This window comes from Raphanus sativus, chromosome 5 (assembly GCF_000801105.2).
Source record: "Raphanus sativus cultivar WK10039 chromosome 5, ASM80110v3, whole genome shotgun sequence".
Classification (NCBI taxonomy): domain Eukaryota; kingdom Viridiplantae; phylum Streptophyta; class Magnoliopsida; order Brassicales; family Brassicaceae; genus Raphanus; species Raphanus sativus.
The window spans coordinates 25,596,100-25,816,060 of NC_079515.1; the positions used below are offsets into that span (position 1 = coordinate 25,596,100).

The following is a 219,961-nucleotide window of genomic DNA, read 5'->3' on the forward strand; positions in this document are numbered from 1 at the left end:
GGTTGGTATTTGTGGATGGAGCTTGTCCTTCTTCAGCGAGTTTCTTAAGGAGATTCATGACCGTTGGAAGGAACTTGGTTGACAAAGAAAGGAGTCCAGGTAGCTGTTGTTGATCAAAGATGAACATTTGCATTTCAGAGAGATTATAAATGAGAATAAACTGAAGAACAGTGGAACTAAGGATGTTGGAAAGCTAGCTCATACCGCTCCATTGCTGAACTCTCCTGAGATATTTAACTGCACCCACAAGGCTTTGGAAACAAGGTATCCGACGAAAAGAACACCGAGCCATAGAGGATTTCTGCCACAAGAGAAGAAAGGGAGAGGTGAGTGGAGAGAAGCTCCTTTATACGAAAAAACAGAGTCAATTCAAAAGAATGAGTAAAGAGAACCTTAAGAGAGTCATAAATTCATTAAATCCAAGAACGACCAATGCAAGGATTGCCCATGGAGGTGGCAACCAGTTGTTATTCCGTCGGTTAGCTTCCTGAAATACAATGCAACTCTATTCAGATTTAAACCTCTAAAACTTTGTAGTGTGTTATAGCTTGTGAACCACCAAGCGAGAAAAAAGAGAGTTCTAATAACATATCTTTATAACATTTAATAATCATCAGCGTACCTGTGCAGAAATAGCCTGTGTAACAGTATACTCTGTTTCGTTTTTGAATTGTCTCCACAGTGATTTACACTGTACAGGTGTGATCAACGTCTTTTCTAGTGCAACCTGATAAATAAGAAGGTAAGAATAGACATCGAGCAATAAGAAGGTAAGACCATATTATTTTTCCTTATAAACACTGAGTGAGGTTTAAGTCACCTGCTCCCAAGTGCTTGAAGCGAGTGAATCAATTGTGCTGATGCTCTTGCTAGTAGCATTGTTATTTGTAGAATTAACCAGAGCGAGAGTCAGTGTCTTCTCAATATTGTCGAGTTCATCATCCAAGCGGATAACAGCCATAACAGACAGCAGCTTCAATGACTATTGAAAAAAAAGAACAAGGGTGTAACATCAAAATCTGGAGAATTTTTTGATAAGAGTCAAAGAATCAGAGCTATAAGATAGGGTTCATACTGCAGAACGAGCCATTTTGGTGATTGCTCTGATATCCTCCTTTCCAGTCCAAATGCGTGGCATTGAATCAGAATCATGGCTGAAGATTGTAGTAAACCTGGATAGAAATTTGTTTAATCAGAAAGCTGTATACAAGACGGAAGCTATGAATAATGACAAAGTAGTATAATGGTGTCACCTATCCTTCATGCGCATCAACGCTCTTCCAGCCTCTTCCTTAGCCTTGGTTTCAACAATACCACGTGCATAGTTCTCAAGGTCAGTGAGCATTTTATTCCGTGTTTCTTCGTCCATGTCGAATCCAGATAATGCGTCGGATAGACCATAGACAGCCAATTCTCCTTCTCGTTTGAGTAGCTTTCTTATTGCTGGCCATGTTTCATCATTAGCTCCATCCAAAAGAGCTTCCACCGGTCCAGATAATGCTACGTTTAGTTTTGACTGCGATGACGATTATCCATTAGGAAGTCCAGAGAGATGTTGACACCTGTAAGGCTTTATTCTGCTTAAGAATTCTATTTACCTCATACAGAGTAGTCAGTTCAGACAGCTTTGCAGTACGTACAGAAGAGATATGGGCTTCAATGTCACGCTGAAGCTTTTCCCGAGTTTTAGATGTATCCCATTCTGCTTGTTCAATAACCGCCTCTGCAACAAAACATTTTTTCAGTGATTCGAATTAATGTCGGATATCTTTAGTACTTATCCTACACATCACAATATTTTTACCAGTGACAACAACAATAAGCTATACCTTCACATCCTTTATCAAAATTAGACACGCAAGACTGAGCGCATACATCCGCTGATGATGAAAAGCCTTCTCCAGCATTCAAGGCTTTCTCAAAAGCATCCTTGAAATTTTCAAGTGCTCCAGATCTCAAATGTCCAAGCAAGTCATGGAAAGTTGGTTGAACAAACTGCATAGGACAATAAGAAAATGACTGCCTAATAATAGGTATCTAATCTTTACAACGATGTCAGTCTGCATTTTTCCAGGTGACGCAGTGATTGCACAAAACACGAGTATAACAGTCACAAGTTAAGAGTATATGCATTACTTGCAATAATTTTTCTTGCAGCTGTTGTCTCTTGGATGATCTTACACCTTCTTCAAAGTATGTTGCTTCTGTGTCATACCTATGACAACCATTAGGACACACATGAAAAGGAAATTCCTACTGTTCTAGAATCTAATAATTGCATAAGAAAACTATAATTCAATAAAGCCGGAACACAAGAAAACTGTATAGGACAATTCAGCACGAAATTCTTACTCTGATAAGCAAGACTGGAGGATTGAGCTCAGCTTTTTTCCAAATCCAGAAACAGGACCAGACTGTACAGCTTCTTCCAGTTCACGCCAATTCTATACAATGTTAAATATTAACGACGAAGTCACTGAGTAGGATAAAACGTAAAGACAGTATTAAGAAAATTCACCTCATTCGCAATAAAACTAGCAAACTTTTCATTGGCAATTTCCTCGCATCGCACAGTTGCTACCATGACCTGCGCATATAGGCAGCATATAAATAACAGGACAAGAAGGAACAATGACGGGTCATGGGGGAGAGCCTTTAGCAAGCAAAATTACCTTGTGGGCTGGGAGGTCCAAGTCTTTGTTGTCTTTGATGACTTGCCACATCTGTTTTGCGCTAAAAGCAAACGCATTAGCAGGGACAACTCCTCGTCTATCACCAGCAAGCCCGCCAGGTGCGACAGAGTGGAAGAACCGTTGTCTCAAACTAGCAACCTTTCATTTACCAAAAAAATATATTGGAAAAGCATTAGTATCAAATACAAAACCATCTGTTTAGTAAAATACTAAGGTAACCCTGGAGTTATCCTAAAATTCGAATGAACCTGCTCTAGGAATAGCTCTTCCTTTTCTTCATAACTATTGAGAGCAATTACTTCAACCTGTCACACAAGAAACAGCTTCATTCCTTGATCCTAGCAAAAGAAGAGTGATACTAAGTCTTATAAAATGGTAAAGCAAACGCACATTGAAGAAATCACTAAGTGGAGTTTCTTTGTGTGCTTGAGGCTTGGGGACTGCATCCCAGATCTGCATTTAAAGACAAGATATAAGGTATAAGGGATTACATAGTCAAACAAACAGAAAAACTAAAGACTGTCTCATTATTTTACCTTTTGAATGTCTTCCCTTAGCACTGGTTCTAAATTTTCCAATGGTGTCTGCAAATATTCACCCACAACTTATAATCCACAAAACAGAATGAAGAAGAAAAGAAATAACAAAGTGCAAGCTACCACTAACTATATGCAGAAACACAAATACATACCCGTGTTTTATCTCTTATGACAAACATCAAAGTCGTTTTCCGCGGACTAAATAACCTCATCATAACCTGATCGCATGTAACAGGAAAAGCGAATAGTGTTAAGAATCAGATCAGCGATAACTCATCCTGATAAGAAGAATGCAGACACTTACCTGGAATACAGTCTTCAAAAGAGGTTTATTTGCTGCTTGCTCCCGACCAATATCATGACACCACCTGCATTATACATCCGAGAGCCAGTTTGTTATAAGATAGAGACAGAAAAGAATGTCTTGCTATCTATAGAAGAAAGTAGAGTACAGAAAAACAACTTACATGTTTATGAGAACTATGTCTGAAACAGCAAGTGCAAATAGAGCACTCTGTTTCTCGAAAGCAGTATCATCCTAACAGCCAAAAAAAAGGAAACTGTACGTAAGTAAGCGATTCTGTACTGACATACTTCTTCATATATAAAGATTTTTTTTTTGTGTGGGCTCACTAAAATTCACACAGCGCGAGAAACCAAGTTTAGACTCTAACCATTACAAGTCAAACTTCATCAAGGTCACTTAAAATCAGTGCAAAAGCTCAAAGTAAGATTATATTAACTGGTGCTTGATAAAAAAAAAGAAAGCAAAGACCCATATATGACAAGGAGCGAGGCTACACACCTCTCCACGCTCTCTCCCATCAGTACCCTCCAAATCCATCACAACGGTGCAAGGCTCAATACCAGCGCATCTAGCAATCCAGATACCCTTAGTCGTCTGGGACCTGAAAACAAGGAAACTCAAGGGTTGAAGTATCATCTTAAATTAAAAGCAAAGCATTCTTCCCACAAAGAGCAGGACATGCCTTCCTCTAAAAGCATCCATTTCTCTAAAGTTCGTTCCAAACAAATGATTCAAGAGCGTACTCTTCCCTGCAAATCCAACCATAATAATAACTTCAAAATCAGCCCAAACACAAGGATCCAGAAGAAGCAAAAAGCTTTTGCATTACATACCACTACTCTGAGGACCCATGATGGATACAACCGCATAGGAAAGACCACATTCTTCCAGTTTAACCTCCTTGATAAAATTATCAACCCCGGAAACATTAAAGGTACCATCTCCATCGATAAGCTGGGTAGAGCAGGCCGCATCTGCATTTATTACAATACAACAAAATAAGCAAACTACGTACATGTAAAGATCAGACCGTCTCTGAACAAATCAAGATCTTTCCCGCATGTAAAACAGCTGAATCTGAAACCTAGTCTTGCATGTACTCGATACAGGACTACTTCAAAGTTTAGACTTTTACTTTAAACCCAGAAAAACCCCTAACCAAATTTCAGATTTTTTTCAATTATAAGATCCTAAATTTCGATATTAACCAAGCAAATCCAACCTCTAGATAACCATTGACACTCATCTAACACCTTGTGAGCAAAGAGATATACAGCAGATAGATCAGATAAACAAACCCTAAACTACAGAGCTTACAAAACAAACTGAAATCGAAAACGAATAACGCTTTATGGATCAGCACAAAAAAAAACGAAAACTGATCAGATCAAAAAGAGAAAAACGGATCCACGAGATCAGGAACATTAATGGAGCAGCAGAGAGAGATAGAGATGTATAAGTAAAAATACCCATTGTCGCACAACGATGCCTCAGATCAGACAGAGTGATGAAAGAAGAGGGACAGAGATCTGAAGAAGGGAAGTCGAGAGGGCTTATGATGCAGCAGTACCGCTGCTTTAAGACGACTGGTTCTGGTTAAGGTCATACCATACGACCTTCTTTCTTTATTTGACAACAACCAATAAAAAAATGCCAGAAATTGATTTTTTTTTTTTTAATTTTTACAACGAATATCTCTACCTTTTATAATTTATAGTACTTTATTTTTTTTACCCCAATATTTACCGATTAATTTATAAGTTCAGGTCCAGTTAACTTTCTTCTTAAAATAATAAAGTAGTATTACCTACAAAAATTAGATAAAATCTTAATTCATTAATAATTCCCAGCTTGAGGAAAAGAACAATTTCAGGTAAAAAATCACTTTAAATCAAAGAAATTATGATATACTCATTACATTAGTCGTCTAAAAAGAGAAATTGGGACCCACGTGGGCAGGGCAGCATATACACACTGATGTGTGGCTGGACAGTGATGGGTCCCACACAAAAGCCCAAGTTTTAGTGGGATCCACTTAGCCGCCTCTTCACCTTTTGCTAAAGTTGGGCGGTGTGATCAGCTCCGGCATAGCGACAACGTGGAGGTTACACCGTCCGAGTGCTTCTCGTTGACGACTGTAGTGGGGTCAGATCGTTTTTCAACGTCATACTATTTATAAATTATTACTATGATTTATTTATGTACATCGACGGTTTTAACCAAGTTAGAAATGAGGCCCAAAAGAGGCCCTTCTAATATCTTGATAAATTACCATAATGCTACTACCATTTAATCGTATGTTTGCTTATTAAACTGGGCCTTCCGGCCCAAAGCCCATCTAGATTTCGTCTTCGAAGAGAAAGAGAGAGAGAGAGAGAGAGAGAGAGAGAGAGAGAGATAGTGAGGTGAGCTCAGAGATCAATTGCAGTAATCTCGGAGAAGACAATGGCTGCCAAAACCCTAATCAGGTCTGGAGCTTCGCTAATGAATCGTTTTCTATCGAAGCCAACGACAAACCTTGTGCAGAACAATCTGAGATCGTTTCAGCAGATAGCTCCTCAGCGGCGACAAGAACTCCCGCCGTGTTTTTTCCCGTCGTTGACGATTCTACAGAACTCGCTAAGCGAAAGTGCTACGCTTCAGGAATTAACGGAACGTGGGTTTCTTCACCCTTCTGGTCTTCCTTCGCTCGACTTCTTCTTACCAGAAGGTACTGTACTTCTCTGCTCTCTTACAATGATTGTTAGGGTACATGATGATTATGATGATTTGAGCATTAGTCTGGTCCTGATCATTGTTCTGTTTCTAAAGATTTGATCTTTGATTGGAATGAGAAAGTTATCTTACTTGCTCATGTGCTCACACAGTAGAAAAAAGATTAAAGACAGAACCTTTAGGTTGTTTATTCTTGTTATTGTCCAATTTACTGCTAGTGGAAGTACTTGATGACTGCCTAATTATCTTTGGACTTGGTGATGTAGTCGATCCATCAAGCGAGCCATTGCTTCTATTTCCCAAGAGGACATTCCAACCTAGCACTATCAGGCGCAAACGTAACCATGGATTCTTTGCCCGGTATGTCTCTTATTTTAGTCCATGAATAGAGTCCTTGTTTCTATTCGTATGAAAAAAAAAATCATTGCTCTTTCTCATTCACATTGGAGGATTTCGTTATGTAGCACTCTTCGTTTGTGCATGGTGTTTGACCGACCAAACTGTTAACTCATTGGATTAGTGAATGTCTTGAATATGAACAGCAAAGCAACCAAAGGTGGACGGAGAGTCATAGCTCGGAGAATAGCAAAAGGGCGTCACAGAGTCACGGCCTAGAATATCTCTCTTTAGTCCTTTCTATGAATCTATCAGATTAGGCCGGATAAGTATCTTCCTTGCGTCTTTCCAGCCTAAAAAATCTGAAACTTCGATCTCATCAATAACAACGATAGATGTACTGTTGTGTTGAATCTCGGAGTCGGAAGTGAAATTCATAATTTTAAAGATCACCATTATCTTTTGTTTTTCAACAATCTCAACTCCTTTTTAAATGGCTACTTTACACCAAGGAATAAGATTTTCTACATGACGCTCGGTTACATTTTACATACATCTTCCACGCATACGTGCTTAGTTATATGTGTACAAGGACGACGAACACTTAATATGAAGAGTGTGAACTTATCCTACAAACTGACACGACTATAACCTGAAGAGGAAGCAACATTTATGAAAAAATAACTAGAGTAACGTTTCAGACTCCGTGTGAGGCTGTGAGCTTGGCATTATCCTAAACTATAAACTATCCATTTCCATCATTTATTGGATCTGACACCATCAAGCCAAGCCTTCTGCCTACGCTTGCAGCATGAATATAACTCTTGTCACTGAACATGTGTACGGTGTACTATAAAGAAAATAACCCTATTTCTACTAGTTTATTTCTTTTATTGCTAGTAATGGAAACGAGGCCATAGAGCTAAAAAAATGGCTCTGCAGTCTATGCAAGACAAACGAAAGACTCTCTCTCTCTCTCTCTCTCTCTCTCTTAACTGTTTTCTGATTCAAATATTTACTTCATGTACCCGGTAATGTCAGAAAAAATGTTCCATTAATGAGTTGTAAAATCCCAAAGATTCAAAAAACTTGAGAAGAAAACGAGAAAACATGCTCATAGGTTAACCGGTTTGAGTTTTTTAATCAGAAGGCAAGAGTTAATAGATTGGTAAAAAAAATTTGCTTGACTTGTCCCATACGCAACAACCTTGCCTATCTTGTAGGCACTAGGCCTAAGAAAACCCACAAGCTTCTTTTAGATCTCAGTATCCTTCTTCTTCCTCTTTACCTCTTTCAGGCTTTCTATATAAAGCCATTATCATCATCAAGTTATCTTTATCATGAGAAACCATCAAGTTATCTTCATCATGAGAATGGGAGAAATAAGAAAGTGGTATGTGGCTATAATGGCGTTGATACAAGTAGTGAGCTGGGTGTGTGCAACAAGCAGACCTACTGCTTCCAGTCATGTTTCTTTTCATCCAGGTTTGATTTTTTCTTTTTTTTTTAATCTTTCCGAGTCTACTAATCAAACCATTACTATGTATGCATATAATGCTAATCATACATGTGGATATTCAAGCGTGAAGAAAATACATTGTTTGGTTTCTGTTTGCAAAACAAGATTAGGTTGAATCTACAACTGCTTTTACCTTTTAAGAAAATTAATGACTTATTAGAGAGTCTAAACCGTTTGGCTAAACCACTAAAGTATAGTGACTAAACCGAGTGAGAATATTGGATATGCAGGGATATTAAGCCCACAGGCGGCAGAATACAACTCTAGGAGACCACCTATATTGAAGCCAAATGAGAAAACAGAGATAGGAGAGATGGAGAAGAGAAGAATAGGATCAAAGCCACCAAATTGTGAGAAGAAATGCTATGGATGCGAGCCATGTGAAGCAATCCAAGTCCCTTCCATTTCTTCAGTTCCTAACCTCTCTACTCATTATGCTAATTACCAACCTGAGGGTTGGAGATGCCACTGTGCCCCTTAATTAATTATTCCTTAACTAGACTTTGTTAAAAACTTAACATATATTTCATATTATTCACATGACTCTCTTGTAAATAATTATCATCAGCATTTCATGTTTAATTAAGGAGTGAAAGTTATATAAAATGAGAAACATTAATCAACTTTTCGCATACCATTTTGAGCTACCTGTATAAACTGATACTTATGTTCTGCAACGTGACCCAAGCTAGTCTCAAGATATTAGATGAAGACGCATAGGGTGCGTTGTTCTTCTATGTTGCTGATAATACTCAGGATTTTTAAAATAGATACTAAGTAGACTAAGTGACTTCATAAATGCAGAACATAAATAGCTTCACAGATGATCAAACTAGAGAAACATTCACATGCAGCGTTTGCTTTGATCATTGATGGGAAGACACTTACATATTGCTTTGGAGGATGATATTTAGTATCAATTACTTGCACTAGCAGTTGGACGTGTCTCTCCCAAGCAGAAAGCACTTTGTAAGACTGATGCACCACAAGTCCTAATAATAGCTTCTGATTGTTGATTTGAACCACTTATGTTGGTTTATCTATGTTTTCTAGGTAACCAGGCTAGCAAATGATAGTGCCAATGATGTTGGGATGATTCAACAAGCCGATATAGGTGTATGAGTGGTACAAGCGCAGCATCAAGTGATACAACGTCCACCAAACACATCATAGTTGATCCATTAAACAAACAAAGTGACTGTAGAATGTTCTTTGTGGGAATAAGTGTACACTAAAATTAAAAAACTCACTAGAAAATTAAAAAACTCACTAGAGATTCTTATATATAGTTTTTGCAAGATATTTAACACACTCAGCAAGAAAGAGATTCGTTGATTGGGTTTTACATATTATATAATATTGAAATAAAAAGAAAGTGAAGGAGGATATTATTTCAAGAAATACCGATAACATCTTTGAACCACTTGAAGCTCTTTCTAATGGATCCCTTCATCTTCTGTTCAACGGAGTAAACCTTATAGCCAGCGACTCTCCTCTTCCTCCGCGTCTCTGGATCGCTGAAACTCCAGCTTCTAGACCCCGCGCTTGAAGCGCTTTTGCTTTTCTTTACCTTCATCTGGTAATCGTTTGTCTGATCTGCTGCTGCTGAATCGTCGAAACTGTAACCTTTCACCACAACTGCGTCTCGGCCGTTTCCAGACGCGGCTGTTGGTTCCATTTTTCTTTGTAAGAGAATTCTCTATGGTGGTGGTGGTGGTGGTGGCTCCGTGATTTTGAGTAGTCGTCTCTGTTTTTTTAACTGGATTGTACTTTATAAAAGGAAATTAACGATATGATTGCTTCTTTTTTCAAATTATTAAAGGTGTCTTTTTGGGAAATTAATTTACAATTTTCATGCGGAGTTGGTCTAAGGTCCCGACCCACTTGTAAGTTGTAACTAAACAACTATATTAGGACCCGCCCTAAAGGGCGGAAATTGATTTGTCAAATTTCAATTAATAATATATGGTATATATAATATGTGTATATAATATTATATATATTTTGTGTAACATTTATATATATATACATATTAGACATATATATAATATTTTATAAAATATATATAGAATTTAATAGTGTTATAATTTGTGTTGTACTTGTTATTAGTTTGTATTTAATTTTCTTTCATTTTTAGTATAATAATTTGTCTTGTCACACTTTTTACCTTTTAACTTATACACATAGTTATGCCATTTTTCAAAAAAAAAACTTATAAACATAGTCTCGTAAAATGTAATATATAAACATAGTCTCGTAAAATTGAGTATAGTCTCGTAAAATGTAAAAGCCAGATAACCAGAAACCATATCAAAAGCTCTTGCCCTTAGACATGTATGATCAATTTATTCTTGTAAGATATAATGATAATAGCTACTATTCAGGTTCCACCTTGTTCTCTTTGGATTCTCTCTAGGGAAAGTATTGTACACAGATAAAGTCTGATAGTGTTAACGTTAAGTGTTTGTGCTTCCTTTGGTGACTCGTGAAGGATTACACGGATAGTGTTAAAGAGCTCTGCTACTCAGGCTAAAGTCATTGGCACAATAGTATCTATATCTGGTGCTCTAGTTATAGTGCTATACAAAGGCCCGAAACTTCTCTCTTCTGCTTCTTTTACATCTTCAGAACCTACCCTTTCGCTTTACCTTGATTTGACTTCTTTCGATTCAAGTTGGATTATAGGAGGCGTATTTAGCTCGTTACGCAGTACTTGCTTGTTTCAGTATGGTATATTCTTCAGGTATGACAAAAGACTATTTTTGTGATTTTATTTCGGGGACACATACAGCTCTTGCTAAGTTTGGTAGCTCTCTAAGATTCCAGACTCAGATCTGGTCAAGGATACTGATATGATAGCTCCTCCTTGCCCACGAACCACACTATACCCACCAGAATCTCTTCTACTATGTCATGTGGAATGTTTACGCTTCTTCTTCTCTTCCCCTCCATCGCTAGCTGGACCACCTACCTTTAGTTAGGGTTATCAGCTCTTTTTGTGTGTATTGTGCCATAATATGACCATGATCTTGTATGCTGAGGCTGATTCTTGTCTGAACTCGAGAATGAGCAGTGAATATATTCTGAGAGATAGGAAGGATCAACATGGCTGCCAGATACTCGAGAATGAGCAGTACAAAGTATCTTTTTAGAGAATGAATACTTTTAAGTACACATTGTCTTCCTTGTTCATGTTTCCTGTTATATGTACTGATAAAGGCTTGGTGTACCTCGGACAAAGGCAATCCACTCGGCAGTAACTTGATTAAGTATTTACTCATCAAGATAAGTTGCTTATAAAAAAACATTTGTCTATTAAAGCATCAATACATAAAAATACAATACAATCAAACTAATTGGTAAACAGAGACTAGTGTCTCAAAAAAAGACATATGGTATTTACTAGCAGTAAATTTGTAAGGAAAAATATGGGTTTTGGAACCGTAGAATACCCATATGTCAATGACGAGAGTGAGAGGATAACATAATTGTTGATTGTTGCCACCGGAATGATGAACCTATTGTAGAATTCTGGCGGAAAACACGAAAATTCTATGGAATACATAACTTCCCATGAACTCTTTTTTTTTTTTTTTTTTTTTTTTTTTGCAAGTACTCAATTCTTTATTCCATCCCAAAACAAGGACAATGTTTTGAACAAGAGCTGAAGCAAATAATAAAACGACAACAGATTGGAGGCTAACTATAAATATAAGAAACACATGTGAAACAGGATTGCAGTGAATTGAATTCCTTGTTGGAGAGCTCTGCTAGGAGTCAAAGTGGTGAAACCAGAGTTGAAGATATGAGTCGTGAGTTGTTGAAGAGTGCTGCAGTCGTTGGCGCCGAGAAACACCTCTCATACGATCCAAACCAAACAATTTAGCTTTTTATAATACCAGTGATCTCTCTGATCAGTACCCGAGATGGTTCGCAGTCGAAGCATGCAATCTCCCATTTCTTTCCTTCCACATCACATATAAAATAGCCTGAAATAACAAGTAGCAAATATCTCTGAGCATCGAGTTACCTGCTGCGGAAGGTAACCAAGAGATAATGCTCTCATAGCCTTGCGGAGGTGAGAAAGTAGGAGCACTGAAGAATCTGGTCCAGACCTCTTGGGAATAGGAACACTGAAAGAAAACATGATCTCGGCTCTCATCGGAGGCATTACAAAGAAGACAAGTTGTAGGAACATTCATTCCCACTGCTGCAGCCTGTCTCTCGTTGGGAGTCTATTGAGGGTTGCCACCCACGATAGAAAGGCATGCTGGGAATTCTGGTTTTAAACCAAATTGTCTTGTGCCAAGGGACAGTAGGAGGAGAGGGATGTAAGGTCTCCCACGTCTTCGAAGCAGAAAAACGACCAGGTACTGTATTCGGGTTGTTCCTCCAAAGAAAGGCATCAGGAAGATCCGATGACAGATCAGGAGGATTGGCGGGAAGACAAGCCTTAATAAGCTGAATAATCGGGTGACGACCTCTCGGAAGAAGCCAAGAATCCCCTGATATAACTTCTGAGACGCGCGCTGTAGAAGAAATGCCTAATACTCGTGGACCATCTGGCCCCGCAACGGTGCTCAGCGGGCCTAGACCCGTCCAGTCATCGTGCCAAAAGAAAGCCTGAGAACCGGAGTTTATCTGACATGAAACAAATGGACGAGCTACAGGCCTGAGCTTCATCAATCGTCTCCAGATAGAAGATCCTGAATTTTCAAAATCGCAGTCCATATAGTACCATCATCAGCCAGTAGATGTTCATTGATCCAAGCTACCCATAACGATCCGGTCGCTGCAAAGAGTAACCAGATGAGCTTCAAACCGAAGACAATATTAGAAGCTTCTAATCTGCGCAGACCGAGACCACCCGCGGATTTGGGGGTGCATACGGACTCCCACGAAACCTTTGCTCCTCTAGCTGAGTCCGTTCCTCCACTCCAAAGAAATGCATTGCACAAGTGCTCCACAGCATCTATGCATCCTTTGGGAAGTTGAAAGATTGATGCCCAGAAGTTGAACATACCATATAGAACAGACTGAATCAAAGTAAGTCTCCCCGCAAACGACAAATGGCGAACTGTCCAAGAAGATATCTTTTTTCTGACTCTATCAACCAAAGGCTGGTAGTCGAGCTTAGTGATCCTATTAGGCATCAAAGGTACGCCCAGATACCGAACAGGTAAAGACCCTGGAGTAACACCAAAACGTTCTGCCAACTCCTTAGTAGCCTGTGTGTTCCGACCATCTCTAAAAAGACCAGTCTTTGCAAGATTTAAGCCGAGGCCCGATCCCATATAAAAACGAATTGAGAACATTGATAATAGCAGCTATCGATTCTTCACTACCATCAAAGAAAATGAGCATGTCATCCGCAAAACAAAGATGAGTGATGAGAGGATAACGACCTTTTGGATGAGTACCGAACAGATGATCACGAGCAGCAGAGTCTAGGTTCTTAGACAAAATATCCATAGCTATAACAAAGAGGGAGGAGGAGATAGGATCACCTTGACGAAGACCTTTTTCCCCTGGGAAAAACCCAACTAGCTCCCCGTTGAAAGCTACAGAATAATGAGGCGATGTAATACCAGTCCTGATCCAAAGAATAAAGACTTCGGGCAAATTGAAAGCCTCCAAAACATTCAAGAGGAAGGACCAATCGACGTTGTCATAAGCCTTGGTGATATCTATTTGCAAGCAGCCTCTAGAAGTGTCACCTGGAGTGTTGAAATCGGAAACCAATTCAGACGCAAGAAGAACAATTTCACATAATAGTCTCCCTTTGATGAACCCGACTTGGTTTCGCTGTACCACCAATGGAGTTATCTTCTTTAGGCGAGTGCCAATAATCTTTGCAATGACCTTATAAACGGTATTGCACAGTGAGATAGGCCGAAACTCCGAGAGGTTTGCTGCACCTGGAACCTTAGGCAAAAGAGATATGACCGTGGCATTCACCTGCCTAGACAGACAAGGATTGAAAAGAAGTTACGAACTGCTTCCACGAGGTCGTTGCCAACCAGCTCGCAAGAAGAAACAAAAAACTCCACAGAGAACCCGTCGGGGCCTGAAGCTTTATTCTTAGGCAAAGCAAACACGGTCTCTCTGATTTCTACTTCCGAAGGAAGAGCTGTAAGCTGAGCTGCAAGTGAGTCAGAACACCGGAATGGGTGGATATTTCTGATCTCTTCTACCGAATATGGAGCAATGTTAGCGTTCGCAGTGCCAAGAAGATCTTCATAGAATTGAGAAGCCATTGTCTTCAAAGTAGCAGAGTCAAAGATCTTGTTTCCCAACTGGTCTAGCAAGTAGTGAATGACATTCTTCGAAAGATTTGACCTGACCGCTTTGTGAAAAACTCCTGTATTAGAATCACCAACAGTAAGCCATCGAACCCGAGATTTTTGATGCAGGAAGGATTCCTCAGCTGCAGCAAAGAACATCCAAGATTTCCTAGCTGCAGATTCATCTTCAAAAAGCTGAGTAGATGGATCAGACAATACTCTCAACTGAACCTGATCCAAGGCCTGACGAGCTTCTTTTGCTCTGAGCTGGATATTGCTGAAACTACTCCTATTAATCGATTTGCAACACATCTTAGCAGCACGAAGCTTCTTGTATAGAGCAGTCATGGGAGAATCCAAGGGAGAGACTAACAGAGTAGCCGCCGTCCAAGCATCCTCCAAGAGGCGATGAAATTTCGGATGAGTTGAGAACATATCAAAGTAGATAAACCGACACTTCCTCGGAGATAATTGGTTTGCTAAATGAACGAGGCAAGGCGAATGATCAGACGAACCCGGAGTATCAAAGAAGGCATAAGAGTCAGGGTAGCGCTCCACCCAAGCTTCATTCACTAAGGCCCTATCAATCTTCCTGGATTTAGGGTTCGAATCGCTCTTGTTATACCATGTGAAGAAGCAACCTCTGAAGGCCAAATCAAAAATCTCGCTTTCCTCAAGACAATCTGCGAACTCTTGTATTCCCCGGGGACAAAGCTCCGACGGAGAGCTAGAGAAAACCTCGTCAGAAGATAAAACTTGATTGAAATCTCCAAGGAGAATCCAAGGAGTATCATGAAGGTTTCTGGAATGAGCCAACTCTCTGATCTTGTCCCACAATTCCAGTCTTTATTCTCGAAGATTACGAGCATAAATGAATGCTACGGAAAAAGACTGTTGAGTCTGAGGATTAAAGACTCCACAAAGAACCAGCTGAGGGGAGGAGTAAAAGATTATTACTGACAATAATGGATCCCAGGCCACCACTATGCGTCCGTTATTAGCTTCCAAAGAGTGATTCCCTTCAAACCTCCAACCAGGAACTACAGAGTTCATAACGCCAAGTAAATTTTCCTGCTGCACATGTGTTTCCAAAAAACCGCCTAGAAGAGGCCGGTTACGCCTAATCCAATCAATAACTAGAGATTGTCTATCCCTGCCGTTGAGGCCCCGCACATTCCAAAAAAAACTCTTCATTGAGAGACAAAAAGGGGCAGTGCTGCGCACTAGGCTTCCTTAGAATGAACAGGACGCGAGCGCCTTTGTTCATCGGAAGCTAAACCAAAATTATCAACTGTACCCTTAGAAATGGAAGCCACAGAGATGGAGTTCCCACTATCAGAACCACTGGTCAGCAGATATATTTTCTGACGCAGCTTCCTTCTCGCATGTTTTCTGGAATTAATAGTAGAGTTTTCTGGGGGTCAGAATTGATTGCAGCAAGCCGGTCACGAAGAATGGCTTGAGCCGCTGCAACTAATTCCTCTTCTTCCGCAAACTTATCATCCGTAACCAGAGCATTTCTCTCTTCTCCAGGCGAAGAAACCTCATTTCCTTGCGCAACTTCAGATCGCTTTGCAACATAGTGCCAATCAGACGACGCCGAGTAATCTGATCCCAAATATAGATTTGGAGGCAAACTCTTCGCTCTAGATACCTTTTTCTTGCCCTGAGAACAAGGATCAGCTGGAGACGCAGGAGCACGTACTAGCACTTTTTTAGGAGACACGGAAGGAGAGACAAGAGTCTTCTGCCGTATGGTCCCGTCTGAAGGGGGAGAGTGAGCAGCTACAGGGGAGGATGGGGTCGAAGAAGAAGCAGAAGCTGCCTCTGGATCAACAGTCATAACACCCGTAAAAGCAGGGAAATCCTTAGACGCATGTGAAGGCTTCTTTAGAGGCTGCAGGCATCGTAAACGAAGATGTCCAAAGTCCCCACACGCACTGCATTTGGGAGGAATTTTCTGAAATTCAACTGGAAGGTTAACAGAGTTCCCTAGTTTGTCTGTCACACGAACTACAGATGGCCGTGGCTTCTCCAACTCTATGACCACACGAAGCTTGACAACTCCATTGGTATATGGCTTAATATCAGGGTACTCGGAATGAACCGGAAATCCCACTGCAGAAGCCATAGTGCTGAAACCCAAAAGAGACCATAGCTCTACTGGAACCTTTTTAAAGAGAACCCAAACTGGCGTGTGTAAAAGCTTCATATCAGAGAGGCTAATCGAAGGATGCCAAAGCAATGCTGTGAAAGAACAATTCCCCGAATGCCAGAAACCAATGTCAAGTGCCCACTGGCGCATGATTGGGCAAGGAATGAAGATCAGGTACGAACGCTTGGAATGAAGCTTCACCAAGATGTTCCCATTCTTCCCCCAGATAGGGTTTAAATCTGAGAAGACCTTAGCTGGAGAGGGAGGACGACCATGGAAAAAGGCTACCAAATGATCCTTCCAAGTGGTAGAGGAAACAAGAGTAATTGAATCCGGAGCCTGAATAGACGGAATCCCATCGACTGAAACGGAAGGAGAGGCCACTTTAACCAAAGGTTGAAAAACCGATTTAGCTTTATTGACCCACGAAGAGGATTTCAGCGAAGACGGAACCGCCGTCAGAACCGAAGCCGGAGACAAAGCACGAGCCTCTGCTCCGAGAGGAGAAACCAGAGGAGCTTGCTCGCCTTCAACAGAAAGGAGCGGAAGAAGAGAGTAGACAACGGGATCTGGAGAAGGGTGGAGGAACAGTAAATCTGGCGGAACGGGAGGAGGGGGAAGCACCGGGGATGAAGCAGAGATCGCCATGGAGAGACAGAGAGGAGTAGGGGAGAGAGAGTTCTCGCCGGAGAGCGTGAGGCTGCTCCGTCGGCGGCGGCAAGAAAGGAAACCCTATTCGCCTATTGAGTCGCGTGAGAGCGTTTTTTTTCTTTCAACAAATGACATTATCATCCCCATGAACTCTTGTTTATGTCTTGTTTATGTCTCGCTCCCTATGGAGTCGCGTGAGAGCGTTTTCTTCCCATGAACTCTTGTTTATGTCTAGACCCCAAATTTTGAAGAGAAGGTCGTTATTACCAAGACGTTTCTTGAAGATGCATGGACGATGATTAAGAATACACATGCTTAATTCACGGCAGTCTCTAGACTCCAAATCCTGAGTAGAAAAACTATGAAACGTCTCTGTGTGAAGATCAAAAGCTAGTAGTTTACAGATGCACGGTTGGCCGTAACCCATCTCTTCGCGGTTGAAGCTGAAGCAATAGAGCACTCCATCCAAGTGAATTATAGGTTGGTCACAGTAAATTCGACAGTTGGGTGGATCTACGTATCTCCAACTATTAGAGTCAAGAGACAAAACCTTGCACCTAGTAAATTCATTCACCAATTTGTCATTACACTGGAAAAACCATAATAGCTTATACTTTGGAATCACACCATTCTCTCTTCCGATCCCTAGCAACGAATACATCGATTGCCCATAAACTACAAAAGCAAACCAAATTTATATAAACAAAAAAGGTTATATAAAAGGGTTTTTGAGTAATTGAAAGTATAGAGATTGAGTTAATATTTAAGTACCTTCATCGAGGGTAGAGGTGGGATCAGGGAGTATGCGGCGGCTATTAGTAGCAGGATTGACAAGGTTAAACTTAAGATCATTGGTTTTGGTATAGATACAAAACAAACCGTCGCAAGGCTCTGAGACTTTGAAATCATAAGTAGGTCGAAAAGGTTTGATGGGTAGATATGGACAATTCTGTATGCTTCCACTGCAAGGCGTGATCAACAGCTTTTCTAGAACGAGACTATTTCGTCTTCTTCTTCCTGTTGAAAGAATCGTCGCTCCTCCTAGAGATTTCTGATACCTTATGTGTTTCTCTATGAAACACGTTGATTCTATGCTTCTTCTCCATTCTTTCGACACTACTTTGAATCTCACCAGAGACTTCACAGGTACCTTCACCAGAATTTCTTCTACTATATCACGTGGAATGTTTACGCCTCTTCTTCTCTTCCCCTCCATCGCTAGCTAGACCACCTACCTTTAGTTAGGGTTACGTTTCTTTCTATCGCAACTCTACTTATATTTAGGTTAAACTAATTCATATCCACATGGGCTGAGTTTTACACGAATCACCCCACTAATTACCCAAACTAGTTAGTTAGTAACTAGGTGGGCTTGACTCATAACTCATTTATAAAATAAATGAGCTATTATGGTTAAAATAGTAATGAACGTTGAATTTATCAAATTTAGTTTTTTATTTGCTTAACACAAATTTAACATCAAACCTTAAAGCCACATGAACCAACTGATCTTCTTCTCAAATTTAGTTACATGTTGTAATTCACGTGATCGATTGCTTGATTCATTTATAAAATAAATGAGTTAAAATATAATTCAACGATTAGTTGACTATTATTTTTGTTGCTTTTCTACATGCACGTTCATCTCGAGCATCTTTTCTTCCTGTCCAAGCAATCTTTTTCTAAGTAGCCTTCTTCTTCTTCTTCTTTTGTTGGTGATTCCACCACCTTCTCCTCATAATCATGCTCACAGACTTAGCGAAGCGTTCGTTCGCTTAGCTCATCATCCCCATAACTTTACTAAGTTAACATTTCTGCACATGCTCTACAGTATTCACGCACGCAATATTATTTATCATCACTATATAAGAGCAACTCCAACGGAAAAATGCATCATAGTTTCTTAAACATGTTTTTACTCACTAGAAACTCACATGCTACATGTTTGTTTTTAAATAGATGAACTTCCCCAAAACATTTAAACATAAATTCAAAAATTCAATAACATTAACATATTGATTTTATTTGTGTGAGAATCCCAAGTTGAGAGATTTTACCAATGGGGTTGCTCTAATATGTGTTAAAATAATCAACTGGTTATTGAATTTAATGATTTTCTTTGTAATTTTATTTAAAAAATATATATACTGCAAACCTCATGTATGATGTATACATATGTTCATGCATATTGGTATATCATCGCAAAACATTGGTTCAAAATGTGGATATCGAATAGTGGACTAGAGAATAGCATAACTCTCAACAATATAGCTTCGTGAATCCGTTGCTTGAATCTTGAAAGCTAAAAGAAAGATGAAATATATGAAAAAGTATATAAGAATTGATGCTTTTTCTCTTGTTCTGTTGAATAAAGAGATGTGGCCTTTTATTTATGAAAAACAAGGGGTGGAGCTCCGCACAAGCCCAGCGTTATTGACAACTAAAGGTTTTATAATACTCAAAAAGTGTAAAAATTGTGGATTTAGAAATTTAAAGTTTAGTTAAGATTATGAGAATTTTATGTTCATGTGCCAATCCTATATATCTTCAATATTTTTGTTTTTTTGTGTTTCTTTTTCATTTTAGTTATTACTATTGATTTTGTGAGTTTATTCTTACACTACAAGAAAACACGCCGATATCGAGGGGCTTTTTCCTCGGTATTTCGTCGGAATACGCTTATTCCGACGAAATACCGAGGAAAATGTCCCTCGAAAAAAACTCGTCGAAATTTCATTTTCCGTCGAAATTTCCTCGAAATTTTGTGACGGAATTTCGAGGAAACATAATTCCGAGGAAATTTAGAGGACTGCCCTTCGTCGAAGAGGTCCTCGGAATATATTGAGGAACAATTCCCTCGGTATATACCGAGGATTATACCGAGGGAAAAGACCTACGAAAATTTTCGAGGAACATGTCCCTCGGAAAATTTCGAGGAAAGCAGCCCTCGAAAATTTTCGAGGAAAGCCGTTCGTCGAAATTTTCCGAGGGACAGGTTCCTCGAAAATTTTCGAGGGCTGCGAAAATTTTCGAGGAACCCTCCCTCGGAATATACCGAGGAACACTTCCCTCGGTATATACTGAGGACATCTGTTCCACGGAATATTCCGAAAATTAAATTTTTTTAAAAAAATATTTTTTTAAAAAATAATATTTTTAAAATTTAAATTCGTAAATATAAAATTAAAATTTAAATTAAAAACATATTATTTAAAATTCAAAGTCATACAAACGAAAAGAAAACATTTAGAGTTTTTGAAATAAATTAAACTACGGGGTTTGGAAGTCCGGGTCTGGCATGTTCGGGAAGTCGACGTTGGCGTTCGGGTTCATGCTCCTCATCATCGCCATCATTTGCTCGTTCAGCTTCCTCTGTGCCTCCCAGCCCGCCTCTTGACTCGCCACCATGGACTCCAGCGCAGTTATGCGAGCATCCTTGTCCCTCATCTGGCTCAGAAGGACTTCTTGATCAACATAGGACGATGGTGGTGTAGAAGCAGACGGAACCGAGGGAGACCGACGAGCCAAACCGAACAAACGGCCCTTCTTCTTTGGAACCGACTGAAAAAGAAAGTGTAAATTTAAATAATATAAAAATTTAAATAATATAAAAATGGATTGAACTTTAAAAAATGAACTTACCGCTTCAACGATTTGGTTGATCCGAACCCGAGGCAAGCCGGTCGATCTCGTCGAATCGTCATCCTCGGTTTGAAGCTGAGACACTTCCTGTTCCATCTGACTGTCGATGAGGGTGACCACATCCCTCACAACACCATCATCAATCTCGCCGGTCTTCTTGTTGGTATACGCCGTCTTTATTAGGCGGAGATGATCAACCGGCTCCCCCTCATTTTCTTGCGCCTTGAAAAAAACATAAATTAAACAAACATTAGTAATTAAAAGAAATGCACAAAAAAATATTAGAATCTTAAATAATATAATAAAAACCGACAAGCTTACCAAGCGATCTCCCAGACTGGCTAAAGACTGAGCACCCAAGTTATGGACGTACATGCCCTTCCCCTTACGGTCGCTCTTGCGGTTGGTGGAGTTGGTGGAAGAAGTTGCTCTGACTTCGTTCTTACTCCAATGCTCACTCAACTCCCGCCAGACCGTCGGGTCCATCGCCTTTGGAACCTTTAAAAAAAAATTGTTAAATAAATAAAAAAATATTTTAAAAAATAAAAAAATTGTATCATAAATAAAAACGGACCTTGTTTATTTCCCACTTCTTCTTCCACGAGTGCATCTACTTCCCATAGTTGTCCATAACTTTATGGACGAAGTGGTAATAGATAAACAACGTATCATCGGCATTCCAGTTGAATTGTTGCTGAAAATAAAACACAATTAGTAGAAAATTAATATTAAAGATGAAAAAAAAGTAAAAAATAAGTAAAAAATAGAAAACTTACCGCAAACTGTTGAAACCACATATGCTACTTCTCGAGAGGGAAGTCGGTGAAAGTCGGATGTCCATGGTCGAGGGACGAGTACATCATACTGTTGATCCATCCGCTGATCCCGTTCCCGGATCGGTCAAACCTAATAAAAAGAATTAATTATTTTAGAATTAAATATTTTAAATGAATCAAATTTTAATGAAAAAAAAATAGGTTTAATTACCATGTCTGACCCTGTCCCCATGGATACTGAGTGAGATATGGAAGATGGTCACGACCCGGCTGTCGAACAAACTCCGCAACTCTCAGAAGTGCCGGATGAGCAGGAGCATGAGCAGGAGCAGGAGTGGGTGCCACACCGGGAGCGGGAGGAGAATGAGAGGGAAATGGAGAAGGAGATGTCTGGTAGGAGCTGTACGGCGATGCGGAACCCGAAATGGAGCCGCTCCCCGAACCACCACGACCACGACGCTGTCGAGAGCGGGTATGTTCCTCTTGAGACCTTTATATAAATAAATTTTATTTAATATATACAATTATTTATTTAATTTGTTAATATATTAAAATTGTTTAATAATTACAAAAAATAGTTTTGATATATTAAAAATAGATTTAATATATAAAAATAGTTTTAAATATTAAAATAGTTTAATAATTACAAAAAATAGTTTTAATATATTAAAAATAGTTTTAATATATTAAAAATAGTTTAATAAATAAAAAAATAGTTTTAATATATAAAAATAGTTTTAATATATAAAATAGTTTTAAAAATCAAAAAACGTTTTAAAAATCAAAAAAAACGTTTTAAAAATCAAAAAAACGTTTTAAAAATTCAAAAAATAGTTTTAAAATCAAAAAAAACGTTTTAAAAATCAAAAAAACGTTTTAAAAATCAAAAAAAACGTTTTAAAAATTCAAAAAATAGTTTTAAAATCAAAAAAACGTTTTAAAAAATCAAAAAAACGTTTTAAAAAATCAAAAACACAAAATAAATCAAAAAAAAAATATACCAACAATCCAAACAACAATCCAAACATGCAAATCCTAAATATTCCATTCAATCCTAGAATTTTCTATCTAACAACCTAAATTTCGAGATCTATAAAGAGAGGAAGAGAAGAGATATGAACTTACATGGGAAGAGAGGAGAGGAAGAGAGGGGAGGAAGGAGGCCGAGAGGAAGAGAGGAGAGGAGAGGAGAGGAGATCCGTCGAGGAAGAGAGAAGAGAGGAGAGGAGAAGGACAGGAGCCGCGAGGAAGAGAGAGGAGAAGAGAAGGAGGCGGTGAGGAAGAGAGGAAAATCGAGAAGGAGAGAAATGGGGAAGAAAAGAATGAAAACCTAATTTATGAGGGGTCCGACGGACATGGTCCGTCGAAATTTCCTCGAAATTTTTTAACGGGGTCGTCGAAATTTCCTCGAAATTCTCTTGTTGGCGGCTAGGGTTTCCTGGTTAATGAAAAACAGTCCGAGGAAAACATTCCTCGAAATTTCCTCACAATATTGTGAGGAAATTTCGAGGAAATAGGGTTTGGGGTTTTGAAAACATTGATTTTTTTCCCTATGTCATTTCTTATACAAATGTAATTCATAATAATGAGGTTTCTTTGTATAGATGATCATAAATAATGAAATAACACAATTACAAAAATTATTGTAAGTATTTCCTTTAACGTTTATTAAAACGTATAAGTGTTTATCTTATGTTGTGTGGTTTTCGTCTCAATCCGCAAAACATTGTTTTCGGGTTAAAACCCTAAAGTTGGACTTTATAATCTGCCTAAGACACTTAATGAAGGTTATATACGTGTTATTCAATCCGTAAAACGTTGTTTTCGGTTTAAAACTCCCTGTTCCTCGAAATTCCGTCGAAATATTGTGAGGGAATTTCGAGGAACTACCAAAAATTGGCCAGGTCCTCGAAATTCCCTCGAAATATTTCGACGGAATTTCGAGGAAAGCCAAAAAATTTGTATTCCCTCGAAATTTCCTCGAAATATTTCGAGGGTATTTCGACGAAAAAAGGTGTTTTAAATCAAACCCCTAAAATTATTTTGGTCGTCGAAATTTCCTCGGAATATTTCGAGGAAATTTCGAGGATCTAGGTGATTTTTATCAAACCCCTAAACCGTTAAGGGTAATTCCGAGGAAATTTCGAGGAAACCCTAGCTTCCCTCAAAATTTCCTCGAAATTAGTAAAAAAAAAAAAAAAAAAAACTACTCTGATTCCGACTCATCATCAGCAGATGAATCTGAATCTGGATCTTGGTGAAACTCTCCAATAACTGGTTCATCCTGTGCATGAACGACGGCTTCCTCTGTGAAGTCGGTGAAATCTACTACAAGGCCAACTCCTGCTACATCTTCTGCTGCACTTAAGTTACTGGATGTGATTGGTTGTAGTGGGTCTTCCAGCTCAGAACTCCCCTGAACTCGGCCTCTCGGGTTGAGTCTGGTAACAGTAACCCATGGATCATCTCTGTTTCTTATCCGGGGGTACTTGATATAACAAACCTGTAACATTTTTAAATTTTTTAGTACAAGTTTAAATTATTACACATGATGACCAATAACTTACCTGATCGGCCTGAGAAGCAAGAATGAAAGGATCATAATATTGCAGCTTTCGTCTCGAATTAACTGATGTAACACCAAATGCATCTGTTCTCACACCTCGATCTGGAGTGATGTCGTGCCAATCACAATAGAAAACAGTACAGCGCAATCCAAGCAGGCCTAAATACTTGATTTCCAAAATCTCATGTATGTGTCCGTAGTATACATCATCTCCCGATGCAGAACAAACGCCAGCATCATAGGTCGTACGCGAACGTTTCGTCTTTTCAGTTGTGAATGCATATCCTCGAGTACAAAATCTCGGATATGACTTCACAACATAGTTTGGTCCAACCACCATCTCGCGTATCCAATCGTCAAATGTTTCACCTCTGGCCAAACCAGCAGACACCTATTAATAGCACATATATATGAGTATAAATATGTGATAAATAAACTGAAGAAACACATCAAGTGATCTCTTAGGATGCTCTGGTCCGGGAACGAGAATGGAGAGAAACAAAAACTCTCGTCGCAAGCACAAGTTTGGGGGTAAGTTGTATGGTGTAACAATGACTGGCCATAGAGAATATTGTCTTCCACTCTTCTCATACGGGCTGAAACCATCAGTACATAATCCAAGGTAGACATTTCTTCTCTCATACGCAAAGTCGGGATACTTTGATTGGAAATGTTTCCACGCTTTTGCATCTGAAGGATGTCTAATCTCACCATCTGTTGAGTGCTCCGCATGCCATCTCATTCGTTGCGCTGTGCGTTCTGAAAGATACAACCTCTGCAACCTTTCCGTCAAAGGCAAATACCACATCCTTTTATATGGCACTGGAACTCTTCCACTCGTATCTTTATAACGAGGCTTTCCACAAAATTTGCATGTAGTCCGCTGATCATCCGCCCTCCAATAAATCATGCAGTTATCGCTGCATACATCTATTACCTGATAAGATAAACCAACCCCAGCTACGAGTTTTTGAACCTCGTAGTATGAACCTGGAGCTACATTATCCTCAGGTAGAATACCTTTAACAAAATTAGCTATCGCATCCACACAGTCTTCAGCCAAGTTATAATCTGTTTTAATGCCCATCAGTCTCATAGCAGATGATAAAGCTGAATGACCATCTCTGCAACCTTCGTACAATGGTTGCTTTCCAGCATCCAACATTTCATAAAATCTCCTAGCTTCTGCATTGGGTAAATCTTCCCCTCTAAAATGATCATTTATCATCTGCTCAGTACCTACACCATAATCTACATCCGCCCTAATTGATTCTTCTAATCTAACCGCCGGCTGAGGTTCACTAGTACTACCAAGTTCATAATCAGTTTCCCCATGATGATACCAAATTTTGTAACTTCGTGTAAACCCACTCAATAATAGATGAGTCCAAACATCCCACTCTTTAATAACTTTTCTATTTTTACAATTAGAGCAAGGACATCTTAACTTACCTGTTTCTGCTTCCGGTTGTTGGCGAGCTACCCTCATGAACTCGATTATACCTTGATTGTATTCTTCCGTAAGCAATCTCGTGTCCGGATCCAAATGAGGACGATCCATCCAAGAACGAAAATAATTTGAAGAAGACATGTTTTTTTGGAATCAAATTCGTGAGACTAGGAGAGAAGAAGAAAAGAAATGGAGTGAATGAAGAGGAAGAGGGGTGGCTGTATTTATAGATGAAATTGTCCCGGCATACTGAGGAAATTTCGAGGAAATTTCGAGGGAAACAGCCATCTCCTCGAAATTTCCTCGAAATAGTTTAAATCCCCAACGGCTCTCCCAACGGCTCTCTAACGGCTACAAGATGTCGTCGAAATATTAGAAATATCCGTCGATTGTTTCCGACGACCCTGGTTTCCTCGGTATTCCCTCGAAAATTACCGAGGAAGTTGGTCTTCCTCGAAATTTCCTCAAAAAATAGTGAGGAAATTTCGAGGAAACCCCATTTCTTGGTTTCCTCGATATTTCCTCGATATTTTGTCAGAAATTTTCGAGGAACTCATTTTCCCTCGGTATTTCCCTCAGAATCTGCGTGTTTTCTTGTAGTGTTATTTCGTTCTTTTGTTTTGGCATGAGATTTATAAAATGTTTAATATTTAAAATTATTAAAGAGATATATACTTAGGTTAAGATATGCGCCTAGTGCAAAATAAATAATTTATATTTACTAATTATTGTTTTCTGCATATTATGAAATAATAAAATAATAATTATATATTAAATAACTAAGAAATTAGTTACTATTATGTAATAAATTAGCGTGCACATATAAATCAAACGATCGTTCTTGTTTATTCTTAATCATTTTAGGGTAAATAAATCAAAACAATAAATTTTATATATCATATATTATATATAATTAAATTTAAATGGTATTAACATAAATATATAGTATACGTTTAACATGGATATTTATTAAATAAGGTTTCTACTCATATGATTTTATAATTATTTGCTTATTTGTGAAACAAAATTTTACGCCAACAATTTTATTTTAATGTGAGATGTTTAGTGGTTTCAATAATTTATAATCATTTAATAAAATAATTTTTTTGAAATTAAAATATTAACATTTTAATATAGTTCTATTCAAATATCAAATATAAGTATGTATTTTCATATGATGTATAGTTTAATTTAGAGGATATGAAATATATATATATATATACATAAACACCAATTAAAATAAAATTATTTATTCATATGGTTTTATAATCATTGTATCTTATTATAGAAAAAAAATTAAACTTTGACCATGTGAGACTTTTAACAGTTTTAGTAATTTATACTTGTTTTGAAAATTAAAAATACAACATATAAAAAATAAAATTTATATTCTATGGAAAATAAATATTTGGCCCTTAAAATAAATCATTGTGCATGGTGAAATTTTTATGAAAACTATTTAAGAAATATTGTATAGAAAATTAAAATTTATATTCTTGATCAAATTAATATTTTTGGCTCTTAAGCAATTTTTTGTTTGTTAATTACATAATTTGTTTATTGATTGAGCTGATCTCATTTTTAAAAATATTTTAGGTCAAAGAATCAATAATCGCGTAAGAAACTAAAATTTAGGCCGAAAAATCTGAAACTTACTATTTGATTACAATGAAAGGAGAGTACAAAATTATATTAACCTTTAGTTTTCCATTAGAATTACATTGCCATGCCACTGTGATATTAAATTAAGCTATATTTAAGTATGGTTGTTTTTTTCCTAATTTAAATAACAGATTTAAACATTTAATATCTTTTCCTAATTTAAATTATAGATTTCCTTAATAAAATTTTAACCAAAATAGATTTTCTAATATATTTTGTATTAACATATTAAATATTTTTAATATTTATTAGTAACAAATAATAAACTAAAAAATCACACATCATAATCAAATTATATAATATATAAATAAAATGTAAAACAATTTATTTATATATTTTTAGCATAATGCTTTCATAATATAAATTCAATTAGTTATAAATATAAGATGTGTTTATATGATACACTGTGATGTAATAGATGATTAAGTCACAAAATATAATTATTTTAAAGTAATAAATAAAATTGTTATGTTTTAAAATGTTATATTAACAATTATGTAATAAATTTTAATTTAATATATATATATATAGAGTATACCACTAGTACACAAAAAACTAAAGTGAAAGAAAATATTTATACAGTCACGAGTCAAACTCTAAAAATAAACAAAAATAATACAAGATTTTTTTTTTAACAAATTTATTTTAATAGAAATTATAGTTCCAAATATGTTTATATATTTTATGTATTTATAATTTTTTTTTATGGGATGCTAAGATTTTTGAATTAAAAAAATTTATGACTCCCCTCTATATTATTTTAATTAGAAAATTTAAAATTTAAATCATAATATTTTATTGAAATTTTATTTTTAATTTTTATCATAACTGTAAAGATTATTTGTTTCAATTTAAATTTATATTTAAGTATTACAAATACATCATTTAATATTAAAAAAAAACTAAAAACATAAAATAAATACTCACTTGGTCGGGCGGGTCAAAATATAGTTTAGATTAAAATATTAATCAGTTGATAAAGTGAACAAATAAAATAATCTATGGTTTAGATACTCAATTTGAGTCTTTTACTGTTGGCCATGCCCTTAGACATGTATGATCAATTTATTCTTGTAAGATATAATGATAATAGCTACTATTCAGGTTCCACCTTGTTCTCTTTGGATTCTCTCTAGGGAAAGTATTGTACACAGATAAAGTCTGATAGTGTTAACGTTAAGTGTTTGTGCTTCCTTTGGTGACTCGTGAAGGATTACACGGATAGTGTTAAAGAGCTCTGCTACTCAGGCTAAAGTCATTGGCACAATAGTATCTATATCTGGTGCTCTAGTTATAGTGCTATACAAAGGCCCGAAACTTCTCTCTTCTGCTTCTTTTACATCTTCAGAACCTACCCTTTCGCTTTACCTTGATTTGACTTCTTTCGATTCAAGTTGGATTATAGGAGGCGTATTTAGCTCGTTACGCAGTACTTGCTTGTTTCAATATGGTATATTCTTCAGGTATGACAAAAGACTATTTTTGTGATTTTATTTCGGGGACACATACAGCTCTTGCTAAGTTTGGTAGCTCTCTAAGATTCCAGACTCAGATCTGGTCAAGGATACTGATATGATAGCTCCTCCTTGCCCACGAACCACACTATACCCACCAGAATCTCTTCTACTATGTCATGTGGAATGTTTACGCTTCTTCTTCTCTTCCCCTCCATCGCTAGCTGGACCACCTACCTTTAGTTAGGGTTATCAGCTCTTTTTGTGTGTATTGTGCCATAATATGACCATGATCTTGTATGCTGAGGCTGATTCTTGTCTGAACTCGAGAATGAGCAGTGAATATATTCTGAGAGATAGGAAGGATCAACATGGCTGTCTTTCATTTAGCAAAAAAAAAAAAAAAAAAAAAAAAAAAAAAAATGGCTGTCAGATACTCATCAAGATAAGTTACTTATAAAAAAATATTTCTCTATTAAAGCATCAACACATAAAAATACAATACAATCAAACTTATTGGTAAACAGAGACTAGTGTCTCAAAAAAAGACATATGGTATTTACTAGCAGTAAATTTGTAATGAAAAATATGGGTTTTGGAACCGTAGAATACCCATATGTCATGACAAGAGTTTGAGAAGATAACATGATCGTTGATTGTTGCCACCGGAATGATGAACCTATCGTAGAATTCTGGCGGAAAACACGAAAATTCTATGGAATACAACACTTCCCATGAACTCTTGTTTATGTCTAGACCCCAAATTTTGAAGAGAAGGTCGTTATTACCAAGACGTTTCTTGAAGATGCATGGACGATGATTAAGAATACACATGCTTAATTCTTGGCAGTCTCTAGACTCCAAATCCTGAGTAGAATATTTATGAAACGTCTCTGTGTGAAGATCAAAAGCTAGTAGATTACAGATGCACGGTTGGCGGTAACCCATCTCTTCGCTGTTGAAGCTGAAGCAATAGAGCACTCCATCCAAGTGAATTATAGGTTGGTCACAGTAAATTCGACAGTTGGGTGGATCTACGTATCTCCAACTATTAGAGTCAAGAGACAAAACCTTGCACCTAGTAGATTCATTCACCAATTTGTCATCACACTGGAAAAACCATAAAAGCTTATACTTTGGAATCACACCATTCTCTCTTCCGATCCCTAGCAACGAATACATCGATTGCCCATAAACTACAAAAGCAAACCAAATTTATATAAACAAAAAAGGTTATATAAAATGGTTTTTGAGTAATTGAAAGTATAGAGATTGAGTTAATATTTAAGTACCTTCATCGAGGGTAGAGGTGGGATCTGGGAGTATGCGGCGGCTATTAGTAGCAGGATTGACAAGGTTAAACTTAAGATCATTGGTTTTGGTATAGATACAAAACAAACCGTCGTGGACCATATTTCCAATTTTACCTACGTTAATGATTCATATATATCTAAAGAGTTATTCTTGGGTTCACTCCTTAGGGTGAACCTTTAGGTTCACCAACCAATAGAAAATTGTCATTTTAGATTTATTATCTTTTAATTAAGGAAACAAATAACTTGTCAAATTATATTATCTTTTCAAAATAAAATTTAAAAATAAATAAAAATAGTATATAAAAACGAATTAAAAAATTAATGTTGTCAACTAAACCCTAAATTCTAATACTAAACCCTAAACTCTAATCCTAAACCCTAAACCCTTGGGTAAACTCTAAACCCTTGGGTAAACCCTAAACATGTTGTCAACAAAATACTAAACCCTAAACTCTAATTCTAAACCCTAAACCCTTGGGTAAACCCTAAACCCTTGGGTAAACTCTAACCCTTGGAAAAATAATAAACATTTGGATAAATTCTAAACTATAAATCTTAAACACTAAACTCTAAATCTTATAAATAAATATTTTTTTAAAATAATATTTTTTAGAACTATTGTTATTTTTATTTATTTAATCTTTTTATTTATTTTAAAAGCATAATATAATTTGGCAAGTTATTTTGTTTCCTTAATTAAAAGATACTAGATTTAAAATGACAACTTCCTATTGGTTGGTGAACCTAAAGGTTCACCCTAGGGGGTGAACCCAAGAAAAAGTCATATCTAAATACTTCCCAAGATCTGGTTACCATTTTTCTGTTATTCTTAAGATATCAAAAATATTAGTTCGAGATCATATATCCAAAGTTTGTTGAGAAAATCTATTAGTGTTTATTCTAATAATTTATTATACTAAATATATACTTAATAGTTTGTTCCTATTATTTTGCCATTTTTGGTTTTCTAAAAAAAAAATATATATTAAACATACTACGATTTTATAATATCCTAAACCTACTTTACCCAACGCTTTTTGCTATAAATATAACAATCTTCACGAGCTTTTCCAATCACAAAAATAATATATCATTATCTTTAGTTATCAAAATCTGCAATGGTAGTTATCGAGTACAAGTAATTTATACTTGAAAGAAAATTAATATTCAGGGGACATTCTAATAATAATAATTTTCCGTAGTCAACAATGTATTAATATCAAGCTATTAACATGGCTTTATCGAATAAATTTTCCTTGGTAAATCATGCCCAACTCTTAACAAAAAAAAAATCAGGGCCAACTAAAAGGATAATTGGATCACGTCTAAGTATATAATATTATACCATCTAATATATATAATATTTTCAAAATTATAATTTTTACATGGAAATTAGTTATATAATTATCAACATTAAAACCCATATAATTTGACATTAATTCCATAAAATTAGAAAACTGAACAATATTTCTTATAATATTTTAACTAGGTTTTTTTCCCGCACATGCGGGAATAATCATTTAACAACTAATTATTAGTTTATGTCTTATTAATTTAAAAATTAGTATAATAAATATTTGTTTATTCTTTAACAAAACTTTTAAATCAAAGATTAATATATATATATATATATGTATATATGATAAAACATTCATCAATATATATGTTTATTATTGTGATAAACTTTTAAAAAGAAATATATATTAGAAATATTTTAGAAAATATTTTATACAAATATTTTTGATTGGTTAATATTTAATTATAAATAGTTCTATATCTTCATATTTTATAATAAAAATATTATTTACAGATAACAACAATATATATATATATATAAATTATCTATTTTTTTTTTAAAGTATGTCTTATTTTGATGATTTTATCATATTAGTTTATAAGAAATTAGCTAATATAACTAAGAATCTAAGATTATTAATAGAAAATCATATTTAACAATATAATAAGCAAAATTCCTTAAATTATGGAAAAATGACACATAAAAAATCACTTTTTGATTGATTAATATTTAATTATAAATTATCTCACGTCTTAATCTTTTATAAAACCCTAGAGGAAGAAGAAGATAACAAAATAAATAAATATATGAATTATCCTACAAATAAATATATGAATAAATAAAAATCTGATTTTGCAGATAACAAAAAATATCAATATGAGAATTATCTTCTTTAATATATATATATTTTGATAATTGTCATACTAATTTATAATCAATTAGTGAATATAAAATATAATATATTAATAATGTAAATTTCGTATTAATTTTATAAGAAAAATAAAATTTAAATCAAATACCTAAAATCATGGAAAACATGACACATAAGCAAATTTTTATTAATATTAATATATATTTCGTTTTAATTTTATAATAAAAGAAAAATTTAAAGAAAATATCTAAAATTATGGAGAACATGACACATAAGCAAATTTTTATTAATATTAATATGTATTTCTTTTTAATTATATAACAAAAGAAAAAATTAAATCAAATATCTAAAATCATGGAGAACATGACACATAAGCAAATTCACATTTCAAATAATAATATAGATATTAGTATTTCAAGTTTTGTTAAACAAATACCAATATAATATCAATATTTTTTAATTCCTAGCCTAAATAAAAAAGGACTCTATACTATAAATTTGTTTAACAATAATCTATACTATTAAAACATGAATATGATCTATTGATAGGTGTAGTCCAACTATTTTAATAAAATTATTAAAACCTCTTATTAATCATCTAAAAGAAATATTATACAATAAAAATACAAATATTACTACAAAACACAAAATATTAAAATTAAATTTCTAAAAAAAAATATAAAACAGAAAATATACCCGCCCTTTTAAGGGCGGGTCAAAATCTAGTTTCTCTATTAAAGCATCAACACATAAAAATACAATACAATCAAACTTATTGGTAAACAGAGACTAGTGTCTCAAAAAAAGACATATGGTATTTACTAGCAGTAAATTTGTAATGAAAAATATGGGTTTTGGAACCGTAGAATACCCATATGTCATGACAAGAGTTTGAGAAGATAACATGATCGTTGATTGTTGCCACCGGAATGATGAACCTATCGTAGAATTCTGGCGGAAAACACGAAAATTCTATGGAATACAACACTTCCCATGAACTCTTGTTTATGTCTAGACCCCAAATTTTGAAGAGAAGGTCGTTATTACCAAGACGTTTCTTGAAGATGCATGGACGATGATTAAGAATACACATGCTTAATTCTTGGCAGTCTCTAGACTCCAAATCCTGAGTAGAATATTTATGAAACGTCTCTGTGTGAAGATCAAAAGCTAGTAGATTACAGATGCACGGTTGGCGGTAACCCATCTCTTCGCTGTTGAAGCTGAAGCAATAGAGCACTCCATCCAAGTGAATTATAGGTTGGTCACAGTAAATTCGACAGTTGGGTGGATCTACGTATCTCCAACTATTAGAGTCAAGAGACAAAACCTTGCACCTAGTAGATTCATTCACCAATTTGTCATCACACTGGAAAAACCATAAAAGCTTATACTTTGGAATCACACCATTCTCTCTTCCGATCCCTAGCAACGAATACATCGATTGCCCATAAACTACAAAAGCAAACCAAATTTATATAAACAAAAAAGGTTATATAAAATGGTTTTTGAGTAATTGAAAGTATAGAGATTGAGTTAATATTTAAGTACCTTCATCGAGGGTAGAGGTGGGATCTGGGAGTATGCGGCGGCTATTAGTAGCAGGATTGACAAGGTTAAACTTAAGATCATTGGTTTTGGTATAGATACAAAACAAACCGTCGCAAGGCTCTGAGACTTTGAAATCATAAGTAGGTCGAAAAGGTTTGATGGGTAGATATGGACAAGTCTGTATGCTTCCACTGCAAGGCGTGATCAACAGCTTTTCTAGAACGAGACAATTTCGTCTTCTTCTTCCTGTTGAAAGAATCGTCGCTCCTCCTAGAGATTTCTGATACCTTATGTGTTTCTCTATGAAACACGTTGATTCTATGCTTCTTCTCCATTCTTTCGACACTACTTTGAATCTCACCAGAGACTTCACAGGTACCTTCACCAGAATTTCTTCTACTATATCACGTGGAATGTTTACGCCTCTTCTTCTCTTCCCCTCCATCGCTAGCTAGACCACCTACCTTTAGTTAGGGTTACGTTTCTTTCTATCGCAACTCTACTTATATTTAGGTTAAACTAATTCATATCCACATGGGCTGAGTTTTACACGAATCACCCCACTAATTACCCAAACTAGTTAGTTAGTAACTAGGTGGGCTTGACTCATAACTCATTTATAAAATAAATGAGCTATTATGGTTAAAATAGTAATGAACGTTGAATTTATCAAATTTAGTTTTTTATTTGCTTAACACAAATTTAACATCAAACCTTAAAGCCACATTGCTAGTGTAGTTGTTAATCGTTCTTCCTTGGTTTAGATGTGGTTCGAGTTATTATGCTTTTTATGTAAGTCTTAGTCGCCCCTGCGTGGGTATAAGTCGCCCCTGCGTGGGTTCTAGCGGCCGCCTCCTGTGGGCTTTTGAGTCTGGAAAAATGTTTGGTTGTCCGCCAGTTATTGTAGTAAGTCGAGTATCTAATGGAATGAATTTCAATTTGGGAAAAAAAAAAAAAAAAACCTTAAAGCCACATGAACCAACTGATCTTCTTCTCAAATTTAGTTACACGTTGTAATTCACGTGATCGATTGCTTGATTCATTTATAAAATAAATGAGTTAAAATATAACTCATCGATTAGCTGACTATTATTTTTGTTGCTTTTCTACATGCACGTTCATCTCGAGCATCTTTTCTTCCTGTCCAAGCAATCTTTTTCTAAGTAGCCTTCTTCTTCTTCTTCTTCTTCTTCTTCTTTTGTTGGTGATTCCACCACCTTCTCCTCATAATCATGCTCACAGACTTAACGAAGCGTTCGTTTGCTTAGCTCATCATCCCCATAACTTTACTAAGTTAACATTTTTGCACATGCTCTACAGTATTCACGCACGCAATATTATTTATCATCGGGAAAATCACATAAAAAATCTTCAAAGTGTCACTTACTAGCACTTTAAACCTTGAAGTTTTTCCACTAACAGTGACATTTGTATCATAAAAAATCTCCAAATCAAAAAATTGATCGGTTCCACATGTAATTTTTCAAAAATAATTATTTAATTAATAAAATAAACAAAATAAATAAATAAAAAATCCAAAAAATAAATAAAAATCGAAAATTCTAATAAAATTTACAAAAATGAAAAAAATAATCAAAAAATTAAATTAAAATTTTAGAAAATTAAATAAATATATTAAAAATAAATTATTTTCTAAAATATTACTAAAAATAACTAAAAAAAAATAATAAATAAGATTAAATTAAATAGAGAAGAACTAGATAAAAAGTTCACAATTTTTTTTTAAAAAAATGGAAAATATAAAATTCAAAATTCAAAATTCATTAGTGACGATGATGGTTTCTCACATAACCATTAACAATGACGATAATTGCCATATCTTCAACGATAGTTTCCAACATCATCTTGAAAATGACAAAAAAAAAAATATTTTTCAAACTTTTGAATTTTCATTTTTTGAAATATATGAATTTTTTATTTTTCTGTTTTTTAATTTGATCTCATTTAGTTTTGAATTTTAATTTTCTAAATTTTAATTAATTTTCTGATTTTTCTAATTTTCTGATTTTTATTAATTAATATATAATTACATAAGAATCAAACAGTTAGAAAAAAATACGAAATTAATTATTATATTTTCTGATTTTGAATTTATATTTTAATTAATTTTCTGTTTTTGAATTTTATATTTTCCATTTTTTTAAAAAAATTGTGAACTTTTTATTTAGTTCTTCTCTATTTAAATTTAATCTTATTTATTATTAATTTTTTAGTTATTTTTATTAATATTTAGAAAATAATTTAATTTTAATATATATTTTTTTCTACAATTTTTTTTTTTTGTTTTTTTTTTTATTTTTATTTATTATTTTATTTATTTTATTAATTAAATAATTATTTTTGAAAAATTACCTGCTGAACCGGTCAATTTTTTGATTTGGAAGTTTTTTATGATATAAATGTCACTTTGAAAGTTAAAAGTGTTAGTGAAAAAACTTCAAGGTTTAAAGTGCTAGTAAGTGACACTTTGAGGGTTTTTTATGCGATTTTCCCATTTATCATCAGTATATAAGAGCAACTCCAACGGAAAAATGCATCATAGTTTCTTAAACATGTTTTTACTCACTAGAAACTCACATGACACATGTTTGTTTTTAAATAGCTGAACTTCCCCAAAACATTTAAACATAAATTCAAAAATTCAATAACATTAACATATTGATTTTATTTGTGTGAGAATCCCAAATTGAGAGATTTACCAATGGGGTGTCTCTAATATGTGTTAAAATAATCAACTGGTTATCGAATTTAATGATTTTCTTGTAATTTTATTTAAAATATATATATATATACTGCAAACCTCATGTATGATAGTATACATATGTTCATGCATATTGGTATATCATCGCAAAACACTTGTTCAAAATGTGGATATCGAATAGTGGACTAGAGAATAGCATAACTCTCAACAATATAGCTTCGTGAATCCGTTGCTTAAAACTTGAAAGCTAAAAGGAAGATGAAATATATGAAAAAGTATATAAGAATTGATGCTTGTTCTCTTGTTCTGTTGAATAAAGAGATGTGGCCTTTTATTTATGAAAAACAAGGGGTGGAGCTCCGCGCAAGCCCAGGGTTATTGACAACTAAAGGTTTTATAATACTCAAAAAAGTATAAAAATTGTGGATTTGGATGATTTTTTGGTTTAGCTGAAGTGGTTTTATCGTGGAACCAAGTAAAGTTACGAGGAAGTACTTGTAGTCACCAGAAACATCATCAACAATAGTGTGATCGATACATTATTTATGCATTCTGAAATAATTTCTTGGTAAAGGTGCTATACAGATATCCATATTCAAAAGTCAAAATCTACAGGATATATTAAATCTGAATTGAAAAAAGAAATGAAGAGAGACAATGTCTATATCATTTTATAAATGTACATGAATGTTAGTTATAGTAACTCACATCACGCTATCGCATCCCCAAGAGTCGAAACATTAAAAAATTGTTCATCCTATGGTCTTCTCACTGCTTTCACTCATCCTTCTCCACCAAGCAAGTATATCCCAGTTTTACTACAAACCAAAAGTTCAAGCATTTCTGCACCCTATTTACAAAGATAAGACCACAAATCTCCATTCCTTGCCTTTGAGCATCGGCCTGAACCTCCGCAGCCAAAACTTCCTCACTGACCTCAACGGAGCCGCGCTGCTATTGCTAACACTATACGCAGTTACTTGGGAGTAAGGTACCATTAGTTAAAACTTAACATAATCTATAAGATTCTTTAAAGAAAACATAGCAGAGTAGATAAAACTCCGACAATGATGCGTAAGCATTATTCAAATAGATACTAATGTGGCCACATATTGCATCCTCCTAACCTATGCGATGCGTACATTCTTGGTGAACTTGGAAAATGATGTGTCCTGAGAGTTATTGGTGATGAGACCAATTGAAGTTGTTTCAAGAGTTGGTCTTCTCATTCTCAACACCACCAACACAAACATCCCAGGCATATCATCTCCAGGACCATAGTTGCCTTCCTACTAAAACAAACACATATTAATATTTTCTAGCACTAAAGAGTGGAATTAAATGTAGTTATAAACTTACATCACAACAAAGTAAGGGAGGGGGAAGACTTTCACCCTCTTCCACGATGTGCGAGACAGTGAGCGTTTAATGTTTCGAACTGAAACGTAGTCCATAACTTTGACCTGGTATGTGTAAAATGGGGGAGCTAAGTTATATATTTAGACCAAATTTAACCCAAAAAAAGTTATATATTTAGTTAAATTACAATTATGTATATACATGGTTGACTATGGGGGCACGTGCCCCCTACTACTTTTCTAAAACAAATCTATGTGTATATATATTTAATTAAATTACAATTATGTATCTATAAAACCAACGAGAACTATAAGCAAATAAATTCTAGAACACATCCCCTATATATTATTTGAGAAACATTTCGGAAATTAGAACCTTAGTTTTGTATTAATTAAAAAAAACTTATATCATACGTGTCATTCAATTAGAATGTTAATTAATCCTATGTGGTATCATTACATTGAAATTAAAAAAGAAGGAGGTCCAATTCGATTTTTATTTCTCCCTAGAATCATTCAATACAAAACTATATGATATAATATATATAATGTCGATGAGAGTAACAATTGCATAAATGAGAGTTAACTTAACGGAGAAAAATATTTACTTTCCTTAAATAAAAGCTACGGAATTACCTAATATGATTAACATATATATGACAACTAATGGTTATGAATAATAAATATTTGATAACATTTTTTGTATTTTATTTTTTTGTTTGATTTTATATTATTAAAAGATATTAAACAATCACATTAACCATATAATAAAAAAATATAGATTTTTTCTTATATGTTATATTTTGAATTTTTTAAAATGACTATAAATTAATATTAAATATAATACCGGATTTTAAATTTTATATCCGACTGTACACAAAATTTAGGTATATACTTTAAATAAATTACAGTGTCTTAACCCTTTTTACAAATTTTTTTACAGTATCTTATATATATATATATATATATATATACTTCGTATGAAATAAATGCATTTTATATGTAAATACATATACGTATTTAGGGCTAAAAAAATCTTAATAAAAAAAACAAACCGAACCCAACCAAAGATAATATTAATCTGAACCGGAATTGATTAAATATCCAAACAAGTTAAAAATTTTGGTATTTAGAAAACCAAAACCTATACGAACTGAAATATTTTGGGTAACCGAAATATCTGAAATATGTTTATATACCTAAATATATTAATTATTTTATATTTAATGTATACTAAAACATCCAAATAGATAAGATACTTTTAAGTTGTCCAACATACTTAAAAATATATACAAATGGTCAAAAATAAATGTGCGCTAAATTTAAGTATACTCAAAACACCAAAAATACCTACAATATCTATTTATTCTCTATCCAAATATTCAAACCGAACCAATATATATATTAAGTTTAGGTATTATGACATATGTTATTCAAGTTTATCTGTAATTTTATTTTGTTTATAGCTTTTTAGAAATTTAATGATAAAATGAATTTTAAATTTTTTAAAATAATTTAAACTAGAATAAGATCCTCGCCTTGTGCAGGATGAAGTGGTTATTTTTATTATGTTTTGAAGAATGAAACAACAGTTCGGTTTTATTTGAATTAGGGGTGTTCAATCCGAATATCGGGTTGGTTTCGGTTCGGTTTGGGTTTTCGGTATTTCGGTTTGTAAAGTATAACTAATATTCAAATCCATATTTACTTCTTTTCGATTTGGTTTATATACCGTCGTTTGCATTTTATTCGGTTTTATACCAAAAAAATAAAATTATTTAGTTTGAGATCATAATATATATTGTACGAATTTTGGAGTCATGGAGTCAAAAAGTGATTTATTAAAAAATTATTATATATGTAAATAAAAGAATAAAAAACAAAAAAAATGCTTCTATCATCTAATAAAATAATAAAATCTAAAATTAATATCAAAGCTCTAAATTTAAAAAATAAATAAAAAACAGAAGCATGAAAGAATTTTTTTATTATTCTTCCATATTTAGTGTTCATCAAATTAATATGTCTTTAATTGAACACAACTTTGTTTGTTTAAAGATAAAAAAGTTATAAGAATTTTACTAATTGTTATCCATCAAATTTATAATATTTACTTCAACTTATAGTTACTGTTAAAATAAAGCAAAAGATCAAAAAGAAAAACTAAGAAAATAAGAAGCCTCAGTTGTAGTAAATTGTTACTTAATTATAGTTCAAGTGATTCAAGTGATTTAATACATATGGATATGTTGGCTGAATATTTGTAATTGTAATTGTGGACCGAAATCTATTTTGAACTTATGATGAGTTAATCGATTTGGGCTTAAATTTTTTACACCATGTTTATATCTATAAAAACTGTAATGTGGTCAGTGGGTCGATTTTATTCCAAAAACAGGTTCTACAATTTTTTTAATATTAAACTTTCACATCATTGAGAACCATTTTAATGATTTTAGAATCAGCACCTTATTATTTCCAAAATCGAATTACTTTGACTTTAGTCTTCCACATAGTTTTGAAAGGTTTCAACTGGACAACTAAATTGATGCAACCAATTTTGTTGTTTAAATCGTTAGTATATATATATATATATATATATATTATTTAATTCAAATATTTATTAAATAAAAATTCATATTAATACAATTTTATGATCATTTGTATCTTATTATAACAAAACTAATTAAGCTATTGATCACAAAATTTTCAAAGTGGGATCTTCAAATTTCTAATAATTTATAGAAATTTTCAAAAATTTAAAATATAACATATAAGAAAAAATCTAAATGTTTTTATTATATAGTTAATGTGATTGTTTAATATCTTTGATAATATAAAATGAATAAAAAGGAACTAAGATACAAAAATTGTTATCAAATATTTATTATTCATAATCATTAATTTTCATATATACGTTAATCATATTAGGTAATTTCGTAGCTTTTATTTAAGGAAAATTATTTAATTTGAATATTTATTTAATAAAAGTTCTTATTAATACAATTTTATGATCATTTGTATCTTATTATAACAAAATAAATTAAGCAATTGATCACAAAATTTTCAAAGTGGGATCTTCAAATTTCTAATAATTTATAGACGTTTTCAAAAATTTAAAATATAACATATAAGAAAAAATCTAAATGTTTTTATTATATAGTTAATTTGATTGTTTAATATCTTTAATAATATAAAATAAATAAAAAAGGAACTAAGATACAAATTTTTTATCAAATATTTATTATTCATAATAATTAATTTTCATATATACGTTAATCATATTAGGTAATTTCGTAACTTTTATTTAAGGAAAGTGCGAGATTGTTTTTTTGTACATTATTTCATCAATTCGATAGTTAGTTTAATAAAAGTGTAATATAAGTTAAGATGGACCAACATAATTTTCTAAGAATAGTATATTTTATAGTTATTTATTAAATGAGACTTCATAATCATATGGTTCTATGATCAGCGCTTATATAATAAGTTTATAATTTATAAATGTTCTTGAAAATTCATTGAAAGTATTAATATTAAAATATTTAGGTAATATTATATGGTATATATGTTAATCTATATATATATATATTTGTTTTATTATTAAATGATATTTTATTCATATGATTTTAAATCATGTGTATCTTTTTATAACAAAAGTGTTAAACCATTGTTCATTAATTTTAACATAATAATTTTAATATTTTTAATCATTTACTGTCGTTTTTAAATTCAATATATAACATATACGAAAATCCAAATTTAAATTTTGTAGCTAATTTGATTGTTTAATTTATTTTAATAATATAAATTAAACAAAAAATGATGGAAGATATATAATTTGTTATCAAATCTTTATTATTAAAATCATTAATTGTCATATATATATATAAGTTATTTATGGTAATTCCGTAGGTTTTATTTAAGGAAATAAAATAAATAAATCAAATTAGACCATTCACTTTTTCAATTTCAGTGTAATCATGACACGTATGATTAATTAACATCCTAATTGAGTGACACATAGGATATAGGTTTATTTTAATTACTAACAATTTGAGGATCTAATTTTCGAAATGTTCCTCCTTCAATACATAAGGGATGGATTATCCGAACACATATCGAATCTGCAAAGATCCAAACCAAATCTGAATAGAAATTTATAAATATTGATCCCGAAAACTCGAAAACCGAATTAATCTGAATCAAAGCCGAATGAAACCCGAACAACCATTCCTATATGCATGTAACATATATTTTTATAAAATACTTCACCCCGCGCAAGGCGCAGGTCGTCACCTAGTGTACAATACTATATGACCATCAATTGATTCTAGTCCAATATAAAAAAGGAAAGATAAGTTCAGTTTTGTAAATCCCAACTAAAAACTAAACAAAATTAATAATCAAAGTCGAGATTTTGACATATAACCAATGTTTTGAAAACCGAACCGGACACCGACTCGGTATAGCTACTGGTTGATTGGTTGGACCGGTTCAATCGGTCGAACTGGGTTTTCTATTTATGAAAAAATAAATATATATAATTATATATTTATACTTTATAAACTTTATTTCTACATATAATACATTCTCTATTCTTTTTTTATTAACTAAAAATAAACAACAAACATAAATCTAATTATATATATAGTAAAAACTGAATAGTAACGTGAACTGAAACAGAAAAAAAGCAAATGATTTACAGTTACAATTATCATATTTATTTACTTTTACAACTAATATATCAAATTTTATGAATATGGCAAAATAAAGATAGTATATGAGAGTCCAAAAATATATATATTTTTTACATTGTTTCTTAAGAAAATAAAAAATCAATTAAATAGTGATGTTGAACACTAATTATAAAAATATTAAATTTTAGCTAGTAATAATAGAAAATATGTAATTATATGTTAATTTTTAAGAACTGGGTTTTAAAATTAACCCGGGTCACCGGTTTCCCGGTTTTCAGCCGGTTTTACCGGTTTTTCTAAAATCCGGGTCTTAAACCAAACCGGATTCGGCTTCTTCAGCGAGTCACGGTTGGACCGGTTCAACCAGCCCGTCCGGTCCGGTTTTCAAAACACTGCATATAACTAATACAATGATTTGTATGTTTATTTAATATATATATATATATATATATATATATATATATATATATATATATATCAATTATTAATTATTAATAATTAATGACTGATCTATGCATGACCTCTACATTTGATTTTTTTTTTTAATTCGGTTACAAGTAATAGACATGTATGATCAAATCTAATCCTTGTACGATAGAATGGTGATATTTACAAAGACAAGACCACAAATCTCCATTCCTTGCCTTTGACCATCGGCCTGAACCTCCGCAGCCAAAACTTCCTCACTGACCTCAACTGAGCCACGCTGCTATTGCTAACACTATACGCAGTTACTTGGGAGTAATGTACCATTAGTTAAAACTTAACATAATCTATAAGATTCTTTAAAGAAAACATAGCAGAGTAGATAAAACTCCGACAATGATGGGTAAGCATTATTCAAATAGATACTAATGTGGCCACATATTGCATCCTCCTAACCTATGCGATGCGTACCTTCTTGGTGAACTTGGAAGATGATGTGTCCTGAGAGTTATTGTGATGAGACCAACTGAAGTTGTTTCAAGAGTTGGTCTTCTCATTCTCATCACCACCAACACAAACATCCCATGCATATCATCTCCAGGAGACCATAGTTGCCTTCCTACTAAAACAAAACACATATTAATATTTTCTAGCACTAAAGAGTGGAATTAAATGTAGTTATAAACTTACATCACAACAAAGTAAGGGAGGGGGAAGACTTTCACCCTCTTCCACGATGTGCGAGACAGTGAGCGTTTGATGTTTAGAACTGAAACGTAGTCCATAACTTTGACCTGGTATGTGTAAAATGGGGGAGCTAAGTTATATATTTAATTAAATTATAATTATGTATATATACATGGTTGACTATGGGGGCACGTGCCCCCTACTACTTTTCTAAAACAAATCTATGTGTATATATATTTAATTAAATTACAATTATGTATCTATAAAACCAACGAGAACTATAAGCAAATAAATTCTAGAACACAATACTATATGACCATCAATCGATTCTAGTCCATTATAAAAAAGGAAAGATAAGTTCAGTTTTGTAAATCCCAATTAAAAACTAAACAAAATTAATAATCAAAGTCGAGATTTTGACATATAACCAATACAATGATTTGTATGTTTATTTAATATATATATATATATACATATATATCAATTATTAATTATTAATAATTAATAACTGATCTATGCATGACCTCGACATTTGATTTTTTTTTAATTCGGTTACAAGTAATAGACATGTATGATCAAATCTAATCCTTGTACGATAGAATGGTGATATTATCCAATATCCAATTTCTTAATTTGACAGGACGTTTCCCAACTTTGTAGATTAATATGGTAAAAATGTAATCACGTTTACATTTGAACCTCTCAAATTTAGTTGCATGTTATTAATCACGCGATCCATTACTTGACTCTTATTATTTTTGTTGCTTTCTGCATGCACGTTCATCTTAAGCATCTTTTCTTCTTTTCCAAGAAATCGTGAGCAAGTCTCTTAATATTGGTTAGAGAAACGTTTGTTAGCTTAGCTCATGAGCTGTTGAACACTCCGTTGTAACGTTTCTGCTTACCACTTATCAATCGCCGTCCTAAACCGCAAGGTTCCAGTCCTTATACTCTCTCTTAATCCGTTTATAATATGATTAGTGACAATACTTTCGATCGCATAAGCATAAACTACTTCCTCGGTAAACAATTATTTAACAGTTCACTGAGCTTTCTATCCAAATTGCCAGAGATGCTACTTAACTAATATAAGAAAATTAATTAAGGTCTTCAAGATGTTGGCTAATTGTTTTGATCCGTAAGTGGCAAGGAAAAAAATAAAAAAAAATAAAAGACACATAAAAATGCACGAACAAGTCATAAACAAAACACAGAAAGAGCATTTGAGTTTCACATCAACAACAGACTTTGAGTTTCCACATCACCACAAACAGAAACAACAGACATCAGAACACAAACAACAGACACCAGAACAGAGTTTTAGAGTTTAACAACAGAAAGGGTTTTGAGTTTCCACATCAGGAAAAGAAACAGAACCATAGATATAAGAGAAGGATATTTATCTACCTATCACTTCGATCCTGCACATGGGTGAAGCCCTCATTTGAATCCCTCGGATTCTTCTTGATAGGTTCGCGCGAGTCTCAGTACTCCCATCACAGTAAACAGTAAACCTCTCAAGGTGAGGCATGGTCACCAAGAAGTGTCTCACCATGACGAGAAAGCGGTCCATCTCTGCAGTAGCTTGGCCGAAGTCGTGAATCTTCAAAACCCTCGCCGGAGAAGCTTCTAAGCAAGAATGTTGTGGAACCTCGCCACCCTCGCACCTACACACGTTTCCACATGTGTTTTTAGCTTGATGAGTGAGTCCCTGAAATCAAAAATGGATTTATGTTAATCTGCTTTTTTGCCTTTTGATAAAAGTAAAAGCTTGAGTTTGTTACCATGAAAACAAGGGTGTGAAGCTGCGGGCAGTTGTTGAGCAGAACTGGCAGTGCATCCCAATCTGATAGCTGATCCTGGTGGCTTTCAATGGTCAGCTCGGTTAGGTTGGGGAATGGCGGAATCGCGGGGCAGGCGAAAGCGAGGACCTTAAACACACAAAAATCAGAAACATGTAAGAAGTTGGTATGTAAAACAGAATCGCTTATTGACTCGAAGACATGGAAACAAAAAACATTAAAAAAAAATCAAGTCTGCTTTTTTTTTTTTCTCACCTGAAGTGTGTCTGCGTGCAAGAAGAGCTTCTTGACGTTGCATATTGCGGACATGAAGCCTGAAGCATCCGCATCTTCTACTGCGTTTTCCAGTTCATCTTCGTCTTCATCTTGCTCAACTCTCAAGTGAAGACGGACTTCTGCTTCGACAAGCGAAGTAAAATCCAGAGCTCCGTAGCCACCAGCTATGTCATCGTTGTAGTCCAGATACTCCAGGTTTGGTGTTGCAAAAAACACACTTGCTGGACGGCGCGATCGCTCGTCTTCGGCTCCATAGATGTCCCAACAGATGCTAAGTGTCTTGAGAGTTTTACTAGAGACAGAGGAGGAAGGCCAGGTAAACCAGGCCAAGTCCTTCATCTCTAGTTCTTCAATAACCGGACAGCCACGCAAGAGGTTGTGGAAGCCTTGGCCTTCCGCTCCGAGACCCACCATGTCTAGCCTGAGACTCTTGAGGCTTGGAAGAAGAACAGGCACGTGGGAATCAAAGAGACAAACATGGTCGGAAGTGCTGATCCTCAAGTTCACCAGAAAGTTTGCAGTGAAGATTCTATGAGGGAGTCCGACATACCCATCATCCGGAAACTCGTAGAAGCCGAGAGTGAGAGTGGTGACACGGCTGTCCAAGGCGAAGCTGATCCACCTATTGGCAGATTGGAACAGAAGGGTGCCTGCTTGTGCTTCGTCTGCAAAAATAGCCCTATTAAGGGTGAGAAGAAACTTCTGCAGAGAAGGACGATTTGGTACTCCTCCACGAACATCCAAGATCCTGTTGACGAAACTGACGAACTGATTAATGTCAGCTGTATCATCGTAAAGCTCGAGCTTGAGATTTGTCGTCAGGCAGAACTCATCACGCCAAGCTTTGGACAAGGAAGAAGTCAGAGCAGCGTGACGAGTAGGAAGGAAAGACAGGAGGAGTTGCCGCATCTCAGAAGGCAAAGTACTGATGATATCAACCATGGTTCCTGTAGAAGAAGAAAAAAAACACAGGGAAATGAGTTAAACACAACAAAACATACGAACACAAAAAAAAAAAAAAAAAAAAAAAAGAGAAATCAAAAACCTACGGTTGTTGATGTTGGTGCTCTGAACCTGCTGGAGATCTTCCTGTGAACGAGCACAAAAACAAGGAAATCCATTGAGAAACTGAAGCGAACAAGAGAGAGAGAGAGTTTCATGTGTAGAGAAATTAACGAGAAGGAAACCTGAGGGAAAAAACGAGACATCTTCTTCGTCTTCGTCTTAAGCAGGAGAGCTTAAACCTGAGACACGATATCCAGAGGAACTATGATTACATACAAATCGATCATAGAAGTTCAGATTCAAACGACTCAATACAGTACTCGTAACACACGAAAGAGAAGACACTCGAATCGAATCGCTCTACACCAAACTCGAACAGAGATGAAGACGAAAATGGATGATTACCTCAACGGAGAGCGAACGAACGAACGAACGGAGAATGCCTGACGAGAATCTCTGTGAAGAAGACGTCGAAAGTTTCCGATTCGAGACAACAAATGGAACTAGGGTTTTCTAGTGACAGCACCTGAATCGACGTTGTTTTATGTATCGGAAAGGACTTAACCGGTCGGTTTGGTATTTATGCGCGATAAATCATTTCTACAAGTTATAATTGATGAATCAAACCGGTCGGTTTGGTATTAACTTTCGTTTGCTGACTGCTTGTTAATTAAGATTATTATTACCTTTCTAATTATGATTGCTTACTACGCATGAGATGGTCGTAATTAATCCCTTCTTTTTTTTTTTCGTTTTGTTTTATTAGTTCCAAACTGACGGGATTAACCACAAAAGGTCTGTTCCGGTTCGGGATCATTAAGCCTCCACATATAGAAAAAAAATAGAAGACCAACGACTAATTAAACACCCTAGATAGAAAACTCAGACACTAAACTAAACAATTATTAAACCCAAAACATGCGAGGGAGGGATTAAATGAACAAAGACAAGAAAAATTAAAAGACCAACGACTAATTAAACACCCTAGATGAGACTCAAACCCAAGTCATAGAGACAACAAAACCTTGCTTGTATCGTTGGGGTGCACGTAGTTAATCAAATCACAAACGGTTTTTAGTTAATCAATACAATATTTTTTTACAACATTTTTTCAGAAAATTTAAACAAATGAATCTGCAGAACAATATGACCAAACCTTACTCCACAACACTGGTTTCTATCTCCTCTCTTTCTTAAGCTGTCTTTACATTCAGTGGAAGACGCATTACTCTTCCTGATCCATTCGTTGACTAGTGTATTTAATCAATACACATTGCAAATACGTATTCTAACAATAAGAGTAAATGAACATAGAGGTTATCATAAGGGACAGGGACCATTTACAGGTAATGTTTTCTATAGGCACGAAAGCAAAAACACCAGAGCTCGGTGGTTAAAGGCAATAACTTTATTAGTACTAGTAGTACCTGGCTTGCAACGAGTAAGACTGCTGTGCCAATTCCCTTGGAGTTCTTACTATCATAATCACCTGAGAGGATGCGGATTGATAGAGCATTGAATGCTAGTAAAGAGAGATGAGATGCAGCAGCAATCTGTAGAAAGACATATAAGTAGAGAACACTCATCTTTTACACCTTATTGAATAAAAACCATTCATGTTACTTAAAAGAGGAATTAATGCATACATTCCAATGCCAATGGCTGCAAGAAAAGCCTTAGGCTCAACGGATAGTAGCAGTGATCTTGACCTGCTAACTTGGATCCATGGCACCTAAGAATAGGTATATCATGAGATAAGCATACTATCAAGTTCCTCCCTAAAGAAGGCAGGTAGATGCAATAACAATGTCAGGCCATTTTATCTTTTTTAATCTAAGCTCTGATCATATGATTTCTAACAAGCTTTGAAATGGCATTAGGCACATAAAAAAAAAAAAAAAAAATCCATGGAATCATTTACTCTCAAGCTATAATATATATCATAGAGGTATGGAGAAAGTTTTAACTTGAGGGAAATAAAGTGTCAACATAAAGATGATTCACTGCTACAATAGAGTTTTAGAAATCTTACCAAACTGAGGCAGATTGCGTTCATTCACTTTTTACGGTTATTGTCAACGAAGTTTGCAATACCTGTATCACACCAAGATTACAACAATAGATTTGATTCATTGTCACGCTAAGGTGGCTCCTCCAGAACTGTTTTCAGTGGAGTATCATTATTAAAAAAATATTCCAGATGACTAACCACAGAGTTTATATAGTTTCACCAGAAAGGGAAGAGATCATAAATGAGGCTCTGCTTGGAATTGGAATGATTCCCGAATAACCTATAACACAGATTGATAAACACACAAAAATATGTCAAAGCCCCACTTTTTAAGTGATAATATAGCTTTTACCGCCACTGGATATTAAGCTTTCGAGACTGCACCCATATAGTAAAATCTGAAATGGCATATCACTGCAAGAACAAGGGCTAAGATACACAGAAAAATCGTCTCACCTTGCAAATGATTAAAGGGATTAAGTGACAGAGTAAACTATAAGACTTCTGAATAGTTGGTCAGTAGGAAACGAAACCCCTACGTACTCCTCCGGCTATGTATCTTGATACCCTCTGATAAAATTGGGTCAAGTCAACCATGTTAGCATCAGTGACTGAAAATCATAATACTCGTTCTCAAATTCAAAGACATTATATGATACAACGGATTAGCAAATTCTTAAATAGAACTATAAGCATCTGACTAGAAATATCCTTGATTCAGCAATGATCAAATAGTATGTACTTACACTTGAAATGCCTGACAAATTGGATGCATTGGTAAGGTGGTTGAGTACGTGAGTGAGGCCCAGCACCGCTTGATAAGGTGGTTGGCATACAGCAAAATATACTTAGCCCTGTAAATAGGTATGATGACATAGTTAAGTTTTAGAGTCCTCATATCTGTACTGAGCATTGGTTAAGATAGATCAACTGAAGAATAAGAGTATCAAGAGAAAAAGACTATAGGGCACTAACTATTCCAGTTGCTTTTTCTTGCCCGTCACTCTTAAACAGAATTAATTGAACAATATGGTTAAGGAACCCATCAAGATTTAAACAAGACATCAATGTGGATACAAAATCACAAAGGAAATGAGATTTAGCTCTTTAGTCAACTAGTATCATCACACTTATAAATGTCTCAGAAACTAAATTCAGTTCTACAATGGCTAGTTAACTCAAACTGTAGATTTACTTAAGAGTAAACCAATGTAGGTCAATACAAAGAAGTATAAAATCAGGAAAGACCATGATCTTTTCGAGTTTCTACTTCATTCTAAGTTGGAGAGAGGGGGAGACAGAGTAACCTGTAACAAGTTGTTGAGGTTGGAGTTGGACTAGCATAACTAGCCTTGATAAGGATGGAGTGAGCAACAAAATAGTAGGTCTGACAAGAAAAACAAGAGAGAAATTGTTTGAGATTAATTAGCAGTATATATAACTAACATAATGTTAAAAAAAAAAAAAAAAAGAGAGGAAAATCAATACCAAAAGATCAAACATTCTTTCATAAACACAATGACTGAAGAAAAAAACTACGTTGGGGCCAATAAGCAGAATATAGCAGAGAAAATCTAAAACTAGAGAAAAGATGAACCATTCAGAGAGGGTATGAAACCTAAACAGGAAGCAAGATCATACTAGCCCGAAGATACCAAGAGGCCACCCTTTCACAGCAGCACCAATAGCTTCAGTATGTAAAGCCAACCCTTCCTGCTCCACAAGACAGAGAAAGAACACACAGTGGATATTCATCAGCTACATCAACATAAAAACAAAGAAATTATACATACATATAGAGACTGATAGAATCACCTGATGTTATAAATATTCCACCTGTGCTGAACGTTGAAAGAGAGTATTTGTCGGCAAGACATCCAAGAGTTGGGTTTGCAAATCAGTAACAAGAGCTGTAAGACAATTAACCAACATTGCAACAAACATCTAATTAAAACATCAACAAGCAAATTAAAATAAATCTTCTTAAGAATGCTTAAGCAGAGAGAGAGTGCATTTACCTAGAGGCAAGAAATTATCTGAAGCAAAACTCAGCAACTCTTTCCCAAAATGATATCTTTTAGCAGAAGCTGAGAAGCCTCCATTACGACCTACCTATGGAGCAAAACAAAAGGCATTCAACGAGTCCAAAAAAAAAAAAAAATTTAAACTAAAGTTTACATCTTTTCGAATGGGCAGTGATGGAGAACCTTGTTGGAAGCGGGTGAAATAGTACGGAGCGGCTTCTCGGATACAATGGTTCGGCGAAGCAGGAGAATGGGTTTTGCGTTGAAGCCAGCATACTACCTATCAAATACTAGAAGGTGGTCGGTCACTAACTAAGAAGGATCACCTCGAAGATCTGACTGAGATTCAGGGATGATAAACAATGACGGTGGTGGTGATAGGGCGAAGACTTGATCAAGAAGATAAGGTTGTATTAATTCCTCTAACTGTTCTGAGATGATAAACCAACTTAACCAGCGCTACAAATAGCTAAACCGAAATTGATAAATGACAACATTACTAAACCGGCCTCTAGTTACACTCTCTTTTGTAATGGAAATGAACGATTCATTGCTTCGGACAAGATCCAAGTGGGACATTGTCCGGAGGATCCATTTAAAATCCCTAATTTTTTTTTCTTTATAGATAAACAAAAATATATATATATTTATATAATATAATTAGATGTAATTTCCTTTGAACTCGTAAAACCTGTGTCGATCAAAATTATATTTTCTTAGTTCCTTTTTTTTGGTGTTGACCAAAATTATATTTTCTTAATTTTTCTTTTGGTTTATAGGTTGATAGTAACACAAAAAACATTTGTGTTTCTTTTTATACGATACTAGGATAAGACATATGCCTTGTGCATGGTGAAATTTTTATGAAAATTATTTTCGAAATATTGTATGGAAAAATAAAATTTATATTCTTGATCCCTTAAACATTTTTCTTTTTACTTTTTTGTTAATTATATAATTTGTTTATTGATTGAACTCATCTCATTTTTAAAAATATTTTAGGTCAAAAAATCAATAATTTTTTTTTTTTGGTAAGAGGCAAGAGACAAGAGTCTCCTACTTTTTATTCATAAACAAAACACCAACTACCGGCAAACTTGCCGAATTCTTGACCCTCCATTACAATCCTCCAATAAAATATGAGCAACATGCTCTGGAGCAGACTCAAAACAATGTAAACCCAACGATAAAGAAAACGCATAGTTAGCTAATCCATCTGCTAGATGATTCGCCTCCCTATACACATGAGAAAATTTGACTAACCAGTCTCTTGATATGAAGCTATAGCACAAACGTACTAGGAAAGACAGGGGATGAGAATCATGTATCCCTGTCGTAAGAAAACCCACCACACTCTCCGAATCCACTTCTACCTCCAGTCGTCGGATCCCCCGCTCCCATGCTATACACAGTCCGTAATAGACACCCCACAATTCCGCTAAAGGAGCCGTACAGATGCCAATATTGACTGCAAAACCCCCTCTCAACACTCCATGCTCATCACGCAGAGCCCCACCCGCCGTAGCTAGGCCCGGATTTTCTCTAGAAGCTCCATCAGTATTCAGCTTAAACCAACTCTCCGCCGGTCGATGCCAAGCGATTTCCTTCTCCACTCTTAACGCACAAGATGGACACTCCCGGAGCTTCTTGTTCGCATCTATTACTTCCTTAGCTTTATCTCTAACAAACTACACTCTATCTCGACACTTCCCTTGATCACCAAATACATAACCGCATCTCCATTTCCAGCACCACCAGACGGTAAGAGCAAAAAGAGTTGGCCACTGATCTCCGTTCCCTGCATTATTTTAAAAAATCTTATTTTAATAATATAATATAAAGTATTAGTATCAAGACACACATAATCTTATTTTTTTTAAAAAAGAAAACACAAAATATTATAATTTTATGTTTAAACATAAACTTAAAAAATAATTTTATGTTCAAACATACAATTTTATATATAACTTATACATATAAATCTAGATGATCCGTACATGCGGGCCTAATAATTTTACAAAACTACAAATAGATATATTATCAATTTAAAAAGTAGTAGAACTAAATTTGCATGCTTTTAAAATGTTTAATAATTAAATTAAATAATTTTATATACAATAATTTTATTTCAATTAAATATCTTTTATTAGGTAAAATAATCTTGAAAACATTCATATAAACATTCAAGACATACAAATAACCAAACTTATTGGTAAACAGAGACCAGTGTCTCAAAAAAAGACATATGGTATTTACTAGCAGTAAATTTGTAAGGAAAAATATGGGTTTTGGAACCGTAGAATACCCATATGTCACGACGAGAGTTTGAGAGGATAACATGATCGTTGATTGTTGCCACCGGAATGATGAACCTATTGTAGAATTCTGGCGGAAAACACGAAAATTCTATGGAATACATAACTTCCCATGAACTCTTGTTTATGTCTAGACCCCAAATTTTGAAGAGAAGGTCGTTATTACCAAGACGTTTCTTGAAGATGCATGGACGATGATTAAGAATACACATGCTTAATTCACGGCAGTCTCTAGACTCCAAATCCTGAGTAGAAAAACTATGAAACATCTCTGTGTGAAGATCAAAAGCTAGTAGTTTACAGATGCACGGTTGGCCGTAACCCATCTCTTCGCGGTTGAAGCTGAAGCAATAGAGCACAAATGTTTTTGTTTGATTAATATTTAATTATAAAATTCTCATTTTTATACAAATGTTTTTGTTTGATTAATATTTAGTTATAAACTATTTTATATCTTAATTTTTTCTTACTTTTATTACACAAAAAAATATTTTAAGATAACAACACAATATATAAGAATTATATTATTTTATTAATATAAATATGTTTTTGTTTATAGAATAAATTCGTAAATAATAGTATAGATATAAATAAACTGTTTAATAACTTATTTTTAAAAATATTTTAGAAAACATTTTATACAAATGTTTTTGTTTGATTAATATTTAATTATAAACTGTTCATTTTTATACAAAGTTTTTTTTGATTAATATTTAATTATAAATTGTTTTATATCTTAATTTGTTTTTTACTTTTATAATAAAAACAATTATTTTAAGATAACAACACAATATATAAGAATTATATTATTTAAAAGAATTAATATTATTAATATAAATTTTTAATTATATAATAAATTTGTAAATAAGAGTTAGATATAGATAAATTGTTTTATAACTTATTTTTAAATTTTATAATAGAAATAATAGTTGTAAGATAACAACATATTATATAATACTTATCTTATTTAAAAAATAATAATATGATTAATATGAATTATTTTTTATTATATATAAAAAACTATTAAGGGTATCATAGACTTTAATATATTATTAATAAAAAAAATTAATTATATAATAAATTCGTAAATAATAGTATAAATATAGATAAACTGTTTTATAAATTATTTTTATAATAGAAATAATAGTTTTAAGATAACAAAATAATATATAAGACTTATTTATTTTTTAAAAAAATTAATATGATTAATATAATTTAGTTTATATTATATATAAAAATTTATTAAGGGTATCATTGACTTTAACCGCTCTAACTTTTAACGTGAGAGCTTTGTTGCGATTATTAATACAAATTTTAATTATATTATAAATTCATAAATAATTGTATAAATATAGATAAACTGTTTTATAACTTATTTTAAACTTTTATATTAGAAATAATAGTTTTAAGATAACAACATAATATATAAGACTTATCTTATTTTAATAAAAAAATAATATGATTAATATAAATTTGTTATTATTATATATAAAAAATTATTAAAAATATCATTGACTTTAACCACTCTAACTTTTAACGTGAGAGCTCTGTTGCGAAAAATCATTTCGGAAATAATAATATAGATCTGTATGCAAATAGAGGCAATCATTCACCAACTTTCAATAAATGTAACTATGTCTTCAAGTTGACCTTAGTGGATTTTGAGTAAATATCTCAAGTTTATTTTTTTTCTCGTTACTGTTTTCTTTTTAACATTTAGTTTCTTCCCCAAAACAAAACTGTCACGTTTTATTTGACTTGCTAAACTAAACAATCCACGTAACAAGATCTTGTCCATCTCAAGTTTAATTAAACAAAGCAAAAAAAGGTTTAATTAAACAAATAAATAAAAATTATCTTCATCCCACAATATGTGGATCAAGTTAAGTTGATTATAGCTTCTATAAATAATTACTTTGAATGAAAGAAAGAAAAAAAAGAAGAAAGAGAAAAACATATTCTCCTCAGAGTAGATTCTCAACTTTTTAGAGCAAAACCCTAGCCGTCAAGAGAAAAAGAAAATTTTTTCATAGTTTCAAACCGATGATCGGAGGCTTCTTCAGCTCCGACATCGGCTTGTTTAATTCGTTTTGCATCTCTTTTTTAGATCTGTTTTGTTTCCGGTCGCTGTTTTATTGCCAATTTATTTTGAATCTGGCAAGGATTTTTATTGTTCTTTCGTATGTTTCTTCCAATTAGTTTGGAAAGATAAAACTTTCGGTTCAGTTGAACTGTTTAGAAAAGTTAATTGACAGATCTATTGCGGATGGTGGCGACGGATCTTACCGGCTGCAATCGTTGATGGTTTTTCATTCAATGGTGATGGAGTTCTTGCTGCAAACTATGGTTACTTCGAAAGACAGCATAAAGTTCTATAGAACGGTAATCTCTTTGACTCTGATAATAGAGCAAAATAGAGAGTTGTTTTATTCTGGTGGCTCCTACTGGAGTAATAAAAAGAGAATGACAATCGTTTTCAACTCATTCTGAAGCGTGGTGCTTTTGGATTAATATGAAGGTTATCTCCTTTAAGATTCGTCTATTCCAGAAGCAAATATGAAGCTTTTATATGAAAAATCTTTAGTCATCCATACGCAAAATAGATGTGTTAGTTTATTTTGGATTCCTACTGGTGTATCCCTTTTCTATGTTGTTTTACTGGTTCTCATTGTTTAGAACTTTTTGCCTTAAAAGCTAATAATACAATTCAGTGACAAAAAAAAATAATTACTTTGAAAAGAATTATTTATGGCAATTACTGATTAGAAATTATGTTTATCACACACTTTGTGGATCAAATTAAGTTGTTTTCTAATCTTCTATAAAAATCATTAATTGGAAAGAAATAGTTACTGTAACAAAAAGGATAACATTTTTGTTGGCAATTAACATAACACAAATCTTTGACCAAAAGAAAAAAACATAATATAAATCTTGAAAAGTGCATCTTAAAAGTTAAATAGAAAAAAACAATATTACAAAACTAAACCAAAGAGTCACTACAAAATTAACTAGTTGGATTGTGTATTGCTTGCTTATGTATCCAAGGCTCCAAGCCTTTATGCTACGGTTAATTTTGTAAATTATTAAAGATTGCTTAAAACCCCAAAATATGTGAGTTTAACATAAAGTCAATAAAGATATACTGTACTCCAATCGAATCTGAATACAACAGGGCACCACAATAGTTGCTTTACAAAAGATAACACATTCAGTTTCTTATCTAATAACTAACTGCCACGTGTAATAGCTTGTTAACTAAACAATCTAACTGCAAGACTTTTGTGTACCAGAAAGGAAGAAAGGCGATTCCAACTCTTTCTTTGTATTTTTATTGTTTTCAGATCGAATCCAAGAAATGGGTAACGCTATTAGGTTACTCTACCGGAAATGTTGCAGCCCCACGACGGACGATAAGCCTCACGGAGTCTCAGCACTTTCACGTGATCTCTTTAGCTTCGAGACCACATCTCAGGTTTTTCTTCATTTGCTTTCTCAACTTCCTTTTGGATCTGCTTTACTAGTCTTAGGTTTGGTCTCTAGTAACCATCTAACTGTAATCTTGTGTAATGATCTTTGTCACAATATTTATTTCCAGATTCTTAAGAAATTGATCAGAATTGTAAAAATAAAATGTTGTATTAGGTTCCTGAAAGGCTCGGAAGTTATGTTGTGTCTTCTACAAAGGCTCAAGCAAACTGGTAAAGACACATGATCATCCTGAATCTTTCTTTCTTATTTACCTTAAGATCTTTAAAATATTCGAAAACGTGGTTTCTAAGGTATGGAAAGATACTTGAGACATGGAAGCAAGCTAAACCTCGGCCTCAGACCGATGAGGAAGCTGCAAGGCTTGTTATCACCACTCTAAAGGGGCATAAGAAAGCTGATGTTGAGGTACTCGTCATGTTCCAAAGTTGCAAATATACTACACATTTTGTAAAGATTATTGAAATTTTGTTTGTTAATGACATAAACTCAGGGACTTTTGTCTTTCTATAGACTCCCGTCACCTGGTAAGCCTGATGAGGTCTCCAGTGAATCCCCTTCGCCTGTACTTGAAGGCCTTAAATTTGAGCTCCTAACGCTTCCGGTATAGAAAAAACTTTATTAATCCTCTATAAAACGTTATTCTTTATGATGACAATGTTTCTAAATCAAGAAATTTTCTGATTGAAATAAGGTGGATGAAAAATCTGTGGCAGATGGGGATACAGTTAATGTGTATGTCAGTAGCACAGATCCTATTGTGTCATCTACACTTCCTAAGGAAGTGAGTCTTGCTGCGGCAAAAAGAGCTAAGGCCCGTGAGAGTAAGAATTACACAGAAGCAGATGCACTTCACAAGAAGATCATAGCTTCTGGTTACAGGTTTGTGTGTTTTCATCATAGGAATCATATTGAGCTATAGTTCTTCTGACCTTTTTTCTTGGGGCTTAGGATGATAAATGTTCAGAACAAAGAAGTGCTTGCTAAAAAGTTCAGAATAAGACTAAGGTAAAGCACTCTCATCTTAAATCTCTTGAATCAATGCTTTCTTGAGTATTAAGTTAGATAAACTGTCAACTGGTGATAAATGGTTTAGTTATTATTTATTATTTAACTATGTGGGAAACTCTGTCTCCAATATTGAGTGTCTAATAAACAACTTGGGAATAATAACAGGGGAATTGATGCACCGGAAAGTAAAATGCCGTTTGGAAAAGAGTCACATGATGAGCTGCTTAAGATGGTTGAAGGGAAAGTCTTGAAGGTGTTAGTCTATGCAGAGGATCGTTATGGAAGATGTGTAGGAGATATATACTGTAATGGAAAGTTTGTACAAGAAGTTATGTTAAAGAAAGGTCTTGCTTGGCATTATCTAGCCTATGACAAGCGTCCAGAGCTTGCAAAGGCAAGATTTTTGTAAACCTTACGTCTATTTAGTTTCTTTGTATTATTCTTTATGATGTTTAATGGTCTATTTGGTTTTTGAGATCAGTGGGAAAATGAGGCTAAGCAGAAGCGTATTGGCTTGTGGGCGGCTAAAAATCCAGAGAAGCCATGGGAGTGGAGAAAAAACAAACGTGGAGGGAACTAGCACTGTACCGACTATGTTGCTTCCTTTGCAAGATAGGGTTTGTTCCAATTCTTGGGTTTCTGGATGTGACAGATACCTTCTATTCTATGTCCAGTTCGGTAATAAAAGTAACTATATTGTTCTGTAATGATTAAAGATGTGATATGTTGTTGTAACTGTAAGAGCACTCTGTACATGTTTCATGTATTGATAAGTATATTTTTTTTGTAACTGAAAAGATGTATACTAAAGGCTATTTGATAAGTTTATTGGCAATGGAGAAACTCTTTTTGAGTCTAGAAATAGCAGCTTTCTTAGTTGTTCTGTTTCTAAATTTACAGAATGAATGAGTTTATTTTTAGGTTTAACAATCTATGGTTGAGAATTAAGAAAACAATCTTACAAAGTTGTAACTTGTTTTCTAGTTGATATATTTGCTAAAAAGTAATATGAAAACAGTTTTTGATATATCTCATAAGGAGAGGATTATCAAGGGCTCCAAAGCAAGAGCCTTTCTGCAAGCTTCTTCTTGAGTTTATATCAATGCCAAAGAATAAAAAAACAGAATGGCAAGTAGGAGATCCTGCAATAAGCATAGTGAGTGATCAATTCTGCAATCCATACACAATGGATCTAATGGTGAAGAGGAAAGTTCAGAATCTCTCAAAAGACCATTACCAAGTGTTTGATCCAAGTGGGAATCTCCTCCTTCAAATTGATGGACAAGCTTTTGGGTTTAACCGTAAAAGGGTTATGCGTGATCCTGCTGGTTTTACAGTCCTCACAATGCGTCAAAAGGTTACAAATACATTCAATCATAAAAACCACGAAAGGACTATTGCTTGAGATTGAGTGTGTGTGTGCAGGGAATTACGTTGAAGAATAAATGGGAGGTGCATGGAGGAGAGAGCAAAGAGAAAGAAGACTTGTTATTCACGGCACAACAATCTTTAGCGATGTCATTGAAAACATCTCTGGATGTTTTCTTGGCTGAAAATAATAATGTCAAGAAGAGCAATACTTGTGATTTTCATGCTTCTGGTGGATACTCAAATATATCATTCAAAGTTTTCAAATCAGATGCTCTCATTGCTGGGGTAGGGGTAAAACAGTTGTAACACATTTCTTTCTTTATATAGTTTGGTAATTTTTTTCACTCATTGGTCAGGAACTGAGATGTTTTTGTTTCGGTGTGGGATGTTTGCAGGTGACGCATAAGTTCACATGGGGAAGTTTCTGCAAAGGGAAATATAATTTTAGGGTGAGGGTGAATCCAGAGGTGGATTATGCTTTTATCATTGCTTTGCTTGTTATGGTTGATGACAATGAGAATTGGTGTTAGACTATCTTCTTATGTTTGGTTTCCTTCACAAGTTCTTGGTGTATGTGTTTCTTTGATTCAAGATGTATGTAAGAACATTCTCAATGTAACTTCTATGCGCTAAATGCTTGTCAGAACTTAAAAGTGGCGATAACGTGACATACATTGTTCGGTCGAATCACATACCTTTTCACACACACAAAGGTATTGTGAAAGTGTAATCGCAGCAAAGATGAAAATTTATTTGAATTTTCATGTAAACAATCTTTTATTAGATGTACACAAATCAAATCTCCAAATAGTTGAGAAGTTCACATAGATGAAGTAATGAGAGACGTAACAAACATAGTCGTGATATCAAACAAACATAGTTTTGACCAAACCTCTTAAGAAACCTTAAATCTCATAAACCAGACACAATGAAGGGTCGAACATGAAGAAGTAGCACGAACACAAATGATGAGTACACACCAGCAAATAACAAATAAAGACCAAAGCTTCGGATGGAAAGAGATATGTTTAGGTGAGGTCATCCTCTTCAAGCTCCTTTGCCTTCAGCTTCTCCTTCACCCTCAACAACATAGTTGTCTTCCATGAGTCCTGGCAAATTCCATGATAAAGATCAGACCAAGGTAACAAGAAGACAACATTATTCAAAGTCTTTTGGTATGAGATGTATGGTCCCGTACCAGAGGAGTCATGCTATCAAATTCCTTGACAACGTCTGTGAATTTTGCGATGTCTTCTTCATCGATAGCAGAAGCAAGGTCCTATCCATGGGAATTAAAGAACATTTAAGTTAGCATTCTTTACGTTAAACTATTACTCCCATAATCAAATACAAAACTCAGTTTTAAGCTTTACCGATAAGAGTTTGCATTCTCTTGTTCCTGTAAAAGTTGGATCCAGATCCTACAGAAACGTATAATTTAGAAATCATGCCATAGTTAATACCATAATGGCTGATGTTACGGGTGTTCTCTGTGGAAGAAGAAGAAGAAGAACCTGATACTTCTCGAGAGCATTAGTGATGGAAACAACATCAGCTTTGCAAAGGTGGCACAAGCCAGCATTGAGAAGATGGCCCTTGACTCCATACTTAAGCAAGTTATTTCCGAGTGAATGGCGTGCTATATCTTCATAAATCTTGATTGCCTTCTCATATCTGTCAAAGATACACCAAACCTTTATCAATCAATCCAATCTATCCTAACCAAGGTAAATAAAAAGCTATCAATCTATCATCATCATTGGTCATCAAATTTCGAAATCATGGAGGTTGGTCCCAGCTGAGTACTGTAAGCATGTCAATACCAATGGAAGAGAAAGCAAAAGAAAATAAAGGGAAGGTTCTCATGATCTTACTGCTCCAACTGGGAAGCATACTGTGCCACCTTTAGATTGCACTGGTTTGCAGAAGTGGTAACTTCTTCATTTTGGAAAAATTCAGCAGCCTTTTCAAAGTAATCAATAGCCTGCTCTAACTTCTGGTCTGCTTCATAATACTCAGCAATTTCCTGTCAAAAAAACAAAACCATTAATGTGCCTATTAGTACAAACCATCAACAGAAGAAAGAAAACTCTGCACTAATATTACTAACACATATCCACTGGATAACATACAAAAAGGAGACAAGAGCAATGAAGGGGGTAGTTAATAAGTGAACTAGTGAACCAATGTCGTACTTCAAAGAGTGTATTATTATTATGTTCATGCTCAAAAGAAGAGATATACCTTGTAGTATCTGGCAGCCATGTTGAGCCTTCCTATCTCGCAGAAAATATTCACAGCTCGCTCCAGACAAGATGCAGCCTCTGCATACCAAGATCATCTCATAAAGAAAAGAACACACAAACGACTTCCAGTTCAAAAAAAAAAAAAGGTTTTTTGCCCTATATACAAACCATTAGTGTCAACTTTCTTGTAGCATTTAGCAGCTTCGGCATAGGCGTTAGCAGCATCATGCTTGCTGTCCGACTGCAAAATAGAAAGCAAAAAAGTTAATCATAAAACATTAATAATACTTCAATACACATCAGCATGTTTGAAGGCAAAAGGAGTTGTTTACACCTTCAAGTGACAGTCAGCAACTTTAAGATAAGCCTTTCCAGCTAGATCCCCTGAACAAATCCATATACACTCAACACATTAGCAAGAGAATAAAAATTATACAATTTTTCATGACCAAACATTAATTCTCGAATGCAATCAAGTTTCTTTATAGATCAAAATAGGCCTAGACCCCATGACTAACTCTACTTAATGACAGGAGCATGGATGGATCACCGTAACCCTAAGATCAAATCATATCGATTTTCTCAAAAAAACGAAAACGAAAACGAAAAAAAAAGAGATTACATGATTTGGCGAGCTTATAGGAATTAGCAGCTTTCTCGAAGAGATCGGCAGCATCCTCGTGCTTAGATCCGAATATTCCCCATCCGTTGAGCTTCTTCTCTGCTTTCTTCTCGAATTCCTCCGCTCTCACCGCATGATCCCCCATGACTCCCCCTTAGATTCTGACTTCGGATCAACTCCGATGGTACGATTTCGATTTGTTTCTTCGGATGTTATCTCCTCGCAGAGGGTTTGCTTCGTTGAAATGAGGGAGGAGAAATCGATCGGGGAGCGAAAATATAGACCCGCTTTGTTGTTTGGTGGTGGAGGAAGAGATTTTTCTTCAACCCGATTTTAGTGGGCCGAATATGGGCCTTTGTATTTGTTTAGGACTTGAGCCCATCTACGAAATGTCATTTGTTCTTCTGTGCTAGTTTATTTCGTCTTTCTTCCTAGTATCTTCTTTGCAAAATTTGTAAGGCATCGATGCTTTTTAGTTGATTATCATTTCGTTTGTTTCTAATTATGGTGTTGTGGATTAAGTAACCGTGTGTTTTGTTTTTGTTATGTAGTTGGGTCATGAAACATTGAAACTATAAATATACAGAAACGTTACATTCATAACGTTTTTGTACATTTTCAACTAAATGCATTAATGTTTTCTGTTCTATCTTAATTTTGCTTGGCTAATAGTAACCACACCTTTTTTTTCAAAAAAAAAAATATAGTAACCACACTAACCAAATTCAATAATATTAACTAACTCGATAGTTGACAGTATTGAAAGATCGATTCATACATATGTAGTATATGATATAAAACAAAAAAAATGATATTCTTAGTTCGTTTGACTGGTCCATCCCGTCTTCTTTTAATCGATTTGCCATTTCGTTTTCGTGATCAAAAGTCTCAAAACGTCTGCTCTTAAGTTAATTTATACACGTGAGCATATAGTTGCTGCCGCCTAATACTTGTTCAAAACGAGTTTTGGGAGCTTATAGTCGATTCTAAATTAGTCGAGAACTGGTAGTACACTTCCTAGCCACTTTCCCGTCTAGATACAGTCTCTCTTGTAATGAAAATGAATGATTCATTGTTTCGGACAAGATCCAAGCGGGGGACCCATATAATATTCCTATTTTTATAAATGGAACATAAAAGAAAAGATAAATAGAAAATTAGGTGTAATTTCCTTTGAATTCGTGAATCCTGCGTCGATCAAAAATATTATTTTCCTGACTTTTGGTATTTTTTGTTTTTACGTTTTCTAAGTACGTGACGAAAGATCATTTGGTGATCTCAGTGATGTGATTAGACCAGCCTGTCTGAAACAGCCAATGATCAAATATCATTCTCCCGATTTTACCCCCGACGGTGAAGCATATTCATCAAATGTCAAAGGGTGCTTACGTCCTTTCACTGTTTCTCCCTGTGACTATAAGAAGCCGTTCTCTTCGTGTCACACATTACAAACAAAAAGAAAAGATAAAATAAAATTAAAAAACTTCTTCCCGCCGGCGATTTTTTTTCAAGCTTCTCCGGCGGTGGAAAAATGTCTCCTCCGATCAAAACTCCTCTCTTGCCGAAGCAAGAACCGTCTTCTGAGAAGCATGGATCCACCTCCGGCGTCGTTTTCAACGTGTCGACGAGCATAATCGGAGCCGGGATAATGTCGATGCCGGCGGCGTTCAAGGTTCTCGGAGTTATCCCAGCTCTTTTGATCATCACGATCATCGGTTGGCTTTCCACAATCTCTGTTGGATTTCTTATGAAATCAACTCTCGCCGGAGAAGCGACCACGTACGCCGGAGTTATGAAAGAGTCGTTCGGAAAAACAGGGTCCGTAGCTGTGCAGGTTGCTACAATGGTTGCTACTTTTGGATGCATGGTTATCTTCTCGATCATTATAGGTAGGCTTGCGGCTTCGGTTTATTTGGTTATTTCGGTTCGAGTATTTTTGATTTCGGTTTATTCGGTTTGGCCACAATCCCACTGAAGTGAACCGGAAAAATCTTTTCGGTTCAATTTTTGGTTAATTTTGGTCTGAAATTTTATTTATTAAAACTGTTTGTTGGTTTTCGGTTAGAATTTGGTATAAGTTTTTTTTAGATGGGGGATATATTTGGTTAAATTTGGTTATTTTTGTTTAGTTGGGCTAATTTGGTTCGGTTAGTTCGGTTAATTTTGTTTGGTTAATTCAATCTTTTGTTATTGTAAGAAGAGGTTGCTGAGTTTGGGTTTGGGTTTGTGTGTTTTGACTTCTCAGGAGATGTGCTCTCCGGTAATGACAATGGAGGATCTGTTCATCTCGGAGTTTTGCAAGAATGGCTTGGTTCTCACTGGTGGAACACGAGGATCTTCGCTTTGCTGTTTATCTACGCCTTCGTCTTGCTTCCACTGGTCTTGTGCAGACGTGTCGAAAGACTCGCGTTTAGTTCTGCCATATCGTTTCTTCTTGCTGTGCTCTTTGTCGTCATAAGCTCGGTCCTGGCGATCACCGCACTGATGAAAGGACAGACAAAGAATCCAAGACTGTTTCCAGATTTAACCAATGAAGGATCCTTCTGGAATCTATTCACAGCTTCTCCCGTTATAGTAACAGCCTTCACGTTTCATTTCAACGGTAAGAATTGTTTCTCTGTTTCCTTTGTTTTTTTTTGTCATGTTTCTGAGTTTGGTGCTTGTGCAGTTCATCCAATTGGATTCGAGCTGAAGGATCCTTTACATGTGATTCCAGCAACTAAGATCTCTGTGATCTTGTGCGCTGCAATCTACTTCGCCACTGGACTCTTTGGATATCTCCTGTTTGGAGATGCAACAATGTCTGATATTCTAGTGAACTTTGACCAGAGTTCTGGCTCTTCCATTGGTTCTCTTTTCAACGACATCGTTAGGCTCAGCTACGCGCTTCACCTCATGCTCGTCTTTCCTCTCATGAACTTCTCACTGAGAGCAAACCTCGACGAGCTCATGTTCCCAACGATGAAGCTGTCACTGGCAAAAGACACAAAGAGATTCATCGGGCTCACTCTGGCTCTACTGATCTGCTGTTTCTTGTCTGCGATCGCTGTGCCAGACATTTGGTACTTCTTTCAGTTCTTGGGATCAACCACCACAGTTTCCATAGCTTTCATATTTCCAGCCGCCATTGTTTTAAGGTAACAGAAGCTCTCTTTGTTTCTTTTTATCATTTACTTCAAGTACTTACTGTAAAATCTTTAATCCATGTATTTTTTATGATTTTGAAATGGTAGGAATGTCCATGGTGTATCGACCTCAAGAGAAAAGATTGTAGCTGCGATAATGCTGGTTCTTGCTGTTGCCACTAGCATCATTGCCATATCAACGAACTTATACAGTCTCACAGCAAACTGATCGTTTGAAGAAAAGTTTTGGAAACAGTCCCCCTATGATCACTTCAAAAGAAATCTGTAAAATTATTACCTTCCCCTAGCATATATATTTTTTTGTATCTTTGTGAAATAGAGGTTTGACAGAGAATGCAATGTAATAGCTTTTAGGAAGTGCAATATTTTTGTTGCTACATGAATCAAAGAAACCGAAATTGTTGCAAACTATTTAAAACTTATTCCTTATTTTCGTAGACCAAAATTCAACTGAACAAAGAACATTGGAATCAGACAGTGAGGTCTTTGTCATCTAGCTTTTTGAGTATGTTTGACTTGTAAGTTGAAAATGTCTGTATATTCTGCTGAGTCAGGAGTTGATTTGACGATAGAGAGTGCTCCTTTAGATCCCAGGAAGTTGGCAGCTTCATCTACAGCAAAAGAAGAGTTGAAATCCAGATGCATTTGGCTTTAAGCATACTCAAGAAGATTAAAAGAGGTTTTCACCATCCTGAAATCTTTATGTTAAATGAAATGCAAAAGCAGAATGTGTTAAAAACAAAAACTTGCCTGATTAGAGAGAGAGAGAGCAGCAAGAGCCTTTAGAGCTTCTTTCCTTGTCTTGTCATCTCATCTTTAGCAGCGCCCAGCATATGTAGAAGCTCTTGAGGTCCGCCCAACTCTACAACTTTCATCCTACTCTCTTCTTTAATACGACCAAGAGCAAAATGATTACAACAAGTTCACTGGTGAGACCAGATAAGTTAGTTACAACAGTATATTTAAACCATCAAGGCTTTACCATCAATGGCGAAACGGGAAAGCCTAGAAGCTCCTATTCTCTTAAACAAGGGATCTTTCACATGTAGAAGCGTGACTGATAGCTGAATCAAAGTATCACCTAAACACCAAGTGAAACCACATCAACAAAACACACGACAACATAATGTTCAAAGTGGACACTGTCTGAACCCATATTTTATTAGTTTTTTTGTGTGTAAAAGAACAAAAAGAAAAGAATAGATGTAGTTTCCTTTGAACTCGTGAATCTTGTGACGAACAAAAATATTATTTTCCTGATTTCTTGTATTGTTTATACGTTTTTAAGACCACCTGCAACGGTGGATTTTGGGAGTCCTTAGCACATAAACCTAGACAAATTAAAATATAATAATATTATTTAGTTTAAGTATTGTAAGGATTGATCCTTAGATAAGTATTTTTAGGACTTGATCCTTAGCACATAAACCTAGACAAATTAGAATCTCTCTCTTTATTCTCTCTCCGTAGAAATTGATACTATGGTGGCCATGGATTTCGAATCGGAAGCAAGGTATTGACAATGAAGATGATGACAACAACGAGCTTCAGCTAGTGACGACGACGACGAGCTTCTCTCCTGCTCCTCCTCCTCTATCAACTTCCAGATCCTTACTCCTATTTTCTTCATCTCACCTCAAACCCACCACTCGTCTTCTCTTACATGGTCGCTCTACACTCTCCTGCTCAGCCGCCAGCAACAACGGACATCCTCCCTCCGACGACTCTGTTCCTAAGCAAGTACCCTTTTGTCTTAGATCGAAGATGAAGTCCGTTCTAGAGCTTTGTTGTATTGCAAGATGGTAACTTTAATTGGATTTTAATTGAAACTTTAGATGTCTAGGATTGGTTTCTATTCTCTAATGAGATTACAATTGGTTTCAGTGGCAGTAGTAGTCGAAAACTCAAAACCGGGTAAGAAACGTAAAGATAAGACATTTATCAATTCCATCACAAGAAGCAGACAAGCTTGGAACAGAGTTGCATCACAGGTAGGCTCTAAGAAACTGAGTTGCATTCTTTTCCCAGTAATCTCATATATCTTACAAAGATCTGTAACTGCTCAGATTGGAGGAACCACAATTCGAGTGGCCAAGGAAACTGATTCGAAAATGGCTATTAATTCTGATCAACAGAAGAAGAATCTAAGGTACGTTTGCTACAATGCATCACATATACTCTCATATACACCTGATATATCTCTTCGGTATCCAAAGTTGCAATCTTTGGTTATAAAATGTGATTGGTTGTGAACATTACTGATTTAGATGCTACTTGTTAATATTTTTAAACTTTTGGTGTGTGTGTTTTTTGTATACTGAACTTGAGTTCTCTGTGTGAAGGTAAGCTTTTGCGACTCTGTGCTATACCACAGGACGTTCTCGTGGCTTCGGTTTCATCATCCTTGTGTTGCAGAAAGAGTCACTATGGTCTCTCTTCTCTCCTTCTCGTTTGGTGCTCGTTGTTTTCTCAGTGCTAAGTCCTCTTTTCTTTTTTTGCTTCAGGCTGCAGCACATAAATGTGTGTCGGTTGGGTTTCTTTTGCTTGAGCATAGAGCAAGTCATCTGAGTTATACGCAGGAGAAGACTAATAGAACGTCAGGTTTCTGTAGTTGTTTCTTGTTCTTGTTATGTTCTTGTAACTTCAAAGAATCTTATGGTTGGAAGGTAAGTTTTCAAAAAGGATAATAAAAGTTGCAACGTTTGAAGTTTCATATACTCGGTGTTTCTGGTTTGATTTGGGTATCTTGGACAGCAAGTAACATCAGCTGAACAAGGATTTCAATTTTCTTTTTTAAATTTTTTTATTTTATTTTAAAGACTCTAAATTGGAGTACACCATTGTAGACAATTTTTTGCAATGAATCCTTAACTATTTAAACAAAAAACAAAAAAGAAAAAAATTAATAAAATATGGCTAAGGATTTCACAATGGAATCCACCATTGTGGATGCTCTAAGAACGTGAAGAAAGATCATTTGGTGATCTCAGTGATCGTGATTTGACCAGCCTGTCAGAATAGTCAATGATCAAAAATCAAATTCTCCCGATTTTACCCCCAGCAGTGAAACAAAGGTGTCCAATGTCAAAGGGTGTTTACGTACTTCTCCCCGTGGGAGGCTATAAAATGCCGTTTCTTCGTGTCACACATTACAAACAAAAAAAGATTAAAAAAAAAACTTAATTCTTCCCGCCGGCGATTTTTTTTCAAGTCTCTGCGGCAGTTGAAAAATGTCTCCTCGGATCGAAACTCCTCTCTTGCCGGAGCAAGAACCGTCTTCTGATGAGAAACACGGATTTACATCGGGCGTCGTTTTCAACGTGTCGACGACTATAATCGGAGCCGGGATAATGTCGATGCCGGCGGCGTTTAAGGTTCTCGGAGTAATCCCAGCTCTATTGATCATAACTATCATCGCTTGGCTCTCCACGATCTCTGTCGGGTTTCTTATGAAATCAACTCTCGCCGGGGAATCAACGACGTACGCGGGAGTCATGAAAGAGTCGTTCGGAAAAACAGGCTCCGTGGCTGTACAGGTTGTTACAATGGTTTCCACTTTTGGAGGCACTGTCGTTTTCTCGATCATCATAGGTAAAAGTTGAATTTGAATCTTTTGTTTCTATCTGACGTCGGCATGGATTTTTGGGACCGCACTCCAATTTAGAATCTCAAAATATCCGAAACTAGTTAGATATGCTAATGTTTTTATATATTAAAGTAATTAAGATAGTTTAAAATATTTTAAATTTATATTTTATTTTATTTGAATTTTGAATACTTATTCTTCTGTAGTTTAGATAATTTAACTAGATTTTGACTTTTTGTTCAAAAAAAACACACTAGAATTTAACTAAATATCAAATTATTTTATGTATTTTGAGTAATTTTTGGTTAATTTTTTTAAAAAATATTGAAAAAATTAGGCTAAGAATAATGACTATAACCCGGTCCAAACAGAAACCAGCAGATTCTAAACCGAATCATACTCAAAAATTAGTAAAACCCCACTTATGAGCATGGTACCAAAAATCTGATTCAACCAAACTGAATCTCAAGTAGTAAGAAGAGGTTGTTGAGTTTGGGGTTTATGTGTTTGCTGTCTTCTCAGGAGATGTGCTCTCTGGTAATGAAAATGGAGGATCAGTTCATCTTGGAGTTTTGCAAGAATGGTTTGGTTCCCACTGGTGGAACACGAGGATCTTCGCTTTGTTGTTCATCTACGTCTTCTTCTTGCTTCCATTGGTCTTGTGCAGACGCGTAGAAACACTCGCGTTTAGTTCTGCCATATCGTTTCTCCTTGCTGTGCTATTTGTCGTCATAAGCTCGGTCTTGGCGATCACCGCGCTGATCAAAGGACAGACGAAGAGTCCGAGACTGTTTCCAGATTTAACCAGTGGAGGATCGTTCTGGAATCTCTTCACAGCTTCACCTGTTATAGTAACCGCCTTCACGTTTCATTTCAACGGTAAGAATTGTTTCTCTGTTTTTTTTTCATTGTCATGTTTCTGAGTTTTGTTTCCTTTGTGGCAGTTCATCCAATTGGATTCGAGCTCAAGGATCCTTCACATATGATCCCAGCGACTAGGATCTCTATGATCTTGTGCGCTGCAATCTACTTCGCCACTGGACTCTTTGGGTATCTCTTGTTTGGAGATGCGACAATGTCTGATATTCTAGTGAACTTCAACCAGAGTTCTGGCTCTTCCATTGGTTCTCTTCTCAACGACGTCGTCAGGCTCAGCTACGCGCTTCACCTCGTGCTCGTCTTTCCTCTCCTAAACTTCTCACTGAGAGCAAACCTCGACGAGCTACTGTTCCCAACGATGAAACAGTCATTGGCAGAAGACACAAAGAGATTCATCGGACTCACTCTGAGTCTACTCATTTGCAGTTTCTTGTCTGCGATCGCTGTGACAGACATTTGGTACTTCCTTCAGTTCTTCGGATCAACCACCACTGTTTCCATATCCTTCATATTTCCAGCCGCTATTGTTCTAAGGTAACATAAGCTTTTTTATTTTATTTTCCTTTATCAGTTGCTTAATGTAAAAAACCTTAAACTCATGGGGTTTTCTGATTTTGAAATGGTAGGAATGTCCATGGTGTATCGACCTCAAGTGAGAAAATCATAGCTGCGATAATGCTGGTTCTTGCTGTTGCTACTAGCATCATCGCCATCTCGACGAATCTTTACAGTCTCGCAGCAAACTTGATGGTGAGTTTTGGAAACAGTCCCCCTCTATGATCACTTCAAAAGAAATCTGTAAAAAAAATTATTAGCTCCTCCTAAGCATTTATATTTGATTGTTATCTTTGTGAAATAGCATTTGTCAGAAAATGCAAATGTTAATAGCTTTAGGAAGTGCAATATTTTTGTTGCTAGTTGAATCAGAGAAACCAAAACTGTTGCACATTCTTTAAGACTTATTCCTTAAACCATTATTTTCATTTGAACAAAGAACATTGGAATCAAAACAGTATTCAGCAGTAAGAATATAAGCTAGAGAATCAGACTGCTTCTTTCCTTTGGACAAAAATTCAAGAGTTCACTTAATCATTCCTGGGACCTATCCATTTTCTGAAAAGACTAAATTCAGTTGGAAGAAAGAGGTAGGTCTTTATCATCTAGCTTCTTGAGTATGTTTGACTTGTAAGTTGAAATGTCTGAATCTTCAGAGGAATCTGGAGTCGATTTGACGATAGAGAGTGCTCCTTTAGATCCCAGGAAGTTGGCAGCTTCATCTGCAGCCCAAAAGAAAAAGGGGTTTTCAACATCCTGAGATATTTATGTTCAATAAGAGATCCAAAACGCAGAATGTGTTGAGACTTGCCTGATTTAGAGAGAGCGGCAAGAGCTTTTAGAGCTTCTTTCCTTGTCTTGTCATCTTTAGCAGCGCCCAGCATGTGAAGAAGCTCTTGAGCCCCACCCAACTCTACAACCTTCATCCTCCTCTCATCTTTAATAAGACCCAAAAACCACCACATTGATTACAACACATCAGCTACAAACAAATTCACCGGTAAGACCAGATAAGTATATTTAAACCATCTAAGGTTTTTTACCATCAATGGCGAAACGGGAAAGTCTAGAAGCACCTATTCTCTTAAACAAGGGATCCTTCACATGTAAAAGCGAGACTGATTGCTGAATCAAAGTATCACCTAAAAACCAGCAAGTCACAAGTAAAACACACAACAAAAAAATGTAAAAAGAAAAAAAAAGATATTTTAAACTATAGAGAGAGACTGACATACCCATATAAGGGAAGAACTGGTATCCAACATAGGTAGCTGTCCCAGCAAAGAAAAGCTTCAGCATCCATCCTATTTTCCTCTCAGCTTCTTCCTCCAATGTTAGGTCATCTACAAAACAGAAGCAAACCCCCCAAATATAAGTCCCTCCTCTACTCTCTCTTACTTTCTTCACTATAAATAATTGACTACAAATGTACCAACTGATGGAACAAAATTAACAACTTCAGCAAAAGTGATTATTATCCCGACTGAAACAGAGACTCTTCGCTACTGTGAAGTGACATTGGACTTGATTACTAGTTACTACTAGTTCATCAGATTATCAAAGTCAATGGTTACTTTTATCACTGTAACTAAAAGTAGACTACTACAAGCACTAACTGATCAAACAAAGTAACCACTTTTGGAGTAAGATTACAAGTAATTGTGATTGAAAATCGAATCTTTTTTTACTACTACTGAACCTAACGCTCATCAGATTATTAAAATCAAAGGGCTTTCAACCTCTTTATCTTACTCCCACGAGACGATCCCTCCAGGCAGATTAGACGAAATTGAAAAATAAGACAGAGGAGAGTCAAAAGGAGGCACCTTTCTTGGTCAACGAGGAGAAGTTCCGAGATCGAGGATACCCATTTCTCCCTCTCCGAAAATGCTGCAAGTTTCACTTTTCAGATGAATCGGTGGTGAATGAAAAACAAGTAAAAGGTACAGAAAAAGTTCGAAAGAGAGAAAAATTTTTAGAAGAAGAGTTTCAGAACTTACGTTAGCGAGGCGAGCAGCAAAGGTTCGCATGACTTATCAGAGCTTGTGATCTTCCTTCCTCTCTCGTCTTCTTCGACCACCTGTGTGTGTTGGGAATTCGAAAGAGCTTTTTTTAATGGGCCTTTGGGCCTTTTTATTTTTCAAGTTGATACTTTTTAATGGGCCGGTTGTCTGTTTTTCCCGTTCTGTATTCTTTTGTAAACAAGTGTTGTGTTTCCCTTTCCAACAAGATATTCTTCGTTGAGTCGCATGCAAATTTTCATATTCTTCAATAAGTGATCACGCTTTTGACCATCTAAAACATAAATAAAACTTCTCAAGAAACTATACTATAAAAGAAACTTTTATAAAGGAAAGTAACGTCTATATGGTTGTTTCCTAAGTTGTAACTCAACATCAACTCTGATTCCTTCAAGTATTTCTCATGGATAGGAGACATTTTTTGGAGGATTCATTTTTTCTTTGATAAAGACTAATTTCCTGTCTCAAAATGTATTAGAACACTATATTGTATATATATACCGAAATAGTAGAAAAGCTATTAATATATATTTTCTTCAATTATATGATATATATATGCTATGTGGAAAATAGAGAATAAAATTATTTGAAAGAAAAAACAAGGAGTGATGTTTGATTTATAGAGAAAAGCCGCCCCCGTGACCTAACTCTCTAAGATAATTTTTGGCACTTAGGAGAGGAGAGTGGGGCAGATGGGAATGGGGTATTGTTTTGTGCATTCTTGTTAATATCTGTTTTCAATGTTTAGTTTTGTCCTTTCAGTTCTTTCTAAAGTTTCAATTACGGTCCATGCAAATCACATCTTGGAGTTTATAACTAATGAGTTGTCTTCTAACACCCATATGTCACGAGAGATAGAGAGAGACAGAGAGACATGGACAATGCAGCATATATGCGCCAGGAAGTATATGTGGATTAAAGCCGTAAATGATAGAGGCATTACGTATCATAATTCAAATGAAAAGTTGAATCACTCCATAAGATATGTATAGTCAAGATCATTACAGTTAAATTGTATCAAAACGGGAGAAGAAATTTTTTCCCGTCTGAAACTTTTTTATTTAATAAAATTCATCAAAGACGACAACAACAAAGAAGTTAATAGAATACATAGCATCAGAAAGTTCAAAACAAGATTTTAAGAAATATATCTAAATAGTTAGAAATATGATATGACAAATGCCAGTTCAAAAAAAAAAAAAATCAATGACAATCCAAAACCAAAATTAATGTGGGTTTTTGCCAATATATTGATATCATAATCTTGTCCACACTTTATTACAACATTGAAGTTTTTTTCCTGTATCACAATGGGTTTTAGTCACATTCATTGGACAAAAAAAATCTAAATAAAAATAGATATTTCTAACTTATCAAAAAACTTACAGTAACTATTACAAAAAAAAAGTTTAGAGAAATTTTTTTTTAATGAAAAAAAAAATCTTCTAAAACTGTTGAGAAAAACAACAAAAATACATAATAATATCAACAAAGAATAAGAAAAAAAATATAAGAGAAATTATATCGCAGTGCTACGGCCTACGAGAACCACCAATGCGGGACGGCTATAGTTTTTGATACCACGGATCATAGAATATAAAGTGACGTAAGTTAATGGAAATTAATTAATTAGCAAATTTAAACAAGTATATCACGAACCGTATTCCTTAAAACAATGGAAGACGTTTAGTGATCTCGTCTCACGTGGACGTGGTGTTAGTCTAAGTAACCTATGCAAGAATGTTGGACTTTTCAGTTTGGTTCAAAATCGCCAAACTAATAAATATATGCATTTAGGTGTCATGGAATGATATTTGATTCGGAAGAGATACAATACATATAGAGAGAAGACAAAGGAGATTAGCTGTCACAAACACGAGACATTCTTACAATTTTATATTTTGTTTTTGTTACGGATAATACAGGAAGACAAAATGAAGAAATGACACATATAATTATTATATATTTTACTATATACTAATCAAATAAGAAAAAAGGAAAATTAGTTTATTATAGTCACTTACCCATGGTAGTTTTAATAAATTATTACGTTATTCCGAAACCACCTTTTTGTTGTGTGAAATGATTATAACAACTTGAGTACGCCATTTAAATTTAAATGTACATATGAAACTAGCAAACCAGTATACCATATTCTTTCTAAACACTCGTTGCAGCCTATATTTTAGCTAGAATTCTGAATAATTTTAGTATTTATGTATACAAAATGTGTGGTTTCAACTTTCAAGTGATTTGAACACTTGACTTTTATTCAACGTAATTTTCAACCAGTTGACATACTTCAACCCAAAAAGGCATTGTGACGTTATACCGTGATCATTTTTGTCTTCTCGGCCACTCCTCTTTTTATATCTCTCTAGTCTCTACAGTTAACCAAATTCCACATTTCTAGCAACCTCACGTGTCAGATTTGTGTTTCTTACTATATATATATATATATATATATATATATATATATATATGTAAATTATTTATTAAACTATTTGATTGGTAATGCATCATTTTTTTGTAATGTGTTATCATTCGACTATTTTCACGGGATATTTTAATTTCCTTTCTTATATTGAGTTTCCATAGTGTGTGGATACCAAAGCCACTTCTATATATCTAAGGCTAAGCCAGAGTAAGACACGCTTAATACACATAAGTACAAATATATTTTCTTGTAGAATGTATCGGAAGAGACAGAGTCTCCTATCTGCATATGAACTTTTGATGTCCAAACTCTCTCGTTCACGTCCCTTTCTCTTAATATACGTACGCTATGGGCAACGACGCCATTTATTTCCTAAGCTTTAAAGATGTTGGAATGTATTCCAATATTATTGGGATAATGACTAGTTGTTTAGTTGATTGTTGTATTTGCTAAGTCTTCCGTATATTTTTCCAACTCTCTCTGTTCCATTATATGGTATCAGAGCCTGAATTTTTTTTCTTCTAATCTGTTATTCTCTTGAATCAACAGTTGATTGACGATGGCTGGAACTGCGACCACGAACCCGATAACGACGGAAGTGAGACGTAAGATTTCACCTTATGACCTTCACTCTGCGGATAATCCCGGAGCTGTGATTTCACATCCTCTGTTGCGAGGAACGAACTATGATGAATGGGCGTGTGGCATCAAAACTGCACTCTCCTCTCGTAAAAAGTTTGGCTTTCTGGATGGTACGATCAAGCGACCAGAAGAGGGTGATGCTGACTTGGAAGACTGGTGGACGATTCAGGCCCTCCTGATCTCCTGGATCCGAATGACGATCGAGCCAACTCTGCGTTCGAACATCTCTCACAAAGAAGTGGCTCAGGACTTGTGGGAGCATCTGAAACGCAGATTCTCTGTGCTGAATGGACCTCGTATTCAGCAGATCAAGGCAGAATTGGCAGGTTGCAAACAGAAGGGTCTTGCGATTGAAGCCTACTTTGGTAAACTCAATCGAATTTGGGATAGCATGGCAAGCTACCGACCTCTGCGAGTTTGCAAATGTGGGAAGTGTACATGTGATCTTGGAACTCTCCAGGAGAAGGATCGCGAAGAAGACAAAGTCCATCAGTTCTTGTACGGGTTGGACGATGAGTATTTCCGTACGGTGAGATCATCTCTTGTTTCACGTACTCCTTTACAAGCAATGGAGGAGGTCTACAACATTGTACGTCAAGAAGAAGATCTTCGAACGGCGAACAAACTTGAGGAAGAAGCTTTCGTTACTGCTGTCACTGCGTTTGCTGCTCAAGCTAAAGGGCGAAACCGTGGTGATGATGGAAATAAATCCTTGTTCTGTAAGCATTGTAACCGTTCAGGACATGCTTCAGAGAGTTGCTTTGCGGTCATCGGCTATCCCGAGTGGTGGGGAGACAGACCACGAGGTAGAACGATGCAAGGAAGAGGGCGTGGGACTTCCCAAGGAGCAGGAAGAGGCCGTGGCTCATCTTCTTACGCCAATGCTGCACATGTTGCTAGCCCACGACAGACGGAGCAGGCAAACTATGTGGTTACTGACAAGGACCGTGATGGAGTTACTGGATTGAGTGATGTTCAGTGGAAGAATATCATGAACATACTCAATGCGACTGCTGCAAAGCATAACATCTCGTCTGATAATTTGACTGGTATGTCTCTCTCACGTTCTTGGATTCTAGATACTGGTGCAACTCATCACTTGACTGGCAAGCTAGATATCTTGAGTGACATAAGAGATATGGAACCTGTTTTGATTGTTTTGGCTGATGGAAGAGAAAGGTATCAATAAAAGAAGGAAAAGTCAGAATAGGACAAGGACTTATGTTGAAATCAGTGTTCTATGTTGAGGGCATGCCATCTGATTTGATATCAGTCGGTCAGCTTATGGATGAAAATAGGTGTGTGGTTCAATTATCTGATCAGTTCTTGATTGTCCAGGACCGCACTACGAGGACGGTGATTGGAGCGGCTAAGAGGGAGAATGGAGCATTCCACTTACGCAGTATGGAGAGTGCAGCTTCAGCTACTACGAAGGAGGAGGAGTCGTATGAGCTGTGGCATAGGAGAATGGGACATCCTGCTGCTAAAGTTGTTTGCTCACTTCCTGTTGTCTCTACTTCAGTTTGTTCTTCTGTTCTGAATAAAGCGTGTGATGTTTGTCTCCGCGCTAAACAAACAAGATCTTGTTTTCCAGTTAGTATCAATAAAACTACCAAGGCTTTTGATATGATACACACTGATTTATGGGGTCCTTACAGAACTGAATCGATGTCAGGTGCAAGATACTTTCTAACACTTGTAGATGATTATTCACGTGGGGTATGGATATACCTTTTGAAAGACAAAACTGAAGCACCAACACACTTGAAACACTTCATAGCGATGCTCTTAACACAGTTCAATGCAACAGTTAAAACCATTAGAAGTGATAACGGAACAGAGTTCTCTTGTTTGCGAGAACACTTCTTACAGCTTGGTATTGTTCACGAAACTTCCTGCGTCGGCACACCGCAGCAAAACGGCAGGGTTGAAAGAAAACACCGTCATATCCTGAATGTGGCACGAGCTCTGCGATTTGAAGCCCATCTTCCTATTGATTTCTGGGGTGAGTGTATTCTGGCTGCGGGTTACTTGATTAACCGGACACCGAGCTCTGTTCTAGGCGGAGTTACTCCATATGAGAAGATACATAACAAACCTCCTTCATATGATCATCTCAGAGTATTTGGAAGCTTGTGTTATGCTCACAATCAGACAACTAAGGGAGATAAGTTTGCAGCAAGAAGTAATCGATGTGTGTTCATGGGTTATCCGTATGGTAAAAAAGGGCTGGAAATTGTTTGATTTGGAGAAGCAAGAATTTTGTATTTCCAGAGATGTGATATTATGTGAGAAGGAGTTTCCCTATGCAAAACTCACACCAACGGAAGAATCAGAAGCTCCACGACTGTGGGAATCTCTTAATGGCAACGAAGCTTGTGAGGAAGAAGAAGATACGCAGATTTTGAACAATTTGCCTGTTGGGCCTAGCCTTGGAGAAACTTCAAATGCTGATATTGATCCATCTCCAAATAGGCCCATTAGTGCAAACATGTCTGACCCGGCCTAAACGACAACTCAGTCTTCGTCTTCTTCTTCGCAGCCGACGACAACTGCGACTTCAGACCAAAATTTGGCCGACAATCAAGAAACACAGCTAGGGAGGGGTCATCGTCGACGTGTTCCACCAGTCACCCTCAAGAACTATGTTACAAATTCGGCTCAAGCTCGTGTTCTCTCCAATTCGACGAAAGGAGCGGAGTTATTGTATCCCATCTCCAAATACATGGGCTTTGGACGCTTCTCAGCAAGACATACAGCGTATCAAGTTACCACGAGCAAGATAACTCCTCCAAGAACATATAATCAGACGGTTTTGGATGAAAGGTTCAGAAACGCAATGGGTACAGAAGTAGAAGCTCTTGAAGAGAACAGAACCTGGGATGTAGTCGATTTGCCTCCTGGAAAACGAGCCATCGGATGCAAGTGGGTGTATACTGTGAAGTACAGGGCAGATGGAACTATAGAGAGATTCAAAGCGCGCCTGGTAGCTCTTGGGAACAAACAAGTAGAAGGGGTTGACTACAATGAGACGTTTGCTCCGGTCGCTAAAATGGGAACAGTTTGATTATTCTTGGATGTAGCTACGAAAAGAGGTTGGGATGTCCATCAAATGGATGTCCACAATGCTTTTTTACATGGAGATCTAACTGAAGAGGTCTATATGAAGCTCCCACCGGGGTTCAAGTCTACCGATCCGACGAAAGTCTGCCGTTTGAGGAAGTCCCTCTATGGACTGAGACAAGCTCCACGATGCTGGTTCGCGAAATTGACTACTGCTCTCAAGGGTTATGGCTTTCAGCAGTGTCGGTCTGATTACTCTTTATTTACGTACGTCAAATGCAAGACTCAGATGCAAATTTTGATCTACGTAGACGATCTCATCATTACTGGTAACAAACCTGCTGCAGTGGAGTTCTTTAAAACATATCTGGCCTCTTGTTTTAAAATGAAGGACTTGGGTTTACTACGTTACTTTCTGGGCATCGAGGTGGCGAGGAACAAGACTGGCATGTATCTAACTCAGAGGAAGTATGCGCTTGAGATCATTGAAGATATGGGTCTTCTGAATTCAAAGCCTGCAATGTTTCCAGTTGAACAAAATCATAAATTGGCTTTGTCAAAGTCGATGCTTCTGCCTAATCCACAGAAGTACAGGCGTTTGGTGGGGAGATTGATATATTTGGGTGTCACCAGGCCGGACTTGGCTTACTCAGTTCATGTGCTCTCACAATTTATGCAAGCTCCACGCGAAGATCATTGGCAGGCTGCATTGAGGGTGGTTCGGTACTTAAAAGGAAGTCCAGGACAAGGATTGTTCCTCCGTGCCAATGATTCTTTACAGATTACGGGATGGTCAGACTCAGACTGGGCTGGTTGTCCACTGACTAGAAGGTCAGTAACTGGTTATTTTGTTCAACTTGGAAGCTCTCCAATTTCATGGAAAACGAAGAAGCAACCTACTGTGAGTTTATCGTCTGCAGAGGCAGAGTATCGAGCTCTTGCTTATCTAACGAAGGAGTTAATATGGCTGAAGAGAATACTACAAGCATTGGGTATACAACATGATCAACCGATGACACTAAACTGTGACAGCAAGGCGGCCTTACATATTGGTAACAATCCTGTCTTTCATGAAAGAACAAAATACATAGAGTTGAATTGCCATTTTGTTAGGGATGAGATTATTACTGGCACTATAGCAACGTTTCATGTATCTACTCAGTCACAGTTAGCTGATGTTTTTACAAAAAGCTCTTGGTCGGACAGTGTTTGAAGGATTCAAAACCAAGTTGGGCATCAAGGATTTGTATGCTCCAACGTGAGGGAGGGTGTTGGAATGTATTCCGATATTATTGGGATAATGACTAGTTGTTTAGTTGATTGTTGTATTTGCTAACTCTTCCGTAAGTTTTGGAAGATTGTAACTAGTTAGATATGCTAGTAGGATATTCTCTCTGCAGAGATTGTATATATATTGATGTAATCTCTTCCATCGAATACACAGAAATATTTTCTCAACTCTCTCTGTTCCATTATAAAAGATTAATAGGTTTATTTTAAAAAGAAAATTGTATTGTCAAATTATGCATGTGAATACGAATGTACTTCCCGAAGTGAAAGTCACGTGAGTGCCATTTCTTTGGCAAATACAAGCAATTAAATTCCTAGATATCTTTCGTATCTAATTAAAAACTAACAAATAAAGAGTAGAAATCAGACTGTAAAACTAGAAGAATATGAGAAATAGTAGGATATCGATGAGGCTATATGATAAGAAAGGGCTTGTCTATTGTGTAGAGTGTTATTTTGTGATGATATGATTAATCGGTACACATGTGACATGTGAATTGATGGGTACTTTTATATGTCCTGGTGGAATAAATAGATAATTCCATATATTCGACTGATCACATTTCTTATGATATCTATGCGCTTACATGCATGCATACGGATATGCCTCCTGTACAGTTTTGAATGTTATAAAATGGCATGTGAAGTAATCAAGAACTTTGTGTACTTAATATGATAAATCTTTGCTGCTTTCCTAACGTAAATCCAATTTAATTTTTTTTTCTATCTAAATTGTCGTATTCGGCTCTCTTTTTTTTTTTTGCTAAACTGTAAATATCATATATGATGAGAAGAGATTATAAAGGTAGACTCTTAGGTCCGAACCAACTTGGCAAAAAGAAAGAAAAAACAAGAAGGTTCATCACAGAATACAAGAGACAATGGACAAGAGACTAGAAACTAGAGACTAGCGCAGCCACTTAGCCATCAGAGTAGCAAAGCTTTTCTTCTCCCTCCTGGAAGAGATAATGTTTCTCAACTCTCTGTCCACAAAAATAAAAACAGCAGCAGCCGAGACAGAAATATGATTGTGGATCATATTGTTCCGCTGTTTCCAGAGTTGAAAAACCATCGTTTGTGCAACGAGCTTCCTTAACAGAGAAAGACTTTTGGAGCGAGGCTGTCGTATCCAGGAGAGCAGCTCCGCCCAACTAGTGAATGGCGAGGTGGGAGGGTTGCATCTAGCGAAGACCTCACTCCAAACGTCAAGGCTGTAGGCGCATGACAGGAACAGGTGATCACGGGTTTCCATTGCGTTTGAGCAGAAGGCACAAAGGGGCGAGATTTGCATACCCCAGCCCGCAAGTCTTGCCCTCGTTGGCAGCTTATCATAGTTCGCCGTCCACATGGTGAAAACATGTTTGGGAAGCGCTCCTTTGAACAAGACCACATCATGCCAATCTTTGACCTCCATCTTCGATCTCAAAGCTTCCCACGTACTGAAAGAGCTGAAAATAGGAACAGAGGAATCACTAGCAAGCCATTCATAACCATCATCAATATCAAGAGAAAGAGGAAGGGTGACCTCCATATTCGGCTCTCTTTTATACTAATTGTGCTTGAATTAATCCGTGTGACAAAAAAGTATTACATGCATCATAACTATATGGTCTTTGTAGTATTTTACAATTATAAAATGAAAAGTAGTAGGTTCATGATCTTGCATTGGTGCTCGTTGAGAACTGGGTGTATGTTTCATCGATGCATGCACGTTTGTGAGGTTCATATACGTAATACGTCATACGTGTATAATTATTATATATAACCACTAATTAGATGGTGGATAGTGAAGAGTGATGAGGGAACTCATAAAGATACCCGTGAGGAGTGTTTGGAGGCATTCCAAAATCACAACTAACGTTCTTCTGTTTGCTTTTATCCTCACCTTTCACTCCTTTCGATACTCTCATATACTCCTACTGTTTCAATATAGATGAAATTTTAGAAATAATATTTTGTTTTAATTTACATAAAATTTAAAGTTTTAAGATCAATTTTAATTTTATTAGAAATTGTTCAACCAAATATTAGATTTTACAGTTTTTTTATAATTAACTGATTTTGAAATTATATCTTTAAAATGTTTTTTACGAAAATGTAACTTTTGTAATCTTTGTGCAATAAAACAAAACATCAAATATTATGAAAATGAGAGAGTATTTATGTATTATATATATATATATATATATATATATATATGTATGTATATTTACAGCTCTATTCCTTCCCCCATTATGAGCTCATGGTTCCCTTCTTCGTTTCTATTTTGCCTTCTCCACATTTCTGGAAACCTTATATACTCACGAATCACTCCCGCACAAATGTATACAAGACTTTAAAGAGAGGTCGCCATCAAGATCAATTAAGACGAGACATGGACGATGAATGTAGATTGTAAGCATAATTAGTGCTCACTAGAATTGGACCCTTGTAGCACAAATACACTTGAACCACTTTTCTCGATTCCTTACCAGCCTTAAGAAATGAAGAAGAAGAGATCCCTATCCCAACAAGATAATCTTTTAGCGCGCAGTTTAACAGTTCATGATTGGAAGTTATGTCTTATAACGTACGGCTGTATCTTCGTTTATTTATGAAATTCAAATGTATATACGCCACAAGCAGAATGGTTTCCACTAGCTTATCACCGCTTAGATAAAAACATTGATAACTTATTTTATTTTAATGTAAGAAACAACGAAAATAAAATACAATATAATGGACAAAATAAAATAGAATTGAAGAAAATATAATAGAATAGCATACTTATAAATTAATATATTTCTGTTAGTTAATTTTTGAAGGCATATAAAATGTAAAATATTTTTGCATATAAAGACTAGATCCGCTTTCAACAAAAATAATTCTTCAAATATCTATATTAATATTAATATTTATCGCCCTAATATATATTAACATTGGATATGCTTTCTAGTTCAACAATATTAATATTTATGGGCCCTTTAAATTTTATGTATGGGAGATGGTTTTCTCTTCTTGTAAAGAAAAAAATAAGTACTGCGCTACATCTTGAAGGTCATGTTGACTGAGTGTAATCCTATCTTTACTTTATGATCGCTTCAAGTTAGTTCAAAGTTTATCAATGATTGTTTCTAAGTTTTTTTTGTGCACCACGTTCTAAGTTTTCTAACGTAAGTACTGTATATATAAATAATAATATAATATGGAAAACCGTGTAACTAGACATAGAGGCAATCAAGTAATTCACGAGATACCAAAAGGATTTGTCCGTATGTATCACATTGTGTAGTGACGAAGAGATCATCATACTATAAAGTAGACATGTGTGAGACTAGAGGATTCTATAAACACTTGAGAAAATCAGATCTCTAATTCCATTACATATCTTACTCTCTATATATACAGAAAAGAAACCGAAGAGGGGAAGAAGCTAAAGCATCGAAGAATATGGTTTCGAAGGAATACAAGAGAGATTCCTCTCTGCGTGAGAAGTTTCAATTGCTTCGCTCAATCACTAACTCACATGCTGTAATTAGATTCCACCACTCTCTTTTTAACTTTGTTTCTCTGTTGATATAATTCGATTTCTTCTTTATTCATAAACCAATTTAGTCGTACAACTTATATTATGTATCATAAATCATGAATATTCCATTGATCATATAATTCAAATATATATACGCCAATATATCCGTGATCTCTATCTCTGTTTCTTTCATTACAGATCAAGTCTACTCATTTTCAATGTATAGCATAAGTTTTTTTGTTTTGTCTGGTACATGGATTGAATCTCAATTTTAACTAATCCAATTAGTGATATGTTATTTAAGATTTTTTTCTTTGTGTCTCTTCAGTTTATAGTTACTTGAATCCTTCCTGACCATAATGAACATACATATTTATAACAAGATACATTAAATTAAGAGCCCAATAATGATAATGAAATGGGAATTTTCTCGGACTAACCTGTACTTGTAGAATCCAAACTCAACCATACTACTGATACCGTACATTTTTCAGGATAGCGAAACATCGATCTTAGAGGATGCATCAAAATATATCAAAAATCTTGAGCATAAAGTCGAAAATATCAACAATGAGACCACGTCTGAGCAATATTTCTGTGATCCTACCGATCCTATGGTATATAAACATATATCCTTAGAGTTTTTGATGCATAATACGTTAAGAAGCTTCAGTTGATTTTGGGGTTTATACTGATGATAGGTTACAGTGGACACCCTAGAGAAGGGATTCATGATAAAGATAATGTCAGGTAAGAATGAGCCAGGAATGTTGGTCTGTGTTCTTGAAGCCTTTGAAGATCTTGGACTCGAGGTTGTTGAAGCTAGGGTTTCATGTACGGACTCATTTAGCTTGCATGCCATTGGAATATCAAATGTATACACACTAATCCCGCCTCATCATTAAATACTACTCAATTATATATTCATTATATTTATCATTAATGATTTATGGATTATAATTTCTATCTAATTTGAACAACTCCCAGAATGATGATGGTGAAAGCATGGATGCTGAAGCAGTGAAACAGGCAGTTGCAGTAGCAGTCAGGACCTGTAGTGATAGCCATGATCCAAGAGAGTAAAGACGGATCAAGTATTCATGATTATCTCTCCCTCTCTCTCTCTCTCTATATATATATATATTTGTTTGACCTAAAAAGGGTTCTTAGTTAGACATATGATCAAGGAAAAGTTCAATTGTATGTCTCTCTAATTAATCAAATGTCTAAAGTAAATTTCTTTGGGATCAAGTTAGTAATTTCATCACTAAATAATTATGATATCTTGATCAAAATAAACAATCAGAACTCAGGACACTATTCTGTCGTTTCTTCAAAAATAATTGTAAATAATAAACTTTTTTTTTTGTAAATGAATGGACGAATTAGTGATTCGAATGGCAAAGGAACGTAGAATCGGCCAATATAGCGACAGTACTACATCAATCAAACTGTGCATGAAGGATGATTGGGATAAACAAATTCGGTTTGAGTAAATATGAATTCAATTTATACAGAAGCATATATTGATTACTTGATGATCTCGATGCTTACTCTAATATAGCTTCTTTTGCCATCATTCATTTTTAACTTGCATCCCAAAAGAATAAAAGTTGTCGTACGAACGTGAATGTGTACAATACAACGATGGCAGATCAGTAAAGTCATAGAATTTGCTATATGGAGCTTGGAGGATTACGAACAGCTATAAACAATAAAACATACAAAAGTTTTTTTTTTTTTTGAAAAAGGATAAAAACATACAAAAGTTTATTACACTGTTTTTATATCTCACTAAGTTAGTCACGTCTCTTGTTTCTCGTTTCCATCAAGAACGCCCTAGTAATTTGAACGCATAAATGCTGGTTTTTCTGAGAAAATTCTTCGTATTTGTCTGTGAAAACAATGTCGTCCATGTTTCGCACCACGAACCCTAGAGCAGCTTCCTTCAAGGTCTTGCTCGAACCAAGATCCGAGACATCAAGAACATCAAGAACGCTAGATATTTCCAAGGAACTAAGCATATGCTGCTCGCAGAACTCTTGCAAGTAATGAATCATATACTTATCGGCTGCAACAAACAAGGCATATACATGCTTCTCCAACTTGTCTGAAGCCAATGTGCCGGTGTATAGAAACTCCAAGAGAGCTTGAAGTTCCTCTAAGTTTAGTTCTTGGAGTGTTATGGATTCTGGAGCAGTTTTGCATTCGTCTGAATCTAAAATATTCTTAAAGATCTCGGATTTTGAAGCCTATAGCACACAAAATTTTCATATAGATGTAAGCCTTAATTGAAAAACAAACTGAAACAGATGGCATTATTTGTGCTAACATATTTATATCCTTTTTCTTTAATAAAAAATATTATTTTTATTGATTTTAAAGAAAACAACCATATAAAACACTAGTAAGTTTTTATTAAAGCCATATAAACTATGGTTTGATGTGAATGGAAGATAACACATTTATATATATAACCTATAAACGTATAGAAAACCCACAAGTCCCACACAAAAACAAAACTAATATATCCATCCATATATATATATATATAAGAAACAGAGCTAGAGGTCATTGAATTTACCAACAAAGCTCTATGTGCAGGAACAGGAGGTCCATCATCGCCAGGTTTTAGAAGAATATCAGTATGAAGCTCTTCTTTGAATCCCGAAACAAAGCTACTCAAGAAGACTATTCTCTTCTTCTGTTCCTCTTCAGTTTCTTTCATGTTTTGCATCCATTTGATCACTTTTTGTAATGGTTGCGGCTGGAATATAACATATGAAACAGACAAATTGATGTATTTTGATGAACATAAACTTTGATAACTTTAAAAAAATATATGTGAGGATAAGTATACGAAGCGTACCTCACGAGAAAACAAAGGAGAAGAAAAAAGAGAGGAGCCATTGTTGACGGTGGAATTCTCGGTCAATTTAACATGATCTTGAACTTCGTTCGAGCCCTCAAGCTTCTTGAGCAACGACATAATGGTTCGAGCTCCGTCGTAGCATGATCCGCATATCGTGTTTCTCGGTGGTCGTAGAATAGAGGGCATTGTGGTGCAAATTGAGCAATCCATTTTGTGTTTCTTTTTTGGATTAAACTTGAGAATATGAAGAAGATAAACAGAGGGAGGGAGATGATGGACGAGCAGTTTCTTGCTTTGAACTCAAGTTGTTAAAATATTGTTCAAAAGTTGGTTAGAGATGGCTACGTTCTTGAAAACATTTTTTTATATATATATTTCATTGATAAATCAACTCGAAACATGATTGTTTCCGTAAAGAGTTGTTGAGCATAATTTAACAAATAAAACAACAAAAAATGAAATGATTAAGCCATGAAGGAATCTTTTTGGGGAGGAGTTGTATGGTTGGAACATGGAACCTTCATTAGATATTATAAAATATTAATTAATTATCATGGATAATAACATTATTCTTACGTACTTATTCATTTATTTGTATGCTGGATATGCTTCTTATGTACATGACCAACGATGCGTTGATTAATGAACAATTAATTAGAAAGGAAATAAGAATGTGGAGGTTTGAGATATGATAGCTTCAAAAGCTAAAAGACTTAAAAGTTGGGAAAAGGAAAAAGACTTTCCAACCATTCAACAGCAAATATGTGTAGTGTAAGCACGTTGTTCCATCATCTATAGTGTCAATGTTAATTTAATTTTTTGGTAAAATAATTAACTCATAAATTTTGTTAAAAGATGATTTTAAAGTGTGCTTTCCGAGTCTTAGCACAACTTTATGTAACTTTAAAGCCACGTCTAGAAAAACAAACATGGTGCGATTGATTTTGGGCTGGTACAAAACCCAACCTCAATCCTCTCATATGAACGTTTCAGTTTAAACTTTAAACATAACATTCTGGCTCTTCTTTTTGGAATTGTTGGAATTTTGAGATTTAAATTGACATATTGTTCTGCTTCACTTGTGTTTCAAGTTTCCTCTTTCCTTTTAATTTTTCATATGTATTTATAAATGGTATCCCTTTTGAAGAAAAAAAACATTCTGGCTCATCTTATAATTGTCTCTGAGTATGGGCTTTTTGCATGGATTAAGTTAATAATAAGTCCATAATCTAAAGATTCCCGCAGTGTTTTATCAGCTAAAAAGTTAAAACTTATAATAAAAGAAGTTGGAACAACATGGGTCTCCAACATCTTGTTTTCAATAGTAGAAAAGTATTAGGTACATAGAGAAACCATAAAGCTCTTAGTTCTTACAACAACAAACAAGCCAAAGATAATAGAAGTACTGGAAATACGGATAAGAAGCCTCACTGTCATCTTTTGTATTTAAACTTGTGATGGCTTAGTCTCAGCTTCAGCGAGTTTTGGCTCAACATCAGCCGTTGCATCAACCTTAGCCTCAGTCTTAGTCTCAGTCTCGGTTTTACTCTCAGTCGCAGCCTCAGCCTCCACAGGCCAGTAAGAAGTCTTCTTTCCAGTCTTTGAAACCGTTTGAAAAACTGCTTCAGGTTCAACATTACCTTTCACTGTCACCTTTTGCTCCTTTATATCAATGTCAAAAGACTCAACCCCTGAGATTGTTTTTATGAATCCATTAGTCAGCGAATTACAAGGCATAAAAATAAAAATGACTAATAGAAAAGTATCTAAGAAAATGAAAAAGAAAAAAAAAGATTAGAGGGTTAAAATACCTTCCATTTTCCCCAAGACTCTATTGACGGCACCAACGCAGCCTTGGCATGACATACCAACTTTGAGGACAACGGTCTGCATTTATTAGGCATTTTAATTCAAAGTTTACAACCAAAATCCATATATATCAACAGGTAATTTTATATCTAAATCAACAATTAGTCCCAAACAATTTAGCATTCTTTGGAAACAACACTAATGGACGTGCATGCTTTTTTGTGATCATTGGCTCTTCAAAACATTAATTTATCTATCTATAGCCAAGAAGAACCAGACGTATAAAAACAGATGTAATTACCTGAGACATGGCTACAATTAGATGAAACTAGCCGAAAAGCTTTGAGATTGATGATCGGAATTAGATAATGAGATCTTTGTAATTTGTTGAATGAGAAGAGATGGTGTGTTCTTGATAATTTATAGCAACGCAAATCCTCAGAGTAGGAGTTAGCGTGAAGGAAACGAACGCATTATTCCAATGAATGCCCATACCATATTCCAATAAAATAAAAAAATATTAGGAAGGTTAGTTATACCAGATGTGGAAAAAGCATACCAACTTTAAATCCACTAACGAAATGTACAAGTACAAGGAATAAAGCACTGTTGCGAGGTCTTCTTGTACTACACATTCTTTTGTTGTAGTACCAAGTACTTAATTACCTCTTTTACATTTTATATGGGTTCCTTCAAAAGTTACATTCTACTTTAAGTTACAAAAAGAAAACTTTACATTCTATGTTGGTTTGCTCACTAGTCACACACTTACATGTCGGTTTTGGATAGTATTGGTTGATGCGCAGACTAAACTGTTCTATTGAATTTCGGAGTAGATAAAAACACAAGGCGAACAAATATCTTACAAGTTTGCTTAATTTGCTCTTACTCTTTCTATTTGTCGACTATAGTCATTCTTACTGTCGCTAAAAGTATTGGATGTTGTTCTTGTAACATCTCGAGTTGTGATATGTGAAAAAAAATTAAGAGAATTGATTTGGTTATCTATATCATTAAAATCGACTTACATTTTCCGTCATACATTCGTATAGAATTCTAGAGTTAAGCGTGTTTGGGTTGTAGTAATGAAAGAATTGATGACCTATCATAAGTAATTGGCGATACCATGCAAATGAAGCTAAAACACGGAAAAATATCATGTGGTGATTACAAGGTCAATAAACGACAATTTTGAGTCGTGGAAAATTTACGGACCGACTATTAAAACGGGATGGAATCCACAGACTGAGAAAACAGGTGTGTGTGGCCCATCATGTAAAAGCGTCATAGATCTCTTATAGGCTAATTTACAATTCTAAATAGTACATACTTAGGTATTTTATTGGAAGGTTTTTTGATTAATAATGAAATCTAAAGTTTTTATACTAGCTAAATTTCGGATGGATTCCTAAAAGTATTTATTGTTATATAATAGTAATGTAAAGATTTACAACATGGTAAAATATTTATTCTGATTTCATAGTTTAAAAGTAAAAAAAAAATATCATAAATATGATATAATAAAAACGATTTATCATTAAGGATGGTAAAAAATAATTGTTGTTAAATAGTTCATGATTGAAAGTTCTTTTGGTCCAGTGGTTTAACTAAAAGTTTATTAATGATTATACACTAACAAGTTTGGATTTCGAGTCTCAGTGAAAACGGAATTATGCGAATTAATAGAGAGAAGGCTTACAAGAGATTTGCAGCATGGCTTAAGGAATACCGTTAAACGTAGATTCGATAGGACGATTCAGATAATATAGTCAAGTATAAATCTTCATAAGACATGTAGAATTGTCGATCGTGGAATTGTCAGTAATATTTTCGTAGTCTGTAATAACATAATTTCGGCATTAAAAAAAGTAGTTCATACTTCCAAATACAACATGTAATTCGTTTTTTTTCATCCTGGCGGTTAAGATAATTAATTAATACATCGCTTATAGTAGAAGAAAAAACTAAAATGTTTTTTATAATGTCAATGCAACTTAAAAGGACCCTTTTTGGGACAGATCATACTACAAAAGGCATCGATTTTAAATGATTTGTGTCAGTGATCACTAGGCCCACTAAGAATTTACCAAATTGGGCCCATAAATCCACTTCTGTAGTCTCTTCTTCCTTCCTCAGAACTCTTCTCCTTCCCAATTTCCACACACTCTAACCTACCTTCCCGCCAATCTCCTCCCCCCTCCAAAACCCTCAGGTAAACCCTCAGATTCCTAACTCACCGGAGAAAACATGGAACCCCGTCACCCCGTCGCACGAAAACTACAGAGAAAACCCCTCGGAGACTGCACCAACACCATCTCCCGAACCAGAACCACCCAACGACAGTCATCTTCTTCTTCCTCCTCCGTCAAATTCGCGAATCCGAGCCTCACTTCTTCTCTCAAGAGGTTAGTACATCAGACCTCTCTCAAGGAGAAGAAACACAACGACGTCGTCGTCGTCGATGACTCGAAATCTCGCCCCGTAACCGCTCCCAAGCCTCTTTCCACGAGCGTAAGGGCGGTAACTCGCCGTATCTCCGCCGATCTCCGTTTTCCGGCCGCCGCGCCTTCTCGTCATTCTCCGAAACCCAAAGATGTCGACGAATCGGAGGCTGCTCCCGCGCTCGCGAGGGCCGTGACTCGCCGCGTGTCTACCACCGATCTGGATTCTCCGGCGGTCTCCGCGCCTCCTCGTCGCCAAAACTCGCGCTCCGGCGAGGGTAAGTTGTTTTCACCTGCTATGGGTTGGAGTGTAGGCATATCGATTTTCAATCTAATTGCGGTGGAATTGAGTTTGTGCGAAACTCTAGGGTTTTCAATTGAATCCGTGATTTTGCTTTATCGGTTGTTTAAGAGGTTTTGCTTGTGCTTTAGGCGTTGGTGGTGGTGGTGACAAGGAGGTTGCTGAGCCTTACTCTGTTTACACGGCTAGAAGGAAGGCTGCTTCTGGGAGGAAAAGGAGTAACGACGCAGCTTCCTCCTCTAGTGCACTGGTGATATCAAGCCCTGGGTATGAAACTCAATTCAGTGATATGTGAATTTATGAAGACTAATGGTAGCCGTGGACAGATGGAGTCACTATAGAATAGAACCATAGTACAATGCTACTTAATTTGATGATGTTGTTAAGAATCTAGGTGATGGAGCTTGTATAAGTGGTCAAGTTCTATCATGTCCATCGAACTTGTTTAGCGTTTTTTTGGCCTGTGTAAGATTCAACCATGTGTTTTTGTTTTAGTAAGTTTTCTTGAAATGTGTATCACAGGAAGAAAAGACGTCAAGCAAATGAAAACACAGTCAAGCCCTCGAAAGTGGCTCCCATAAAGGTGGTGAATTCAGGAAAGCTCCCTAGCTTTTATGAACTTATCACAAGTGTAATGTGTTTCTGTGTTGCTCGTATCTCTCTGTGGGAAAATAGTTTTTATTTGTGCCTATTGTTTTGTTTTGCTAATGTATATTAGTGCATCTTATGTTTCAACAATGTTTTGTCATCATTCCTGAAACAAGGGTTGGTAGATGGATGCCTAGTATTTCAATTGCGTTTATATTCTTCTCTTTATTTTTTAAAAGTGGACTTAGTATTTTCTCATTAGGTTACTCTGTTTAATGAGATATAGTTTGTATCCATTTGAGGAGCCTTCCAAGTTTTCTCTAGTCTCTAATTTCTAATTATGTATATATGGTTACATTCTTGACAGAGGCAGCGAACAACAAAGCGTGAGGAAGATAATGTGGCTCATGGAGTTTCTCAGGACTATATCGAGAAGCAGAGAGCTTACTTCGCAGAGATCGATGCATTTGAGCTGGCAGAAGAAGAGGTATCTAGTAGCGACTTAGACTAAGTAAGAAGTGATAAACTATCTTAAGGATATCCATGACACACCTTAACACGTTCGTTCGTTCGTTCATCACTGTATAGCTAAGGTCTCTCTGCTCACAGAAAATGTTTCACTCTTCTATCTCTTAAATACCCACGACATGCCAATATCAGTTTATAATCTTTGTCTTGGGAGAACTTTATTGGTTCTAGACAGATATGCAATGAAAAATGCCAGTTTACACTTTACAACACAAGCTTTATAGATATATATACACATCATATTATATTCATACATCAAAGCATTATAACACTTTCTCTGTTCAAAGAGGCAAAGCAGCACATAGAACGTGATCAAGAACACAACAGACTCACATAATCAAGCTTTGTTCACCTCGCCGGATCCATGTCTAGAACCAGAGAACAGAGCTCTCTTCATACTCCCCATTGATGAACTAAACCCTTTTCTTCCACCATTGGAGTAACACAGAGTCGAGGTCGGCGACGACGCAAGCTCGTGATCTTTGTAACTAGCGTACATAACCTGTGATTTGTTACCATGACTCACTGGTTTTCTCGAAGAATGTGGCGGCGAGGAGGAAAGGGAAGATGAAGAAGACGTAGACGTAGACGACCACGAATTCGATGGCCCTGAAGAGACATGGTTGGTCGTCTTCTTGCTACTGTTACTGCCCCTCCTGAGATCATGGAACAGAGACATCGACAGGATTCTAGTTAGTTTTGTTCTCACCTTGGTCTGTGACGTCTGTCTCTTTGGCGTCGACATAACCTCGGATGAGTAATACGACGGAGGCGGCGTGAGAGGCTGAGCAAAAGAGCAATCGGGAAAGTGGTTGTGTTTTGGTGTGCCTGGCCTTGACTCCCACATGAATGGTATAGAGGCTCCGCCGTAGTAGGAGGATCTATCTTCTTCATCATCTTCTTGATCCTCATACTCCATGTCATCTCTCACTCTTCCCGACATCTTTAAACAAATTCTCTGTCTGTGTTGTGATCTCTTACGTATTTTGAGTCGGGTTCTTGTCGGAGTTTAAGTACGACAATGGAAACAATAAGTTAAGGGAGAGGATCTCACGGAACAGAAAAGTAAAGGGAGAGGAGCTACTTGTAGAATAGTCTTCTTTGCATGGTTGTAAGTGTTGATATTTATCGTGGTTTGATTTTGTTACTATTAAATTATTTTGGACTTTTCTATTGGAAAAAATAATTCACATGGATGAGCATTTTACATGTAGGCCAAGAAACGATATCTCGAAATAACACATAGGCCGAGAAATGGTTAGAAAATAAATGAAAGGTGGCTATCAAACTGTTGGACGTGTATGCATTACTTAATGCTTCCCCATTAACTATGGGAGAGACGTGGAGATCACATTATTTGTAATGATTCAAAGCTTATATTCATTGCTTAGGGTTTTAATACTTAGTATTAAATGTTTGCCTTATATATATTTTCCCTCATTTGACGTTATTCTCGGTGTTCTTGTTTTTTTTTTTTGAAGACCTTTTTCATATTAAAATTGCATGAGAAATAAAATAATACAAGCCTAGGCTTTAGATGTTTTTGACCCAACCCAGTAGATAATTGAAACCCAATTCAAAACCCAACAGTTAACCAACACATAAAAGATAGTAACCCAAGCCCAATTGACAGTAAACACTAGCCCAATAGCTCTTTTGAGGGAAGTAAAGCATCGAGGATATCGAACAGTATAGAAACGGAGAGTCGCGAGGATGATCAGGCGGAAGAGGAGAGAATTTCCAGTTGAGGTTTAGGCGAACCACTGCTGCATCATCAACGAAGAGACACGAGGATTTGTTGATCGGAGGCTCAGGATCCTGTCCTTTAGTTGTCTATCAATCAAACGAGAGATCCCTTCCACCGAACGGAAAATGTTTCGATGAAGGCGCGCATTCCGCTCTGACCACGTCCAGTAGATGCAACTCTGCCAGCATAGGAGAGCTAGCTTCCCTCGCGGTGACCTCCCAGTTTGACCCTGAAGCTGCGCCATCGTTAAATCCCAGGATTGGGAGTAATCCCACAGCGAGGCGCCAATGTACCCCATAATCCCCAGGAGAAGTGGCAATCAAAGAATAGGTGGTTCCTACTCTCAGGCATCACATTACAGAGCAGACATAGCGGCGATGTCTGTAGCCCCCATCCAAGAATTCTATCTCTTGTCGGACAGCGGTTCAGCACAAATAGCCATGTCAAGAAGCTGTGACGTGGGATGCCTCCTTTATTCCAGACAATTGCGTTCCAAGATACCGGCTGTCCCTGCACTCGAAGCTTCCGATACACAATCCCAATTGAATACTTCTGATACAAGGTTCCCTCTATTACCCATTCATAAGAGTCATTCTCTTCAGTTAAGGTAATAGTAGTTAAATAAGATTGCAACTGGACCTGTGCTTCCGATCGTGCAGGAGGAAGGAGCCAAGTATTGTTGTTTGAGAGGGAAGCAAGAGTTGCGACGTCTGCGATCCCCAAGGAAGAGCGAGCACCCAATTGGAGAAAATCTCTTAGTCGACCAAAAGGAGACCAGTGATCAGTCCAGAACCGGCAAGAGAGACCATTGGCAACCTTAAGGTGAATCCACTGGTAGATTAGAGGACTCAATTTCAGTAGTTTGTTCACTTGCCAAGAGAACCTCCTGTTAGGGGTGGTAGTCCATAAGTTGCTGAGATCCCCGTTTAAAACCTCCTCCTTGAACCATGCCACCCAGATAGAGCCTGATTGGAAAAATAACAGCCAGATTAGCTTTAGACCACACGCCTTGTTCCATAGTAGTAGGTCGTTTACACCCAGTCCTCCCTCTTCCTTCGGTTTTGTTACCACTGCCCACGATACCCTAGCTGTGTGGTGCCCGTCTATATTTCCCTTCCACAAGAAAATTCCACAAAGGGAATTTATCCTCTTCACAACAGCTTTTGGAAGTATGAATGTAGAGCACCAAAAAGTTGTGATCCCTGAGATCACTGTCTTGATTAGCAATAACCGACCAGCAAAAGATAAGGCCTTTGAACTCCATGAAGAGAATTTACTCTTGATCTGTTGCAGCAGTCCTTCACAGTTTAACAAGTTGAGCTTTTTTGTGCAGAGAGGAACTCCAAGGTAGCGGACGGGGAGAGATCCCATAGGCATACCAGTTGTAAACTGAATCAGATCGGTTTCTTCCTGCGAGAGTCCAGATGCATAGAACGAGGTTTTGTGCACACTCACTGCTAGCCCAGAACGACGCTGGAACTCTCTTAAAACCTGAAGAACAGCCTGAACCGACTCCAAAGACCCGTCCATGAAGATCAAGAGATCGTCAGCAAAACAAAGGTGTGTGAGCCTTGTTGATGAGCAGTTGAGGTGGTAATTGAAGCGCATTTCTTGGGCTGCTCTGTTAAGCATCAGAGAGAGATTATTAAGCGCAATAACGAAGAGATAAGGGGATAAGGGGTCCCCCTGTCGCAAGCCCCGAGTCCCCTTAAAGAAGCCATTTACCCGTCCATTGTAACCCACAGTGAAGGCAGGAGTGCACACACAAGACCGAACCCAAGAAACAAAAGTTTCCGGCAAGTCAAAACCTTTCAAGCAGGATAGTAGGAAGTCCCATGACAAGGTATCAAAAGCCTTAGCTATATCCACCTTTAGGGTTATTCGTTTGGTTCCGTTAGGCCTGTGGTATCCATTTACGAGTTCTCCCGCCAAAGTAGTATTCTCTACTAATAGTCTACCTTTTACAAACGCAGTTTGACTAGGAGCTATTAGCGATGTCAAGATTGGCTTCAAGCGTTTAACCAGCAGGCGAGAGACGACTTTATATGTTGTGTTTAAGCAAGCAATGGGCCGAAAATCAGTGATCAGAGACGCTCCTGTATGCTTGGGGACCAGGGTAAGAATGGTGCTATTGGTGGTAGAAGGCATGAAGGAGGAGTGAAAGAAGTGAAGGATGGAGGCTATGACTTCATCTCCCACAATAGCCCACGCCGATTTGTAGAAACCGGAGGTAAGTCCATCTGGCCCCGGAGCCTTATTTGGATTGAGCTTGTGCATCACAGTAGTTATCTCCTCGCTTGTTGGTATTGCAGTCATCATCATTCTCTGGTTACTATCACAGCGGAAAGGAGAGAGGGCTTGGAACCATTCCACCGTGGAGGCAATAACAGTGCAGAGATGAGGCCTCGGTCCTAAGATGCTGGTGAAGTGACGAACAGCATGTGAGCTCATTTCCAAAGGATCCGTGATGGTGGCACCAGAGGGAAGCATGAAAAGTCTTATTGTGTTGAGGTTGAGGCGTGTTTGCACTATCCGAAAGAAGAAGGTAGTGTTGAGATCACCCTCCTTTAGCCAATTAATCCGCGACCTTTGCTTAAAGTAGCACTCCTCTATCATCCGTAGGAAATTCCATCGTTCAATTGCATCCTTCTCCTGTTGAAACAGTTGAGGTGAGGGAGACTGCATGACCTGTACCTGCACATCTTGCAACACACGGTTAGCCTCACAAACTCTCAGTTGGATTTGAGAAAAATTATCTTTATTTAGTTGTTTGAGATCACTCTTTATCTGTTTTTGTTTCCAGGCAAGAGCTGTGAGGTTCCAGGCAGCGCTGCCGGCCTGAGTCCAAGAATCAAGTACCAGCTGGTGAAAACCGGGATGCTTAGTTAGGTAGTTGAAGAACTTAAAAGGTCGGGTTCCACAGGTGGGGATTTTGTAGGCTAGGTTTAGGAGACAGGGAGTATGGTCTGAAGTAAGGGAAGGGAGAAAAAATGCTGAACAGTCAGGGAGTAGGTTTAGGAGTGGGTTATTGATGAGGAGGCGGTCTAGCTTTTTGGCTATTGGGGCTACAGGGCAGTGGTTGGACCAGGTGAAGAAGGAGCATTGATATCGAAGGTCAAACAGTCCCATTTGTGAGAGACAGTCCTTGAACTGAATCATATCAGAGGTGAGAGTGTTCACTGATGCCAGAGAGTGCTCCGCTGGATGTAAAATTTGGTTGAAATCACCTCCCACCATCCATGGAGTAGAAACAAGAGAGTAGGTCTGGAAGGTGTTTAAGAGTTCCACCCAAAGGTCTGTACGCTCTGAGCTCTCATTAGAGGCATAGACTGAAGTATATATGAACACAGCTGACCCCGGAATCTTTATTTCGCAGGTGAGGGCTTGTCTTGACTGCTGCAGGGTGCGAACAGAGATATTATCTTTCCATATGAGGATAATCCGACCATCATCATCAGCAGAATGATTGGAAGTGAAGTTATATCCTCTGCACAGCTTCCCCATGAGATGGTTTAAATTATGGGATTTGATGTGGGTTTCTAATAGGGAACCAAAAGAGGGTTGGTGACTACAAAGCCATTGACAAAAAGGTGAATGTTTTGTCGGGTCATTTATACCCCGCACATTCCAAAAAAAGGATTTAGTATCCATAGATAATTAGTCAATGGTCTCCTCCAGAAGAGAAGAGCCATGAGGTGACAAAAGAGTAAAGGGGTTAGAGAGGTGAAAAGGAGAGGGGTCAGGGGGAACAGATGGGGCCGGGGGTTTGATAGGAGGCTTGGAGAAAAAGTTTAATTGGTCAGTAAAGGAGGGGAAAGACTGCTGGGAGCTAGAGGGTCTGGATCTTTTTAGAGGGGGTCTAGGATCAGGGGAACTGGAATGGGAGGGAGATTTAGCAAAAAGAACTAGCTGGTTTTGGGGATTTGAAGGGGATAAAAGAGGAAGAGAAGTGGATGAAGGTAAGGGGGAGGAGGAGGGAGGGGAAGGAAGGTTTATGGAGGATGAAGACAAGGGGAAGGAGGAGAGAGGAGATGGTTGGCTTTGGGGATTTGGCAGGATTTGGGAGGAGGATGACAAGGAGGGAGCCGGAGCCTGAGAAAGAGCAGAGAGGTCAGAAAGCAGTTTCTCAAGCACTGGCAAGACAGGAGGGTCGGGTTCAGCAGACTTTTTAACTTTTTGGGAAGAAGGGGGCACAAACTCAGCTGCAGAAGCCTTTTTTTCCTTACTTTGAGTAGCAGGTGATGGTTTCTTTGATTGCTTAGGAAGTTGTAAGCAGTTCTTACTAATGTGTCCTAACTCCTTGCAGTGGGCACATGTTGGAGGAACCCAAGGGTAGAAGACTGTAACTTCCACTACTTCACCTGATTCCCGGGTGAATTCAACCACATCTGGTAGAGGTTGGGTAAGGTCCACTGCGACTTTAACATGAGATAAGGTTAGGCTCACAAGATTAAGTGTGAAGTCATCAGTCTCCTTTGGCTCTCCAACTAAACCTGCAACTAAACTGAGCCCTTCTTCATGTCGTAGGTCTAGCGGGATGCCTGTCAAATGGGCCCAAATCTGGATCGAATCAAGGGGTGGAGGGGTTTTGATCGATGCAGAAGAGGTCCATTGGATGGCTTGGAACATGGAGTCTCCAACATACCATACTCTCTTCTCCAATATTTTCTGGCGGAGATAGTCGGAAGGTATCCTAACCAGCATTGATCGCGAGAGAGGGTTAGTATGAATTTCCACTCGCTTGCCCTTGCTCCATAATTGATTGAGGATACTCTGAATGTGATTAAATACAGGAGGCCGACCATTGAAATAACAGATAATGAAATCCTTGTGGAGCTCAGCCCCTTTTTGGAAAACACTATCTGGAATCAGCACACTAGGCCTGCCAGTTTCAGAGAGAGAGACTGGAGCCAACCTAGAAAGGGTTTTGTTCTGAGATTTGCGAAGGCGCTCAACAAGGGGAGGCTTAGGCAAGGGATGAGAGGGTAGAGGGTGCTGATGGGAGGGTGAAGAAGATGGGGGAGGAACAGGGTTGAGAGGAGGGGTAGAGGGAACAGCAGACGGTTGGGAGGAGGAGGGGACAGCAGATGGTTGAGAGGAGGAGACAGTAACTGAAGATGAAGTTTGGAGAGGTAAAGGAGCTAGAGGCGGGGGTTTAGGAGAGGTTTAGAGGCACGGTTAGTTTGGATAGGAGAGGAGTTTTTAGGAGGAAGGATTTTAAATTTTTCTAGGGCCAAATGAACAGTGTTCTGAGATCCAGATCCAGAAATGGAAGACTCGGAGACAACTGGAGTAAGGGGAGCTGCTGTTACAACTTTTCCAGCAGAAGGTTTAGATCTCGAGGCCTTACCAGACGAGCTCTGAGAAGGAGCACGCGGTGGACCTCGGAAGTTCTTGGGTGATTTAGGAGCAGGGGAATTGAGGGGAGGAAAGCGGGCTAGAGACAGGGGATTGGAGGGGTCAGGGTCAGGAGGGTCAGGCGGGAGGGGGGGGATCAGCAGACGGTTATCACCAGCGGCGAGACTCGGAGGATTTAGGACGGAAGCACTGTTCCCGGGGAACCAGCAGTTCTCCATCAGAGCTCTTTTTTTTTCTTTAACAGTTACCTAAACAAAATCTGGTTTTTCCCGGTGTTCTTGTTATTAAGGAAATAATGATTTCACGAGATAATCTACACGTTTAAAGTTATGGTATGTTCTAAGACCTTTAAACTATAGAAGACATGAAGACTTCACACCTACTGAAGTTTTAAGACCTTGTTTGTCGTAATAAGGAACTAATCAGACCAAAAGTTATGGTATGTTCATATCCAAAAAGATATGTAGGCACATAACATACATTTGATGATAAATTAGTCGGAGACTATTATTGTGTGTATCAATGTATATATATATATATATATATATATATATATATATCTGTGTGTATATATACTCTGTTAACCGACAAATGTTTTTATACATTTTATTAATGATATAGTAGTGATCGACCACCATGTCTTATATATTTAAGAAGTTTTTGCTCTATTTTATAAAACATTTTACAGATTTCTATGAACAGTTTAATTTTATTTGAAATTTTGACTATAAAAGTTGAAATTTGAAGTCTTGTTTATAACGATATAAATGTATTCAGCTTGATATTCTATCTTAAGAAAGCACTTTTAATTTTTTTGCGTTTTGAGTGAAGAGTGCTAATGCATGTTAACTTGCTTTAGTTTATTAACCATGAAAAAGTTGGTTTATTTAGAAGATTTTTATAATGGTTAAGTACCTTGTATGTGAAGAGACTAATCTATCAAGAAATAAATGTAAATTCATTTTGTCTTATGATTATAAAATTCTGCGTTCACTAATCTTTTTTAAGAATCTTTAATTTGTGACGAAGCCTACTTAATTCATTTAAATCTAGGTGTTTGTGCCCAACTTATACTATGACTATGAACAAGACTTTAAACTACGATACCAGTAGAGAGTGGTTGGCAACTGGTAAGTCCCAAGTCCCGGCATTAGTCAACTGAGAAACTGTTTTTGTCGGTTCTAATTTCTGTTGGAATATATATACGTTTGCGGGAAAGAAATAGAAACGTGATGGAGGGTGATTAATGATTAAGTGGCGATGATGAATCTTCACCCGTTAGATGGAAGGAGAGGAAGACGGTTGAGGCCGTATATAATTTATTGAAGGCATGATCGTATATTCGTATCTGTACGTGGTCCATTCTCCTCCTAATCAGACTGTGCATGCTTTAATTAGATGGAAAAATATGGCCACAAACTCTCTTTTTAATAATGAAATGTCTACAAAGTTGGTTAGACAACTATATGAGAATGCTCCACCAATTTATTTCACGCACTCATTTACTCTAAATTATAACGTAATCTCCCACGGGGATATCATGTCAACTTCCGGATATGAAATCTTATATTTCAATACAAACAACATAGCTTTTGTTTAATTAGAAAATAAGGCTATACTCGTGTTCACACTGTAAAACTAATATGTAACATTCTAATTATTGGTATATAGTAATATATATAGTTATTTATTAAAAAAATAAATTAACTCCTATAGTCCTATGTTATAAATACACACTCATTTTCTGTCATATATACAATGCCGGTCAGGGCTACAATCGGCCCCGAATCTAAACCCTTGTTTTTCGTATATTAACAAAACCCAATTTCTTTTATAAATTCATATTTCTATATAGAAAATTTTAAAATTTTAATAAATAAAATTGAAAAAGGGTTAAAATATTTTATATGTATATTGTTATGGTTTCGTAACAAAATATTACTGTTTAAATTTTTAAAACAAAAATGTATTTAAAACAACGAATAAACATAAATTTTGAAAGGTAAAAGAAGTTTTGCTCTAGGGCCCTAACAATGTTAAGCATTATATATATATAAATATAAATTTTCGGAAATCATGTTTAACCTTGAAAATACCTAATTAAAAAAATGTTTTTGATATTTTATGAAAGAAGATAAAACACATAAAAGTTATGTGGTAGCTTAGTAAGCAAGTTTTTTTACCTTTTAACAATAATGCATCAACCGTCAATGTACGTGGTTACAAAATACGTCAATGTAAATACTTAACTGTGTTTTGGGTGATTATATATGCAAAGTTCATATTTTGGCTTTATATACAGTAATTTTGGTCAACCTATATAAAAGATTATAAATGACGACCCAAATTCCTGCTTACATAGGTTTGGCCATGCCAGATGGCAAAAAAAAAAAAAAAAAAGGTTTGGCCATGCCACGACATATACCTTTCGATACTTCCGCAATCAACGGCCCAAGATCGCTTCCTTAATCAACGGCCAGGTACACCCAGTTTCACGCCAAGTATAGTCAAAGAGAGACAACAAACCGTTGATTATGTGAGCCGAAGAGCCAATCAGTACAAGCCACGTACACACCCTTGATTATCCTCACTACGTTTCTTTAATCCTGCCTTGGTCATTTTGACTCAATTAACGAGAAAACACAATGATAGCGAATCACTTGTTCAAGAGCTCTTTTCTTTATAATGTCTGCTTCTGTGCAGTAACTATGATTACTGCGATGAGCTTCTCTTTAAATTCTCTTTACCTTTTGAGTTTTGACAAACCATTTGGTTGTTCTTGAGGCGGAGAATGACGGAGAGGAGGCTTCAGAAGAATTCTGCGGCGGAGGAAATTCCCGGTACACCGAGAATCCGGGATGTGAGAATCGTATTCGGATCGGAGGTAACCGGATTATGTGGTCGCGGGTCTTCTCGGGTTCCATTCAAACTCAAAGACAATTACGTGAGTTCTTGTCTTTTGAACTCTTGTTGTGCAATGCATGTTCAAGTACTGTTGTCACTGAGAATCTGAAGTGTTATTCATTATTTTCATTTATAAATTCAAAATCGACCCTGAAATTTTGGGAGTTATTTTACAGAAAAAAATAAATAAATTTGGTAGCTATAAATGATTAAAAAAATTATTATAATAATTTTTTAATAATAAATTTGGGGACTTTTGTTTATTTAAATTACTTTTAAAAATTTGGGAAACCATATAGTTATGCTCAGGACCGGTCCCTTGATGTGTTGCATGGCAGTTTCAAAGTCGTCCTGAATTGTTTGCTCTGATATGTAGTTAGCTTAAAATGTTATCTACGGCCATGTCCGAAACTTCAGTGTTTATGTGTATATACGATTTGATCAAAAAAAATGTGTATATACGATGTGTAGGGCTAGAGCCGGCAAATATATACTCTGATATTTTATTTTATTTAATTTTAGCATGAGACTTATGAAAGATGCTACATTACATTTTGTTGGTGTCCGAACCATTCAGCACGAGGACAAGATTTATTATATGTTTTATGTTTGTTTGTTTATTCTCCAGGACGGTGTGGGAGACTTTGACCTCAAGAAAATGGAGGAAAATGCAGCAAAGCTTGAGAAGGATCTGATTATGAAAGAGTTAGAAACTCTAGATTTTCTAGAAGCTCTTGGATCAACGAAAAAAGATTGTTAAAGACTTGAAGCTGGAGCTGCAACAGCAACAACCCGTGAAATGCATGGAAAGCCCTGAACATCTTCGTTCACAAATTAAAGAGATGAACCATGGTGAACGTTGCCACCGTAGTCTCTTGAAGTCTCCAGATATGGTCTTCACGGAACTAAAGCAAGCCAGTATGAATCTTGGTAAAACAATGGACGATCTTTCTATGATCCGATCCTACGTTGAATCTTTGAATATGAAGACGGTGGAACATAAAGATTTTATTGGAGTGGCGTCTCTAGCTGAGGAGCTTAACAGTTTGAGGTCAAAGCATGATGATGAAGAGAGATTCATTACCAAGAATGTATACGTGAACCCGCAATGCGAACAAGTTAAGATGGTTGTTGAAACCAATGATAACAAACAGAGCAGTGCATGTCTGAAAACCGCAAAAATGAGATTAGTTGCTGCAAGAAAAATGGAGGAAGCAGCTAGAGCAGCGGAAGCACTTGCCATTGCTGAAATGACAATACTATGCACCAATAAAGACGAGTTTTGCTTCCCGGAGCTACCACCAAGGTCACCTTTAACACTCAAAGAACAAATGCAAGAAGACATATCCATTGAGATCATGAGGAAGTTGGAGGAAGCTAACGAAGAAGTTAAACAAAGTCAACGAGCCTTAGAAGCTGCGTTAAACCGGGTAGAAATTGCTAATGTGAAGCAGCTTGAAGCAGAAGATGCGGTTCGCCAGTGGAACATCGAGTCATGGAAAGATCAGAAAGCTATTAGAGCAAAGCGGTCGATGAAAGGTGATGATAACATTCCTCGACGCTCCTTCTTGAGCCATGTGAACCAGCACGAGCCGCTTGACGATCTCCCTAAGCCAATGCTAAAACGTAATGTTTCAGTGGGCAGTGGCCTAAACCGGAAACAACCTGCCCTTAACATTGATGAGAAACAGTCGAGGAGAAAGTTTAGATTCATTCACCACACGGTTCCTGAACAGACAGAGTAAAGCAAAACCTCAGCCTTTGATGAATACATGTTTTGCTCATTTCAGTTTTTTTTTTAATTTATATTTTGGTTTTAATTCGTTTGATCATATATGAGTGTTGTTTGCTTCTATCATAAACAAACCATAATGATTATTGTGCAATGTATCGCTCTGATTACAAATATGTGACCAAAAGAAAAAAAATATTACGAAAAAAAATTAAAAGCTTTTTGTAATGATAATTGAGTATTGGAGTTAGTGAACGGCACTGCTCATACTATGATTTAGGTGGTGAGCAACTTCTTTATCTTATGAGCTCTAATCAATATGTACATTGAAAGAGTTAGATTAACTGTCAAATTGATTAGGTGATCCGTAATGAATAAAACGCAACTCAACTATTTTATATACTTTTGTTCGTATAGTTCATATGTATTTTTAATCACTTTATCTTGTTTTGAAAAAGTAATTTTCATATCTTTATTGCTGATTCTTGTCATTCAGATTATACTGCGGAAAAAGGAAACTGTAATTATATTTAAAAAAAAAAGGAAACTGTAATTATTCTTTCTACGAGATTGGAGTTGATGTTTATATCAGATTCAGAATGATGACGTGGCTAAGACTTTAAAGGCAATCTTAAAAATCCACTAACAATAGGCCACGTGCTTTTTGTCTGATACTTTGATTTCGTCGTGCTGCCTTCTTATTGGTTAGAGAGTAGGACCGAGGAGTCACGGACAACGAAATCCAAAAAAGCAACACAACCTGAATAAAAAAAAATAATTAAGAGCGGCGTGGTTTAGCAAAATCATTGTCTCTCGTACTAAAATGTATCCAACTCCAAACACGTGTGCTTAACTTTTCGTCGTGTCGACGATCCAACGGTACGTTCGTACTTTTAAATTAGGTTGCTTTGCTGCTCTCGGTGTCATTGTGTCAATAATCCAAAAGACAATGTCTTTCTCGTATTTATTAGTTTATTTTAAAATGTTGTCGTTCTAAAAAAAAGAAATGTTATAATACTCTCTGTTTTGCTTATATAAGGAGAGGTTGTAATGTCCATACAGAAGCCAGATCAAGCTCCATGAGATAGGGAAAACGAAGCTCTCCTTATTCAATAATCAATAAGTCAGCCGATCGATCTTTAGAGAGATTGGTCGTCCATTGTATGGCGGCTTGACCGCCGTTCATCTGGCTTGACGGTTCGACTCACTCTGAGCCATGGTACTATATTATGCCAGCATTCTCATCTTATTCTTTTTTTTTTTTCTCATCTCATCTCATCTTATTCTTGTATTTCCTATAGACATGTAACTCGTAGTATGTTATTCTGAGAATATTATATATGCAACGATAAAATGCAGGTAAAAGTAATCTCAGGCTTAAACCATTAGGAGAAGGAGAAGATATTTTAGACGTGGGTGGGATTTTAGGGATAAAGATGGAATATTGATAAATTACGTACATGGTCGGATTATAATATAATTAAACCGGATTAAAGTTTTGATCAGTGGATTGCTCTGAAGTCTCAACTAAGTGGGGGCTGGTATTCCAATCTTGTATCAATTAGTATAATAAAGCATAAGCATCAACGTATTAGAATATTCTCCAATCTATGTTTTGTCCATCCTGCATTAGTCGTAATGCGGAGTTACTTCTCTAAATGTGTGTCAAAAGGCAAGTCATTTTTTCTGGCTATCATGTATTGCAGTATTGGTTAGTTTTCCACTAGTTGTATCGATTGCGTTTCATGTTTTCATTTCTCATTTATGATTAATTATTTATTAAATCAGCCAGAAAAAATCTCAAGAAAAGCTCTTGGGTTACATAAAAAGCCTCTGGATTCCAGAAAATTAAAAAAAACATATTAAATTTAAATAATCGTAAGCATTAACCTATAGCTCAATGGATGAGTGTTTTCCATTGCATATATCAAGGTTTCTAGTTCAGTGTGCAGGGTTGACAGAACTCTTTGACCTTCTATTATCCCCCCAGCTTCAAGTATTCATATTCAAGGAGGACAAAACCATACATAGCCATTAGCTCATCCTTAGGCCAAATTAGCATCCACTTGACAGTAGTGGAGACCTCCATGTTCTATTTCATTCTATTTAACATCTTCCGTAATTATCAAGCATCAAAATCTAATCTAGTCATGTCTTTCATCGGCTCTAAATATTTTTTCTCAGATGACATGGGGGTATATTACTTTTATGGCTAATTCAGAGGAAGAGCAACTCAAGACGACCTTCAAACTATTACACAACTTTCTTCATAATGATAGATAGATAAATACACATTGGTGTAAACTTTCCATCCTCAAAAAAATATAGTTTTGTAAGAGAAAGGCCTCAGAATTGGATAAAGTCAGAGCATAAGCTAAATACAAGAAGCTAATCAGTCCCGGAAGATGGTGTTCTTTTCCACGTCTTATCTTTTCACTGGCAAGCATAAAACGAGAAAAATGGATATATATCTATAGGTGTCATGGCCAGTCCCAAACGGTAAAGGCAGCAACGCCGCTCCGCAAGGCGACAGAAATATGAGACCCTTCCGGCGATGCTTCCGACGGAGAAGCCCTTAGGCTCCTTCTACGTCTTTAGCTGCCGTTTTTTCTTTGTGACGTTTACTTTCAGGGTTCTGCAACCACAAATTCTAGATTGCCCCTTTCTCAAGTAACCGATTTCTTGGAGAGAAATCGCGTCATGAATCTTAAAACATGTATATAAACAACACACATGGCGTTTAAAGAAGCCTAAACGAGTGATAAAAATCGAATTGAGGCAGGAGAACATGAGTTACAAGAGATCATGGAACTTTGATTTGTCTGCGTAGCAGTACTTATAAGAAACCCGGAGGAAACCCTTAATACCGTTATTTTAAAAAGCCCATACATAAAAATGAATTTAGTCAATGCTTTTACCCAATACCCAAAAGAAGGAATGAGCCTATTCAATACGTGGCCCATTGAAAGAGAGTAAACTGGTTTGTCAAACTTGAGGGAAACAGAGTGACCTGCTGAGAGTAACATTTCATAAAGAGTTGATTATCTTCATAGTTCATACCTTCCAGGCTTCAACTATTCCAGTGTATTTTTTGTCTCTAAGTTTCCCAAGATCTCAATAAACATGATTTTTATTTGGTACTTAAGTAAATTTCAGTTTCTATAAGATAAAATTTTCAAGAATAAAAACAGAAAAAGCGCATTCATGTATATGATTTTGGAAATTAATCATTTAGAGAAGAGTCTGGTGAAGAAATTTCCAGAAGGTTTTGAAGGATTCTGAAGACATGAGACATGAACATATCTCCCTGACCTGTCCACTTGTCTTGCCTCACCCTTGGTGTCCTTTTTGCATACCTTACACGTTTTGTCGACCCATCCTTCCTCCACATATTCTCCATCCACTATAACATTTGTATAACCAATTATTTCAAATACTCATAACAAATAAAACCATCATCACTTCTAATTAAATAGTTATCTAGAACTTACCTTCAACGTATGATTTAAAGAAGTCCTTGTATGTTCCTCCTATTTTTCTTCTCAATGCCCCATACTGCACCAATTGGAATATATCAAAACATAATTCAATGATAATCCAATAATTTAATAATTAGAATTTCTCATTCCAACATGGTTTAATAAAATAGCTTTACATTAAGGTTTCTTACATAAAAGGTAGCAAAGGATTGTTGCTACGGGTACTTGTATCTAGTAAAACTTTGGATTTATTTCGTAATAGTTATTGTTATTACCAAAAAGTTGTCAAGTGGTGTGGTTAAGTAAGAAGACTGACCTGTTCTTTGTTCATCTTGCCACCGGATTTGGTGGCTTCACGGGCCTCGTAGAGAAGCTCAGCGTCTTTCTCCGACCGAACCTGTGCGAAATCCAACGCATCGGTTAGTCTAGTAAACAATGAAGTCTCGTCTTCCTTCTTCTTCTCTTCATCTTTCTCTTGCTTTGCTGACACGACGACCCATCTAGGTTTCTGGCTTATTCTTGTCGAGGTTCTTGAGATCGGGACTTTGGTTGTGGAGATGAACCCACCGCTGTGTTGAAGAGGGAGTGCTCTTAGACCCATTTGTGTCAACTCTCTAATTCCAAATAAATGAGATTGCATATTATATAGTAAACATATATGTGGTGTGTATGTGGTGGATTTGAATGGATTTGGGGCCACAAATGAATAATATGGCTGTGGTTGTTGTGTTACGTGGGAGTTTAGTGATCTGGTGATTTCTGAGGCCTCGGATTTTTATTTTATTGTGTTAAAATTGTGAGTATTTCTTTGTACACTATAATTAGGAAAATGATATTCATGCATATATTAGAAATTCTTAGCCGTTTAATGTTTTTTATTTATTTGTTAGAACTTAGACAAAAAATTGTTGACCAGACCTAATTGGGATTAGATTCATAGTTAAATAGTTCTTGTGGTTTTTAAATTTTAAGGATTTGTAAATAATTAGGTTGTCAATTTTTTTTAGTTCAAAGAAAAGTAGCTGTAAATAATACAAGGTCTGTGTACAGAAAAAAAATAATAATAATACAAAGGTCAATTCCGAAATATATAATTAACATAATCTCTTAATTATAATATGTACAACAAAGGCCCATCTGGGATCAAAAGGCCCAGTAGAAGAATGAACACCAATAATTCTTATTATCTAGTTTCCTAGACAAAGCTATTATATTTCTCTTAAGCTTTAATTCTGCATCTCAACAAATACTATCAACTAGGATAAGACCTGCACTTTGGTGAATTTTATGATAAATATTTAAAATATATAATATTGACAATTATGTCAAATAAGGAATATGTCGGTTTTATTAGGGATAAACATGTCGGTTTAACTACATGTTTAGATTTTGTTAAAAACAAATACGGATTTAGGTTTGATTTGGTTTATTAAAGTCTAAGAGACTCTTAACCAAAGTAAATTCAAATTAGTTTGGTTTGATTTGTGTTCACTTTTATTTCGATTTGGATTGTGTTCGATTCAGTTTTAATTTAGTTTGGTTTGTGTTTGGTTCGTTTTATTTTGGTATTGTTTGTGTTTGTTTAATTCAATCGAATTGATTTTCTAGTATTGTTTTAGTTACAAAAATATAATTAATAAGAACATAAACAAATCATCATTTGACACTAAGACATTATTTTCTTCATTAAAATTAGTATACATTTTTAGTGGAACCTTCGAATAATTCAGATATTGATAAATTAATTGCACTATTTTAAATTTTAATTATTTTATACCTTCTTCGTTTATTCACCAATCTTTCTAATTAATACAAACATTCCTTTTACTAAAACTTATGAAAATTATATACTGCATATATCGATTGCACGCATCATATTGTGCAATATTTTATATTTACTACTTATTATCTGTTTTTTTTGAAAAATTAACAAATTATAAAATAATAATTATATATATTAAATAATTAAAAATAAATTACTATATGTAATAGATTGGTGTGCGCATATAAATCAAACGATCACTCTTTTTTTGCAATCATTTTAGGGTAAATAAATCAAAACAATCACTCTTATTTGTCGTATATAATATGTAATTAAATTTAAATGATATTAGCATAGATATTATTTTAATATTGATTTTATTAAATGAGGTTTCTACTCATATGATTTTATGATTATTTGCATATTTGTGAAACAATATTTTACACCAACGATTTTTTTTAATGTGGATGTTTAGTAGTTTCAATGATTTATAATCATTTAAAAAACAATGAAAATTTCAAAAATTAAAGTATTAACTTTTCAATATATGTTCAATGCAAATATCAAAATATTAGTATGTATTTTCATACGATGTATAGTTTAATTTAAACGATATGATATATATATATATATATATATATATATATATATATATATATAAACATATATATATATAAACCTATTAAAATGAAATTATTTATTCATACGGTCTTATAATTATTGTATTCTAATATAAAAAAAATGAAACCTTGATCACAAAAGTTTATATAAGATTTTTAAGTCTTAGTAATTTTTACTCGTTTTGAAAAATTCAAAATATAACATATACAAAAAATCTAATTTTTATTATATCACTAATATAATTGTGTAATTTATTTTAATAATAAAAAATTAAACAAAAATGATAGAAAGTATACAAATTGTTATCAAATATTTATTATTTAAGATTATTAATTGCCGTATATATATTTTAATCACATTAGATAATTCCGTAGGTTTTATTTAAGGAAAGATATATGCGACCAATGTAATGCTAGATAATATAATTTTTAAAATATAATTTATATAAAGTGCTTTAGAATTCTTTGAAATAGGATATGGAAGGCATACACAAGTGCCATATAAGATGAGGTTCTTTTTTAATTCTTATAAAACTAAGGTTTATATTTTTTAAATGATTCCCAAATAACATATAGGGGATACCGTAACACTAAAAGACTCTCTTTTTTCAAAATAACACATGCAAAATATTATTCTATTAAAATAAATTAAGTAAAAATAAAATAAGCATAGACAATAATAAATTTTTGTAAATTATTTTTCTATGTAGAACTTTATATAACCCGTAGAACCGTGCATGTGAGTTTTATATTGAAACAAACGTAAAATAATATATAGTGTGAACGCGTTTATGTAGAATTTGGCCGAGAGCCCTCTGCACGTGACACGTAAGCGTATTTGTTTTCAAATCGCTGTGAAGCTGCCACATGGCAAACGTAATGTGAACGCATTAAATGACAATGCATCTCCTTTAATATATAGGGGATCACAGTTTCCCTTCTTTCAACAGTCGTGACTGGATAAATGCTTAAGACATAAAAACGCAATTCGTATGTTTTGCAGGTTTAGAAATGCGATACGTAATGTCAAAACCAAAAGAAGCTGATTTAGATACACACTCTTATCGTTAAACCACGTCCTAGTTTTTTTTTTAATTTATACCGAACATAAAATAGTAATTAATGACAACGACATAGTGTATATGATATATGATTCGTAAGCAAATTCTGGAACGAACTAGTTTTATTTTTTTATCCAAACTCTTTTGGATATATCGACACGACTCCAATTCTCCAAAACAAAACCATTTCCTTCTTCTTCTTGATCATTCGGTTTATTCAAACCAAGGACGAGAAGATGAAAGATCCTTTCCTGTCCTTCGTTGTGCTCCTCTCTTTATCTGCTCTGGTCTCTCAGACAATCGCAAGAAGAGTCAAAGCTCCCTTGCTGCAGCAGAGCAATACTAATGGATTGGTTTTCAGCAAATCATTCAATTCAATCTACGATACTTCTATGTACGGCCGCTTGCAGCTCAACAATGGCCTCGCTCGTACTCCGCAAATGGGGTATGTTCAGTAAAGGAACTAGCTTTACTCAGATTGGTCTGCTAATTGCGAAAAAAGGAACAGCCTTTTTTTTTGTTGTCTATCTTGTGATTGTAAAAGTTTAGAACTTTTGAAGTGTTTGTCTCTTATTTGGACTTTGTGTGTGTTTGTTTTGTTATAATATGACAGATGGAATAGCTGGAACTTCTTTGCTTGCAATATCAATGAAACAGTTATTAAGGAAACTGGTAAAGCTTACTCTCACATCACATGTTTCCTATGATTCTTTTTCTTATTATTTCATTCTAGTTGCTGATTATTATTGTTTTATTTTATTTTTAACTTACAGCTGATGCTTTGGTCTCCTCTGGCTTGGCTGATTTAGGATACATACATGTCAATATTGGTACATAACCCTCATCATTACTTGTCTCTTTACTGCTTCATGTTTTCACAAGTTCTTTTTTTTTTCCTGCAGATGATTGTTGGTCCAATTTGTTACGTGATTCAAAGGTAAGATTACTTTTGTATTAGACTTTCCATTTGATCACTAATGTTGTAGTGAGCTCATGTCCTGAGGAGGTGTGTTTCTTCTGTAAAATGTTGAATTTCTCAGGGACGGTTGGTTCCACATCCTGAAACATTCCCATCAGGGATTAAATTGCTTGCTGATTATGTTCATTCAAAGGGTCTCAAACTCGGTATATATTCTGATGCTGGGTAGGGTTCAAGCAAGATTCATGCACCACTTCTTTTTGTATTTATTATAAGTTCTACCAACGGAAGTGATAGTCTCCTCATTTCCTTCCTCTTTCAGCGTTTTCACATGTCAAGTTCGTCCCGGATCCCTTTTCCATGAAGTGGATGATGCTGATATTTTTGCTTCTTGGGTTAGTTTTCAGCCGTAACTTGAGAGTATTCAATGAACTAACTTACAAACAAAGATCACCGTGTATTAATATTATATCTTCTGTCTTTGGTTGGTAGGGTGTGGATTATCTGAAATATGATAACTGTTTCAACTTGGGGATAAAGCCAATCGAAAGGTTAGTTTGATCTCTTGTGATCTGAGTAAAGAGTATTAAGTCAGTAAAGTAACCTGTTATGTCCTGTGGTCAGTAAAGTAACCTGTTATGTCCTGTGGTTTCCAGATACCCGCCAATGCGTGATGCTCTGAACGCAACTGGTCGCTCTATCTTCTACTCGCTTTGTGAATGGTACAACCCCCTCAAAGAGTCTTCACACAGGTTTTGTAAGAGTAAATTGCTAGTTACATTTATTTACTCTTTTTTTTTCTTTTTCTTTGTGTTTGCAGGGGAGAGGATGATCCTGCCTTGTGGGCAAAAGAAGTTGGAAACAGTTGGCGCACAACAGATGACATCAATGATACATGGGCAAGGTGAGGCATTTTACTTTTTTAATAAGATTTGTTGCTTGGAGAGGGATTGGTTTGTTTTAATCATATGATCTAATTTGTTTTTGTTGTTTTTTGTTTTTTGTGAAGTATGACTACAATTGCTGATTTGAATGACAAGTGGGCTTCATATGCTGGACCTGGTGGTTGGAATGGTATAAAAAATTCATTTCAATTTCTCATAGAACTTAGTACACACTTAAGAGTCCTGATGTATTGATGGACACTTGTTTACATTGGCATTAGATCCGGATATGTTGGAAGTTGGGAACGGAGGGATGACTTACGAGGAGTATCGTGGTCACTTTAGCATTTGGGCTTTGATGAAGGCACCACTTTTGATTGGTTGTGATGTAAGAAACATGACTGCTGAAACTTTTGAGATTTTGAGCAATAAAGAGGTTATCGCTGTTAACCAAGGTGATCTTTTCAATCTTCTAGACTTGTTAGCTTCACTGTGGTTTTTGACATATTTGTGGTTTTGCAGACCCACTTGGTGTTCAAGGAAGGAAAATTCAAGCCAACGGAGAAGATGATTGTCAACAGGTGTGGTCAGGGCCTTTAACTGGTGACCGTATGGTAGTTGCGCTCTGGAACCGTTGTTCAAACCCTGCAACTATTACAGCAACATGGGATATGATCGGTCTTGAATCCACCGTTAGTGTCTCGGTTAGAGACTTGTGGCTGCACAAAGATATAACAGACAATGCGTCTGTCTCTTTTGAAGCTCGAGTAGAGGCACACGACTGTCACATGTACATCCTCACTCCCCAGGCTGTTGTATCACGCTCTGATGTATAGTCCTTTCTTGTGAGTGTTTGTGAACAACCTTTGTTATGTACTATCTTGTAACACATGAAAGCTGTTGTTATTCAGACAACTTTCATAGTGTTCTTATGTACAAAAAACCTTAATACTTTTGTACAAAAAAACCTAAATACGTATGTGTTCATGAAGTTACTAAATAAAGAAATACTTTTGAGGTGATTTGTTTTTCTTCCAGTTACTTCTTAACAGCAACAAAGAAGAGGTCTCTCATTAAACATTGGTCCACAAAAAGTAATGAAGTTCCTGATGAATCTTTCGAATCCTAATTAAAAGTTTGTTCATGTGGTTTTTATAGAGACAAAGCTAGTTATCCTGAAGGTATACCAAAGAGAGACCAAACAAAGATAATCTGTGACAATCACTAAATTCAAGAACCGTTCAACGTTTGTGATGATTTGCTCTCCTCTTCTTTGCCATTTTCCTTTTTCAGTGTGCTGCTTGTATCTACAAGGTTCTTTGGGTTACTACAAGTCTCTGGTTTGACACATTCTTCTCCTTTGAAACTGGTACAAGAAGTAGACACTTGACCAGAAAGATCGGAGCAGCTACTAGCTCCATTGTCTTCTCTTGCCTCAGCAGATGACTCTAAATGATGAGTCCGTGAGTTTCCATTACCAGAGTCTCTGGACTTGTCAGAGTATTTCTGTTGACTCTGCAACAACCAGCGAGCAAGCAATTTAGAAGCTTGCAGCAACAAGTTAAAACTCTAAGCTGATAACTCAAAAGCTGAGAAATCACATACCATGTCAGGAATATAAGTTCCTGTTCCTCTCCTCTTTCCATTAGTTAAAGACTGCAATGGCAAAGACTGCATTGACGCTGATCCACTAAGACTTCTAAGATAAAACTCGTTCTTTCGGTAACTCACAAGGTGACGGACAACATCCCAAGAACTTGCATCCCTATGACTATGATACATTTGACCATACACAAGCCTACCAAAGTAACCTTCAAAATCTCCACTGAGTTCAGATAGCTCTGACCTTCCAGTACCAAACGCTGTAACCGGATCGTTCACATCTTGTCTTTGTCCCTTACCATTCCTCTCCAAAGAATTGCCAAAGAACTTCTCCAGTCTCCATCCCATGGTTTCACCAGGTAGTGAAAGAACATCTCTGAGCTTTTTAGCTCCAAGTGTAAAAGCATGCATTATTCGTTTGAAATTTCCTAAATAACAAAATTTCAAGAAAATAAAAAAAACGAAACTGGTACAAAATGGTTATGAAATATATTTTTTAATCAATAAAGTACCTTTTGTAACACTTTTTCCGAGGTTGTTGCTGTGTTTAAGAGGATCAACTATGTTGAGATGTCTGATAGGAAACTGAAGACCTTTTGTCTCAACAGTCTTAGTTGGTGTAGTAGAATATAACTCTACACAGTCCCTCAAAAACTTCTCATCAAGCAATAACTTGTGCCCATTTTCTGGAGAAGCTGCTGGAAAGAGAGACAAGAGAATGCCATCAAAGTAAAACGTTAAAATAAAGACAGAGAAAAATGCTTACAAAAAGATGTGTCTGCAACTTTTAACATCAATCCCTACCAACAAGTTCTGGAAGGCTAGATATTGGCACAGGACCACCCACACTTATGCAGTAGTTGCTCCAGTCAAATGAACTATAGTAATCCAAGAACTTATACAGAACCTGTGTGAATATATTGACTCTTATCTCATCTTTTACATGTATCACTTATTGTAGACGTTACAAAAGTTTCTTGAGAAATTAAAGTGTGTGATTACCGCTAAAGGCCCGGATAGTGATGAATGAAATAGATTGATGATATACAAGACTAGTACTGCCAGTGCATATGTGGAGATCAACCCAGTGTTAGCACCAAGAATTCGACTCTCATAATAGCACCAAGCTTTAGTTAAGATGATACTACGCTTGAAAAGATGATCTCTTCCAAAGAGTTGGTCAACCTTAAGAACACATCAAACCACACATTAATAACCAAATATACAAGAATCAAAGCTGAATAATGACATGTTTAATAGACTACTAGAGCCTACTCTCGAAGAGGGTGATGATGGTACCTGTTCCAAAAAACATAATGCGCGGAGCCCCGCTGTTTGATTGAAGGAGATATCCACAGCAATGCTCCTAATGTTGCATTTTATGACCTTGACCTACAATCCAAAAGGGCACAAGCAGAGCCATCTTTATTGAACAAGATTTGAATCACAAAACCAAAACGAAATAAGTAAACAAACCTGTGCAGGGATAAACTGAACATCGGTTACATGGAATTCAGACTTCCCTTCCTCGCTTTTAAGCGTATCATATAACTTTTCAAAGAACTCATCCTCCATGTTCCGCTTAGTTAGGACCGTCAGATCGATATCTCCGTCTGGGAGATAGGTTTTTAACGGCACTGAACCAAATGAAAATACCTGTAGATACAATTTGCAATTTGAAAATGAACAACACATCGTTTAAAACAAGCAAGAGTTAACAAGGAAGGGAGTCTAACCTCAATTCCATCATGACTCTTGATTAGAGTATGTACGTAATCGATGATCTCATTCCTACTTCTGTCTGAAATAATAGCAGGTTGTATAGTGTTTAGTATCTCATGAGCTCTCTCTTCTGCAATCATCCAAAACTCTCCATCTGTTGGCAACGAATCCGCTTTAGGTTGTGCAGTTGTTAGTGACAATGAGCATGTTGAAGAAGACGAAGATGAAGAAACCGACAATCTCTCTTGAATGTCACCCATGTGAGCATAACTTCAAACTAAAACATCAATGGATAATGCATAAATCCTCAAATCCAGTGAGCCACTTTATAGGAGTGTGACATCTACAAACCACAGAGACAAGTTGACCTTTCAGCAAAGAGGATAAAAAGAGTTGACTTTATCATACTAGACAAAGAAAAGGACACCAAAGCAAAGGAAGACGAGGTAAAGCTGGTTGTTCAAAAGCACCATGGATCAAGAGAAAAACAGAGAAGATCAAGAAAAAACAAAACAGAGCAATGTCAATAGTGAATGCAGTATTTTTTTTTTTGTCAAAGCAGTATTTGTTATTATCCTATAGATTTAACACCTCAAGGCAAAACCAAACACTGAACATGATATCTATCTTGTGTCATGATTATTTCTACGGCAAAAACTAGCTCACCCTTCTTCCAAAATCAGATTTTTCTAACGCAGAGACTTATATAAACGGATATTTTGACTTTTAAGTTTCGAAAGAGTACCTGCTGCAGATTTAGTCCATTTGTCGTGAGATTCTTTGAGGCTAATCTGCGAATATTCAATAGGCCTTAATTCCTGGAACAAATAAATAAAAAAATCATAAATTTTGGAACAGGGTTTGTGATTTTTTTCTTAACTAATCTACGTGACATTAGACATGAGAAAAATAAGGCCTTTTGGAATATAATAAAACCAACTTTTCGTGTTGGTATCATCTTTTAAGCTGTAACAAAATAGGACCACGACCGCTAGTTCGAGACAAAAGAGACGCAAGATCCCAAAAAGCAAACGAGACTCACGCCGATTCAATTAATCTGTCTAATCTTTTGTCTGACAATTGAGAATCAACAGCACAAAAAAACGAGACTTTTGTAATCTCACGCTCATTGAGAAAGACTATTTCAAACGCAGATTATGTTTATATTAATTGGAATTGGTTAAAGATTAATTTACCTCTCCACAATATTTCCAGCGTTTGGTTTCCAGATCTTATTGGACAGACACAGACTCACACGTTACACGAACTTTTTTTCAACCCAACAAAAAAAATCTTACATGAAACTTATTTTTCAGACAATAAGTAAACGAAACGGAAAGCAAATGTTTTTTTTTTTGCATCAAAGAGAAACCGAAACGATGAATAAAAGATAATGCAAAGGGATTTATAAAGAAGAATAAAAAAATATACCAAAGAAATTATGGAAGGTTCATAAAAGTGGAGACCTAAAAAAATCTTCAGTCCAAAAAAAAAAAAGATAGAGATAGACTTTTTTTCTTTTTTACCTTTCTTCTTTCTCTTCATCGTTATCCTGCCATCTTCATGTTCAACCCCCCCCCCCCCCCTCTAACGTTTGTGATTCAACAAAACCCTAATTTCCATTAACCCAGAAACAGAAACTCAAAAAAGTTCAATGAATAGTTCAAAAACAATGGTCCATGAAAGGGCAGAAAGAAAAACGCGTATCGGGGTCTTCGGTGGTGTCGAGTCTAGACGATCATACGCGTTAAAAATGTTGGACGTACTTAATCATAAGCTTGATGACGTGGCTTAACACATCGGTGCTGATACGAGGTTATATATCTTCCGTACACGTGGTTTTACACTGGACATGACTCATTTCTTAGATCAAATTTTGTTCAAACGAACCAAAATTTTCGATGTCTGTCCCGTATCTGATCTATAAAAAAAAAAAAAAATCTTTTTTTTTTGCTTTTTTTTGCCAACGCATTCGTCCAACTAATTCTACTCTGAAAAATATGAATCGAATTCACATTTTTGAAGTCCTCGTGTACTCTTTAAAACATCTCTATCTTCATCGCAATGTAAGCCAGTCTATCGAATTCATAGTCATGTTTACTACGTTTGAACAGATCAAAGTTATCCTTTTCTCTTTCGTACACAAAGTTACCCAAAGTAATCTTTCCATATTACCATGTAAAGTTGAGAAATTCATGTTGCATGTCCGTAATCCTAAAGATTCAAAACCTAATCCTTAAAACTATATTCTAAACCAATGAAACTGTCATTATCGATCTATGACGCATCAATTTGACAAAAAAAAATCAAAATATGAAGGTGATACCGTCTCAATTAGGGGTGCGCAAAAAAACCGAACCGAACCGATTGAACCGAACCAACCGAACCGAAACCGATTCGAACCGAACCAAAGTCTATTATCAAACAGTTAGGTTTAAGATTTTTCCAACCCGAACCAACCGAACCGAACCCGATCTGAACCGAACCACGTTGAACCGAACCAAACTAAACCGAACCCATAACTAATGTGCATATAGCAATATACAATATACTAAAATGCTAAGACTAAAATTATCGTTAATTTTATTAAGGATTTTTTTTTTAGTTTTCTATTTACTTTAGTTAATTTTTGTTTGATGTTTATAATTTGTTAAAGTTTTTGTTTCAGTTTTACATTATATTTAGTTTACATAGTTTATTTTGTAGAGGTATTATTAACGATGTTTTTTTAATTTTCTATTTATTATAGTTAACTTTGATTTGATTGTGCTCTTATAAATGTTTTGTGTTTCTAAAAGTTTTTTCGGTTTTATATTGAAATTAGTCAACATAATTTAGTTTTTTATAATCGTCAACACGATGATTTTATGACCATGCGTTTGTGTTTTAAAACCGAACCGAATTCAAACCGAACTGAGTTCAAACCGAACTGAAACCGATCCAAACCGAACTAACTATGGTTTACTTTGGTTGGATAAATCATTGAACCGAATTAACCAAACCGAGCCGAAACCGAACCGAACCGATAAAATAACCGAAGTGCCGACCCCTAGTCTCAATAGAAGAGTTATCAATCATAGTCTTTGTTTGCTTTTTATTTTTTGTCAGCCTTCCTATAATATTTTGCCTCAAGAGATTCTTGTTGGAGAATATCAATAGGAAATACGACATTTCCATTAAAAAGTTTGTCATTCTTCATATTCTAAATGTACCAACATATCTATGGAAAGATATTGAAATGTAGTTTTAGTAGAACCACCTTTTTTCTCTTCTAAAACAACAAGTTTCATATTTTAATATATAAATATACTCGGAAAATAATTCGAAAGAATGGTCTGACATCCTCGACATGATTGTCCTTCATATCATGAACACAACCGATTAAGACTTTCGACATTCAGGCAGATTTAATCAATACTAGATTCTGACCCGCCCTTTAGAGGACGTTGTATATTTCTGTTTTATTTTATTTTTCATATTTATTTTTCTTTGTGATTATATTTGTATTTTTTTGTAATCATATTTGTGTATAAATCTTAATTAAAATATATTTTACTAAATAATAGCAATTTAAAAATTGATCCGGTATACGCTCGGTTAGGGCTGGATTGCCGGTCGAACCCGCCAACCCGCGGTTTCTATTTTGTTTTGGTAAAAAAATACGACCCGCACAACCTGCAAACAAATAATTTGTACCGGCATCCACCTCATTTAATTTTACGGTTATATGCGGGTTATAAATTTTTTTTAAAAATAATTATTAATTTACTTATTATAAAAAATATATTTTTAATAAAAATATATTTAAAAATTTTATCTTTTTTTAAGTTACCATATTCTTAAAAAGCGTTTACTTTTATTTTTCAAATATTTTTCGGGTCGTCGGGTACCCGTAATCCAAAATCTACCAATCCGCATCCACCCTAAATAAAATACTTATAACCCGCATCCGCAAATCGATTTTTTTCAAATAGTTGAACCAAATTTATGATCCGCCCTTAAAAAGACAGATATACTTTTTGTTTTATATTTTTAAGAAATATAATTTTATAATATATGAGATTAGATTGATTATTTAAAATATAAGATTAAGTTAGGCTGATTATTCACGTAATTAATTTGCAAATAAAACATTACTTTTTCGAAACTTTAAAGTTCACGAAGCACTAATAGTATTAGACACTATTAATAATAACTGAAAGATATTGGACATTACTATAACCGCCGGCGAATTAATTTTTAGAGGAAAATCTATATGGTGAATTAGTTTTTAGAGATTATGTGGAGGAAAAAATAGTTGGACCAATCATTTATCAAATTGGTCATACTGCTAATTTAATAGAATAGATAATAAGATTGTAAAATTAATTTCTGTTTTGCCTTTGAAATATCAGTTTTGATCTTATTCATGTTTTTTTGGTGTCCTTAGCAAAGATTATCTGATTAAAAAAAAAGAAGCAAACAGAGCTACCATTGTCACTTTTCTACCTTCCATCGAGACATCATCTTCCCGGCAAATCTAAATCAAATAAAGGGTCTTATTTGATTCTTATTAAATCTGTGACCTTTGCACCTTTTCTTCCGCATACTGATATATATGGGTCATTTGAAAGTTCCAAATCATTTGTGAATTAGACTTGCGAGTATCACATCCGGTCATCCGTATTTTTGCTTCTTATTAATTAAAAAGGGATGAGACAACATCCATACATTTTGTAACCCACACTGCTCACCCACATACACCATTTTAGCTACCTAATTTTATTTGTAAGAATACCTGAAGTTAGAATTTGACCAAAAATACACCTTAGATTATTCAAATCTTCGGAAATTCTAACAAAACAAAAACATCAACAAACAACCCTTATGGAGATGATTGCCTCTTTCCTCCCATGACTATTTGTACCTTGAATCTCCAAAGGTATCCAAAAATACTGATTAAATCGAATACCATTCTTTGAATCACAGCCAGTCGAATATAAAACCAGTAGATCCCTCTAACAGAGGCAAGAAAACCATCACCGTAAACTTCCGTCAATTGAACTCCTTGTTCCATAATGTCCATTGAAATTTGAAACTCTTGTGGGCATAAAGAAGCTTTAGCACCACCCTTATAACCATAAACTTTTTATCAATAGTTAAACATGATTGAAAATCACCCTTGCTCTCTTGTACCTTGCTCTCCTGTACAATTAACAGAAGAGTGAAAGTGATAATAGGAATAATAGAACAGATTCTACAACGCAAAGGAAGATATATCATAATGGAAAATTTGTCAAACGTTAGATGATTTACAACTGATACTTCCTTGTATTACTTAATGATCCACGTTCAACATTCCACCACCAAAAAAAAATCCTAGTCTTTTGTATAACTCTATTGAGGACCATTGGAGACTTCCGTGCTCCTCAAAGAGAGCCCTCTACTCAAAACACATCTGGAGTAAACCTTTACCACCCATACCTTTTGTAATTTGGGAATAATCAAATTTAACACTCTGTTTTGAACCCATTGAGAAACATGTTTCACTGAATTATAACAAACATAAAAGTGAAAATAAAACAGGAGCAGAGACTACCTATTACACCCTAACATACAATCTCATCTATACAGTAAATATTCCACCAAAACCTTTACCTCATCTCAAGCCTTGCCTTTTATGCTGGTATATGGAAATCTCCAAGCTGAGAATTGCATATTCTCCACTGATTGAGATTCACAAAACCTCTTCGATCTTCATCGCTGTAACATGTCATTCTTTCCTCCATTTAATTCAGACTAATATGACTGGAAAACCATAAAGAAACCCAGTAACACCTCTAATCTTCATTGCTGTCAGGTTTGAGATGGTTTCGTCATCTTAATAGCCGCAGAGCTATTAAGTATATTCGAGTATTTCACGTATTTCTGTTCAATATTATTTAAGAATTGTTCAAACAAATTTATCGTGTATAATTTGAAGATATGGTAGGTAAAAAAGGTGTTATTCATGGTTGGATTATATCTATATATCTTGTTTATCGTTAAAATTAATATTTTGATAAAGTAAATTTAATTAAAATCATAGCATACAAATATTCTAGTGGCATGAAATTGTAAATATTTCAAAAGTTTAGGTGATCTCAAAAAAGGCCTTTCAGTTTTAATAGTATTGATTTTGGAAATATTCAAAACAAATTATTCAAAATACAATACATGAAAATATACCAAAATAGTAATAGTAAAAAATGTTTAAACAACCAAAATATCATACATACATTTATTTCTATCCGGAGGGAACACACTTTTATATTAATTTTAGATATTTAATTTTATATTATAGAATTTGTTACATATTTATTCTTAAGATTTTTATAAAGATCCCAAATGTATCTAAATTAAAAAAATTATAAATAATTAAATAAAATTTAATTTTTTGATTCGAAAATCAAAAAGAACTGAATAGACCCAAACGGAATATCCACCCATAATTTAAATAAAAAGAAAAATAAACCAACAATTACCAGATTTCATTTCCCGCCGCTATGTTGTTGCTAACTCTCTCTCCTAAAACCCTATCCTCTTCCTCCTCCTCCTCCTCCCCTCTTCCCCAATCCCAAAACCCTAGACTCAAATCCCCCAATCCATCTCGACTCAATACTCGATGCGGTCCCGTCCTCCCGAAATCGGAGGTTCACACCGAGAGGGGACTCGAATTCGACTCCGGGGAGACCTTCTTCCGCCACGAGAGCGCCAGAGGCCGCGACCTCGGCGTGCTCTCCGCCTCGCTCCACAAGAGATCCACCGGGAGCCTGCGGGTGCTCGACGCGATGTGCGGGTGCGGGATCAGGTCGCTCCGCTACCTCGTGGAGGCGGGCGCCGATTTCGTGGTGGCGAACGACGCGAACGACGAGAACCGGAGAGTGATCACGAGGAATCTTACTAGAGTCGAGAGAGGGGAAGGAGATGGGAGGAGATGGGCCGTGACGCATATGTTGGCTAACAAGGCGATGATCGAGAGGTATATGGTTGGTGATTTCTTCGATTTGATTGATATCGATTCGTTCGGGAGCGACTCTGCGTTTCTGAGGGATGCGTTTAATGCGTTGAAGCTGGGTGGGTTGCTTTATCTGACTTCCACGGATGGGTACTCTTCTGGTGGTCACAGGCCTTACAAGTGAGTGAGTTTAACAATTATTAAAGTTTGATACTTTACAAATGGGTTTAGGATTTAGGAAAGCTTATGGAGCGTTTTCTTTTTTACTGTGGTTTTAGTTCGTTGGCAGCTTATGGAGCGTTTATTAGGCCAATGCCGTTTGGGAATGAGATTGGGCTAAGGATGCTTATAGGTGGAGCGGTGAGAGAAGCCGCTCTGCTTGGTTATCATGTTACGCCTCTTTTCTCGTATTATTCTTTTCACGGACCTGTGTTTAGAGTCTTGCTTCGGGTTCACCGTGGGAAGCTACACGAGGACAGGTTGTCTCTACGTTTTTGACTCTGACTACAAGGACTCGAGTATTTAATTGGTGTTGTCTGGTGGCTTTAACTGCAGGAACTATGGTTTTGTCACTTTCTGTCATCTTTGCGGCCATTCTGATTCAGTGAGATGGGATGAACTTGGTCTATTGGGATGTCATTGCAGTGATACAAAGGCTTCTTCTTCACTGGTGGTTTCAGGACCAATGTGGCTTGGACCGCTTCATGATGGATCGTATGTTACTGAAATGCTGGATCTGGCTAAGGAATGGGGATGGGTGAGTGAAGGCACTGGCATGGATCTGGAGAAACTTCTCAGCATAATGATCGAAGAGAGCGATCCGAGACTGCCACCCGGATATTTCAAGATGGATGAGGTCCTTTAACCATCATAATTCATTTACGTTGATAAGAAAGACGCATTCGTTACATGATGTGATGATTTGTTTTATGGTGTGTGATCAGATGGCGAGCCGTGCGAAGATGAACTCACCCTCGTTGAAGAAGATGATGAGTGCACTTGTTAAGGTACAGTACTAGTTGCATTTTGGCTCACAGCTTTGATCTTTGAAAGAAGTAAATGCAACCATTTGATCATCTAAACAACTGTATGCCCTTTTGGAAATTTTGCAGGAGGGATACGCCGTTAGCAGATCTCATATTATATCCAACGGTCTCAAAACAGATTGTCCCATATCACATTTTATAAACATTGCCAAAGCTGAATTGCAGAGTTGATTTTTTTCTCTCTTTTGTGTGTCAATTAGTTCAGTGTAGCTGCTTAGCATCAGTGATGTGTCTGCCTTTTTTGTTTACAAAATCCAAGCTATTTAACTCAAACTTGACTTCAACTCAATTGATAGTTCATTATAATTAAATAATAAAAACCATTATATCTGATGAAATTCTAGAGAAATGTATTTATTTGCATGAACTAAATAAAGAGGAAATGCAAATGTCGAAATGAACTGATAGATTGGTCTCAAAGAATTCGAAGTTACAAAATCATCTCTAACCAGATGTAGAGAACATGTTCAAAAATTCCAGACAGCCCAGAGACTGAAACTATAATATTAAGAGTTGAGTGGCCAGCTCCTTGCAGTCTTTTAAGTACGAGGAGCAGCAGGGGCACCACCAGCAGGGCGAGGGGCCTGACCAGGTTGTCCAGGCTTAGGAGTATCCTCCTGAAAATTCATCATTTTCAAAAACATTCAGTCAAACACAAAATTAACATTGCACACAACAAAACATAGAAGAAGCTTCAAGAATTCAAAAATCAAAACATATATATATATGATAGAGATCACATAATAATACATTCTCCTCAAGAAGTATCAAAACTAGCGGCAATCACTATTCAGCTAACTTTACACTAAGTGCAACTAAGAATTCTAACCATAATCAAAAGCAAAACATAACCAACTTGTATCTAATGGCTGATTATGAAAAACTGATTGGTTATGTGGAAGACGTAATCGAGTTGAGAGATTTACCTTGCGTCTGGCAAAACGGGGAGGAGGGGTACGAACCCTACGGTTGGTGCGGGATCGAACTCTCACAACGTGAGAGTGGATAGCACATGAAACACAGTATTGCACCTTAGAGTACAGCTTTGGGAGAGTGTAACCTAAACCAAACAGAGACAAATCACATTAATCCAACGACAATTTAATCACACATAAGGCAAAAATGAGAATCATTCAATAACATACCATCGTAGACACTGGCTTCTTGAACATCTCTGATAGCAGCCTGCTCAACGATGTTCCTGACAAGGAATCTCTTAATCGCCTTATCCTATATCAACAGAGTAACAGAACATCAGATCAAACTTTCAGACAAATCTAGCTATCCGACAACGAATCAACAAGAGATTGAACCAAACCTTGGGACAGCATTTCCCGCAGTTGGAACACCTGATGGGATTCACGTGACCACGGTTGTGCTTGTTCCTGCCACCGTTCCTACGCTTGAAAGTCTACACAAGAGACAAAACAAAGGATTCATTTACACAATGCGAGCTTGCTACTATGTTCTTACACGATTGATCTATCGAAGAAAGGGGAGACTTGCCATGTTTGCAAGCAAAAGAGTTTCAAGCCTTCTGCGATCTGTTCTCTTCTTCGTTACGGCGACAGGTTGAGGATTTAAACCCTAAAATCGATTCTTATATCTTCACGCACTGCTTGCTGTTTTAGGTTTGATTACGATGGGCTTTGATCAAGTGTTTGGGCCTGAAATGTAAGCCCCGGCCTGGGTTGAATTTTATTAATTTTAACAAATTTAAATATTTATTTTATAAGCTGCTTGATTATTTAAAATCGGTATTTCATCTCTTTTATAATTGTTAAACTTAATAGTTTATTTTAATATATTACCTACATATTAAATTATAATATCTTTCTACCCATATTTTATAAATATGTAAAATACAAATAAATATTATATAAATAATTTCAAAAAACGAAAAATACTAATTTAAAACTTTAGTTTAGAATTCTTTTCTCAAATGTTTTTCCAATTTTTCTCGAAATTTTATTTGAAATCTAAAAATTATTTTTAACTATTTTAAAATTATTATTTCAAATATAAATAATTTTTTTGAAAAAAAGTCTTAAACCTCACTCTCAAAACCACACCGTTCAAATATGTTATAAAAGTATAGATATCTTTTCATTTGTTTAATTTTAGTCCTTCAATATGTTATAAAAGTATAGATATCTTTTCATGTTTAATTTTAGTCATTTTGTGTGCTATGTTTATGATAAAACCTTCTAGTACTATTTAAAAAATTATCTTCTGAAAATACTATTATTCTATTTTGGTTATGTTTTTTCACAGTATACATGTACAAACACGATTTTAAAACTACGTGATATGATATCAACTTTGTGGCATTAGATCCATGAACCTTTATTTAGCATCCGTATCACAAGTTTATTTTACACCAAGGAACCTGACATTTTTAAACATTATTCCATATTCACTACTCAACCTCCAGAGCATTCGGTTCTATAGTAACGAAACTTTAAAAAACTACCAACTGTATCCACATATGTTACACACAGACGTGTTTTCGTCTAAACCTCGTTTAGATGTCGGTTGTGCTTCTCAAATATGTCCGAAGCATATTTCCAGTTGATCACAGTCCATATGTTCTTCAAGTACTCCGCTCTCGCATTTTTGTACTATACATAACCCACACCAAATTGATGAAAACTTTATACTAGTTGTGTAACATTTTTTTGTTAACAACCACCAATAAGTTATAGTATTATTTCAAAGCGTTACAGAAGTTAGTTGAGTACCTGTGGATAGTATGCGTGCTCCCATACGTCAATTCCAATCAGAGGAACCAAGTCTGATCCTTTAGTCACCAATGGATCCTACATTTTCTCTTTATCAGTTATTTTTTATTTTCTTTTGGAATTCTTGTGATAGTTAACCCTGTAACTAAATATCACACTAAATAAAATGTATTAACTACCTGATTAGCCGTGGTCTCAACGACAAGTCTCTTCAGCTCTTTGTCTAATCCAAACCACTAAGACAAAGGAGACACAAACATTATGCAATATGAGGCCCCAAAAAGGTATAAAACTTATGATCAGCCCATTCATATCAAAGTCTATTGATGTATACAATTTGAAACTGATTCATCGTTCTTGAGGGAGTTTAACAAAGCGCTTACCACCCATCCAGATCCCTGAACAGCAGCACCTTCAGTGTTCATCTTTTGCATTAATTCTTCCAAGGATCCGAAATGAGCATCTATAGCCGAAGACAAAGGATCGTGCGGCGGCTTACCACCTCCTTCCTACATATTCAAATTAACACATTGAGTAAAAAATACACTCATAAAAAATAACGGAGTGACAACCAAGAAAGGCACTCGTACATGAACAGGAGCTAAGTTTTTCCAGAAGATTGCATGGTTAACGTGGCCTACAAGTAAAAAGGTAAACCCGCAATCAGTAAAACTCCTTAAGATCAACAAGCAAGGAGCACCTGATGTAAAGATAAAAGGGTTCTGAGCTGGTCTTTACCTCCGCCGTTGAACTTGATTTGGCTCTGAAGTTTGACGACGGAGGAGTGATCACCATTGGCCAAGGCTGAGCGGAGTTGGTCGAGGGCTTTGTTGTAATTAGTAACGTATGTCTGGTGGTGTTTCTGGTGATGCAACCGCATGATCTCCTCGCTGATCGCTGGCTCTAGTGCATCGTAAGGATACGGAAGATCAGGCAGTGAAGCAGTCTTCATCGACTCAAGACACGGGTCCATGGTGGTTTTTCCTCTTCCAACGTCAAGACTCATCGCTAAAACACTAAGGAAGATAATATAAACACCGATGCTCATAGTTTTATGTATATATACACGCTTGTAATGAAGCGAGGGTGTGGATTTATAAAAAAGATGTTATGACACGTCTCCTTTGACTTATCCACTTGTCAATCTCTACGGCTTTACAGATTTAAGTGTTCTGCACCGTTGCTAGATTTGTGTCGCAACGTTGCGTTACGACTTTTCTATATGATGTTGGTGTAGTGTATGTGCTTTTGTCGTTGCATGTGTGTGTTTTAGCACGCTGCACGAGAAAAGTAAAACTTGATCCAACGCTATGTTATATAAGTCCAAACCTCAGTCAGATGATCCAATCCTTACATGCTAAAGATCAACGCATCTAACCATTCGATCAGACTGTTTATCTATGTAGTTAATTCACGTCGTCTATTTTCTGCTAATCTTTACCGAAATCTTCCATTATAAATCTCAAAAGTATACCTTAAACATGTTAATAAAATTTAATTTTCAATTATTGGATGTAACTAACAGAGATATGCCCAAAAATTATTATATTCACACCTTAATCAGGACATCTACCACATTTTAACGATGATTTTCAAAATAAAAATCTCTACTGCTTGGGAAAATAAGATCATTCATACTTGGAAAGAGAAGTGTGTTACGGTAAATGAGGCCAAAGCCCACAACTTTCTTTAAAATCAAAGGCCCAGTTCATTATCATAGATGGTACAACTCGGCTTCCGACGTGGCATATCCAAAGGCATAAATTAGTAAATGACGAGGACGATACGTGGCCAACGCAATGTAAATGCCACACCAGCGCGTGTCCGCGCAAGCCATGCACACAGCTAAACCGCGTCGCCACGTTCCCCTTGCCCATAACCGGCTTCTCGTAATCCCAACCGTACAATCATAATCTAACGGTTCTTGTGAAACCTCTACCGGGTCTCTTTCGTAAAAAGTTTCCAGCGAGTTATCACCTACTTTGGGGACTTCGTAAAGCATGAAGAATAAGTTAAACGAGATTTCAATGATCTATTAATCTCAACCGTCCAATCAAACAACTTAAACAAACCATGTCGGAAAAAAAAAGAGTCAATAATATAATAACAATATAATATATTAAGACATGATTGCCATTGGTTGTGTGTGTGGCTGAGTCAGAATAACGTATAGAGAAACACAACCATTGGTGTGATTAGGTTCTGTAATAGATTTAAGGAATCTACGTAACGTGAAGCAATCTCCAAATCGACCTCATCATAGTCGAGTCTCTGTCTCTCTGCATTATTGTTTTGTCTGTGTAACCGGAGATGTCGAGTATTCGTTGCGGCGGCGGAGGAGGAAGCGCATGTGCCGTTCGTTGTGATCGGCGAAATGTGACAGTTCGATCATCGTGCGTGGTTCCGGTGATTAATCGACGGAGTTGGTTAGAGACCGGGAAGATTTCGATGACGAAGATGATGGCGGAGTTGACGCCGGTGAAGAACGGTGGAGCGGTCGTGTCGCGAGAGAAGCTCGAGCAGTGGTTGAGGGATTCGGTTGTTGAGATCGTGAAGAATCTAAGAGAGTCGCCGTTGTTAGTGCACTTATACGCGGAGGCGAATGGAGGTTTGAGTACGACGGCGACGACGAATCCGGTGGAGGGAGATTGGGCGGCGATGGAAGGAAGGTGGGATAGAGGAGAGGAGGAGACGCCAGAGGGAGTGATCTTCGTTGAGAAGTTAGCGGACGATGAGGAGGATGATCACGATGCTGATGGTGGATACAACGGTGGAGAAAGAAGTGGAACAAGCGCTTGGGGGATAGTGGCGCAGGGAAGAGGAACTGATTGTGGACCGGTTTGCTACCTGTTGAAAACAACCCGGGTCGGATCGGGTATGGGGACGGTTTGCACACATTTCTGTTTGGTTAAGGTGAAGAGTTTTAGGGAGACGGCTTTGTCACAGTTGAATAACTCCTGGTTGGTGCAGACTGGTCAATGAATCAGAGAAAAAGTTTCATGGTTCCTTATTTATTCAAGTGGTTAAAGGCTGAAGGGATTGATCGTGTAGTTATTCTCTTTGGGTTGAATTATGAAACCCTTATTGATGATCAAAGCACCTTTGTTATTGTTACAGTATATACATAATACATTAATCTTTCAACATTTTTTGGATTGATGATTTTAGCTGTGGTAAAACTATTTGGTTATGGTGATTTGTTTGATCAATTAACAATTGGTATTTGTTAGTATCTAAAGTCTCTCTGGAAATTATAACACAACATACTGTACCCAGAAGCTGACCATATCATTTCTGCAAAGATGCAAGGGGGAACTACGTTAGATATTTTACAAACTGGATAAAGTGAGATCATCGCCTTGATAAAGGTCATCATTTGATTAAGTTCAAAGCCAACAGTACCACGTTTCCAACAGTCAAGTAAAGACTAACCAAATATGGGACCCGAGGACTATAACGTGGATATTTGGATGATGGGTTAATATTATAGGCCCATACACACAGATCGAATTGAGACGTTTATTCATTTGAGCTGCTTTTTTCTCTTTGGGTTTATATTTGGGCTAATACTATTAGCTTTAGTGTAAACGTGATACTGATAACACTCTTGAGGTTTCTCTCTTAACACAGAACCACAGCTCACAATTTCACAAATCTCCAAGTCACCATCATACTTTATTAGACTATACTACACACGTCGATCAGTTTAAAACATGTTGTTTGAGTAGTATACGTAGAAAGTAGAAAGTAGATAATATATAAATGGAAAACGTTACATTGACCATGGTTATTTTGTATTTCAACCGAAAAATACAGATAAAACATGTTGTTTGAGTAGAATAAGTAGAAAGTAAATAATATATAAATGGAAAACGTTTCCTAAATCCTAATCACAACCTAGATCCTAACTAACGTTGTTTCATGATTCGTTTTAAATGAAAAAGGGTTAGATACTGGCTACAAAAGTCAAAACATTGGATACCATTTCAATTTAATGCTATAGTTGAATTTCTTACTTACCGACAAAAAAAACTGGAAAATTTTGCAAATTACCTAGGCTCTGTATTTTTGCTTATGTCAGGGCCGTCTTTTAGCACGTGCAAGTGGAGCGGTCGAACAGGGTCCAAAATTTTAGAGGGTCCATAATTTTTTTTTGTTTTACTAATAGTTATAAATTTAAAATCATATTTTTATAAAAAAATCAGAATGACTATATTTTAATTTAGTTCTCGTATTCATAACCAATAAATGTAAATTACAATTTTTTATTTTGTTTATATAACCAACTAAAAGACAATAAATTAGGAAATACTTAATATTTATATCAATTATATATTTTGGAAAGTAATAAATAGTTGTTGATGTTTGTTATAATATTCAATGGTAGTATAAAAAGTTAATATTCTAATTGATTATGTTGAGGAAACAATTATCAATTAGTGATTATAAATACGTAGAACAAAATATATTTTTTCACCATTTTTAATTAAAAATAGCAAACACGAAGAAAATAAAGCTAACATACAACTTCTTTTTACAAGAAAAAAGATTGACTTGTCTAATCAAGAGTATATAGCTTACTATCCGGATTTTGTTACTCTATTATATTTATAAATTATGATTTCTGATTGTGGATATAATAAACGTAAAAAACTGAAAAAATTAGAAAATATAAATCTGATGATTTGATCGATGATTTTGCATTGAAAAATACTAAATAATCAAGTTTAATGATCTGATCAATGATTTTGCATTAATAACAAAAACATTGGTGTTATTTAGATTATAAATAATTAAATTAATGTATTTATTTTATATTATAATATTATTTTATAAAAAAATCAAAAAAAATTCAGATTATTAAAAGAAGTTTTTTCTTTTTGAACAAGGTCCGTGAAAAGTTTGAGACGGCCCTGATGCCAACATAAATGTAGCAAGCAGGCACATCGGTGTCTTCTATTCCTTCGTTGAGATGATAAACTTATACATCGATTTCACAAATCTCTTTCTTTCTCAACATCGAGAAAGAAAAGAAAAGAAAAGAACAGAACGTGGGTCTGTGTTCAGACAAGGCACGCCTCAAAGTCCTTCTTTTTCTTGGCCATTGAAACTAGGGTTCTTTCGATTGTGTATTTTAATAGAATACCACTCTTCTTGAGACGTTTCCTCGATTTTCATAAACCCATTATGAAAGTTCAGACTCATTAAATCGATGTGTGTTTTTCACATGGTTGTTACAGCAAATGAAGCTTCTTATTACTAATTTAATTTTAATTCAGACAGCATCATCACACCAACCACAGCCATATTTTTCTTCATCTTTGTTTTTATCCGGTGTTAAAAAAAATTGGTTTAGAAGGTTTTTAAACGCAAATCAGATATAAATGAAACAATTTTTCTACTTTCTTCAAAATTTCTAAACATTCAAGAAGTCGGTTTAAGCGTCTATGTAATCAACAATTCTTTATAAAGCACCTAATTGCAGACTAAGAATTTGTTAAACATTGCTTTTATCTTGATAACCCTAACTTTTTTCTTTTGCGTATCTCACAAGTAAATGGTAGTAGAAAATAAAACTTGAAATGAGAGACCACAAGCTTTGTTTCCTTCTTTAATAATTTAACTTTTCAATCAAAAGAGTCCCGAATAATGAAGACAAATCCGATTGAAAACCTAAATGGTTATAAAGAAGAACAAATAAACATAAGAAGCTACACCACATTTGAAACGAAGCTAACATACATAAGAAAAACACACAACTGATTACCAAAAAACAACAGACAAAACACACACACAACACAAGGATCTCTCTTACAAAACAAGTTAGCTTAATCTTAAATAAATTTTCAACTCGATCCCAACTCATCTGAGCTTCCTGAAGGGCACCTGATCATTCTCAATATGTTAACAGCTTCTCCCATATGTGGTCTACTCGATGGAACCTGAGATGTGCAAATCAACCCTAGCTTTATCACTGCAACAGCTTCTTCTACAGGAAACTTCCCCTGCAGCCTCAGATCAATACATTCCTCTGCTCTTCCATCTTCAAGAGCCTCTCTCACCATATCACACAGAACCACAACATCATCTTCCATATACTCCACAGGCTTCTTACCTGTGACCACTTCAAGAACCAAGACTCCAAACCCATAAACATCGCATTTCTCTGTTATCTTAACCGTTCTGCAAGCAAACTCTGGAGCCATGTATCCCAACGCACTCTGTATCTTGCTGCTCAGGACGTACCTGTCTAGCATCGGTAACAGCCTCGCTAACCCGTAGTCTCCCACTTTAGGCTCACCAGAGCTGTCAAGCAAGACGTTGCTCGATTTGATGTTGTAGTGGATGATGTTTGACTGATGCAAATACGCTAAGCATTTGGCTGTACCGAGGATAACGTTGAACCTATCATTCCATGAAAGCGAACTGCTACCTCCTGGCGCTTCGTGCAAGTGTTTGTATAAACTCCCACCAGAGAGGAACTCGTAGATAAGTAGCTGAAGAGATGTTGTCCAGTAATAACCTTCGAGTTTAACAAGATTAGTGTGCCTGAGCTTCCCAAGTTTCTTGACCTCTCTCTCGAACTCTTCCTGTGACTTGACAAGGCTTGAGACAGTGAGCTTCTTGATAGCCACAGGATACTCATCTCTGATAACTGTTCTGTACACTGCTCCAAAACCGCCTCGACCAAGCTCACAATCTTTGTTAAGCAGAGCATGTGTTCCAGTGCTGAAATCAGGTTCACCAGAGAACATAACAAGCTTCCCTGAGTTGCTATCAGTTGTTGGAGATCTGCTGAAGTCATCTCCACCAGAGAAAGTGATCGGTACAGCTGATCTTGACACCGTTGTTGCACGCACTCTCAGATTAAGGACCGTGATGGCTATCACACCTACCACAATGGCTGCAGCAGCACTAATAGCTATTAAGGAAGATATACTAAGCAGTATTCGTTTGTGACCAACCGCACCAAGAGGCGTTGCTTCACCGGAATCAGGACCAAAAGTTGCATTAGGATTCAAGACAATGGGTTTAGGTGAGACAGCAGGGCATGACTTCTTGACAACAGCACCGCAGATTCCTTGGTTTCCTGATACTGAATCAGGGGATATACCGTTGAAGAATCCACCTGCAGGTAGCTCTCCAGAGAGATGGTTATGAGATATGTTGAAGGTGTGGAGATAACCGAGATTAGCTAACTGTTTAGGAAGCGTTCCGGTCAGTTCATTGAATGATAAGTCCACTTCTTGGAGGTTTGCAAGTCTTGCCATCTCTGGTGGAATTGCCCCTACCAGTTTGTTATGTGACAGGATCCTGTGAACAAAACATGTAAAACATCATTGAGCAGACATGAAAGGTATAACTTGAAGCAAAGGAGACTTACAACGACTGAAGTGAGCTGCAGTTCTTGATGGAAGATGGGATAGTTCCTTCCAACATGTTGTTTTCAAGTCTCAGCTCTTGCAAAGAAACAGCTCCACCGGTTTCTCTAGGAACTATTCCATTAAGTTGGTTATGACTCAGATCCAGGACGCTCAAATGCTTCAGGTCCCCAATGGTACTGAGGATAGGGCCAGTAAGAGAGTTTCTCGACAGATTCAAACCCTGCAACTCTCTAAGATCTCCTAGACCAGCTCCAACCACACCAGAGAAAGAATTGCTTGACAAATCCAACACCTGGATCTTCTTGATACTATCATTCTTCAATGCAGAAGAACCATCTTCAAACATCCAAACCGGAAGCTTCCCAGTCAGTGAGTTCCCACTAACATCCAATGCCACCAGATTGATACAGTTCCCTGTAGACTCAGGCAAGCTACCACTAAACCCATTCCCAGAAAAGTTGAGAACTTTCAGCGATATAAGATTACCAATGGAGCTCGGAACCACCCCTGAGAGATTATTCATGGAAAGATCCAAAGTCTCGAGACTCCTCATCTCACCAATCCACTTTGGAACCTCACCTCGTAGCAGATTCTTCCCCAAGTTAAGATAATAACACAAACTCAGCTGCTGAAACGTATCTGGCAAGTTCCCTGACAGAGAGTTCTCACTAAGATCAACGCTCTTCAGCAGCATACAGCTCCCAATCTCCCTAGGGATAGGACCAGACAACTTGTTCCTACTCAAATCAAGCGCTCGCAAGTTGTTCAACCTCCCTATCTTCCCCCCAAACTCTCCCTCTAACTCATTCCTCGACAGATCAAGCGACCTAAGAGTGTTCAAACCCCAAACCCCCAGAGGGATAGAACCAGAGAACCCATTCGAAGACATGTTCAAAGAAGCAAGAGACGAACACGACCCCACACTAACCGGTATCTTCCCGGTAAGCCTGTTCCTCGCAACAGAAAACACTCTCAACGACCCACATTGTCTGAAAAACCCATCGGGAAGCGACCCGGTGAGTCCGTTACCACTCAAGTCGACAACTTTAAGACTCCCGAGGCTCGAAATCAAGTTGGCGTTGACGGTCCCGGTGAGGTTGTTGTTGGAGAGAGAGAGCTTGTGAAGAGACTGGAGCTGGAGGAGCCCACGGCCTATACGACCAGAGAGAGAGAACCCGTCGAGGGTCAGCTCGGTGACGCGATTCGTCCTCGGGTGGCACTTGACTCCGTTCCAGGCGCAAGGGGTGTCGTCGTCTTCGTTCCAAGACGCGAGCTTTTGGTCCGGATCTCGCAGGTCGGACTTGAACACGATGAGACCCAGAACGTCGTCGTTTAGCGGCGGGTCTAGAGATCTCGCCCCCAGCACCGCCACCGACACCAGAAGGATTGTAAAAATCGAAACTTTATACATCGTTTTCACCACGGAACTTCACAAATGTACTGACTTTAGTTGCCGGAGAACTCCATTTAGTGGGTATCTCGAGCTGGAATCAGAAAAGAAATAAAATTGAATGGTAAAGGAGTAAGCTTTGAGGTTTGAGATTTGAGTTAATACAAGTAAAAGAACAAAGAAACGGCTACATTTTTCGACAGAGGAGTAAAAGACAAGACGACGTAGTTTTGAACTTACTCAGGTTGGGTGGAAGCTTTTTCCGGCGAAGGGGAATGTAGAATTGAAGAGGAGCTTCTTCTTCTTCTTCTTCTTCTTCGTCTTGTTGTTAGGTTAAGAGAAAAGTGAAGTTTGTGGAGAGAAAAAGGAAGCAAATAAAGAAAGCACAGTGAAAGAGAAAGGGGGAAAGGGCTCTCTGTGTGTAATTAAAAGCTGCATTTATCAACGAGCTGTAAAGAAGAGAGTGTGGGTCCCCGTTTGGATGGACGTGGGGCCCGAGGAAGGTGGGTGGACTCATTAAACTCGGACTGACACGTGGATTAATATTGTTGGGTAATAAATATGACATGGCCGACAAGTGGATTTTTCTTTTTTTTTGTTGCCTTTTATGTATTGTTCTTAATGATTATTGGCCAACTCATAATGATAACTGAAATTACTTTACTATATAATAGAACTTTATTTAATGGGATGATTTTGATTCAAGGGAAATTGGGGCATATAGCCATGAAAAAAACCATAATTGGTACACTAACCATTTTACCTAACAAATCTATACACTCCGTTATATATACATATTAATAGTGTATTACCTTTTCTTTTGACCGGTGAAACCTGAAGATAAAAAATAATAATTATTACAGTGTGATATAATTTGTGGCAATTCAACATCCACGTATCTTTTCTTTGTAACTCTTTACAGATTAGATCGACATCGTGACTACCATCTGAGTTCTGAGAATATTTTGTGATCTGAAAACTTTTTCTAGAATTCCAACCTCTCTGCTTTTGAAACAACCGCTGTAGTTATCATCGAGGTGGCGGAGATCATCACGCGAGCCGATTCCTCTCCATACATATCACACGGGTGAGGAGCATCACCCCGTTCCATGCATCCATCTTCTCAATCCAAGATTTTTCATTGAGTGAAGACGAAACGTGAAAAGCTGTAAGTTTCTGATTTTGGGTTCGAAGACGAGGCAGAAGATGAAGATAAACAGTGAATGTGTTTCTATACTATCTTATGAAATGGAACATAATGTCTTTCTTTCAAATTTGGCTATTTTATTATTTTAGTTTGATTCTTGAAAAGAAAGCACAATCTTGTTTGTTGTTTCATGTTCTATTGATATGAGTTTTGTATCAGTGTATATATGTGTTTATATTAGTGTGTAAACGATTTTGTAAAGAAGAACAATATGTTGAACGTAAATGGAATATAATTTTTTACTATATCATTTGTCACCTTTTCTATTCTATATGCTCATGAAAAATTTAAATGCATCTTACTGATAATTTGAAATTTGAATATTTAATTTATAAAAGATTGAGATTGACATTGGATTAGGGTTTATAATTCCATGTAAGGTGTAATTAGTGGCTAGGATTTAGTTTATGAATTAGGTTAACTTCGGATTAGGGTTTATATTTCCGTGTAGGGTTTAGTGATAGTTAGTAGGGTTTAGTTTATGTACAATTGGGGTTGACATTAGAGCAAACATTACCACCTTTCATGAAGGCATAACCATATCAACGTTTGAGAAATATGTTAAGATGATATATAAAGTTCAACTACATTTTCACATTTTCTATTCTATATGCCTCATGTAGAATGGTAATGCATTTTACTAATCTTATGGAAGATTAGGGTTAACATTGGACTTGTGTTTATAATTCCGTGTAGGGTTTAATGTTTAGTTGATAGGGTTTAGTTTAAAATTCACTATTCAAATGTTGGGGTTAGTTTTAGTATTTTGTGGTTGTGAATGGAGTTAGAAATCTATACTATTTTGGCGGTATAGAATAGAACTTTGGGTGCATGTGTATGTGGTCAATAAAAACAGACGTGGATGGCTTCTTCTTTTGTTGGCCACATTGTTCTCTTTCACTTTTTTACCTGATACCTGCAAAGACAAAGGATAAAACCGGGTAATTTGGGACACAAATGTTAGAAAATGAAATATGTCAAAATCAATGCTATTTGGTTAATTTACACTCAAAATATGGCTAGTTGGCAAATAAGTCCTTGATTCAATTAGCTAAAAAACAGTCTTTCACATAATAATGTGATTAAGGCTATGCTATTTTTCATGCAGAGACTGAGCATTTTGGGTAATATGATGACAAAAAACAGTGGTAAAGTGGTCACTATAGTTTTTTTTGTTTCGAAGAAAAAAACATTAAAGTAAGCTGGTGAGGATAGTGACCTGGAAACTAATATTTTGGTGGTGTTAGAAATCTATTGTTAGTTGTTACATTAATAATTGCAACCACCATTCTACATCATTAATTTGTTTGCAACGTCCTACGAAAGCTCACAATGTAAACGGTGGATGAAATTAAACCATGTTTTTTCTTATATATCATAAACCCTAAGGATTTGTTGTTGACCTGGAGGAGGAACACATGTTGATTTGGGATCTTCTGTTTGTGCAAAGAATCATCCATTATATGAAAACTTTATACAGATTGAAATGCGGTTGAAAAACTAAGTGTTAAACACTTAGTGCCACAAAATAAAACAGTTAGAAAGACAAATAATAGAACAGGAGTGAATTATAAAACAATATAATGCACTTGGAATTATTTTATTGTAGTCTTCTCCTCATGTGTGAGATTTGGTCCGCGTCAAGACATGTTACCAAACTTCGGTCTCTCTCTCCATGCCGATGTTTGAATTTTAATATTCCTTCTGACAGTAAAACTATCTATTTTAAAAGATTAAAAATGAAAAACGAAAAAGAACTCTTTTCCCTATGGAGAGAAAACAACCCATCATGGAGATTTTGGAATTTACTATTTGTTTCTATTTACATTTTAACAAAGAGGCTATTTTAAAACATAAAGTTGAGGGTCAATTTCTAGAGATTTGAAGGAAGTTTTTGGGCAGTGTGAGTGAGCCGAACGTAAAGAATTCACATTTACTATTCTTACACTTCCTTTTTTTTTTTTTTTTTTTTTTTTTTTTTTTTTTTTTTTTTTTTTTTTTTTTTTTTTTTTTTTACACTTCCTTATCTCAATTGTTTCCTCTTTCTTGGTTTATAGTATTTATTTCCGTATTTATTTTCTTACTCGAAACTTCATCTGTCATAACAGGACTGGCATTTAGGACCAACCATTAAAAGATAGAAAATGAATTTGTTCTGCAGTTTCCAAATTTTATTTATACTCCATGGTGATTGATTGATTGGTAAATAAATAGTTTTTATATGATGGGTCTAGCTCTCCCATTAGAGGCCTATCTAGGAGATGAGGGCTTAATGAGTTCGGCTGATTATTAAGGCCCATAGACAAATCAAGCAAGGCTTTAGCACTATGTGAAAGAAAAGGGCCTCGGCTGATTATTCAGGCCTTATGTAAAGTGGCCCTTAAAAATCAATAGATTTGTGAAAAAAAAATTTGATTATGATAAATTCGGTAAAATCTGAGGTTTTTTTAAAAAATATTTGGTTATGATAAACCGATCATGTATTGAAATCTGAGGTATTCACTACAAGCAAGATCCAGCAATCCCATATTTTAAAATTCAAAAAATAAGAATCGTGAGGACTTCGTATCCAATATTCTGATTCAGATTTGTGATCTATTTTTTAAAGAAATAAAAATGATTAGCATTTGTATCTTCGTTATTTCCACGATTAGAAAAGCCAAACAAATGGAAAATAAGAAATAATATTTAGATTTTCGTTATCACCGTACATGATCACAAAGCACTGTCACTGACATAAACACCAACTTTCTTACCAGTTTCCAGAGAATCAAACATGACCAAAACACACAGCTCGTTTTCTTAAACTATAAGCAAGATAAAATCATATCGAATCATTTTTTGATACACCGTTATCCTATATGTCCATATATAAATTGAAAACATAATGTTACAATCATTATATAAGCTTCATACATTCATGCTCGAGTCTTTTCGATTTGTCAATAGTCTCTTTCTACGTTTGTCTCCCTTTTCTTTAGGTATTTCTCAGTTGCTTAACTGCACATAGTATCAATGGAGGAAGAGCTTCATGTTTTAGCAGTAGATGACAATCTAATTGACCGTAAACTTGTAGAGAGAATCCTTAAGATATCTTCTTGCAAAGGCAACTTATATCACTCAGATCTCTAATCTTTTTTTTTCTTGTTTCATTTTAAATTTCAATAACCAACGTTACCTCTGAAATGTGAAAATTGATTTTACTTTTCTTGTTTTTCTTTTCAGTAACAACAGCAGAAAATGGGATTAGAGCATTGGAGTACTTAGGCTTGGGCGATCCACAACAGACTGATTCATCGAGTACCAACAATGTAAGTTTAATCTCCAAGTTATTTAATCCTCAGAGGACAACATTTTGATTGGTTTAGAGAGGATCCAATGTGTAATTTATAAATCCAATGATTTTGTGACATTTTGTTGTTCTTTTAAAGGTTATGAAGGTGAATCTTATCATCACTGATTACTGCATGCCAGGGATGACAGGTTTTGAGCTGCTCAAGATAGTAAAGGTGTTTATTGTTTTACAGATTTTCTTAGGAATGAAGAGTTTCTTGAGAAGATTTAGAGCCTAAAATTTTATTTGGTCTTTTGTAATTGACAGCAGGAATCTTCGAATCTAAAGGAAGTACCTGTTGTGATATTGTCATCAGAGAACATTCCTACTCGCGTCAACAAGTAAATTTTTTATTCCTTATGATAAGCCATATTGCTTGTTCTGTTTTCTTTTTGTTGATTCAGTGGTGAATAAAGATTATGTTATTTCTTGATGATATTTGCAGATGTTTAGCCAGTGGGGCTCAGATGTTTATGCAGAAGCCATTGAAACTATCAGATGTAGAGAAACTCAAGTGTCAACTCTTAAACTGCTGAAGCTGAAGATCTGCTCTCATAGAATAATTTTTTAAAGATTGTATTCCTAAATGACAAAGATCATCTTGGTCATCTCAAATACACTAGTTCTGCTATTTATAGATTTGTGAAAAAACCCAATAAGGATCTCTCTCTCAGATAAACTAATTTTTGAGTTATAAATGTTTTTTGGGGTCAGATTGTGAGGAACCTTAGACTGCAAGAAACGTCTAGAATTCAACGAAGCAACAGTAGATATAATCTGAACTAAAAATCAAAAAGTACACCAACTAGAAAATTTGGAATTGGTGAAAACAAAAAGCAACGAAATTAAACATCTCTGCCACCTATGACCTATGCATTTGTTGCTATTCTGGTGAGTGATGAGATGCCTGGGCCGGTTTGTACACGTTTTGGGATCACTACTCCGAAACCTCATCAACAAAACACATTTGGTGATTCTTCGACCAAGGGCAATGACCTTTTTTGGCTAAACAAATCTACTCTACATGGCCAAGAGTCCAAGACCAACACAGTCTATGGATGGACAGATTCTAAGCATATTTATAGGTGTTGATTGTTTGCAGATTTAAAAATAAATTTTGGTTTTAAATTTCAAAAACACTTTATTCGTCATCGTCATTCACAGTTTAGATTTTAGCTTAGTTTTTGTAAAAAGACTTTGTTAGCCATTCAAGATTTTTAACAAATAAATATCTTAAAGTTTAGGGAAATTAGCTTTTCAAAGTTTTTATCACTTTATGAACAAAAACCAAAATCTGCAAAATGTAGAACAAAATAATGAATTTTTTTAACTTCTGTAAAATCAATAATTAAATATATGGTAGTTTATATAGAAATTCACATAAAATTCTGCATGATTGAATATAATTTATAATATTTAGTTATATGAAATAAATCTATGTATTTTATCTGTATTTATTTTATTAATGATAAATCACTGAGTTATTATTTTATATAAAAATAAAATTATAAAATAATTTGATACTTTCATCCACATAAAACAACAGCTAAAATGTAAAAATATATAATGTTAAAAAGATAATCCATTATATTAAAAATAAAATTAAACAAATTATTATTACAGCTTTAAAAAACTAAAATCTACAATAACCCCAAAACTAAAAACTAAAAGTTAAAAACTAAAAACCAAAATTATGTACACTTGGTATTTCTGAATGATAGGAACACAACTAGTGAAAATGATTGGGAGTATGAGATATTAATTAAAGAGATGGGAATATAAGAGTAGATATATATGATGAAAAAAAAGAGAAGATATATACACTTAATCCAACAAGAGTGTTATTACATATTCTACAATATGTACAGACATACACTCATTGAAGAAGAAGAAGACAATATATTTATGCTCCATTATACAAGCCTGCTAATTATTTCTCTAGAGAAGATGACAAAATATAGATGTTCCATTCTATAGTAATGTAAGCTAGACTCGAACTTGGTTCGAGGTAAGAGAGCTACTACTCATTCCCGCTGAATCGGAAATCACTGCCAATTCCAAAGATCCGCGGAATCCAAACCATTGACACTAGTTTCACCACAACCATAAATAGCCTCATGATGATGATGAAGATGTTCTTCTTCACACACCAATATTTCATGCCACACTAATTGCAAGTCACTCTCCGTGGATGAACCATGATGATGATTCTCTTCCTCTTCCTTCATCGTGGTAGTCAAGCTAGGACTACTGAGCTCTTCAGAATGCATAATGATCTCATCATGATGAACACAAGGCTTGATCTTGGGTGCTACTTCTTTGGTGTTACACGTGTGGTTTCCTATGTACGTGATGTTGAACATCTTGGACTCGAGCTCTAGCTTCTGCACTTGCTTTGTTGCCTTGCACCCTTGAGTGAATTTATGTGTGCACCTAAAGTAACTCCTGCACAACATTAATGAAAAAAGAAAAATTTAGACCAATGGTATGTATATTCCATAACCAATTAAATACAGACAAGATAGACTATAGATATAAATGCGCCTAATGTATGATAATACCCCGGCAACATGTCACATGGATATTGATATACACACATATCTCGTTATATGTGGATAATGGATATATAATATGGGTAAAATTTAACCTTGGGAATTTGGCATTAAGAATCTCCTTTTGTCCATACTTCCTCCATGAAAATTGGTCCTCCAGTACCGGCGACTCTACAGTCCACGTCTCCGATCTCTTCCTGCTCAAAATGTAGTAATGGTATAAATTAAATACATTTGGCTTTATATGTAATTATTATTCTTGCAACCAAAGCTAAATATCTTGTTTGTTTGTGGACCAACCACAACACTAGATCCTAAATGATCGCCTTCTTTATTGGTATGAATCCAAATTGTTCGATATTAATATTGTATGATCAACATATAAAAGAAAATAGAACCACAAAAAGATTATATAAAATTCTCTATCATCATGGTAAATAAGTAAAAGCGGAGACATAAGATTCTAACCTAGTGGTCTTTACTAATACCACAACCATGTAAAAAGAGGTAGGCGAGAGAAGGTTAAACTTACTTTCTCTTGTAGCATCCTCTTTTGCCCTTAACGGGTCCGAGTCTTTTCTGACTATCACCGGAATCATCAAGCTTGCCGTCGTTGTAGCAGGAAGCATTTTGAGAGCCCTCAACGGCGGTGACAATAGAAGAGGAGGAGACGGGTTCTAAGGAATCAAGATCAGAGATTGAGTCATTGAAAGACTCCAAGATTTTAGCCATGAAATCATCCTCTGTATCCAGACCCGACCCATGTTGAAAGAGGAATTGCTGGAGCTTAGTGGCCACCTCGCGGCCTTGAACGAGCTGGTCCCTAACTTTTAGCGTTATTGCTTTATTTTTACTAGCAATATCCATTTTGGTGAATTTGAGAGAGTTTTTGGTGGGTTTTTTCTCTCTCTGTCTATTGGTGTGGCTTATATGATTAAAGGGAAGAGAAGTGTGTGTAAATATAATGGAGATAAGAAACTTGCAATGATGAGATTTTTTTATATTTATTTTGTTGGATTTTTTTGATTTTTTGGAGAGAGGAAGATGTGAGGAAATGAGAAGGAAGAGAGAGAGAGAGAGATGGGAAAAGGCGAGGGAGTGTGATCAACTTATCCACCCTTTTTCATTTTGCTTAGGGGAGCCCCGTGACGTTTGCTCAAGTGACAGAACGATCACGTCACTCTTCTCTTTGTGAGAACGGAATAAAAGAGCTATACTTAGGAATTCCTTATAATTACTTAAAGAGTTTTGATATCGAAATTCGTATTTTCACAGATTGCATATCCTTTTTCTGATATAGAATCCAACTCTTATTTGATTTAGTAAGATAGTGATTACATCAATACTGCTATTGAATACGTTGAAAGAATCATACGAATAAAAGTATTATCCATTTCTTGCAATAACTCATTCGCTTCTAATTATACTAACCTACCAGGTTACTTCATTAATAAAATACTAGGCGTATCAAAATTCAAAAGCATAACGTCTCGGCTTATTCTACTTTGCTTTTTTCTAGAAACTACTTTTTTTTTTTTGTCATCTGATATTTTATTATTCAAACATAACTGAGGTTATAGACCTTAAACACACAAACTAAAACCCAGAAAGTGAAACAAATAAACCGGCGATTAGAAGATACTCTAATCCCAGAGCCAAAAGATCTTATACAAAAGCCTTAACTACCTTAAATGAAAAACAAAACTAGTCAAAAGAACCAAGATCAGCCCATCAACTTACAATTAACCGTTGCTGTGTTAAGTTTTCTATGTGCTTATGCTTTATTGACGCCCTTCAAAATCAAACTAACTTGCCATTGATCTTTGACAGGGACCACCACGCGCCTTCTACGCGTCAATCATCCACTTCCTTCTCTAGATCCAGCTTTAACTCGCCACCGGACTCTGTAAAAGGCTCACCTTGCACCTTCTAAACGCTTGCACTCCGTCGACTCCTTCCAGATCTAACTGAGACTTGCCATTAGACTCTGAACGGACTTTCCACACTCTTCTAGACGCTTCTTCACCATAGCAAACAAAAACAAACAGCACCTAACACAATCGAACTCAACACAGCCGGTCACTATAAATCAACCACCATATATCACAGATCTGATGACATCCGGTTCTATGGTGTCCGATCTGAAACTTCCGGCTTCAATCCGACAAACTGAAACCTAGGACCAGATTCGAATCCATCTAGGTAAGAAAAGAGACTAAAACAAGCAATAAAAGGAATCCATCTTCCCACGGTAACAGCGGCAAGCCGCCGGCCGGAAAAGATGGATAGACGACGCCTTTCTCTTTTTTCCCCTTTGCTCTCGACTTTTTTTCTTTCTTTTTCTAGAAACTACTTTATAGTAAACTTTATTATATGATCTCTTATTGAAAAATATTCATTTCTTCTTTTCACTCAGAATCTCTTTCGATGCATTTTCGTGGAAAAAATATAGTTAGACATATTAGTTTAATAGATATGAACATATCCGAGTTTGCGAAAAGGTATAATTGTCTAGCAATTCTTTTATATTTATTTAATTTACTTTCTTTTGTCGTGATATCATGGAAACTATTTTAAGAGGAGTTGATGGTCGGCTCACTGGTCACTCGCTATCTTTACTGCATCATCATATTACATGTGTGGATTCTCTTCACTTAGAGATGCCTAGTTGGTCTAGTCCTCCTCCCCCACACTCTCCTCTATCCTTTGTTACATTGAATATGAATCGAATACTCAGAAATGGAATCGGAATCGCACAGAAGCATAGAGAAATACAATTTTTTGAAAAACTTAGGAAGTAGATAATGTTGAAAGCATATATAATTAAAATATAAGAATAACTTATAGAACATATAAATAAAATTATGTGATTAAAAAATGAAAAATCACTTTGCATTTTTATTGATCTTATATCAATCTAGCTGTCTTCATATTATAATTGTGAAAATACTAACAAATTAAGTTTATAATAACATATTATGTAATTAACTAAATAAATTATTTTCAACATCTTGCCAAATTTTTTTGACACACTATATTTGAATATATATCCAAAATCTCTTAAAATTATTGTGCACATAGATAATTTATAATATTAGTTTTATGTTTATATTTTTCTTTCTATTTTAATATTATTAATTATTAGATTTTATATAAAATAAAAACATAAAAACATAATTATTTTATTTATTTATGACACTGAATTTTTGAAATGGAAGTGTGATTGAAAAATGAAATTTTTTTTTTTAAAATTGTTTTGGACATGTTTTGGAAACCAGATTCCAAAATTTTTATTCTGATTCTGATTTCGAAGCGGAAAACGGATGTTCAATAATGTTTCTGGTCTAGCTAGTCTTTAACCAATTTTAATTAAAGATTACTGATATTTATATAAACGCAAACCAACTTTGATTTTTAAATATGATAACGAAACAGTAGAAAATTATATGAGTCCGTAACACATTTTTTATTTTTACAGTTACACTTACACTTACACAGGTACATGAGTTATGTTCAGTCTTGTGTTGTATCGGCAACTAACACGCCGAACTTAGGCAAATTTTTTTTTTTGTTCCTTTATATAATTCCTGAAACCCAATACTATAGGACTATCATACTATGTGAAGATGAAATTTCCCTTTCTTGCTTACATCGTACTTTATTTCTATTTGGGTCAGAAGTATTTTTATTCCAATTTTAGTGGTCCTTGCGGAAAACCACAAAAGATTTTTTAGTTACTGTAACAATGAGTTGTATGCATGTTTAATGCATCAAAAGAAGGTTTTTGTTTTTTGTAAAAGATATTTTCGTTGATTCTGCCAGCTATAATATAAGTTTTATAATAAAGTTTCGTAGTTATATTATTATACATTATTAATTAATCAAAGTTGTAGTTGATGAAAGCTTAACAATGGATATATTCGCTTTTTTTAAGAAAAATGTTCGCATATGAGAATTCTTGAAGATCAAACATGATTACATGTTAGATAAATCCTTTGATCTAAAAAAAAATCCTTTGATCTACAAAAAGTTTCGACTCTTGAGTGTATTGAGGAAAGAATATCGTTAAAAGGATACATTATTGTAAAACACATATTGAGGAAATAATTTAAATTTTAAGTTACTTTGAAGGATAGCTACCATGTACTTACGTTCAGAAGCCAACAACTTATGTCAGATTTGGATGCAGATTCATCAATGAGATGCATTATCAATGCTCTAAAGGGTAGTTGTTGTGTCTTAACTTTTTCATTAATTGAAAAAGTTGGTCGGTCTCTACTCTCTAGTCGAAGTCTGTACGTCAAATTCATTCATATTTTTGTTTTTTTTTCTAGTCAAAATTTTTAGGCCGGCATTTTTTTCTAATTTGGAAGTCTCTACTCACAATGCATTAATTATTTAAATACGATGAGAATAGTCTCTGATTTAAGTCGACCAACAGGAATGATCCAATAAACTATAGCTATTTGATAACAATATTATTGATGGAATAACTGATAAAAGTTAAAATACTGTTTTTCAAGGGGATGATGCGATAAAAAGTCAATGGGAGAAGAGGTGTTAACAAGGAAATAAACAATAAAGTAACGATTAAAATATATTATACTAGGGGATGCCCGCCCTTCGGGCGGGTTGTAAACGTCATAAAATGTGATTTTAAATTATTAGATTGCGGTGTTCAAAAAAAAAAAATTATTAGATTGCGTTTAGATTGATAAGTATATCTCTTAATGTACTAAGCAAAAAGGTTGGTGACCTGTCATCTCGTGTGTTATTAGTGTAGACGATATTAACTTCTTTTTTTTATCGAGACCCCATCTCTTGCAGCCAGAGAAGCGTAGGTGCAGCAGCTCTCTAGCTGCATTGAACCCTTGAAATTCATACTGTCCTAACCCATACCCATGAGTCATTATCTCCCTAAAGATATTGTCATATTATTGGAACCATGTTTCTGCAACTAAATTTGGGTTCCCACCCTTGTCTCAAATATTTTTTTTTCGTTACTCATAAATAAGCATCAAAGATTCTTTGCTGGAGAAGTTTGAGAGAATTTTTAATACAATGACCAAATAATTATAGTTTAGTTAAAAACAATGCCTTTAAAAAAAATGCACATCAAGCATTCATTTTCTACTAAATCACAAACATTGTTAGCACTTCATGCATCCTTTTAAAGCTGAGCTCCTCTCACAAATAATCCTGCTGGAAATCAATTTAAAAAACATCTTAGATCAATTTAAAATTATCTTAGGATCCATTCTCAAATATAAGTATTTGATTTTTGCGTAGCCAATTAGTGTCTACTAATTAGAATATATTGATTAGTAAAATATTGTTAATATAAAATAATATTATATTGAAAATTTGTTTGTTGGAAATAAAGTTTGTTTTATTTTAAACATATTAGATGTAAATGTCATTATTTAACATTTTCATCAATAATTTTTTTTAAAATTATGGATAAGCTAGTATTTTTTAAATTCCACATTTACAATAACCTTACATTTTGTGTTCCTAATAACAACTTTCACTACTTTGATCAAAAAAAAAAAATAACAACTTTCACTACTTTTCATAATAACCTTACATTCTGTGTTCATAATATTTTTTTGTAAATTATGGATGAGGTTTTCATAATATCTCCAAAATCTTTCATGTCTTCGTACTTCATCTTCATATTCATATCATCTCAAGATTATACCTTCTCGAATTCACATCTCTAAAATTTACATATGCTCCTCTTGATGATTTGACATAAAGAGTCATAAAACTATACAAACTTTTGAGCCATCTCACATACTCCCTCTGTATCATTTTAGAAAATGTTTAATTTTTTTGCACCAAAATTAAAAAAAACACAGAATTTTATATATTTTATCTTAATTACATAAAATAATATTAACTTAAATTAATTTAACCAATAAAAACAATATTTTGTAATTGATCACAAATTTCAACTCATTAAATTTTATTTAGAACTAAGAAAACATCAATCATTTTGAAACAAAATTGAAATCCTTAAATACCACTTATAATGATACGGAAGGAGTATTTCTCTCTATTAGTTTTGTTCTTATATTGTTTTACTTTCCAATATGCTAAATACTGAATCTCATAACGATTTTGAATTTATTTATATGTTTAGTATTTATATGTATATACGTAAGAACATCTGTTATAAAAATATACATCGCTAAACAATCTAAAAATTATTTTCAGTTTGTTTGCTGTTTTTCTGTCCTACGCCTTGATTTTTTTTTTGCTTCCTCAAGTGTGCTCAAGTATGCTAGCTTACGTCCACTCTCTTTGCCTTTTTCAGAAACCCATGCCAACAGCTGAAAACCAAGGAAGCTGAACCAAGGAATACAATCATCCCTAATTTTTTTCTATTTCTTGAACTTACAACATAGTATTTGCAGGCCAGATCGTGATATTCCATTTCATGCTTATATTTCATCCTTGCCTGTGATATCCCATTTCATGCTTATATTTCATCCTTGCCTGCAACAATCATTGGCTTCTGTAAGCCTTTATGAGAGCTATCATCAAAAGAATCAACTCACAAACTCAACTATTCTCTTGTGAATTAATAAAAAAAGACTAACAATAAGCAAGTCATACCCAATGGAAACAGTCCTCTTCATCCTTCAGTCACTTCGATACAGTAAAATTAAATGAACTACAGGAGGAATGATCAATAAACAAAAAATTAAATAAACGGAATTGACAGAGGGATTATGTTTCAAAACTAAGTTGTTTATGAGTTCTAAGAACGGAGTACCTGAGCGTGGAGGAGAGCATATCTACCCATCAACTGGACACTGCGTTTAACGTACCAAGATTTCTAGCAAGTAGAACAGAAAACAGTTAAAAAAAAAAATAGAACAGAGTAGCCATTATACTAAGAAAGAAATTCTATTGCTAGTGGAATTGTGTAGATGATTAGCAAAACAATACCTCTCTCCTTGACCAGTGGTTGGAGTTGATTTTGTTTTTCATCTGAATTTCGCTATGTATAAATAATCCTTTCAACAGATACATAATATCAAACTGACCACGCAACAAAGGAATAACACGTCCAGTCCCTATAACCAAAAAACAGAGAATAAAGTGATGGCAGGAGTCATTTTCTCACATGCCTATCTGCTCGAACTTACCACCGAAATTTCGGAGATTCCAGTCAACGTCGGCGTGTTCAAGAAGGATTGCACGGATCTCACTCGGCGATTGTTTTTGTTGAAGCCATTTGGTAGAGGAGATCACAGACTCGAAGCTGATCGATTTCGCCGCTCTGTCTTCCTCAGAGAAAGATTGGTGGTCTGATCTTGTGGTTGGGGTTCAAGCTGCAAAGAGTCTCCTCTCCTCAACCACTCAATGGCAAGCTCTTGAATCCTCTGTAAGCAAAATCTAACAATTCAAAATAAGGATCCCCCAATTTTGTTTATCGTTCTTAAATCTACAATTCTCAGATTCAGATGTTAAAATCCTTCGCTGATGCAGATTACTGGTATAGTATCGGTAAAAAAATAAAATTGAAATCACTGACTATTACCATGGTAATCTCTGGTTAGGCTAAACTTTGATTGTTCTTGGTTCTATAACCGCGACGTGAAGAAGAGGCTTAACAACTGTATGCCGATGAAAGACATGTCACATGGGGAACGCCATGGCTGTTGTCTGAGTTTCAAATCGATAGAAAGGTAAGATTTTGGAGAAGTGATGAGATTTGTGGTTGTAACCATTCCAATTTATAGGATTAAAGGATCCAGAGAACATAAGAGGAGGTGCATCATAATTTAAGGCGAGGGGATGTGTAGGATGAAAGGACGTAGATGAAAAGTTTTTTACAGAGGCGGTCCGTCGAGGTGAAGCTACAAAGACGATAACAAAACTCTGGAAAATATTCTAAAGTCATGGGCCAGGGGAGATATCGGCCCAAGTTTAAAACAATAACACAATTAAACAGAAAAGCCCATGACGCCATTGTTTAATGATACGGTGCGTAGGAAGTGACTTCGACAGGTGTCAACATGTCTTGAAACGAATTTATGTGCTGGCAGCTGATGTGTCATCAGGATAGAAACATCCTTTCTTTATATATATAGACGTTTGCTGTCTTTTTAAAAAATATTTAATTGCTAGTATCATCCATCAACGAATTGCTATTGTTATCGATTGAAAAACTCCCCAGTGGTGACCTATCTTTTGTTTTTTGAAGGTGGCCTGTCGTCTCTAGTTTAGAAAAAGTACATTCCATTTGTATTATTTATTTCCTAGTATAGTATTTTATAACACTTAGAAATATTAGTTTCTTTTTGTTTATTGCATCATAATGCATATTGGACGAAAAAAAATCAATATAGAGATATTTGTGTGAAAACAAAACATTGAACCGGCAATTTTTATTTGTCTTTCATGACTGAATAAAATAAAATAAATAATTGAATCCGCACTAATTGAAGTAGATCAAGCCCATAGTTTATCATTATCGCTTTATATTGCCTAGTTCCTAATCTATGATAACAACGTAATGGAAAAGTGTGTTCCATCGAGCAAACTCTTGTCTATTATTGCTAACTATTGGGATAAGTCTTACTTAGATTACGATATATATTTGTTCTCCTATTATTACTCTGTTTAGGAGTTATCTTCTCCGAGTCCTTATCAACTCAGGAGCTTATGCTTTGTATAAATACAGCCTTCGCGCTAAGAGATCAATAACAAGAATTATAGAGTTTATCCAAATTATAACATGGTATCAGAGCGATTAGATCCTTTGACCTAATTTACTACAACTACTACACCGGTGTTGGACCCTCTGTGGATGTTATTCCCACAATTGTCCACGCTTCAGACCTAGATGTCTGAGCGTGAGGGAGGGTATTGATGAGAAACATCCCACATCGGAAATATAAGAATTATTCTACTACTATATAAAGGGTTAGAGCCAATCCACTAATTGCCAATTGGTTTCAAGATCTTCATGAAACGTCCTCAGGTATGACTCCGTATCCCATCTCAAGTTATGTATCTGACCATGTATTTTCAGCGAACCATCAGGCCTTCATGGCTGCCATTGTTGCTGATACGGCGCCTCGCTCGTACAACGAAGCAGTTAAACATAAAGTCTGGCGCGATGCGGTTTCTCGCGAAGTTGATGCTTTTGAAATTACACATACATGGGATTTGACTGATCTCCCTCCTGGTCGTAAGGCACTTGGCAATGCTTGGCTCTTTTCTAATAAGTATAATGCGGATGGTTCTCACAAGTTATGCAAAGCTCGGCTGGTGGTGCGTGGAGATAAACAAATTGAGGGAGATGATTACAATGAGACCTTTGCCCCTGTTGCCAAACTAACTACTGTCCGCATCATTCTCAAGCTTGCGGCATCTAATAACTGGCTTGTACATCAGATGGACGTCCATAATGCATTTTTGCATGGAGACCTTGAAGAAGAAATATACATGAAACTCCCACAAGGTTATACGTGTTCTGATCCTAATAAGGTCTGTCGGTTGAGGAAATCACTATATGGGCTCAAACAGGCACCCCGCTGTTGGTACTCTAAACTCACTACAGCTCTTACCAAGTTTGGTTTTTCTCATGAATATGCGGATCACTCTTTATTTTCTAAGGTTCGCGGAGCTGTGTGCATTCATATCCTTATCTATGTGGATGATTTTGTTATTGCGTGCAATGATGCCACGGCTTTGCAGGAGTTTAAGGATTACTTGCAAACATGTTTTCGAATGAAAGACCTTGGGAAAGTTAAATATTTTCTTGGCCTGGAAGTAGCTCGCAATGCATCTGGCATCTATCTCTCCCAGCGCAAGTATGCTTTGGATATTATTGCTGAAACGGGTCTTCTTGCCGCCAAGCCCTCTCCTGTTCCTATGGAGTTGAATCACAAGCTCGCAAAGGCGGAAGGACCACTCGCAAATGCTCGCCAGTATCGTCGCTTAGTTGGTCGTCTTATCTATCTCACAAACACACGGCCTGATCTTGGCTATGCTGTTCATATTCTCACTCAGTTCATGCAGAAGCCACTCTTGCCTCATTGGGATGCTGCAGTCCGTGTGGTTCGTTATTTAAAAGGTTCTCCGGGTCAGGGTATCTTCATCAAAGCTAATGATCCGATTCAGATCAATGCTTATTGTGACTCCGATTGGTCCGCATGCCCTCTTACCCGTCGGTCTCTCTCTGCATATATCATTTTCCTTGGCGCCACTCCTGTTTGTTGGCGGACGAAGAAGCAAGATGCAGTCTCATTGTCATCCGCTGAAGCGGAGTATCGCGCAATGTCTGCTACACTCAAGGAGCTCAAGTGGTTGAAAGGCTTGCTGCAGTCGTTTGGCTTCCCTCATCAAGCACCTATGCGCCTACATTGTGATAGTAAGTCTGCAATATATATTGCTGCAAATCCCGTCTTTCATGAACGTACGAAGCATATAGAACGAGAATGTCATCATGTTCGCGATGCTGTTAAGTCCAAGCTCATTACTACTGAACATGTCTCTTCGAAGAACCAATTGGCTGACATCCTTACGAAGTCTCTTCCTCGGCCTCAGTTTGATTTCTTGCTGTCCAAGTTGGCTGTTCAGAACCTTACACTGCCAACTTGAGGGGGAGTATTGGGATAAGTCTTACTTAGATTACGATATATATTTGTTCTCCTATTATTACTCTGTTTAGGAGTTATCTTCTCCGAGTCCTTATCAACTCAGGAGCTTATGCTTTGTATAAATACAGCCTTCGCGCTAAGAGATCAATAACAAGAATTATAGAGTTTATCCAAATTATTTCACTAACAAGTAACAACATCGAAACCAAATTCTAGTTTCTTACTTTAAATTTCAACTAAATAACTAATTTTCACATAAACTCATTCTCTTGTATTTATACTCTGCAACAATTTTTTAAATCGTCTTAGAAGAATATTTCACTTCTAATGACCCCGTATATATATTCCCACACTTATCGTATCATTTTGAGACATGCTTGCAAAGAGATTTAAATTTTAATTAGTGAACGCTAACTTTAGCCAACAATAAACTTCAAGTTAATTTCCAGCACGATCTATTTCTAACAGTTTTGATAAGTAGGCTCCACCTTAAACTGTTAACGTATTGCACTTTCATTACGTTTGGATTGCATCTTAATTTTTTTTTTGAAATGTACACATGAATAGACATATCGTATATGTTTAAATCTTCAAAAAAGATCGGAATATAGTAAAAGTCATCAAGTTGTATAGACATATTATGTTTATGCATATGTACCCAAAAGACAATTTATTAAAGGGAGGAGGGGGGGGGGGGGGGGTGTATTGTCTGTGGATAAGCTACATATGGTGACTAATCACTACAAGACAACACCACTAGCTAACGGGACACTGTTTCAGCATGTTGGAGGTTGTACTATTTACAAGAAATTTATGTCATAACGAATTCATATTACATACGTACAGTAAAATCTAGGGTTCTGACATTTTATACGAATTAATTGACTATACGAAAAGCCGATATATCTTGCGAAGAGCTTAATTTGTGAAGGGGTTGAAATAGGTTGCATATAAGTGTGGTAGATTAGAATTATACATTTTGAGTGAGCATTAGTGATTACAATTAATCATTACAAAACTTGTTTAGTCATTTCATATGGTTCAACAGTTTCCTATATGATTATTAGAACAGTGAGTGAGCGTGGATCAAATATGTACAGTTGATTGAGATGTGTAGATAGAATTATGACAAAAAGAGATAAGTGGGTATCGTATGCTGAGACCAATAATTGTACAAACCCAACCCAAACATTTGTTTTAACCAAATGGATGTGTGGTGCGATCAAAAGGGAAATATACACAAGGAAAAATGGAGGAAGCTTCATATATCATGTCTACAATGAGAAAGTTCTCATTGGAAACAGAATATTTTTTGTTTGTCAGGGAATTTGTTTATTTGTATAGGAAATTCTTGGAAAATACAAAAAATGGATATATATATATATTAATTTTTTTTATATATATTAATTTATTGTTATGAAGATAAGAATAATTCACAAAGTTGAAGTCACAACTTCTCGGTAAAGAAAAGGAAGCTTCTTTCACGACTGTCGTGCTGTCCCTAAAGAAGTAATAGATTCGATTTTTCTTCCAAATCCTAAAATTAGAATCCATCACATATTAGATGTGTTTTGTTGTAGACTACATTTCAAACGACGGATATCTTTTCCTACTCGTATTTATATGAATCGTTAATAAAGATGCGTTTCATTTTCAAACACGTAATCATACAAAAAAAATCAGTAAATTCGTCTCAAAAAAAAATCCAAAATATATATAAGTAAGTTCGTCATATATGAAACCCAAAGGAAACTACGGGGCTACACATTCAGTTTCGTCCAAAAGCTTAGGAAAAATCAAAAGACAACAAACACATGCTTGAGCTCATGTAATTAATTAGGTTACTCTAACAAGTATGTTCATATATATGTGTGTGTGTGTGTGTGAGTGAGTGTGGTTCCAGATTTCTAACATCATGTGCATGCATGTAAATAAGAATGGTGGTTAATAAAGCTCAATGATTTTTTTAAGAGATGTGCATTACTGCAACCAAAGGAAAGTTGAAGATACTCCCAAACATAGTCTTGTAATCAAGGTAAAGTAGACTTTTAATTAGGCCCTATTGTACAATTTGAAGGTAAATTAGTCTTGTAAATTCAGTGGATTTATATGACTTGTACTTAGGCAGCCGGGAAGATGTAACGCGTCATGTCTACTTAGATAAATGATGTAACTAGTTTGATTATGTGTCTTTGGTACGATCATATGATATTTGTTTTGTTGTCTTTGCTTAATGTCTGCGCAGATTGTTAAGACACCAAATCTTCCAAATTCCAATTAGACTTTAATAGAATACATGAGGTCAGAGGTATATACTTGTCTTGAATTTGTTCTTGGGGAGATGGTTTCTACAAATTATGCTGTTTAAAAAATGCATTCCAATGCTTAAAACGGCATGTTGTACTATTATGTAAATGGATGATAGCATATAATCATCATGCCATCCTGGTGATATTCGAGAATACGAAACACAGACGAATCGTCAAGTTGATTATAAGTAGTGTGTCGACAAGCGGAAATGGCATGAGAAGCAACGATGCTCAAGTTCTCGAGACCAAGGCTTCGCCGTCTGGGCCTCGTGATCAACACCTTTGTTCATTTTAGGGCCGGATATAAAGTTTAAGGAACCTAAATATTTTTTGGTTAATTTTGATATTTTTATTTTATAGTTTGGAGGCCATACAACCTATCTATAATATTTTTGAAAAAAAATTGTGAAGGAACGAAGGGTGAAAGCTTATGTTTCATCTGGCTGGTTGTGCTTGTGCCCAAAACCGAACATGCTGTTCATGTGTCACCTTGACCCCCTCGCATTTCAACTATTTTCGTGAACCCAAGCTAATGCTTTCCTTCTATATTCTGTAAACAAACAACCTTTTAGCTTAATTGTGTTTGAACTGGTTAATCCTTAAACGCAGTTCTCACATGCTATTCTTTATAGGCACATCCATTTGGTTTTGACATCCTTTATGAAACCAGAAGTAGAGGACAAGTAATAAGTCACAATAGTTTTTAAAGGAATTAGAAAAAAACAGAGATTTTAAAGGAATAAAAAAAAACAGAGGAAGGAGATTACTTTGAGCAATCTTCTCTCAAACTTGCACAAAACAGACGCAACCTGTAATCCTGTGTGTTTAAAGTAAATGAAGTTCACAGCTCTACAAAATACCCGTAGAAAACCTTACATGTAATCCAGTCACTTGCTCACATAAAATGAAAACAATGTCCACACTTTTTTGCAGTTAAAAAGTCTTGAAAGTATGAGGGAAAAGACTGAGCAAGCTTGGTTGGAAAGGCTTATCTGTTTTTAATAATGTCTTCAAGTTTTCTTTGCCAAGAACAATACATCAGAGAGTGATCCAGATGAGTTGGTGGGAGAACGCAGTGGTGAAACTATGTGGGAATTATTCATTGATGAACGCATCCGGATATGCAGTGGGGAAGAACCAATGGGAGTATGAATTGGTGAGCTGAGAGGCGAAGTTTGCGTTTGGTATAACGCATGACGCAGACCCACAATGCTCTCTTTGTGCAAATTATTCTTGAAATGGTCTCTCAGTATCTCCTCTTCAGCTTCACTCTCTCCTTCTGCTTTTATACTTCCAGGTTCATGGCCTTGTGACGATACCATTGAACCAGATGATGCTACATGGTCGTTGAAGGAACCTCTTGAACTCGATTCCGATCTTCCATAAGCATCCTCAAGCAGTGCCCCTAGCTCAGGCTCAGGCTCAGGCTCATACAGATGAAATGTTGGTGCTCTTTCTGAAGTCCATTCAAAGATGTCTTCTAATTTCACTGATATCATTTCGGTTCTGCTATCGCTCATCACCACCTGGGGCTCCTCCTGGTGGAACACAGCTCTCATATTTGAACTTTCGTGGCTGTTGAAGGAATCCGTAGAACTGGATTCCGAACTTCCATCATCAGCTTCTTCATTGTCTGGTCCAACCAGTGTACCTAGCTCAGCAGGCTCATGCAGACAAAACATTGGAGTGCTTTCTTCTGTCAATCCATCAAATGTCTCTTCCAGTGTCGTTGATTCATATCCCCACTTGTCTAAGTGCAATGATGGTCCATCTTCCACCATTACACTCAACTCTTGCCTTTCGCTTGCTATCTCATACCGTGACTGATCTGGTTTAGCATCTTGACACTCCTGAATCACTGAACTGGATTCTGATCTTCCTTGAGCCTCTCCTGAAGTCCATTCAAATGGGTTGCTGTAGTTCTCATAGAAGTTGGTTTCATATTCCTCCAAATGCAACCCCGCTCTATCTTCCATTGTCTCTTCCCATCTTATTTCACCACCATAAACTGTTTCGACTCTTGCATCCTCTAACTCATACCTGACTCTCTCACTACTGATGATCTTATCCCATTTAAGTTCACCCAAGTCAAACTCTTGTATGTCTCTGGTGTACTTCTCAGACGGTAGGTTTGCTTCCCATACGTGTTCGTTCTTGTCTAGAGGTTCCGCACTATGAGCTTGTTCTAGATGAATCCTTGAAGTCTCTCCACTAGCCTCACTTGACTTGTGGTTCCACTGAGGCTGAAAGGCCTCCGGTTTCAATTCATAAAACTCGCTTGATACGCTCCTTCTTGTGACCTCTCCTTCTTCTTTCTTTGTAATAGATGATAACTCAAGTACACCGGACCAGTTAATTGACTCATGCAGCATCTGAGACTGCTGAGAGGACCAGTGATAGCACTTTTGATCAGATGATGTCTCACCTTGGTAACGAATCGGTGAAGCAGCAGCAGAAGAAGAAAATTCTTGAAACCAGCCTTCTCTTCCGTAATGCTTGAATTGGTTTGGTTGATGATGATAAGACTGCTCGGATGCAGACCCTTGAAAGGGACTACTACTACTAGTGTAGCCATAAGAAGAAGGGGAAGGACTAGCACTTCTCATCCAGTCTCTGCTGATATAATAAGTTGTCTCATGCCTCCTCCTGTAAGCAGTTTGAAAACAAGGTGATGTCCTCGAACTGTACTTTCGGTAACTACTTCTCACTGGCATTTTACTACTACCAGTACCACTATATTCTCCAGATTCTACCTCAGTACTTAAGCTGCGGTTTTGAGAAGAGAGGAGATCCTTATCATTGTCCCAACGTTTTGCTGCATCCAAAGAAAGAAACACTCTAAGGGACAAGGAAGGTTACTTGTAAACATGATGAGTAGGGGACTTAAAAAGAAGACTATTATTGTACCTTGGAGAATAGAGTTGCATCCACTGCATTTGTAAATAGTCACATCTTCAGGTTCTTGGAGAAACTTGTGGCACTTGGGACATCTCACGACTCTAGACTGAGAAGACAATCCTTGTGCCGGTTTACTGCTCATATGCTTCAAGTCTTTACCATTTTCCAACTACAAAACACAACAGAGCTCAAATTCAGAACCGGAGAACCGAAGAGATAGAGAGAGAGACAAAGAAGATTCACCTTAGAATGGAAAATGGAGAGAAGCTTGGGATCAAGATTTTTCTTGGGAGTTTTCTTGTAGAAGATCCGGATCTACTCTGTTTCTTCTTCTTCTTCACCATCATGGTTTGATGATTGACTTATGATCTTTTCTTTTCTTCTGGGTTCAAACCTTTTCTTGATGATCTTTCAAGCAAGCAAGGAGGAGAGATATTACTATATGAATCTAATCAGGCACATGAAAAATACTGATATATGGTGTTTTATACATGTTTTCTAATTGGTTTTCAAGTCTTTATCGAGTCTTTCTAGTCCTTTTCGAGTCATTACAGGTCTGGAGTTGCACTGGATGGGAGATGGACCTGCTGGAACAAAAGAAGCAGAAAACAGTGCAGTTTGGTGATTTTCACGCAGAACAGTCTGATGACTGTTCCCGATCAAGCGGAACAAGCAGACGGAGTGATCCCGTGGTTGTTCCGGACGAATAAGGAAAATACAACATCTCGGGATTTGCCCTAATTATCCTCTTTTTCTCTCTGGCCGCCTGTGGCCTTTGATATATCATATTTTCTGTTTTCTCTTTATCATTCTACGCTATTCTAGACACAAGAAACCATTGGAGACTTTTAGATTATTGGATTTTGCTTATTGTAAAGGGAGAAGGCTCCATCTCTCTCTCCATAGAGAAGATTATCCTGAACCCTCTCTTTGTTTCTGTTATATTTATGCAGTATTATTCTTCTATGAACTCTGTGTTTTCTCTGTTCATGGCTGAGTAGTCGGCTTGCTTGTCTAGGGTTCTAGGGTGTTGATTTCGTGAGCTAAACATAGATAAGTGAATCACTCGATTGTCTTCATTCATAACCATTCTTACTGCTTGCATTAAACTGGCCGCTTAATGTTAGATCATAGGTTTAATCTGATCATCAAAAGTGCTTAGGTTGCTAGATCTGTTTTGAATGAGCATTGCATCCCTAATCAGCGAAAGTAGATATTAGGGTGTTCTGTGAACCTATCGGACTTGATCTCTATTGCTTGTTGTCGCTTCTCACCTCAACGACAGTTAGACGGTGAGATCGATCAGCATAGGGAGCAGTATCACGATAGTGGACTGTTCTACTTGAGTGATCCGAGTTCTAGACTGTTCTATTTAGCACTTGAATAATTGTTTGGCTCACAAGTATTGACACCCGATGAAGTAACCCTAGGCTGGCTTCTCTTTAATCTGAATTCACATTTACTTTATTTTATTTGCTGCTTGTTACAAAACTCAAAACCCCCATATTGTTTTAGCTTAATATTGATCCTATAGAAATAAAGTGTAAGAGTTGGTCTCTGTGGATTCGATCCTAAAGTGCTACATCGACATACCATTCGATTGTGGTAGTGTGCACATTAGGTTAATTGGTGTGCGTGAACACGAATATCAATTTGGCGCCGTTGCCGGGGACCATCTTTTTACCTTTATTTTTCGGTTATTTATTTAGTCTAAGACCTCTAACTTGCTCTTTTCTCTTTGTTGCAGGAGATCGCAAGGTTTAGAAAATCAGAACAGACAACAACCAAGGCCTACTGACACCACCATGGGTGATCACGGTCATCAAGATGATCTCGCTGCAGCAATGCAACTGATGCAACAGCAGATGCTTCAGATGCAGCAGACCATCCAAGCTCAGCAAGCAGCTGCAGAACAATATGCTCAACAGGCTGCTCTCGCGCGGCAAGAACAAGCAGCGCAGACTGTTCCAATCGGGGAGAGAAACCTTCCGCGGAACATTCCTACTACGCGCTCTGCCATTGTTCCTCCACTCTGCACCAGGCAGGACTTCGAGATCAAGCCTGCTCTGATTGATCTGGTGCAGCGAAAAGTGTTCTCTGGTCTCTCTGCAGAAATTCCAATGGAGCATATTGAGAATTTCGAAAAAGTCTGCAGTTTCACTCGTGCGAATGGTGTGCCACCAGACTACATCAAGTGCATGTTATTCCCATTCTCTCTTGATGGAAAAGCTGCACGGTGGTTGAACTCTCTCCCTACCGGCTCTCTCACATCGTGGGAACAGGTCCGATCAGCGTTCCTCAACCATTTCTACTCTAAGGCGAGAACAGCTACATTGAGGAACAAGATCACCTCATTCAGACAGCTCCATGATGAGCCTTTTTGTGACGCATGGGAGCGCTTCAATGACTACCAAAGAGAATGTCCTCACCATGGATTTGATGATGATTACCTCCTGGGCATTTTCTATGATGGGGTGGACTGGAAATACCAAGGTGCTCTAAACTCTTCGAGCAATGGAGACTTCATGACTCAGACCACTGATGGAGCGCTCCAGCTGATTGAGAACATGGCAGCTAGCTCAGCCAATGAGAATCAGGAGAGCAACCGCTCCAAGAAAGGGAACAGTGTACACACCCAGAAAATTGATGAGCTAACAGCTAAGGTCGATCAGCTACTGCAGAACAATCAGGCACAAGGATCTGGGTATCAGAACACCATCCCGCAGAGCAATCAGCAAGTTGTTCCAGCCGCGAGTGCTCCGACTGCAGGGAACAGTCCGCCAGATGATCTGAAAAATCTGAACATTATGATGCAGCAGATGCTCCAGAGCCAGCAACTTCAGGTCAAGGCACTGAATCAGGTTACCACAGACATCAACACCAGGATGGACAGCATGTTCACTGAGCTGAATTCAAAATATGATACTGTGAGCAACCACATAAAGAAGATTGATGTTCAGCTTGCTCAAACTGCTGAAACTGTTAAAAGACAGCAAGAGATCATTCGTGGAAAAAGTGTGATGAATCCTAGGGTTGAGCACTGTAATGCAACCGAGCAGAGACGTGAGAAATCTGAGGAAAAACAAGCAGAACAACTGTTCGCTGAGACTGTTCTGGGCGCAGAACAGAGAACATAGCAGTCTGCTAGCTCTAGAGTGACTGCTCCCGCGACTGCTCCCACGACTGCTCCCGCGACTGCTCCCACGACTGCTCCCGCTCCCGACGGATCTACTGATATTCCACCAGTGCGAGTCTATGTTCCTAAGGTTCCCTATCCGATTCCACCTAGACACCTGAAGGTGTTGCCTAAGGTTGATGACCCTGGAAAGTTTGCTTTTCCATGTTCCATTGCTGGAGTAGAATTTAAGGAAGCTCTTTGTGACTCTGGATCTTGTGTGAATCTTGTCTCAAAAGCGATTGTAGACAAGTTGGGCATTACTGAAGTTGAGCCTTCTCAGGTGACTCTGACTTTTGCAAACTCTTCCAGAGCAGTTCCTTATGGCACCATTCGCAACCTTCCTGTCCAAGTTGGGGACTGTGTTCTCCATACTGAATTTCAGGTTGTTGAGATGAACAAGGATCATGAGATGCCTTTGATCTTAGGAAGGACATTTATGGCTACAGTGGGAGCAATCGTTGATATGCCTAATAAGAGAGTCTCCTTCTCCCACATCAACAAGAATGTCTTCTATCAGGCTGTTCCCACCAGATTTCAGAAACTACACGCCTCTTGCATCTCAGTGTTCTGTGGAGAAAAGCTAAAGGTTGTTCCAAGGAAGGAGCTTGGTAAAAACAGTGAGTTCAAGGAAGTTCTGAATGGAGATCCTCACAATGATAGCAAGAAACTCAGTGGGAATGCAAGGGTGAAAGAGAAAATCCAGAAAAAAGGGTCAAAGGAGATCCTACTATGACTTTGACACCTCACTGGTGTGATGAGAAATTCATTGAGTATGATGTAAAGTGCAAGGGTACCTCTAAACCTTTCTCTAAAGTCAGAGTTATTCTCACTGATGAGCTGAAAGAGAAAGGAGAAGCTGCTGTGAAAGGGTTGTTGAGCAGAGTTTTGAAGCTGAACATGTCAGATTGTGGAGCTTGTTTTGGAACAAGTCCTCATGCTCAACCCGACTGATCCCTGTCACCAAGTCAAGCTAATGACTTTAACCAAGCGCTTGGTGGGAGGCAACCCACTGGTAAGTGTAAATATAACTTGGTTTTGATTTTGTTTGCTTATTTTCGTTTTAGTTTATTGAGTTTCAGGTCAAAAAACAGAAAAATTCGAGATACTTCGAAAAATTCTGGGTTGCAGAAACGGAGTTCCCTGTTCTGCAGGAGCCGAGAACAACCGCCCAGGTGAACATCTGGCGACAGAACACCCATAATTTTTCGGAGCACCCGCTCCAGGTAAGTATCTCGATCTAAAAAAAAAAAAAAAAAAAAAAAAAAAATTGTATATTCTGGTTTTCACCTTCTCTCTGATTTATTTTCACACCGAGACGTTGTGAAGTAAGTCTGGGGGAGGGTCTTCGTCGTTTACTAACTCGTTTCTTTCTTTTGTTTTTCTTTTGAGTCAGTCTGAGGCAGTTTTTTTGATCGAGTCAGTCAAAGTTTTGTGGGAATTAGGACCTTATTCTGTGTTGATCACTAACCACCTCGTGCTTTAGTTGTCTTATTCAGTGACCTTAGCAGTGGCGAAAGACACACATGTGGACCTGGAACACCCTGACATATCTCACTTGATTCTCCAGAAGTTCTCAGCCGATCATGTTACACTGGGTAGACTTAACTCCAAATAACTTGAACCTAATCTTGACTGAAATTCTTCTTGTTATGGGCACTAGATCAGGGAAACGAGAACTACACTCAGGACTTCTTATTCTTTCTATCCATCTTGCTGTTCCTGAGTGGCTAGCTCATCTTTAGCTAGTTCCCACCCTGAACCTTAGCCTTTATCCCACCTTCATGCATTTGTTTTTCAGTGTTATATGTGCAGATATGTGCAAAAAGGTCGGAGAGGAAAGGATCGACGCAGCCTCTTACTCGTTACTGCTGCGCAGATTCAATCAGAAGGAGAACAAGCAGATTAAGGGAGCAACCGCTCCATAACCAACGAGCTGTGCAAGAACATGAGTGGAGAACCAGAATGATCTGAACCAGAAGAACCACCAGTGGCAATCCAAACATTACATGTTACCTCCTTCTTCGTCACCCCACCATCTTTGTTAAAAAAAAAAAAAAAAAAAAAAAAAAAAAAAAAAAAAATCTATCTTTCATTTTGTTTAGCATATGGTGATGGAGAAGGAGAAGAATTCAGGATACATGAGCCACTGGAAAGGTCGAGCAGAAGAGTAGGTATCAATTTGAAGGGATGAGGAGCAGACAAATGAGCAGAGCAGTCTGATGATTGTTCCCGAACGAAAAGAACAGTCGCTCCTGAGATAGCAAAACGAGTAAGGGGCTGTGGACATCAATGGAGCCGTCCTCTCACGACTATTTTGCGCGATATCCTGCATCCACTACGAAAAGTTGGTAGCCCCTAAACACTCTTTAGCTCCACCATAAAATTAGCCTATTCCACACCTAGCCCGTCTACCCTGAATAGTGCCTGTGATGAGAAGCTCACGCTGCTCTTAAATGAATGTAGGGAGTTGTGTCTCGATAGTGTTGCTTTTTCAGGTTTGAGATGTAGAGTATGGAGCCGATTTTCGAACAGCAGTCAGTGGGGTTCTGGTAAGGGTGTGTTGTCCTAGTTTACTGCTTGTATGGTTCAGAGATTCGTGGTTAAGGTATGGTTGCTGAGAATAGGAGAGTTCCCACACTTTCAAACCTTTCTCCCTGTTCTTGATACTTGGCCTTGTTCGAGGACAAACAAGGATCTAAGTCTGGGGGAATTGATATATGGTGTTTTATACATCATTGTATATATGTTTTCTAATTGGTTTTCAAGTCTTTATCGAGTCTTTCTAGTCCTTTTCGAGTCATTACAGGTCTGGAGTTGCACTGGATGGGAGATGGACCTGCTGGAACAAAAGAAGCAGAAAACAGTGCAGTTTGGTGATTTTCACGCAGAACAGTCTGATGACTGTTCCCGATCAAGCGGAACAAGCAGACGGAGTGATCCCGTGGTTGTTCCGGACGAATAAGGAAAATACAACATCTCGGGATTTGCCCTAATTATCCTCTTTTTCTCTCTGGCCGCCTGTGGCCTTTGATATATCATATTTTCTGTTTTCTCTTTATCATTCTACGCTATTCTAGACACAAGAAACCATTGGAGACTTTTAGATTATTGGATTTTGCTTATTTTAAAGGGAGAAGGCTCCATCTCTCTCTCCATAGAGAAGATTATCCTGAACCCTCTCTTTGTTTCTGTTATATTTATGCAGTATTATTCTTCTATGAACTCTGTGTTTTCTCTGTTCATGGCTGAGTAGTCGGCTTGCTTGTCTAGGGTTCTAGGGTGTTGATTTCGTGAGCTAAACATAGATAAGTGAATCACTCGATTGTCTTCATTCATAACCATTCTTACTGCTTGCATTAAACTGGCCGCTTAATGTTAGATCATAGGTTTAATCTGATCATCAAAAGTGCTTAGGTTGCTAGATCTGTTTTGAATGAGCATTGCATCCCTAATCAGCGAAAGTAGATATTAGGGTGTTCTGTGAACCTATCGGACTTGATCTCTATTGCTTGTTGTCGCTTCTCACCTCAACGACAGTTAGACGGTGAGATCGATCAGCATAGGGAGCAGTATCACGATAGTGGACTGTTCTACTTGAGTGATCCGAGTTCTAGACTGTTCTATTTAGCACTTGAATAATTGTTTGGCTCACAAGTATTGACACCCGATGAAGTAACCCTAGGCTGGCTTCTCTTTAATCTGAATTCACATTTACTTTATTTTATTTGCTGCTTGTTACAAAACTCAAAACCCCCATATTGTTTTAGCTTAATATTGATCCTATAGAAATAAAGTGTAAGAGTTGGTCTCTGTGGATTCGATCCTAAAGTGCTACATCGACATACCATTCGATTGTGGTAGTGTGCACATTAGGTTAATTGGTGTGCGTGAACACGAATATCAAATACTATAAGAGAAATATCATGATTTGAGATAAAAGTTGAGGTCCAGTTCATAAGTCTTTAACGATTTGGATTTGAAGATGACCAAGAAAACAGCTCTTTATATTCTCGTTTGTTTTTTTCTTTCTATTTTAAAATAGTTTGTATCTTTCTTTATGAGAAACAGAATGAATCACTTGGTTTATTCAACGTGCATCCCAGTAATTTGGCAACACAAAGCATGCAAAGTGTTATTGACCATTCCACATTGTGTTTGAATAATACATCAGCACTCTGAAGTCTTAAATAAGAGTCTGCATCCTATAATTTGCAAAGAGTTTAGTGGCATCCATTACGTTACAGCTTTTCCACAATTTTTATGTATTTTTGTTTAGTAGCTACAAATGTCAACGGAAAATTCTTTCTCTATACCATGTTTGATAGTTTCTTCAGGTTTTAAAATAGAATAAAATAATAAACTAGGAAAAAAATTAATGTAGGATTTTTGTAAATAGTTTAAACAAATATTTACAAGAAGAAACTTGTTTACTGGTTGTTGGCAATAACTGTAACCATTTGGTAAATTTACAGAAAAGAGAAGTAGATGAAGTTTAACGAATCTCATAACTTCATCTGCAAGTTAGGTTGATCTGAACAAATTTCTGACAGACAATGGAAAAAAAACCTAACTCTCCTCTGTTTCTGTTGTTAAGATTTTATGGTTCTCAAGAGTTAGAGATCGGCAGCTGCAGCTGTTTTCTTTTGAAGCTCTGATGTTTCAGCACCAACTAGTTTATCCATTTGTCTCCCATCTTTAAGGAACACTACAGTTGGTGTAGCTTCCACATTCCATTCATTACTAAACTCCTGTTTTTTTTTGCCAGAAAATTTAATGTCAAATCTTAAAACTTCATCTCAAAAGATTAAATATATCTTCTCTAAAAACAAAAGTTTTCGGTTTACTTACAGCAAGCTCCTCGACATCAATGGTTACAAATATCATTGAAGGGTATCTAGAAGCAAGTTCTCTGAAGATTGGTTCTAATTTTTTACAAGGTACACACCATGACGCGTTGAAATTCACCACTAGCTGTTTTGGTTGAATGATTGAGTTAAGTTTAGTCACTCTGATAGAGAGAGACAAAAAAAAAAGAGGAAACGTTTTGAAGAAGAAAGAAAGCTTACAATCTTGCCATTGTTTTTAGCTTCTGTGACCTTTTCTTCCCATATTTCGATTCTGGTTACAGGATAGACCATTCCTTTGGAACCGTGGTGGCTTCGGGCTTGACAATTAATGTTGTTGATGTTGCTGCAGCAGCAGCATATACGTGACCATAACTGTAACACACATACATGGAGTTTATATACCTATTTCTTAACATACATGAAGCTATGGCTAATGACACATTACATCTACACAAGATGTTGCGTATATTAATACCTTTCTACAACAAGGAATTCTAGAACAGCGATTTCCCATCAACTCTTTACGCAATCAAATCCAGATTTGCGTCTCATTGGTTGGGTCTCAACATGCATTCCCTTAACAAAATCTGCATCAAACCAAACGAAAAAAAACAAAACTTTTCTTTCTTAAACTGTCACAACAATTATAACAAATAGAATAGATAATGGGAGAGGATTAACCTCTGATTTTTTCCAGCTTTTGATGATTTGTGTTCTTGCATTTCAAGAAACAGTTTCACCCTAAGGAAAGAAAACGAAGGTGGAAACAATTTTTCTGTATGGAATCAAAAGAGTCCAGAAAAGGTGGGAATCAAATCACAAGAACATTCAATTGAAAACTATTTTCTTGACAATGCAGATTGGTTTTGATGAACCATAATAACTAATTGCTAATTTTGTAAAATAGATCACATACAGCCTTGACTCTTTGGATTCTGCATTGGTTTCTTTAATTAATTTTATGCTTAAATAGATACTAACCGGAAAGACAGAAAACTTTCTCTTCCCTTAAGCCAAAACCGGTTTACGTAAGACACAAACCAAAAAAAAAGTTAAGGTTTTTGAACAGAGTCTCGGTGATGTTCTATATTAATATTATCCACCGAAGATGTTAAAGCTTGTATGCGAGTAGCATTACAACAAAAACCACTAAGAGCTCTCTTTTTCGAGCTTCTCGGTTTCTTCACGTTGCTTCCTTTCAGCTTCTAGAAGTTCTCTTTCCTCGTCTTCTTCCTCTTCAATCCTGTCAAGATTATCAAACTCCTTAGCTGCTGCCATTGCTTTGACCACAGGATCTCTTAGCTCAGATATCAAACCACCACCAATTCTGTACTCTTCTTCATCACCGATAAGGAATACGCGTTGGTCAGGACCAGACGCCATTGGAATATCCACTGCCAGTAGTTTCATGTCATACTGAACAAAAAACAGAAATGAGCATCAGAAAGAAAGTACACCAAAACTCGCATACTCTGTGATAGACACAAGGCTTCATCTAAAATGAAAGAGAGAGAGAGAGAGAGAGAGAGAATGCAGATGGAAAGTAGATGAAGCAAGAACCTGTCCCTTCTTCTTCTTGACTTCAACACTAACGAGTCCCTTTCTCTCAGCACCTTGAACTGGGAAGAGAAGAAAGCAACGCTTGCTCCTAATCGTTGGCTTAAATTTTTCTAACGTGATCCCACCACCTGACATCACATAAGCACGTAAATCTGATCCTGTAAGAGGAGCACCCATAACTTCAAGAATGTTAGCCGCTGTGTTGAGCTTCCTCATGGCAATCCTATAAACTTTATCAGGATTTATCGTGAACCTTGCACGAAGGTACAAACCCTAGAGCAACAGAGAAAAAAAAACACAGATAGTGGTATGAGCAGTGATGATTAATTACTTCACAACATAAGAGAAGGAGAATGTTATGACACCAAAACAAAGCTAACAACAGTGTTTGCAGTTCTGCAATAGATTAGAAAATGCAAGAGTGATGAAACTTTTACAAACAGAATCAAAATGTGCTAATATATCTACTCCTGGTTACCCTCAAAGCTATCTCAATAGCTCAATTTCACATCCATACAGTATAAAACAGTACTTATATATGTTTGAAAACTAAGAACAGTTCCACATTTTCTACCACTGGACAATCATCTACCACTGAATCAATCCTAAGTTACAAGAGATAAGCACAGGAAGAGCGTAATACTTACAGCAAATGCGACAATGGCGGAGGAGAGAGCAAGGAAGCCATACTTAGCCATACCCTCAGAGAGACCAACGAAAGTGCTAGCAATCCCAAACATAACCCTCCAGAGAAAAATACAAACGAACACACCACCTGCTCCAAACACCACAAGGCTATTCTTCTTCCAAAACGCATCAACGTGCAACCCTAAAGCCCCTCGGTATCTACCAAAACTCGAACCAACAGCTTTCATCGGCTTCTCGACAACCTTTCTCGCGAAACTCCCGTCGAATTTACGAAACCCGGAGGTGGAAAACAGCCTGAACGCCGCCGCCGATGCAAAGTTCACGTTTTTAATAACGCGGGGCTTGGCCAACAAGGCTAGTCCGCCGCAAATCTGGGAAAAGCCGAGGTTTTTCGTGGTGGGTATCGACGAAAAGGTGTGGAAACTGGGTTTAGGTTGAAACTGAGTGAACCCAGTTGAAGGAGAAGACAAAGCGAAGAGCTTTGATGACCGGGTTACTGTGACGGGGTTGTTGACGAGTCGAGTGTAATGCAAGTGAATAAGTCTGTGAACTGCTTTGAAATCAGAGGGTTTCACCATCTTCTCTAGAAAGAACAAAAAAAGCTGTATGATCCTTTCTCCTCCTCTTCGCCGTCGTAGGAGCTGCGAGAGTGCTGATTACTCTCAATGTTGACCGAATTTGAAAGAACTTTATAGGCCGGGCCAGCTTAAATAATGAGCCCATTAAGATAATTATTTATAGAGAACAGTATGGGCCGATGTAAGCCCATTAGTATAAATGTCGCACACGATTCTTTTCTTGTATTAGAGGAAAAGGTTTAGGCGGGTGTATTGGACTGATGATTTTAGAGATTTTTGGAGTGTTTTATTTTTGGTAGGATTTGGGTGAATTTTAAAGTTATTTGAGTGATTTCATTTAAAGTGTTAAAATTTAAATCAAATTTATAGGTGGTTTGGCAAGATGGTTTCTAAATGTTTCAGAGTACTTTAGGTGATTGTTGAAACGAAAATATTTTGGATATCTCAATACTGATAAATACCTATGATGGAAAATTATAATGATTCGTTTCAGCAACAAGTTTTTAAGTAAAACTCATAGAACTTTGTAGCTACTATGTAAAACTGCAGACGTTTTAGTGCCTCTGCAGTTACAAATGTGTAGTGGTGCAAAACTGCAGTCACCATTTGAATTGTTACTTGGATTTAATTGTTACAACAGATCTCCATAAAGCTTGTGTTTTCTTGAAAAAGCTACGTTATTCGGGCACTATGGAGGTTAACACCTCTGCCTACGGAGAAGAAATAGATGTGAAAAAGAGAAATGGAATGGCTTCTCTGTGTGAGTGATCAAATTGTAGAAATAACTCTTAACATTTTCAGATGGAACCAAACTTAAAGTACAGAGCACACATAGTTTATTGTGGAATTGGATATGTTAGGTTTCTCGCTTGCTCTTTCTAGTTCTCTGTTTGAGAAAGAAAAACACTACTCTTCGGATTAGTGACTCAGATTTTTGTGCCGTCGTTGCAGATAATAACTTGCAGAGTTGCAGACCAATATCAAGATTTTATATTAACATCTCAGCTCTCAGGAAATTCAATAACATGCTTCTCGTAAGAACATGTGACCCCTCTAGCTTCTCTTAAGGTACTTTTGAGTAGCAAAGGCTTCATCTTTGTCTCCTTAAATCTCTGCAGGAAGAATAGTTTTGGAATGTCGATCAAGGGATCATGGCACGCAAATCAGCAGCAGATGGATCATCTTCTTTTCGAAATTTGGTGCCTACAGTTCATCCAAAACCATAAACATGATATCTTATAGATCAACAATTCGCACAAGAAAAATGAGACAGCCTGGTGTTGCAACAAGACAATCCAGACTTCTCAAAATTTGCAAGACAATGGAATCTCCGATACGTTTTCCTCTGTTATGCGAAATGTTGACAAACATTACCCTTTGTATCACTGCAAGTTTCTTTTCTGAATGATCTCACATTATCATCACAGAAACCCAGTTCCCGATTCTCTCAATTAATCATGGGTTCACTGATCCATACTAGAAAGATTGAAAGAGAAAATGATTGAGGATGACTTCAGCATAAAAAATGGATCTGAAATAGTTATGCAATTTTGTTTCTCGAATGTTCATTATGAAGTCTCCTCAAATAACATATTCAAAGGTGAGTTTTCTTTTTTTTTAACGCTGTGTAACCATAGAATAAAAGAGAAACCGAAGTTCCAAAGTAATATTACAATAAGAACACACGAACCAGAAGGCCCCGTGTGAACCATGAAAAAGGTAAAACTAAAAGAAAAAATAAAGGCAAAGAACAAGAATCCAACAAGGCACTGCAGAACTGGAACCGAAGCCGAAACTTGTCGGCGAAGGGTCTTCAGATTAATGCAGAGCTATCACCTCGGTCACTAGTCATCTCCCAATGCTTCCTCCTGCAGCTCGGCGTGTAGTCAGAAGGGACCAGACTGAGCGATGTAAGAGGAGTATCTGTGATCCCTAGTGACGTTAGTGGCTACAGCCTCTGCGCATTTGTTCCCTTTTGCATGTGTGAAAGCGATGGACCATAGGCGAAATCGCTCAAGCTTCATACGAATGGATTGTAAAAGGACTTCATGTTGAGGAAAAAGAAAAGGTCTAAGGATTGCTTCTCCTGCAAGGTAGGAAGAAGATTCGAAAACCACTCTTTCATAACGTAGCGAGGAGATGGAATCAACTGCCCAAAAGAAACTCCATAACTCAAGCCTCCATTTTTGTTGGTATCAACGAGTATGATCGACGACTATGACATAGAGCCTGGCCTGAATGGTCTCTCAGAATCCAAGCTGCTCCACAGTTCTGTTCTTCATCAATCCACGACGCTCCAATATTACACTTAACAAAAGAGTCACACGGTTTTTGCCAAGGCAGCATGGCTATCAAATTGCTTTCTCCGTGTTCTTCATTTGCATTAGCTGGATCATTAGCCCCAAACCACGCCGCCGCATCCACTTTAACCCTTTCCCAAACCTCTGATGCTTCCAAGTTAACATTTTCAAAGATTACCACGCTCCTAGCTTTCCAAAGATGCCAGAGAATCCAGGGAAATAGTTTTGAGCTTTCATCAGAGTTAACGCTTCGCTTGCATACCTTTATCAGATGGTGAAAGTTCAGAAAAACAGAGTTCATAGAAAACCCATTAACAGGTAGTCGAATGTTTGACAGTCTCCACACCTCTCTGGCTGTTGGGCAATGAAATAGTACGTGACAAATGGTCTCTGGATGCGAATGACAAGCCCTGCACATCGGATCTATATGGATACCCCTCGTACACAACCTTGTAGCCACAGCTAAAGCTCCTGCTAGAGCTCTCCAAATGAAGTGACGTATCTTTGGCAGAGTTTTCATTTTCCAAATGTTAGACCATAGTATTTTTTCCGCCAGGGGTATGGAAGGAGCATCAGGAGATAGATTGTTCTGCAGATGTTCCAGCAATTTGTAACCACTCTGAGAATCATACTTGCCATCTCTGCTATAGCCCCACACTGTTGAGTCTGATTTGCGGTGATCGAGTTTCATGCTCAGTATATGGTTGGCATCTTCCTCTACAAATAAATGTCGTACTTTCACCGTATCCCAAGAGCCATATCTCCCATCAACAAGGTCCGACACTTTGAGAGTAAGGTCCACCTCATCTGTTCGGTATCTCGGTGGTCTTGGGATTTCCATTAATAACCAGTTGTCATACCAGACATGAGTGTCCTGCCCGTTGCCTACTCTCTTCAAAAGACCTTGCTTTAGCAGTTCACAACCGTGCATGATGCTTCGCCACGCATATGAAGGTCTCGTCCCGGTACAGCAATCTAGAAAGCTTCCATTTCGGAAGTATCTACTCTTCATGACTCTGGCTAGAAGAGATTGAGGATTATCCCAGATTCGCCATGCTTGTTTGCAGAGAAGGGCCTGGTTAAACCATTCAATATCTTTAAAACCCATTCCACCCAACTCTTTGGATTTGCACAGTTTCTTCCAAGCGACCCATGCTATCTTACGTTTTTCAGCAGATCCACCCCACCAGAATTCAATCATTATACTAGTGAGCTTAGTACAGAGATCTTTCGGTAACTTGAAACAACTCATGGCAAACACATGCAAAGCCATACCCACCGATTTAAGAATAACCTCTTTACCTCCCTGTGAAAGCACCTTGGCTCCTCCCCCACGAAGTCGGCCTTGTACTTTATCTTGAATAAAGCCAAGTAACTTCCCTTTAGAGCTACTAAAACACTCCGGCAAGCCAAGGTATGTTCCTTCTCCACCTTCCTTCGCAATGCCCAAAATTCTCTGCAATTCCTCTCGCAGGTTCTGTGGAACTTTAGCTCCAAAAATAATGGACGACTTTTCATAGTTGATCACTTGACCAGAAGCCTCCCCGTAGAGTGTCAACCTTTTCACAATCTCCGCTCCTTCTTCAACAGAAGCCTTGCACAATAGTAGACTGTCATCCGCAAACAGTAGGTGATGCACTGCTGGACCTTGAGCAGACAGTCTGATACCATTTAATTTCCCATCTCGTTCAGCTTGATTCAGAGTACTGACCAAGGCTTCTGCACACAATATAAATAGGAAGGGGGACAAAGGGTCCCCTTGTCTAATCCCCCTCTCCGGTTTAATGAAACCATGTTGTCCTCCATTAAGTAAGATTGAGTACGTAACCGAGCTAATGCATGACATTATCCACGCCACCCATCTTCTGTCAAAACCCAAACGCTCCAGTAAAATCTCAACAAAGGACCATTCCACCCGGTCATAGGCTTTTGACATATCTGTCTTGATTGCCAAGAACCTATCACTGATCCCCACTTTGGTTAGTAGAGCGTGTACCATCTCATGTGCTATAATGATATTATCAGTGATGAGGCGACCACTCACAAAGGCACCTTGTGTTTCCGAGACGATATCAGGCAGAATACGTTTCAGTATATTACACAGGATCTTAGAAACGATTTTGTAATGCACAAAACAGAGGCTGATTGGTCTTAGCTCAGTCATCAGGGAAGGATTCGTGACCTTTGGGAGGAGGCAAATATGCGTGTGGTTCCATCCCTCGGGAAGCACCGCAGTTTTAAAAAAACCTTGAACTTCCTCTATTGTAGAAGGACCAACAATATCCTAGAATCGCTTGTAGAAGGTGCCAGTAAGCCCATCTGCTCCAGGAGCACTATCTCCTTTGATGGAGAAAGCAGCAGGTTTAATTTCGTCAGCAAGCACCGGAGCCACCAGCATCGTATTCATTGCCGGAGAGACTCGCTCTTGTAAACCTACAAGCAGACTGTCCATGTCCCACGGGTTAGTGCTTGTAAAGGTGAGTTTTCTATAATAACAATTTATAACTAAAAATGGATATAAAGTATTCTGAAATCCAATTCACACTTCTTTCTTCAAAATACTACTTAACTTTGAATAACACTGAATTTGATTTCGCTTTTATAAATTATTAATAGAATAACATGAGATTACAAATGATTTGTGATGATTTGAGATAAGTTCTATGTTCAATAACACATGAGTTAGATTTTGTTTTTAAAATCATCAGTTGAATAACATGGAGTTTTAAAAGAAAATTCAAAATCTTTTAAAATCCTAAGTTGAATACACCCCCTTATTATTTATGACGAGAGTTGACTAAACTCATAGAAAGATGATAAATATCCAACCTATTAAAAATATAATAAAAAAAATATAAATCGGAACTTTTCGACGAAGATAAAATTTGTGTACAAGTAGTAAGAAAGAGGGAACCTATCCGTAGCGAAGTCATCGAAGAAGAAGATAGAGAGACATTGTCCTTCATCGTTGAATCAGCATTGATCCTCGTTTGTAATCGGTAAGGATTTTTTTGATCATCATCACGTTCAAATCGACGATCGTTTCTTCGTTATTTGTGTTTGATCGGAAAATCTTAGTTTGTGGCTGTGTTCCTGTAGATTTAAATTGGAATCTGGCTTATTAGGGTTTAGGAGTAAGAACTGTTGATTTCATGTGATCATAATGTATGATGATCAGATACTCAGGAGTCAGGATCATAGTGAGAATTGATCTTTGGATACATTTGACTATGTGGTCATGACTTGCTTTGATTGAAGAGAAAGCTTGGTTCATCTGTTTGCACTTTGCGTTGGATTAGCTTAGGTATCTACAAGGCGTTGTGTATTAATCTTTGTTCGATTACGATTATGAATTCGTTAGTGATTTTTAGGAGTAAGAACTGTTGTTTTGATGTGAATAGTAATGTATGATGAACAGATACTCAGATAGTGTTTTCAGTCATGGTGGAAATTGAATTCTTTTAAATGGCTCTTTTTTTTGTTATGCAAGTGATCTTCGGATACATTGACTATGTGGTCATGACTTGCGTTTAATTAGTTTAAAAATGTTTATAAAAGGTATTGTGTGTTAGTCTTTGTTTGATTAGGATTATGAATTGGTTAGTGTTTTAGGGTTTGATTGATGCCTCACCAGGTATATGAAAAGGGTTTGGCTGAGTCAAGTCTCAACTCTTGTAGTTATGTCTTTCAGCTTCATTGTTTTGGATCTTCTTGGACAGAGTGTCTCCTGAAGTGTGGGATTAATTTTTTACTTTTGTTATTTGGTTTTTGGTTCCAGCTTGCAGCTATATTAAGGAACAATGGCTTCAACTGTTTCCAACTCACAAGGGTTTGAAGCGCGGAATAATGGCGCTTTTAGGTCTCCGGAACCAGGTTTTGGTGACAGTGATGGAGCAGAGTTGGTTTCTGTTTCTTGGAATCAGGATTACAGCTGTTTTTCTTCTGGGACCAGCCACGGTTTTCGGATATATAACTGCGAGCCTTTCAAGGAAACTTTCAGGCGAGAGCTCAAGGACGGGGGTTTCAAAATCGTGGAGATGCTTTTCCGAAGTAATATCTTGGCACTCGTTGGCGGTGGACCTAACTCTCAGTACCCTTCAAACAAAGTATTGATTTGGGATGATCATCAGAGCCGCTGCATCAGTGAGTTTTCTTTCAGGTCCGAGATTCGTGCAGTGAAGCTAAGAAGGGATCGGATTGTTGTTGTTCTTGAACACAAGATATATGTCTACAATTTCATGGACCTGAGGCTTCTTCATCAGATTGAAAACCTGGCAAATCCAAGGGGACTGTGTTGCCTCTCTCATCATATGAATACATCTGTGCTGGCTTGTCCTGGTGTTCGTCGAGGAGAGGTCCGTGTTGAACATTTTGGGCTTAACATGGTGCAAATCATTAACGCTCATGATTCGAATATCGCGTGCATGACCATGACACTGGATGGCTTGCTTCTTGCAACTGCCAGTACAAAGGGAACTCTGATTAGAATTTTCAACACGATGGATGGAACTCGTCTGCAAGAGGTATAGTAGCTATGAACTGCTGCTTTCAGTTTTAATCATCACTGCACCATGTGATGTGTATGTCACATTTTCTTAAGCAATGGTTGAGCAAACATACGTATCTGTCATGATTCATATAGAAAAGACTTTGGTACTAGGTAGTAAACATTAAAGAATTAGTTATAGATAGAATCTTACGCAGCATATGCCAGTTTTGTATCGGTCATTACAGGTTTATTAGTCTGATTTATTTAAATTTAATGCTGCATTATTACAGGTCCGAAGAGGAACGGACAGAGCAGATATCTATAGCATTGCTCTATCACCGAATGTGCAGTGGTTGGCAGTATCAAGCGACAAGGGGACTGTTCATATTTTTTCTCTTAGGGTGAGAGTTTCTGGGGAGGACTCACACTCCACTGAACATGAGACGTCTTCAAATTCCCTGCAGGCTCTTGTAACTCCAGCCAGCGGTGTCAACCCTGGTTCGTCATTGTCATTTCTGAGAGGTAAGATAAAAACTAGGAGACATCTTTAAAAATAATTAATGTTACCGTGAAGTATGATGTCCTGTTTCCGTTAAGAATTGCTTATACAGAGAAATGGCAAGCCGCTAGATAAATGTCAAGACAGTAAAATTTTGAAATTGCTAAGAAAAGGACTTCGTGGTTCATGAGAAGGATCTTTTGTAGCTTGAATCCATGAAAATCAGTGAACTCAATAGTACTGTGTAGTCTGTGTTGCTTAGATGCCTTGGAAAATTCAAGTGTTACTAAGAAAGTTATTGCCTGGACCAACGCATGCTTATATGTCTTTTACTTAACATCTTCATACAATGTTGCAGGAGTTTTGCCAAGATATTTCAGCTCGGAGTGGTCATTTGCTCAGTTCCATGTACCAGAAGTCACCCAATTCTTTGCAGCATTTGGTGCTCAGAACACAATTGCGATTATCGGCATGGATGGAAGGTAACAAGCATCTCTAAATCTCTCTAACTATATTTACATCATCATCCACAAGCAGTCATATGTGTTTCCATTACACAAGTCAGAATCTCATTACCATAAAATAAACAACAACCACACGTCTGATTTATGGGCTTTGCAGTTTCTACAGGTGCAGTTTCGATCCAGTGAACGGAGGAGAGATGACACAGCTTGAATACGTCCGCTTTCTGAAACCGGAGACCCTAAGATAGCCAGAACGTGTGGTCGGTTCAAGTTCTACGTACATAACCACTGGCTTTGTATATTCATTTGGTGAAACGTTTGCATCAGATTTGATTCTTCCAAGCTTTACTTGATTAAAGGGAATTGTATTCTTGATTGGGACAATGTACATATACCAATACATGGACTCCTCTGTGAGTTTCCCTCTTACAAGATCATTAAAGAACATCAATTCCTTTGAGTTTTCTTGTTTTACCACCTGCATGCCTATGAGCCTTTCGTAAGCACAATAAGTTACAAATGGGTTAAGGAATGAATGAATGATACCGCCTATGAGAGCATTTTTAATTTAAAAAAGTTCTATATGTAACGTTTCAAAATATAAACATAAGATCTAATAAAAATATTGGTTCTAGTTTTTTAAAGTCACTAAAATACCATCGGAAGGAAAGAAGTACACAGAAAATTTGTTCACGAATCTTTTTTTTCTTAGAATTTATGTTTATTCAGCTTGATTATATACACAAATATTTAGATTTTTATATAATATTTAAGAGTTGCGACAAAATATTTTCCCTTGAGTTTTTCAACGGATACTTTCTAGTCCTACTGTGAATCTTAAAATGGTACAATAATCAAAATTTAGTTTAATTTTTGCTAAAAGACTCAAATCAAATGAACAAAACTTGTATAAAATAAAAAAAAAACTGTAAATAATTGCTAAAAGTATTTTAAAATATAAATAGAAGTGGTTGTTCGAGCAAACCTCCTGTCTGTTTATAAAAGACTACTTTTAAGTTAAAAATAGATTACTGAAAATGTATGATTACTGAAATCCCATATATAGTTCTTATATTCAATTAATTATGTTATTCTATATAATCTTATTGGTTATGCCAATTTATAACCAGTTTTATTATGTTCTATTTATAAATGAAAACAATATTCCTTAATAATCCAAGACAATAAGTTTCATAAATAAATCGTAATTTTAGAGTATATGTGATTTGAATGAGAAAATCTTGACAACAAAACAAATTTATTTTATTTGCACCATTAATCTAATTTCATTTAACTTTCATCACTAATTTATATATAAATATTATATTAACTATTAAGTTTAAAATTTCATCAATCTTAATAACTCGTTTCTCCAATATCATTTCACATGTTCATTATAAATATTACATTAAAATAATATTAGGTCAACTCATAAGTTATGAAAGTTTCATGTTTATGAGATTTTCTCATAAACCCAGTAGAAAAACTGTTTTCAAGGGTTCTTTATCATCACAAAATTCTCAGACCACCAAATCATTTACATATCTATCATTAGTTAATAATATTTTCTTCCAACAAAACATGTCTTCTAAAAAACTATGTTTACACTAATATTTATATAAAATTTTATATCGGCTAAAACAAAATAACTCAAAATCATAAATGTATTTTGTTATATTGTTGTATAAATTGATACATCTCATATGCATAAAACTTGATAAGATTGTATAATAAAAATTACATGCAGTGATATAATTAATATACACATAGTGATATATGAAATTTGAGTAATTACATGCGATATAATGATATTTTTTCTTCAATTCATATTTTGGGCATATTTGTGAGTATTACTTAAAAAATCAAGAAAATATATCGATTTATTAAATTAGCTGAGTCAATTCTACTTGATTACAAAGATTGATTTTCTATTTTCTTGAATATAATTATTTTAGAAAAAAAATAGTGTTTCAAAAAGTATAAACTAGCGTGAATGAGATTTTGCTAGCATCACTTACCACCAGAACATATAAAACACATAGTGAACATAAAATTGAAATGAAATCAAGAGAATAAAAAGATTGAAACTTTTGATCATCGAGTCGTTTCATTTTAGATAACAAAAATCATATTTACTAAAATTTTGTGAAAGTAAAAGAGAAAAAAAAATTTAGATGGTTTTCTTCAAGAACTATGCTCTAGAATAAGCTATTAAAAAGAGATATTTTACTTGTAAAGCCACTAGGTTTTCATTCTAATTTTGTGTTTATATACAAATCTTGCTTTTTTATTTTAAATGGAAGATACCTCCATAATAATATGCTTATCTTTTTCTATGTGAAAGTTGGATTTTATTCTCAAGTGAGAGATTCAGTAATTAGAAATTTTGTTGGTAAGATAATTCAACTTGTTTGAAATCCATCATATAACTACAAAAAAAAAAAACTCCTTTTAATCAATTGATTTGGTAGTAACCGGACTAAACCGAACCTATTTTACTCCAAAAAGTCAACGATGACCATTTTTGGATGGCAAGTGCCATTTTGTAGTTTCTTTCTGACTTTGTATAAACTAATATTGAAAGACTGAGAAACCTAGAGGCTAGAGAACGATCAGAGATCCCCTTTCGGTCCCAATCTAACGACCAGAAGAATCATCATACATCACCATGCTTGGATCGTGAGTTCTCTCATATCTTTCCTCTTATCTAGATAAATCCGACAGTTCTTGTTATAAAAGACTCGTTGAGTTTCAGAGCTTTGTACTGTCTTTTAATGTTTCTTAGTTCTACTTTTGAGATTATTAGACTTTTGACTTTTAATTTTATAAGTCCAACATTGAGAGTATGATGGGAAACGAAAAGGACCAAACATTCTCAGACTTCCCTTACGATCTCTTACAACTAGTAGTTTCCCATCTTCCATTGAAAGACAACATCCGCGCTTCTACTGTCTCCAAAACATGGCAACAAGCTTGTCTTTCCGTTAGAGTCCCAGACAGACCTCCTTGGCTCATCTACTTTTCGAAAACAGAGGAATCATCATCATGTGAACTCTATGACCCATCGATGCAGAGAAGGTACTATCTCTCGTTTCCCGAGCTCTCCGGTTCTCGTGTGTGTCACTCCAATGAAGGTTGGTTGCTCATGTACAACCCCAACTCGTTTCATCTCTTCTTCTTCAACCCGTTTGCTCGTGATCTCATCCCCTTGCCACCGCTTTGGATGGCTTACGATCAGAGAATGGCTTTCTCTTGCGCTCCAACATCAACTGCTTGTCTCTTGTTCACAGTCGCGAACGTAAACGTGGAGAACAACAACATCACCGTCAAGACATGTTGTCCTAATAATGATAAAGAGTGGAACACGTTCGTGTTCCGTAATCAGTTACCGGTTAGTAGTACTTTCGAGCAGATTGTTTTCTCCAACGGTGTCTTCTACTGCCTCACAAACAGTGGCCACTTATCCATCTTTGACCCGTCTTTGAGTTCTTGGAACGTTCTTATCTCCGGACTACCTCTTAGACATCACGGAAGCAACGGATGTTTCATGACACAGCACCAAGGAGAGATCTATCTCGTATACATGTACAGCCACAAGAACCCAACAGTGCTTAGACTTGATCCTACAAGCTGTGAATGGACTGAGAGGAAAACACTGGGAGGCTTGACGATTTACGCTAGTGCTTTGTCTTCTGAAACGAGAGCTGAGCAGAAGGAGCCGAGTGGAGGAGTAAGGAACTGTTTGTGTCTCCCTGTGTTCCATGGGTTCAAGAGGACTTGCATATACTATAAGGTGGATGAAGAGAGTGTGGTTTCATTGAAGTGGAAAAAGTCTGATCCGTATGGGAATATTTGGATCATGCCACCACTCAACCCTGTACTTAATCAACTTCTCTAGTAATATTCAAGGACATGTACAATATACTTTTTTAATATATTTTCTTTTTGTCAAACTGCCCATATGATTAAACCAAGTTTTGACAGATAGATATGTCATTCTGAAGAGAAGAGATGAAACCAGATTCAGTATAGTATATACTTATTTACACATACTGAAAATGGAATGACTCATAAGCTTGTAATAGTTAAAAACAAACTCTGTATTTCTGGTCTCACACTCATAAGCTGATTAACAATGTTGCATCCTAAATCATAAAAGAAAAGAAAAATAGAAATCAAACAAACAAACAAACCAAAACAAATCAGAAATGGAAAACCATATCAAACTGATGAACTGGTAAAAGAAGAAGGGAAAAACTGAAATCTGCTGCCTATAATAAAACTCTATGCAGCAAAGCAAACATTGGATGATGAATGAGAAGCCAAACTTGCACCTTCCTTCTCTGAACCACAGTGTGAAAAAAGGAAACAAACAACACACAGAACAAAAAAGAATCAGGTGGTTGTGGTTAATGGTAATGTCTTGTTCACCATTTGTTTAATCATCTGGCCCAAGCAGTGTAACCTGCAGATATAAGCAAGCTTGTCATGTAAAACCACAGTGATAAAGCAGAGTCTAAAAATAGCATTTTAACAGAAATTGTTTTTGCTTACATTGCAATCAAAAGCGTATTTTCGAGCAAGGACTATGGCTGTGTTACGTTCTTGTTCTGACTCAAAGGTTAGTATGAAAGTTAGACTCTTTCTTGGTTGCCATAACAATGCCTTTGCAGGAGCCTTGATGTTGCCTCTAACTCCACAGAGCTGCATAAGAAACATATACACTTTGTAAGAAACTTTCATAGAATGTCATAAAGAGTTATTTCTTGTGAAAAAGAATGAAGATACATGTCAGGACACAATCTCTAGATACCTGCATGGATGTTGAGTATATCTCTCTCGCCTTTGTGATCCATCCTCGAGACAGTTTTATCCTCGTCTTTCCAACGGTAAAGACATGAGTTCGAGATGCATAGTCTTGTCCATTCATCTGTGATATAACCACCTTAAGAAAAGAGTTTGAAATGTTCAGCTTATTAGAACATAAACTCAATGCAACTCTCTCCCCAAAGAAAACCAGATGAATTGTTGTAAGTAACATACATTGAATTCACTGTTTGATTTTCGCATCAGAGACTCTACGCGAGATAGCAAGCAAGAATCTGCAGTTAAACAACCCAAACATTCAGTTTATTGTCCACTTAAAAATATTTGTAAAACGTCGGTGAAACCAACCAGGAGCTATTGGACCATCTGTTGCAACAGTGAGTTTCTGTCCGTTTGAGAGAATGTCTGCTTGCAATATCCTCCCAACATCAAATGGTTCTGGAGCATATACTGATTGGTTTGCACCTGAGTCCAAAAACATGAACTCCCTCAAGCTAAAACTCGTTTGCCAAAAAAAAAGGTGAATGATGAAAGCAAACAGATAGGAGGAGCAAGTACCAGATATAGCTTCCCTTCTACTTGTTTCACATGCTGCACGGTACCACTGGATTGAACAGTTTGAAAGATCTATAGCATTTTCTGAGGAGACTTGGATTCTTAAGCAAGAGCCTAGACTTTGTGTGCCTTCCAGAACAAATGGACACGACTCTGATTCCTCGGCTCTCTTGATCTTGAGATGTTTGTCAAAGGCAAGAACAAAGAGGTCAGCAAAAAAAACTAATTTAAGTTGAAAACTAAATGCTGCGTCAATGCACAAACAAAAACATACCTGTTGATGAAGTTTAATAGAATTCAAATACTTCTCTTGGATTCGACTTCTTAAACCATGAAGCTCATGTTGCATACCCATCACCTGCATTACAAACAGAGCCTTATAATAATAATACATAATGATAGGGTTAAAAGTGTGTGCTATGAAAATAGATGGAGCACCTTTGTTGGGTGATGCATCCGTTTGATCTGTCTAGCTTCTTGGACCTCCTCAACCAGTTTCTCCACATCCTGTTTATATGAAAACGTAACTTGATAAGAAAGAACACATTACAAAAAGAAACAACCAAACTATAAAGCCAGAGTACGTAGATGGAACTCACAGGTCCCTGAGCTCTAGAAGCTTCAGAACTTCTCTCCTGTTCTTCAAATGCCTCTCCAAGTTTAAGCACTACGGCTCTAGCACTTTCGATCTCAGCACAAGCAAATGATTTTTCCTGGTTTACCAGTTTCTTTGCATCTTCTGATGCCTAAAATGATGGGAACAAGAACTGAATCAGAATCATGCATGGTTCTGAGCACCAAAGATCTATGCATTATTTAAAGAGGGAGACCTGCTTGAGGAAGTTTCCAAGTTTCTTCACTTCAAACTTTTCTTGAATTAGCTCACCTTCATTCTGAGTTAACTTCACAGCTAATGCTTCGACCTAATCATAGTTTGATCACACAAACCGTTAGTTTCAGAATCATCAAGAGACTTATTAAGTTTTAAGAACAAGTAAAAAACCATAGAGATAGCTTTCTCCACATCTTCCTTGTTTTGCCCATCCATGCGTCCTCTCATGTATTCTAAAGCATCTCTTAGCTTCTTCAACATAACATGTCCCTCTAAAGAAGCCACCTCTTTTAATTTCGCCTAAGGATTAAGAAAAAAAAAATCAAAAACAAAAAGATATGAAAAAAAATGTTTATGTGAAATGAGAAAAGAGAGCTTTGTAGAAAACCTCATCAGCCAAAGTAACAGCTGCAGCCAAGTTCTTATCAAATTTACTAGCTAAGTCACGCACTGAGAGACGCTCGTGCTGATCAGACAACAACTCGTTCTCTTTCTCGACAGTGTTTTTAACTGAAGGACCTTTCTCATCTTCTTTTGGTTCCTCTACGATCTGGTTATCAGGTCCTAGTTTGTAGGTTGGAAAATGATTAGAAGCAAAGCTCGCATCTGCTGATACTGTAATAACTGGTTCTTGTAATGTCCTTTCTTCGATTTCAGGACACACTTTCGTCATTTTTTTCAGGATTTTTTTTGAATCTGTTTTAACAAAAAAAAAAAACAAATAGCAAATTTATTCAATAGAGCATTCTATTTTTTCACGAGGAAAATGCACTGAAGGTGTAAGTAGGTAACCTCTATAAGTGAAACTATCACGGATCAAATGTTTTTTTGACGATTTGACAAAAAAGTTTAATTAGCTTTTTTACTAGTCTGAATTGGAAGACAAAAATAGCTTTTTATGTTCGTAAGAAAAGGATCAAGACATGACAAGAAAATTCATTATAGACTCGACCATGTTTTACACTAACTGAGAAAGACTCAGAGAGAGAGAGAGAGAGAGCATCGAAAGAGAGTGGAGACTAACAAAGATGTAGACTTTCTAACTCCTGCAACTAAACCGTACATCAATGAAACATAATACGACAAAAGGAAGGAGGAATGCAAGTAGAAACGAGCTCGAAAGATACAAACCTACGGACGTCCTGAAAACCAAGAAGCACAGAGAAGCTTAGGAAGAGAGAAGTAAAAAGAAGAAGAAGAAGAAGAATAAGAAAGTGGAAGTGGGTCTCTCTGTGACTATGTCCAGTCTTCGTCGTTGGGCATCTTTTCTCTTTTTTTTTTTAATTAGCTTTTACAAAAGCGTCAAAGACGACACCAGGATAAAATGGAAAATGCAGAGAATGTAATGATATGGGCCCAATTCTATTCTAAACCCAATACCAAATTTGTCAATTGTCGGCTACAGCAATTCACGAGACGTATAAGAAAAGGAAAATATACAAAAGCTAATATGATTAGGAAAAGGCAATAGTTTTTTGTATAAATAAGGAGGTGTTCTTAAGGTTTTGGATCATCCGATCAAAAAGAGAGACAAGAGCAATAGAGATAAAGAGAGATCAAGAAAGATTAGCAATTAGGAAGAGCATTTATTGTTAAGGCTTGTGATCTTTATATTTTGTTCTTGAGAAACCTATTGGTATTGAATAAAAGCAAAGACAGGTTTTCATATCAAGTTTATTCCAAATTCTATAGCACAAAGTTGAGGTTTAAATCCTAACAATTGGTATCAGAGCCGGGATGACGAACATCTGCAAGAAGACCAAAATACCCTTCAAGTTCGAAGAGCCTCCACTTCGATGGGAAGGGCGGGGTACGTAGCAGAGGCCAGTCAAAGATCCCGGGAGCTTCGGTTGTGGGAGGAGAATCCTCAAGATGACTTCGCGAATAAGTGGTGTCAGAGACTTGTATCGAAAGTCTCTCCTTAACAACGATACAAAGATTAGGTGGATATTCCTAACGGTGCTGTAAGGATTAGGTGGTGAATGTCCTAATGGTGCAGTAAGGGTTAGGTGGATAAATCCTAATAGTGTAACAAGGTTAAGTGAAGAGTCCTGTTGGTGATTACGGCGGTACAAGATGCATACCAAATGTCGCTGGAGGTTAGAAACCAAGGTTGATGTGGTACTTGGTTTGAGAGGAGGTTTGTTGGGAATGCAAACAAAGTCCCACATTGGAAGTTTAGACAAATAATGTCTAATATATAAAGAGATGTCCAACTCTGATTAGTACGAGGCCTTTTGGGAAGGAGTCCCAGAAACAAATCCATGCGGGCTTTGCCTTCGGGCCCAAAGTGGACAATATCGTACTAATCGGACAATAGAGAGTTGGACATGGACTTGAAAAACCCAACAAGTGGTATCAGAGCAATCCAGGTTTGATTGGAAGTGCTAGCTAGAATTATGGAACCAACTCGGGGAAGATTTGAGATGGAGAAATTTGATGGCAAAGGTGACTTCGGAATGTGGAAGTACAAGATGATGGCTCAGCTGGAGATACAAGGTCTACTTTCGGTTCTTAAGGAAGACTTTACGGTCTTGACAGAATCTGGAAAAGAAGTAGAAGGATCGGATGCAAAGGTTGATCAAAAGAAGGCTGACAAAGATCTTAGAGTAAGAAGTCTGTTGGGAATATCTTTGAGTGATTCTATTCTAAGGAAGATTATGCATGAAACAACTGCATTGGGGATGTGGAAGGCCCTTGAAAAGAATTATCAAACGAAGTCTCTTCCTAACAGAATCTACTTGAAGAAACAATTCTCCTGCTACAAGATGGAAGAGGACAAGACGATAGAAGAAAACGTGGATATCTTTCTGAAGTTAATTGCAGACTTGGAGAGTCTCAAAGTTACTATATCAGATGAAGATCAAGCAATTCAACTATTGTCGGGACTTCCAGAAGCGTATGAACAATTGGTTCACACACTCCAATACGGAACGGGGAAAGAAACGCTTACCGTAAACGAAGTTGTAACTTCAGCTTATTCCAAAGAAGCGGAACTTAAGCAGAAAGGATTACTTAACAAGAGTAAACCAGTTTCGGAAGGTTTATATGTGGAGTCACGTGGAAGAAATCAAAAGAGATCAGGGAACGGCAATAACTGGAGAGGAAGATCTAAAAGTAAGGGAAGACAGAAATCTGATGAAAACGACACAGGCTGTTTTATTTGTGGGAAGGAAGGCCATTGGAAACGAGAATGTCCTGATAGGAGGAGGCCTCCGAATTCTGCAAATTTTACAAAGGAGCCTGTGCAGCCATTGGTGTTAACCGTTAGCAATCACGATACACTCAAGGAATGGATCATGGATTCAGGTTGTTCATTCCATAGTACACATGACAAAGAAGTCTTGTTTGATTTCAAGGAGTACGACGGGGGAAGTGTATTAATGGCTAATAACACTAAAGGCAGCATCAAAGGAACGGGGAAGATTCAGATTCAAAATCCAGATGGTTCCAAAGTAATACTCAAGGATGTTAAATACATGCCTGACGTGAGTAGGAATCTGATATCTTATGGGATGTTAGAAAAATCAGGTTGCAGATATGTAGGACGCGGCTTCAAGGTTCAGTTCTACAAAGACAGGAAGAAAGTAATTTCAGGAAAATACAAAGACGGGTTATACTTTCTTCAAGGGAGAGTTGTAAAGAGTAAGGTGGATACTCCTAAAGCTGAGAAAGAAGTTAAACGAAAAAGGCGAAAGGTGTCTTTCAGTGAAAATCTGATTCAGGGACCAAGTCCGTATGGTTTTATGACGGAAACGACATCAGCTCGAGGTGGAGACTCTTTTTCAACAGAAAAATACGAGTCAGGTATAGAAGCTGATAATGGGCAGGCTGTAGATGTTTTTTGTCTTGCAAGGGATGAAGAAAAGTGTAATGATAAACCATCATCAAAGGAGAATCAAAGGCTTGATGGATTCAAGAATGATTCAGAGTTTTGCATTGAAAGTTTCACAAACTCAGATTATGCAACAAACGATGAGGAAGCATCAACTACAGGGTTTGAATTCGAAGTTAGTGACACAGAAGGCAATTCTATCATTACGGCAGTCAAGAAGGAAGACGTATCGAACAAGACGGATACAACGGCTAATCATGAAGAGAGGTTGAATGAAAAGGCACCTGATCAGAAGTTGCAGCTTTGCTGTGAACTTCCCAATGTCCACTAATAGGAGAAAAGCGTCACAGGTAACGTCATTATCGAGACACCTCGCACAAGAAGAAATAATGAGTAAGGAACTACTATTATTTCTTATCGATAATGAAAAGCCAGTAGGGAGCAAGAAAGGTTACCTGTGACGGATAAGACGAGGTGGATGTTTCAGTTCAAGGTGGAGCAGCTGAGACATAGGAAAATTGCTAATAGGTCTCAAGTAAATCGGATGGAGGGTAGGAGAGGTTTTTGAAGTGCTACCTGAGAGAACGTCTTAAACATCAAGAATGGTGAAGGGAGACGAGTATCTCAGGCTAAAAAAAAAAAATTGCAACGGGTCGCCAAACAAGGAAGGAGAAGATTGATGAGAGAACATCTTAAACACCAGCAAAGGTGAAGGGAGATGAGTATCTCTGGTACATGAGAAGCACACGGGATGATCGTCTTAAACAGCTGAGGAAACTGAAAGTAGTTCCAAGAAGCTGGAGAGAAACGTGTTCTGTAAACAAGCTAGAGAAGTGCCACAATTGACAGGAGAATCTGGTAAAAGGTCAACAAATATAGGATTGGTCAAGGTCTATATTTTCGAAAGGATGAGAAGAACCATATGCTCAAGTAAACAGGATAAGAGATTGAGGAAGAAATCATTGAGAATAACTGCAGTAACCTCGATGAAGTAGTTCCAAAATCTCGTGTATCATTCACACGGAGTCGTCAGTTGTCGCCACCAAGGAAGTCGCGATTTAAGGAGAAGGATCTGGTGCGATGAGAATCAACTGAGACTATCCATGTGTGGAACAGAAGCTATCGGTAAGTTTGGAGCTGTGTTTGGAGGGGGATTCCAAAGACGTAAACTTTGAGCCAGGAAGAAGAAACGAGCGTAGGTTCCACCGGAAAAGACATAGCCATATAGTTGGACTTCACGGTTTGAAGTTTCACTTGGTTTTCTGGAGATTGACCAGTGATTTGGTAAAGCGTGGTGAAAGTGGTGACTTCTCATGATAGTTATGACGGTAGAGGATTTGCCGTCAAAACGATGGATTCTGTTTTAGAATCGAAGTCAAGGAGGCAGCCACGAAGTAGAAATACATGAGCGTCAGAGGTTGAGGCGAGTTCTGATTGAGATGAATGTGGTCGGAATCACACCGGTGAGGTGGAGTGTCATCAGGGAAGCTCTGCGTCTGAGAAAAAAAAAATTACAGATCAGTTGGAGGAAACGGCAGGAAAGCTTGACGGAGCTTATGAAATTTCGAGTTATGTTAGGCAAAGGAACCAGAGTGGAGAAGAGTGGAGGTTGTGGTTGGTACCAGTCACTAGGATTTTTCTAAGCGACGGAGAGGAGATGGTGTCAACGAAGAAGACGCAAAAGGAAGAATATGGATTTGGGCCCAAGGTGGAGATTGTAATGATATGGGCCCAATTCTATTCTAAACCCAATACCAAATTTGTCAATTGTCGGCTACAGCAATTCACGAGACGTATAAGAAAAGGAAAATATACAAAAGCTAATATGATTAGGAAAAGGCAATAGTTTTTTGTATAAATAAGGAGGTGTTCTTAAGGTTTTGGATCATCCGATCAAAAAGAGAGACAAGAGCAATAGAGATAAAGAGAGATCAAGAAAGATTAGCAATTAGGAAGAGCATTTATTGTTAAGGCTTGTGATCTTTATATTTTGTTCTTGAGAAACCTATTGGTATTGAATAAAAGCAAAGACAGGTTTTCATATCAAGTTTATTCCAAATTCTATAGCACAAAGTTGAGGTTTAAATCCTAACAGAGAAGAAAATAAAAAGAGACACTTTTGTTTCTCTGAATCTTCTTCTCTCCGAATAACCAAAAGCTGCTTACTTTCTTTCTCTCTCTCTCTATCTTTCATTCACGCCATCATCGTTAAGAACCCAAAGAGTGCAAGAAAAAGAAGGATTATTTGTTAGACAGTGTCCCGGTCTGGTCTTTCTTTTGTTGGGACGACGCGCTATTACCTGGCGTTTGAAACACACGCTTTTGGCGCGAGTTGTGTTAATCGTTGTGGTGGGGCCCTGGTCCTTGGCTCCATAGATTTTCATTTTTTTACCTTTTTTTTCTCTTTTTTTTTTTCACATTAATATTTGGTTTGGATCTAATCATGATTCCTTAACCACCGTTATCATATAAATCGCTCTGTTTATTTCTTTTGCGTCTTAAGCAAAGAATCTTAAGAAACCTTCCCAAATCACAGTTGGTAGTGTAATACAAGTAGATGATGTTTTATTGTGATTACTTAAAATGTAAATTGTATGTGTACTAATATGGTCTAATATATGAAAAGTAAAACATGTGTTAGCAGTCATGCATAATCAGTTTGATTCGCATTTCCAGTATTTTACACTTTAAATCAATAACCTATTTTAGGAGATCTCAATCTTTACACTTAACCGATATGAAATTACAAACCTTATTATAAAATCCGGAAAGCGAGTTACAAACATTATTGCAGCACATTTTGGAGAATTTGGCGTGTAGTCATGAGTACTATATTTGGTGGAATCTTATGTATTAGTTGAAAGGTCAAATTCAATTAGTTTCCCCTAAAGAGACGGCGTTCACATCACGACTTACATAGCCAATCTACTGGAAGTTAAAATCGTTTCAAATTAATGTTAAGCTTTATTTCGTTAAATCGTGTGGTATATCAACTGGTAATGCCATAGTAATCGATTCTACCCTATTGATTTTGATATAAAATGTCTATTTCATCTGGTATTAGGATTTAATGACCTAGACCATTAGTTAGGTTGATATATATCTAATTAATTAGAGAACTCATCACCGCATATTACTGGACAATATCATTAGCATCATTAGAGTGTGGGGCTCTATCTCTAGAATCAATCAAAACACTTCATTTCTAACGAATTTCCTTAATTAAATTCCAAAATAAATAATAATATATATTATTTTCACCACTGTCGAAAAAGGGCGAGCAGAGCATGTGATATTCATTCGGGTCACGTTAACATGAATAGACGGTTCAGACATCATAATCTCACTTTTACTTTCTGTTTGTGGTATTACAAGAGCGTACTACAAAGCTACAATGAAAGATGCATTTGACTTTAATCTGTTCTATTAATTCTTCAGCATGACCAATTGATAAAAGTTGTATCCACTATTTATTTTATTTATTTAATTAATCATTTATTTTATAACTGATCATTTAAATATTCAAACTGCCGTATTTACAACTTCCTCCCTTTTTAGTTTCAACTTCTTGATGTCACGTATGCAACTTCTTCCCTTCTTATTTATAACTTCCTCCCTTTTTTTATAACTGTCATTTATTTTATGACATCAAGTTGCATATTTACATAACAAACGCTAATTAATCATATTCTTGATGTCTGATGCGACAATATGCAACTTTCAATCATATTAATGATTGATACACTTTTATATATATATATATATATATATATTACTATAAGTAGGTTGTTGATTGAAGAGAAAATATTTGTACCCAAATAAGATATAAAATGAATATATATTACTATACAATCATATTAATGATTGATACACTCTTATTTATATTCTTTATATATATATATAATATGTATATATATTCTTTAATTGGTATAAATATAACTAAATTAATATTAAATACAAATATGATTACCAAAAAACTCAAATACAAATATTAAAAATTTTAACTTAATTTAAAACAAAAAAAAATAGCCGCTCTTTATAAAGGCACGTCAGAATATAGGACCCCATAATCCTCTTCTATTAAAACACAAGCATTATTGATAAAAAGTTGTATCCAATTATTATTCTTTTTATTTAAAATTTTTCTTATTGTTTCACTAAGATTAATTAACCTCTATCTTAATTCCATGATTTTTGGACTCATTTCCCCAATAATTATTAGTCGACAGTTCTATATTAATTCTAGGAAAGCCCTTTTTTGATTAATTATTTTCTGATTGTGTTTTGATATTTACACTTGATAATACCATAGGCAGATAGAATACATATATTAGTTAACAGTTTATGTCAGATTACTTTCTTTTGACTAAGGTTCTACTACGTTTATTGTATTATTTTGTAAGTATATTTTCTAAAAAATTTGTTCGGATTTCGGTGTTGGTTGGGTTTGATATTGATTTTTGGATATAACACTTTAAAAATTGTTCGAGTATATAGATCATGTCTACAGAGTATACTGGATGATTTTACGGGTCACCGGACTTTAGATCGAGTGAACCGCATGTTAATAAATAAATTAATTAATTTTACTATAAACCAAAGTTAAATATTATATAAACTTTTTATAAAACATAAAATAATAGTTTGGATATGTACATATTTTATGTTTGAAAAACATTTAGAAAATACTTAACTTTAGTTTCTATAAATTATTATTTTCATTTGACATACAAAATAGTTTAGATTATTTATTTATTTTTAACAAGTTAAGATTTATGACATACAAAAGATATCAAAATTTAAAAATTCATAAATATTTATCTATTAATTTAACCAGTGCTTTCACCGGGTTCCGGATTTTAGTGATTTTTTACGGTTTTTTTGGGTTTTTAAATATTGGTATTTCACAAAACCTAAACCGGATTTATCTTGAGTCATCGGATTTGCCGGTTCACCTGCAGGTCCGGATCGGGTTTCAAAACACTGAAGATGGGACTTTGATTTTCGGGTCGATTCCGATTCGGATTTTTTGGGTACAAATATTCTTGACTAATTATGTTAGATAACTACTAAGAAAAAATTATATGTCGCAAATTTTAGAAATAAAGTTTAAAAATAATATGTGAAATGTATATGGACAAGTGTATAGCTATGCAACTTGACATATTTAATATAGTTACCAAAACTAAATTAAATTAAATTAATGATTAATAATTGATTAAAAATATATTAAAATAAAATATAAAATTAATTTATAAAAAATTAAAACAAAAATATACCCGCCCTTTAAGGGCGGGTCAAAATCTAGTTAGATACTTAAAATCTTATTTTTTACGGTAAGCTGTAAAGTAGTATTTCTTTTTTTTTTTTCCGTCAAATTTTTCATTAATAATAACGGGCCAAGCCCAGAACAACACCAAAGCCCAAATACTATTACAATGGACAAAGGCCCAAAAACCCATCGGGCAAAACACAAAATACAGAAACTGGCCCATCGGCCCAACCCAAATAAATCCCGCCGACGCCACGCGTCACTTCACGCTCTCAACCCAGCCACGCGTAAGCTCTGCCATCACGCGCTAGGCGCGTCACCCGCTCCTCTCCTCGAGATCCGAAACATCACATCACCGTTCACAGAATCGATGCTTGCCGGAAACGTCGCGGCGACCACCGTTTCGCCGGATCTCAACGTGAGTGGAGCGCCTGTACCTCTCAACTTCGTCTGTTCTTCCCCAGAGAGCTTCACCGGAACCATACCGCGCTCACCTACAGGATAGAACTAGACACCAAAACCAACTTTAAACAACCTGCCGTCACTTCTTTCTTCGGTTAGGGCCATAAGACCATCAAGCTCTCAACCGAACGCGACGCCAACAATAACCACCGCGAACTAAACAGGAAACCCTAAAACTTCCACCATAGCCGCCGCCAAAACGTAAGGACCGTTTGACGCGGACACCAAGAGCCGACCGTTCGTCCTAGTCGGATAGACGCAGCGACGGAAACTTTAGCCGGCCGTCCACCGAAAGGAGGTGCAACGCCGGAAACAAGAAGAAACAAGAAGTAAAAGAGGCAAGCTACACTAAATCGAAAAGAAAACTAGAGAAGGCAAGAAGAAAACACAGAGACCGGACCGACGGTGGCTGTGGGAGCCCACCCGTCGGCCGGAGTTTATAGATCTCGGTGGAGAAAACTAGAGAGACGACAGAGAGAAAAACAAGAGAGAGAGAGAGCTAAAAAGTAGTATTTCTTACTTAAATGTTAAATCATTATTCTATTTTTGCTCCTTAATTAATTATGCGTTGTCATCTATGAGTCTATGACGATAATTAGCCCTAAGCATTAAGCATCGCCTATGGGGTCCATGGAATCTTATCCCATGAGCTTGTTTACCAAAACCCTACTCACCATCACTTTCTTTGTTCAGTTCTTTGTCTTTGTTTTGTTGGCTTGAACCTATTGTCTATCGTGAGAGTGTTAATACTTTGACGATTATACATAGTTAAGAATTCTCTCGTATGTAACTACTGGCTTAATCTTCATAGTTCGGTGCAATCTCATCATAGATTAGCGTTCATTTTGAACTATCTAGAAAAAATAGAGATACCTAAACTATACAAACATTACTTATTTTGGTAAATTAGGCCAGTTTTCATTGAGTATTACATTCCGACTATATGATTTAAATCATAAAATAAATACGTTATTTTGGTAAAATAAATAAATTATGCTTATAATATGACAATAAAAAACATTTCTAAGAGCATCTCCAATACATTGCTATTTTCACCTCTATAATAGCATTTAAAGGTGAAATTGCTTCAACTTACTTCTATTTATTCCTCTATAATAGAGATTTATATTTTTTTCTTCTATTTACAGAGGAAGAAATAGCATTCCATATCTCACCTCTATTATAGATTTCTTCTGTTTTAGAAATGAAAATAGCAAAATACATTGGAGATGGTTTAAGTGATAAAGTCATCTTGATATCTTGCTCTAGCATTTTTCCTCAAGGTAATTGTTAGGCTATCTTGATTCTAATTTTTATTTTACATTTTTGAGCAGTTAGGAACCATTGAGCTTATTAAGCAGAATGGGATCCAAGTTAACAGCTTATATTATATCATACGTTCATTTTCACTTACTGATATTCACATTTTTTTGCAAAAGAAAAAGACATATTGTTAACGATACATTCGGTTATCCATATTTGAGTGGGCTTTGGGCCGCCGCACTAAGCACAGTGGTGAATGACGTGGCACGATTTAGACAAAATGAGACCCGGACAAAACTGTGTTCGACGTGGCATGATTTAATTGGACAGAGGAACAGATCGGCGGGTTAGGTGATTGCTGCAGCGTCGACGGATACTAAATAAAGAAACTCAGGGCTGTCCATCAATGAGCCACCACCGTGTTGGGATTCTCTCTTCTCATATATATATCACCACCCGTCATGGCTTCCGAGAAAGAGGCTGCTCTAGCCGCCACTCCTTCCGATGCTCCCACCATGTAAGCCCCCTTTTTTATTCTTCATTCTCTCTTCTATGTTCCTTCCTTCCTTCCTTAATCTTCTTCTGGTCGATTAAAGCTTCGATTTTTGGATGTGAGTCTGATCTCTATAGCTTTGCTCTTCTTTTGAACTGTACCGTTGGAACTGCCTTGCCTCATTCCTATATTCTTTTTTTCTGTTGATTGGGAATGAACGTAAGTAATAATTTTTCAGGCAAAGCTATGTGAGTTTTCTCTGTACCTCACTTTCCCTTGGCTAAATGTAAATGATGGCAGAGAAACATTTATGGTTGGCGAGTAGACTAAATGTCGTTTTTTGCATAGAAAGAGTGAAACTGTTGCACAACAAGTCATAGAGTTTCTCTCTGCTTTTTTTTCTTTTCAAGATTTCGTTTGGTTGGGTTGTATTGATAAGGTTACTATTTATTTGGGTTTTATGATTTGGAAACATGCAGATTTGACAAGATAATCAGCAAAGAGATTCCATCTACCGTGGTTTATGAGGATGACAAGGTACTTTAAATCCTTTATATGTACATCTAGTGATACTCTCTAAAGTAGCTCACTCTGCATGTCACTGTGAAATTTGGACATTTAGTATTTCTGTGCTATGCTTTTCATGTAAAAGATGGTCTCTCTCTTCTAATATGGTCTAGCAAATCTCCCAACCACTCCAGCAGTAGATTTTTTTTCCATTCCTACTGCAGCCTGATGAGGTCTTAGCAAAAAATCTTAACTATATTAGACTCTTAGTTTGGACCTGGTTCATGTGGTTGAAGTTACTTTTGCCATTGATTCCTATTTCTGGATGAATTTTATCTGCTTTAACAACTAAAATTAACGTCTTAGTAGATTCACCACTGTAAAACTTCTCAGTAGGTTGCCTACATACTTCATTACACTGCTCCTGACATGTTTTCTCAATTCATTTTGCATTGATTGAATTATGCAGGTTTTAGCTTTTAGGGACATAACTCCCCAGGGTCCTGTTCACATCCTCCTCATTCCAAAAGTCAGAGATGGCTTAACTGGCCTCTCTAAGGTACCTACCTAACTCACTTACACTTCTCAATGTTTGAACACTTCAACAAATCCAAGACACAAGCTAAAAGCATGAGAATTGTTGGACTTGAGACAAGCTAATAACGTGTATGTTTATGCTACTGCAGGCTGAGGAGAGGCACATCGACATCTTGGGCCGCCTTCTATACACTGCCAAGCTTGTAGCTAAACAAGAAGGCCTAGATGACGGTTTCAGAATTGTGATCAATGATGGTCCACAAAGCTGTATGTATTTAACCAAAATTTAGCTAGCTCTACTTCAATCTGCATTTTCATATTTAACACCATATAAACAAAGGTACATCGCTAATCACCTTCTTGTGGGGGTATTATTGCAGGTCAATCCGTGTATCACATTCATGTTCATCTCATTGGAGGACGCCAAATGAACTGGCCTCCTGGCTAAAAAAAAATCTAAGCTACTCGTGATTGTTGTCCTGGTTATAATAAGAACCGTCATGAGTTTGCCATTATATTCTGCCTTAATAAATAAAAAAAGCTTGGGACATGACTTTGTATGATCGTTTATGCTTAAAAAAAAACTTGTTTTAAGTTAAGAAAGGGTGTTTCAAAAATAAAAAGTTAAGAAAGGATGATTTGACTGCTTCTTTAAATGGTCAAAGCCCTTGACAATTTTGACAGGATCGAGTCGATGAGGAAGTCATGGTCCACAGACTCGCTTGGTCTGCTCAGTAACAGCAACAGAGTGGGGTAAGCATGCGTTTGTGCTCCAACAAACACAAAGGTTCATTCCGTTGCAGGCTCTACCGTTCATCAGCCACCAGTCAAAGTGCAGCTACTACGCAACTTAATCTCCCAGAGTCTCTTGCGTTCTTCTAGTCATCTCGAATATTTATAATATACGCACAATCTCTTGCGCATAAACTAATGTCACATGTAGTATGTTAATGCTAAGAGAGAAAATAAAAGTATCAAAATTTGTTTTAATTCATATTCTTAGTAACAAAAAAGCTAGAGAAGTGTATGTGAAGGTTCACTCTGTTGACATGCAGAAACTAATGGGAAAAGCCATTCATACATATTATAAAGCCTTTGATCAAACTGCAATATCTTCACATGCCTCTTCTTAATCTTTAAGAACCGCCGAAAACCTGAATCAGTAAAAACAAAACCATAAATACAAAAGAAAATACATCACTATCCTTCCAAGAAATAAGATATAAACAAAGTACTGACCGATGCTAGGACATCTGTGGAGAGACCAGGTTTGCTCTGAGACACCTCATTTTTGATTGCTATCTTCTGTCTGAACTGACGAACCACCCTAGGTGGGAAGACTTGCGCTGGTTCTGCGTTGCTGCCTGATTCTTCCTGAATCTTTCGCTTCTGCCAAACATCAAAAACATCAAAGTTGGCCTCGTAAGATAAACAATATAGTTCCTTAAAAGGGACCACAAAGCTGTAACTTAGAAAAAACTGAGCACCTTCTTCATCCGTTCATCAATCTCGGTCATGGCACGAGACTTCTCTACTTTAGATAAATAAAAGTCCTTCTCTCTTTTAGCAGCAGACATAACCATATTCAGTTTCTGTTCCCGTATTGCACTTTTGTATGCTGCAAAAGAAGTAACTCTTTGTAGATTAAAGATCAATATCAAAGCAAATGGAGAAGGACGTAAACTTAAGCAAAGAAACTCAGCGGTTAAACAGTACCAATTTCATCGGTGAGATCATCCCATTTGAACTTGGTCAAGTATTTGATGTTCCAAATATCATAGTATATAGCTGACTTCTTCTTTCCCCCTGAGAAAAGAGAACATCAAACACCAATACAATCCTTTAAGCAGCTTACATTAAAAAGTCTATTGAGTATGAATACTGAAATGAATCACTAGGAGTACCTATCTGTTCTCCATTTAGCATATCAGCGACTCTCTTAGCTACGGTTTTCTTAGCAAACTCCACCCACCTGCAGTTAATAAACATAAAAGAAAAAACATAGTGTAAACAGTATAAAGAAAATCCAGATGATCGCTGTGGAGAAGAGTTTTGAGAGCTTTGGAAAACAGATAAAACAACAAAATAGAGGAGAAACCAACATACCCTTCAGAGAAGAGTTGGCCACGAAACCCACCAGCCTTCTTGCGATGAACTTGTGCTTCAGGATCTGAATAGAAACATCCATGAATGAATGAATGCATCATCAGCTAGAAGCAAAAAAGCAGATATGACCAAGATGTGTTGTTTTATTAACACTAAAACCTCACCTTCAGGAGCAAGATAAATCCTATCAATTTCACCAAACTGAGAGAGAATCTGGCGAAGTCTAACGTGATCCATGTGTGGTGGGATACGGCTCAAGTAGCAAACTCCTCTGTTATCAGCCTTAGTAGCTTCCTTTAGCAACTTCTCTTTCAACTTCTTTTTCTTTCTATCCGCCTTTTGACTCTTCTTCACTGTTTCCTTAGTCTCCTCCTCCTCCTTGGATACTCCATTAGCAAGCTCGTTAGATTCCTCGCTCTGCATCTTTCCTCAGCAGCTGCACAACCTATTATTATTGAAAGAAGAAAACTTTAAATCTTCTAAGTTGATCACAAGGTCTACAATTGCATAAAGGTGTGGACTTTGAATTCGTAATTGAAGATGAAAGGGACCCCTAAAACCCTAGACTAACGAAAGCAGTGAACTTTTAATTGCTGATCAATATTCAATTTCAAAACCCATCGTCAAAACTCCACTACAAGCTCAACAAGTACAAACCTAATGAGGTTTATGTTTTGATTTAAACCTAATCAGAGATCTTAAGAGACTCGAGGTAAAAGGAAACTGGAGAGAAATCATGAACGGAGCAAGACCTATCTTAAATCAAAATCTCTCCTTTTTCTTCGTTCCTGAAAGAAATCAATAGACTTACCGTCAGAAGAAGAATAAGAAGAAGAAGAAGAAGGAGCTAGTAACGGTCGGTTCGGAAGATGGAAGAAGAAGACGACGACGCTCTGTAACTTTGCTCGCTTCTTTAGGGTTTTGCTAAAGAGAGACGTGTCCTCCCTTTACAGATAAAACCCGGTTCTTATCAATCGTTATTCGTAATTGATATCGTACCGGTTATTGGCTATTTTTTATTAAGCATTATGTATCCGGTTATATATATTCGGTTATAAGGCGCGAACCGGTAATATTACATCAGTTTACATTGTGCCAGAGCTTTCTGTACGTAGACAGCAGTGGATATTATGCTGCTGAGTCAACCGTAGTATATAAAATACATTAGAGAAAGATGATCTTTTTGAGAACATTGTGATGAAGGAAGTAACACACATAGCAATTAGTAACCAACGACGACAGAAGGAGAAAGTATTCTCAATGCCGTGTTATCTACGTAACCTAATTGAAAACAAAACGCTATAAATAAAAGCTTTCTTATCCAAAACGTTCTGAGCACAGGTCTCCATAGACTTAATATGAGATCAGTCCTTTGACGAGTTCTTCAAATAACAGCTATTGTTGGACTCTGTGTCTTCATCCAGTAGTTGGTTTAGATCAACATAGCCAGTGAAAAAATCGTCTTGGAAGTTAAACATCTCATGGAACTCATCAGATGAAAATGGGCAAGGCTGTGGTGGAAGATGCGTCTGCTGAACCGCAGGATTACAAGGCTGATCAACCTCTTGTGATACTTCACCTCCTTCTTCTTTCTTCTCGTTCTCTTCTTCCTCTGCTTTTCTCTTCATTCCCCTAGGCGTCATGTAGATCTTGCACAGAGCATAATCCACCTAGTACCCACACCACACAAGAATACAAACTCATGACTCCACAAGCAATCAGAAACCCTAGTAAGCATACAGACAAATTAAGAACCATTGTTTATCATTACCTTGCCATATTCACAATCAGAAACTCACACAACACATAATACAAACTCAAGACTCCACTATCTTACTAACTTGCAAGTACACTAGTAAGCATACATACGTACCCTTTCGTTATCAATATCACCATTTGACTTGTCTCCAGGAAAAGACTCAGTCAAATACTCGTACATCAGCCATTCTGATTTAACACCATTTTGGTTGTTCCCCATGTAGTGTTCCAGTACCCTTCTCGAAAAGGCCACCCCTGTTCGAGTTTTAAACTCCTCGAGAGATGATCTTGCCCTCCAGAATCCACCATTGTCGCTTCGATTCTGTTTCTTTTTACCACGTTCATGCATCTTTGTCCTCTCCGTTATAAAGAACCATTCTTTATCGTTACCCTTGACGTATTCCTCTGTTTCGAATGAAAGAAAACAGAGCAATTCACATACAGAGACAAAATGAAAACAATTCGAGACGCGAGAAGGGAAGGAAAACGAACTTGAAAGTCGTTCAGGGTTTGACTCGTAGATGTTCACGCGGTGAATTGGGACGTTGGGTGGTGGGTTGTTGTTGCTTTGCAAGAAGGGTTTCAAGTAATGCACGATGAGGTCGTCTTCGCTTGGTACGAACTTGTAGCCTGGTGGGAAAGTAGTAGGTTTCGTCAGAGGAGCAGGAGAGAAGTTATCAGCGGCGGAAGAAGAAGATGGTGGTGGTGGTTCCGCTTTGCGGTTGTTTCTTGGCGGCATCGCCATTGAGTTGGCTTGTTAGAGATAACACAACTTAGACAAACGCTTTTCACAACGACCTGGAAATGCTTAACGTCTAATTTATAGTAAGTAATAAGTCTCTTTTTTTTTGAAAATTAAGAAGAGAAAAACAAAAATATTTAAAACAACAGAAACAGAATGCAGAGATCAACAACAATACCTTCATATCCTTGTTTATATGCATGGCGGATTTTGTAGTCTCTTAAACAATATTCCTCAAAAGCAACTCTCTACTTTATCTCTAACTCAACTCTTCATATCATGTCTTTATTGAGCTGAGAGACTACCAAGATGGCAATGTGAATGCCATCATCCTCAAGTCCATATCCAGCATATGTCACCAGTAGTCGTTGCAAGAACAAAGACCACCTGCAAAGTGATGAAAACGAACTCTATCCCTTACAATAATTTCCCTGTTGTATGCTTTCGACACATATTTTGTAAACAAATGACAATCTCTGCAAACTCTAAGATTCTTTGTGATCCTGAGAGCTGTTCCTGCTGGAGTTCTCATCAATCCATAAGCAATGGCCAACTTTTCGCTGTGAAACGCAGATCCTAAACACCGATCAGAGAAACCTGGACTAGTTACGTTTGACTCCTCTGGCTTGTAACCAGCTAGTATGGCGCGACGGACTACTTCCTGCAGTTCTGAGTAAATAAGTGCGGACTCCGGATGCACTTTGTCATCAACCACAAATTTGTGAACTTGATCACCAATCTCAATCCAACTCCATCCTGGAACTGTCCGTAAATCATGGCTTCTCATTAGCTTCCTCATGCTAGCAAAACCTTGAGCATCACTCGCTGCAGAATATATCGAAGTCATAAGCACATAATCCCCTGCATTGAAAGCCTTGAGCTGCACCAACTTCTTCATAGCTACTTCTCCAAGTTCCAAATTCCTATGGATCTTGCAAGAGCCAAGCAGGGTTCTCCACAACACAGGATCTTCATGGCATGAAGACGCGTGTATCATCTCCAGCGCCTTATCGAACTCCCCTGCACGTCCATAGAGATCCACCATGCAACCATAGTGTTTAACGTTGGGGCTCAGATGAAACTCCGAACTCATCATTTGAAAATGCTCAGCTCCTTCTTTGACTAAACCCTGATGACTACAACCCAACAACAATCCAAGGAACGTGATGGCATTGGGTCTAACCCCAAAAGTCACCATCTTTCTAAAGAACGAGATAGCCTCTGTTCCGTACCCGTGAACTCCATACCCAATAATCATCGAGTTCCACGTTGACACATCTCTCTTACGCATCCCATCGAAGACACCAACAGCTTTATCAAGACTACCACATTTCGCATACATATCGATAAGAGCGTTTCCCACATAGACACTTACTTCACAGCGAGTCTCACATGCCTTCCTGTGTAGCATAACACCCATGTTCAAAGCGCTGACGTGAGCACAAGACGATAACAGAGCAACGATCGTGTACGCGTCGACGCGCACGCCTTCGTTCTCCATACGTTTGTGCATACTCAAGGCTCGATGGTGCAAACCAGCGTGAGAAAGGCAAGAGATCATCGCGTTCCAAGAGACCAAGTCTCTCACAGGCATTTCGTCGAACACTTTGGATGCAACGTCAACGTCTCCGATCGCAGAGTAACAACGAACGAGACCGGTGGAGACGATGTTGTCGGTGTGAAAACCGGACCGGATAACCGAACCGTGAATCTCCCGACATTTCGGAACCGACCGGATTTTCTCGCACGCCTTCAGGGCGAAACTGAAAGTGTAGATGTCGGGGCGTGTGGAGAGGAGGAGCATTCGGTTGTAGAAGAGGAGGGAAGAGAGAGGAGTGGGCGATACGGAGAAGCCGCGGAGGAGGTAGTTCCACGCCATCGTCGGTGGATTTGAATCGGAATGTTGGAAGAGGAGGAGAGCGTGAGATAAAGAGCCGGTGACGGAGACGGCGCAGAAGCGGAGGAGGCTGTCGAAGATTGGAGGATGGTGTTGGAGACCGTTGGTGATGACGTGGGAATGGATCTTGCGGAGTTTGGTCATGCTGTTGCAGCCTTGTAGCATTCTCACTATCACTCCAGCTTTCTCGCACATCGTCTCTCTCTCTCTCTCGCAAAAAACACAAGTTTGGTTTAATACTTGTTTGAATTTGAACCCATTATATACTTCTGAAAAAATAGAAAGATAAATTTATTTGTTTGATAAACGATTTATAATAGTGTCCAAATGTTCTAAAAACTCAGTCTAGTGATAAACAGTTTTCTTAAAATTCAACTTATGTTATTTAAATTGATTTAAATTGTTATAAATCGATTAAATATATCGTTAAACTAGTAATAATATTACTGTAAATTTACAAACTTATTTAATTTTATTTTGTACATTTAATTTTGTAATTCACAAAATAATTATAAAATCTATAAAATAATTTTATATTTTTCAGCACAAAAAAAAATCATAACCATAGAGTTCTTTAACAAAAAAAACACAGTAATAAAATGTTTCTTAGTCTGATAATTAATATCCGGATCACCTACGCCGAGTTCCACTCTTATTCCAAGACCAAAACACACTTTTGAAGAAGGAAACTTTAGGAGAAGCAGATTTGGACTCGTTGATCAGCTTATTTTTGAATTCCAGAGACCTTTTTCTCCAATAATAAAACTTTATCAACAGACTTTATCTTCTCTTTATTTAGTTCAACTTTCAGATTCTTGATGTGTTCCTCTAGTTTTTGGACTCGAGTACCATCAGCATCTTTTTTCTTCGTCTCCAAGGAAATATCATCAAGCTTTTTATTCAACCAGTCTAGCTTGAAACCTGTTTCTGTTAGATCGATTAACTCGCTGCGAACATTACTTAGATCAGTCTTGGAGAAGCAATGTGGAGGTTTGTCCAGTTTATCAATGAGTCCGAGGAGGAGATTCAAATATGTTGTCTTCACCAGTTAGCTCTTTGGTCTGAAATTCGCTACAATTTCAGGATGCCTCGCGAAAACCCGAGACACTTGAACAACCTGAGGATTAAAAACTTGGAAACCCCTAAGATCCATAGTCTCCTTCCCAGTTAGACCTCCTTGATCAACAACTTCGAGTACTTGAACTTGGATTTTAACTATCAGTTTATTCTTCTCCAGAAACCCTTTTTCTTGAAGCTTTTTGAGAGTAAAGGTCTTTGTAATCCCCATCCCGTGATATGAGCGCAGTATACTTGGCACCATTCAGTTGTTTTGTGGATTTCTTTCCCGGATTGGTTCAACAGAACAAAAGAATATTTAGCTCGCCTTTTCCATCCAAGTTGCAGTGATTCAGAATTCGCAACAAAGAGATACAGAGCCAAGTGATCTTCAATACCATCTCTTTTGGGATATAGTTTAACAAACCATTCGCAGCCACCGCTTAAAAGAACTGAAGAGTGTATGAAATCTTCCTTTTCGGTGAAGTTATCTATCTCAAACGTGAAACTCGTCTGCTTTTGATCCTTCATATCTATTCTATTAATTCTTCAACATAACCAATTGATACAAGGTTATGTCCAATTATTTATTTATTTTAATTACAAAAATAATATTGAATAGATTAATAATATTGAATTTTGTAACTTTCCCTTTAGTGCTAATATTCTCGCAACCACTTTCGTATTATACACATATAGTACTCGACAATTATAAAATGTATTCAGCATCTGATAATAAATATCTACATGGTCGACTAATATGTACATATAAATTCGGTTATTTTAAATGATTATTTTATCAACATATAATAGCTTGCCTGTTCAGTGCAAATGTAAGAATTTTACGTGTTCAAAAATATTTTAAAATTATTATAAAATTAAGTTTTAAATCTTAAAAAATATAAAAATATTATAAGTTATTAATAAAAAAGTAAATTAGTATTCCTATTTAATATTATTACTAGATTATGACATGCCCTTTCAAAGGGCGGATATGTTTTTTGTTTAAATTTTTTCTGAAAATTTTAATTTTATGTTTCAGTTTTTTATAGTCATTTTATAATTATATTTTTTTATAGATATAGGTGTGGTTCAACTATTTTAATAAAATAGATTAAAACTTCTTATTAACCATTTACGAGAAATATTATACCAAGAAAATCACAAATATGACTATAATCACAAATATGACTTAAGAACAAAAATATAAAATTTAAACTTCTAAGAAGATATAAAACAAAAAATATATCCGCCCTTTTAAGGCGGGTCAAAAAAATATAATCTCCCGATAACCGCAAAATTAAGCGGAGCAAATACAAAATTATTTTTTGCGGATTATGCGGGTCAGACTTTTTGACCAAAAGAAATTGAAATCCGCAGGTTGACGGGTCAGCGAACCAGGTTTAACCCGCAACCCAGTCCTAACCGAACGTATACCAGATCAATTTTAAATTGCAATTATTCAATAAAATATATTTTGATTAAGACTTATTCACAAATATAACCAACACACACACAAATATGAAAATTAAAACTAAAACAAAAAATATACCCGCCCTTTAGAATCTAGTTCTTTCTAAAACCCTATCCCTTATGCTTTGTTAGAGCAAAAGACCTTGCTCTTTTTTTTTGTTCAACAAAGACCTTGCTCAAATACTTGTTTTATACTTCTGAAAACCCTAAATAAATACTTATAATGAATACTAGCCTTTGACCCGCGCACCCGCACGGATGTATTCTTGTTTTTAATTTTTAATAATGTCATAAACATAACTGTTTATGTTTTTGTTATTGATTCATAAGTTTTGACAATGGTGTGTCGTGTTCACTGTGTTTTGCGTCTATTTATAAACATTTGTGAACTATAAGATTGTGTGTTTTTTATTGTGATTTTATTCATTTCAATTAGTGAAGTAAAAATTAAATTGCAAAATATTAAAGTTTTTGATTTTATGGGTTTTATGAAATTTAACTATTAATATTGGGATTTAAAGTTGTATAATAATTTCAAATTTCTATTGATATTTTAAAAACAAATACATTATTTAGACTGAAACATAAAAAATAATAAAAAGCAAGTTAGGAAAAAACAATTGTACCACATTTTTGAGGAAAAAACTTCAGTATAATTTTGTGAAGAACAAAAACACAGTGGATAAAAGAATGAGTGTCATATTCCAAGACAATATCTATTTGGAAAAGAATGACTTAGAGTCCATCACGTCTACCTTCACTTGTATCACAAGCAATACAATTACTGTCTGCTGTAGAATTTTGAAAATCACATACCACTACTGGAGTCAGGTTTAGAGCTTTGTCAAGATCACATAAATAAGCAAGCTTCAGGACAAAATCATCAAAATTATTTGTTTACTTGTCTGGCCCATCAAGATATAAGCCCAATACAATATCATATAAGTCGAAACACACTCACGGGTTTTATGGTGTAGAAAACGGAAATTTAAAGCGAATTTATGGTATAAAAAAGTTAAAGGTATAAAACGACAATGTATTAATCAATGGCATAAAGATGTAATTATTGAGGAAAACTTAGGGTTAAGTACAAATGTATTTCAGTTTTAATATATTAGATATGGGAAATTTGTAAATATAGAACAAAAAACTAAAATGTTCGATATAAATATTAAATATATAAATAATAAGTAATTATTATTTAACGCATTGACACACTTGAGTTAGTATATTGCCTTTGTGTCCTGAAAAGGGGTTCTGAGTTTAAAGTTCTGTCCAAATCTGAAGGGTATTTCCGTCAGTGAAAGGGATCAAAAACCCTTCTTCTTCCGAGTAACGCCGTCGTTGCTTCTGTTTCTCTCCGGCAAATCTATTAGACTGTGCAACTCAAAGAGACTTCCAACATCATGGCCACAAGGTTCTCTATCTATATTTTTATCTCTAAATCCTCCTCTGTCACTGCTCTCTAAACCTCTCTCTCTCTCTCTCTCAATTTTCACCAGGAGGCTAAGAGCATTCAAGGGATGGATGAAAGCAAACGGAGTCGATTGCAGCGACGCTCTCGACCTCGTCGAAGACCAAAACGACGCCGTATCCGTCAGAGCCTCGCGCGACTTGAAGGAAGGAGACGTCGTCGCCAACATCTCCAAAACCGCCTGTCTCACCGTCAAAACCAGCGGGGCTCGCGAGATGATCGAATCCGCTGAGTTAGACGGACCTTTAGCTCTCTCGGTGGCTATCATGTACGAGAGAGGCTTGGGCGAAGAGTCTCCGTGGGCTGGTTACCTTCAGATCCTTCCTTTCCAAGAAGATTTGCCTCTTGTCTGGCCCCTTGATGAGTTGGACTCTCTCTTGTCTGGAACTGAGATTCACAAGGTTTCACTAAAAGAGATTCGCTTCAATTGGAATCTTTGTTGGATTCATTATTACTCATCAAGTTTTGAGTTTTGTTGTAGGCAGGATGTGAAGGAAGACCGTGGTCTTGTACATGAGGATTGGGAAGAGAACATTGTGCCACTTACCTCTTTCCTCCCTGAGAATGTTGATCCTGGTTCGTTTGGAATCAAAGAGTATCTTGCAGCCAAGAGCCTGATTGCTTCACGGTCTTTCGAGATCGATGACTACCATGGATGGGGGATGGTCCCTCTTGCAGATCTGTAAGCTTATTGTTTAGAATAACTATCTGTCTTCTTGCCTTAATAAGCTTAGTATGTATCAGCTGGTCTTACATTTGCATTTATTTGAGCTCGTATGTCTCTTGATGGTTGTATTTTTTTTAGGGTTTAGACTTGTTGTAACCAGAATGAATGAAGGTCTTATTAGGTTCAGTCATTTGCACTTATTTCATCTGAGTAAGACTTTAAAGGTCTTATTAGGTTCAGTCACTCAGATTTAGACCGAGTCTTTTTGAACTCCTGTCAGTGATTACATAGTTCTGTGTATGCCAAAAAACTGATGTTTTGACTCTTTTGAATCCATATCGCAGCTTCAATCATAAAACCGGGGAGGAAGATGTTCATTTCACCGCTGAATTACCTCACAGTGAATCCGATTCCGAAGCTGATGAAACTGACAACAGTGATGCAGCTAGTGAGGACACTGTTGAAGACGACGAGCCTTCCACTAAAAACTCTTCCTCGCCTGAGCAATCTTTGGAGGGTGAAAACACTGACGAAGAAGAAACCAAAGAAGAAGAAGAGGAAAACTCTTCCATGTTGCAAGACGATGCATCCAGTTTAGAAATGATCATGGTGAAGAACGTCCCAGCTGGAGCTGAGGTATGTATATGCTTTTTTAATTCATCTTTTCAAACTCTTGAGATCTCATTATTATAAATTTTCTTTCTAGGTATACAACACATACGGTTTGATAGGTAACGCTGCGTTACTACACAGATACGGATTCACAGAAGTCGATAATCTTTACAACATTGTCAACATAGATCTCGAACTAGTAACCGAGTGGAGCACATCCTCGTACACGAGCCGGCACACTCGAGCTAGGCTCGCCTCGTTTAGAAAACTAGGCTACAACTCGGAATACTTCGAGGTTTCTTCAACCGGAGAGCCCGAAACCGAGCTTCTCATGCTACTCAACATCCTGCTCTTACCAAACGACACGCACAAGAAACTCGACCTAACGTTAACAGGAGATTGTGTCTCTAAAGAGGTAACGATAGGGAAAAACAAGGTCGTGTTCGGAGAGAGCTGCAGCGGTGACGTGCTTCTCACGGACGGTGTATGCGAAGCGCTTCTTGCTATTGTGGATAAGAGAGAGAGTTTGTATGGGACGTCGATTTCTTTGGAGGAGGATGTTGCTAGGTTGGAGAGTTGTGTTCTTCCTAAAGACAGGAGGTTGTATCATTCGCTTGTGTTGCGTGTGAGCGAGAGGAGGATTCTCGAGAAGCTTAGGAGCTATGTTCGTGAAAAGGTCGGTGAGGTTTCCGGCGGGAAACGCCGGAAGAAGATGAAACTCTAATTATTTTAGCACGTGCGTAATTTTACTTTCTTGAAAATTTCAGTTTTGGTCCCTAAGTTTCTATTTTGTTTTAATTTGTTCCCGTAACATTGGATTTTTATCTACAAGAGCTTCTTTTTGGTCTATTTATAGAAGAAACCTTTAGTACAAAAAGCAAATAAAGGAATGTTTTTTCTCGTGCGAGTATATCGAGTAACCTTCCGGCGGAAGCAAGGAGAGCGTGACAAAAAGCCGGTGGCTGTCAGAGTGGCATAGCTGTAGATACGGTGAATTCTAAGGGTAAGTAGATAAAATGGGCACGTGGCAGATGACAGTAAAATGGATTTATTACAGAACTTACAGAAGCTAAGGTGTTTTTTTCTTTCTTTCTTTATTGTGGTAACAGCCAATACTGTCAAAGTGTCAATAGAGTGTAACAGAGAGATTCCTCCAGGTTAGCTCTCTCTCTCTCTTTCGTCTTCTTCCTACAAAAACCAATCTCACCACAGCTTCTCTCTAGGGTTTCTCTGTCCTCCTTCGGATCTATGTGAAGGTATGTAACTCATTGAGTTGGTTTTCTTTACCAAAAGTTAACTGTGTCGCGAATCTCTTTTTTTTTTTGGTCGCCGGATTACATTTATTGTTATATTTTGGATCTGATTTGCTCAAAGAATGTGCATTGATATTTTCCTTAGGATACTTTTTGTAAGTTTTCTCTTGTTTTGTTTTCTGGATTCGATTTGTCGTTTTCCTGTCTCGTTTTTTTTTTCTGTGATCTGGTTTTTTGATTGATCTTATTTCGCTTTATTATCCGTATGAAAGATGTGTTGATTGCTGTGGATCATTTGCATTGTACTTCTCTCTCTCTCTATTGAAGTCTCATCTAGATAATGTAGCTCGAAAGTGGTTATATCATGTTAGGTAACAAGTTTCATCCAAATCTATATCATACTCATTATTTTCGTTGACGTAATTAGTGAGCAATTAACGATCCTCTTAGAGGCTTTTAGAGAAAGTTTTCTGTTAATCCGCAGCTAGATTTTTTAGGGGTGTCAATAGATTCATGATTGAGTTTGAGTTAGAATGTTCTAACCTTAAAGAGTAAAAGGTCTAGTATGTTGAGGTAAGAGTATTTCCTGTTTTGGTGAACCAATGTGTTCTAAAGTTCGTTTTTTCTCTTAATTTATTTTCTGAATACACCAGGTGTTCTAAAGTCTGTTTTTTTTTGTTCTGAATAGTGATGTGTAAATTACATTTTGGATCTTGTAGTATGCACTTAGCTGAGATAAGCTTTAGAAAGTTAGGCATATAGCCAAAAACCTCTTTGGTTTACCAACTTAAGCAACAAGTTAGCATGAGTTTGGTCACCAGCTCTCCTTTTTTTTTTTTTTGCAGGCTATTATTAACTAGTACCCTGACTCTGTCTGAACCACAGTTAAAAAAGCTTCCTAAGTTTCAAGCACAGGGGACATAAAGGAGATTGTGAGGAATGTCGAGTGGTCGAAGCACTCACTGGTGCCACAGATGCCAACGCGGTGTCTACCTACGCGGTCCAGATTCCCTCTGTACCTATTGTGGAGGAGGGTTTGTCGAGGAAATCGATGTACCACCACCACCACCCATTGATACGCTTAGACCCCACAGAGATGTTGAACGCGGTCCAACGTATGATCTCATGGAAGCTTTCTCAGCTTTCATGAGAAGCCGCTTAGCCGAAAGAAGCCACGACCGAGATATCACCACAAGAATCACCTCTAGTGGTGGTGGTTCAGAAAGCTTCTCGAGTATAGCTCCTTTCTTGATCTTCGGTGGCCAAGCTAATAACACATCAGTCGAAGCCTTGCTAAACACCTCACCTGGTATCGGCATCACTCGTGGTGGAAACACCAATGCTGGTGACTACTTCTACGGACCTGGTCTCGAAGAACTGATCGAGCAGCTTTCCTCGTCTGGGGGGACTACTACTCACCATCGAGGCCCACCGCCTGCGGCGAAATCATCTATCGACGCGTTACCGACGGTCAAGATCACGCAGAAGCATCTCAAGTCGTCGGACTCTCACTGTCCGGTTTGCAAAGACGAGTTCGAGCTCAAGTCGGAAGCGAAACAGATGCCGTGTAAACATGTTTATCATTCCGACTGCATCGTCCCGTGGCTGGTTCAGCACAACACGTGCCCGGTTTGTCGTAAAGAGTTGCCGTCGTCGAGAGGGTCGTCTTCGAGCACACAGGGTGATCAGAGTAGAGGCGGCGGCGGGAGCAGGAGAAGGAACCCTTTCTCTAGTCTCTGGCCGTTCCGGTCGTCGTCTAGCTCGAGGGATAGCCAGAACCGGAGAGATACGAACAGCACAGCGGGTGCAGAAGAAGGAGGGCAGTCTAATTACCATCACCAGCTACAACAACAACATGAGCAACAACAGTCACATATGGGTTATAGTGGATGGCCTTTTGACTATTAAAAGGGTAAAAAAAAATCTAGAAACTTTAACTACTTGTTAAGGCCTTTTTATTTTATTTCAACTTTGTCTTGTTCTGTCTGTTCTTTTCACTTGACTTTGTTCATTGTTTTTACTTGTAGATCTTTATGTTCTCTTTGGCTTATGGTTTATCAACTTTGTTTTTTCTTTAACTTAATGGATTATTATATAATCACACACATGTTAGCATGTTACTGAGTTTGTATTTTAGAATAGTTTATGCTTCTTTTTATAGATGAATGAATGTATGTTTCGGCTGGCGTCAACCAAACATTTACCTGTTTCTTTTTTTTATTAATATCATTTCATTCTGATTTAGATGGTTTCTTGCAAACTTATTATTTTAGGGTTGTTAACATTTCGTAAGCAAAAGCTGATGAACGAGAGAACCTGGGAAGAATAATTAACTATTTTCGAATCTCATCTCTATTGTAAACATTTCTTCAGTTTCAGTCACTAATAAGTTAGTATTAAATTTTTGTCTCAGTTTAGACGAAAGTGATGGTTAGATAGCCAAATCTGCATTAGCTCAATGCTAACGTGACGGCAGGTTATTAGATTATGTTTACTTTGTAGCTGAATAGTATGTTTCTTTATAGTATGATAGACGATAAAGTCCCCTAACAGAAGTATAACTACCGATTATTCCACAAAATCTTTCAAAACTCTTTTTCTCATTTATCAGCAACTGCAAACCTACGTTCTTGCGCCAGAGAGCGTTCGAAGTTTAGCGTCTTTCTCTAAACCACAAAAGCTTCATCTCGCACGATTCTTCTGTTCACACTGATTCTCTCTCTAATGGCGGACAAGAAAGATCTAGACCCAAATCCTCCCGCCGGTACGTCTGTAAAAACACTTCTCTTGATGTTTCTTCTTTGTACATGTTCGATCACAGTAACTAACTAGGGATTTTCGAGTAGGGTTTAGTCAGTGGTCAATGGTTCTAGATTCCTCTGCTTTTCCTTTGTTTCTTCTCCACTAGTAATCTTGATTCTGTTACTCCTTCCTTGTATTGTAGAAGATGGAACGTTTCTCTGCCCATTAAATAAGAGAACTATGGCTGAAAGATCATTTACTAGAGCGCACGAGCCGGAGTTCAAGAAACAGAAACTCGAACAGCTCCAGAGAAAAGCTTATCACTCTGTTCTCCTTGCTTCCAAATCAGAACCCTCGGGAACATCACACGTAACGCTTTCTCACTCTTCTTCTTCTTCTCTTATTCCATTCTGTTCTCGAAGTTATAGTGCGCTCAGTATTCTTCTTCTTGTACAGAACAAGTCTCAATTAATCATACAAAAGCTGATGAACGAGTGGAACATCGGTCAAGAAACTCACATCTCTGTTTCCGAGAAGATTGATCACTCTGTAAGTATCTAATCCCAAGTCAGGGAAGTTGAATAACTCTGAGTCTCTGCCCTCTTTTAACTTTCCTTTCTCTGTTTTTCTTCTTATCAGGCAAATAACGCAACTTGGAGTCCAGACTCTCTTCCTAATCCAGAGTCTCTTGCTGGAAAACGGATCCATGCAAGGTCTCCTAATGACGAAGAAGATGATTCGCCAACGAGCAAGAAGATCAAACTCCATAAACAGGCTTACGACCATGTTCTTCACGCCTTCAACGCAGAATCTCCAGCACTCTCACACGTAAAACCCCTATCTAACTTATAAATCTTTCTTTTATTACAAAATGATTCAGACTTCAGAGGTATGTGTGTGTGTGCTCATGTCTTTTTCTTCTTTCAGTCAAGGACTCTGATAATGCGAGACCTCCTGGAGGAATGCAACAAAGCACATATCAAAACTGATCCTCCACTGGTCGAAGCTTTTAATACACCAAAAATGTGATGATCATACTCTCTTCCACGTTTTCTTTGTCAAATCCTCTGTTTCTTACACCATTGTGACGCCTCCTTGGCCATTGATTAAAAAAAATCTCCTTTTGTTTTTGTTTTAGAGTGGAGCCAAGATCCAGACTCTTACCTGAGGACATACATTTTCGTCCAACATCTCTTGAGATGTCAATCTTTTTGAAACAAAAAGCTCTGGGACAGCCAGTAACAGCATGCATCGTACCTGAAGAACGTCACGATATCTTCTCAATCCCTCCTCGCGATTTGCCTGGTCAGAGATAAACCTTTTATAATGTTTGACTTAATCATGTTTTGTTCTGTTTTTTTGATAAATCACTTTGGCTATATCTTTCAGGCTATCCAGAAGAGAGACATTGGTATTACTATTGCATGAAGCCTAAGGGACAACAAGACCCTCAAAGTCTCTGGACAAGATTCCGCGAAGATACTGCTGTGTTCGATCTAGAGGAAAACTGTGTCGGTATCAAACGCAGGTTTACTCTCACTGAGCGGGAAGAAGAATCTGATGACGACATTTTTTTGCCTGACGAAGAAGAACCTCCAGTGGAAGAATGGTTCATTAGAGAGATTAGTCTCCCATCGAGTGTTGCAGATACTGACTTGGTTTTGTGCCATGTTGTTCTCAAGATGAGGAAGAAGACGCAAGATGAAGAATACTATGAAGAAGAAGAGGATGAATAAATCGTTACATGTAAAATCATACAAAACTCGTTTGATGATATTTTGAATTTGACTTGGTTTATACTACTACTCTTCTCATGACAATCTAAGCGCCTCTCCATAATTAGGTCCGAAAATGTATCTACTGAGAAACTGTTTCAAGATATGTTGAGTTGACAAAAAAAGAAAGAAAGAGATATGATGTGTTTAGGTACATTATACAGAGTAGTCTATTAGAGTTGTGATGATTCGTTATTCCTTGTTTATTGTAAAGCAACTTTGTGTGTTTATACTATCTATGGGTTGTATATCACATGTTATCATGTTACTGAATAGTAAATGTTTGCTTCAAGATATAATGTGTTGACATAAAAAAAAGAGAGAGAGATATAATGTGTTTAGGTATATTATACAGAGAACAAATCTAGCTTTCTCTCTGAGATCTTGATAGCGTATTGTATCTCTTGTTGCTGGATAACATCAGTCTCTGCATATCTTGTAACCTCCCCATCAGGTGGTGCCTTTCGGAGTTGTGATGATTCGTTGTTCTTTGTTTAATGTAGAGCAAGTGTGCGTTTTATCTATGGGTTTTATATCACATGTTAGCATGTTACTGAATAACATATTTCTCGGCTGGCGCCAACCAAACTTGGCTATGTTTCTTTTTATTAATTATTATTGTATCATTCTTTCAGTTGCTTGCTTCTATCACAAACTTATTCTTACGTTTGTTTTACTTACACATTTCGTAAGCAAAAGCTGTCATACGAGAACCTGAGAGCTATGACTTGGCTAGCAAAGCTTGACTATCTTCTAGGAATCTTTCGATCTCATTTATTAAACATTAGATTTTGTCTCAGTGCTTTACACGAAAGTGATAGTTAGATAACCAAATTGCGTTAGTTCAATGGTACCGTCAGGTTGCTTGAGGCGAAAGATATATTTACTATATAATACTCGATCGTTTTTTGGCCACTACGAATATGCTAACCAAGAAATAGTAGATTCCTATATTTTTTTCCGATACAAAAGTGTTTTTCTGACTTAAATGTTTTAGTTCACAAAAAAGTATGGCAGTTTTACAAATTTATTTTAGGTTTTCAGAACAACGACTAAAGTTTTAAAATTGCAGAAATATCACAACTTTAGATTTACGAAAATTATTTTAGTAACAAGGTTCCTAAATAATATAGGTTTATTTTGATAAACCTATAGTTTGAGGTGATGCAAGGTTTAGCGATCCATACACAACATTTAGAAGGAAAAAAATGGGACCACTCAGTCTATATAGCAAGATCATATTTATCGAAAACCATATATAGCTTAAAAAAAAAGAACTCTGAGTTGGATTTAGGACCCAATGAAAATTAGATTACTGAGGTAGAGTAAGCAGTGAATAATGGCAAAAGCCACATCACACATGGTGTAGTTGGATTAGCAGTAAATATAGAGATAGCATTAGACACATCACACATGCATGGATGGTGTATAAAAGTGATGATAATGTCTTAAATCTTAAAATTCATGTCACCGACGAAGAGGAAGCTTTTAAAAAGACCCACAAGATTTCTTCTGCCTTAGAGGGAAAGTGACAAAAGTCTTTGACCTAAATTTTTTTTTTTTTTGCCTTGTCTCTTCCGTGATTGAAGTTGCACAACCAACTTGTCTTCTCAACAAGTTAATTACTTACACAATTTCCCATCCACCATAAGTTGTCCGTCTCTCTTTCATATTTGTTTCCACTTTTTTTCTTCTTGTCAAACATTCAAATAGTGATGTAAACCAGTACCGATGTTTATAATCTAAATCCAAGTTCAGAAATATCAGTGTACGTACTATGAGTTGTATATGACCATGAAAACCATATAGATATTTGATTCACATTGTTTGCAGTGTTTAAAAGACCATTATGATTGTGTAACTTTTTTTACAACAAACAAAGCATTAAACAGGTTTAACAAACAATTCTACCTTCAAATGTTTCCTATAAATCAAGTATAAAATTCATAAACTCAACATAACCTTTGCTAGCATTATCATATGTCAAGAACACATAAAAGCATAGGCTAATTTTCTGAAATACTGTATTTAAAAAAATATATATACAGTATAATCAATCGACTTTTAGATTTCACAAATCCCAAATGAGAAATAAGCAACTGCAGCATGTATTTGGAAAAGATGATGATGATATGTTTATGTCATTGTTGTTTGTTTTTCATATTAAATATATATTTTAAAAATAAAAAAAGTATTCGAAATTCAAAACTGACACGAGCTCACACCCACTAGTACAACTGCTCTGGACACATAAAAAATTGCTAAACAAATGTTAAAAGAGAAAAGAAAAAAAAAAAGATAAAGCCAGAGAGAGAGAGAGAGAGAGAGGTTCCTTTCCTATTGTCACTTACAGAGAGAGAAACCTCCTTCCTCCGTCTCCCTGAGCCTCCCCCCTACCCCCTACATTCTCACTTCCGTCGTCAGTTACCTCCGTCTCCTCCCTCTCAACAGAATATTAATTGAGTTTTTTTTTCCCGGTAAGCATTTTGGATGGGAGCGGAAGAATCTGAATCTGAATCCGATCGGAGGAGCGTTTGAGATTTTTTTGCTATGGGGAAGAATAGCGACGAGGAGCACAACAATCTCCCTCGCGACGGAGATAATACGGTTAGGAACAACGAAGGAGGAAACGGATGCTCTTGCTGTTCTGCTCGGATCTCTAGATGCTTTAGTCTCAGATGCGTTTTGATTCTCGCTTTCTCCGCTGCTGTGTTCCTCTCCGCCGTGTTTTGGCTACCTCCATTCCTCGGATTCTCAGATCCTCGGGATCTGGATCTCGATCCAAGGTTCAAAGGTACTTTTAAGAAAATCGCAGCTTTAGATCTTCTAAGCTATAGATCTGCAAACGTCTATCTTCTTATGGGAGTGTAGCGAGCAACGAATTGATCTCTTTCACATGAATGAGCAGCAGCCTTTGAAAATATTTTAAATCGTTTTTTTTTAATTTTCCTTGAATTTTTCGAGGAGAAGATGTAGGGGGGGGAATGTAAAGCATTTTCATTGACTCTCTGGACTTAGAAATTGCTATTTTTAGGAGTTTTCTTTATATGTAATGTAATGGAGTTCAGTACTCAATTAAAGAGGATGTGTTTGTTTAGGAAGAAGCTTGTGTATGTTAAAGGTTACTACACTATGAAACTCCATATTTAGTATTGTTATCAACACTGCCTTAAAGGTTGGATTTTCTGTATATGTTTTCATGAAAAGAAAATGATGATTTGTTTCCGTTTATGTTTTCACCAACATCTTTTTTCTCCTTTCTTTTTGTTACTATTCATGACACGCATTTCTTCCAAATGAGCCTATTGTTGGGTTTTCCAAAGTCTAACTTCCCACTGTTTTAGTTTTTAGCTATGTTAACTTTTTGTTTCATCTATGTTTCATGATGTGGTGTTTGATTCTTTTTCAGATCACAGAATAGTGGCGAGTTTTGATGTTGAGAAACCAGTTTCCTTCTTGGAAGACAATTTGTTGCAGCTTGAGAATGATATCACCGATGAAATCAGCGTTCCCATGATCAAGGTAAACTAAGATTACCACTCTTTATCTTCACTTTCATGGATTATATTGATCATTCTGTTTCTTTTCTTGAGCCAGGTTGTGGTATTAACGCTTGAACGTTTGGAAAATCTGAACAGAACAATGGTTGTTTTTGCAATCGACCCCGAGAAGAAGAGTTCCAAGATACCTTCCGAAATCGAAAGTCTGATCAAGGCAGCTTTTGAAACCCTGGTTGAAAAGGAGTTGTCTTTCCGCTTGACTGAGTCTTTATTCGGGCAACCCTTCCTTTTTGAAGTGCTGAAATTCCCAGGAGGAATCACTGTGATCCCTTCCCATCCTGTATTCCCTTTGCAGAAAGCGCAGCTTCTCTTCAACTTCACATTGAACTTTTCGATTTACCAAATTCAATCTAACTTCGAGGAACTCACTAGCCAGCTTAAGAAGGGTATAAATCTGGCTTCTTATGAGGTATGACGATTCTAATTCAAAAAGCTCAGTCTATTGCTAATGCTTCAGAATCTTGAAACAATGATCTCTCTCTTGTTTGGTTAAATTGCAGAACTTGTACATAACCTTGTCAAATTCCAGAGGCTCAACGGTGGCGCCTCCTACTATAGTTCATTCTTCTGTTCTGCTCACATTCGGTATCTCATCGAGGTTGAAACAGCTTTCTCAAACCATCACTGGCTCCCGTTCGAAAAACCTCGGCCTGAACCACACCGTATTTGGTAAGGTTAAGCAAGTCCGTCTTTCCTCAGTCTTGCCACGTTCACCCGTCCAATCATTACCCCCTTCCCCTTCTCCTCAACCTGAAACCCACCACCACTACTACCATCATCATCATCATCACCACCATCATGAACTTGCTCCAGAACCTGCACCTGCAGCTAAGAGCTTTGCACCAGCATCTGCGCCAACCAAACACTTACATTTACACCGGAGAAGCCCACCTCCTTGCCCTTACGAGCAGAGGAGACCAAAAGGAAACAATGGTCTGAACCATCACACTGCTACACCAACGCCTGCACCACACCGGTCTAAGCAACACGCACCGGCACCAAGTCGGTCTAAGCAACACGCACCAGCACCAAATCGGTCTAAGAAACACGCACCAGCACCAAACCGGTCTAAGCAACACGCATCAGCACCAAACCCTACCCCGCCAAGTCATCATCATGCTATTCCAGTATCGAGTCCACTCCCCCACGTCGTATTTGCTCATATCCCACCTCCAGCGAGAAACACCCCGGAAACAGGACCAACCGGTGGGACAACTCCCGCACCTTCTCCCACTCCATGTAAGTCTTTCACTCTGTTCTCACCACCTGCATCCATGGCTTTGTTGGTTCGCTGAATCAAAAACATCTCAAATATGAAATCTGTTTGTGTAACAGCTTCAGCGAGCATAGGTCCAACCTTAAAAAATGCATCAACGAAGCTGCTTGTTGTAATAGTAGCCGTTGTAATCATCTGGCTGTAGAAAAAAAAGGCGCCGGAAGAAACTGCTTTAAACGCTCAAGCTGTAAAAAAGAAGAAGCAGCAGTTCGTAAAAGCAGAACACATCCGGTTACAACATCCCACGGTAATTGTATAAAGGAACACAAGTCCAAAAAGAAAATGTATGTATGGAAAAATGAAGAGAGTTTTTGTAAAAGAGTTGTTGAGGTTTAAGCAACACAAAAGTGCGTCTTGCCACCTGACATCCGAGAAAAAAAAGAAACAAAACTTATATATAAAAATCTCTGTTTTTGTATATAAAAGCCTCGTACAAATTGTGTTCTTCACATCTATAGACACACATTCTCCACTGGAAGAAGCTGATGATGATCTCTCAGTAGTATTGAGAACTAAAAGTTAAATACATGATCACAAACCAATCACGACGGTTTCATTATAACTAAGAAAAAGAAAAACAGAGTTTTTCAATATCTATTTCCGGCAAATTCATTTTGTTTTTTTCTTTCTCCTACAACAGCGGGAGAATCAGAAACGTAAATAAGAACAAACATTAATAGCACCTAGATAAATTTGGAGAAGATAAGATGAAAAAATAGAAAAGAAAAAAAACTAAATTTGAAAAGAAAAAAAAAAGACAAAGGAGAAGGAAGAAGTCTGGGAGGGGAGTCCCAGAATATTGTCTTTTCTCCGGTGACAGTGTCGGTTCTCTGACGCTCTCTTTGTTCATTCTTTCTTCGTTCTTTCCCTGAATGCCTTCACCTGTATTCAGGGTACGCATATAATAATTAATGTTGATTTTTGATAACTTGTTCCTCAAGCGATTGTTCTTGCTTCTTAGGGCTTCTCTAATTGTGTTGCTTGGAATTTGCAGAAACTTGCGGTGATTTATAATTTGAGGAGCGAGAGATTATAAGGTCTCATATTCTCATTACATATACATATATTCCACGAACATGTTCTTATGTTCAAGAACTAAATAGAGAAAATGTTCTTATGCAGGTGCTATGGATATATTAAAGCAAAGCCAAAGAAATGCACATTTTTAAATGATTGAAGAAAAACCATATCCAAGAGTGGCACAATTAATCTGAGAAACACTGGCATGAACTGTATGGCCTTGGCTCTAGATCCACTAACCGACCGGTTTACACAGTTTAACCGATCTTCACAAAGATGCAGACTCCAATCTCTAACCAACCTCGACTTCAACTTTCTAGACTTCAACACCAAACCAACAACTCTCACCTCTTCACACTCCTTCAACCACAGAAGCGTCTCCACTCCATGCTTCTCCGCTTCCTCTGAGAACAAAGACGCTGCTGGTCCAGAGATAGAGATCCTCGGTGGTCGAAGAGCGCCCACCGTACGCGCCCTTGTAGCCGAAGTGAACATAGCTATGGTCTCAGGAGCTCAGCCTCTGCTTTTACCGAGTGGCTTGGGAGGTGCTTATCTTTTGCAAACGGGACATGGTCACAGCATCGCTGTTGCAAAGCCGGTTGATGAAGAGCCCTTAGCTTTCAACAATCCAAAAGGCTCTGGCGGTGGTCTGATGCTCGGACAACCCGGTTTGAAACGGTCTATCCGGGTGGGTGAATCCGGAATCCGTGAAGTGGCTGCTTACCTCTTAGACCACCAAGGTTTCTCCAGCGTTCCACCAACCGCGTTGGTCAGAATCTCACACGTCCCCTTCCATGGCAATGATGGTGATCAAGCTGTAGCCTCTTTGCAACGGTATGTAGGTCATGATTTTGATGCAGGAGAGCTAGGACCAGGGAGCTTCACTGTTGGTTCGGTCCATAGGATTGGGATACTTGATGTGAGAGTCTTGAACCTAGACAGGCATGCTGGAAACATGTTAGTGAAGAAGATACATGACCAAGATGATGAGAGTTGTTGTTACAATGGAGTTGGAGCTGCCGAGCTTGTGCCTATAGACCATGGTCTTTGCCTACCTGAATGTCTTGATGATCCTTACTTCGAATGGCTTAACTGGCCTCAAGCTTCGGTTCCATTCACTGATGCTGAGCTTCATTATATATCAAATCTTGACCCTTTCAAAGACGCAGAGCTTTTGAGAACCGAGCTAGGGTCTATACAGGAATCTTCCATAAGAGTCCTCGTTGTTTGCACCATGTTCTTGAAACAAGCAGCTGCTTCAGGGCTGTGTCTTGCAGAGATAGGTGAGAAGATGACTAGAGACATCTGCGGAGGTGAAGAGAGTTCTAGTCTGTTGGAGATTCTCTGCACCAAAGCAAAAGCAAGCGTGGTTGGTGGAAGCTATGAAGAAGAAGGAGAAGATGGTGAGGATGATTATAGTAGTGAATGGGATGAAGTAGAGGCAGAGATAGAGTGTTGTATTTTAACTTTGACGATGAGTTTGAAGATGTAAAATGCAAAGAGCTTACAGAAGAGATGAGTCATGTCTCTAAACCTCCTTTGTTTCCAAGAGCTCCATCTTTCTCAGCCAATCTTTCTGCTCTCATGATGTGTTCTTGGATTGGGACTCATGATGGGAGTCTGGTGAGGAGCAAGAGCC

The 219,961-nt window shown here is 36.5% G+C and overlaps 48 protein-coding genes, 5 long non-coding RNA genes, 1 other non-coding gene and 2 pseudogenes across 66 annotated transcripts in view; 25 read left to right on the forward strand and 31 right to left on the reverse strand.

Moving 5' to 3' along the window:
- Positions 1–5,165, reverse strand: LOC130495174 (protein ROOT HAIR DEFECTIVE 3-like; the record flags this gene model as incomplete). Its single annotated transcript, XM_056986440.1, is given in 23 exon segments — positions 1–103; positions 205–301; positions 393–487; positions 623–727; positions 821–982; positions 1,076–1,172; positions 1,254–1,516; positions 1,599–1,723; positions 1,830–1,995; positions 2,137–2,215; positions 2,353–2,444; positions 2,519–2,587; positions 2,673–2,831; positions 2,942–2,998; positions 3,084–3,146; positions 3,230–3,277; positions 3,385–3,450; positions 3,537–3,600; positions 3,700–3,770; positions 4,038–4,140; positions 4,222–4,288; positions 4,373–4,513; positions 5,009–5,165. Coding segments are annotated over 23 exon segments (2,296 nt in total), but the record flags the coding sequence as incomplete, so codon positions are not given.
- Positions 5,166–5,908: 743 nt separating this feature from the next.
- On the forward strand, positions 5,909–7,139 carry LOC130512324 (uncharacterized). Its single transcript, XM_057010171.1, has 3 exons — positions 5,909–6,249; positions 6,521–6,614; positions 6,797–7,139. Exons 1-3 carry the CDS (start codon positions 5,985–5,987, stop codon positions 6,867–6,869), a joined length of 432 nt encoding a protein of 143 aa, XP_056866151.1. The 5' UTR covers positions 5,909–5,984; the 3' UTR covers positions 6,870–7,139.
- A 611-nt stretch (positions 7,140–7,750) lies between these two features.
- LOC108830455 (EPIDERMAL PATTERNING FACTOR-like protein 3) lies at positions 7,751–8,744 on the forward strand. The gene is made up of 2 exons (XM_018604053.2): positions 7,751–8,075; positions 8,340–8,744. The coding sequence occupies exons 1-2, from the start codon at positions 7,931–7,933 to the stop codon at positions 8,588–8,590; spliced, it is 396 nt and encodes a 131-aa protein (XP_018459555.2). The 5' UTR covers positions 7,751–7,930; the 3' UTR covers positions 8,591–8,744.
- Positions 8,745–9,366: 622 nt separating this feature from the next.
- LOC108830450 (uncharacterized) lies at positions 9,367–9,910 on the reverse strand. The gene has a single exon (XM_018604047.2). It carries the CDS (start codon positions 9,785–9,787, stop codon positions 9,503–9,505), a length of 285 nt encoding a protein of 94 aa, XP_018459549.1. The 5' UTR covers positions 9,788–9,910; the 3' UTR covers positions 9,367–9,502.
- Positions 9,911–12,279: 2,369 nt separating this feature from the next.
- Positions 12,280–12,792, reverse strand: LOC130494947 (uncharacterized). Its single transcript, XM_056985804.1, has one exon. It carries the CDS (start codon positions 12,790–12,792, stop codon positions 12,280–12,282), a length of 513 nt encoding a protein of 170 aa, XP_056841784.1.
- Positions 12,793–17,244: 4,452 nt separating this feature from the next.
- LOC130512552 (putative F-box protein At2g02030) lies at positions 17,245–18,465 on the reverse strand. The gene is made up of 2 exons (XM_057010649.1): positions 17,971–18,465; positions 17,245–17,874 (listed from the first exon to the last, which is right to left on the reverse strand). Exons 1-2 carry the CDS (start codon positions 18,413–18,415, stop codon positions 17,357–17,359), a joined length of 963 nt encoding a protein of 320 aa, XP_056866629.1. The 5' UTR covers positions 18,416–18,465; the 3' UTR covers positions 17,245–17,356.
- Positions 18,466–21,865: 3,400 nt separating this feature from the next.
- On the forward strand, positions 21,866–23,049 carry LOC130512928 (uncharacterized). Its single transcript, XM_057011428.1, has 2 exons — positions 21,866–22,089; positions 22,716–23,049. The coding sequence occupies exons 1-2, from the start codon at positions 21,866–21,868 to the stop codon at positions 23,047–23,049; spliced, it is 558 nt and encodes a 185-aa protein (XP_056867408.1).
- A 671-nt stretch (positions 23,050–23,720) lies between these two features.
- On the reverse strand, positions 23,721–24,591 carry LOC130512927 (uncharacterized). Its single transcript, XM_057011427.1, has 2 exons — positions 24,185–24,591; positions 23,721–24,120 (listed from the first exon to the last, which is right to left on the reverse strand). Exons 1-2 carry the CDS (start codon positions 24,521–24,523, stop codon positions 23,824–23,826), a joined length of 636 nt encoding a protein of 211 aa, XP_056867407.1. The 5' UTR covers positions 24,524–24,591; the 3' UTR covers positions 23,721–23,823.
- A 3,883-nt stretch (positions 24,592–28,474) lies between these two features.
- Positions 28,475–30,162, reverse strand: LOC130494948 (putative F-box/kelch-repeat protein At1g12870). Its single transcript, XM_056985805.1, has 3 exons — positions 30,042–30,162; positions 29,362–29,945; positions 28,475–29,124 (listed from the first exon to the last, which is right to left on the reverse strand). The coding sequence occupies exons 1-3, from the start codon at positions 30,160–30,162 to the stop codon at positions 29,116–29,118; spliced, it is 714 nt and encodes a 237-aa protein (XP_056841785.1). The 3' UTR covers positions 28,475–29,115.
- Positions 30,163–32,968: 2,806 nt separating this feature from the next.
- Positions 32,969–34,277, reverse strand: LOC130512537 (putative F-box protein At2g02030). Its single transcript, XM_057010628.1, has 2 exons — positions 33,785–34,277; positions 32,969–33,688 (listed from the first exon to the last, which is right to left on the reverse strand). Exons 1-2 carry the CDS (start codon positions 34,227–34,229, stop codon positions 33,006–33,008), a joined length of 1,128 nt encoding a protein of 375 aa, XP_056866608.1. The 5' UTR covers positions 34,230–34,277; the 3' UTR covers positions 32,969–33,005.
- A 10,585-nt stretch (positions 34,278–44,862) lies between these two features.
- Positions 44,863–47,320, reverse strand: LOC108862045 (F-box/LRR-repeat protein At4g14096). Its single transcript, XM_018636067.2, has 6 exons — positions 47,166–47,320; positions 46,943–46,999; positions 46,805–46,844; positions 45,735–46,702; positions 45,462–45,608; positions 44,863–45,388 (listed from the first exon to the last, which is right to left on the reverse strand). Exons 2-6 carry the CDS (start codon positions 46,961–46,963, stop codon positions 45,077–45,079), a joined length of 1,488 nt encoding a protein of 495 aa, XP_018491569.2. The 5' UTR covers positions 46,964–46,999; positions 47,166–47,320; the 3' UTR covers positions 44,863–45,076.
- Positions 47,321–56,380: 9,060 nt separating this feature from the next.
- On the forward strand, positions 56,381–58,445 carry LOC108832222 (staphylococcal-like nuclease CAN1). The gene is made up of 8 exons (XM_018605714.2): positions 56,381–56,585; positions 56,756–56,811; positions 56,893–57,007; positions 57,093–57,203; positions 57,294–57,481; positions 57,551–57,607; positions 57,776–58,004; positions 58,092–58,445. The coding sequence occupies exons 1-8, from the start codon at positions 56,469–56,471 to the stop codon at positions 58,188–58,190; spliced, it is 972 nt and encodes a 323-aa protein (XP_018461216.1). The 5' UTR covers positions 56,381–56,468; the 3' UTR covers positions 58,191–58,445.
- Positions 58,446–58,646: 201 nt separating this feature from the next.
- Positions 58,647–60,059, forward strand: LOC108832231 (protein LURP-one-related 14). Its single transcript, XM_018605725.2, has 3 exons — positions 58,647–58,967; positions 59,036–59,266; positions 59,377–60,059. Exons 1-3 carry the CDS (start codon positions 58,713–58,715, stop codon positions 59,509–59,511), a joined length of 621 nt encoding a protein of 206 aa, XP_018461227.1. The 5' UTR covers positions 58,647–58,712; the 3' UTR covers positions 59,512–60,059.
- LOC108832235 (alpha-soluble NSF attachment protein 2) lies at positions 59,782–62,154 on the reverse strand. The gene is made up of 9 exons (XM_018605730.2): positions 61,850–62,154; positions 61,562–61,611; positions 61,396–61,468; positions 61,226–61,305; positions 60,856–61,007; positions 60,496–60,655; positions 60,355–60,402; positions 60,180–60,260; positions 59,782–60,090 (listed from the first exon to the last, which is right to left on the reverse strand). Exons 1-9 carry the CDS (start codon positions 61,992–61,994, stop codon positions 60,010–60,012), a joined length of 870 nt encoding a protein of 289 aa, XP_018461232.1. The 5' UTR covers positions 61,995–62,154; the 3' UTR covers positions 59,782–60,009.
- A 1,133-nt stretch (positions 62,155–63,287) lies between these two features.
- Positions 63,288–65,406, forward strand: LOC108832233 (amino acid transporter AVT6C). The gene is made up of 4 exons (XM_018605728.2): positions 63,288–63,738; positions 64,095–64,451; positions 64,518–64,986; positions 65,083–65,406. The coding sequence occupies exons 1-4, from the start codon at positions 63,381–63,383 to the stop codon at positions 65,201–65,203; spliced, it is 1,305 nt and encodes a 434-aa protein (XP_018461230.1). The 5' UTR covers positions 63,288–63,380; the 3' UTR covers positions 65,204–65,406.
- A 1,027-nt stretch (positions 65,407–66,433) lies between these two features.
- LOC130512636 (uncharacterized) lies at positions 66,434–67,774 on the forward strand. The gene is made up of 4 exons (XR_008946204.1): positions 66,434–66,986; positions 67,062–67,144; positions 67,338–67,424; positions 67,500–67,774. It is a non-coding gene; the product is annotated as an uncharacterized LOC130512636 (long non-coding RNA).
- A 381-nt stretch (positions 67,775–68,155) lies between these two features.
- LOC108832232 (amino acid transporter AVT6C-like) lies at positions 68,156–70,410 on the forward strand. The gene is made up of 4 exons (XM_018605727.2): positions 68,156–68,586; positions 69,104–69,460; positions 69,526–69,994; positions 70,087–70,410. Exons 1-4 carry the CDS (start codon positions 68,226–68,228, stop codon positions 70,238–70,240), a joined length of 1,341 nt encoding a protein of 446 aa, XP_018461229.1. The 5' UTR covers positions 68,156–68,225; the 3' UTR covers positions 70,241–70,410.
- Positions 70,384–72,111, reverse strand: LOC108832234 (uncharacterized). The gene is made up of 6 exons (XM_018605729.2): positions 72,016–72,111; positions 71,842–71,905; positions 71,251–71,358; positions 71,059–71,157; positions 70,827–70,952; positions 70,384–70,737 (listed from the first exon to the last, which is right to left on the reverse strand). Exons 1-6 carry the CDS (start codon positions 72,043–72,045, stop codon positions 70,589–70,591), a joined length of 576 nt encoding a protein of 191 aa, XP_018461231.1. The 5' UTR covers positions 72,046–72,111; the 3' UTR covers positions 70,384–70,588.
- An 8,264-nt stretch (positions 72,112–80,375) lies between these two features.
- On the reverse strand, positions 80,376–80,999 carry LOC108832226 (uncharacterized). The gene has a single exon (XM_018605718.1). It carries the CDS (start codon positions 80,997–80,999, stop codon positions 80,376–80,378), a length of 624 nt encoding a protein of 207 aa, XP_018461220.1.
- Positions 81,000–82,771: 1,772 nt separating this feature from the next.
- On the forward strand, positions 82,772–84,227 carry LOC108832225 (transcription factor bHLH93). Its single transcript, XM_018605717.2, has 4 exons — positions 82,772–82,978; positions 83,471–83,593; positions 83,678–83,851; positions 83,964–84,227. The coding sequence occupies exons 1-4, from the start codon at positions 82,898–82,900 to the stop codon at positions 84,057–84,059; spliced, it is 474 nt and encodes a 157-aa protein (XP_018461219.1). The 5' UTR covers positions 82,772–82,897; the 3' UTR covers positions 84,060–84,227.
- A 299-nt stretch (positions 84,228–84,526) lies between these two features.
- On the reverse strand, positions 84,527–86,157 carry LOC108832224 (BTB/POZ domain-containing protein At3g56230). Its single transcript, XM_018605716.2, has 3 exons — positions 85,846–86,157; positions 85,561–85,743; positions 84,527–85,228 (listed from the first exon to the last, which is right to left on the reverse strand). The coding sequence occupies exons 1-3, from the start codon at positions 86,056–86,058 to the stop codon at positions 84,776–84,778; spliced, it is 849 nt and encodes a 282-aa protein (XP_018461218.2). The 5' UTR covers positions 86,059–86,157; the 3' UTR covers positions 84,527–84,775.
- Positions 86,158–87,119: 962 nt separating this feature from the next.
- On the reverse strand, positions 87,120–88,157 carry LOC108832223 (copper transport protein CCH). Its single transcript, XM_018605715.2, has 3 exons — positions 87,959–88,157; positions 87,660–87,735; positions 87,120–87,539 (listed from the first exon to the last, which is right to left on the reverse strand). Exons 1-3 carry the CDS (start codon positions 87,965–87,967, stop codon positions 87,295–87,297), a joined length of 330 nt encoding a protein of 109 aa, XP_018461217.2. The 5' UTR covers positions 87,968–88,157; the 3' UTR covers positions 87,120–87,294.
- Positions 88,158–89,803: 1,646 nt separating this feature from the next.
- LOC108832230 (uncharacterized) lies at positions 89,804–91,671 on the forward strand. Its single transcript, XM_018605721.2, has 4 exons — positions 89,804–90,376; positions 90,531–90,666; positions 90,922–90,982; positions 91,355–91,671. The coding sequence occupies exons 1-4, from the start codon at positions 89,905–89,907 to the stop codon at positions 91,496–91,498; spliced, it is 813 nt and encodes a 270-aa protein (XP_018461223.2). The 5' UTR covers positions 89,804–89,904; the 3' UTR covers positions 91,499–91,671.
- On the reverse strand, positions 91,644–92,629 carry LOC108832229 (uncharacterized). The gene is made up of 2 exons (XM_057010824.1): positions 92,225–92,629; positions 91,644–92,171 (listed from the first exon to the last, which is right to left on the reverse strand). Exons 1-2 carry the CDS (start codon positions 92,437–92,439, stop codon positions 91,853–91,855), a joined length of 534 nt encoding a protein of 177 aa, XP_056866804.1. The 5' UTR covers positions 92,440–92,629; the 3' UTR covers positions 91,644–91,852.
- Positions 92,630–101,050: 8,421 nt separating this feature from the next.
- On the forward strand, positions 101,051–103,434 carry LOC108832228 (WEB family protein At3g56270). Its single transcript, XM_018605719.2, is given in 3 exon segments — positions 101,051–101,564; positions 102,153–102,269; positions 102,271–103,434. Coding segments are annotated over 3 exon segments (1,269 nt in total). The 5' UTR covers positions 101,051–101,411; the 3' UTR covers positions 103,270–103,434.
- Positions 103,435–104,203: 769 nt separating this feature from the next.
- LOC108857740 (uncharacterized) lies at positions 104,204–104,990 on the forward strand. The gene is made up of 2 exons (XR_001950376.2): positions 104,204–104,475; positions 104,616–104,990. It is a non-coding gene; the product is annotated as an uncharacterized LOC108857740 (long non-coding RNA).
- Positions 104,991–106,397: 1,407 nt separating this feature from the next.
- Positions 106,398–107,362, reverse strand: LOC108833625 (uncharacterized). Its single transcript, XM_018607036.2, has 3 exons — positions 107,052–107,362; positions 106,748–106,811; positions 106,398–106,659 (listed from the first exon to the last, which is right to left on the reverse strand). Exons 1-3 carry the CDS (start codon positions 107,334–107,336, stop codon positions 106,484–106,486), a joined length of 525 nt encoding a protein of 174 aa, XP_018462538.1. The 5' UTR covers positions 107,337–107,362; the 3' UTR covers positions 106,398–106,483.
- Positions 107,363–110,273: 2,911 nt separating this feature from the next.
- Positions 110,274–113,003, forward strand: LOC108833624 (alpha-galactosidase 3; the record flags this gene model as incomplete). Its single annotated transcript, XM_018607035.2, has 12 exons — positions 110,274–110,623; positions 110,792–110,850; positions 110,952–111,008; positions 111,081–111,115; positions 111,219–111,322; positions 111,420–111,492; positions 111,590–111,648; positions 111,754–111,819; positions 111,918–112,001; positions 112,107–112,171; positions 112,263–112,436; positions 112,504–113,003. Coding segments are annotated over 12 exons (1,440 nt in total), but the record flags the coding sequence as incomplete, so codon positions are not given.
- Positions 112,990–117,073, reverse strand: LOC108833622 (uncharacterized). 4 transcript variants are annotated; one of them, XM_057010821.1, is made up of 11 exons: positions 116,832–117,072; positions 116,502–116,572; positions 116,051–116,123; positions 115,320–115,648; positions 115,060–115,239; positions 114,883–114,975; positions 114,586–114,768; positions 114,388–114,490; positions 114,096–114,281; positions 113,587–114,011; positions 112,990–113,496 (listed from the first exon to the last, which is right to left on the reverse strand). In XM_057010821.1, exons 4-11 carry the CDS (start codon positions 115,563–115,565, stop codon positions 113,212–113,214), a joined length of 1,701 nt encoding a protein of 566 aa, XP_056866801.1. In that variant the 5' UTR covers positions 115,566–115,648; positions 116,051–116,123; positions 116,502–116,572; positions 116,832–117,072; the 3' UTR covers positions 112,990–113,211. The 4 variants fall into 4 exon arrangements, with proteins under 4 accessions (XP_056866801.1, XP_056866803.1, XP_056866802.1 ...); XM_057010823.1 differs by lacking the exon at positions 116,502–116,572 and having other exon boundaries at positions 114,096–114,278; positions 116,832–117,073; XM_057010822.1 differs by lacking the exon at positions 116,502–116,572 and having other exon boundaries at positions 116,051–116,096.
- A 4,730-nt stretch (positions 117,074–121,803) lies between these two features.
- On the forward strand, positions 121,804–123,633 carry LOC108856528 (tRNA (guanine(26)-N(2))-dimethyltransferase). Its single transcript, XM_018630355.2, has 5 exons — positions 121,804–122,461; positions 122,560–122,760; positions 122,837–123,137; positions 123,226–123,288; positions 123,394–123,633. The coding sequence occupies exons 1-5, from the start codon at positions 121,830–121,832 to the stop codon at positions 123,496–123,498; spliced, it is 1,302 nt and encodes a 433-aa protein (XP_018485857.2). The 5' UTR covers positions 121,804–121,829; the 3' UTR covers positions 123,499–123,633.
- Positions 123,634–123,716: 83 nt separating this feature from the next.
- On the reverse strand, positions 123,717–124,990 carry LOC108856529 (40S ribosomal protein S26-3). Its single transcript, XM_018630356.2, has 5 exons — positions 124,834–124,990; positions 124,646–124,738; positions 124,473–124,557; positions 124,254–124,387; positions 123,717–123,944 (listed from the first exon to the last, which is right to left on the reverse strand). The coding sequence occupies exons 1-5, from the start codon at positions 124,834–124,836 to the stop codon at positions 123,867–123,869; spliced, it is 393 nt and encodes a 130-aa protein (XP_018485858.1). The 5' UTR covers positions 124,837–124,990; the 3' UTR covers positions 123,717–123,866.
- A 697-nt stretch (positions 124,991–125,687) lies between these two features.
- LOC108860526 (superoxide dismutase [Mn] 2, mitochondrial) lies at positions 125,688–127,116 on the reverse strand. The gene is made up of 6 exons (XM_018634391.2): positions 126,807–127,116; positions 126,659–126,705; positions 126,452–126,577; positions 126,248–126,304; positions 126,069–126,146; positions 125,688–125,948 (listed from the first exon to the last, which is right to left on the reverse strand). Exons 1-6 carry the CDS (start codon positions 127,114–127,116, stop codon positions 125,841–125,843), a joined length of 726 nt encoding a protein of 241 aa, XP_018489893.1. The 3' UTR covers positions 125,688–125,840.
- A 1,033-nt stretch (positions 127,117–128,149) lies between these two features.
- Positions 128,150–129,214, forward strand: LOC108857260 (uncharacterized). Its single transcript, XM_018631219.2, has one exon. The coding sequence runs from the start codon at positions 128,379–128,381 to the stop codon at positions 129,048–129,050; it is 672 nt and encodes a 223-aa protein (XP_018486721.1). The 5' UTR covers positions 128,150–128,378; the 3' UTR covers positions 129,051–129,214.
- Positions 129,215–131,715: 2,501 nt separating this feature from the next.
- LOC108862354 (probable LRR receptor-like serine/threonine-protein kinase IRK) lies at positions 131,716–135,262 on the reverse strand. The gene is made up of 3 exons (XM_018636456.2): positions 135,084–135,262; positions 133,453–134,937; positions 131,716–133,382 (listed from the first exon to the last, which is right to left on the reverse strand). Exons 2-3 carry the CDS (start codon positions 134,862–134,864, stop codon positions 131,915–131,917), a joined length of 2,880 nt encoding a protein of 959 aa, XP_018491958.1. The 5' UTR covers positions 134,865–134,937; positions 135,084–135,262; the 3' UTR covers positions 131,716–131,914.
- Positions 135,263–138,973: 3,711 nt separating this feature from the next.
- On the forward strand, positions 138,974–140,069 carry LOC108860592 (two-component response regulator ARR17). The gene is made up of 5 exons (XM_018634457.2): positions 138,974–139,156; positions 139,276–139,361; positions 139,482–139,559; positions 139,652–139,725; positions 139,830–140,069. Exons 1-5 carry the CDS (start codon positions 139,066–139,068, stop codon positions 139,918–139,920), a joined length of 420 nt encoding a protein of 139 aa, XP_018489959.1. The 5' UTR covers positions 138,974–139,065; the 3' UTR covers positions 139,921–140,069.
- Positions 140,070–141,159: 1,090 nt separating this feature from the next.
- LOC108856581 (probable WRKY transcription factor 70) lies at positions 141,160–142,960 on the reverse strand. The gene is made up of 3 exons (XM_018630419.2): positions 142,469–142,960; positions 142,032–142,133; positions 141,160–141,829 (listed from the first exon to the last, which is right to left on the reverse strand). The coding sequence occupies exons 1-3, from the start codon at positions 142,801–142,803 to the stop codon at positions 141,430–141,432; spliced, it is 837 nt and encodes a 278-aa protein (XP_018485921.1). The 5' UTR covers positions 142,804–142,960; the 3' UTR covers positions 141,160–141,429.
- Positions 142,961–148,046: 5,086 nt separating this feature from the next.
- On the reverse strand, positions 148,047–149,989 carry LOC130512392 (uncharacterized). 3 transcript variants are annotated; one of them, XR_008945918.1, is made up of 6 exons: positions 149,489–149,981; positions 149,094–149,330; positions 148,894–149,021; positions 148,718–148,780; positions 148,558–148,615; positions 148,047–148,437 (listed from the first exon to the last, which is right to left on the reverse strand). It is a non-coding gene; the product is annotated as an uncharacterized LOC130512392 (long non-coding RNA). The 3 variants fall into 3 exon arrangements; XR_008945919.1 differs by having other exon boundaries at positions 148,894–149,343; positions 149,489–149,989; XR_008945917.1 differs by having other exon boundaries at positions 148,894–149,330; positions 149,489–149,986.
- A 5,718-nt stretch (positions 149,990–155,707) lies between these two features.
- On the reverse strand, positions 155,708–158,197 carry LOC108861270 (uncharacterized). Of its 2 annotated transcripts, none has more exons than XM_018635103.2 (3): positions 158,009–158,197; positions 157,775–157,934; positions 155,708–157,682 (listed from the first exon to the last, which is right to left on the reverse strand). In XM_018635103.2, the coding sequence occupies exons 2-3, from the start codon at positions 157,905–157,907 to the stop codon at positions 155,878–155,880; spliced, it is 1,938 nt and encodes a 645-aa protein (XP_018490605.1). In that variant the 5' UTR covers positions 157,908–157,934; positions 158,009–158,197; the 3' UTR covers positions 155,708–155,877. The 2 variants fall into 2 exon arrangements, with proteins under 2 accessions (XP_018490605.1, XP_018490606.1); XM_018635104.2 differs by lacking the exon at positions 158,009–158,197 and having other exon boundaries at positions 155,708–157,513; positions 157,621–157,682; positions 157,775–157,847.
- Positions 158,198–160,095: 1,898 nt separating this feature from the next.
- On the reverse strand, positions 160,096–160,202 carry LOC130495312 (small nucleolar RNA R71). Its single transcript, XR_008934584.1, has one exon. It is a non-coding gene; the product is annotated as a small nucleolar RNA R71 (small nucleolar RNA).
- Positions 160,203–165,556: 5,354 nt separating this feature from the next.
- LOC108861007 (putative thioredoxin H10) lies at positions 165,557–166,304 on the reverse strand. Its single transcript, XM_018634838.1, has 4 exons — positions 166,266–166,304; positions 166,010–166,162; positions 165,792–165,914; positions 165,557–165,691 (listed from the first exon to the last, which is right to left on the reverse strand). Exons 1-4 carry the CDS (start codon positions 166,302–166,304, stop codon positions 165,557–165,559), a joined length of 450 nt encoding a protein of 149 aa, XP_018490340.1.
- A 473-nt stretch (positions 166,305–166,777) lies between these two features.
- LOC108859753 (uncharacterized) lies at positions 166,778–168,680 on the reverse strand. The gene is made up of 3 exons (XM_018633658.2): positions 167,998–168,680; positions 167,351–167,623; positions 166,778–167,206 (listed from the first exon to the last, which is right to left on the reverse strand). Exons 1-3 carry the CDS (start codon positions 168,574–168,576, stop codon positions 166,940–166,942), a joined length of 1,119 nt encoding a protein of 372 aa, XP_018489160.1. The 5' UTR covers positions 168,577–168,680; the 3' UTR covers positions 166,778–166,939.
- Positions 168,681–173,717: 5,037 nt separating this feature from the next.
- LOC108857457 (autophagy-related protein 18d) lies at positions 173,718–176,788 on the forward strand. Its single transcript, XM_018631444.2, has 5 exons — positions 173,718–173,875; positions 174,655–175,399; positions 175,656–175,887; positions 176,223–176,346; positions 176,486–176,788. Exons 2-5 carry the CDS (start codon positions 174,677–174,679, stop codon positions 176,574–176,576), a joined length of 1,170 nt encoding a protein of 389 aa, XP_018486946.1. The 5' UTR covers positions 173,718–173,875; positions 174,655–174,676; the 3' UTR covers positions 176,577–176,788.
- Positions 176,789–178,908: 2,120 nt separating this feature from the next.
- On the forward strand, positions 178,909–180,585 carry LOC108805082 (F-box protein At3g56470). Its single transcript, XM_018577038.2, has 2 exons — positions 178,909–179,007; positions 179,159–180,585. Exon 2 carries the CDS (start codon positions 179,174–179,176, stop codon positions 180,224–180,226), a length of 1,053 nt encoding a protein of 350 aa, XP_018432540.2. The 5' UTR covers positions 178,909–179,007; positions 179,159–179,173; the 3' UTR covers positions 180,227–180,585.
- LOC108834950 (stomatal closure-related actin-binding protein 3) lies at positions 180,393–183,814 on the reverse strand. Of its 2 annotated transcripts, none has more exons than XM_018608264.2 (13): positions 183,674–183,814; positions 182,931–183,238; positions 182,714–182,842; positions 182,541–182,633; positions 182,310–182,456; positions 182,149–182,217; positions 181,985–182,068; positions 181,714–181,885; positions 181,504–181,620; positions 181,372–181,430; positions 181,142–181,273; positions 180,883–181,032; positions 180,393–180,793 (listed from the first exon to the last, which is right to left on the reverse strand). In XM_018608264.2, exons 2-13 carry the CDS (start codon positions 183,213–183,215, stop codon positions 180,767–180,769), a joined length of 1,464 nt encoding a protein of 487 aa, XP_018463766.1. In that variant the 5' UTR covers positions 183,216–183,238; positions 183,674–183,814; the 3' UTR covers positions 180,393–180,766. The 2 variants fall into 2 exon arrangements, with proteins under 2 accessions (XP_018463766.1, XP_018463767.1); XM_018608265.2 differs by lacking the exon at positions 183,674–183,814 and adding an exon at positions 183,335–183,481.
- LOC130495025 (uncharacterized) lies at positions 183,748–188,866 on the forward strand. Its single transcript, XR_008934274.1, has 2 exons — positions 183,748–183,884; positions 188,478–188,866. It is a non-coding gene; the product is annotated as an uncharacterized LOC130495025 (long non-coding RNA).
- LOC130495024 (uncharacterized) lies at positions 186,457–188,333 on the reverse strand. The gene is made up of 2 exons (XR_008934273.1): positions 187,360–188,333; positions 186,457–187,232 (listed from the first exon to the last, which is right to left on the reverse strand). It is a non-coding gene; the product is annotated as an uncharacterized LOC130495024 (long non-coding RNA).
- A 4,899-nt stretch (positions 188,867–193,765) lies between the features above and the next one.
- Positions 193,766–195,514, forward strand: LOC108805085 (14 kDa zinc-binding protein-like; annotated as a pseudogene).
- A 363-nt stretch (positions 195,515–195,877) lies between these two features.
- On the reverse strand, positions 195,878–198,023 carry LOC108856745 (pre-rRNA-processing protein ESF2). Its single transcript, XM_018630622.2, has 8 exons — positions 197,829–198,023; positions 197,182–197,462; positions 197,018–197,081; positions 196,816–196,883; positions 196,628–196,717; positions 196,399–196,529; positions 196,151–196,300; positions 195,878–196,065 (listed from the first exon to the last, which is right to left on the reverse strand). Exons 2-8 carry the CDS (start codon positions 197,438–197,440, stop codon positions 196,048–196,050), a joined length of 780 nt encoding a protein of 259 aa, XP_018486124.1. The 5' UTR covers positions 197,441–197,462; positions 197,829–198,023; the 3' UTR covers positions 195,878–196,047.
- A 135-nt stretch (positions 198,024–198,158) lies between these two features.
- LOC108857307 (NAC domain-containing protein 2-like) lies at positions 198,159–199,834 on the reverse strand. Of its 3 annotated transcripts, none has more exons than XM_018631277.2 (4): positions 199,696–199,834; positions 199,268–199,573; positions 198,891–199,180; positions 198,159–198,687 (listed from the first exon to the last, which is right to left on the reverse strand). In XM_018631277.2, exons 2-4 carry the CDS (start codon positions 199,518–199,520, stop codon positions 198,382–198,384), a joined length of 849 nt encoding a protein of 282 aa, XP_018486779.2. In that variant the 5' UTR covers positions 199,521–199,573; positions 199,696–199,834; the 3' UTR covers positions 198,159–198,381. The 3 variants fall into 3 exon arrangements, with proteins under 3 accessions (XP_018486779.2, XP_056867324.1, XP_018486780.2); XM_057011344.1 differs by having other exon boundaries at positions 199,268–199,528; positions 199,696–199,832; XM_018631278.2 differs by having other exon boundaries at positions 199,268–199,590; positions 199,696–199,832.
- A 16-nt stretch (positions 199,835–199,850) lies between these two features.
- On the reverse strand, positions 199,851–201,675 carry LOC108857306 (pentatricopeptide repeat-containing protein At3g56550). Its single transcript, XM_018631276.2, has one exon. It carries the CDS (start codon positions 201,607–201,609, stop codon positions 199,873–199,875), a length of 1,737 nt encoding a protein of 578 aa, XP_018486778.1. The 5' UTR covers positions 201,610–201,675; the 3' UTR covers positions 199,851–199,872.
- A 463-nt stretch (positions 201,676–202,138) lies between these two features.
- LOC108858607 (MATH domain and coiled-coil domain-containing protein At2g42470-like) lies at positions 202,139–203,001 on the reverse strand (annotated as a pseudogene).
- A 2,176-nt stretch (positions 203,002–205,177) lies between these two features.
- On the forward strand, positions 205,178–207,693 carry LOC108861460 (ribosomal lysine N-methyltransferase 3). Of its 2 annotated transcripts, XM_057011397.1 has the most exons (6): positions 205,178–205,360; positions 205,446–205,818; positions 205,903–206,099; positions 206,429–206,720; positions 206,791–207,432; positions 207,553–207,693. In XM_057011397.1, the coding sequence occupies exons 1-5, from the start codon at positions 205,350–205,352 to the stop codon at positions 207,418–207,420; spliced, it is 1,503 nt and encodes a 500-aa protein (XP_056867377.1). In that variant the 5' UTR covers positions 205,178–205,349; the 3' UTR covers positions 207,421–207,432; positions 207,553–207,693. The 2 variants fall into 2 exon arrangements, with proteins under 2 accessions (XP_056867377.1, XP_018490827.1); XM_018635325.2 differs by lacking the exon at positions 207,553–207,693 and having other exon boundaries at positions 206,791–207,547.
- A 1,194-nt stretch (positions 207,694–208,887) lies between these two features.
- LOC108861463 (E3 ubiquitin-protein ligase RZF1) lies at positions 208,888–210,050 on the forward strand. Its single transcript, XM_018635328.2, has one exon. It carries the CDS (start codon positions 208,889–208,891, stop codon positions 209,855–209,857), a length of 969 nt encoding a protein of 322 aa, XP_018490830.1. The 5' UTR covers position 208,888; the 3' UTR covers positions 209,858–210,050.
- A 118-nt stretch (positions 210,051–210,168) lies between these two features.
- LOC108861462 (uncharacterized) lies at positions 210,169–212,511 on the forward strand. 3 transcript variants are annotated; one of them, XM_057011398.1, is made up of 8 exons: positions 210,169–210,425; positions 210,561–210,713; positions 210,894–211,060; positions 211,148–211,240; positions 211,331–211,519; positions 211,619–211,716; positions 211,830–211,996; positions 212,081–212,511. In XM_057011398.1, the coding sequence occupies exons 2-8, from the start codon at positions 210,674–210,676 to the stop codon at positions 212,425–212,427; spliced, it is 1,101 nt and encodes a 366-aa protein (XP_056867378.1). In that variant the 5' UTR covers positions 210,169–210,425; positions 210,561–210,673; the 3' UTR covers positions 212,428–212,511. The 3 variants fall into 3 exon arrangements, with proteins under 3 accessions (XP_056867378.1, XP_056867379.1, XP_018490829.1); XM_057011399.1 differs by lacking the exon at positions 210,169–210,425 and having other exon boundaries at positions 210,455–210,713; positions 210,897–211,060; XM_018635327.2 differs by lacking the exon at positions 210,169–210,425 and having other exon boundaries at positions 210,456–210,713.
- A 2,239-nt stretch (positions 212,512–214,750) lies between these two features.
- On the forward strand, positions 214,751–217,727 carry LOC108858608 (proline-rich protein LAS17). The gene is made up of 5 exons (XM_056986108.1): positions 214,751–215,260; positions 215,876–215,988; positions 216,064–216,435; positions 216,527–217,265; positions 217,362–217,727. Exons 1-5 carry the CDS (start codon positions 215,017–215,019, stop codon positions 217,445–217,447), a joined length of 1,554 nt encoding a protein of 517 aa, XP_056842088.1. The 5' UTR covers positions 214,751–215,016; the 3' UTR covers positions 217,448–217,727.
- Positions 217,728–217,862: 135 nt separating this feature from the next.
- The window catches only part of LOC108862482 (phosphatidylinositol 4-kinase gamma 8), a 2,876-nt gene continuing 777 nt past the window's right edge, over positions 217,863–219,961 (forward strand). Inside the window, 4 exon segments of the mRNA XM_018636624.2 lie at positions 217,863–218,195; positions 218,297–218,339; positions 218,425–219,776; positions 219,779–219,958. Coding sequence (XP_018492126.2) covers positions 218,528–219,776; positions 219,779–219,958 — 1,429 coding nt within the window. The 5' untranslated portion in view covers positions 217,863–218,195; positions 218,297–218,339; positions 218,425–218,527.

Coding starts and splice junctions, on each gene's coding strand:
- LOC108861463 (XM_018635328.2), top strand. CDS start 208,889: ATGTCGAGTGGTCGAAGCACTCACTGGTGCCACAGATGCCAACGCGGT.
- LOC108857307 (XM_018631277.2), bottom strand. CDS start 199,520: ATGGCGATGCCGCCAAGAAACAACCGCAAAGCGGAACCACCACCACCA. Junction 199,181..199,267: donor AAACCCTGAACGACTTTCAA/GTTCGTTTTCCT, acceptor CATTCGAAACAG/AGGAATACGTCAAGGGTAAC. Junction 198,688..198,890: donor GTGATATTGATAACGAAAGG/GTACGTATGTAT, acceptor TGTGGGTACTAG/GTGGATTATGCTCTGTGCAA.
- LOC108832223 (XM_018605715.2), bottom strand. Junction 87,540..87,659: donor AGTCTTGGGGAAAATGGAAG/GTATTTTAACCC, acceptor AAACAATCTCAG/GGGTTGAGTCTTTTGACATT.
- LOC130512324 (XM_057010171.1), top strand. CDS start 5,985: ATGGCTGCCAAAACCCTAATCAGGTCTGGAGCTTCGCTAATGAATCGT. Junction 6,250..6,520: donor CGACTTCTTCTTACCAGAAG/GTACTGTACTTC, acceptor TTGGTGATGTAG/TCGATCCATCAAGCGAGCCA. Junction 6,615..6,796: donor AACCATGGATTCTTTGCCCG/GTATGTCTCTTA, acceptor GAATATGAACAG/CAAAGCAACCAAAGGTGGAC.
- LOC108832229 (XM_057010824.1), bottom strand. CDS start 92,439: ATGACATGGAGTATGAGGATCAAGAAGATGATGAAGAAGATAGATCCT. Junction 92,172..92,224: donor GACAGACGTCACAGACCAAG/GTGAGAACAAAA, acceptor CCATGATCTCAG/GAGGGGCAGTAACAGTAGCA.
- LOC108832226 (XM_018605718.1), bottom strand. CDS start 80,999: ATGGAGGTCACCCTTCCTCTTTCTCTTGATATTGATGATGGTTATGAA.
- LOC130512537 (XM_057010628.1), bottom strand. CDS start 34,229: ATGGAGGGGAAGAGAAGAAGAGGCGTAAACATTCCACGTGATATAGTA. Junction 33,689..33,784: donor CACCTCTACCCTCGATGAAG/GTACTTAAATAT, acceptor TTGCTTTTGTAG/TTTATGGGCAATCGATGTAT.
- LOC108832234 (XM_018605729.2), bottom strand. CDS start 72,045: ATGCGAACCTTTGCTGCTCGCCTCGCTAAC. Junction 71,906..72,015: donor TTGCTGCTCGCCTCGCTAAC/GTAAGTTCTGAA, acceptor TGAAACTTGCAG/CATTTTCGGAGAGGGAGAAA. Junction 70,953..71,058: donor TTCCCGTTTCGCCATTGATG/GTAAAAAACCTT, acceptor GTCTTATTAAAG/ATGAGAGGAGGATGAAGGTT.
- LOC130494947 (XM_056985804.1), bottom strand. CDS start 12,792: ATGAAGCTCAGGCCTGTAGCTCGTCCATTTGTTTCATGTCAGATAAAC.
- LOC108832225 (XM_018605717.2), top strand. CDS start 82,898: ATGGTTTCGAAGGAATACAAGAGAGATTCCTCTCTGCGTGAGAAGTTT. Junction 82,979..83,470: donor CAATCACTAACTCACATGCT/GTAATTAGATTC, acceptor TACATTTTTCAG/GATAGCGAAACATCGATCTT. Junction 83,852..83,963: donor ATGCCATTGGAATATCAAAT/GTATACACACTA, acceptor AACAACTCCCAG/AATGATGATGGTGAAAGCAT.
- LOC108861007 (XM_018634838.1), bottom strand. CDS start 166,304: ATGGGAAATCGCTGTTCTAGAATTCCTTGTTGTAGAAAG. Junction 166,163..166,265: donor GAATTCCTTGTTGTAGAAAG/GTATTAATATAC, acceptor TGTGTGTTACAG/TTATGGTCACGTATATGCTG. Junction 165,692..165,791: donor TTGATGTCGAGGAGCTTGCT/GTAAGTAAACCG, acceptor AAAAAAAAACAG/GAGTTTAGTAATGAATGGAA.
- LOC108856528 (XM_018630355.2), top strand. CDS start 121,830: ATGTTGTTGCTAACTCTCTCTCCTAAAACCCTATCCTCTTCCTCCTCC. Junction 122,462..122,559: donor GGTGGTCACAGGCCTTACAA/GTGAGTGAGTTT, acceptor CTGTGGTTTTAG/TTCGTTGGCAGCTTATGGAG. Junction 123,289..123,393: donor TGATGAGTGCACTTGTTAAG/GTACAGTACTAG, acceptor GAAATTTTGCAG/GAGGGATACGCCGTTAGCAG.
- LOC108830450 (XM_018604047.2), bottom strand. CDS start 9,787: ATGGAACCAACAGCCGCGTCTGGAAACGGCCGAGACGCAGTTGTGGTG.
- LOC108832224 (XM_018605716.2), bottom strand. CDS start 86,058: ATGGATTGCTCAATTTGCACCACAATGCCCTCTATTCTACGACCACCG. Junction 85,744..85,845: donor CTCCTTTGTTTTCTCGTGAG/GTACGCTTCGTA, acceptor GTTATATTCCAG/CCGCAACCATTACAAAAAGT. Junction 85,229..85,560: donor CTGCACATAGAGCTTTGTTG/GTAAATTCAATG, acceptor TGTGTGCTATAG/GCTTCAAAATCCGAGATCTT.
- LOC108860526 (XM_018634391.2), bottom strand. CDS start 127,116: ATGAGCATCGGTGTTTATATTATCTTCCTTAGTGTTTTAGCGATGAGT. Junction 126,305..126,451: donor TTCAGGGATCTGGATGGGTG/GTAAGCGCTTTG, acceptor CCTTTGTCTTAG/TGGTTTGGATTAGACAAAGA. Junction 125,949..126,068: donor AGCACGCATACTATCCACAG/GTACTCAACTAA, acceptor GGTTATGTATAG/TACAAAAATGCGAGAGCGGA.
- LOC108856581 (XM_018630419.2), bottom strand. CDS start 142,803: ATGGATATTGCTAGTAAAAATAAAGCAATAACGCTAAAAGTTAGGGAC. Junction 142,134..142,468: donor AGAGGATGCTACAAGAGAAA/GTAAGTTTAACC, acceptor CATTTTGAGCAG/GAAGAGATCGGAGACGTGGA. Junction 141,830..142,031: donor CTTAATGCCAAATTCCCAAG/GTTAAATTTTAC, acceptor AATGTTGTGCAG/GAGTTACTTTAGGTGCACAC.
- LOC108805082 (XM_018577038.2), top strand. CDS start 179,174: ATGATGGGAAACGAAAAGGACCAAACATTCTCAGACTTCCCTTACGAT.
- LOC108857306 (XM_018631276.2), bottom strand. CDS start 201,609: ATGTGCGAGAAAGCTGGAGTGATAGTGAGAATGCTACAAGGCTGCAAC.
- LOC108856745 (XM_018630622.2), bottom strand. CDS start 197,440: ATGCAGAGCGAGGAATCTAACGAGCTTGCTAATGGAGTATCCAAGGAG. Junction 196,530..196,627: donor TGATCTCACCGATGAAATTG/GTACTGTTTAAC, acceptor CTTCTTTTGCAG/CATACAAAAGTGCAATACGG. Junction 196,301..196,398: donor TTGATGAACGGATGAAGAAG/GTGCTCAGTTTT, acceptor GATGTTTGGCAG/AAGCGAAAGATTCAGGAAGA.
- LOC108861270 (XM_018635103.2), bottom strand. CDS start 157,907: ATGAGCAGTAAACCGGCACAAGGATTGTCTTCTCAGTCTAGAGTCGTG. Junction 157,683..157,774: donor ATGCAACTCTATTCTCCAAG/GTACAATAATAG, acceptor CTTTGGATGCAG/CAAAACGTTGGGACAATGAT.
- LOC130512928 (XM_057011428.1), top strand. CDS start 21,866: ATGGAAGATGGTCACGACCCGGCTGTCGAACAAACTCCGCAACTCTCA. Junction 22,090..22,715: donor CACGACGCTGTCGAGAGCGG/GTATGTTCCTCT, acceptor AGATCTATAAAG/AGAGGAAGAGAAGAGATATG.
- LOC108859753 (XM_018633658.2), bottom strand. CDS start 168,576: ATGGTGAAACCCTCTGATTTCAAAGCAGTTCACAGACTTATTCACTTG. Junction 167,624..167,997: donor CCGCCATTGTCGCATTTGCT/GTAAGTATTACG, acceptor CTGTTGCTCTAG/GGTTTGTACCTTCGTGCAAG. Junction 167,207..167,350: donor TCAAGAAGAAGAAGGGACAG/GTTCTTGCTTCA, acceptor TTTTTTGTTCAG/TATGACATGAAACTACTGGC.
- LOC108833625 (XM_018607036.2), bottom strand. CDS start 107,336: ATGGGTCTAAGAGCACTCCCTCTTCAACACAGCGGTGGGTTCATCTCC. Junction 106,812..107,051: donor GCAAGATGAACAAAGAACAG/GTCAGTCTTCTT, acceptor CAATTGGTGCAG/TATGGGGCATTGAGAAGAAA. Junction 106,660..106,747: donor CTTTAAATCATACGTTGAAG/GTAAGTTCTAGA, acceptor CAAATGTTATAG/TGGATGGAGAATATGTGGAG.
- LOC108857457 (XM_018631444.2), top strand. CDS start 174,677: ATGGCTTCAACTGTTTCCAACTCACAAGGGTTTGAAGCGCGGAATAAT. Junction 175,888..176,222: donor GTCATTGTCATTTCTGAGAG/GTAAGATAAAAA, acceptor ACAATGTTGCAG/GAGTTTTGCCAAGATATTTC. Junction 176,347..176,485: donor ATTATCGGCATGGATGGAAG/GTAACAAGCATC, acceptor TGGGCTTTGCAG/TTTCTACAGGTGCAGTTTCG.
- LOC108832231 (XM_018605725.2), top strand. CDS start 58,713: ATGCCAAAGAATAAAAAAACAGAATGGCAAGTAGGAGATCCTGCAATA. Junction 58,968..59,035: donor TCCTCACAATGCGTCAAAAG/GTTACAAATACA, acceptor GTGTGTGTGCAG/GGAATTACGTTGAAGAATAA. Junction 59,267..59,376: donor CAGATGCTCTCATTGCTGGG/GTAGGGGTAAAA, acceptor GGATGTTTGCAG/GTGACGCATAAGTTCACATG.
- LOC108857260 (XM_018631219.2), top strand. CDS start 128,379: ATGTCGAGTATTCGTTGCGGCGGCGGAGGAGGAAGCGCATGTGCCGTT.
- LOC108861460 (XM_057011397.1), top strand. Junction 205,819..205,902: donor CTGGAACTGAGATTCACAAG/GTTTCACTAAAA, acceptor TGTTGTAGGCAG/GATGTGAAGGAAGACCGTGG. Junction 206,721..206,790: donor ACGTCCCAGCTGGAGCTGAG/GTATGTATATGC, acceptor TTTTCTTTCTAG/GTATACAACACATACGGTTT.
- LOC108833622 (XM_057010822.1), bottom strand. CDS start 115,565: ATGGGTGACATTCAAGAGAGATTGTCGGTTTCTTCATCTTCGTCTTCT. Junction 114,012..114,095: donor CGGAAAAAGTGTTACAAAAG/GTACTTTATTGA, acceptor TTTGTTATTTAG/GAAATTTCAAACGAATAATG. Junction 113,497..113,586: donor GAACTTATATTCCTGACATG/GTATGTGATTTC, acceptor TGGTTGTTGCAG/AGTCAACAGAAATACTCTGA.
- LOC108832232 (XM_018605727.2), top strand. CDS start 68,226: ATGTCTCCTCGGATCGAAACTCCTCTCTTGCCGGAGCAAGAACCGTCT. Junction 68,587..69,103: donor CGTTTTCTCGATCATCATAG/GTAAAAGTTGAA, acceptor CTGTCTTCTCAG/GAGATGTGCTCTCTGGTAAT. Junction 69,461..69,525: donor CTTCACGTTTCATTTCAACG/GTAAGAATTGTT, acceptor CCTTTGTGGCAG/TTCATCCAATTGGATTCGAG.
- LOC108832230 (XM_018605721.2), top strand. CDS start 89,905: ATGGAACCCCGTCACCCCGTCGCACGAAAACTACAGAGAAAACCCCTC. Junction 90,377..90,530: donor AAACTCGCGCTCCGGCGAGG/GTAAGTTGTTTT, acceptor CTTGTGCTTTAG/GCGTTGGTGGTGGTGGTGAC. Junction 90,983..91,354: donor CGAAAGTGGCTCCCATAAAG/GTGGTGAATTCA, acceptor CATTCTTGACAG/AGGCAGCGAACAACAAAGCG.
- LOC108862354 (XM_018636456.2), bottom strand. CDS start 134,864: ATGTATAAAGTTTCGATTTTTACAATCCTTCTGGTGTCGGTGGCGGTG. Junction 133,383..133,452: donor TGCAGCTCACTTCAGTCGTT/GTAAGTCTCCTT, acceptor TTTTGTTCACAG/GATCCTGTCACATAACAAAC.
- LOC108856529 (XM_018630356.2), bottom strand. Junction 124,388..124,472: donor AGAAGCCAGTGTCTACGATG/GTATGTTATTGA, acceptor TGTTTGGTTTAG/GTTACACTCTCCCAAAGCTG. Junction 123,945..124,253: donor CCCGTTTTGCCAGACGCAAG/GTAAATCTCTCA, acceptor ATGAATTTTCAG/GAGGATACTCCTAAGCCTGG.
- LOC108832233 (XM_018605728.2), top strand. CDS start 63,381: ATGTCTCCTCCGATCAAAACTCCTCTCTTGCCGAAGCAAGAACCGTCT. Junction 63,739..64,094: donor TATCTTCTCGATCATTATAG/GTAGGCTTGCGG, acceptor TTGACTTCTCAG/GAGATGTGCTCTCCGGTAAT. Junction 64,987..65,082: donor CCAGCCGCCATTGTTTTAAG/GTAACAGAAGCT, acceptor TTGAAATGGTAG/GAATGTCCATGGTGTATCGA.
- LOC108830455 (XM_018604053.2), top strand. CDS start 7,931: ATGAGAAACCATCAAGTTATCTTCATCATGAGAATGGGAGAAATAAGA. Junction 8,076..8,339: donor TCATGTTTCTTTTCATCCAG/GTTTGATTTTTT, acceptor TTGGATATGCAG/GGATATTAAGCCCACAGGCG.
- LOC108832222 (XM_018605714.2), top strand. CDS start 56,469: ATGGGTAACGCTATTAGGTTACTCTACCGGAAATGTTGCAGCCCCACG. Junction 57,008..57,092: donor ATAAGAAAGCTGATGTTGAG/GTACTCGTCATG, acceptor ACATAAACTCAG/GGACTTTTGTCTTTCTATAG. Junction 57,204..57,293: donor TTGAGCTCCTAACGCTTCCG/GTATAGAAAAAA, acceptor GATTGAAATAAG/GTGGATGAAAAATCTGTGGC.
- LOC108862045 (XM_018636067.2), bottom strand. CDS start 46,963: ATGTCTCGTTTTTTCCCTCAG. Junction 45,609..45,734: donor TGCACGCAGACACACTTCAG/GTGAGAAAAAAA, acceptor TGTGTGTTTAAG/GTCCTCGCTTTCGCCTGCCC. Junction 45,389..45,461: donor TTCACACCCTTGTTTTCATG/GTAACAAACTCA, acceptor TTTTGATTTCAG/GGACTCACTCATCAAGCTAA.
- LOC108860592 (XM_018634457.2), top strand. CDS start 139,066: ATGGAGGAAGAGCTTCATGTTTTAGCAGTAGATGACAATCTAATTGAC. Junction 139,157..139,275: donor TAAGATATCTTCTTGCAAAG/GCAACTTATATC, acceptor TTTTCTTTTCAG/TAACAACAGCAGAAAATGGG. Junction 139,560..139,651: donor AGCTGCTCAAGATAGTAAAG/GTGTTTATTGTT, acceptor TGTAATTGACAG/CAGGAATCTTCGAATCTAAA.
- LOC108858608 (XM_056986108.1), top strand. CDS start 215,017: ATGGGGAAGAATAGCGACGAGGAGCACAACAATCTCCCTCGCGACGGA. Junction 216,436..216,526: donor TAAATCTGGCTTCTTATGAG/GTATGACGATTC, acceptor GTTAAATTGCAG/AACTTGTACATAACCTTGTC. Junction 217,266..217,361: donor CGCACCTTCTCCCACTCCAT/GTAAGTCTTTCA, acceptor TTTGTGTAACAG/CTTCAGCGAGCATAGGTCCA.
- LOC108832235 (XM_018605730.2), bottom strand. CDS start 61,994: ATGGGGGATCATGCGGTGAGAGCGGAGGAATTCGAGAAGAAAGCAGAG. Junction 61,008..61,225: donor TGGCTGCCAGATACTACAAG/GTATATCTCTTC, acceptor TTTTTTTGACAG/GAAATTGCTGAGTATTATGA. Junction 60,656..60,855: donor TATGCTTCCCAGTTGGAGCA/GTAAGATCATGA, acceptor TATCTTTGACAG/ATATGAGAAGGCAATCAAGA.
- LOC130512927 (XM_057011427.1), bottom strand. CDS start 24,523: ATGGTGGTTGGACCAAACTATGTTGTGAAGTCATATCCGAGATTTTGT. Junction 24,121..24,184: donor TTGCTTCTCAGGCCGATCAG/GTAAGTTATTGG, acceptor AAAATGTTACAG/GTTTGTTATATCAAGTACCC.
- LOC130512552 (XM_057010649.1), bottom strand. CDS start 18,415: ATGGAGGGGAAGAGAAGAAGAGGCGTAAACATTCCACGTGATATAGTA. Junction 17,875..17,970: donor CACCTCTACCCTCGATGAAG/GTACTTAAATAT, acceptor TTGCTTTTGTAG/TTTATGGGCAATCGATGTAT.
- LOC108861462 (XM_057011398.1), top strand. CDS start 210,674: ATGGCGGACAAGAAAGATCTAGACCCAAATCCTCCCGCCG. Junction 210,714..210,893: donor AGACCCAAATCCTCCCGCCG/GTACGTCTGTAA, acceptor CTTGTATTGTAG/AAGATGGAACGTTTCTCTGC. Junction 211,997..212,080: donor CCCTCCTCGCGATTTGCCTG/GTCAGAGATAAA, acceptor TATATCTTTCAG/GCTATCCAGAAGAGAGACAT.
- LOC130494948 (XM_056985805.1), bottom strand. CDS start 30,162: ATGGTCCACGACGGTTTGTTTTGTATCTATACCAAAACCAATGATCTT. Junction 29,946..30,041: donor CACCTCTACCCTCGATGAAG/GTACTTAAATAT, acceptor TTGCTTTTGTAG/TTTATGGGCAATCGATGTAT.
- LOC108834950 (XM_018608264.2), bottom strand. CDS start 183,215: ATGACGAAAGTGTGTCCTGAAATCGAAGAAAGGACATTACAAGAACCA. Junction 182,843..182,930: donor CTGTTACTTTGGCTGATGAG/GTTTTCTACAAA, acceptor CTTAATCCTTAG/GCGAAATTAAAAGAGGTGGC. Junction 180,794..180,882: donor AATACGCTTTTGATTGCAAT/GTAAGCAAAAAC, acceptor TTATATCTGCAG/GTTACACTGCTTGGGCCAGA.